General features: G+C 38.1%; 2 protein-coding genes and 3 pseudogenes across 9 annotated transcripts; 2 read left to right on the forward strand and 3 right to left on the reverse strand.

Moving 5' to 3' along the window:
- Nucleotides 1-10,704: 10,704 nt before the first annotated feature.
- On the reverse strand, nucleotides 10,705-43,585 carry PURG (purine rich element binding protein G). Of its 2 annotated transcripts, XM_058290112.2 has the most exons (3): nucleotides 43,492-43,571; nucleotides 42,390-43,259; nucleotides 10,705-10,852 (listed from the first exon to the last, which is right to left on the reverse strand). In XM_058290112.2, exons 2-3 carry the CDS (start codon nucleotides 43,251-43,253, stop codon nucleotides 10,835-10,837), a joined length of 882 nt encoding a protein of 293 aa, XP_058146095.1. In that variant the 5' UTR covers nucleotides 43,254-43,259; nucleotides 43,492-43,571; the 3' UTR covers nucleotides 10,705-10,834. The 2 variants fall into 2 exon arrangements, with proteins under 2 accessions (XP_058146095.1, XP_058146094.1); XM_058290111.2 differs by lacking the exon at nucleotides 10,705-10,852 and having other exon boundaries at nucleotides 37,886-43,259; nucleotides 43,492-43,585.
- On the forward strand, nucleotides 42,795-229,078 carry WRN (WRN RecQ like helicase). 7 transcript variants are annotated; one of them, XM_058290102.1, is made up of 35 exons: nucleotides 42,795-43,034; nucleotides 84,145-84,243; nucleotides 86,354-86,466; nucleotides 91,841-91,986; nucleotides 92,460-92,608; nucleotides 93,292-93,441; nucleotides 94,611-94,680; nucleotides 118,509-118,623; nucleotides 122,366-122,783; nucleotides 137,611-137,676; nucleotides 139,564-139,702; nucleotides 142,078-142,153; nucleotides 143,663-143,730; nucleotides 144,000-144,108; nucleotides 144,684-144,752; nucleotides 149,650-149,732; nucleotides 154,318-154,424; nucleotides 173,678-173,865; nucleotides 176,108-176,282; nucleotides 178,846-179,027; nucleotides 183,083-183,184; nucleotides 183,462-183,554; nucleotides 190,620-190,761; nucleotides 200,617-200,790; nucleotides 200,881-200,978; nucleotides 201,932-201,977; nucleotides 202,803-202,879; nucleotides 207,144-207,231; nucleotides 207,428-207,540; nucleotides 209,416-209,530; nucleotides 214,105-214,233; nucleotides 217,061-217,223; nucleotides 223,575-223,783; nucleotides 225,894-226,025; nucleotides 228,344-229,078. In XM_058290102.1, the coding sequence occupies exons 2-35, from the start codon at nucleotides 84,157-84,159 to the stop codon at nucleotides 228,461-228,463; spliced, it is 4,311 nt and encodes a 1,436-aa protein (XP_058146085.1). In that variant the 5' UTR covers nucleotides 42,795-43,034; nucleotides 84,145-84,156; the 3' UTR covers nucleotides 228,464-229,078. The 7 variants fall into 7 exon arrangements, 6 of the variants coding, with proteins under 6 accessions (XP_058146085.1, XP_058146088.1, XP_071068738.1 ...); XM_058290105.1 differs by having other exon boundaries at nucleotides 42,929-43,034; nucleotides 202,806-202,879; XM_071212637.1 differs by having other exon boundaries at nucleotides 42,929-43,034; nucleotides 92,471-92,608.
- LOC139437819 (Y-box-binding protein 1 pseudogene) lies at nucleotides 157,918-170,374 on the reverse strand (annotated as a pseudogene).
- Nucleotides 229,079-237,124: 8,046 nt separating the features above from the next.
- Nucleotides 237,125-239,721, forward strand: LOC101442907 (biogenesis of lysosome-related organelles complex 1 subunit 4-like; annotated as a pseudogene).
- A 15,208-nt stretch (nucleotides 239,722-254,929) lies between these two features.
- LOC101443353 (biogenesis of lysosome-related organelles complex 1 subunit 4-like) lies at nucleotides 254,930-256,353 on the reverse strand (annotated as a pseudogene).
- Between the last annotated feature and the right edge of the window lie 32,005 nt (nucleotides 256,354-288,358).

The raw sequence follows: 288,358 nt of genomic DNA on the forward strand, positions 1-288,358 counted from the left end.
GCACTCCTTGTGTGCATCAGCACTGCACGCGTGGGCCAGCTCCACACAGGTCAAGGAGGCCCGGGGTTTGAACCACGGACCTCCCATGTGGTAGATTGATGCCCTATCCGCTGGGCCAAGTCCGCTTCCCTCATCTGATATTTTTGCTTTTTATCTTTTTTTCTTTTTACTCCTCAGTCTGAGTCATTTCAAGTGTCTTGTTTTGAGTTCACTGATTCTTTCGTCTGCCAATTCCAATCTGCTTTGCAACACTCCTGGGAATTTTTCATTTCAGTTATTTTTGTTCTGTTTGGTTCCTGTTAGAGGTTTGCAATAATTAACAAGCTGTACCTCAGTTTCCCCTGACATGCATTGGGAAAAAGGTAAACCCTCTCCCCCATGTAGCACTTTCCCACAGGTTAAACAAAGGAACCCCACAGAGACAGGAATAAAGGGCGACAGAGATCTTCACCATCTGCGTATCAGAGGGAGATGGAGACAGAAACCTTCATTATTTACAAACCCTTTTAAAACCCTACAGATCGGGAAACGGACTTTGGCCCAGTGGTTAGGGCGTCCGTCTACCACATGGGAGGTCCGCGGTTCAAACCCCGGGCCTCCTTGACCCGTGTGGAGCTGGCCATGCGCAGCGCTGATACGCGCAAGGAGTGCCGTGCCACGCAAGGGTGTCCCCCGCGTGGGGGAGCCCCACGCGCAAGGAGTGCGCCCGTGAGGAGAGCCGCCCAGCGTGAAAAGAAAGTGCAGCCTGCCCAGGAATGGCGCCGCCCACACTTCCTGTGCCGCTGACGACAACAGAAGCGGACAAAGAAACAAGACGCAGCAAATAGACACCAAGAACAGACAACCAGGGGAGGGGGGGAATTAAATAAATAAATAAATCTTTAAAAAAAAAAAAAAACCCTACAGATCAAAAGAAACATTTGCTTCTGAAGCATTCCAAGAAGCCATAAACTCCTCAACCCCCTCCCACTACGTCACTCAGACCCTCAACCCCCCTCCCACTAATTAGCATTTCCCCGCCTAGGAAAGTTCTGTATAAATTCAGGTCCCCCCTTCCAGGAGTGGGCTGAAGTATCTCTTCAGACCCCCACCAGCATGGTGGATTGAAGTCTTTTCTTCAGACCCCTCCGTTGGGAAAGCTTCTCAATAAATACATTCTTTGCTTATGGTCAATCAGTCTCGGTGTCCCAGTAAGAGCTGTATTTTCTCCAACAGTTCCTTTAAAATTTTTTTCTCTTTACTAAGACTCTCATATTGCTCATTAATTATTTTCTGAGTTCTTTTAGTTCTTTCACTGGATTTTCCTTCATCTCCTTGAACATTTTAAGATTATTTTTTAAAGGTTTTGTTAGGTATGATCACATTCTAATCTCCTTGGTGTTTTCAGGATTTTTATCCTCTTTCTTTGGATGGGCCATCATTATCTGTTTCTTTGTCTGTCTTGTACTCTTTTGTTGCACATGGTGCATTTTAATATTTTAAAATGTTACCTGGGATTTATTCCCTGAGATGTATGCATCTTGATTTTGTAACCAGCTGGTGATTACACATAGATTTTCTCGAGCTTCAGCCTCCATCAGTAAGGTCTGTCCAAGGCAAATGCAGTGTGCAGAACTTTTCCTGTCTTTCTAGGCCTGTGTCTTGTTCTGGGATTTTTCATGCGATTATTATTATTTTTTTAGAGTTCCCCTTTTTACAGGAGTTTGTTTGTTACTGCTGGTTCCCAAGAGACAGACTTCCCTCCCTCGGGTGTTTATGGATGCCAAGTTTTTGCTCCAGACTGTCTGCCTGTACAGTTTCCTACACTCCTTTCATTGTCTCAAGCTGCTTTTGCCTGGAGAGCAAATCCTGGTAGGAGGAGCACACCAGAGAGAACTTTCCCAAGCCAGTCTTTCCCAGAAAAAGCAGGGCTAGGAGGGAGGAGACTGTCTCCAATGTGCCCGGAGGAGGGAATCGGGAAGGACACCAAGAGCTTCTTCCATGACTCTCCAGAACTAAGTTTTTTTGGCATGCCTAGCAAATGCAGCCCTTCAGCTAACTGCCCCTGGCATCCCTGAGGAAGCAGAGTGTCTTTACATGTCCTCCATCATGGCCTATGTTCAGAGCAGGTTGAAACAAAGGCTGCTCTCAGAGCTTGGGCTCCAGCAACCCAAAGTCAGGGATTGGCTACACCTACCCTTGGTTTTGGGGAAGATTTTTATGTCCCTCTCTGTCACCACTGAGCTAGTCAGGGGCTGTACCCCATGGCACATCCTGGCACAAGAGTGGGAGATGGTCACTGGTAGTTTCCATCGGGAGAGAGCAATTGATTGTTCTTTATCATGATTTATCAGCCTCTTTTTCCCATTCTTCCCTGGATGCTGTACAGTACTTCTCTGGCTACTAGAGTTTCAAAATAGTTGTTTCAGACTATTCCTGCCTGCTTAATGGTTGCTCTGGTGGAAGCACTGAGTCCTGGGGCTCCCTATTCTGCCATTGTCCCACAGTCTTCTCAAATTTATGTTTTTATATACTGAAAGAAATGTTTTTTCTTTCAACTTATATATAAGAAATATTTTTATACTGAAATATTTTTAAAATTTTTTAAGTATTTGGGTTTTCTGCCCTAGAAATCTTACTATTAAGCTAAAGAGTACTCACTAATATTTCAATATTAAGTTTATTACTCACGGTCAATTCCTTCTTCCCCAGTTTTGGCTGTAAAGATCTAAGTTATCCCCCTCTCTGAACAAAATAAGCATCAACATTTCACCAAGGGCGGAGATGAGCTATTTGTGACCCCAAATCCCTCTAGGTGATGACAGCTGTGGAATGTGCTTCTCAGATCTCCTAATACAGGGAAGACAATCAACCAAGGGCACCAGCATCAGATTTCACATCAAAGCCATACTTCCCCTGGGCTGTTCCCAATGACTGAGCATAGTAGGGATACAGGCATGCCTGTTTCTAAGAGACATAGGATTCCTCTGAGGAGCAGGTGTGGCTTCAGGCCTGGCTTTCGGCCTTGCTGAAACTTCCTGAGAAGAGCACCGCAGTCTGAGACCTTCCCCCTCTCCTCCACGGGGGTCAGACCTGCACTGCAGTCTGATGGCTTTGCCAGCCTCTCCTTGGCCCCTCCTTATTTTCCCTTGTCACCAGCATTTGCCTGAATAATCTCTTGCACATCTATTCCTACCTTGACGTTTGCTTCTTAGACGACCTGGACTAATACAAGCAGTAGCAAGAATGATCCAAGGAAACAGGTGGTAAGATGAGGATTTGAGACTGACTCACCACCCAGTGGGCAAAGAGGCTGTCAACCTAGTTGGTAGGTGGGGCATGGATAGTCCTTGGCATAAAGTGATGACATCAGTTCATTGATGGCGACCTGGAAAAATATTCTGGTTGGAAGGTAGTTGCTGTTGCAGGTGTGATGATTCAAGTATTTGAAAGCCATGGAGAAAACGAAGTCCTTAAAGACAGCAGAAACTGGCTGACAGTTGTATTGTTGTATTAAGTTGCACTGATGCTACTAGAGGAATAATGAGATAATAACAAACAGTTAATGGTTAGGTGTGAGAGCCAGAGGGTCCCTTTGGTAGCTTACAAAGAGACCTTGAACTTCACCAGTGGAAAAGCAGACACAATTAAACAGGCTGAAAATCAAGCAGAATTGCAGAGATCCCTAGAGATGTTTGAATGGTCAGCCCTGGCAAGTCCGTTATACTAATATAGCCTGTGCATAAATTCAAACTTATTTTATATCCAAATATGCCTAGAAAGCCAATCGAGAAGTATAAACTCTATAGGCTTTGGATATTCAGGGAGGATGCAAGCCAAATGTGTCAAGCTTACCTGGAATGTAGGGGGTTCGTGCTAAAAGTTTACCTGCAATGTGGGGAATATGTGTTAACTCAAGCTTACCTGGAATGTGGGGGGTTAGTGCTAAAAGCTTACCTGGAATGTAGGGGATATGTGTTAACTCAAGCTTACCTGGAGGAAATAACCTATTTAATACTCAGATAAAACTTCTGAAGAAACTAACAAAAAATCCTTTTGCATACAAGCACCATTTGGCTCCCCACTCTTATATCCTCTATATAAAAGGGACCCAAAAATTCTATTTGGAGCTCAGGTTTTATCAGGACAAGAGTCTGCCGAGTCTGGCCGGTTGATTGTTGAAATAAATCATCTTCCTTCTCGGAATTCTCGCATCCTGGCCTTTGATACCGCATGCACCTGACTTCTCTCTGCTACTACAATACTAAGGTCAGGGCCCTGATGGGAGAAACCGGGGATGCAAAATATTGGGCTCTGGACATGTAGATAGATGCCCCTGAGTTTGTTGTCTCTACAGACAGTCCCCCCACACCCCCCCAAAAAAAAACAACCTCGAGGTTTGCAGAGGTGGCCCACTTCTCTGGGTAAGAGCGAGCACTTCTATCATGCTGGAAGAAGCTACAGAAGCCTCTCCCTTGTAAGGTAACACATATTCCCTTCAGGAGCTTCCCATAGCTCCTCTCCTGGCTGATAAAGAAGGTTAAGTCCTAGGTTACGTGCTGGGAATGATCAAGAAGGAAAGAGACAACACACAAGAGAAGCTGCAGGGAATAGTGAGCACGTACCAGCAGGAGTAAATTTTGATAGTTGTAATTTAACTTGTTTAGGACTTGAGATTTAACTCTTGGCAGGGACTCCTGAGAATGGGGCAAACTTGCTACTAGGGTGGCTCTTAGAAGCCTGGAAAAAGCAATAACCAACATGCAGTGAAGTGGAAACTTCTGATAATCGAATAAATCTCTTGCATGTCTAATTCCAGCTTGGCATCTACTTCTTAGAGGATCCAGGCTACCCCCGATGACTTGTGTGTGCTGGTGAGTGTCTTAGCAGAATGGCAAATATGCCAGTCTCGTAAGCAAAGTCTAGTCAGCTAGGAGCGCTGCCAGGGCTACTGAGTTGAGAAGATTCTAGATCTGTTATCTGCCGGATTTTAACGAGTGCTATAATCAGTTGGCAAGGTCTGCAGTGAGAGAGAGCGGGGAGAGTGTTTACTTTTATTTTGCTCAATTCAGTTGTTATTGCTGAATTGAGATGTTCCCAAAATCTCTGTCAAAAACGCTTATGGTCAGAAAAGGATTTTATGTGAAACTTTTGTCAATGACGAATGATATTCGTCTTGCTAATGAATGATTAATGATGATGGTGAAGGACTAATAATTATCATTAATATGATTATATAATCTAAATGATGTAATGACATAAGGATTATATACTACTGTATGATTGATAATACTTCTTGATAAATGCTAATTATAAAATGTTATTATTTTCTCTTTAAGGAACCTAAAGTGATCCTAAGTGTAAGATAATATGTAATTTAATTATACTATGTAAGCAATAATATTTTCACACTGAGATATGGGGAGTCACAAGGAATCTAGAAAACAGAAGACTCAAAGTATAAAAATTTGTTTTTGCTCTCCATCATTGCCTTGGGGTGACTGTACTCTGATGAGATGATGTGTTTATTCCTGTTTCTTTGGCAGTTCCGTCTGCATCATGGAGCCCATCATAACGGGATGCTACTCATTAGTTACTCATTTCCCTTTATCTGATTTTACATTTCCAAGCAACATTTTGACGTTGACTAAATTTGATAAGTAGATTTTCTTATTGGAAAGAGAATGTGCTGACCAGTTGATATGGGTATTCTAATCTGCCTAGCAGTTATTTCCTTTCTTTAAGAAATCATTTTGAAAAGTATAAAAATACTTTTATCATAAAATATTTAAAAAGTGGTGAAGCAAAAAGCCAAAGTCCACTTGTTATGCACAGCATCTGTCTAATCCTATCAAAGAATAACACTTTATTTTTTGTTGTAATTTAATTGGTTTCTCTATTGGCTATGTGATGCTCAAGGTGTTTTCTTTCTTAGGTTTTATATAAAAAGGAATTGCTTGTGAATTCACCCAGAATGAACTAACAAGACTGAGTTTCTAAATATACAAAACTGATGGCCAACCCTTTCATTAAGAATTCTTTTTATCTTCATGAGCCAGTATTTCATTGTCTTTATGAGAGCACATGGTATGCTTTGCACAAAAAGTATTAATATAGAAGGCCAATTTGGGAAAATCTGTGTATTGCTGAGCTCACTGCATTTAATGGCTTATTCAGACTTATGGACCATTACTTAATTCTTTTTATGTGAATTATACTACTTTTTAGTTATTTTCTAGGACTCATTTCTTCCCCCAAGGATAAAGTGGGAGGTAAGAAAAGTAACTTTAGTTTAAGTGTGAACTCAATATGCACTTTCCAACAGTTTTTAGAAGAATGAATGAAGGCCTTTTCTTTCTTTTGAAAAAAAAAAGGTCGAGATTATTGTTATTGGCCATTTTCAAAGTAAAAGCAATACAAAATAATAATTATTTTCCTAAGATGAATGAGGTTGGGCTTATTTCTAAAGATGCCCCTCAATGGAGAATACCTGAGTCTTTTTCTGAAACAGCTTTCATGCAAAGATTTACAGAACGCACCTTTCTCCAAGAGAAATTATTGTTTTAAGGACATAAAAGACAATAACTTGCCAAAATAATGCTAACTAAACTATAAAGACTTAAGCTGAATGGTGGGATTTTTCAAAACTTAAATAAAGGTTTCACTTAAATTGGGAGAAACTACATTATTTTCATAAATGAACAAAACCAACAAAGTGAACTAATTTTATTTAGGACTTTGGTGAGTTTTTGGAAATAATTTCATACAAATAGAGCTGATATAAATTTTTTTTGCAATCTTTTTGTAGGTGGGACAAATGTTTTGGTAAAAAATAATACTTGACTTGGTTGAGTGTGGGTAAAACTTGGAGATGTTTTCATACATATGAAAAACGTAGCTTTTCTTTTTTTCAAAAAGCAATTCATTTATTCTCTCATCCTTCCATAAAACTAGAATTAATTTTATTTTCTATCTAAAAGGTGAGTTATTACCACAGGAACGATCATTCTCTAAAACATTCATTTCATTGTCATAAAATGGAATGTTGTAAAAGTAGTTCCAAAAGTGAACAGTGGAGAGGAACCAAGATGGCGGAGTGAGGCCGCAGGGCTGAGCCGGCCTTTGTGTCGGCGGGTGAGTCTGTCAGACCGTGGAGGGAAGCCGAGAAGCCGGTGATGGAGAAACGAGCAGGCGGTGAGGAGGTGGCACGGCCCAGCCCGGGCAGGAGCGCGCGGACTTGCCCGCAGTCGGCCAAGGCCTCCGCCAGGTTCCTCATCACAGGAAGAACATTTTTCTTGACCTTTAGGTGCTTTTATATTTTCCTCATCTGGCAAAGAAAACAAAATTCTGAACTCAGGACTTGGCACAGTACTTCTATAATGTCTTCTGGAGTGGATATTCCTCCTTTCATCTGGCCACTTTTCCTATTCTTGAAATGTGGATCTCTCTTTTCTACACTTTGCTTCCATGATTTGGAATGGAAAAGGCCACTTTTCTTTTTGTTCCACCTCTCATTCAACACTGTCAAGCCCCTTTGATGCAGTCATCCTGCCCACTTTTCCAGGAAGAAAGAAGCAACTTCTGCTGCTATTTAATTGCAAAGAAATTATTTTGCAAACCCAAATCTATTTAAATTGAAACAAGTAGATACCTTGTGGTATTTATGAATTCTTTACCTTTTGTTCCAAACAAGAAGACTAAATAGCAAGTATAGATTACTTAAGCTTTTTTATTGTCTTCCAGTGTAAGTCACTATCATAATAAGCACAGTTGGTACTGCAGCAGTAAATTGCAAAATACGTTCCATTTTGGAATCAGAGATGAGATATTAAAATTATATGTATTTATATATCTAAATGTTAGCTCATCTGTGACATAGATTTGCTGAATAAGAACAAAGGTACAATTTTGCAATTAAACCTTTGCTATGATAAAGAAAAATAAAGACAAGTTATCTCAAGGTTAATTTCATATGTGTATAAACCATTACAGTCTCTTAAACATTTTTGCATGTGTAAATCCACATTTTGGATTAGACGAAGATTTTTCTCCTAGAGAAGGAAGCTGTGTTGACTTTTCTCAGAAGTCTTTGGACATTTGGTATTTTTAAATGTTTTTTCATTCTTCCAAGGAATGACCAGATTGTGCAGAAGCTAACCCTGTGGATGCATACTTGGGGTTAGTGAAAGGGTGGCAAAAGAAGAAAGAGTTTGAGTCAAGTGATGGAAACCCCATTTACCTTCTTAGGATGTAGAGGCCGCTATATTCCAAATTATGTCATCCTTCTTTGTGAAATCTTATATAGTACTTGAGACTTGATTTTCCATGCTGCCAATGTCAGAAGAAAACTAGCATAAGTAGTTATTCAGTTCAGAAGATGTGATGGACCATATAGTATTACTGGCCTTCAACTTTGGACATAGAAAAATGGAAGAAAAAAAACAAGTTTCCACATAACTCCTTTCTAAGCAAAAGAAGCAAAAATTCTTACACAGCCCCATCTAAGGTTTTAGTGTTTTACATTCTATAATTCCACTTTTTGTAAAAGCATAAATAACTTTTCCTTTGGAAAAAAAAATAGTGGAAATATCTTTGGGGAAAGGCTGGGATAGTAAATTTTGCCTTTATTGAAGATAGTCACAGAGAAGCAGTCAGTGTTCTCATTGGTTCATTTCTGTAAGCTTCATTTTCTGACCCTAGAATTTAGACAATATTTAAGAACAATTTGAGGCAAAATTCCTGTGTTTGAGCTCATTATACAATAAAGAACCTAAGTAATTTGGACATGTCATTTCAGTAGTCAGACCTTCTAGATAAGATTGTTAAATCATCTACTTAACGATCATTTTCTGCCCTGGGAGATTTAGTACATGTCAGTTTAGATTACTTTTGCTTTAAAATTTAGGTTAGGAAAACTAACAAGATTGGAACACAAATTTACACATTGCCTTACAATTGAATTTTTCTCTGGCTTGGGAGAAACAGATCTCTGCCCTCATGAAGATGTCAGCAGCTTCACCTGCCCTAATGCAGTGATTCTGAGTGTAGATGCTGTGGTGGTTTGAAGCTGTAGATACCCCAGAAAAACATAAATCTAATCCATCCCTGTTTATGTAAACCCATTGCTAAATCGGATCTTTAGATGAGGCTAATTCAGTTAAGGTGTGACCCACCTCACTCAGGATGGATCTTAATCCTCTTACTGGAGTCCTTTATTAACAGGATGAATAGAGAGAGAGAGAGAAAGGCTCAGGAGCAAGAAACTGAAAGCAATGAAACCTCGAAGAGAAGACAGAGCCCAGGAGATGCCATCGTGTGCCTTCCCATCATCTTGACAATGCCTTGATTTGGCCTTTTCATAGCCTCAAACTGGAGGCTAATAAATTCCCATTGTTCAAAGCCAAACCATTTCCTGAAATCTGCTTTGAGCATCCTAGGAGACCGAAATGTTGAAATACAATAAAACTGTTGCTTGAGCTTTTCTATTATGACGTTCAGACTTACTATGTTAGTTTGTTCTGGAAAATTCCAACTTGATTTTTTTATGTCCTCATGTTCACATGTGTAGAGGGGAACTTTTATTTTAATTATTGGCATAAAGGAATGGCCTGTCAATGTCATTCAAACTGTGATAAAACTTTTGAAGGCATACTTGATTCCATGTTTATGTTATCTCATGGCTTAATGAGATAAATACTTTAGTACTTTAGTAAAGTACTAAAATAGCACAAAGGTACACTAGGCACCTTTTTGGTCTTCTCAATTCGCTTATTTCCAGGTCTGGTAGGTTTTTATTTTATACAGCCCACCCAAAGAAATTATTTTTAGAAGCCAGGCCATTTGAATTTGAACTCCTAAAGAATATAGGGTCCGAATGAAATAACTAAACCAACATCTGGTAAGATTGACTTTTGGTTGATGTGAGGGCTCAGCAGGACTGAGCTGCTTTCTGAAAACTAATTAAGAATACAAACTCATCACACAAATAAACCAGTTTATTATTAGATTGTCAGTGATACTTTGAGACAAACTGAAGTTGTTTTATTTTACTTCATATAAACAGAGGATGGGAGGAAAGTTTTAAACTTCAAGCTTTGTCCAGCATGTATGCAGTTAGCATCCACAAAAGCACCATTGGGTATGGAAGAATTAGCACCACAGAAGTTTAGGACCTAACTGTTAACATGCATCCTTGAAAAACTTGGAACATGAAAACTGCAGTAGTACGTGGTACGGTCTATTATAAACAATACAAGGCAATTTATGATATGTTTCATACAGTACAATACAATCACCAATCATGAAAACCTTTTAAATACAATACAGGACAAAAAACACCTTGTACCCTGTTAACACTAAAGCAGTTACAGATTCAAAAAAAATGTTTCTTGTACGAGGCAGTGGGTTGAAATTACCCCTCCCCTCAATTTTAAAATTCAGAGTTATGTAGTTACATGATCTCTTAAGAAAGTATTTTCAAATCTACGTCTCTCTACCTCAAAAATGACAAATGGCAGTTTGAAAACTGAAAGGTCTGATGAATTAGAAACACACACACACACAAAACTGATAAAAGTCAAGATGTACTCCAGTGTGGTGGAAGGCATTTCACATAAGAGAGTTTGAAAATGATGCCAATGGCGTTGATACTTGTCTTCCCTTCCGTGGAGGAATGCCAAGTACAGCGGCCTTGCATTCAGGATGAACTTCGGTTCATTTCTTTCACAGAATGCCTTTATTCTGAAGTGTAACATAAGTGACTTATTCCTTATTCCTCAACTGTTTTTGTAGTACCATAGGGCTGGTCCTTATCCTTGATTTCACCACAGTGAAAAGGGTTGATATTCTCTCTGGATTAAGGGTAATTTGTGAGCTAAAGAAAAAATATTAATTTAAATTTAGCAAATATGAAATTTTAAAGGGCGTTTCACTATTTTCACAGTACAAACCCATAATGAATATTATTGAAAACCTTTCTGTTAGAAAGCATGTAACAAACCCTCAATTTTAACTTGTGTCTAGGCCAATTTTGGCATGTTAGAAGATACTGTATAAGAAATGTGCAATAGGAATAGATACAGGTATATTCAGATCTTAATGCGCTGATGCCAAGGAAAATATACTTTACTCACCAAGAGAAGAATATACCTTGAAGCATCTATGTAGACACATGAATCAATCATGTATCTGTCCAACTTCTAATTCTGGAATAGTGATAACAGGGTCCTTTAGGAAAAAGTACTCAATTACAGTATGGCAGCAATATTATGTAGTATATATTTAACAGCAAAACGTTCTTGAAAATAGAATCAATACTATACGGTTAGTTTACAATTCACCATTTCTATACTTGTAATACATGCGCTTATGTGTTTTTCCCGGTTTAAAAAAATCCCACTAGGACCAACATATTTCAGAACAACAATCTAACATTAAACAAAGCTTTCTAAGGAAAATGTTTAGCATCACAGAGATTTGCGAAATGTCTCAGCATCACAAAATACTCAATAGATCTACATTTAAGATTGCTCATGCTATGACATTAACACACCTTTGGGTTAATAAATCTTTTTTTTTTTTTTAAGAAACCAAAAAAAAAACAATTCAAAGAGTTGACATGGAACTTGTCTTTAGTCTCTCCTCGATATGGGTAGATTTCTGATAAATTTGACTTCTTTCTATTCCATGTATTGATGCTTGTGTCTATGAAGCTGCATTTACTTTTAAAACGTGATAGAAAAATGGTAACCACAGAGAAAGAATTAAAGATAATTGTACAAAAATGATTTTCATAAATAAACTGTCCCCAAACAAAAAAGAAAACAGAGTTTGCTCACCTTGAAATATTCTTCTGTTGGAAAACATTCTTGGGTAAAAGTTAGTCTATCCTTATAAATGTCAGAAAGAAGGATGACTTAAGTAGAGTTAAACCCTTTTGAAAAAAAAATTATCCTATACCTTTTCTGCTGAATCAAATTCAGTGTATAAATCAACTACTAATTTTCTGAAGCAGCAGCAGCTGTAAATAGCGGCATATCAACACTACTGATTTAAATTTGATAACTCACCAGGCATGGATAACTTGAACACAGGAGAAGGAAAATTTAGTGTTTTAAGACTACATTAAAAAAAACAAACAAACCTCAACTGAAGCAAAATTGAATTACGATGGGGTGGCTTAATAATTTTGATTGCCTTAATATTTGATCAACATTTCAAGACAATGCGGTACCAATTAAAATTAAGACTTAAAAATAAAAACTGTCTAAAAATTGTTAACACTACGAAAAGCCTTTAAATTTTATAATATTTTTAAACCTCAGATAATTGTACAATATTTAGACTAATAGTTTTGCTATTATCACTTATACTTTTGCTACTTTTGAGTTTTATTCTGTATTATTCATTGGTTATATTATATAACATACTTTTCTGTTAAAATAGATTGAGTTATTATATTACACTACAGGAGGCTTTAGAAAAACACATAAGTAGAATTAATTTATAAAAGGATAAAGAATATTTTAAGGGATTTAGACAAGGTCTATATAGACAAAGAGCTAGTTCAAGGTAATAAAGTGCCTTCTCTTCCAGGTAATTATTTTTTCACTAAAATGTTTTAAGGCTTTATAAGAAACTTAACATTATGAGAAGTTTGACAGTATATGAGGTTATGTTATTAATTATCATTCTTTTGTAGGTCTTATTTCATTTAATCTTTCAATCCATATTAATTTTTAGTAGATAGCAGTTTTAAATTGTAATTTGAATAGTAAATTATTACATTTTGTAGGGTAATGGAAAGATGTGTAATTTCTAAATGCTGTGATTTGTACAAAAGATGCACATGTTGCTTGTGAACAATTTATGTCAGTGTGCAGCACTCAAAGCCCCTCAAAAAATTCAACAGAATATTTACTCTCATGGCAACCCTGGCCATCATTTCATTCATATATTCTGTTGTCTTCACATTTAAAATGATTGTGCAGCCTCAAATGAGAAAGGCCACAGAAAATCTAAGGTAAATCTTCAGACACAGGCACCATGAATATTTTATTGCAACAGTTTATGCATAATCTGTATTGATGCCAACATCTAATGTTAAAGCATTTATATTAGTTTTCAATTTGCTTCTACTACCCATAGGTGTGTCACAGTAAAATACTGGCAGCCTAATAGAAGTGTATATATTAATATACCCATTCTAGCCATAATCACACAGGATTCTATTTCTTGTTAAGTGACTTTGTCATTTCTCTTTGGGAGAGGAGTGTTTTCTGAGCACAGCTGTGTGCTTGTTGTCTTGGCAGCTCCAGATTTTAGGATCATGAATCATGAAATATAAGGACATCAATATTTGATGAGTTATAAAACAATAAAACTCAATGAAAATATTTAACTATTCTTTTTCAGGAATTTACAGTTATTTTGTATTGGGAAATTACTGAAGTCAGGCACCAGATTACATGGATGTGATACCTTAAATGCTTTTCTGATTATCACTGGTTATTAATTTCAAATATTCCTTAAAGTAAAGGTTTTTGAGGTTAGGACAGACAAGGAAAGCTAAAACTCATTGCAAAGAAGAGTTTCAGTTCAATGTTTCACATATTTAGAGAAAAAAGGAACTATCAGTAGAAAAAAGTGCTTGTCTTAAAATTGGGTTTGGTTTGTAATCTAAAGCCTAGTAAGAGTAATTCCTGGGAATTTAAAATAAAATTAAAATGATATAAACTTTATAATTGCACATTCCTTTACCAAAGTGCCATAAGCTACCAAATATTTTTCTAAAATGCATACGATGCTTTTTAAAAATCTAAGTACATATACAATTTTACCTTTTTCATATTAGTATTGTACAGTTTCACCAACTTATCACAAATATATGGAGGAAGATGAATTATAACTTTCTAAAAACAGTACAGTTTTTTTTTTAAAATAACTTTTAAGAATCTTTGTCATTATGAAGATTCAAATCCAAGGATGGCCAAAGCATTCCTATAAAACCTGAAAACATCATGAGAATTTGTTTAGGCAAATTTTATGAATACTTCTGCCATGCAATGCACAGGGGTCATACGCTTCTTTAAATAATTAGTTATCCTGTATTTAACTATCTGACTATATACTCTACTTGCTTATGCTCTTCAATCAATGAGGTGACAATAAATGTAATAACCAAGTTTTGAAAGCTGTATTAAACTGGGGTTTCTAGCCTGAACTGCTCATTTCTACTAAGGATAGCAAAAATGCCTGATACATAGGTTATTAATTTTCATGCTTCTATTTCTTTATTCTAAATAGAAACACTAATTGGCAATTTATACAGATAACATAATAAGAGGACATTATAGACAAAAGAACCAATAAATGAAGTAAATAAAATAATAAGAAACTGTGTGGAAGTTCTCTATATCACTGAATTTCCTAAATCAGGAAAGATGATTTAAAATTAAGATTTCTTTACTATGTAATAATTAATAAATATTCTTCAAATAAGTGGAATGCACAAAAAGTTAAATTTTGGGTATTTTTGAAACATGAAAGTGCTATTGCTAAAATCAGGACATTAAATGACTATCAAAAGGAGCCCTTCCTTTCACTACAGTTTGCAAATCTCGATCTGGGATATAAGAATGGCAATATAGACAATATAAAAGCAGATGAAATAAATGCCTAATTCTATAAATTATTTACCTGTAGGGGATGTGGAATAGGATATGAATTGGCAGCCTAGTCCTCTGAGAGAATAAACTTTTAAAACGTAAGTAAATCAGGAAGGCTGAGGAATGATAAATTGCGGAGAATTCCCCAAAAAACAACAAACAGACAGGTTAATCACAGAAGGTACCGACATTCATCCTATTTAACGTCGTGAACTTTCTCATGATTTCTGGGTAGGAGAACATAATCCCTTATTAGTAAATAATGTTCTTGGATGGTTTCAACATTAAAAGTTTTAGAGAAATACTTCAAATTAACATTGAAATATTGAAGACTCAATAGAAGCTACGGACTTGAGTGGAAATTCCACACTGTGTGTGTCATTCCAACTTTATTTAGCTCATGTGATATGCAAAATAATGAGATTCCACAATCCCACTCATTAATTCACACAGATATTTTCCTTACTTTGCAAAAGCTAGCAACTGTATTTACCTAACCTAGATTTTCTTTGATAGCCAGAGTACTGACATAAACAGTAAACCCACCCATATGATCTGTTCCTACCATAACATTTAATTTCTATTATTCAGTTCTTTTATAGTACTTTTAATTCCCCAAATGCCTCACAATTAGCTATATAGTTATTTCTCGTTGTACCCCAACCAGAAGAGCAGAATTAATAAATTGCCTGTGCAGTGGTGACACAATAGAGTTGGCAAACATCCTATGTAGCTGCACTGCTGTTGGCAGTTACTTAGCATTATTTTATGCTGGTATCTATCCATACTTTTTGGAACTGAAGTCTGGATCTTATTGTCTGTTGTATATTCAGAGCCTAGAAGAGTGTTTAGCTCATGCTGTATGGAAAATAAATGAGTTGATTTAATGAATGAGAAAGCGGACTGAAAAAACAGAACAAGTAACTTCAGCATGCTTCCCCCTACTCTCAATGTTGAAAAAGCTCTGCTGGTCCACTTTTGCCCCTCCATTACAGTAGTATTGCATTCCTTATTTTAAGTCATAGGGTAGTTTACCATCCTCACTCTAAAATCACTATGGCAAAGGCCCTAGCTTATCTGTTCTATGACCCGATGGGCAGTTACTATGACGACTCCTCAAACTCTGAATTGATCATCATTCCTTTTGCGAAGTATTTAAATTTGAAGTTGTGCTTCTGAATATGATAGACTATTCTTTTGTTAATTAAGGCATAATAATGAATCAAGGAAATAAACTTCATAGCTGCAATCATTAGTACAAATATGGAGATTACCTGGTGGGAATGAGAAAACAGTTATACATATATAGCGTGAGGATCACTAGCGACTAGCGGGTCTTCCATTTTTTGAAAATTAGGGGAGGAAAGCTAAGCACCTTGAAAAATAGTGATTTTATTGAACTAGATGAATGGTGAGGAGGATAGACTAGATGCTATCAAAAGTCTCTTCTACTTCTAAAACTCTATATAGTGCTAACTGGTTCCTCCTCTGATGAGAATGGGGATCTACACAAATCCTCAAAATATATTTTATTTTTAAGAAGAGAGGATAGTTTGAAGAAAATCTTGCTGTTTTGGAATTATCTAAAACAACCAATATTCTGTCTTTTGCAACAGTACCATGCAAAGCTTTTTAAATCCCGAAAAAAATCTACTTAAATTACATCAATATAATGTGGATAATATAACATTTTACATTGTCATGAAAATTAGCAGCTGGGAGTTTGTTCCTACTACTTCATGAGAATTTGTCCTTTAGAGAATAGGTCTTACTGATTAAGCACAATTCATGACCTCATCTCCAATTTCAAGGAAGGAAGGAGAAATTGTTTCTTATAAAAATTAGAGTTAGAGGTTTAAATTACATCAATGGCAAAAACAAATGGTTATGATGTTAAGTTTGATTCTCTATTTTAAAGTTTTGTATATGTTAATGAAAACAGCACCATTAGTTACATTTTGGCAAAGAAACAGGAAAAAACAACATTAATTCCAAAATTAGAAACCAAAAACTCAATTTTTATTGATCAGAACCATAAATAAATGGAAAGAAGAAAGATGACTTACTACTAGCTTTTTCTTCTGTTAAACTAAGACTTTCAAAACCCTTGAAACAAAGTGTCCTTGTTTATAGGGAAATCAGGTTTATAATTCTTTATTTTACAACCAGAAACCCTTTTACCCTTCTACCAAATTAAACTGACATCATTACTCATAATCAAACGGGAAGGAGAGCCACATCTCATTTATCTGTCCAGCAATGAGCATTATTGGCAGTTAATTAAATTTAACTACTACGATTAGAATGATGATGTACTGCTTAGGGAATTCATGTATACTGCTGACAAGTAGTTATCAGTCTTTTAGTTTAGAATGTATATCCATGAGGCTTAGTATGACAGTCGTAGCAGCCAAGTTCATGTTACAGGTTAATGTACACTGATGAGATTCTCTTGGTAATTGAAATGCAACTTCTTTATGAGAAATAAAGCTTCGGTCAAATTCTACAGTAAAGTAGGTCGTGTCAAAGGGAAGTTTCATTTTAGTATTTTTGGAATTATCAAAATGAAGCATGAACATAGTAAAATAATTAAGAACCACAGGAGAAAAATAAGCATGAGAGGAGAAAGGGAAACTATGTAGTTAGTGGTAAACAGAAAAGCAAAAGAAATGAGAAAACAAGAAGATAGATGAGAGGGACTTAGAGGATAGAATTAATCTAAAACTTTATTAATATTCCCTCAGTTACCTGGCTAAGCTTATCTAATTTGACTACCTTTCCCCACAAAACTGATACAAGCACTGTGGCTACCCTTTCTCTTGCTGAATAGTTGTATAAACATTGAAAATGACATACTCAATTTTCATAAAGACTAGAAAGTGCCTATTGTGTACATGGTTGGTGTCACAGCATTGTGGGAACTGTGTTCCTGCAGCTTCTTATTTTAGGGCAACAGAGATGGTGAGGATAGGGATGCACTAGCCAGAGGCCAACTCAATCATCAGCTTTTACTAATAGCTATGTTGAAATTTAGCCTCCTTTTGGTAAGAATTGAATTCTCTTGAAAAAGACAAGAGCAGATGGTAAAAATTCACCCTTTAGATCTACTGACACACAGTTTGCTATGGTTCTCTAGAATCATAGTATAATCTTGGCTTAAATGTATTGCCATTCTCCAAAGTTCAATGAATTTTTGCTTACAATAGCAAAATTTAAGTAAGTTTAGTTAGGACTTTCAGAAAAAACACAAAAATGTAATCCAGATGTTGCTCTCATTGTATCTAGTCTTCTTTCATTTCTATACTCTGCTAGAAATTATGGATCAAAGTGAGTTTCTAATAATAAAACTGAGCTCACAAGATCTATATTACATAAAGTTGAAGAATGTATAAAAGTTACTATGGCATTGCCATATTGATAAACAATGAAAGCATTCCTTCCAGGATGTTTTGATGATAGAAATACTTTAACAAGTAGTTCTTCTCCTAGAATTATTTTTCATAATTATTCTCTGCAGTAAAAGCAGAACCATAAAATGAAGGAAACAATAATAGTTCTACAGCTATTACAATTGCAGAAATGCAGTCGCCCAGTATCTCTCTTCTTTGTAGTGTAATTTAAAGTCTGAAAGAGTACCTCTTGATGCATAGAACATTACATTAGTTAAGGTGGGAGAGTTTTTTGCATGTTAGGAGCACTGTCATTAAATATCAGTAGTAGAGGATATTTTGTTCCCTTGCATTCCAGATACAGGTTGTTTGTCACAATTATTTTAATTGTAGTTATGCAGCAATTTACTCTCCAAAGAGCTGATTATTTCTTATCTTTTTTTAAAAAAGTACTATCAGCAATAAGAAGGAACTATCTACTGATGAATTCAACAACATGGATAATTTCAAAATTATTAGGCTGAGTGAAAGAATCCAAATACAAAAAAACACATGTTCCATTTATATGAAATTCTGGAATAGATAAAACTAACCTGTGGTGATAGAATTCAGATCAGTGGTTGCTTCTGGAAGTCATGATGGGGGGAAAATGGGAGGGTGTTGGCTGGGAAGGGGTACAAGGGAACTTTCTGGGGTGATACTATTTCCTTAAAACTGACTGAATGGTACCTGTAAGATATGAGCATTTCACTGTGTGCAAATTGTACCTTATTAAAAATATTAAAAAGCATAATTACTAAACACACATCCTTGTTGAAGCAGAAGTGGTTGAGTGGCATTTTTTTTTTTCCTCTTCAAAACTTCTTTCTTCCAATTACACCACAGCTATCAAGTGTCCGAGAATGGGATCCATGACTAATACTCCACAAAGGACATGGGTTTTACATCATGAGTACTGAACTAAAATAGGATTTTTTTTAATGGAGGACAAAAAGACAAATGTTTTTATGTACATACTATACGTATTACCTCTAAGAAAGGATGTAAACCATCTTATGTTTAAAAAGTATCCTAGAACAGAAAAGGGTTACTGAGTCAGATATAATGTTGTGAAACTATTAACTTATGAAGCCATAACATGAATAAAATTGAGCTCAAATACTACTTAAAAGTTATCATGACAGTATGGCCTTACTCTTCTTTGGTTCCCCAAGGATGAGTGAATATTGGTGGAAGACTATACCACTAGTAATAAGAGGAGAATGATTGACTAAAACATTTAGGCCAAAAAGAAACAAGATTTTTGCCATAAACTACTTGGTACAAATCAAGTGTATATATGGTATGTCTCATTTATAAACCAAATATTTGGACGCCAGTGGTTGTGACCTAATTTATAACGATTATCTCACCACTTCAAATCTAAGAAGCCACATGTACATCACCTTTAAAAAGGCTGCCTTCAGAGTCAAATATCAAATAAATTCCCAATTTCCTACACTAATAACGTATTGTACTCTCTGACAATTCTAAATAAATAAGTGAGAAACTCTATTGGCTCTGAGAAGAATATAGTAATATCCTGAATGGAATTTATCTACAAGGGATGCCAAGTATTTATCTGCAAAATTAAAACTCTAATCAAAAGGCAGACAATTATTTTTCCAATTTATTTCTTTCTGTAATTCCAAATCAAATCCATCAAAGGCTTTTGCTGTCCCGAATCCATATATGCCACACAAAGACACATAAAATATGTAATTTTCCTACTCATTATGGTCTCCACCTCTGATTAGAGAAAAAAAAGAGAAAAATGTAAGTAATTTCCCTCGCACAATGCCTAGACCATGGGAGAAACTTAGCACATATTTGTTAAACAAATGAAAGAAAGCTCTCATTTCTCTTGAATCCTTATTTCTTACTTCACATAGTGGCTTCTTACTCCTCATTACAAATCTTGTATGATAAAAATGGATAAAAATCATAGGCACAAACTTAATTAGGAAAAAAAAAAGCAATGCTAGGAATACCCTAAGCCACATATCATCATTGCTGTTAACACAACTGCTGACATAAAAACTGCATAAGTATATATTGACGCAATTGGAAAAACAACAACAACAAAATGTGACACAAGATGTCTTGGATCCTTGGCTATAAAATTTTCCTTTTAAAACTCAATGACAGCAAAGGGCATTGTATTTGATTATCTGGAGTGAATAATAACACTGTAAAGATTTCTGAGAGAGGGACAGGTTTAAAAGATCATAACTATCAAAGGAAAATGGAGTCCCAAGTGCTAGAAAATGGAAAAGATACAAGATTCTATGCCACGAGTGAAGGCCCCATGCCCAGAGGCTAGTCTGTCAGAGCCTCTTTTTCGAAGTCACGGGGCCTAATTTATAAGGGTTTCCTTACTACCCTGAAACCAGGGGTTGAAGTGTGAGCTGACTTCCAAAAAGCTATTTTTTTCCCAGTCAAAATGCTCCACAAACAGCTGCAGTCATAACATTGTAAAAATATTTTCAGCTTTAAAATAAATGGGTGATGGAGCAGATGTGGCTCAAGCAGTTCAGTGTCTGCCTCCCTCGTGGGAGGTCCTGGGTTCGGTTCCCTGTGCCTCTAAAGAAAAACAAATAGACAACGAGCAAGAACAAGGAACAGACAGACGAGGGAGCCATCTTGGGGGGGAGAAATGCATCCTTTAACAGGGGATGACTTGTGAATTATTAGGTCAAAATAGAGGACAGAAATAAAGAATGGTGGCGGACTTAGCCCAGTGGTTAGGGCGTCCATCTACCACATGGGAGGTCCGCGGTTTGAACCCCGGGCCTCCTTGACCTGTGTGGACCTGGCCCATGTGCAGTGCTGATTCACGGCAAGGAGTGCCGTGCCACGCAGGGGTGACCCCCCCGTAGGGGAGCCCTGCGCACGGGGAGTGCGCCCCGTAAGGAGAGCTGCCCAGTGCAAAAGAAAGTGCAGCCTGCCCAGGAGTGGCGCCGCATACACGGAGAGCTGACACAAGATGACACAACAAAAAAAAAACACCGATTCCTGTGCCGCTGACAACAGAAGCAGACAAAGACGCAGTAAATGGACACAGAGAGCAGACAACCGGGGTGGGGGGGGGGGGGGAGGGGAGAGAAATAAATAAATAACTCTTAAAAAAAAAAAAGAAATAAAGGAAAAGCAGTCATTTTAAAAAATAATAAATGGGTGAGAAAACTCTTCTATCTCCGAGAAGAATAGAGAAATACCCTGAATAAACCCAAATATTATTTTGAAGCAAAATACTAGAGAAGCAGACATTGGCTAGCGAAAGGACCACTTAATAAGGTCTAACTCAAGTTCTGAAATGATGAGTTAAATCACTTTGGACAAGTCACATAACATTGTTAGTACTTTTCCTATCTGCTATAAAATGAGGGTGTCATATTGCTCCTTTTTGCAGGCAAAAATCAAATCTCATGTAAGATTCAGACAGGGACTCTCACGTTGTAAAGTTACTATGGGTACCTACTCCACTACTAAGGATCAGTGCTGGGGCAGTCGGTCCCTAAATCATGCAAACGCCTAATAATCAGCTTTTGAAAAAAGGAAGCCGTGTGGTTCTGCATTCCTTCAGCGCTCCTCCAAACCATGCCCTGATGTTTCCCAGTACATGGATAGCTTATTCCTTTTCTTAGGTGTCTTTGGATGAACAGAATACTTTAATTTTGAGGAGGTCCAATTTATCATCTTTTTCTTTTATAGTTACTGCTTTTTGTTTCCTGTGCAAGAAACTTTTCTCTACCGCTATACCCTACAGTTGCTGTGGTAAAAAGAATTTTGTTAAGGTTTTGCATAATGTCATTACACATTCTGGGGAACCATCCTTTTTTATGGTTGGGAAGAGCTGCAAATGATTTTAATATTTATTAAATGCTTCTGTGACAATTTTACTAACAGTTTCATGTATCTTAACATGTTTCATTTTCTTGAAGAGGCTTCTGCTTGACCATAGATTCTGTGAGGGCAAAGAGTATTACCTGTTCTTACTGATGTATCTTCTGTGCTGAGTTTACCCAGCACTTAGTGAGTATAAGTTGAGGGCTGAATGAGTGAACTCTCACGGCAATTTTATAAAGTTAGGTAGCTTGCACAAAACTACAGAGTACGTGAAAGAATTTGGACTTGAACTCAGGACTGGCTGACACCTAAGTCTATGGTATTTACTATGCTGTGCTAGGCTACCGAGACCGCCTGTGCACAGAGACCCAGGACGTAACAGGACAGCTGAACTTACTGCTCCTTCTGAAGGGGCAGAGGAGATCAACTGGAATTATTGCCATTTTATTCCTTTCACAGCAAAAAGCAAATGTGAAACTTCTATTAAACTCCTCCTTGATAATTCTAGACACGCTGACCCAGCTTTTTATGTCTATATAAAAATTTGTGCAGATTGAGCCTATATGAAATCTTTTTGGCCATAGAGATATAGGGATAGATTAATTGAAACTGCGTGTATGAATTCAAAATCCAGCTTTCTAATTCCTCAGTGATGCTACAAAACTATGATTAACTGGGAATGCCAGGGGAGCAAGGTCATTTATTGGATGGAATTTTCTGGTTAACAGAGCTCTAACTACAATGTTTTTTAATCCTACTGAAATATTTCTAACATGTATTATTGTGAGTTTCTGCTTTAATAAATACAATGATCACAAATGAATTTGTTTGTTTGAATGAGAACACGGCAGTGCTCTAGAGTCTTGTTAAAAACTATAATCACTGCATAATGACATAAACGAGGATGATGTGTGTTCTTCAGTTAGTAAAACCCCAGAACATCCCTTTCAAAAAGGTTTCTGAAAAGGCTGCTTCCAATTTATGGGGCCATTTATCCCTTGCATAAGAGTGTAGGGAAAAAAATCCACTAGTTGATTTTTAATTAATGAATTTACTATGCAAATGGAGTAGTTTTGGCACTTAAATTCTCTAATAATATTTTTTACTACTCTGTCATGAAGGTGTCATCACAGAGCTGTGGCAACTAAAGAGGAAGGGGTCCGAATTCTAGTGTTGAGGATCAAGTTCTAGAAAGGTTAGCTAAGTTGAAAAGGTCAGGCAATAAGACTAAAGACTCAAAGACTTGCAAGGCAAAGAGGCTGATGTAGAATCTAGGCAGGTGCTTTGTGGACAGGTAGGTGCACCAGTCTACTGCCCGATATATGCCTTCCCCCAGGGCCAAAACTATGGTAGACTGACTGCATACTCAAGTCTAAGCATGTGATGAAAACAGGAATATACCTGGAATGTATTTTAAAAAACAATTTACCTTAGCCATAAAAACGCATTTGATGTTACCAAATTTTGATTTTAAATTTACCACTTAACATTTCTATAGCACTAACATGAAAATTGCAGTGGCCTTGCTATAAACCTTCATGTTTTATTAGGTTGTTAATGGGTCTCAGTTTTCTTCATCTAAGTGAGGATAGTTATATTGAAACTAAGTGAGCATTTTCATCTGGGTGAAGTGAGAAAGTATGTGAAAGAACTTTGAAAAACATTTCAAATTATATGTAAATAAATCCATATGCCTTTTACATTTAATTTAATTAGAAGATATTTCACAACTAATGATCTGTTAAGGGAAAACTTCTGGGAAAAATGTATCTTTAGTATCCATAGTTAATTGAACTTATCTGTTAGTAGCTTTTCATTACAATGTCCCTACCATGAAAATTATTACAACTGCTGATTTACTAACACAGTTGGGGTAGAACCAGGCTTATTTCATTTGGATAAGACATTGGTGAGATATTCCTCATAGCTGAGAGCATTAATAAGAGTATTGTAAATTCAGACATATGAGGAGAAAAGGTGTTTGTGAGGACACTGTATATGGCTGAGAGTGAAATAAAATTTAAGTGAGGATCCATACAAAAGCCTAGGTCAGGGAGGCAAATATGTGCTATTTATGCTACTACTCCTGTTTTCCTCAGTCATCCTCAATTCAACCCATAAGCCCATAGCAGAAATCCCAGCCGTCTTTTGTGATGAGCCTGAGAAGGACTCCACATCTTCATTCTTGGGCTCTGGAAGTCATTACCACTTGAACACAGTATACATAAAAGACGAAACAGCTTTTTTGGTCCCCCCCTTTTTTTTGAGGTACCAGGGCCAGGGATTGAACCCCAGCTCTTATACGTGGGAAGCCGGTACTCAACCCCTGAGCCATGCCGGCTTCCCTGAGTTGATTGTTTTCATCTGTTGTGTCTTTTTTTTTTTCAGGAGGCACTGGGACCTCCCATGTGGGAGGCAGGCACTCAACTCTTTGAGCCATATCTACACCCCAGAATTCTTTTAATCCCAGGACATCAAGAGAGATTTAGAACAGGGAGGACAGAATTAATGTTTAAAAAGCTATCATTGTGGGAAGCAGATATGGCTCAACTGAAAGAGCATCTGCCTACCAAATAGGAGGTCCAGAGTTCAAACCCAGGGCCTCTTGGCCCATGTGGTGAGCTGGCCCATGCGCAGTGCTGTTGCACGCAAGGAGTGCCGTGCCACGCAGGGGTGACCCCCATGTAGGGGTGTCCCATGTGCAAGGAGTGCGTTCCACAAGGAGAGCTGCCCCGTGCAAAAAAAAAAAAAGCACAGCCCGCCCAGGAGTGATGCTGCACACACGGAGAGCTGACGCAGCAAGATGATGCAACAAAAAGTGACACAGAATCCCAGTGCCGTCTGACAAGAATGCAGGAGGACAAAGAAGAACACACAGTGAATGGACACAGGGAGCAGATGGGGCGGGGGGTGGGAGGGAAGGGGAGAGAAATAAAAATAAATCCTAAAAAAAAAAAAATAAAAAGATACCATTGTTATTTCTCTAGATTTGCATCAATGAATTGTATTTTGAGCACTGGAGCTAACAGAATGTAGATAATTAATCATTTTAAAGGATAAATTATTAAAGGGAAAATAATACAATCCATTTTATAATACATAGCTTCAAACACACTTCTCATTTGTACCAATGCAATACTTGGCATGTGGTAGGTGCTCAAATGAATATCTTTTAAATAATGCCAGTTTGATTAGGTTCCAAAAGCTGCTCGGAATCAAATAATTCTGAAAATGGCAAACTTAAAGCTGACGGCAGTTGGATATTTTCTACTGCAAATTATATATTCCTAGTCCCTAGCACAGCGCTTGGCATGAAGGAATCATTCACTGTGTAGATCGAATGAATAAAACAGCATCGTTTCTCTGTTAAGCAAGGAAAGAATATTTGTGAAGTAAAATTTAGGATATGATGGACAAAAAAGAGTCAATATTCTACTGTAGCTTAAAAATTAGTGAGCCAATCTTTGAAAAAAATACACAATATTTCACGTCAGGTTTTAAAATTACCACTTTCAATACCACTTGTTGCTATTTTGATTTATCCATTAAGTACTGTGATTTTGAAGTAAGATTTCAAAGGCAGTAAGGAAGAGTGGTGATTAAGGGTAAGATAGATGATTTAAGTAATCAGCACAGTGCTAGATGGAGAAAAGAACACAAAAGAAGGACCAGTCTCTGGTTTTAAACTCAAAGTTAAGGAGACAGGACTTTCAGATGGCTAAGTAAAATATTTCATCTAATTTTGGATTCTGTGTCTAAAAAATTATTTTGAACTGGAAGAACAGCCTATTTGAAGCTTTTGGTGTACAAGACCAAAATGCAAGTCTTCCTTATATATATATAGGCAGTATAAAAAGGGGACTGACAAATTAGACCTAGACACAGCACACAGAACACAGAACTGAATTTGAAGAGTGCGAAGAAGGAAAAGATGGTCAGTAAATGTCAAATGAAACAAATAGGAGGTGGCGAAAAATGAGAAAGGGGCACAGAAGGAAATGGACGGTAAGTTTAAGAGCAGTTTTACTGACTCCAGGGATATAGAAATTGACAGGGTATTCAGATAGAGGTATCTACGCTGACCCAGTGCCCTCAATTTAAGTATTGGTTAATACTTGTCCAAACCCAGAAAGCAAGCCCAGAGGCAGGGCTTCTGAATGATAATGCAGAGGCCCTATCTCTATCTCACTGCTGCACACCACAGGGGCAGACCTGAGACCGTAAGGGATCTTTAAATTCCATGGAGGCTTGAAATAACAGTCCAAATAATACACAACTAAATTTTCTGGCTTTATTAATTACAGTACGAACACAGTGCAAATTACTTTTAGCAATCACACTTATTTTAGTTGGCAGTTATTTTGTAAAAAATCGACTAACTTGCCCTTTAGAATTGAATTCTTGAAAATCCAGTTTAAGGATCAAGTTGTGTTTACCTAAGACTGATGAACTTTTCTACCTAAAATATAAAAATTTCCATCATATAAAATACAGATTGCATGTAACGTCTCAAATCAGATGCAAGTCACTTTAATGGGGGGTGCTGCTTGAATGACAGCTTGGTATACCATTACATGTAATATTTCGATCTTTACCAGACAAAAGTTTAGAATCTGGGGAATTTTCAGGCTGGAGTTCACTATATTAAATGAAGTTTCCTACTGGCAAAATACCAGAAAGCCCAGCTTCTGTCAGAGACCACAAACAGAAAAAAGGAGGAGGTTACGTTCTGGATGATATTAGTTGCGTGTTCTGAGGATCATATAGTAATATGTGAATTTCTGTGGTTTTAGGGGTGAATAGTGAGCAAAGAATGTATCATAGTGAGGGGAGCACTGCAAAGATCAAAAAGGAATTATGTAGTGTTACTGAAACAGGTGCACTACAACTCCATTACATCTTTTTAAGTCAAGGGACTTTTTTCCCTGACTAGGAAAACAATTTTAATTTTACAATGGAAATCAAAAGAAACGATGAGATTCAATTATAACGTATTTTCTTTGAAATAAACATTATCCACATGTTGCAACAGCTCATTAAAGAAACGTCGGGAAACGGACTTTGGCCCAGTGGTTAGGGCCTCCGTCTACCACATGGGAGGCCCGCGGTTCAAGCCCCAGGCCTCCTTGACCCGTGTGGAGCTGGCCCATGCGCAGTGCTGATGCGCGCAAGGAGTGCCGTGCCCCACAGGGGTGTCCCCCGCGTAGGGGAGCCCCATGCGCAAGGAGTGCACCCATAAGGAGAGCCGCCCAGCGCGAAGGAGGGAGCAGTCTGCCGAGGAATGGCGCCGCCCACACTTCCCGTGCCGCTGACAACAACAGAAGTGGACAAAGAAACAAGACGCAGCAAAAAGACACAGAAAAAAACCAGACAACCGGGAGAGGGGAGGGGAATTAAATAAATAAAAATAAATCTTAAAAAAAAAAAAAACGTCGCTTAATAAAAAAAGAGGTTGAGGAAAGTCATTCTAGTCTTGAGGGTGAAGTTGTGAGGGTATGAAAGAGAAATCACCTGGGGATTACTCAGTTTGGAAAGACTCAGACCTTTTTGGTTGTGAAATCTGAAGAGTATGCAGCCATTGTTATATGTCAAATAAGAAGAGTTTCAACTTGACTTGAGGATATGGGGATAACCTGGCATTCCCAATGATCATTACCCAGAGAGCTAGCCAAGATGTAGTACAAAATTTTAGATTAAATACTAAATTTTATGTATTTAATCCCTCTGTTTTAAAGTGAGTCCTATATATTACTTGTTAATAGTGCAACCAAAAAAGCATCATTCAATGTGTTATGCCTGACAGAATTACAACTTCAGCAATTCTGCATGGAAAAAATGATAAATGAAAAAAAGGATGTAAGTCCTCAAACTACCCGTATCAGAATGAGCAAATGGAAAGCGGATTTGGCTCAACTGATAGAGCATCCGCTTACCATATAGGAGGTCCAGGGTTCAAACCCGGGGCCTCCTGACCCGTGTGGTGAGCAGGCCCACATGCAGTGCTGATATGGGCAAGAGTGTCCCCCACGCATGGGGAGCCCCATGTGCAAGGAGTCCCACAAGGAGAGCTGCCCCATGTGAAAAAGCACAGCCCATCCAGGAGTGGCGCCATACACACAGAGAGCTGACACAGCAAGATGACACCAACAAAAAGAGACACAGATTCCTGGTGCCACGACAAGAATGCAAGCAGACACAGAAGAACACATAGCAAATGGACACAGAGAGCACAAGACAGGGGGGGATGGGGAGGGAAGGGGAGAGAAATAAATAAAAGATAAATCTTAAAAAAAAAAAGAATGAGCAAAATGCAGATTTCTGAACCCCATTCTGGACCAATCAAATCAGAATCTCTGGGAATAGAGACCAGCACCTGCATTTTTAATAAGCTATACATACTGTTTGAGAACTAAATTTAACAGGAAGAAGCGGATATCGTGTTAATGGATGTTAGAACTCATTAGAGACAAATATAGTTTTTAATGTTTAAGGGTGCCCTTGATGATATTATCATGACTATGATCTCTCGAGTTCCGCAGAGGCAGTGGAGTTTCTCTGTTGTTTTAAAGGCAGGATTAATGGATTAAAACAGTATCTTTGAAGTGTTAGAAGAAACACATCCCTAGGTGAATCACATGATACTTTGTGCTTCAAGTGCCAGCTGTCTGGCTAAGCTTGAATTTTTTTAGAGCCACAATGAGAACTTTTATAGCTCTAAAGTAGGGATGACAAATAGCAAATAATTGGCATAAATGCTTTTCTCTATCTCCCCCTCCACGTGCAGACTTCAAATTTTGAAAGTAGCACTTTAGGACAATCAATTGTAGTAACAAACAAGATGGAAGGGGTGGACAGTTTTGGGGTCTCTCTCTCAACACACATGTATGTATGTAAAAATACTTGTGTGTGGGAGTAATATTTGCTTAGCTAAATATTTAGAAATGTATAATATAATAAATATAGTTTAGAGACTTTGGTGTAATATAGTTTATCTTACTTAGATCTCTCTATAAGAGGACCTATTATTTGTCCATTTGATATTTGGAGATATTAAAATATCACTAGACTGGAAGAACTGGTAAGAAAAAGTGGATTTGCAAATGAGAACTGAGTTCCACATTTACAAAGCTTTGAAACTCTCCAGGATAGAATCATATGTACTATTTGTAGCAATAATCAATTTACTTGAAAACTTGTTTTCTAGAACAGAAAATTTAAGATAAAGTTAGCAGACTACATTGTTTCTTTCCATCTTAAGTTAAATTAGCAGTGAAAGAAAAAAAATGGAGAATGGAAAAATATAGTGGTGCATCAACCCTTTAAAAAATTTAATGTTTTTATAAAGAAACACTTTATTTGATATCTAATAATCTGGTTTTCCAATATACCCTACCATCCCTTATTTCTTTTCAAATATACCAATATCAAGTACATTTGAAATAGCAATATTAATACTAAATTTCTTCCTCTCCACAATCTTTTCAGAAAAAAAAAAACTGATTAAAAGTGAAAAGCTTCTTACAAAAATTATAAAAGCTAGACAATTTTGCAGGGCAAATTTCATAAAACTAGTCTTAACTAATCCATTAATTTGTAAAGTGTAATGAAAATGTGAGAACTAATTTGTATGCTGTTTTGTAGTAACAACAGGTTAGAGGAAAGGATAGGTTTTTCCCCTTAATGTTTTCAAAATAATACTAGAAAAATTGAAATCACACTTCTTTATCCAACCAGGAAAACTAACAAAAGACCTAAATATACAAGTTTCAACTACTGTTTCCAATAAATTCTGAATCTATTAGAATTGAATCTTCTAGGTAATAACAATTCAACTCGTTTCTGATTAATTCCCTTTATACATTTTTATATTGAGTGTATGGTCTCTGCTTTAAAAAATTCTAGAAATAGGCAAGCAACACATTTTTTTTTGAAGTTTGCCCCATGTTGAGCTAAAACCTGTTGTAAGTCTATTATAAATCCCTATGCTGTCTGAACCTCAGATTATAATTCTAAGACTAAAAAAATTCTTTAAAAAAATCTAAAATTGAAATTGTAGCTATAATACAAGCAGTATAGAAAATTTAAAAAAAAGACAGTGCTTATAATTATGTTTTTGAGTTTGGGGCAGTCTCTGTTATGTCAGGAGTAGGTAAATCTTTTTCACAATTAAGAACTCATTCAGTGTTTTGGAGCACTAATCAGTGAAGGAGAATAATTGGAAAGAGAAGTTAATGAACTTTCAGAACTGCCAAATTCTATGTATGAATAAATTTAATATTTGTGGTAAGATGTGATCCACTAGAAAAAAAGCTATGAGGAGGATTAGGTATCATTATATATATTAATTATATATCTATCTATATTATATGGTTTTATTAATTTTAATAAACATTGTGTTACAGAATGTCCACAAGGCAAGAAAACATGTAGTCAATTATTTTTAAATGTTAGTTATGTTTTCAAAAATATGCTCAATGAACTTTCAGGTAAAATATCTCTAAATTTAAAGCAATGGGTACAAAGTTAATATGGATAAAGTACCACACATATACTATAGTATATGTATAGTATATGTATAGTATATGTATATGTATAGTATAGAGTTCCTCTATTATACACATACAGATCGAAAACAGGAAGATGGTAAAAATATTATATGCTTTTAAATGAAATTAGAATATTTACCATTTATCTTGAGAGAGAAGTAATTGCCTCAAGCTTTAGCTTTTTCCTTCTGCATACTTAGCCTGCTCTAGAATTAGGAACTCTTTGAGCTACAAGATATATGTCACAAAATGTAAAATTAAGGAACTGAAATAAAATAATTCCAAGTTCTTTGAGTCATAATATTTAATATTCATTAAAGCTTGTGCTAATAATTCTTGAGGAAACCATTCCCTTTACTAAGCTTCATATGTTCATTTCTATCAGAATTATATAGATAGCTGTCAAAAAATCAGAGGGATTCAGAAAGGTCATTAAATGTAGTGAAAATATAAAAAGGTAATAATTTTTTACCTAAACTGTAGGCAAATTATAAACATGCTTAAGATTTGCAAACTTATCAAGGGAGAACGTGCGGCACTCCGTGTCATCTTTCTACTTGGATGTGACTGCTGTGTTGACAGCTTCTCCTTCATTCTTCCTCCTAGTTAAGGGAAAATCCCATTGGCCTAGAGCAGTGGTTCTTGTAAGTGGTCCGCAAAGTAACCCCACACAACTGACCAACTGCATCAGAAACCCTGCAAGTGTGGCCCAGGTGGGTCATTAGGCCCTCTGGGTAATTCTTCTTTACACTAAAGTGTGAAAAACACTGGCCTAAAGTAGTGGAGAAAGATACGTGTTTGTAAATAGAGCAGTTATTCAGTTTTTTGCCGTTATGGGAAACAAGAGAAAATGTGACAACTAATATGAAAAAGAACAGAATGATATAAGGAGCGTAAGATGGGAAAAAGCTGTAAAAAATCAATGCAATGTCCACTAGCATGGACAATACTCATTTTCAAAGCTATTTAACATAACCAGTTGTTTCTGGTTCAAGAAAATAAAATTAAAGGCCCACAGTAAGCAGCTGTGTCTCCTTTCTGCCCTTCGGGATAGTCCTGGCATGATCCATCTGCACTCTCATCATCTGATGCCTTTGAGAAATTACTTGCATTTACATGAAATATTTAATTGGGACTTCAGGTTCAGTCTGTGAACTACAATAAAAATCAAATAACTTGCACTTATTAGCACCATACTTTAACCAAGAAGATGAAGCCTCATAACAGTAGGTGTCTCCTTTTTGGATAAAACAATTTCCAGCAATCTCAGGCAAATGGATTTATAGTGGCGATTGGGAGAAGGGTACATAGTGCTTCAGTATAGTCAGGTGTGATCAATTTCAAAGCATTAAGGCAGCCTGGACGAGCCTTCAATAAGTAATAATCAGTATTAAGAAATCTCAAGAGGGTTTCCTCTTACTGCCACTTTCTCTTTTAAAAATGGTGATGATGCTACTTTTCTAGAGCTTAAAATCTTTTTATGTTTCAGTCACACCAGTCAAAATGTTTTCCAAAGATCCACTTTGTATTGAGAAGTTGAAGTAACTGACCTTTCAGTTCATATTATCCCAAATTAGTTTTTTTCCTCATCCTGAACTGTTGTTAGGGTAAAAGTGTTAATATTGACTGAACCAGGAGTCCTTCTTATGCTCTATACATCCAGCTAACAGAGCAATTTCTAAAATTTCAAAGACTATTTCTAGTTTTTCATTTTTTGTGTTTCAATTATCACCTGAACACATAAGTAGAATGGAGTGGGGCCATGGAGGTGGGAGCAATTAATGTCCCTACCCACTTCCAATAGGGTAGAGGTGAGAGAGGGAGGACAAGAGGGGAGGAGGACTACAGGTGACGGAGCTTGAGATTTCTATTTTCACACCTGGATTAGAGCATGGTATATTCTCCTTGCAGATTTACTAAACAGCAATCGATAACAATTCCATAATGAATGCAACTAAACCTTCAAAACACAGTTCTATTGAAATTCTAAACTGACAGTTATTAGTATAAATCACATTGCTAGTATGAAAAAACTAGAAATAAAAGGTAGCAGTTTGAAGTAAATTAGCAAACTATAAAAGATGTTTCAAATCTAGGAATTTTGTATACATTCCTATCTTCACTACTAATCATTGTCTTATGCTTTTTTGTTTGTTTATTTTTTTGGCTGGGTAGTTTTGGCACTTAGGTGTATTCTTTTGGTAAAGTGGCTTGGAATATTTGAAATGGGAAGCTGAGGGAAATTTCTAATCAATGGCAAGGGCAAAGAATTGCCACACAATGATTCTCTTATGTCCCACCAAGAATTCAAACACTGAAGAAAAAGCAACCAAGAATCTAAAAAGTATCTGCTATTTTGAGAACAGGGAGGAAAGAAGAGAGGAAAAAAATGTCTATAACAGCCAATTCACTCTACAAAATTTGTTGAAAACAGACAGACCAAATTGCTACCCAGAACCACCACTGGGCCAAAGATATTTTTATCTTATACAATGTTTCTGCAATAGAATTTTATGTGCATAGCTATTTTTGCAATTGGCAAAATACACGTGCATATACATTTCAAAATACATTTCCTTAACTCTTAAACAATGTCTTCAGTTACCAAAAAAAACCAGGCAGCAGTAGAAAGGTAAGGGGAGACAGATGTCACTCCTTTCATCCTCTGTACTGGCAGTTCTAATGGCACTCCCTTTTGGAGGATCAGGGTGCCTAAATCAAGGTCTCCAAGACAAACACCTTAAATGCTGCTTCTCTTTCTCTCCAATAATCAGCCTTTGGAGCATCTTAAGAAAAAAAACAACCATTACGATGTTTGAACTTAGCTACAGGTCCTCTAAAACAGAACCATACTGTTCACAAGGCAGTGTCCTTCCTGATTTTCTTTGATAAAGGTTATTTATAATGTAAGATGTTCAAGAGAACCAAGAAAAAAGGGTCAAAGGTAGTATGTGATTTTCAGAGACCAGTGCAATGATAGTTAGTTATGTAATTTACAGTTATTTCAGGGACAATGACATTTCAGGAAGAGATGTTAATTTTGTAAATTCACTTGCAAATAAATTAAATTTTATTTTCACTTGCTATGTAGTTTATAAGAAATGACTACAGAATATGTAGGAACAAGTGATGCTTCTTCTGAAGAAAGTAGTACAGGTATTAAAATTTTTAAAACTTAAAACATAGGATACTTGTGTAGTTAAGTGTACAATTTGGTCATTAAAAGGGCTGGAAAAAAATTCTACTTTGTGGCTAAAGAGAGAATACCATGTTGTAAAACTGACTTGTTTCTTTGGGTGTCATCATGGGTTACTACATTATTTTAGTTGTTTTTAATATAAAGAAAGACACTTTACAATTCTGGTATTCTCCATTAATTTTTTTTCTTTCATACTCCACTGATAATTAAAAACACATTTAGAGTAGGTGGGAACCTTAGCTTCTAGCATAAACTTGCACATTTTTCATTTCAAGAAACCATCCAAAGGCACTTAAATGCCTTGTGTAAGGTCAAGTCATGCATTGGCAGAATTAGGTATTATTCTTTCTCAAATACTCAAAAGTTTAAAATAAACAGGGATTAAGTTTTGAATATGATATTTCTCTTATTTCTGTTAGATTTATTTCTCTTTTAACAGATAATCAAAATAATCAGCCACTACTTTTCTCTATTTGCTACCTCTAGGCAACAGGCTCATCAAATCCTTATCAAATAATAACTAAAATCCTGAAGAACCATTTTCTCTAAGTAAAAATAAAATAGTTTGGAATACAGGAGTGTTAGATAAAACAAATTCTAATTTTAATCAGATCAAATAAAATAATCAGATTTAAAACATTATGATGACAAAGACAAAAACCAACAAAAACCTTTTACCCCAATCTTAACTTTAGGCAACTCTTTAGTTTTATCTACCAGAAACACTTTTCTTAGAAAGGGATTATATCCTCTTTCCTGAGTTCTATTATTTCCCGGGAAAAATGAAAACTTTGATTAGGACAAGTCAAGTATATGGGGATGAAATGAGAGGACAACTGCTATTCAATCTTGGAAATAAGTCAACATTAAAAAAGAAACTATATTCCATTTAAATGAGTAATTTTCTTCATAAAGTAACTCACTGTAGCAGCACTAGTTCTTTATGAATAAAAATTTATCTACTAGTTGATGCTACTGTCCTCAACAAGAACGAGAAATTTCTCACAAGGGAAATGTGAAAGAGGGAGAAGCTTGAAGTTTAATTTTCCAGAAAAGCACCAACCTGGGAAACTCCTTGATTCAGGATGGGAAATTAATGTTTTTTGTAACCCCAGTTAAGCAAAATTCCATTCCTGAAGGAGAATCCACCTTCTCCCCGAAAACATGTTCTTAATCTGAATGCATTCCTGTGGGTGTGAACCAATTGTGAATAGGACCATTTGATGAGGCTACTTCAGTTGTCACCCACCTCATTCAGGATGGGTTTTAATCCTATTACCAGAGGCTTGATAGAGAAAGTCACAGTGGAAAAAGCCACAGGGAGCAGCCAGAAGCCGGCAGGCCACAGAACCCACGAGAGAAAGAAGAGACCATCATGTGCATTGCCATGTAACAGAAAAGCTGAGGACCAAGGATGGCTGGCAGCCAGTCCCAGGACCTATCTCTAGGGAGAAAGCATCACCTTGCTGATGCCTGGCTTTGGACTTCTAGCCTCAAAACTGTGAGCCAACAAATTCTCACTGTTTAAGCCAACCCACTCTATGGTATTTTAGCAGGCAGAAAACTAAAATACTTCTGACTCCTCTCTTTAAATAAGGAGAAATACATATAAAACATTTTAGGCTTTAAGAAGTAAATATAGGAAGTGGATGCGGCTCAAGCATTTGGGTGTCTGCCTACCACATGGGAAATCCCAGGTTTGGGTCCCTGTTCTTTCTAAAGAAGAGGAGTAAGACAGCGAGCCAACACAACATGATGATGATGCAACAAGATGATGACAGACAGAGAGCAGACAGGAAGTGCAAAAAAGAGGGGAAGGGAGAAATAAATAAAATCTTTAAGTAAATGGGAATACTTAAAAAGTAGTAAATATCTGGAAAATCTTTACCAATTTCCCAGATTCTGCAAAGGCCTATGAGTTTTAACCAAAATCAAAGAGGCAAACCCTTTATGCTTTTAAAATAAAAGCTGAAGTGAACCTAATTTGTATGATAGTGAATTGTTGGATATATGACATTACTCATTTGTCAAAACCCATAGAACTGTATAAACAAAGAGTGAACCCAATGAAAACTATAGATTTTAGTTACTATATTGGTTCAAAAATTACAACATACCTTACTAATGCAAGATGTAATTGTGGAAACTGTGCATGTGTATGGTATCATAGGAACTCTGTACATTCTGTGTAATTTCTCTGTAATCCCAAATGCTCTTAAAGTTTATTTGAAAAAATAAAAAACAACAAATAAATGCTTAAGTCGATCCTATTTTCTAATACTGCCTCTTTCATTTTACAAGCACCACCAATTATGGAAATAGTATTCTAAATTTATGCAAATACTTTTAATTTTAAATATTTAAACATTTTCATGGAAGTTAAGGATGCCATTCCATTAAAATCCTCAACCCACATGTTCTTTAGTATATTTCTAATAGTGTTGGCTCTTTTACTCTGGCTACTTTAATTTATACCTAGATAGGATTTTTCAAGATTAAAGTATGGGACTTCTAATATTTCAGAGCGTACTTTGTTTTTGGCGGTCATTAGAAAAGTGACCCTAAAATGCACACTTGTTGGGAATGAAAAGAGAATTATGAATTTTTGTTTCAGAGGGAGGAACTATTAGAGTGGTTTTGCTTATATTTTCAGGAGAAATGATGTTATCTTCATTTTTAAACAATTTTTACTATTTTATATTCTTTCAGCAGAGAATAGAGACTGATTTAGATGTACCTGCAACCTAAAAGCTCCTTGCCCCCTCCCCCCTAGTTTTTTTCTCTTTTCTAACATCATCATAGTCATACTGCCTTGTGGTCTTAAGGATCCCACTAGACTCTGGGTCCTTCCGCGGGGAATCGAGGCTTTGTTGATCAGGACCAGTGTTATCCTTCTGCTTAGACTTGGGTTTGACTAAGCTGTTAAATGAATTCCTCATTAATAACCATGTACCTTTTTCCTCAAAAAAGGTACAGGTTTCGTGTTAAAGATTTTAATGAAGTCATAACGTAATCTTCTACCATAGTTCTAGTATTCATTTAATCTTATAATGGCAAGGTCTTTGGATAAAATTGAGATAATAGTAACAGACTTAGTAAAAAGTGACTAAAAGTGATAATTTGCTAAAGCTTTTAAATATGGGTGTTTTTCATCAGAGAACATAGTTAATTTAAGACACTTGGTTAAATAATCTCCTATCTTGCCACTCCTGAACTGTATTACTTCATGAAAAGGCCAATACTTTTTTGAGGGAGGTAAGAAGAAAGCACAGGAAGGCAGGATGGCTGGGAATACGGAAGGGAAACTAGTAGATTTGTACATTTTAAAATTAATATATACATGCATTTTCATTTTACATAAATACCAATGGAATTCATTCCAAAGTTCCTTGATGTTTCCTTGGTGTAATATAGTTCAAATTAAATAACATGTTGTCTAGATCGAGCATGATATCGAAGAAAAAATAAAATGTCCACTTAAAATGGCAGACCTAAAATTGATACTATTAGGTACAGGATAGTGTATATAGTATGCTTTCACTTGTATTTTTAAAAAGAATATTTATATATATATATACACATACATATATGCTTTTATATGCAGAGTAACTGGATACACAAGAATTTGGTAATATTGGTAGCTACTTTTCAGTTTACCCACATCTGTAGTGTTATATTTTGTACTATGTGCATATACTCTTCATTCAAAATTATTGATTAAAAACACTACTAAAACAAATTAAAATTTTTAAAAATGTCAAAATAAGAAAAACACTCATAGTTTTATATTACCCAAGAAAATATATCACTAACATGTATTTTGTTTTCCTAAGATCTACCTACGTATATTTGGGTATATTTTATGACAGAGTAATTGTGATCTAAAAACCCAATTTCCATATGACATTGAAATGGGAAAAATACATTTTCCCTTCACATCATTGCTATAGCACTGTGGACTCTACATTTAGATAGCATGCCCACATGCTTTTATTCTTCCTGTGATGTGCTAGCCATTAGCCACCATTTCTCTATAAAACTCAAGAAATCTTTAAGGAAACTTCAGAACTATTTTATGAATCTTGTTTGGTATTGATAAATATTATACCTGTATTATTCTGTAGGCAGAAGATCAATTTTGAATTCTCTTTGTGGAGTACTTTAGATTTATCCTGCCAAAGATATCTGGTGTTTGGTAAAGACAGACTTCAAACCATGTGGTAACTAAGCAGAGCCCTTTTATAAAGCTTGGAATAGGGTTTCATAAATAGTTTCAATGAAAGATATTTAGAAATAAACAGAATAAAAGAATATCACATTTGTGAAAAATTACTTTCAGAAAACCACTTGAAAAACTCAAATCAAGCCCTATTCATCAAAAAATGAAAATAAATTATAAAACAAAGTTTAAAGGAATGTTAATACATACATCAGCTTCCAAAGATAGCTGCTCATTAAAAACAAGTATCTGAGGGTTTATCCCAATCTTATCTTCTTCAAATTGTGCAGCTCAGATAATATTTATTTTACTGAAAATATTTGCAAAATTACAATATAAATACATGATTATATTGATAGGGCGACCGATATATAACGTATTCTTATCCATATATATAAAATGAATGCAGCAAATATAGCACACTCTTGATGATTGCTAGTACACAGTGTTTTTTTGTAAAATACATACAGCCTATCATTAAGCAACAATTACCTAGTTTTCTAATGCACATCTTAGGAAGTTTTTAGGATAGAAGGATACACTAAATCCCCCAATACCCTTTTTAGTTGGTGAAAGTCAGTACCTCTGCAAATTTTGAAATACTGTATTTATTTTAGCAGTTGTTCTTATGCTCTTTGCATTTTCTTAACTTGAAACTTTATTTCTTTAGTCTGGGTATTTTCTTAATAATGCCATATCAACCAACCATATTTTAAATTCCAGTACAGTATCATGTACTGTCTTTTCACTATTACCCAAACACATAACAACAATGAAACAGGATCATTAAAAAATTTTTGCCTGTACAAGTTCTTAGAATTAACTTTCAGGGTATTATGGGGAGTCTCAACTACATATAGTCTCACCTGTAACTACTAGTCTGTGCTAGAAATTGCTTTGTATTGATTCTAGTCCTTTAAGAATACAAATATGAACTCTTAAATTCAATGTTAAATATATTTGGGATTTGTTTCAAAAGCATCATCTACCTTCTCCATTAAATCAATTTAATGGAAACCTGTTAACTACAACAGCTCCAATATAAATATAAGCATGCAAAAGATCACCTTATAGATTCTAACTACAGTTACTGAGACACATTCCACCTGTCAAGTGGCATAAATGTACATCTGATATATACAAAAGATAAAGTGCATTATTAAATTAGTGAACTGACAGATTGTCTGCCTGGACTATATAGCTTTCAAATAGACAAATGTGAAATTCTCCCATTAGAACCAATTATTTCAAGAGGTTCCAATTAGCTTTTCCACCCTGTCTTTTTTTTTTGGCCATGCTCTTTAGTGCAAATAAGCTTGTGTTTGACTCAAGTTTAAGGGACATGGCATTTCGGGGCTTTAACAAGGAAAATTATAAAATGTGGCAGAACTTCGATAACTTTATAATACCTTGCATCTTTTGCATATAAGCAACAGATTAGTGCTGCTTGCAACTGCTAGGAGCATACTGCCAAGTATTATGAGGAACCCGTTTCCAAATTTCATATTATTAGCTTATATTATTACAGTTTTGAGTCTGTACCACATTATGCTTGAATTATTGTGTGCAAACATCATCAGTTTTAAAATTATACAGTGAACTAGTAATTTTGGTTACTAACTTTAGTGCTCGTTTTTTGACTTCTAAGAGTTTAATGCCTTTAATGTCATCAAGGCAGAGACCCTATTATTTTGAAGAATACCATGTACACTTGTAGCTTCCTTTATATTATAAATGACATAAATAAAATATATTGCAGATAAGAATAGAAGCTTATTTTATAAGATACATGGCAATACATATCCTAATACTGGAGTTTTGAACTGGATCTTACTTGATAGATTATGGCTAATGAACTGTTGGGAATTTTAAGTATCAAAAAATCATAGCATCATTTTACTCTCCAATGAATTATACATTAACTATGGAAAAATGAAACAAAAGGACTGGCAGATGGCTTATTGATTCTAGAGTGTAGCAATTGCAGGTACATATGTATCTATCCAATTTCCAGCTCTGAGATGGCACAAACTTTGAAGTATACATACAAGGTAAACAATTTGGCTGCTTAACTAATTCTTTGCTTAACTAATTAATGCAAAATTAAGCTAATAATATTTATATACAATGAATTAAAGGTATTTATCTTTAAGTGTGACAGTGTATGTACGTGTGTACGTATATACATATGTGTGTATACATGTATACACACACTCCAATATTATTGGATTAAAAACCAAAAAAAAAACCATTTAGAACTAATTGAAATAGATATTTCAGAAAGGAAAATCTGAGACAGAGTGTACAGTCATAGCAATAGTGATAGGATCAAATAGTGGGCTAGTCACAGCTCCAGTGTGCCAAAATCTGACAGGTTGATTGTGATTAATAGGCACAATGATGGGCAGCAATAACAATCAGTAGTACAGTAATTCAAGTGCACACCATTCCTTCATATACCAAAAACTACTTATTAGCAAGCCTACACAGTTATTATACAGTTAGGACTGTTTAAAAGGCCTTGCTACTTTTAAGTCTCAACACCCACTATGTGCTATTAACTCTAGTACTAACACCGTCTTCTAACCTTCAGATGTTCCATAGTGATCCAGATGGTCCACAATTACAATGAACTAATGAGATTCTTTCATACTATTTGAGGAAACATGAAATACAATCTGCAATGTATTTGGGGAAACCTCTGGAAGAAAAAAAACTTGTAATAATTTTGAATTTCTTAAATAAAAGAAGAGCTACATTCTGATCTCAATCCATGCAGCCAACTCCCATCAATGAGAGCTATATTTGGGGGTTGAAATCAGCGTCTGGCTCTTAAATATGATAACATGGACTTACTGTGGAGGAGGTTGAATAAAGCCAAGATAAAAGACTATAATTTCATTCAGAATGAAATATAGCTCAACAGATGAAATTTCAGTTAATACAGGGTGGGTTGGTACACATATACATTATGAATATAGCACTTTTTAAAAAAATTGTTTAGTGTTGAAAAATTACTGTGGCACTTTCTGGAAAGTAATGTTTAATAAAGGTAAATGGGTGAGTCTTATATAGTGTAAACCTCTAAGTATCATAAACAGCACCTTGGAAAATGCCTGAATTTTCCTTTCAAACATGTTTATACCCAATCGTCAAACAATATTTTTCCTAGCCTGAAATTCTGTATTTTAAATGCTTTTTAGAAAAAAAAAAAAGCTTTTTTTTTTCTGGAAGTATAACACCTGTAAAAGTCAGGTTTATATTGGAAGTGTTGATGAAGTTTTAAGGGTAGTATTTGCAAAAGTGCTACAAAAGTATATTATTACGGATGTATTTTTCTATCAGTTAACTGGTGCACCAACCCCTCTGAGATAGTCCTAAAGAGGAAGCATTAAATAAACCACTTTGAATCCATGAAATATTCTGGGGAAAAAAATCTCACAACCTTCAAATTAGCATGAACAGCCAAAAGAGCAAAATTTCCATAACAGAGCCATAGGAAGAAGCCTCCCACTCAACAGTACATAAAATAATTCCTGAAATTTTGGAAAATCAATAGGGGTACATGGTACAATAAACAGAGGTGAAGATGGATTTGTAACTAGCTCAGAATAACCAACTAAAACTCTCCCATAGTTTTGATATGGCAATTATAAACTGCAGGGTTACCACAAAATTTGAAATAATAAAATACTAGAATAACTTTTAAAATACTATAACACTGCATTGCGAAGTTTAATTACCTAAAAAGATTTTGATCCTTTAATGATACTGTTTAATATTCAGTTACCTAACGGACAATTAAGGTATTTCTACTTTCATTTTTATAAATAAATATATTTATAGTATGCTTAAGGTCAACTTCTGTTTTCTGTGGTAACTGTCCTACAGCTAAACTTAGCAGCTTTTAATGAAGTAGGATTGGAATTCTTTTTTTGGGAGCTTTGTTAAATAGAAATCCACACTTCCATATTAAATATTTATCTTTTTCAGGATTATGTCATAGTGCAAGGTAAATCTTAGTTATTGTATTTAGAAGGTCAGAATGTCACATTTTGTGCTGATCTGCATACTTCAATAGTCTGAAGCAGTTGAAGCAGCTAAACTATTTAGCTCTGGGAAGGCTGGAATTCCCATAAGAATTATTGGCATATCTACGTATAGCATAACATGAGAATCAAACTCCTTGAAGTATAATTTACTAGAGGTATGACTAAAAACAAAGGGCCAAAAAAGAAGGAAAAACTTCTTCAAATGATTATGGATCAGTACTTCTAGCCAATTTAGGGTTTAAAATTTTGCCTGATGGAGTTCACTTTCACTCTAGTCGAGGCATTCTTGTTCTTCACCACTGGCCCTTCTGCCATCCATTCTCTTTTCTTTATGGCTGTTGCAAATTTTCCTCATCTCTTCTTCATACTTGATAAAATTTTCCCCAAACCTTGTCCATGCTTTGAACGGAACAGTAATAGTATTACGGTAAGGTGGCCTCACCTCACTTACCTTCAGGAAAATGCCATATTTATTAGAGCCCACATCAAAGTAGAACCTTTTATTGTCCACTCTGAAAGAAGTCCCCTCTGGGAGTTCAAGCGGGTCATCGTCTCCACCTCTTCCTTCTTCTATGTCCCCTTCGCCATAGTCTTCGATGAGCTGAACCAAGGCATCCCGAAACTCAATCATTCCTTGAGCTGGGAGGACAATAGTCTGCTCCTGGCCCAAACTGTGGCCAAAATAACCTATCATGCCAGTCCCCCGCATCACGGTTTGTCTAATCCTTAGGAAGCGACCTCGCTGGTTTTCCTTTAGGTCCAGATAATACTTCCTGTTGTCCCTCTCTATGTAGTCCGTTTTGAGGACACTGTGAGGGTGCTCCTCGGACCCCACAGAGGCCGGCGGGGAGGGGGCCGGGGGCTTCCGCCTCCTCCGGGAGCTCTGCTCCTGGCTGTGGCCGTGCTCCTGCCGGTGGCCCTTCAGGCCCAGGTGGGCGTAGTGCTCGATGAAGTCCCCCAGACAGTCCTTCAGCTCCGCGGCCACCGACAGCGACAGGGTCAGTTTACTCTTCCGGATGTTGTCCTGCCGGCCTCTGCCTATCCAGACTTCGGCGATCTTGAGAAACCGGCCCCGGGAGCTCTGCTTCACGTCCAGGTAGAACCTCTTTTTCTGGATGTCCACTCGCTTGGAGGCCAGCTCCTGGATTTCGGCCGCGCCTCCGGCCTGGCCCGGGGCGGCCGAGGCCGCGTAGTGCGGGTAGTGGGAGTGCGGGGCCTGGGGATAGAGTCTACTCTTGCTTAGGCCGGAGCCCCCCACGGTCTTGCCTCCGCGCCCGCGGCCGCCGCCGCCTCCCCTTCGCCTGGCTCTTTCCATCTTCAGCTGCAAGTGACAGACAGACACGCGGGGCGGGGTGGGGGAGGGGTGGTGAGAACAATCGCGGGCCGCCCTCGGCCCGCGCCGCCCCCGGGACCCCCCGCCGGGCCTCCCGCGCGCCGCGCGGCTCCCGCCTCAGCCCGACGGCCGGCGGCGGCGCCCTTCCGCCGCCCGGGCCTCCCGCCCGCCGCCCGCCTCGCGCGCGGCGGCCCCGGCGCCCCGACCCGCAGACACTCACATCAGCCGGGCCATCGCCGCCGCCGCCGCCGCCGCTGCCCTTCACGACCGCCGCCGCCAGCTCTCGGCCCCTCCGCCGCAGCCGCCGCAGCCGCCGCCCCCCGCCTCCTCCCCCGCCGCCGCCGCCGCCGCCGCGCGCACTGCCCCCCTCCGGAGCAGCCGGGCAGGGGCATCGCCCGCGGCGCCCACCGCCGCCGCCGCCGCCGCCCCGCCTGCGGCCGCCGCGGGGGCCGCCGCCTCCTGCCCGCGCCCGCCGGCCACCGCGGGGGAGGGGCGGGCGCCGAGGGCAGCGGGGCGGGGGCGGGCCGCCGGGGGCGAGGGCACGGCCGCGCTCTGCCCCTCGGGGCGCGCCCCGACCCAGGCCCGCCGCGAGGGCCGACGCGTGAGCGGGAGGCGACCCGCCAGGTGTGAAGACGGGACCGAGGCTCGGGGCGGAGGGAGTGTTCCGACTTCTCCAGATTCCGCCGGGATGGAGGGCGCGGGCGGAGACTACATCTCCCGGCGTGCTCAGCGGTGGTGGCCGGCCCTGCGCATGCGTGCGACGGCGCTCAGGCCGGAGCCGGCGGGCCGCGGTGGGAGGGTCGCTCCGAGCGCTGGGGGAGGCCGGAAGCGGGGCCGGCGCGGAACCGGGCTGGGGAGGCGCGGGGTGGGAAGAGTGCGTCTCCCGGAGCGGGTGTGTACTTTGTGGACCAGTGACTCTCCGAGTGCTCTGTGCGGCGCGGAGATAAAGTTCGTGGAATTGGGAGTCCAGCCTGGCCCTGCTGCTGTGGCGCTCCGCACGTCGTCGCCTGACGGAGAAGACCCTTAGCACCCGCTCTTCCCAGGGTAAGGTGTCCCGCTCACTCTGCGTTCCCCGGGCCCTGCCGGGGGCCGCCAACTCCGCCCGGCTTCTCAGGCGCCGGAGGCCGCGGAGCAGGCCTCTGGCTTGCGTGGGGGAGATTCCTGGAAAACCGACCTCCCCTCCCCCTGCCGAGCTCCCAGGAAAAGGGCGCGCTTCTCCGCACCGCCCGCGCCCTGCTTGGGGGACTGCTTTCCTGTCGGGGGGCCTTAGGATTCTGTGCTAGGGGTCCTTTTGCTGCTTCAGCTGTTGAGCCACTTCATGTTTTCCAAAGTCGAGGGCAGCAACCTGTTACTTATCAAGTTATGTTGGCTTTCTTAAATTCAAGTCATTCAGTCCTTAATGATTTTTTTTTTTCCTTGCTGGATCTGAGTTGTTCTTTGGGGAGATTACCTGGATAGATTTGAGTATGGAAAAATACTACTCCCTTTTGAAGAGGGTAATAAAATCCTTAGGATGCTAATTTCTTAGTCTTTGGTCCCAGTACTTCAGGTTTTGTATAGTGTAGTATGTTAATTTTTTAGAGTCGGAGTCAGAATGGGTAGGTTCAAGTTTGGATGCCATTGCTTACTGGTTGAGGTTAGCTGTAGTTACCCTTTTATTTAACAAATATTTATTAAACATTGCTCTATGCGCCGAGGATACCAACAGTGGGGGGGAAAACCAGACAAAATCTCTCAGTGAAGGGAGAGTCAAATACATTGTGTCCGAAGGTGAAAATCCACAGGAAAGAGGGTAAAGAGTGTGGCTTGGAAATGGGGAATGGCAATTTTACAATAGGGTGGTGAGGAAACCTTCACTGAGGAAGGTGAGTTTTGAGGAAAAACTGAAGGAAGTGAGGGAGCTAGTGTTGCTGACTGGGCTTTCAGGTCCTTGGCCACATCCTGAGAACGAATTCAAGGACGCACCAAGTTTAAGCAAGCAAGCCAAGAGTTTAATGTAAAGTGAGAGTGCACGAGACTAGGGGTGTGGGCATGCTAAGAGGGAGACGGCCTCCCGAGTTAGGGATGCAGCTTTATTAAGGCTGGCTTCCTAGTAAAGGAAGGCTTGTAGTTTGCAACCTTCTCATTGATTCCGTTGTATGCAAAGGTCGATTGGAAATGCTACATTCTCATCGGTTTTGTTTGCCTGCCTGAGTGGCCCGTCAGGGGAGGGGGTTCAATGAGCTACTAATCTGTTGTTTTCAGGCACCCGGCCCTGGGTGGTTGCTTCCTCCCTTGTTGGTTGGACTTTTCCGCTGTTGTTGGTATCTTTGTTGAAGGCACAGGTACAGGTGGGCAACCGTGAGCAGGAGGTTCACCTAGGACTGCCTATTCTATCTGTTGCCTGAGTGCTTCCCCTTGCACCTTTTCCTTCTAGCCTGCCTCTCTAGACTTAGGGCTCTCTGGGGGAAAAGCAAGGGCACAAGCCCTGAAGGATCCTGGGAGGCCAGGGGGCAGAGCTGAGTGAGATAAGAGGGGAAGGATAGTAGGTGATGGGGTAGAGGAAAAGATAAGGGACAGATTGTGTGTAAGATCTTGTAGGCCATTTGGAAGATTTCGGCTTTGACTCTGAGGCAACTAGCAAGCTGTTGGAGAGTTTTGTCAGAGAAACGACATGATCTCAATTACCTGTTTAACAGAACTGCTGGGGCTGTAGGAGTAAACAAATGAGAGGAAATGGTGCCTCTTACCAGGATTGCAGCATTGGAAGTGATGAGATGGGGTATGATTTGGACTTTATTTCGAAGATAGAGCCAATGGTATTTGCTGATGAATTGGACATGGACTGTGAAAGGAGAGGAGTCAGGATTACTCCAAGGGTTTTGGACTGAACATTTATCAGAATGGAGGTGCACGTACTGACATGAGAAATTGTAGCACTTCTGGGGAACTTTATACCTATTGATTGTAACATGCTCAGTAAGTACTCAAGTACCTAGTAAATAATTAAATATAGACATTTGAAGTTCAGAGGAGTGGTCTAAGCTATTGATATAAATTTGGAAGTCATCAGTGCACTATCAATTTGATGCTTTTAGAGTCGTCAGACTACATATGATGTCCAAGGAAGTGAAAGTAGATGGAGAAGAGAACAAATCTGTAAACTGAATCTGGAAGCATTGTGATGTTTAGAATTTGAGGTGAGGAAGCACCAGCAAAGAGCATTGAGAAGGAACTGTTACTGACATAGATGGAGAATCAAGAGAGAAGCCTAATAAAGTCTTGTAAGGAGGGGGATGTGATTAATTATGACATATGCTGATGTACTGAGTCTGATGAGGACTGAGAGTTGGCTAGAGGATTTGGCAACACGAAGGCCATGGGTAATCTCGACAGGATCCCTTTTGGTGGAGTGCAGTGCTTATAGTGGGTTCAAGAGAGAATGGAAGATGTGAAAACAGATGCTAGTATAGATGAATCTCGAGTTTGGCTTTAAAGGGAATGTTATGAATTGAATCATGTCCCCCACAAAGATGTGTTCAAGTCCTAACCCGTAGTTCTGTGGATATGAACTCATTCATAAATAGGATCTTTGAATATCCTATTAAGATGAGGCCAAACTGAATCAGGTGGCCCTTAATCCAATATTACTGGGATTCTTATAGGCAAAGGACTTTGGACACAGAAGAGACAGATTGCTATGTGACAGAGGCAGAGACTGAGTTATGGATGGCTAGCAAGCCACCACCAGAATGCTACAAAACTTTTTAGAAAGTATGACCTGCTGGCACCTTGATTTTGGTTTTCTAGTCTCCACAACTGTGAGACATTGAATTCTTGTTAAGTCAGTAAGTCTGTGGTATTTGTTATAGTAGACCTGGCAAAACAAGAATGGGGAGAAGAAGAATGGGACAGTTATCTAGAGAGTTGATTTTTAAGATGGGAGAAATTACAGTACACTTATTACTGAAGGGAATTTTCTGGTAGTTTAGTAGAGGGAAAAATTGATGGTTTCAGGAGGGAGACCAAAAAAATTTGCTGGAGTAATTTCACTGAGCAGATGAGAGGCTTTGGAATCTAGTGCACTCATGGAAGGGTCGGATTTAGGTGCATAGAGTTCATCTGTAGTTTCGGAAGGGAAGGTAAAATATAGGGGCACAGATGCATTTATGTAAGGGTAGGAGTTTGTGGAAGTTCTTTTCTGATTACGTCTGTTTTTTTTTTTTTTTTTTTTTAAAGATTTATTTTTATTTATTTAATTCCCCTCCCCTCCCCTGGTTGTCTGTCTTCTGTGTCTATTTGCTGCGTCTCGTTTCTTTGTCCGCTTCTGTTGTCATCAGCGGCACGGGAAGTGTGGGCAGCGCCACTCCTGGGCAGGCTGCTCCCTCCTTCGCGCTGGGCGGCTCTCCTTATGGGTGCACTCCTTGCGCGTGGGGCTGCCTTACGCAGGGGACACCCCTGTGTGGCAGGGCACTCCCTGCGCGCATCAGCACTGCGCATGGGCTAGCTCCACACGGGTCAAGGAGGCCCGGGGCTTGAACCACGGACCTCCCATGTGGTAGACGGACGCCCTAACCACTGGGCCAAAGTCCGTTTCCCCCACGTCTGTTTTTTTAAAGTCAATTCTGAAGTCAAATGAGAGCGAAGACTGGGGAAGAGGTATGATAGGTTGAAGTAGAGAGGAGGTATGAAATGTCTTAGGAGGGAAGGACAGTGAATGAATTAGGGGAATGTAGCAGGATTGCTAGGCAGCACTCAGGCCCCAGTTGAGGTTGGGGTCACAAATTTAAGGTGAGACCATTCCACATGGTTGTATTTGTCACCTGCTACATTCATTCAGCTGCATAGGTACAGGTACAGAATTGACAAGAGAATTTATTTTATTCAGAATTAGACTTGCCAGGAGAGAATAATAAGGCAAGAGAGGGCCGAGAAAGTCAAGGAAGTGACTATGACCTGGTAAGGGAGGGAAGTAAGGACCACCAGAGGGTGTGAGGGGTGAAAAGGTGGTAGGATCTTTGGGTCAGTTAGGTCAGAAGATTGTTATAGTTGGCTTTCTGAAGGGAGTGAGCCTGAAAAATAGGAGGTGCTGACTGGAGAGTGGAATGCTTGGAACTGAGTTGATGGAGGGATTCGGTCATTGGAAATGGTATGTTATCCTCATGGGAATAAATGGCTGGAGCAGGGCCCAGGTAAGTTCCTTGGAGGAGGGCTGGATAGAAAACAGGGTCATCTCCCTTGGACATTATCCATCAGAAGTTGTGATTCACTGGACAAGTAGAGGGGGTAAGAAAGGTAGGATATAGATACAGGTGACTGTAAATAGTGATGGTGATGATCTAGTAACACCCAATTTGATGTATATCTAACACTGGAAAGTTAGGTGATTGCGTTACATACGGTTATCTTGCAACCTTTTTGACTAATGTGTTTTTGTAGTTGTAGGACTGTTGGGTGACTTAAGGCATCTTGTCTTAGCTTTCAGTTTGAAATCAATTCCCTTCACCGGGGGTTTGCTATAATTCAGCTACTGCAGTTTTCCTTGGCTTTCTGTGCAATCTTCCTCTTTGGCTAGACATACCTTCCGGGGTTAGCAGGCTGCTATGAATAATTTGCTGGTGAGAAGGCATACAGAGAAGTAAGTGGGAGTACTTTATGACCCAATTTCACATGTAGGAAGTAAACATTATTTGTGATAAAATGCAAATTATAGTCATACAGGAGATGGAAGAATGGGTGGCAGAGTAGAAAGGGGAGAGAGGAGAGAGAGACCCAAGCTTGTCCAAAATCAAGTGATACCACAGTGAAACTCCTTCACACATCTGGCCTCAGTCCCATTCTATTCCCTGTAAAGATGGCTATCATTGGTATGCATCCTCCTGGAACAATCTATTGTGGTTGTATACCCACAAAGTTTCATTTTGTATTTTAAAATTTAAATAATTACTAGTGACAGTTTTTCCTCTTCTACTTACACAGATCTCAGAAAATTTTTCATCTTAATATATATACTTCTCTTTTATTCTTTAATCTGTTGCTTAGTATGCCTTGTTTTGGACATGTCACTATTTATTAATTTATCCTACTGACTGCTTCCAGTAGGATAATTTATACTATTTTAAACATTTGTAATGAGAATTTTTTACATATATCATTGTGCATATATGCAAATATTTCCATAAGATAGATATAATTACTGGCTTGAAGGGTATGCAGGTTTAAATTTTTGATACCATCTTTAAAATTGTCCTTCAAAATGGCAATTCCAGTGTCTACTCTTGCAAATGCTGTATATAATTAATTGTTTTTATTTTTGCTGATAATATATATCGACATTATCGTTTGTTTTGTCAGCCACATTTATTGAATAACTTGTTCTATTTCAAAGGTTGGAATTGCCTCCTTTATCATATGTTGAATTTTTTATTTATATGGATTTGTTTTTGGATCCATTTATTTATTTTTCTGTTGTACATTTTCACACCCATTACTGTAGTTTGTACTGCTTGCTATTGTAGGGTAAGTTCCCCCTTATTGGCCTTATTTAAAAATTTTTTTGCTGTTCTTTTGCATTTTCTATACCCAATGAACTTTTTTAAAAGTGTTTTTTAAACATTATTTTTATTGGAGAAGTTTTAGGTTCAGAAAAATTATGCAGAAAATAAGGAGTTCCCATGTACCCCCCACCCCATGCAGTTTCCCCTGTTATTAACACTTTGTATTAGTGTGGTAACTTTGTTACAATTGATTAAACAATATTAGTATAAGTAGCCCACTAATGATAGCCCATAGTTTACATTAGGTTTTACTCTTTGTGTTGTATAGTCCTGTGGTTTTTAAAAATTTTATTCTTTTTACATACATACAACTTAAAATTTCCATTTAATTCACATTCAAATATATAATTCAGGGGGTTGCATTCATAATGTTGTGTTAACCTTTACCACTATCCATTACCAAAACTTTTCCATCACCACAAACTGAAACTCTGTACCAATTAAGCATTAACTCCCCATTCCCTACCCCCACCCTGGCCCCTGATAGCCTGTATTCAAGTTTCTGACTATGAATTTACTTCTAAATTCATACAATATTTGCCCTTCTGTGTCTGACTTGTTCCATTCAACATGTTGTCTTCAGTTCATCCATGTTGTTGAATGTATCAGAACTTCAGTCTTTGTAAGACAGAATAAATTTCCATTGTATATATATACCATATTTTGTTTATCCATCAGTTGATGGACACTTGGGTTGCTTCCATCTTTTGACAGTTGGAAATAATGCTGCTATGAGGATTGATGTGTAAGTATCTGCTCAAGTCCTTACTTTCAGTTCTTTTGGGTGTATACCTAGAAGTGGGAGTGCTGGGTCATATAGTAATTCTGTATTTAACTGCCTGAGGAGCTGCCAAACTGTTTTCCATAGCTGTTGCAACATTTTATATTCCCACCAAAAATGAGCAAATGTTCCTATTTTTCCACATTCTCTTCAGTACTTTTCATTTTCTATTTTTTAAATACTAGCCATTCTGGTGGGTGTAATGTGGTACCTCATGTTCATTGTGGTTTTGATTTGCATTTCCCTAATTGCTAATGATAGTAATGGCCATTTGTATATCTTCTTTGGAGAAATGTCTGTTCAGGTCTTTTCATCAGGTTTTAATTGGGCTATTTATCATTTGTTGTTGATTTGTAGGATTTCTTTATATATACTGGGTATGTTAGTCAGCCAAAGGGGTGCTGATGCAAAATACTAGAAATTGGTTGGTTTTTATAAAGGATATTTATTTGGGGTAGGAATTTATGGATACCAGGCCATAAGCATGTTACTTCCCTCACCAAAGTCTATTTTTTTTTTCACATGTTGGAGCAAGATGTCTGCTGACAGCTACAAGGGTTTAGGCTTCCTGGGTTCCTCCCTTCCAGGGTCTTGCTTCTCTCTGAGTTCAAAGTTCCTTCCTTTCCAGGGCTTGCTTCTTCCTGGGCTCAGGTTTCCTCTCTTCCTGGGGCTGGTTTCTCTTTCCTCTGTGAGTTTACTTCCTGGGGCTCCAGCTTAAGGCTTCAGCATCAAACTCCAGCATCAAAACTCTAACACCAGAAACCCTCAACTCTGTCCTTTGCCATGCCTTTTATCTGTGAGTCCCCACCCCTTGGGGTCTCAGTGCCCTAATGACGTGGCCCAATCAAAGCCCCAATCATACCTCAGTCATGCCCAGGTACAGACCAGATTATAAGCATAATCCAATATCTATTTTTGAAATTCATAACCATATCAAACTGCTACACTGGGTATTAAGCACTTCTCGGATATTGGTTTCCAAATATGTTCTCCCATTCTCACGATTGTCTATTTACTTTCATGGTGAAATCCCATTACATTTTGATGGAATGCTGTTTATCTATATTTTTCTTTTGTTGCTTTTGCTTTTGATGTAAAGTCTAAGAAACCATTGACTAACATAGACCCAGAAGATGCTCCCCTGTTTTCTTCTAGGAGTTTTACAATTTTGGTTTTTACTCTTAGGTCTTTGATCTATTTTGAATGAATTTTTGTATAAAGTGTTAGGTAGGGGTCTGTCTTCATCCCTTTGCATATGTATATCCAGTTTTCCTAGCAACATTTGTTGAAGAAACTATTTTTTTCTGCATTGAGTGGACTGGGCACCCTTGTGAAAAATCTGTTGCCTATAGATGTGAGGGTTTATTTCCGAACTCTTAATTTGATTCCATTGGTCTGTGTCTGTCCTTGTGCCAGTACCATGCTGTCTTGATTACTGTAGCTTTGTAGTAAGTTTTAAAGTTGGGAAGCATGAGTCCTCCAACTTTGTTCTTTTTTTTTTTTGTAGATGTTTTTGATTATGTGGTGCCCCTTACCTTGTATAGATTTAAAAAAATTTTTTATTATCTTTTTTTTAAGATACATAGATCATACAAAATGTTACATTAAAAAATATAAGAGATTCCCATATGTCCCACTCCCCCCAACCACTCTTCCCACATCAACAACCTCTTTCATCAGTGTGGCATTTGATAAATACATTTTGGAGCACTGCTGCTCAGCATGGATTATAATTTACATTGTAGTTTATACTCTCTCCTAGTCCATTCAGTGGGTTATGGCTTTTCCATTTTTGATGGTTGGCTTTTCCATTTCAGCAAAGAAGACTGTTAGAATTTTTATTGTGATTGTGTCAAATCTGTAAATTGTTTTCGGTAGATTGACATCTTAATATTTAGTTTTCCAGTACAAGAACACAGAATGTCCTTCCATTTGGTTAGGTCTTTTTAAAAATTTTTTCAGCAATGTTTTGCAATATTTTGTGTACAAATCCTTTACATTCTTGGGTTAGATTTATTCCTAGGTATTTGATTATTTTAGTTGCTATTGTAAAAGGAAATTTTTTCTTGATTTCCTCTTCTGAGTTTCATTACTAGTGTATAGAAACTACTGATTTTTGCATGTTGGTCTTATACTCTGCCACTTTGCTGAATTTGTTTATTAGCCCTAGTAGCTTTGTTGTGTGTCGCTGAGCGGGAGGGTTGCGACCTCGCTCAGGCCCAAGAGTCGGGGGGGCTTGCTCCTGCCGAACCGCCGGCGGGGGCACTCCGAGAAGGAGCACCGGAGTTCTCCAGGCGTGGGGGACACGCGGTTGAGAAAAAACCACGGAGACCGCCTGAGCGCAGGAACAGGTCTGCTTTATTGCGGAAGTACACTTGGTTATATAGGGTTGGGTAAAGGGAGGGGTAGGAGCTAGGACGGGTAGCTACGGGGCGGTAGTGGATAGGGGGAAGTGGGCGGGTGGCTATGAGGTAAGCGGTAGCTAAGGAAGGAGGCAGATTATGAGTTGGCAATGTGGTCGGGACTGGCGGGGAAGACAGCAACGGCTGGAAGGGGAAGATAACAACAGCGGGGAGGAGGGGTGGAGGGAGGCAGTAACAGTTGTGGACTTTTCAGGATTTTCTATGTGTAGGTGTATTGGGAAAAAATTTAGTGAGTACTGTTCAAACCTAAAAGTGAAAATATCATGCAGGAAGCTTTATCAGCACACCAATGCCTTACTGGTCAGCACTTTTCATATTTCAGGAGCAGTGATGAGAACTAGAACAGTGGGCACATTGGGCACTTTCCTTTTTTTTTTTATATCCCCCCTTGTGGTTTGCTTGCTGTCTGCTCTGTGTCCATTTGCTGTGCGTTCTTCTATGTCTGTGTTTATTTATCTATTCATTTCCCCTCCCCCCCTTGTGGCTTGCTTGCTGTCCATTTGCTGCGTGCTCTTTTGGGTTTTTTTTCTTGTCTCCCTTTTTTTTGTGGCGTCACCTTGCTGAGTCAGCTCTTTGTGGCACTTGTGGACTGGGCGACCCTCCACATCATCTGAAGATTGGGCGGTGCTCTGTGCTGTGCGGGCAAGTCTGCCTTCACAAGGAGGCCCTGGGACGCAAACCCAGGGCCTCCTGTATGATAGATGGGAGCCCAGCTGATTGAGACACAGCTGCTTCCCATTGGGCATGTTTTATAATAAATAAGAATAGATATGGTGCATTCCGGGGAGTATGGTGGTCTCCCTGGGAAGATTGGCCACTTTCTCAGGGAACTGACACATAAACCTTGGAAAGTATTGCCGAGGGAGCGTTGTGTTCCTTCCTCGGAAAGCGGGCCACTTCCCCAGGAATTGACGCAGTACTTGCAAGTTGGCATCTGTAGTATCAAGTTCGTTGCTTATGAACTCAGTAAAAGGTACAGTCTCTGGTCAGGCCAGTTGAAGTCCCATCCTGGGAAAGGGTGCTCTGCACAAGTGTCGTTTTCAATCAAGACTCGGTATTGGCTGCTGATTTGGGGTTTTCCAGCGGTGAGCTAGATGTTGGTGTGTTTTCATGTAAGACTGTTCCATTTTTCTGTTATTTTGTGAGTCTGATTAATATTGATTTAGTCTTTTCACTGATTATGGTATTTTTGTTTCTCAGTCTAATTGTCAGGATAGACTTATTAAACTAGATATGCATATATATATTTATTTTGCATCCAATCAGGACTCTGGCTCGAGGTGGGCTAGGTATGTCAGTGTGTCCCCCGGTTTGGTGAGCTTGTGAATGTATGTATGCATATTGTGAGGGATTGGACTCCTGTTTATAGACAATCCTTTTTTGTATTCTTTCAATTAACACAGGTTCACTATATATATATGAGTGTGTGTGTATATATATTTATATATATTTATATGGCATCCAATTGGGACTCTGGCCGGAGGTGGGCCAGGTATGTCGGTGTGTCCCCTGGTTTGGTGAGCTTACATCTATAGTATATATATATTGTAAAAATTATGATACAGCGGTTGGGCCCCTGTTTGTAGATAATCCTTTGCCTATTTTATATTCTCCCAGTTATTAACAGAAGTTTAATAAATATGAAGTTTAATAAAATAAATAAATATGTCTGTGTATTGCTTTCTTATGCTTGAGTTGAGTTATATCAATCTCTCTCTATATATACATATATATAGCAAAGCATTAGCAAAGCATTTTGTCTAGCAAAACAGTAGGATCATGTCATCTGTAAATAGTGGAAGTTTTACTTCTTCCTTTCCAATTTGGATGCCTTTTATTTCTTTTTCTTGCCTAATTGTGCTGGCTAGAAATTCCAGTACAGAGTTGAATAACAGTGGTGACAGTGGGCATCTTGTCTTATTCCTGATCTTAGAGGGAAAGCTGTCACTCTTTCACCATTGAGTATGATGTTAGCTGTGTGATTTTCATATATGCTCTTCACTATATTGAGGAGGTTTCCTTTTATTCCTAATTCTCTTTGTGCTTGATCAGGAAGGGTGCTGGGTTTTGTCATATGCCTTTTCTGCATCAATTGAATTGCCAAAGTCGTTTTTGCCCTTTGTTCTTTCAGTGTGGTATATTATATTAATTGATTTTCTTATGTTGACCCACCCCTGCATACCTGGGATAAATCCCCCTTTATCACAGTATATAATTCTTTTAATGTGCTTCAGGATTCAGTTTGCTAGTATTTTGTTGAGAATTTTTAAATTTTTTTTTAAGAGACACTGGGGATTGAACCTGGGACTTTGTACATGGCATGCAGGCACTGAACCCAACTGAGCTATACCTACTCCCCACTTTTGAGAATTTTTACATCTATTTTCATAAGAGATACTGCTTTGTAATTTTCTTTTCTCATGGTATCTCTAACTTGCTTTGATGTTAGGTTGATATTGGCTATGTAGAATGAGTAATGAAGTGTTTCCTCCTCTTTAATATTTTAGCAGTATTTGAGCAGAATTAGTGTTAATTCTTCTTGGGATTTTGGTAAAATTTATCAGTGAAGCTATTTGGTGGTCCTGGACTTTACTTTGTTGGGCGGTTTTTGATTACTGATTAAATCTCTTTACTTGTTAGTGGTCTGTTGGGATCTGTAATTATTCTAGAGTCAGTGTAGGTAGTTTGTGTGCTTCTGAGAATTTTTCCATTTCATTTGTTGGCATACTGTTGTTCACAGTATCTTCTTATACTCCTTTTTTAATTCTGTGAGGTTGGTAGTAATGTTCCTCTTTTCATTTCTGATTTCTGATTGCATTTTCTCTTCCCAGTGAACTTTAATATAAACGTGTGCTTCTGTGAAAAATCTTGTTGAAGTTTTTCTTTTATTGTTTCTAGAAGGTGTTAATTTAATTAATAAGTTAATAAATAATAAATTTAGACATTCAGGTACTTTGTATGCTTCAGGTGTTTTTGATGGTTTAGTAAAATTTTATAGTTTTCTTTATAAATGAGTCTTATGTATTTTATATTAGTCTTATTCCTGGAGAGGTTGTAGGTATTGCTGTTATTTAGTTTGAATTCTTTTTTTTTTAATTAAAAAAATTATTGACATATATCATTCATACATGAACCTACATAAACAAAAAGTGTATAGTAAAAGTTGTGAACTTACAACAACAGAGTTTGAATTCTTTATTTTTTTGGTTCCAGGGCCTTGTATGGGGAAGCCAGCACTTAGCCACTGAGTCACAATTGACTCCCCTGAGTTGATTCCTCCTCCCAATTTGTTATGCTTGTTGTTGTTTTTTTTTTTTTTTCAGGAGGCACTGGAAACCGAACCTGGAATCTCCCATGTGGGACACGGGTGCTCAACTGCTTGAGCCACATCTGCTCCCCTGGATTCTTTTTATAAATTTTTTTTTTTCTGTTTGATTTTTGATGACATGTATAAAAATGCTTACTTTGCATATGCCAATCCTAAATCCAGTACCTCAAGTGTGTTTGTCTCTATTAAAGAAATATATAAATTACTAGCCTCAAAGATAGTCAAGTTTATCCCTTATAAAAGCTGGTTAGTAATAGCAGTCTGCCTCATTTAAAGGTTATTTTATTTCCTTCCTTGCTAAAATGCTTAATAGGAATGACGATTAAGAAACAAGATGGAGGGAAGCAGATGTGCCTCAAGTGATAGAGCTTCTGCCTACCATATGGAAGGACCTGGGTTTGATCCCTGGGGCCTCCTGGTGAAAAAAAAAAGAAGAGAAAGTGTGCCTGTGTGGCGAGCCAGTACCCACATGAGTGCCTGGGTGGTGGGTGCAAGTACCAGCGTGGTTAGCCAGTGTTTGTGTGAGTGCTCATGTGGTGAGCCAGTACCCATGCACGTGAGTCATGCAGCACGATGATGATGCATTGAAAGAGGGGGAGAGACAAGGTGAAGTGCAACAGAAACCAGGAACTGAGGTGGTGCAATTGACAGGGAACCTCTCTCCACATCAGGGGTCTCCAGGATCGAATCCTTATGAATCCTAGTGGAGAGAAAATGAGAAGACAACATAGACAACAAAAACAGCAGGTTGGGAGGAAGGGAAGGGGAAAAATAAATAAATAAATCTTAAAAAAAAAAGAAAATGTTTTGTGAACAATTCTCTTCATGGGGAAATAAGAAATGAGAATAATTTCATGCTTTCCAAAAATGAATATAACAGTGGCCTTCCCTCCTGAGCCTACTTTCAAGCTTTGTATGTCTGTGACTCCAGTGTTTTTCTCAGCATATTTATGATGCCTTCCATTTGTCTGATAGTCTAGCTCTTCAGGGAAGGGCAGAGGTCCCCCCTTACTTTTAGCTCTCTCTGAGGCTGGGATGATGGCACTGCAGAATCTTCCTACTCTGTGGTGGGATTAATAGAAACCTTCAGGAAAAATATCAAAACCCTTGTCACTCCTCCTGGAAGTTTTTGATAAGAACTATGAAGCACTCTTTGTAGACATCACATATTGGCACCTGATATGCTTTTGCTGTTCATTCATGATGCTGAGGCATTGAAGTACCATGGTAAAATAACTTTTTTTCCTTCTGGGAGTTTCACAATCATAAAATTGTTGATTTTTCCTCTTATTTATATTATATAAACTGACCTTTCCTGAGCAGACTCTGTTTGTTGTTCTTATTAAAGATTTGCATTGGGTAAATTAATCGTTGCTTACAGAATTGTGTATTAATTTTCTGGTCTTTTTCACCTTGTCTTCAATTTCATCTTTTCTTTTTCTTCCGTCACTTTAATTTGTCTAATTGAGAATTGTTTAAGTTTCCACTACTGATGCTGAATTTCAGCCCAGTGCACCCTAAAGTTAAACATCACTCCTATTTAATTTATAATTATCTGTTAAATTGCTACTGAAATGATAGTTTGACTCTTATTCTGATTAAAAAGATATTTTGAAGCTTTCTATTTATGAAGTTATGAAACTTGTTATATGCTTTCTTGTGACTGTTTTATCTTTGTAATTTACTTTTATTTCAGATAAGAGTTTAAAGAAGGGAAAAGATTGTGATTGTTTGTTTTGTATTTCTTTTTGGCTAGGCTACTTTACCCAGGTAGTTAGTCAAACAGTACGTTAACATATACAGTCTGTTGAATTTAAGTAAAGGAGATTACCCTTGAAAATGTGGGTGGGCCTTATCCATCAGTTGAAGTACTTAAGACCCAAAACTGAGGTTCCAAGAAAGGAAAAACTTCTGTCTCATGATTGCACATACAAATCCTGGCTGAATTTCTAGACTGCTGACTTGCCGTACAGATTTTGTGTTCAAGACTAGAACATCAGTTTTTGTCTGGGTTTCTAGCTTGATAGCCTGCCTTATGAAATTTGGATCTGCTAGCCCCACAGTTGTGTGAGCCAGTTTCGTAAAATCTCTTTATACACACACAGAGGCACACATGTGCACACACATACCTATGTATGTATATATAGGTATATACATATTCATGTATACGTACATGTGTATATAAACATATATCCAATTGGTTTTGTTTCTCTATGGAACCCTGACTAAATAAGGTTTGGTTACATAATTTTATTTTCTATTAAATATGTATAGTAGTTAGAATGCAGGTACAGAAAACTTGGTTCAAACAGGCTTTAAAAAAATATTTCTTTTTTCTTTTTTAGAGATTTATTTTATTTATTCCTCCCACCCCCTCATTGTTTGCACTTGCTGTCTACTGTCTGTGTCCATTTACCATGTGTGAGAAAGAAATCTCTTTCTGGAAGAAAAAAAGGCTCACCCGATTGTGGAGAAGAAAAGAATTTATTCTCAATCTTGCAAGAAGGGGGCACAACCAGAAAATGTGGCTGGTGCCCCGAACAAAGAAAAATGACACAATTTATATTTATAGCACAGAAGCCCTTCCTCTGTTTCTCCATAGATTGGATACTTCAGAGGGTACAGCCTATCTGAGAGATCTAACTTTCCCACGCAAGTTTCCCAGTTTTTGATTAACTGCTTCCCCCATCATATTCCAACTATTTTAGCTTTTACCTGCTCCTTTTGCCAAATAAGGTGTGGAATTTAGTGTTGAATTGGTATTGACTTAGCTCTTTCTTTTGCATCCTTTTTACTGGCTATAGGACTGGCTTAAGCTGGTTTCCTTTGTTCCTGCTTAACCCAGGAGTGGGAGACTGAGGCAGTAGGCTCACAGGGTACATTAGTTAATATTTTTTTCCTTTATGTGAAAACTAAACTAATCTCCATTTCTTACACTGTGTGCTCTGTCTCTGCTTGTCTTCTGTTTAGGAGGCACCAGGAACCGAACTTGGGACCTCTCATGTGGGAGAGAGGTGCTTAATTGCTTGAGCCACCTCTGCTCCCTGCTTTGTTGCCTTTTTATTGTGTTTCCTCTTTGTGCCTCCTTTGTTCCATCAGCTCGCTGCACCAGCCCATTGTGCCAGCTTGCTGTCTTGCTTGTCTTCTCTGGGAGGCACCGTGAACTGAACCCGGGGCCTCCCATATGGTAGGTGGAAGCTCAATAGCTTGAGCCACATCTGCTTCCCAAGAAAATTTCTTATTAAAATGTAACTTGAAGGCATAGGTGATTGGCTTAGTCCAGTGAAAGTGCCATTCTCAGAAATCCAACTAGAAACCTCCACTTGTGTCTCATTGGTCTGAATTAAGTCATATATTTTATTCTTAAAGCAAACTCTATGGCCAGATTTGAATTTCTACATCATTATTGTGGCAAAGTGAATGGAATTACTTGTAGATCAATTGAATTTACAGTGGGAGCTTCCCTGAAGCACATTCACTTTGTGGGTGACTTGGCCTTATCTGAATCAAATATATGGTACTGTAAAAAAAGGTGCATAGTTGAATGGAAACTGTGTCAGCAACCATTAACATCCGCTTGATAATGAATCCTCTAAAATTTCCTCTCAGACCATTTGAAGTAACAGTAATAAATATAAAAGGAAAAATCGACAGCCTCAGCAAGTTTTCAATTGACTTACTTGAAAACTTTCTCTGTAGTTTCCCAGTTCATAATGGTTATTTCAGCTGACAGGCTATAGCTACTTACAGATCAGAGGAAATTCATTTAAAATAATGAATTATTCAGTTGGATAGTATAATTGTTATAATTCACTGTGCCATGGATTCAGTTCAGGTCAAGTCATATTTCTGGCTTTTGGGTAGTGCAACTTCTTCATAATGACACAGCATACAAAAAGGGTTTATCCTTTTCCCCATGTAGCTAGTATTTTAATAACATTTTATTCTATTTATTTGATTGGTTTTATTTATACTTTAATTCTATTTATTTGATTGGTTCCAATTATATTTCTTTTACTTACTGGCTTAATATAAAATTGTGGCAGTCATGAAAATTTGACACATGCCTATAAAGAAATAGGTCTCAAAAATCATTTTAGCACCTTTTAAAATGGCAGTGATTTAACTCTAGCCTAACCAAATGCCAGTAGTTGGTTTTATTTAACTCTTCTGGTTTATTTGCTTGGGCTATTTGGAGGAAAATTAAGATTAGCAGAATCTAGTGATAGGTTAATGAAGTCTTGAAAGTTTCTTTAATTAGGGAATTTAATGAGGACTTTGTCATAGATTCTTTGGTTCCTCTGTTTTCTTCCACCCCCTCCTATTCCTGTCAGTGCATAGAAAAGTAGAAAGGCTGAAAAAATAATACAGGACTGTGCTTTGTAAATTATATAGTCTACAATAAATTACAGGTTTTGTGGATATGTATAAAGTGTTGCTAGTATATTGGTAAGTATAGATATTTTCAGAAAATATGTAGTGTAATACATTAAAAGAAATCAAACCCATAATTTTTTAGGGTCTTTGCATTGTGGGTTGTATTTGAAAGGCTTTTTGTCTGGAAGTTGCCTCACAGATTCTTCATCTTTCTCTGTATGCTTTATCAGTAAAAGATTTATCACTTTTCCTATCCATGTTCTAATTGATGTATAAGTACAGTTTAAGAGTTGAGACATGTTTATCACCATTTCCCTACAACAATAAGAATGTCAACCCTTTGGTCAATAGGGCAAGTATTTTATATTCCCGTTTTTCAGATGAAGAAAGGAAAACTTAGAAAAAAAAGTAAAGAGAGTTGTTTAAAGGTCATCTGGATGCCAATGGACTAAGTGTCAAAGCATTTTTTTTTTTTTAAATGAAAGCATGGTTCTGATACAAATATGGCGTGAACGCATGTCACATTTATTCAATTCATTAATAAGGGAACCAGCAGGATGATAAAATTGGTTCAAAGAGGAACAATGTATGTTGGCCAAAGAAGGTTGGAATGAGATTAAATTAGATACAAAAGCTCTCTGACAGGGCAATAAAAACCTTAGCTGTTGGGGTTATCTTTTCTACTGAATGGAATTCACTTGCAATTTTGCTAGACAGAAATTTACAAGTTGCCATGTAACTTAATGGAGTCCGAACTCTTAATAGTACAAATAAAAGTACATTCCCTAATGAAACAGTCCTTGGGTGGGCTTGTGGCATTATGTCATTATGATATTGAAAGGACATGCTGCCCTCTTGTTTTCTTCCTTAAAAATTTTAGATAATTCTTCTTGACACAAAGCGTTGACTGCAAATCCAGATTTCTTTTCACTTGACAATGCTGCATCTTAATAGTATCAGTTTTAGTATATTACTAGAAAAGTATACTATCTTCTGCAATATCATCTGGCTCTTATTCTCAATTTTTAAAAATGTACACTGAGGATGATATACCTTTATTCCTCTGAGAAACATTGAGAATCTTAATGGATATTTGTAAAATTTGCAAAAATGCCTGGTAATGCCCTTTTGGAAATTTTCTTCTCTGTTTTTACATTTAGCCTGGGGTCATGGTTTGCCTTTTATTGTTATTGTGGAAACATATATACTACCTGAACTTATTGTGGAAATATATATAACACATGAACTTTCCCATCTCAACCACTTCCAAGCATGCAGTTCAGTGGAATAATCATTCAGTAGTGTGCTACCCTCAGCATATCTCTTACTACTCCAAATAGAAAGTCCATGCCCATTATGCATTAACTCTCTCAACTCTTTCCTCCCCTGCCCCTGGTAACCTGACTCTATTTTTGGTGTTTTTGAATTTGTGTATTCTAGCTGTTTGTATACGTAGATCGTACAATGTCTGTTCCTTTGTGTCTGACAGTTCATGTCATGTGATATCTTGAGAGTTTATCCCTGTAGTAGCATGTGTCAGAACTTCATTCCCTTTTAGGACTGAATAATATTTCATTGTATGTATATATCACATTTTGTTTACGCATTCTTCTGCTGATGAAACTTTGGTTTGTTAACATCTTTTGGTTATTATGAATATAGCTGCTATGAACGTTGGAGTACAAATACCTATCCTAGTCCCTGATTTCAATTCTTTTGGGTATATAACTAGAAATGGAATTGCCTGGTCATATGGTAGTTTTATATTTAACTTTTTATGTAACCACCAAACAGTTCCACAGAGGCTGCACCATTTCACATTCCCACCAACAATGAACTCAGGTTCGTATAACTCCACCTACTCTCCAGAACTGGTAACTTTCCTTTTTTTTTTTTTTGATGGTAGACTTAGTGGGTATGTGGAGTAATCTCATTGTGGTTTTGATTTGCATTTCCTAATGGCTAATGATTTTGAACATTTTTTTCTGTGCTTACTGGCCATTTGTATATCTTCTTTGGAGTCCTTTGCCCATTTTTGTAGTGACCCCCTTCAGAATATCTTCTCATTTCTTTCTGTTCATAGTTTTCCAATATTTTCTTTGTGGTTACCATGGAGCTTCAATTTAACTTCCTAAATCTTTAACAGTCTTGTTTGGTTTGATATCAACTTAACTTCAATTGTGTATACACACTGTGTTCCAGTATCCCTCCCTCTCTATATCTTTAGTTGCAAATTATGTATTTACACATTTTAAGTGAAAACACAATTGGTTCTTCATTACTCTTTGTGCATTTGCATTTTAGGTTCTGTAGGAAGTAAAAAGAGATAACAAATCAAAAAATACAATAATACAAGCATTTATATTTACTCATGTTATTACCTTTACCAGTTTTGTTTCTTTATGTGACTTTGATGTAGTCTAGTGTCCTTTCTTTTCAGCCTTAAGAATTCTCTACATTTCTTATTAGTGCTGTTCGAGTGGTGACAAACACCCTCAACTTTTGTTTAGCTGGGAAGGCCTTAATAGCTCCCTCATTTCTTAAAGACAGCTTTGTCAGATTTTTAATTCTTGGTTTGCAAGAATTTAAGCTAGGATTTTAAATGTCATCCCACTGATTTCTTGCCTACATGGTTTCTGAAGAGAAATTGGCACTTTGTCTTTTTGAGACTCCCTTGTGAATAACAAGGCTTGTGACTTTCAGAATTCTCTATCTTTGGCACTTGGCTGTTTGATTATCAGGCATCTTGGTGTGGGTCTATTTGGGTTTATCCAGTTTGGAATTCTTGAGCTTCTTGGGTATAAACCTCATGTCATTCATTAAATTGGGAAGTTTTCAGCCATTAATTTTTTGAATATTTGCTATGCCCCATCTCTCTTTCCTCTCCTTTTGGGACTCCCATAATGTGCATATTGGTTTTCTCAATAGTGTTTCCTATGTCTCTCAGGCTCTGATCACTTCATTTTTTTTCTTTCTGCTCCTGAGATTGAATAATTTCAATTGTTATGTCTTCAAGCTCACTGATTATTTCTTCTTCCAGCTCCTATTTGCTGTTGAACCCTTCTATGCAATTTTTAAATTTTGGTTTCTGTCATTTTCAGCTCTGCTTGGTTCCTTTTCATAATTTCTCTCTGTTGACATTCTCTTTGTGTTTATCTATCATTTTCCTGATTTCCTTTAGTTCTTTGTCCAAGCTTTGCTTTAGCTCTTTTAGCATATGTATCCAGATGGTGTTATGACAGGGATTTCTTTGAATGCTAGGTGATAACAGAAAAGAAAAAGAGGAACCACTTTTCTCAGTCTTTGCACATTGGTCTGTGTGAGTACTGTCCTTCAGAGCTTATCTATCCTAATAACAGATTTATAGACTAGCCTGAGGCAAAATCATAGGGTCCTCCCTGCCTTTTCTGCACATGCATCTTGTCCTTGATATTTTTAATATGCCTCTTGATTTGGTGCTTGCCCTGTTACTGAAACCCTTTAACTGTTTTCTGGAGTTTTGAAAAAAGATGGTTCTGCCAGTTTCTTGTTTGTTGCTTACAGCTGCTGTGTGGAGGTGGAACCCTGTAGTGACTCGCTCCATCATTTTGGTAACTGGAAATCATTTTGGTAACTGAAAATCACGATTGAGCCTTTACATATTTCATACAAAATAAAATTGAACCCTTTTAGGTAGTAAGTAAATATTTTTCCACTTTAAACTATGTAATTGCCTGTCAGGGTTAAGCATTGAATTACTAATAGTTTTTTTCCTGAACTTGAAATGGTTATCTAAATGTGCCATTTTATTTAACAGCGTCTACGTTGTGTGTGTGTTATGTATTTCAAAAAAGTTGTATACTTTATTCAGTTTAACCCTTAAGCAGTAAGGCAGGTTAGTTTCCATGGTGACAGCTGGTATTACTTTCCTTACCTTAGTTAAAGGTTTTAGGAACAAAGAGATTTCTTTGTTTCTCATCCACTGGAACCTAACTTTCTCTTGAGACTGGTGATAAGTCTGTTCTCTAGAAGATGACGTGTTCTGTGTGGAAAAATATTCTCTTGAAATGAATCTCTAATCTGCCAGAGTGAAGGAGAGTATGGCTTAAAAGCTAAGTGATTAAAAAGCTATCCCTTCTTAGCTAATTTTAAATAATGATTGGTCTTAATTTACCTAACTTTGTTCTAACTTAAATTTGTCTTATTAGTGTGATTTCTATTGACATGAATTAGAAGTGGCTTTAGCAGATAAGTGGTTCAGCTATCTAATTGCTGTCAAATAGAATCACTTAATATGAATTTCTTTCAAAAACATAGTTCATAATTTTGGCAGATAATCTCTAACATTTAATTGGTTAATATTACCAACTCTGTAAGTATGCTCACTCATTTGGCTATCATGAGGTCCATTTTGCAACTAATTTATCAAAAAGACTTATCAGAAAGTTGCATTCATATTAGATATTTTATGAATGCATCCTAGAAATTGAAAACAGACAAACTAGCTAACAACAGCATTGGAAATTTTCCAGTCTTAGAACATTTTGTCTATGTTCAGTAGCACAAGTTAGCAAACTGGCCTGTAGGCTAAGTTGCCGCATTGACCTACTGCTTGTTTTTGTACTGCCTGTGAGCTCAATGTCTTTTACATTTTTTTAAAAATTAAAAAAATTTATTTTTATTTTTTGTCTTTATTTTTTTAATATTACATTAAAAAAATGAGGTCCCCATATACCTCCACCCCCCTCTTTTACATTTTTTAATGGTTGAAAAAAGTCAAAAGAATATTTTGTGAAATATATATAGAATTCAGATTCCTATGTCTGTAAGTAAAGTTTTATCGGTACAAAGCCATGCTCATTCACTTATATATTACGATTTTTGTGCTACAATACCAGACTCGAGTAATTGTGGCAAAGAGCATATGACATGTGAAGCCTAAAATATTTGTCATCTGACCCTTTAGAGAAAAAGTTTGCCAAGCCCGTTTTGTAGTATTAAAAAAAAGTCTTAATTGTTCATTAAAAAAATTTTTACCCCTGTATTTTTCTTGATTTTAAAAAGTAACATGCTCTTATGGAATATTTGGAACATTATAGAAAACTGGTGGCTTGAAGCTGTATGTACCCTGGAAAAGCATGTCCTGAAATCTCACCCATTCCTGTGGGTGATAGACCCTTTTGATGAGGTTACTTCAGTCCCTACAGTGGGGACCAGTCTAGTCAGGATGGGTCTTAATCCTATTACTAGGCCCTTTATAAGTAGAATGAAGTTCAGACAGAGAGAAAGCTACAGGAAGCAAGAAGCTGGATATTAAACCTGGCAGAGAAGAAAGAGACCAGGAGGCACTGCCATGTGTCTTGCCATGAGGAGCCAAGGATTGCCAGCAGCCAGCCCCAGGACTCCATAGTCTTTGGGGAGAAAGCATTGCCTTGATGATGGCATGATTTGGACTTTCTCCTAGCCTCAAAATTATGAGCACATAAATTCCCATCGTTTATCTCAAACTATTTCATAGTATTTGCTTAAGCAACCCAGGAAACTAAAACTAGTATAAAGAAGTAAGTTAAAAAGCCACCTACAATTGTGGGATAATGACTATTATTTTGGTATACATTACTTCAAGTCTATAAGTATATACATAAGTATATGCAAACATACATGCACAGATGCATATACACAAATATATTCATTTTGTAAAATTAGAGTCTAATTTTTAATTTGCTTTTTCCCTTGATAAATGATAAAACCATGGTATATATTGTCAATATACATTTTGGCTGTTATTATAAATACCAAGGGTGCCCGTTTTTGTATTTAAATTTTGCTGGGAATGCTGGATATTTTAATTAGTATAAATTCTTAAAAAAGACAGTATGGGTAAAATGGTATAGGAACTAGAAAAGTTTTTGAGGAAAACCTGGGTATTGCGTGAAAATACTTCCTTCATGTATAAAATGGCTTGTCCTTCATTTAGCCTAGACCCTAGTTCACAGGATAACATCAAACCAGCTCTTTTAAAGACTTGACTGCTATTAATGCAAATGTCTGACCGTGATAGTTGATGGACTGAAAGAAGTGGGCACATGCTCCACTCTGGGTTCACAGTATTTGTTCACAGTGTGTAGCTGGGTAAAGTAAATTATTTGCTGTGTGATAGCTTGTACTTCGATTATCAAAACCAGAGATAAAAGTAGGATAATGTTTTGGACCACTTTGGGGGGATGGGAAGGAGATGTGCTTTATCCTTAGAGTAATTTAATTCCTTCTCCCCTAATTTTGTGGGTGCCATAGCCTACCACCCTGTTTCCTCTGTGTGAACTTTGAAGGAAACTCCCATTTGTTGGCATGTTCCTACTCTTTCTCTACTCCTCATTTTATAGTTCACATACAAAAACTTGTAGCTAGGTATTTCATTCAAAGAATGATTGGTAAAAGGATACTCATTTTAGAAATTTCTAGGCATACGTACACCAGCTGCTATTGTTTTGTCTACACCAGGCTTTGCAAGTTGGGAGGCCTTTAGGCCAAATTGTGGCCTACAAAGGGGTCTTGGAAATTGACATCAAATATAAGATTGCTTAGTAACATCGAGGTTTTTGTTTTCTTTTGAAAAAAGAAGGAAGATCTAGCCACATGGGCCTGCAGTGACTACTGGCAGGAGTTAGCCGGAGCGAAAATTTAGGGGCTTCCAACTAAATGCTCTATAGTGATATATTGTGAATGGCTTACAGGTAATACAAAATGTTGAGAGTTAACATTTTTTGTAGTATTCAGACATATAAAACCATTTTATAAAATAGTCATTTTTACCTATTGTAAAATAGGTAAAATGATATTTGAATGACTTTCATCTGGATCAGGTGTTCTTAACCATTTTTGTTCCATGGATCCCTTTGCCAGTCAGGTGATAACCCATGGACCCCTTACTAAGTCCACACTACTGTGTATTATTTAATAAATATATCACACCCACACCAACACGTCCCCACAGGAATAATGTATTTTTGAATTTAAATTCAAGCTTGTGGACCCCTTGTTAAGAACCCCTGATCTAGATACTTCTGTAAACTACCTGAGGCCAGCAAGGGGTATGGATATGCGTAGAAAACATGGGCAGAGGGAATTCTGTGGTGGCTATATCATGTTGTATTTCCCCTTGACTTTCCATTTGAATGATTTCAGGTAGTCTAGTTATTACTTTAAATGTGTCTGTAAAGTATTTATTCATTGTCAAAGTTATGTGTGTATGTTAATGTGCATAAAATTTTTTGAATTTCATTTGTCCTTAACTTTCATAATTTTACCTGTAATGAAGAAAACAGCATGATGGTTAATTAATTATTACTGTATGGTGTTAAATGTTCCATAATAGAATAAAATAGATTTTGTTAATTTTCTTGATTATTTAATTATTTATTTATTACTGTCTTTTGATGTTGACAACTGTCAAACTCTGATTTTGATGGAATTTCATGTTTGTTTTAGAATTTAAGGAACCTAGTGCCTATCCCTAAAAATAATAATTGAACATATATATCAGTTGATTCATTAAGGGAAATAAAGGGTTTCATGGCTTCACAAAATTAGTTTAAAAATATTTTTGATTATCCAAAAGTATATTTTGTTTACTTTTCAAATTTTAATTGTTAAACTAAATGAAAAATATTTCAGTACTTGCCATTTTATTTAGTTTCCTTAATTAAAAAAAAAGTGTTTGATAAGAGTGTTATAAAATAGACATAAGATTGCAGAGAAGCTAAAAAATGACACAAAACGTTTTCCAAAAAATAGTCCCTATGATCTTCTAAATACTTTGTTTAACTAGACTTAATTTTTGCAGTTATTTATTTTCCCACTATAATGTCTAATGTATTTTTTTAAAAGATTAATTAATTTATTTATTTCTCTCCCCCTCCCCTCCCCCCCCAGTTTCTGTTTTGTGTGTCCATTTGCTGCGTGTTCTTTGTCCGCTTCAGTTGTTGTCAGCGGCATGGGAATCTGTTTCTTTTTGTTGTGTCGTCATCTTGTGTCAGCTCTCCGTGTGTGTGTGGTGCCATTCCTGGGCAGACTGCACTTTCTTTCGTGCTGGGCGGCTCTCCTTATGGGGCGCACTCCTTACGCATGGGGCTCCCCAATGCGGGGGACACCCCTGCATGGCACAGCACTTCTTGCACACATCAACACTGCACATGGGCCAGCTCCACATGGGTCAAGGAAGCCCAGGGTTTGAACTGCGGACCTCCTATGTGGTATACGGACGCCCTAACCACTGGGCCAAGTCCGCTTCCCAATGTCTAATGTGTTGATTAAAGCTGGATAGTCATCCAGTTCCTGAGTTAAACATGATAGCAAAATTTTTATCAATTATTAAACAATAAAGGATATCTTGGTGTTGGATTTGGTGCCCCCATAATTCTTCACTTTTCACCTAACTCAAATGAAGTAGGGGTGCCAAACAAATTACTCTGGTACATTTTAATGAAACATCTGTTTTATTAAAAAAAAATTTGAACTTTTCTAAGAATCTTTGATCAAGAAATAAGAAATTAAATTCTGAGACTGATGAAAGTGATTATCAGATTGAGCCCAGGAAGCTGGTTACAGGGTTGCACAATTAAGAGATAAGCCCAGACACCCCACTGCATTGCTGAATCTGCTCTTTTTTCCTTCTTCTATGGAACGCTATGTTAGGAACCAGTGAGGCAAAGGAAATGAAACATTGCCATTTTCAGTTATTCTAGTAGAAGATACATTGAAGATTTGTCAGATGACATAGAGACAAGGTTAATCCAGAAGTTTATTTAATCAAAAAGTATTCTTTGCAGATATGAATATAGCAGTGTTGGTTGTGGTCTTCAGTTAGTAGACTTGATGGAATCCCTGATGCAGAATGCCTGGAAAGACATTATTTTCTTGGCAGAGAATTTCTAGAACCAAATGGGGAAAAAATATTTAAAGTAGTGAATGAAAATTTGGAAACATTTATTATGGAAACACAGTGGAAATTAGGGACTGATAACAGGAACGGATTAAAATTTACATTAAGTTTAATCTAAAAAACTCTGCGAGTTAAGAAATACATTTTCTTCACAGAGAATTGCTTGTATATAAAAATTTGCCTGTAGTTCTGTATTCCACATTAAAATGGTGAACCAAATGAAATCTGAGGTTTTACAGTACTTTCTTTTCAGCTTTAGGTGAAGAAATATGTTTATCTCTTTCATTACTGAGCTTTGTTGACAGTCCAAAAGCAAATTTATAAGCTGAAAGGAGAATTTAAAATTATTCCATGCAAATGATTCTTACTTTGCAGATTTTCTGAAGTATAGGTGTTGGCTCCAAAGAATAGTATCTTTAACTGACATTTTGAATACTTGAATTAACTCCCAACAAGAAATGCAATGACCATGTGAAAATTTTTTAACCATGTACAAAGGTTATGTATTCAGAGAACAAATTCAGCTTAGAACAAGTGAAGATAATATGGTTCGAGGGAAGTTGTTTAATTGGTTTTATTTGAAATCTAAGGAAAAATTAATAGTACTCAGAGAGCAAAGTCAGTGTGTACCTGAAGAAAAGATTTAGCATTATTTTGAAATACTTGATAAGAAAGAATTAAAAACTTATGTGTAATACTAGAAGAAATTAATGTTATATTTCTCAGTGGAGAAAAGGAGAAGCTATTAGATTTAAAGGATTTTAGCACCCTTGAAGTACAATGTAGAGAGACAGAATTGTTGGAATACTGGTTAACAGTATTGTGTTAGTCTGTCAAAGGGGTGCTGATGTAAAGTATCAGAAATCCATTGGCTTTTATAAAGGGTATTTATTTGGGGTAAAAGCTTACAGTTACAAGGCCCTGAAGAGTCCAATGTAAGGTTGCTTTCTCAGCAAAGTCAGTTGCCATGTGTTGAAGCATGATGGTGGCTGATCTTTGCCTGGCTTCCTCTTGCTGTTGAGGCTCCATGGGCCCAGCTTCTTCTTGATCTCATCTGTAGGCTGGCATAGGACTTGTCTTGCAGGGCTTCCTGTATCAATCCCTGGCATTGGGCTCCTTTCTTTTCGGGCCTTCTTATCTGCTCAGTTGTTCTGTTCTCTTCAGCTGCAGACTGTCACCTAAATGGCTCATCTCTTCTGGGGCCCCAGGATAAAAAATGACAGCACTCTCTCTACCCATAATTCTTCTTGAGTGAGTGTCCATTTATATTGGCTCACCAAGGGGATGGGCACTCAACCTGAGTCACACCTTACTGTCATTGTCTAATCAAAGCCCTAATCTTAACAGGTAATTTAATCAGGGACCTCTCAACTGAATCCAGTATAATCAAAGGGTATCACACCCAGAATAGATTAGTTTACTACCATAATCTTTCTCCTTTTAGGATACATAAATAATCTCAATCTGTTACAGATGTAAAAGGAGTTTTCATTCAGTTGGAGCAATTTGTTTTTCTTCCATTTGTTCTCACTTGTAATGGTTGCTATATAAAATTTGAAGAAAATGTTAAAAGTATTAAGCAGGAGTTGAGCGTAGTCATTTTAAGCATAAACCTAATATACAAAAGCTATGTTCATGAAGGCAAGTTCAAGTTTCTTATTTGAAAAGTTTGAAGATTTTAATTCTATAAATAAAATGGAAATTTTTTTTTTTACAATATTCCATATCCACATCCCCGGGTGTGCCATAGAAATGTGTTCATTTTCTGAATTTTCTGTAGTGCTGAAAATGTGCTGAACTCTGCTGTAGATCTTTAGTTATAAATGAAGTGGACAATAGAGAATCAATCATGTATTTGAGGAAAATCAACAGATATTAAGCTGAATAAATGGAATCATTAACCCTTAAAGGGAAAAATATGTAAAACAAAGAACTTAAAATCCCTGTAAATATCACTAGATATATCAATAGGCAACTATTCTAAAAGAACTGAAAACTGTGGAAAGAAAAATTTACACACGAAAGGAATTAAAGCATAATTCCCTAAATAAAATTACAGAAGTAGAACAGTTATGGCTGAAATCTAAACAGATAATTTTTGAATGAACTGAAAAACTTATTAGCCAAGGGAAGGCTTGATCTTTCATGTTTAGAGAACTTTCAGGGAAGTTGTGCTGCTGGGCTAGATCTTGTGGTTAATCTTGGGAGACTTGTGAACAGCAAAGCTGCCTCCTAATGCTTCATGGACTTACTGTCTGCTGGCCCCATTGCAGCTCTAGTGTAGATCATAAGATATGGTGACTGCTGATGGTAAATAGAGTCATATAGGCAAAGTAAGATAACAGCCCATCTAAGTAAAATAGCATACTCTCAGAGAGGGACCCAGTTGAACATCCAGAGGAGGAAACTCTTCAAAGGAGATCTGTTGAGCTATAGTATAACTCTTAATAAATATTAATAAGTAAGTGAAAGGCACCTTAAGGGAGACTCAACTAGAATACAAAAAGATTCTGTGGAACTAAAAATCAAGATCTTAAAATTATAAAAAATCAGGAGGCTGAAAGAGGACACTGTTGAGAACCAAGTTAACATTTTAGAAGGCAAGTAGAAGAAGTTTCTTAAAATACAGAAAAATCCCTTTAAGTCTTTCAAGCTTCCAGATAGGAAAAAGAGATTACATGCTGTATTAGTCAGGGTCTCTAGGGAAACAGAAGATAACATGACAAAAAATACCTGTCAATAGTATGTGTTTCTATAAGAATCTCTCACGCAGCCGTGGGGATGTGCAAGTCCAGGTTCTGCAGGCAGGCTGCAACCAGGGGCTCCAATGAAGGTTCTTGACGAGTTCTGGGAGATGTTGGCTGTCCAAAGACAAGCTGGGAAATTCTTACTCAATGCTGGAATCACTTTCCTTTTTAAGGCATTCAACTGATTGGATAAAGCATCACTCATTGCTGATAGCAATCTCCCTGACTGAAGTAATTATAATCAGCTATCTATGATTTACCACTGCAGTAAAGTCAATGGTGACTAAAGTCCATAAATGCCCTTGTATTACAGTTTGCCCAGTGCTTGCTTGACCGAACAGTTGGGCACAGTTACCTGGCCGACTTGACACAATAGCCTAACCATCACAGTCCACCCCTTCGCAACTCGGCATCCATACTCATTACCTTAAATCATACTTGGTCTGTAAGTAAAAACAATAACAGGCATGCATACATTATATATATTTCCGCCTAACAATATTCAACTCTTCTGTGTACATCTGGAAACACATTAATTCCATACAGAAGAGGGTGCAAGTTCTTGGGTAGTATTCACTCTCAAACTTGACATCCTCAAATATTATGACATGAAATGGATACAACTTGTTATATGATGAGGGGAAAGTTTGGGGAAGAAGACAAATTTGTTTTGTGTACATGTACAATCATCATTGTAATGAAACAAGGAAGAAAGATTAATGACCATTATAGTCCTTGTTTCTATAACTCGTAACTTGGTTGAAGTTCATATTTATCACTGCCTTCTTCCCCTGCCCATTCCATGGGCACTTGAGCTGGCTGTGGTTGTTTGCCTGGTGGGGTGACCCAAACTTTCGTTCCTGAAGATTCTGGGCCATTGATAGCCCTGCTTGGACTGGGTTGTTGCAATTTTCCATTGACTTTATTTATTTTATTTTAAAAAAAGATTTATTTATTTCTCTCCCCTCCCCCCCCCCCCAGTTGTCTGTTCTTTGTGTCTATTTGCTGCGTCGTCTTCTTTGTCCACTTCTGTTGTTGTCAGTGGCACAGAAATCTGTGATTCTTTTTGTTGCGTCATCTTGTTGTGTCAGCTCTCTGTGTGCGGCACCATTCCTGGGCAGGCTGCACTTTTCTTTCGCGCTGGGCGGCTCTCCTTAGGGGGTGCACTCCTTGCGTGTGGGGCTCCCCTGCGTGGGGGACAACCCTGCGTGGCACGGCACTCCTTGCATGCATCAGCACTGCGCATGGGCCAGCTCCACATGGGTCAGGGAGGCCCAGGGTTTGAACCGCGGACCTCCCATATGGTAGACGGATGCCCTAACCACTGGTCCAAGTCCTCTTCCTTTCATCGACTTTAATCATAGGACATGGCAGTACTAGGAGATGCCCTAGAAGATCTTCTGTATTCCAGGCTACCTCTTCTTTACCCCCATTATTTAGATGCAGTCCTATTTTCTCTTGATAGTCAGGATCAGTCACCCCAGCCAGTACAGTAATTCCCTTCTTTGTTGATTCAGAGGTAAGAGGAGCCCAAAGTGGCCAGGTGGCAGTTTTAACTTCTAGTTAAGTGGAATCATTGTGTTCCCTGGTGACGGCACTCCTCCTTTTGGGACTAAAACCTGTAGACCAGCAGAATTTGAGGTTGCAGGGGCAGGAAGCAAAAATGTTCCTAGTGGTTCACTAGGGGTAATAGTGAGTGGTGCTGCTCCCGTTTCCACCCCTTGATTCCTGGACCCATGGATCCTGGTTATGGGAGAAACAGCACCATAGAGTGGATGCTGATTTAGAGCATACACAGCCTCCTGGAGAACAGTGCCTGAGCACTGAAAGGTATTGCCACCTAGTTGGCACCGTAATTGAGTCTTCAAAAGACCATTCCACCGTTCTATCAATCCACCTGCTTTAGGATGATGGGGAACATGATAAGACCAGTGAATTCCATGGGCTTGTGCCGTTTCCAGCACATCATTTGCTGTGAAATGGGTTCCTTGATCGGAAGCAATGCTGTGTGGAATGCCATGGCAGTAGATAAAACATTTGGTAAGTCTGTGGATGGAGTTTTGGAGGAAGCATTGCATGTAGGAAATGCAAAGCCATATCCAGAGTATGTGTCTATTCCAGCTAATACAAATTGCTGCTCCTTCCATGGTAGAAGTGGTCCAGTGTAGTCAACCTGCCACCAGGTAGCAGGCTGGTCACGTTGAGGAATGGTGCCATATTGGGGGCTGAATGTGGGTTTCTGCTGCTGGCAGATTGGGCACTCAGCAGTGGCTGTAGCCAAGTCAGCCTTGGTGAGAGGAAGTCCACGTTGTTGAGCCCACGCATAACCTCCATCCCTGCCTCCATGGCCATTTTGTTCATAAGCCCATTGGGCAATGACAGGAGTGGCTGGGGAAAGAGGCTGAGCATTAGCCACAGAGTGCATCATCTTATCCACTTGATTATTAAAATCTTCCCCTGCTGAAGTCACCCTCTGGTGAGCATTCACGTGGAACATAAAAATTCTCGTGTTTTTTGCCTACTAAAAAAGATCAATCCACATCCCTCTTCCCCAGACCTCTGTTACCAATTTTCCAATCATGTTCCTTCTAATTCCCTGACCATCCAGCCAAACCATTGACAACAGCCCGTGAATCACTGTACAGATGCACCTCTGGCCATTTCTTTTTCCAAGCAAAATGAACAGCGAGGTGCACTGCTTGAAGTTCTGCCCACTGGGACAATTTGCCCTCACCACTGTCCTTCAGGGATGTCCCAGAAAGGGGCTGCAGTGTTTGCAGCTGTACCACATTTGGGTGGTACCTGCATATCGTGCAGAACCATCTGTAAACCAGGCTCAAGTTTTCTCTTCCTCAGTCAAGTGGAGGCCAAAACTGTGGGCTGGGAAAGAGAAGGCAACATGGCAGGGGTGGTGACCATGGACGTTTGGGCTACTTCCTCATGTAACTTACTTGTACCTTCAGGACCTGCTGGAGCCCTATCTCATATATACCACTTACACTTTATTATGGTGTGCTGCTGTGCACATCCAGCTTTATGGTTTGGTGGGTCAGACAATACCCAGCTCATGACAGGCAACTCAGGTCTCATAGTAACTTGATGGTCCATGGTTAGGCATTCCATCTCCACTAAGGCCCAGTAGCAGGCCAAAAGCTGTTTTTCAAAAGGGGAGTTGTTATCAGCAGAGGATGGCAGTCCTTTGCTGCAAAATCCTCAGGGTCTGCATTGTGGTTCTCCTATAGGGGCCTGCCAAAGGCTCCAGACAGCATCTCTCTTTGCCACAGAAACTTCCAGCACCATTGGATCTACTGGATCATATAACCCAAGTGGTAGTACAGCTTGCACAGCAGCCTGGACCTGATGCAGAGCCTCTTCTTGTTCTGGTCCCCAATCAAAACTAGCAGCTTTTCTGGTCACCTGGTAAATGGGCGGGAGTAGCACACCCAAATGAGGAATGCATTGTCTCCAAAATCCAAAGGCCAGCTAAGCGTTGTACCTCTTTTTTGGTCACAGGAGGGGCCAGATGCAACAGCATATCCTTCACTTTAGAAGGAATATCTTGACATGCTCTATACCACTGGGCACCTATAAATTTCACTGAGGTGGAAGGACCTTGTATGTTAGTTGGATTTATCTCCCATCCATAGTGCAAATGTCTTACTAATAAGTCTAGAGTCTTTGCTACTTCTTGCTCACTACGTCCTATCAACGTGATATTATCAATATAATGGACCAGTGTGATGTCATGTGGGAGGGAGAGCAATCAGGATCCCTGCAGTCAATATTATGACATAGGGCTGGAGAGTTGATATACCCCTGAGGCAGGAGTATACTGCCTCAAGGTATACTGCTGGCCTTGCCAACTGAAAGCAAACGGTTTCTGGTGGTCCTTACTAATAGCAATTGAGAAAAAAGCATTTGCCAAACCAACAGCTGCATACCAGGTAGCAGGGGACATGTTGATTTGCTCAAGCATTGATACCACATCTGGGACAGCAGCTGCAATTGGCGTCACCACCTGGTTAAGTTTATGAATACCTGCTGTTACCCGCCAAGACCCATTTGTTTTCTGTATAGGCCAAATAGGAGAGTTGAATGGGCATGTGGTGGGAATCACCATCCCTTCATCCTTCAAATCCTTGATGGTGGCACTAATTTCTACAGTCCCTCCAGGAATCTGGTATTGCATTTGGTTTACTATTTTGCTAGGTAGGGGCAGTTCTAATGGCTTCCACCTGGCCTTTCCAACCATAATAGCCCTCTCTCCACAAGTCAGGGGTCCAGTGGGGATTCTTCCAGTTACTGAGTATGTCTGTTCCAATTATGCATTCTGGAACTGGGGACATAACCACAGAATGGGTTTGGGGACCCACTGGACCCAGTGTGAGATGTACCTGAGCTAAAACTCCATTAATCACTGCACCTGGTCTCCTGGAATTAATGTTATTTCTGAGCCTGTGTCTAATAATCCCCGAAATGTCTGATCATTTTCTTTTCCCCAAAGCACAGTTACTCTGGTAAAAGGCTGTAGATCTCCTGGGGGAAAGGTGGGAGAAAGATTAACAGTATAAATGTTGGGTAGTTTGGCAGGATCCTTCCCCAAGGAGACCCCACCTTCTCCTCATTCAAGGGCCTCTGGGTCTGTAAACTGTCTCAAGTCAGGGAATTGATTTAAGGGCCGTGATTCTCTGCATCTGTAATTTGAGTTAGGGTTTTGTTCACTCGACCTAGAACTCTTATTTTATACAGATCCAGAAGAAATTTAGTAGACTGCCCGTCTATTTCACTGCTAGGTACCCCTTGATATATTAAGCAACGCCATAACTCTAGGCAACTCAGACTGTTTTGAGTGGTTTCTTGAATCTGCCTTTCATTGTGGTAGCCTCACCTGCCTTGACTTTGGCAATTAACTGCTGATAGGTGACTTTTACCAGATAGACATCCAATCGTCCCCATAATGTTTAAGGATTCTAATTCCATCTCAGCCCTCCTTACAGTAATATCTGGACTACAGAGAAGAGCAACCACAGAGCTCTTCAGGGAAGATGGAGTTAGTCTTTCAAATTTATTCCTCAGAGTCCTGGTTAAAGGTATGTCCTCTAGACATTCCTGGGTTGGGTGGGCAGCTCTGAAATGCTAAATCCATTCTAGCATTCCAATCTTCCTAAGCCTTTAAATTCCCTCTTCTACCGTATACCAGGGCAAATCGGGCATCTCAACCTCAGACATGCTAGGCCATCTTTTGGTCCATGCTTCAGTCAGCTACCCAGCATACTGTTAGAGCCCACTCTAACCCCTCGAGCTACAGCTTGAATCCAGAATTTCTGCTTAGGGGCCCATATCAATTAATTCAACCTGATCCATCTTTATATTATTTCCACCATTATCCCATACCCTTAGTATCTATTCCCACACATATCCCCCGGATTTGTCTATGTAAGTTAGAAAACTCATGCAGTTCTTCTGAGTATACCTTACTTCCTCATGGGTCACACCTCGTGTTTCATCTTTGGGGGCTTGTTGTGATTTTAGTCTAGTAATAGGTGAGAAGAGGGATGGTGGGGGTGGGTAAGGAGAAGAATTAGAAATGCCTTGCAAGCCACTGACCTCAGGGCATTCCCTTGGATTTTCTTCCGGTAAGACAGGATTAATCTCTTCAGGCAGGGGTTGGAAGGTAGTTTCCTCAGCAGACTGTAGGCTTGGCAGTGCATGCTGGAATTTGGCTGGTACATGCCTCAGGGTTGGGAGGAGGTCCAGACTCCCTAGGGCAGGCCGGAGGCTGGGCAGGGCAGGATTCAGTTGGCTGGTACTCACCTCAGGGCTTGAAGTTGTTTCAGACTCCCTGGAGCAGGCTGGAGGCTGGATAGTACAAGGTTGACAAGATGTCGTCTCCACAGGGCAGGCCAGCACAGGCTTATCTGGTAAAGTCTCAGCAGAATTGGAGGTTCCAGTGTTTCCATCAATATCATCATCATCCCATATGTCTCCATCCCAGTTTTCTGGATTCCGCTCTGTTCCAATCATTGCCTTCTCTTTAACTGCAGAAACCCTGTGGGGTTGAGATTTTAGTTTCCTTTGTAACTCAGCTACTTGTACAAGGAGAGTCTGAGTTTGGTTCTCAGATCTTTGGAGCCTCTAGCTACAGGAGACAAGATTTTCTTTTAAGGCACACATAGAAACTTTCGCATCATTCATGCAGTGTTTAAGTTTCAAATTTGAAGACTTTAACTCATCTATTTCTTTTGTAACTGTATCCAGAGTATTTAGGAGGAGCCAGCCAACATCATTATACTGTTTTGTTGCAGCAGAGAGAAGTCTGGTGATCACGGTATTGAAGGCCAGGATGCGAGAAATCTCTCAGAAGGAAGATTTATTATAGTCGGCCAGGCCCACAGGACTTGTCCAAAAAATCTGAACCCGGAATAGGATTTCTGGGTGCCTTTTATGCAGAGGATGTAGGCGTGGGGAGTGAAATGGTGCTTTTATGCAAAAAAGACTTTCTTTGTTAGTTTCTTAGAGTTTAAGTGTTTGAGTACCAGATAGGTTTTGAATTAACATATCTCCCACATTCCAGTTAAGCTTGAATTAACATATCTCCCACATTCCAGGTAAGCTTGAATTAACATATCCCCCACATTCCGTCTGGATGTAAATTCTAATACACATTCAGTCTGCATTATCCCAGAATATCCAAAGCCTATAGAGCCTATATCACTTAATTGGCTTTCTGGGAACTATGCATACTTGGATATAGAATAAGGTAAGTTTGAATTCATGCACAGTCCATATTCCTTTCCCCCTTTGATACCTGCTTAAGGTTGTTAAGCTTTGACATCACTATTGTCAGAGTCTCTCTGGACTGACTGGTATGTATATAGAGTCATGAGATGGGCAGCTGTCTTTGTCTTTACTATACCATTTATTAGGGCGCATATCCTATTTAAGACTTCAGGGAAGAGGCAAGGAGGTATGGTGCATCCTCCTATGAGGAAGGCAATTATTCCAACTGGAAACTTGAAATTGTCTGCTATTGACTGCCAGTTTCCAAAGGGATTACTTAAATTCCAACCATTCCAGGTTTACACTGGGACATGAGCGGTTTTTACCTTTTTATTTGTAATTTCTTCGATAACCTTTCCAGTGCTGTCTAGTTCAAGGCAGCAATTAGCGAGATTGTACTTTCCGCAAACTCCCCCTTCAGCTGCAAGGAGATAGTCTAGGGTGAGATGGTTTGGATAGATAGCATTTCTGAATTGAGTTTGCTGTTGGGCTAGTAAGTTTAGAGCATGGGCGGTTATTATTATTATTAGTTATTATTTCTACAACAGCTTGGAAGGAGATGATTCGGTTTAGCATATAGATAGGGGTTCGATAACCCCACATGCCATCCTCCACCCAAGTTGCTGGCGCATAGTACTGGACTATACACCCAGGGGGCCATTCTTCATCTCCCCAGGTAATGACAGCCCTTTTTTTCCTTATGTTTTGATATACTAGTTGGCTCAGCTCTTCTCTTCTACTAAGGGAATGAAGGAGAAGGAGGGTTTTATTGTATCGAGCATACAAGTACCACACCAATTTTGGGGAAGTTCTCGGAATGTGACTTTCCCACAAATCTTGTACAGACCGTTTGGGGTGGTAGAGGGACCCTTTGCAGTGGAATTCCCTACTGTGATTAATTTGGGGAAAATACGATTTATGAGAATGAGGTCAGATTCATTCCATGTTCCGCAAGGCTCTGTTGTATTGGTGATGTGATTTTGGAATCTTCCCCCCGTACATGTTAGGTTTCCAACAGATATAGAAGAGTTTAGGCATACCCTTGAAGCACAATGTTTTCCTATGACAGAAGTTTGCAAGGGCCACATACCATCTCGGGGGATGGCCGTGAGACCAGTTTCGTTATATAGTTGGCTGTAATTATATTCTTTCCTTTCCCAGGGCCATTGCTCTCCCATATTAGTACCTCCACGTACATATCGTGAGGAGACATTTAAGGCTGCCCCTACAATTCAGCTAGGTTTATAAAGAGATTTTTTGCTACTTGCGGAATGGAAAAGGGTCTTTCCATTTCTTCATAGAAGGAGTGGAACACAGAGTGGGCTTTACTTGTGAGTGGGTGTTCCTGATATCCAACCCAGATGTAGGCTCCTGGGTCTACACCTTTACTGTCATTCTGGAGGCCCATTTGGACTCAGTTTTAAGGATGATGAGGTTTAAGGGGTTACACTGACCGTGTGGACAGTTAGTCAGGGCCATTCCTTTGTGAAGATGTCTGTTTGCCTAGTTGTGTCTGTGGCCCAGGTGACCCAGGTGACATATGGCCAGTGGGGGCATCAGTATGCACCTATGTGTTTGCATCAGAAGGCCCCCTTGGGCTGCACTTTTCATTTCTGGAGCACACAAATACTTACTGTTATGAGTATATTCCTGCTCCCTGCTGAGCCCTCCACAGTTCGTGTTCCATGGTATCCCGGAGTCTATAACCTGCCATGCGTCAAATAGGAGGGACAGTTGTTGGTTCTAGCTAGTGATTGGTGTGGAGTTAAGTAGTTCCCCATCTTGATTAAATGCTCTTATTTCTCATTTACAGGAGACTACTGGGGGCTTGGTCATAGCAGATTATTTGGCTGGATACATTACAGATAGTATAGGAGATTCCCTGAAACTGGCAGGTAGTTATGTGGCCCTTGCAGGTGTAATGGCTATGATATATTAACATAGTATTGACATGGGCCCTCGTTCGCACTTCTTTTTTTTTTTTTTTTTATTATTATTATTTTTTAAAGATTCATTTATTTATTTAATTTCCCCCCCTCCCCTGGTTGTCTGTTCTTGGTGTCTATTTGCTGCGTCTTGTTTCTTTGTCCGCTTCTGTTGTCGTCAGCGGCACGGGAAGTGTGGGCGGCGCCATTCCTGGGCAGGCTGCTCTTTCATTTCACACTGGGCGGCTTTTCCTCACGGGCGCACTCCTTGCGCGTGGGGCTCCCCCACGCGGGGGACACCCTTGCGTGGCACTGCACTCCTTGCGTGCATCAGCACTGCACATGGCCAGTTCCACACGGGTCAAAGAGGCCCGGGGTTTGAACCGCGGACCTCCCATATGGTAGACGGACGCCCTAACCACTGGGCCAAAGTCTGTTTCCCACTTCTTCGAAGGGGAGCTGTGCAGCCATAGATTGGCCAGCTTCGCTGAGGCAGAACAGTCTCCATTCCTCCTGCACAGGGAGGGTTAGTGCTATTTTTGGAGAGTTTGGTGGTCCCAGTGTTAATGTGGATTGCCCTGTGGCGTCAAAGGCAATCTGAGTTTGTAGTTTAGACAGCAGGTCCCGACCCAGGAGGGGGACTGGGTATTCCGGGAGATACAGGAACTCGTGAGTGACTTCTTTACCCCCAGTGTTACAGGTCCTGGCTTGGAGGAAGGGCCGCTGGGTGCTTTTACCAGTTGCCCTACAATAGTGACTTGTCTTTTTGATAATGGCCCGACTGGCCTGGTCATTACAGACTGTTGAGTCCAGTGAAGGTCCTTGATGAGTTCTGGGAGACGTTGGCTGTCCAAAGATAAGCTGGGAAATTCTCAGTGCTGCAATCACTTCCCCTTTTAAGGCATTCCGCTCATCAAGGACCTTCACTGGACTTTTACTGGACCCCTGGTTGCAGCCTGTTTGTGGAACCTGGACTTGTGCATCCCCACAACTGCGTGAGAGACTCATAAAATTGCATACTGTTGACAAATATCGCTTATTGATTCTGTTCCTACAGAACTCTGACTAATACAGTTGGGGAAAAGTTATTGAAATTCATTTATTGTTGGAAGTACAAATCAGTTAAAAAATAAAGAATTTTATAGTTTTTATAGTTGTGTAGAAACATCAGTGTTCTGGTGTGTTTGTCAGTGACCTAGCAAAGCATGTTTTCTACTTTTATAAAAATATATTTTAAGGTTAAGAGCAGACCATATATATATATATATATGTATATATATGTACATATACTTTGAGACTAACTTTTGACTTCTAGTCAATTTTTCAGAATTTGTGGAAAATAAAATACTTAATAATTACTAATATAATTATGTGAAGTTATTTATAATTAATAAAGCATATATATATTTTACATATTATTGATTACATAGCATACATACAGTAACACCAAGAGTTGAATTGTCAAAAAAGATTCGTGAATCATAGATCTTACTTAATGCCAAGCTTTACTAATGATTCAGAGAAAACAGTCAAGCACTAAATGCAGGTAGAATTTTTTTTTTTTCCTGAAGAGCCTCAAACTGTCAGATACAGATTCCAAAAATGTTCCTTTTCCCTACATTAGAACATGTTATAGTTTGGGATTAATAGATTAGTTTTGGGTAATGTGTGCAGAAACATTGTTCACAAAGAAAGTTGTGGTTTTAAAATTCCTCTCTTTTCTCATCTGTTAATTCCACACTTTACTTGAATTACCCTCCATTTTCTAGCCATAAATTCGTAAATCCATAATTCCAGGAAATCTGGAATCCCATAAACAGTCTAGGTAGTTGAACTGTATCTTGCTAACAACTTTTTCTAGATAGGGACTCTGGTATTTTTGTACCATTGATAGGTTTCTGCAAGACCCTGCCTTCTGGTTCAAGGTTATTAGCGTGTTTACTAGGAACCAGTGGTGGAGATCTTTCATTTTTCATTTGTAGTAGGGAAAAAGCGAGTTAGAACCCTGCTGTTAACCCTTTCCTCCTCAATGCATAAGAGTGATAGCATTTGTTTTATAAGGAAAATTTTAAGTTCGATAACAATCTTTTAAATTTTTTGTTCTATAAATTATTCTCAGTTTTTGGGTTATTTTTGGGAAAATGTGCAATTAAAATTGACACTTGCTGGGTTTTGTTTAATTTCTTTATATTAAGAATCAAATAGAACAGGTTATCTCTCATAAACAGTTGCTGTGATTTTTCACAGTAGCATTATAATTCATCACGAGAATCCTCAGGTGTATATTCAAAACTACCACTCTTACTAGCAATTTGAGGTAACTGGTAAAAACTTCAAGCTACTTTAGTAAGTCATAGGAGGATATGGGTTGTTTTACCATTAACAAAAATATGCCGTGATTCTCCTCTTCATTGTGTTTTCTGTATCTGTACTTGAAGTTTGATTTAAATTGATATGAGTTCTCTAGGGTAGTAACACGGTTTAAATAAAATCATTTAAGTGATGGATTCTTAGGGAAACTTTTATACTTACTCAGCCAAGAGTGTAATAAAACTTCCTTAATATTAAAAAACTGTTATTTGTCTTCAAAATTCATCTTCAGGTATACTTGTGAACAAATATAATACCTCAGTTGCTTTTACTTAGGTTTTGGGTTAGGTAAGTGTGTAGAAAGATAAAGATTTGGAAAAATTTATAACAATTTATATACCTAGGTATTGTTAAGATAAAGGCTATTCTTTGAGGGTATGAAATCATAGAACAGTAGAGTTTTGAATCTATTAGAACCTAAAAACTCAGTTAAACTGGCTCACATTTTTTTTTTAAAGCAAGGAAAACTAGAGGTATAGTCACTAGATCTAGCATATTGTATCTATTTCTTTTTCTTTTGTGATTCCAGCTCTTCTAACTCATACTTGGGTCTAGATGCCATAAATTACTTTAAATATGTATGTTTGGTTCTTTAGTCATATAGATAGGACAGCTATGTAAGTTATCCTTCAAAGATTCTGTTGTATTTGCTGTCAAAGTCATTGATTTTTTGATTTTGCAACAAGGGCATTTTAAAGATGAATTTGGAAACAACTCCACAGCAGCGGAAACTTACTGAATGGATGCCCGTGCAGAATCAGAGATGTGCTGTAGGAGAAAGAAAGGTATGTTGTTCATCAATTACTCATTCAGGTTGGAAACTTCATTTAAATTTGACTGTATAATGAGCCAACCTTTATTTGTAAATTTCCCGTCATTATTGAGGTCACAGTGACTGTTGTGTGAAATTAGTTGTTGAATGGATATTGACATATCAAAATGATTTTCATCTAATATAGTATTTTTTTAAATGATTACTTTTGTTAGTTTAATAGTGTCTGTGGTAACATGATAACCTGGGATAAGTCATTTGGGTTTCAGCTTCATCATAAGATAGAGGAGTTGGATTAAGACATTAAGTCAAAATGTATTCTGTATTACTAGATATGATTTAAAAGGGTCCTTTTTGCTTGTTAGATAAAGGTAAGTGTGTTAAACAAAATTAAGTTTCTTTAATATAGAATATCTATAGTCATGTGTAGTGAGAATCTTCCACAGGGACAGTAATATCTCAAATGGAACTGATGGTAAAACCTTCTCTTCTCAGAGCAGCCATTTGGTTAGTTTGATGTTTGTATAATACATTTGAGAACTGCGGGCTATATGATCTCTAAGTTTCTTTCTAGCACTAAGAATTTTATATTGTAACTAAAATCTCTGTTTTTTCTTTCCAGGCAGCTTTGGATGAATTTAATATAAGGAATAAAATGACTTGTGAGGGGTTACTTAAAACTTTTAGACCTGGAAAAAATGTATTTTATAGATATTAACAATTTTTTGTACTTAATTAAACAAGATACTAATACATTTGAAAATAAAAACACACCCTGTAAATCTATGAGAAATTGAGACCTCACTTCTCCCTTTCTCTGTTATGATCTTATATTTAATCTCACACGTAAATGTGGTTAGTGCTTAGTGCTTTGCCTATTTACTCTTTTTTTTTTGAGATACTGGAGACCTGGGGGGAATTGTTTGTGGGAAGCCAATGCACATGGGCATCTCTGCGTGGTTTTTTAAGTTTGCTTGGCTTGGTGTTTGTTTTTGTTTCATTTTCTAGGAGGCACTTGGAACCAAACCTGGGACCTCCCATGTGGGAAGCAGGCACTCAACTGTTTGAGCCACATCTGTTCCCCTTACTTATTCTTTATTGTGAAGTTTATTATAGTGCTCCTAAGTATATCTTGTATATTTAAGAAAGTTAAAGAAATTCCCTTTTATTTTCCTAATTTTTTGCCTCTCCTTTTTTGGGTTAGAAGGGGCAGTAACCTAAGAGTGTATCTATGGAGTAAGTTTTTGTAGGGTTTATAAAATAAGAATTCTTACTGTATACTTTCCCTTTTATCCAGTGTTCCTGTTGACTTTACTAGTCTTTTCCAATTGAGATAATAATTTAGGCAGTTTTTTACTGTGGTGCATTTTTATGGTCAAGCCAGTTTAAGCCCTTATAGATTTAAGATCATCGAGTTTTCATCTAGAATACTAATGTAATTATCTTAATCAGCAAAATAAATGCCTTTATCAAAATAGGATTAGAGGGAAGCGGACTTGGGCCAGTGGTTGAGCGTCCATCTGCCACATGGGTGGTATGCAGTTCAGGCCCCCGGGACTCCTTGACCCGTGTGGAGCTGGCCTATGCGCAGCGATGATGCATGCAGGGAGTGCCCTGCCACACAGGGTTGTCCCCCACGTGGGGGAGGCCCACATGCAGGGGGTATGCCCCGTGGGGAGAACCGCCCAGTGTGAAAGAAAGTGCAGCCTGCCCAGGAGTGGCGCTGCACACAGGGAGAGCGGACGCAGCAAGATGACGCAACAAAAAAGAAACACAGAAACACAGATTCCTGTGCCGCTGATGATAGCGGAAGCGGACAGGGAGGAAGGCGCAGCGAGTGGACATAGAGAACAGACAACCGGGGCGGGGGTGGGGAGAAGAGGAGAGAAATAAATAAATAGGTAAATCTTTAAAAAAAAAGAATAGGATTAGAAGTTTGAAAATAAACCTGTTAGGAAGACTAATTTTGCAATGGGATGAATTTATTTGTTGCGTTGTCTATAGTAACTTCATTAGTCTATAAAATATTAGTCAATAAAACTGAAAACTGTAATTTGAATGCTTCAGTGCATGTTTTAATTTGAACTTTATTTGTTCCTTTTCTGAATTTTATTTAATTCAAGGCATCTGTTCAGAAGAGTGTTTTTGAAGATGACCTTCCCTTTTTAGAATTCACTGGATCTATTGTGTACTGTTATGAAGCTAGTGATTGCTCTTTCCTATCAGAAGATATTAGGTGAGTGATTTGAATTTTTTAGTGTCATTTGAGTTTGGACCCATAAAAGGAAGTAATTATTTTGGTAATATTTATAAGTATACTGCATTGTGCAACTGAGGTATTATGTTTAGTTAATAATTATTTCTACATGTAGAATATTAGTGATAACTTCTAATTTTAAAATAAAAACTTAAATGAAAATCACTAAATGAAATTTGCAATGTACCTGCTTGTCATTCATAAGCCATTCTATTACTTTAATTTTTTGGCGTTCAGTACTTAAGATGTTATATATTAAACTTATTTGTATTTCACCAGTTTAAGGATAAAAACAATTATTCAACCTCAAAATGCATCTTTATGTATTTTTTATTTATTAAATTTTCTTCTTAAAGTGAAATTCACATAACTAAATTCACCATTTTAATGTGCACAATTCAGGGGCATTTTGTACATACACAATATTGTGTGTAACCACTACTTCTGTCCAGTTCCAAAACATTTTTATCACCCCATATGAAAACTTTATATCCATTGAGTAGCGACTCCCTCTTCTGTCTCCCCAGATCCTGGCAACCACAAATCTGCTTTCTGTCTCTATGGGTTTACCTTTTCTGGATATTTCATATAAATGGAATTATGCAATCTGTGATCTTTTGCGTTTGGATTCTGTCAGTTAGCATAATGTGTTCGAGGTTCACCCCCATTTTAGCAAAAAATCAGTGCTTTCTTCCTTTTTATGGCTGATTGATATTCCGTTATAAATATATACCACAATTTGTTTGCCCTTTTATCAGTCAATGGACACATTTGGATTGTTTCTCCTGTTGGCTATTGTGAACAATGCTGCTCTGAACATTCATGTACAAGTTTTTGTTTGAATACCTGTTTCATTTCTTTTGGGTATATGCCTAAGATTGGAATTGCTGGATCATATAGTAATTCTGTGTTTAACTTTTTGAGGAATTGCCAAACTGTTTTCCACAGTGATTGTACCATTTTACATTCCCACCTGTAATGTGCAGCTTCCAGTTTCTCCACATACTTGTCAACACTTGTTATTTATTTATTTACTTTAAAAAATAATGGCCTCCATGGTGGGTTCATATGAAGAGGTAACCTGTGATTTTGATTTACATTTCCTAATGACTAATGATGTTGCACACCTTTTATGTAGTTTTTGGCCATTTGTATATCTTCTCTGGAGAAATATTTATTCAGTTCCTTTGCCTGTTTTTGAATGGATTGCTTGCCTTTTGTGATTTACTTGTAAGAGTTCTTATTTGTTCTTGATACTACACCCTTATTAGAAATATGATTTGCAAATTTTTAAAAAGATTTATTTATTTATTTCTCTCGCCTTCCTCACCCCATCCACCAATTGTTTGCTCTCTGTGTTCATTCGCTGTGTGTTCTTCTGTGTCCGCTTGTGTCAGCAGCACCCGGAATCTGTGTCTCATTTTTGTTGCATCATCTTGCTGGATCAGCTCTCCATGCGTGCGGTGCCATTCCTGGGCAAGCTGCACTTTTTTTTTTTTTTTTGTGCTGGGTGGCTCTCCTTATAGGGCACACTCCTTGCACGTGGGGCTCCTCTATGTGGAGCGTGCTCCTGCATGGCACAGTCCTCCTTGCGTGCATCAGCACTTTGCATGGGCTAGCTCATCACATGGGTCAGGAGGCCCTGGGTTTGAACCTTGGACCTCCCATGTGGTAGGTGGATTCCCTGTCTGTTGGGCCAAATCTGCTTCCCAGCAAATTTTTTCTCCCACTCTGTTGTTGTCTTTTCACTTTCTTGATGATGACCTATGATGTGCAGAAGTTTTTCATTTTGATGAAGTTCAGTTTTCTTTAATTTCTCATGCTTTTGGTGTTTATATAAGAATCTATTGCCAAATTCATGACTGTGAAAATTTACATTTTCCTTTAAGTACTTTATAGTTTTGGTTTTAAATTTAGTTCACTGATATATTTTTAATTTTTAAAATATTTGATTTGATTATTGAAGTGATACTATCATAACACAAACTTAACCATTTTGAAGTGATACTACCATAACACAAACTTAACCATTTTGAAGTGAACAATTAAGTGTCATTTATTGTATTCATGGTGCTATGCAACTACCACTTCTATCTAGTTCCAAAACATTTTCTTCAGTCCAAAAGAAAACCTTGTACCTTTTAAGCAGTTTTTCTCCATCACCCCTCCCTCCATCTGTTGGTAACTTACCAGTCTGCTTTCTGTCTTCTATGGATTTACTTATTCTTGGTATTTCATATAAATGGAATCATACAAAATATGATTTTTTGTTTGTCTGATTTCATTCAGTTAGCATAATATTTTTGAGGATCAAATGTACCAGTATTTCACTCTTTTAATGACTGAATAATATTCCATTGTATGTAGATAGCATAATTGGTTTGTTCATTCATCCACTGCTGGACATTTGGGCTATTTCAACCTTTTGGCTACTTTGAATAGTGCTGCTATGAACATGTATGTACTGTTGATCCATTTTGAGCTAATTTTATTAAGTGATGTGAGGTAAAGGACCAGTTTCATTTTTTTGTCTGTGGATATCTAGTTGTCCCAGCACCATTTGTTGAAGAGTCTCTTCTTTCCCCATGAAGTGGACTTGCGGAAACCTTGGTTGAAAATCAGTTGGCCACAGATGTATGGTTTTATTTTTGGACTCAATTCTTTTCCATTGGTTTTAAATTTGTCCTTATGCTAGTACCCTGCTGTTTTGATTACTCTTGCTTTGTAATAAGTTTTGAAATGAGGAAGTATGAGTCCTCTAAGTTTGTCTTCCTTTTAAAATTCTGTTTTGGCTATTTGTGATTCCTTGCAATCCCATGTGAATTTGAGGATCAGCTTTTCCATTTCTGCAAAAAAGGCCATTGTGATTTTGAAAGGGTTTGTATTCAGTCTGTCGATCACTTTGGGAAGTGTTGCTACCCAGTAATACTAAGATTGCAAACCAGTTCATGCACATGGGATGTCTTTCCATTTCTTTAGGTCATCTTTATTTTTTTCAGCCAGTTTTGTAGCTTTCAAAGTACAAGTCTCTCACCTCCTTGGTTAAATTTATTCCTAAATCTTCATAAGCAATATTGGGCTGTAGTTTTCCTTTGATGTTTTTGTTTGCTTTGTCTGACTTTGGTACCAGGTTATGCATCTTTATATTTAAAAATACCAACATAGTAATATCAAATAAAGATTGTGATAGGCTCTGTTATATTTAGTGTACAACAATTTCAGTACATGATCCTTAAAAAGAATTTTAGAAATGATTTAGTACTTCATTTAAAAGTTATTCTGTGCAAGTTAGCTGAATTACATTGCAAATTGAGTTCCCAACCATGCAGGGTGTCAGCTATTAAAGTGAGGGCTTTTGTTGGGAAAGAGTGGGATCCTCAAAATTGAAATGGGGACATATATGCAGATTGTGATAAAGTTAGTCATTAAATCCCTAAATTCTGCTGAGTCAGTCATCTTTGCCAGTAGATGCAGCCTTTCCACCTCCACGTGTGAAGGTTAACCCTGCTTTGCCAGATAAATCTATATTAGCCTCCTCTGAGGAAGCAGCCCCTTCTACCACTGTCTGAAGATTATCCCTACTTTCCCGTATGAAACTGTAAGGGAATCCCCTGAGGCAGTCAACTTGTCAGACACTCCTAATTCTCCTCAGGACTTGCCTTCATCGCTCCTCTTTGCTTCTAAACCTCTAACTAGAGAAAGTTCCAGCCCCTACAGATGAGACACGAAGTGTGACCCAATGAGGAGGTGTGCCACACTCCAAAAGAACTGCTTGCTTTTTCTAATCTCTACAGACAGAAATTGGGGGATATACCGGGAAATGCATATTAACAGTGTGGGATGATAGTGGAAGTAACATAAAATTGGATAAGACTTAACAGTGTCACAATGAACATTCTTTTTTTCATTTTTAGCAAATCAATTTTATTGATATATATTAATAAATGTAAAATTAATCCCAAGTGTGCAGTCAGTGGTATTTGGTATAATCACGTAGTTGTGCATTCATCACTTCAGTCATTATTAGAGCATTTTCATTATTTCAATAATACTAATAATTAACCAAAAACAGACAAACAAGAAAATTCCTCTCCTCTCAATCTCTCTACATAGCTACTGTTTCTGATTATTCTATCCAAAGTGTAAATCAGTGGCTTTTATTATAATCACAATGTTGTATATTCTTCATCTCAAAAATTTTAGAATGATATCATTACACTGAAAAGAAAGACTCCACATCTCTTAGCATTCCTTTCTCAGGCCTGCATAACCTCTAATCTCCTATCTTTATAAATTGATTTATATTTACATTTTATATAAATCATATTGTATTGTATGATACAATATATAGTGCTCTGTGTCTGGTCTCCTTCACTTAGTATAATTTTTTTTTCTGATATTTACATTTTGTACTGTTAACTTATATTTGTTTAGCTTCAAAGAATAATGGTCTTATATATGCAATTCTACTCATATTCTTATTTCACATAATATATTTAGTTCATAATAGGGTAGTCGTACAGTATTTGTCCTTTTTTGTCTGGCTTCCTTCACTCAACAAAATGCCCTCCACATTTACCCATGTTGTCATATGTTTCACGACTTCATTTGTTCTTACCCCTGCATAATATTCCATCATGTGTAAGCTCCACAATTTATTCATTCATTAGTTGATGGACACCTGGGTTGTTGCAAATTTTTGGCAATCATGAATAATGCTGCTGTGAACATCAGTGTGCAGATACCTATTTGTGTCCTGCTCTCAGTTCTTCTGGCTATATACGCAACAAGTGGTATTGCCTGGTCTCATGGCAAGTCTATATTCAACTCAATGAACATTCTTAAACATGTCTATGTCTTTGTGTACATATGAGAGTTTCATATATTAATTAAAAAAATTGCCAGGTCATATAGTTTAGGTATCTTCGACTAGGTGTTGTCAAAGTTTTTCCCAATTTATATGTTTACTAGTATACTGATAATTATCCTTGTTAGCCCTTGTGAGACTTTAATTTTGTCAGTTAGAGAGATGTGAAATGGTAGATTTATTTTAATTTGCATTCCCCTGATTTCTAATGAGATTTACTATCTTCACATATTTATTTGAATTTATTGGCCATTTCTTTTTGGGAATGGCCTGCCAATTTTTCCTCCTACTTTTTGACTAGGTTATTTGACGTTTTCTTATTGATTTGTCAAGGAATTTAAAAATGTTTTCTGACTATTAATTACTGGTTATATGTATCACATATTTTCTACCAGTTTGTGGCTTGTATTTTAACTTTTTGAATAATGTCTTTAGTTATGCAGTAAAGTTTTAATGCAATTAATTTAGACCATTTTCCCCCTTTAGCATGAGTGTATCTGATGGAGATGTGATAGGATTTGACATGGAATGGCCTCCAATATACAATAAAGGAACACGAGGCAGAGTTGCACTAATACAGTTGTGTGTGTCAGAGAGCAAATGTTATTTGTTTCACATTTCTTCTATGTCAGGTTGGTATCTCTTTTCTTTGTTTCATCTTTTTATGGTTGATAATTGTATTATGTCACCTTTTTCCGTTTTATAAAATTAAGCTCTTTCATTAGTTCTCTTTATCTTACATTTATTTAAGTATTTATAAGTTCTTCCTTGGTCATTCCCATCCCCCCTTTTATTTAATTTTCACAGTGTCCCTGTTTGGCATGTGGGAGTGATATTATTCCTGTTTTAGAGAGGAGAAAACTGAAGTTTAGAGGGGCTAAATGACCAGGAATATACCGTTAGTATTAGCAGGAAAAAAATGTTTTTCCTTTTTTTTATCAGTCAGGACTTTTTGCTTTAGGTAGGAAAGGAAATATTCAAGGTAAATGTGTTTCTGAATGTGACATAAATACAGATTTAAATATAAACATTCAATATGTCAGAAGTAGAAAGTGAATCCATCATACTTGATTGAACCTGTTGAAGTAACAATAAAATGTTCTAGTTTTTCCCCAGGGATTAAAAATGTTGCTTGAAAATGAAGCAATTAAAAAAGCAGGTGTAGGAATTGAAGGAGATCAGTGGAAACTTCTGCGTGACTTCAACATCAAATTGAAGGGTTTTGTGGAGCTGAAAGATGTTGCCAATGAAAAGGTTGAAATGATACATACATTTTTTTCATAAACAAGATAATTTTGTGTTTCACAGAACGTTCCTTCTATGTGAATGTTAGATTTTAAATAATTTAAGCTTTAAGATGATTTTGTAACACTAAAGAAGTTCCAGATGAGTGCTCTATAATGAAAACCTTCTCCTAATCCGTTGAGTTGGCATACAATTGATTTAGCCCCAAATCTTGGTACTTGCATATATTAAATATTGTATTTTAAGTTCACTTCTTAAATCTAACTTTTTTTTTAGAAAGAGCATAATGCAGTTCTTGTGGTATAATGTTCTTAGTGGAAGTTTTACCATTACTTCCATTACCCATATTTCACATGTTTTATTAATGTAGTAATTATATTAAATTCCCATATTTAGCCAACTATTCATTTGGTTGGGAAGTAGAAAGCCTATTAACCTATTCAACTTGGTGAACAATAGTTTTACAAAGAATTTTAATACCTTCATTGGAAGTTCCAGAATTAAATTCTTATAATGTGTATTGCAATAGACGTTTTTAGTGGCAGCACATTAATTGAGGAATATCTTTGGGTTATATTGTGGTGTAATGTTTCTGATTTTATTTGTGACATGAATATTTGGCAGGGTTTAGGAACATGTGAAAAGTAGAAAGACATGATTTTTATTATGTTGATTTTTAAAATTACTTTTAGCTGGAAAGTGCAGAAACCTGGAGCCTTAATGGTCTGGTTAAATACCTCTTCAGGAAACAACTTCTGAAAGACAAGTCTATCCGCTGTAGCAACTGGAGTAATTTTCCTCTTACTGAGGACCAGAAACTGTATGCAGCCACAGATGCTTATGTATGTACTTAAAGATCTTTAGTCTGTTACGTAATTTCTAAAATCTTATCATGAATTCTTCTAGAAAAATTTTAATGTATTAGTGTGACAATCACAACTAAAGTATTTATTTATTTTTATGTGTGTTTTTAAAAGTATTTTAAATGGTATATGTAGGTATTTTAAGTTTGGCATTAAAAATACTTAGGAAGAGCTTAGTGACACTTAATTCTCACTATTAATTAGCAAGTACCAATCAACAGATCATTTGTGCTATTTTCAATGTTGTAAAGTCAAAATACCCAATTTTGCTTATAAAAAAAGTTAGTTCTGAAATCATGAAAGCCTAAAAAAAACCCTAGCATGCATAAATGGTATTGATGATTTATTTGATTTGTTAGCAACTTGAGGCTAAAAATAATTACAAGATATTTTCTGTATTGAAACTGGACTTAATTCCCATTTTTATCTTTAAAAATATATATGGTGAGAATTTAGAAAAATTACCTACATATTTAGCTTTCTGTTGCTGTATTTAGTTACATTTTCATATTTAACATGCCTGTACATAGTGAAATTTGTTCTTATCTTCATCTAAACCCTGGTGGGTTTCTTTTTCCCTAATTCATTAATATATTCGTAGATGAACATTCTTGTTTCTCTTTTTGCATATTAGGTATAGAAACTCCTTTGGCTTGCAATCAGAAAAATATCCATGTATTTGGTCAGGGAAATAGAGTAATAATTTTCCTTTATGTTATATTTTAAAAATCACAAAACTTGTTGTAAAACTAGCACAAGTTCTGTAGTATTTTTCATGAAAAGCCAGTGTGACTTGATTGTTCTTTTTAATAATACCTGGGAGGAGTCCTGTTCATCCAGACATTTTCAGCTGAGTCAGTGAAATATGGGGAAGTGTGGGTTTTTGTAGTCAAAACAGATTCTCTTACTTGGTGGTAATTTGGTAGATTCCATTTATAAGCTATTTGATTTGTATACTTTATACTTCCTCAATTAACACAATAGGCATGGTGGTTAAATGAAGGCGTGTAGATGTTTGCATGCTATGATAGAATGAATTCAGCTTTTTGGGTGATTTGGAAATCATTCTTTTGCATTTTTCTGAAGATGGGACAAATAGTTTAATTTTGGTTTCCTTTAATATTCTATTCTTTTTTTCTGCCCTATAGGTTGGTCTCATCATTTACCGAAAGTTGGAAATTTTGGGTGACACTGCGGAGCTGTTTGCTATAAATAAAGGTAAGCTATGACCTAAAAAAAAGATAAAATGTGGCTTTGGTTCTTGCAAAATTTTTCTCCAAAAAGACCATGTTCAGTCATGGGCAAAATGTTTAGTATTACTACACTCTTGAGTGTCTGAGCAGAGGTGCCGTAGGGTAAGATCTGTCTGGCCAAAGGTTAGGATTTCAGGCACATTACTGTTGCAAAGCAGAACTTACAACCTTCTCTTTGTCACTATTCCTATGGCTCCTAGGGTTAGAGCTTTATGGCTTTGTTAACATCAATAATGAAACCTGCTGTCTCCTAGTCTATATATCATACAACCTTGTTATGAACACTTAAAAGGCATAAGATGTTTTATAGCACACTGGTTTAAATTTCTAAATTTTCTCCAGAGTTAGATACTGCTGTTTGGTCTCCAGAAAATGACCACTATTTCTTTGAACTTCAGTGCCTTTCTCAGATATCTCCTTAGGTCAGTGTTAGCAGAAAGAGCCAAGTAGTGGAGGGGAAGAGAGCACAAGCTTTGGAGTCACTGACTGGTAGTGGAGTCCCAGCTGTGTGAGCTGTGATTTACCTATTTCCTATGTTTAGGATGTGGATAATAGTGTAATATCAATTTCTTTTTTTTTAAGATTTATTTTATATATTTATTTCTCCCTACCCCTTCGATGTTTAGCACTTGCTGTGTCTGTCTTCCTTTTTGTTTAGAAGGCACCAGGAGACAAACCCGTGACCTCCCATGTGGGAGGGAGGCATCTAATCACTTGAGCCACCTCCACTCCCTGCTTTGTTGTTTCTCACATTATGCTTTTCCTCCCTGTGTCTCTTGTTGCATCATCTTGATGCGTCACCTCACTGTGCTTGCCTGTTGCGTCAGCTTGCTGTCTTCTTTAGGAAGCATTGGAAACCAAACCCGGGACCTCCCATGTGGTAAATGGGAGCTCAGTTGTTTGAACCATATCTGCTTCCATCATATCTGTTTTGTAGAATAGTTGTAAGGACTTAGAGGCACAAAATATTCAGAGTACCTATGTATGTTTGTATAGTAGTTGCTATTATTATTATTCTTGTAATTTCCTTTTGGAGATTTTAAATAATTGTGTTTGATATGACACATTAGGCAGTTTTGCTAAATGAACTTAAAAATATGGCATGAGCTCCTCATACAAAATCATATAGTATTATTTGTAATTGTTAATTAAGAAGGGATTCATACCCTTTGGTAGGATCCTCCTTCTTTACATGTTACTTTATAGAAGATTCCTTATACTTTCATTCTCCCTCTCTGTAAAGGCACTTCTGGGGAGTGCCTGCTGATTCTCTGTAGCCAAAGGTACTGCAGCTGGAAATTACCTTGACTAACTGAAACAGATAATATATTTCTGAAGCTGACTTGGGGAGCAATATATAAGAACTTAAATCAGAACTAAAATTAAACAGATTATTGCAGTCTAGTCTGGAAACCTAAACAACTGTATTTGGGAAAGTACGTTTAGTTCCAAACTTACAGTGAGTTGTGTTCTCAAAGTTGATTTCCATACTTGATATTGCTTGTATTATACCTAATTCTGCATAGGTAACCAGAGGGGAATTCATGGTTTTCTGATTTCATGGTTTGCAGACTTACTTCTAGGTTATACTTGATGAAAATGCTTCTGAGTAATATGTTTAAGATATTTTTCATTGAAGTAACATTTTAATAAGTCAGTATGGGAAATCCTGGTATTTGTATGACTTTCTCTGCAATGCTATGTTTTTTAAAAAAAATTTTTACAATCTATTCCACCCCCCCCCCGTTGTCTGCTCTGTGTGTCCGTTTGCTATGTGTTCTTCTGTGACCGCTTCTATCTTTATCAGCGGCAGTGGGAATTGCGTTTCCTTTTGTTGCGTCATCTTGTTGTGTCAGCTCTCCGTGTGTGCGGCGCCATTCTTGAGCAGACTGCACTTTTGCGCTGGGCGGCTCTCCTTACGGGGCTCACTCCTTGTGTGCGTGGGGCTCCCCTACAGGGGAGACACCCCTGTGTGGCACTGCACTCCTTGTGCGCATCAGCACTGTGCAAGGGCCAGCTCCACACGGATCAAGGAAGCCTGGGGTTTGAACCACAGACCTCCCATGTGGTAGGCTGATTCTCTGTCCATTGGGCCAAGTCCACTTCCCTGTTCTTTTACCATCATGTTTTTTTTCTTCATTATGTCATATATGTGAGTATATTGTGACATTTGAAGTGAAGCAATTTGAGTAGGAACCCAGTTAATTATAAATAAGAATGGCATTAAAAGAAAAATTTTTAATCTGTTTTTAAGCCAGAGGTATTAATGTCACTGTTCTCTAATTTCCCTGGTGTATGTATGGATGACATTTTCAAATGACCACTTTTATCCTTTGGTCTGTATTATCAGATTGTGTTTTTTCTTTTTTAAGGGTAAAAAGTGGATTAGAAAGAACATCAGAAAATAAGAGGGGATTTGCACATTGTTCCTCACTGTTAAAATATTGGCTTATTCCCTCAATGGTAGCTAATAAGCACTAAACAGTATAGTAGTTTAGTCTGCATTTATTAATTCATTAAGTTTTTTTTTTTAGCACTTTCCAATATGGGGATAGAATAGTGAATAAGAGAGGCATGATCTGTGTCTTGAGTGAAACCTACAGTTACATCATGAATAAAAGGCTAGGGAGATAAGTCTTATGATGTGGGAAAGCAAGCTGTTATGATAATATATAGGAGAGAGTACCAGTGCATATTTGCAAATATTAGGGAATATTTCCTGGAGAAAGTGATGCTTAGGTCAAGAGTGGAAATATGAGCAAGAGTGAGTTAGCCTAAGAATAGGGTTAAAATGACTTAGATTTGGGAAATAGCAGGTGTATAATTTCAGAGGAAAGAGATCATGGTATCTGTAGACAACTAAATGTATTTCAGCGTGGGGCTATTGAATATGAAAGGATGAGTGATGAAGGAGAATTAGAAAGGAAAGCAGATATGTCACCTTAGGGAGTTCATCATTCTCTCTGAGTGCAATTGAAGCTATTGAAGGTTTTAAACAGGAGAAGGAAATTGATTACATTAAAAATAACTTGGACTATAGAGTAGAAAATGGATTGTAGGAGAGCAAAAATTACAGCAGGAGGACTTTTTTAGAGCCAATTTCAGTAATGCAAATGAGAGGTGATGATTGGTTAGTTGGTTACATTGATGCTGGAGAGAAGTGAATAGATTCAAAATACATTTAGTAGAGCCATCACATCAACAGAATTGGATGTGACAGTTGTGAAACATGAAAAGGATCACTCCTAAGTTATTGCATGAGCAGCAGGAATGAAAATCGTTAGAGAGGTGGAGCAGATTGGGCCTGAGGAGTCATGCAGTCAATTTTTAAATGTTAAGAGAAGCCTGTAGGAAAGCAAAGTGGAGGTGGCAAGTAGGCATTTAGGTATAGAGTATAACCCAGAGGACAATTTGAGTTAGGGATTGAAAAACTAGGAGTTGTTGACACATAGGTATTAATTGATTTGACTGCCTTGGGAGGGTGAAAAGACTAAGCCCTGAGGAATTCTTAGTGGTTGATATTTGAGTGGAGGAGAGGACCCCAAGGGAATTGCCATGGACATGAAAGGAAATCTGGAGATATAGAGTGCCAAAAGCTAAGTGAAGCATGTACTTTAAGTGGGAAGAAGTTACCAACTTTTTAACATTCTTTTGAGAGTTTGAGAAATTGAGGATTTAGAATGAATATATATGGTGGACTTCTGGGCCAATGGATTAGAGAGGCAGAGGGATCTCTTCTCACCCAGAAAAAATAGAGGACAGGTGGAGACTGTATGGAGGGCTGCTCAGAGGCTCAGGACACCAAAGGAAGGTGAGACACCATCCAGAAGAGAGAGGGGTGAAGGAAAGGAGTCTTAGCTGGTGGGAAAAATCCCTTAAGTAAAAGCTGCAGCAGCAGCAGCTGCTGTCCATCTCCCCACACTCGGCGGAGCATAGAGCAGTCTGTGGAGTGCAGCGGCTATGGACGCAGCAGCTGTGGACTGAGGGGATTGCAGCAGTCCTCTTCCTCAAGAAAGGGGAGAGGGAGGGACACAGCCTACAGCAAATTCAGACTTTGGTTAGTGTACTTGGTCTGCTGTGTTGGATCTCTTGCACACTTCCAGGCCATGTGGGGCTATGACATTGTACTGTGAGCCAGCAGGGAGCTAAAGGTAATTTGCCTTTTGAAACACCCTCTCTACTGCTCTGGACTGGTTGCTGAGGAAGCAGAGGAAGGGAGGGTGCTGCGGGCCAAGGGAGGAGAACAGCTCTGGAGAAGGTTTGTTTGTGTGGGTTGGCCAGCCCTGAGGACATTGCTTCTGCATCACCCACCTCAGAGTTACACTGAATGCATTCCACCCCCTAGCACCTGGGTTCTGAGCTGAGAGCTCTGCCTAAGAGCGCCATCTGCTTGCAGACCAGAAGAGTGCATGTAAAGGGAATAATAATAAATAAATAAAAGAGGCAATCAGGTACTTAAACTGCCCGCCTCTACACGGCCCTTGGAAACTGGCCTGCACCCCATTACTGGGTCCTTAGTCCTTGTTTGAGCAGTTAAACGGGGGCAATCCTAAGTATCTAGAACAAGTTGAACCAAGAGTCAAAGAAGAGTGGTAGCACATAGCTACTTAACATTTTTTTAAAATTGAAGTGTTTATTTTTTTAATATTTTATTATTATTATTTTTAAAGATTTATTTATTTTTATTTCTCTACCCTTCGGCCCCCCGCCCAACCCCAGTTATCTGTTCTCTGTGTCTATTTGCTGCATGTTCTCTTTGTCCGCTTTTGTTGTTGTCAGAGGCTCGGAATTTGTGTTTCTTTTTGTTGTGTCATCTCTCCGTATGTGTGGCGCCATTCCTGGGCAGGCTGAACTTTCTTTTGCGCTGTGTGGCTCTCCTTATGGGGTGCACTCCTTGCGCATGGGGCTCCCCGACACGGGGACACCCCTGCGTCGCACGGCACTCCTTGCGCGCATCAGCACTGCGCGTGGGCCAGCTCTACAAGGGTCAAGGAGGCCCAGGGTTTGAACCGCGGACCTCCCATGTGGTAGACGGACGCCCTATCCATTGTGCCAAATACACTTCCCTATATTTTTTAAATTAAATTGTCTTTTTTAAAAAAGATAAATAAATCACAAGAAATGTTACATTAAAAAATATAAGAGGTTCCCACATTCCCCACACCCCAGCCCCCAATTCTGCCACATCAACAACCTCCCTCATTATTGTGACACATTCATTGCATTTGGTGAATACATTTTGGAGCGCTGCTGCACTTTTTTCTTTTTTGTTTGCCTGTAAGATTGTTTTCCAGCTGTTCACTTCCAACCTCCTTGAATCCCTGGGTCTAAGATGTGTTTCTTGTAGAGAGCATATAGATGGGTCATATTTCCTTATCCATTCTTCCAGTCTGTGTCTCTTTAACAGGTGAGTTTCACCCATTGACATTTCAGTGTTATTCCTTTCAAGGAATTACTTACATTAGCCATATTTTGTTTGGATTTGTGTTTGTCATATGTTTTTTGTTTTTCTTTTTGTCTTTTTAGTTGTTCTTACACTCTCCTCCAACTCTGTCTCTCCTGTTTTTTTCTTTCTTCCTGCAGAACTTCCTTAAGTATTTCTTGAAGGGCAGGGTTCTTGTTGGCATACTCTCTCAGTTTTTGGTTAACTATGAATATTTTGAACTCTCTATCATTTTTGAATGCTATCTTTGCTGGATAGAGTATTCTAGGTTGGAGATTCTTTTCTTTTAATACCTTGACTATTTCATACTACTGCCTTCTTGCCTCCATGGTTTCAGATGAGAAATCAGCACTTAATATTATGGAGCCTCTTGCTGCTTTTAGTATTTTCTCTTTGTCTTGAGCATTGGATAATTTGACAAGTATAGGTCTTGGGGTAGGCCTTTTGGGATTTATGCTGTTTGGGGTATGTTGTGCTTCCTGAACATGTACATCCATCTCCCTCATTAGGTTTAGGAAGTTTTCAACTATTAATTAATCCAACACCCATCTGTCCCCTTTCCCTTCTCTTCTCCTTCTGGGATGCCCATAATGCATATATTTGTGCTTTTTGTGTTGTTATTCAGGTCCCAAGTCCCTGCAGGATTTTTTCTATCTTTTTATTGATCAAGTCAACTATCTTTGACTTCAGATGTACTGTCTTCCACATCACTGATTCTTTCTCTGCTTCTTCAAATCTTCTGTAATTTGCTGAGAGTGTATTTTTTATTTCTTTGATTGTGCTGTTCATCATCATCATCTCCATTATCTTTTTGTGTATGATTACAATTTCTTCTGTATGCTTTCCAAGTGTTTTCTTAATATCCTTAATCTCCTCGTTCACTTCATTAAATTGGCCTATGATATATGTTTTGAGAACTTTGATTAGTTGTTCTATTTTCTGCTCCTCTTCCTGGTTTTTAGTTTGTTCATTGTATTGGGCCATGTTTTCCTGATTATTGGTATGGCTTGTAATTTTTTGTTGCTGTCTGGACATTATTTTATCTTGATGGGTTTATTCATTTGATTAGCTTCTCCATCTAGTCTTGGAGTTTACTTAGGTGTTGTTTTTGTGTGCGTGTTAAGTCTTCTCTTTGACACTTTGTTCTTCTTCTTCTACTTCCTTATTGTTGTCTAAGTTCCCTTGAAGGAAAATATTAAGGCCAGGGAAAGCAAAAGGGGTAAGAAAAGAAAAAATATAGTAGTAGTATTGATAGTAAATGTTAGCAGAGAACCATGTGAGATCTAGGAAAATGGATTTTAAACTCATGTAAGCTGTATAGAGTTATAACAGTAAATAAATGATGTACCTACAGAGAGATGGTAAACTAATTATGGGGAAGAATACAGTATGAATTAAAATGCCAGTGTGGTCAGGAGTGAGGGAAAGAGAAAAGAAAGGACAATAATATAACGAGTGAATAAAAGATAGAAAATAGAATAGAGGTATTAGAAATAGAATCAGAAAAATTGCAGGCCAAAGAGAGGTAGAATGTAAGAGAAACAATAGATGATGGAGGATAGAAAGATGTAAAGGAAAGGGGATTGCATTGGTAGCCAAAATCGGTACACACAGAAAAGAGGAAATTGAGGATGAGGAAGCTCAGCAAATAAGAAACACTGTCTGCAGCACCTAATATAAAAAAAGAAAAAAGGAGAAAGAAAAAAAAGGGGGGAGAAAAAGCAATCAAGGAAAAAAAGAAAAAGAAAAAGGGGCCATGGGTGGATAAAGAGGAAGGGAAAACAGGAAAATCAACAAAAAAAAAACAGATAAGACCTCAAGCAAGGAATCCTCTTTGCAGTTCAATAAACTTCTTAGGAGTCTGACCTTCCCACTTTCTCTTCTTCACTTCCTTTTCTCCCAGGGCAGCAGGAAGGTTGTGTGAGAGCTCCCCTCAGAGATTCAAATGGGACCCTGGTGAACCAACTCACTACAGAAAATAATGACCCTTAGTTTCTTGAGAGAGAGCACCCACCCCTTGCCAAGCATCCTAAATATGCTGTTGGAAGCCTGCAAAGCACGTCCTACTGTCCCTCTCCCTTAGGTGTGCTACGGGGGGGCTAGGTAATTTTCTGACTCCACCACCTTCTCCCAGACCAAGTTTCCTATCCCAGGGCATTTAGGTAAATCGGGCTCTCAGCAGTTTTGCCTCTCCTTTCTTCCTAGGCTCTCCCCAAGCCAGCTGGCATGCTCCTCCAAGATCGAAAAAAGGGGGGACCAGAAAATTGAACCTGCACTCCTCCAACCCCTCTGCACCCCCCACCAAAACCCTCCCACTCCTGGAGCTAGTCTAAAACTGCGGAGTTCAGCGAGTGCTGGGCTTCAGGAATGCAGGCTTGGAGTAGTGGGTCTGGGGAATGTGGGCCAAGGGGAATGCGGTGCTCAGGAAACACAGGCCTGGGGATTGCGCTCCTGGGGAACAAGGGGTTTGGGAACGCCGCCCTGTGACCGGTGGTTTTCAGGGAACACTGCAACCCTCAGCCCTAGGGGAAGGGTTTTGCCCTCCCACAGATTCCAGCTTCAGTGTTAGATACCTGCAGTATTACCTTGAGCAAGTATCACTTTTGTCGCAGTCTCTCCAGATCGACGTCCAGACACCTCCTGCTTTGTAGGTTCCCAAAACCTCCCGCTTCGGCAGGATTCCATCCCCACTCAGCCAGTCCTCTGCAGGAGAGATGCCATCTCGCCCTGCCCTAGCTATTTTACATTAAATCCCTAGGCAAGAGAGAGAAACTGAACATCAGAGTAAACTCAACATCAGAATCAGATGTATAGACAACAGCAAAAAATTACAAGCCATACTAAGAAAAAAGAAGCTGTGATTCAGGCTAAGGAACAAATCAAAGCTCCAGATGAGACATAGGACTTGAAATAGCTAATCAATGAGGTTCATACTAATCTCCTAAAACAAATTGTGGAGTTGAAGGACGACATGGCTAAGTAAATAAAAGACATTAAGAAGACACTGGGTGAGCACAAAGAAAAATCTGTTACCTCGGATAGAAAAATAACAGAGCTTATGGAAATAAAAGGCACAATAAGTTGAAATGAAAAAACAGAATAAAAGGGGAAGCAGATTTGGTTCAACTGATAGAGCATTTGCCTACCATATGGGATGTCCAGGGTTCAAACCCAGGGCCTCCTGACCTGTGTGGTGAGCAGGCCCATGTGCAGTGCTGATGCACGCAAGGAGTGCCGTGCCACTCAGGGGTGTCCCCCACATAGGGGAGCCCCATGCACAGGGAGTGTGCCTCTCAAGGAGATCTGCCCTGTGTGATAAAAGCGCAGCCTGCCCAGGAGTGGCGCTGCACACACGGAGAGCTGACGCAGCAAGATGATGCAACAAAAAGAGACACAGATTCCTGGTGCCACTGACACGAATGCAAGTGGACACAGAAGAACACACAGCAAACGGACACAGAGCAGACGGTTGGGGGAAGCAGGGGAGGGAAGGGGAGACAAATAAATAAAAAATAAATCTTAAAAAAAAACCCAATATTGCAATCCTTTTTAAAAAATACAGTAAACGCACAGAACAGATTTGAGATTACAGAAGAAATAGTGATGTAGAGGAAAGAACAGTTGAAATTGAAAAGAGAGTGAGAGAAGAATGGAAAAATTGAACAGAGGCTCAGGGAATTGAATTATAGCATGAAGCATACCCATATACCTGATACTGGAGTTCTAAAAAGAGAAGAGAAGGGAAAAGAGGCATTTTTGAGGAAATAATGGCTGAAAATTTTTCAAGTCTCTTGAACGCCATGAATATTCATGTTCAAAAAGCACAGCATACTCCAATTAGAATAAACCCAAATTGACCTACCCCAAGATACATAATATTCTGAGTGCCAAATGCTAAAGATAAAGAGGAAATTCTGAAAGTGGTAAGGGAGAAGAGAAACACCACATACATGTCCGGTAAGACTTAGCATGGGTTTCTCTTTAGAAGCCATAGAAGTGAGAAGATGGTAGTATGATATAACTAAGGTACTGAAAGAAAAAAATGCCAGCCAAGAATTCTTTTTTTTTTTTTTTTTTTAAAGATTTATTTCTCTCTCCTTCCCCCCGTCCCCACCCCGGTTGTCTGTTCTCTGTCTGTTGGCTGTGTCTTCTTCTTTGTCCACTTCTGTTGTCGTCAGCAGCATGGGAATATATGTTTCTTTTTGTTGCGTCATCTTGCTGTGTCAGCTCTCCATGTGGGCCATTCCTGGGCAGACTGCACTTTTCTTTCGCGCTGGGCGGCTCTCCTTATGGGGTGCACTCCTTGCGCATGGGGCTCCCCTATGCGGGGGACACCCCTGCGTGGCATGGCACTCCTTGTGCACATTAGCAGTGCACATGGGCCAGCTCTACACGGGTCAAGGAGGCCCAGGGTTTGAACCGTGGACCTCCCATGTGGTAGACGGACGCCCTAACCACTGGGCCAAGTCCGCTGCCCAAGAATTCTTTATCCAGCAAAACTGTCCTTCAGATATGATGGTGAGCTTAAGATATTCACAAATACATAGAAACTAAGAGAGTTCTTAAACAAGTATCCAGCTCTGCAGGAAATACTAAAGGTAGTTCTGCAGCCAGAAAAGACAAGATGATAGAAGGAAGCTTTGAGGAGAGTGTAGAAGTGAAAACTCTCAGAAAGGGTAATTGAAAGGGTAGAAAGATGGTGGAATGAATGTGGGCGGGTGGAGGTGGCTCAGGCCATTGGGCACCTGCCTCCCACACGGGAGGTCACACGTTCAATCCCAGTGCCTCCTAAAGAGAAGATGAGCACACTACAAACAGACACAGCGGACAGCAAGTGCAAACAATGTGGATGGGGGAGCGGGGAAGAAATACATAAAAATCTTTTTTAATTTAAAAGGGTAGAAAGATGGGCAAAAATAAGATATGAAAGCCAAAGGATAAATGATTGAAGTAAATGATGCCTTTGAGTAATAACATTTACTGTCAATGGAATATATATGGCAATGTGATAATCATTTGTAAACCTTTTCTAGAGCAACTTTGGTGTATTGGGTAAAAGAGTGTTTTGAGGACAGAGTTCTAAAAACATTTGGGGCATGTGCTATTAGAATGGAAAACAGTCTGCCAGCTTTAGTATTACGAAGGTACTATTAACCTCAGCAGTAGTGGAGCAGTGGAATTGTGTGGGTGGAAATCATGTTAGCACAAATAAAGGAATGAATTAGACCTAAGGAAAGTGAAAAAGCATGTATATACTTTTTTTCTTTGAGAAGCTTCATTTGGAAAGGGAATATTTGTTTATTCGTGCAACCAAATATTTGTTTAGCTTTTGTTATGGATCAGGCAATGTCCCACTTCCTGAATCAGACCAACCCCTTAACTTCATTTAAATGAAGGAAGGGAGCAAGCAAAGGGATATCTGAGACTGAGAGGCACAGAGGAAAGAAAGTACAAAGCCTCTGAGGAGTGACTGCTTTCCTTGTTTGAGGGATGGTGTGAATGACTGAAGGGAAATGAGTAATGGTAAGAATGGTAGAAAATGATGCTGGGAAAGTAGATTGAGCCAGATCATATTAGACTGAATCTGACTTTTTTTTATTTTAATTGGGATGGGAAATGCTCAGGTGGATTGGAGCAGAGAAAGGCATGATTACTTTTTATTTTAAAAGGATTTTTCTGGCTGCTGTAAGAGGGCAAGAGTTGAGGCAGGGAAGTTGTTTAGGAGGCTGTTATAACAGTATAGGCAAGAGATGATAAAGGTCTGGAATAGGCTGGTGGCGATAGAGGTGGTCAGAAGTGGTGGAGTGTGTGTATATTTTGAAGGTATACACTGAAGGATTTGCTGATTAATTCTCTGTAGGAGTGGGAATAGAGATAGATAGACTGACCATGATTTTTTGGCTGATCAACTGGGTGAATGGAAGGGTCACTTTCAGAGGAAAATTTTGGGAAGAGTAGTTTTGGGGGAGAAAATTCCATTTTGGACATGCTAAGTTTTAGATGCTTATTCACATCATGAAGATAGGTACTGTGTTACCGCCTTTCTCCACCCCTCCTCCCCTTCCAGCCTCCGCCGTCCTTCCCGCCAGTCCCTCCCATATTGCCAACCTACAATCTGCCCTCCTCCCCAGTAACTGCTTACCTCAGGTCGGTCCTTCAGCTTCAGCCTATCCACAGCCGCCCGGTAGACAGCCCTCCCTTCATCACACTCCTCCCTCTACCCAACCATATATAACTAAGTGTACTTCCGCAATAAAGCAGACCTGTTCTTGCGCTCAAGCGGTCTCCGTGGTTTTTCCTCAACCGCGCGTCCCCCATGCCTGGAGATCAGGTGCTCCCTCTTGGGGCACCCCCCGCCGGTGGATCGGCAGGAGCAAGCACCCCCGACTCTTCGGCCTGAGCGAGGTTGAAACACTCCCGCTCAGCGACAATTGGCGCCCAACGTGGGGCAGCTCCTCCCCCGGCCCCTCTCTGCTGCTGCTGCTGCTGTGATCGTCCTCTGACGGCTTGTTCTCTTCTCCAGGTAGGGACCCCTCGCCGTCGTCCCACTCCTATCTCGTCACGGGCGCCTCTTTGTCATTGCGTCAGGCGCCACAAGTCAGGGCCCTTGCCGCCCTGCTCGATGCCAATGGAGTCCGCGTCTCCCTGCGGCAGCTCCAAAAGTACTGGGATCTCTTGCTCCCTTTTAATCCGTGGCTCGCCACCTGCCAACTCTGGAGCCCGGACACGTACTCACGACTCATAGATCGAGTCACCTCCGCCATGGAGCACGAGAAACGCGCCTTCCCAACAGGCCTCTTACCCGTTCTCGTTGCCATTCGCGCTTGTCTCCTTGGCGCTCCAACCGAGGCCGTTTATAAAGCTTCACAGCCTCTAGACTGTGATCCCAATGAGCCCGCCGACAATGACTCTCTGTCTGACCAACTTGCTGCCGCTCTCGAGCGCGAACCTCCCCGTCCGAGCTCTCCGCAGCAGACAGAAACCACCCCTGCCGCTCCCCAAGATGGCGGACTTCCGCCTTCGTCCTCCATTTCTGCCCAAGATGGCGCGCATCCGGCTTCTTCTTCGCCGGCGCCTTTGTCCTCCTCCCGCCTTTACCAGCCTCTTCCTGCCCAGTCAGCATCCGGTTCGGGCCCGGAAACTGCATGGTCGCCATCTTCCGTTAAACCGGAAGCGCCCCTTACGCCATCTTGTCCGCTGCCGGATGTAGCTGCTCCGCCATCTTGGCCGGCGCCCGGAAGGGTCCTGCAGCCATTTTGTTATTGCCTGGAAGCCGCTAAGCCGCCATTTTCTCTCCCGTGTTCCGCTTATCCCTTGCCGCCGCCGTACGGCAATAGCCCTTCACCTGCCTTGGCTGCTCAATCGGTCCCCGGCGCCACGTCTTCTCAAACCCCCCAGCTGTATCCGCTGAATCCGCAGCCCACGCCGCAGCGACCCCAAACTTGGCTACCCTTCAGCGGAAGAGGTCAGAACCCTCCGCAAAGCTGTGAAGGAAGACGGGATTGGCAGCCCCTATGTGCAGCAACTACTTGAGGAGTTGGGGACCCAACTCGTTCTCCCATATGACTGGATTGCACTAGCCCGTGCCATCCTAACGCCAGGTCAATTTATTGAATGGCGCGCCCATTACCAAGTGGCTGTTGACCGGCAAATCGTAGAGAATGCCCAAGCTGGCGTCCTTGATCCCTCCGATGCATACACCGGGACCCACAACTATGCAGACCCTCGTTCTTACCTCCAAATTGACCCAGGGTTTTGGCACCGGGTAAAAGTTCTCGTCCAGCGGTCTCTCTCTCTAGTCTCCACTAAGCAGCCCACCAAGCTCGCGCAACTGCTCCAAGACTCTAATGAGACTTTCCCAGCATTTGTCGCCCGTGTCCTTGAAGCGTGTCAGCGAAAAATTTCTAGTGAGGATGCCCAGTTTGCGCTGGCCAAAGAACTTATCATAGATGGGTGCCTTGCGTCGTTCCGAGCCGTAGTCCTTCCCATACGCGACAAAGCTCTGCATGAGTGGGTCCTTGCTTGCCGTGACGTCGACCCACAAGTCAAAACACTCACCGCTGCCTTTGTGTCTGCCATGGCCGTTTCATCCACCTCCACTTCCGTCTGCTTTCGATGCGGCCAATCCGGCCATTTTGTCCGCGTGTGCCCTCAGCCAGGCCCAGCGCCTCGCTCAGACCCGCTGTCGCGGCGGCCAAGGGGCCCTTCTACGCCATGTCCGCGTTGTGGAAAAGGATATCACTGGGCTCGCGACTGCCGTGCCGCCCAAGGTTCCCAGCAGCCTTTAAACTCCCAGCGGGGCAGGCCTCAGCCCCACCCTCAAGAGGCCCTCAAAAGAATTCCCAAGCCATAATGTGGACGATGCCCATCACGCGCCGCCAGAGACCCTCATTAGAGCTTAAGATCGATGGGCAATGGCTCGATGGGCTCCTGGATTCTGGCGCTGAAGTCTCCTGTGTTCCCTTCGAAGTCGCCGCGTTCAATCACTGGCCCCTAGAAACCGGCCCTCAAGTCATCGGCGCCACGGGAGCCGCTACCTCCTGGAAAACATCTCAGCCTCTGCATTGGAGCGACCGAGAAGGCCACGAAGGCCAAATTCGCCCACTCGTCCTTTCGTCTGTCCAGACCATCTTGTGGGGGAGAGATGTCCTCAGCCAGTTAAAGGCCCGAATTACCACAGAGGCCTTCTCAGCTGCGCTACCCCCGCCCACTAGGGGCCACTGCTCACATCTCTAAACCTGACCCTATTCCTCTGGAATGGGACACAGAGGAGCCCATTTGGGTCGAGCAGTGGCCCTTACCAGCTCACAAATTACAAGCTCTCTCCGCCCTCGTCCAAGAACAGCTACAAGCAGGGCATATAGAGCCTTCCACTAGTCCCTACAATTCGCCAGTCTTTGTCATCAGCAAAAAGAACACCGGCAAATACCGCCTTCTCCACGACCTCCACGAAATCAATAAGCATATTAAGCCAATGGGGTCACCTCAACCAGGATGCCCGCACCCCACTGCGGTCCCCCAGCATTTTCATGCAGCAACCATTGACATCACTGCTTTTTCTCTATCCCTCTTCACCCCCGGGACTGTCCACGATTCGTGTTCACAGTTCCACGCACCAACAACCAGGGCGCAGCGCTGCGATTTCAGTGGCGAGTGCTACCTCAAGGCATGCGCAACAGCCCAACCATGTGCCAACTGTATGTCAACCATGCTATTGAACCGCTGCGCCCCAAATATGATCCAGAGCATACGTACATCCTCCACTATATGGATGATCTCCTCTTAGCAGCGAGTTCCAGCGCGCTCCTCAATGACCTGCTCTCAGCAGTGATGACAAACCTTTCCAGCCTCGGACTTACCGTGCAATCGGATAAGATAAACCTCCAGCCTCCTTTTCAATTCCTGGGCTTTCATTTTCATCGGTTCATCCAACCCACAAGCCCGAAAATCCGCCTTTCTCACAGGATGACGCTCACTGAGCTTCAACAACTCTGTGGGCAAAGCAATTGGCTTTGCTCGGCGCTCCCATCACAACAGCGCAAATGCAGCCCCTCTTCGAACTCTTGCAAACCAAGGATAGCCCACCAACTGCAGTCACTCGCAGCATCACAATTACCCCCGCTGCCCAAGAAGCCGTCCAACAGGTCAGCGCCGCTCTGCAGCAATGCCGCCTAGAGCGGTTCTCCCCTGGCCTTCCAATTTTGGCTTTAGTTCTGCCTACGCCGGTCGCTCCCACGGGTCTCTTATGGCAAGATGGTCCCCTCCTCTTTCTTCATACGTCAAAAAGCAAGCTCCCAAAAATCTGCCCTTTTATAAGGGCCTGGATCGCGCTGGCCACTGACTTAGTACTTCTCTCCATACAGACGTATGGTATCCCGCCACACACCATTGTCTGGCCTTTAGATGCCAAAGAAGTTACCTCCCTCATCATGAACAATGCCCAAATGCAAAGCCTAATAGAGCTCTTTCGTGGCTCCTTTGACAACCACTATCCTCATCACCGATTGCTGCAGGGAATGTCTCAGTTGGCGTTTTCCAACCCGTTCCGTCCATTGCCTGCGCGGAACCCAATCCCCTCAGCCATCACTGCCTTCACAGACGCCTCAAAAACGGCGTTTGCTGCCATCTTATACATTCCTGGGAATTCTGAGCCACGGCAGCTGCTGTTCGCAAATGACTTTTCTGTTCAAGTGGGCGAACTTCTAGCTGTCGCTGCAGTCCTCAATCTCCACCCAGACCAGCCTCTCAATATCTTTACTGACAGCCTGTACACTCTTCAAGTGTGCCGCAGCCTCCCGCTTGCCACTTTCTTACCGGGTGACTCAAACATTGATCGAGCGCTCGCCTTCCTGCAGCGACTGCTTGAGGCGAGGCAGCAGCCCTGGTTCATTGCTCATATCCGAAGCCATTCTGGCCTACCAGGGCCGCTGACTCAAGGGAATGACCTTGCTGATGCTTCTGTGTCAAGCCGCCAGGTAAACCCAGTCCTCCTTCATGAAAACTCTGCTGATGGGCCGCGGCTTGGAGACTTTGTTAATCAAGCCAAGCTCCTGCATTCCCAATTCCACTTCTCTGCGCGGTCCATCCGGAAGCTCTTCCCAGACCTACCCATTGAAACTTGCAAACACCTTGTGCGCGCGTGTCGGACTTGCGCGCCATTGTTGCCACTTGGGCCTTTGCAGCCTCAAGGTGTTAACCCCCGCGGCCTCCGCCCGAACTCAAGGTGGCAATTAGATGTCACTCATGTCAGCGCATTCGGCCGCCTCAAATATCTTCATGTGTCAATTGACACCTTTTCGCACCTGTGTTATGCAGTTCCTCTCACAGGAGAAAGTGCTAAACAGTGCATCAAGGGGCTTCGCCAAGCCATTCTGTTCATGGGAATTCCATGGGACCTCAAAACAGACAACGGTCCTGCTTATCGCAGCACCGCCTTCGCCAGCTTCGTACAGATGTATCACATCACGCATCATTTTGGCATTCCGTACAATCCACTGGGGCAAGGAATCGTCGAGCGCACTCACCAACAGCTCAAGCTACTCATTCAGAAAGAATCAGCCTTGTCTCCCCACAAGGCCCCGGCTGACGTCGTGACTGCCTGCCTCATCCATCATAATCTCTTAACCTTCGATGACAATGGACTCTCCCCTACCCATAAGCATTGGGGACCCATGTGGCAGCCCTCGCAAGTTCCCCTCGTCCATTGGAAAGACCCTGCCACAAATTGTTGGCAAGATCCAGCTCCCCTCCTAGCACAGGGGAGGGGCTTTCCTTGTGTCTTTCCAGATTCTGAACCGCAGCCGCTCTGGGTTCCTGGGCGCTGCATCCGGCCTGCCACTGACCCACTAGTTCCACTGAACGATCAGCACCCTATGCCTTCAGTGAGAGATAATATCGACAGTGGGTATGGCCCAGATGTCGCCCCGTTCACCCGGATCCAGCACCAGCCATCATCGAGAAACGCCCCCTCTTAAAAACGTTACAAACCCTTACCCCGCTCTCTTTACCCCCCTCATGCTGCCCGCTCGCCACGCGTGGAGAGCGAGGAGTTTTCTCTTCTTTTGTCTCCACAGATGCCGCGCCGTCAGACGATGCTCCAAACAGCCTCGCGACCGTTCTCTCCGTCCTGGCTTCCCTCGCTCTCCCAGCCGCTGCCAACCCTAATCACCAACCCTACAATTGGACCCTCGGCCTCTGGCAGTTTGAAAAAACTCTGGCCTTCAACGTAACAGCTGGAGCTCCTTCCTTCGCGCTGCACGTTTGTCAACTAGCTGGATTCAATCATACGGATGCAAAAATTTCAGGCACTTTTCTAACTACATTTCACACTGGACACATTAGCTCTAGGTTGCCCCCCCCCCAAAGTGCTCAGGCACCCCTAGCACTGGCCTGACTGGCCCCTATGGATATGCTCTCTCAGGTTTTTATATATGCTCCTCTTCAGCAAGAGGCTGTCATGACCCAACACATTATTACTGCCCATCTTGGGGCTGTGAGACCATAGCCTATGGCTGGTCTGCAGCCCCAAACAAAGACCCATATCTCATCCTCCTCCGATCTCACAACCGATGGGACTCCGTTACACTCACTGTCAAACACTCTAACTCAGATCAATGGTTTGCGGGTCGCACTTGGGGGATCCGTCTATACATGACCAACTATGACTATGGTGCCTTTTTTATTATAAGAAAGCAACTGCCCTCTACTTCATCCTCCTCCGCCATCGGCCCAAATAAGGTTTTCCATCCTCCATCAGCACGGCCTCCCTCTCCACCCCGCCCCGCCTCGCCCTCTCCTTCGCCCAACAACTCCACCGCAACTGCCCCCCATACATCCCGCAGCCCCAAGCCTCACTTGCCCCCTGGTCAGTACTCCAGCCCTCTCATCAACCTAATCAAGGCCTCGTACACCTCCCTAAACTCCTCTCACCCCAACCTCACCAAAAGCTGTTGGCTCTGCCTCACTCCCTCCCTTCTTATCTATGAGCCTGTCGCCGTTAACTTCACTTTCTACGAATCCACTTCGGCCGCCCCAGCCGAGTGCTCCTGGAACACTTCCTCTGTTCCCCTAATCTTCCAATCTGTTTCCTCCACAGGGCGCTGCGTGCATTCCCGCCAAGGTTCCCATCCCTTTATACACGCCTGCTCTAATTACTCCTCTCCTAGCGCTTCCGCCAAATTCTTAATCCCCCTTAACACCTCCCAATGACTTTGCACCTCCTCCGGGCTAACCCCCTGCCTCAATGTTGCCACCCTCAATGCCACCAATGAAACTTGTCTGCTCATTCTTCTCGCCCCTCGAGTCCTCTACCACTCTGACACCGATTTTTTCCGCCGCTTGCTGCATAAACAGACCTCTCTCCAGTTACTAAAGAGGGAGCCAATCACCGCAGTCCTAACAGTCGCTTCCCTTCTGAGTATTGCAGGGGTGGGCACAGGGATCGCCGCCCTTGCCACACAGTCCTCTGCCCTCTCTTCTCTCAGACAGGCCATTGACGAGGATATCACCTATCTTCGTAATGCTGTGAAATACTTAAAAGACTCTCTCAATTCTCTCTCTGAAGTAGTTCTCCAAAACCGCCGCGGCCTTGACCTCCTCCTCCTTAAAGAAGGAGGTCAATGTGCCGCCCTCGGAGAAGAATGCTGCATATACGCCAACTCCACCGGCTTGGTCAAGGACAACCTAAGAAAAGTCCAAGAGGGATTAGATAAGCGCCGCAAAGAGCGAGAAAACGCAAACTATTCCAGTGTTCTCCATACCCTCCTCCCATACCTCCTTCCATTTTTAGGCCCACTCGTCATCATCATCTTAGCCCTCACTGTGGGCCCCTGGGCCATCAGAAGGATAGTCCACCTTGCCAAAGACCAAGCCAATGCAGTGTTCAGCTCCTTTGTGCAAGTCCATTACCAACGTCTTGCAACCGAGGAGCCCCCCCCCCAGCCGTCCACCTCGCCCCTTCCGCCCGCGCGACCTACTCTGGACCGCACGCCTATAGCTTCTTGTCTTCCTCCCCTCACCCATCTCCCTCCTTCTCCCCCTATCAGGCGAGAGGTTCAGGAACATCACGACTCCGTTTTGCTGGCAGAGCTCGGCGCGTGCCAGGCGCCGGCGTGCGCCGACCTCAGCAGCAGGCACATGCGTCCTGGCCAGACGCTGTGTCCTCTGCAGCTGAGAGCAGCTGAAAGAGCCCTCTGCTTCTCGCCGCCAGCCAGTCCTCGTGGTCTCCCTCCTCCCCTCGTCTCACCCCAGCACCCGTCCCTATAACCCCCTTTTTTTTTTCCTCCTCTTCCTCATATCCTTGTCTTTTGTCGCTGCGCACGCCGAGCCATTCACACCCACTGTGCGCACCAAAACTTGCTGTTTCTATTTCTTTTTAAAACAAAAGGAGCAATTGTTACCGCCTTTCTCCACCCCTCCTCCCCTTCCAGCCTCCGCCGTCCTTCCCGCCAGTCCCTCCCATATTGCCAACCTACAATCTGCCCTCCTCCCCAGTAATTGCTTACCTCAGGTCGGTCCTTCAGCTTCAGCCTATCCACAGCCGCCCGGTAGACAGCCCTCCCTTCATCACACTCCTCCCTCTACCCAACCATATATAACTAAGTGTACTTCCGCAATAAAGCAGACCTGTTCTTGCGCTCAAGCGATCTTCGTGGTTTTTCCTCAACCGCGCGTCCCCCACGCCTGGAGATCCGGTGCTCCCTCTTGGGGCACCCCCCGCCGGTGGATCGGCAGGAGCAAGCCCCCCCGACTCTCGGGCCTGAGCGAGGTTGAAACCCTCCCGCTCAGCGACAGTAGGATACTGGAGTTCAGGGGAAAAGTTGAGGTTGGAGATGTCACTTTGGGGATCATTTTCATATTGATTATGGTTAAAGCAGTGAGACTGGATGAGTTAGAATAGGGAGTGAGCAAAATGAAGAACAGAAGAGGTTTAAGTATTGAAGCTAAGGGCTCACCAGCATTTAGAGGACAGGAAGATGAGAGTGCAGCAGAGGACTGAGAAGGGGCCGGCAGGAAAGGAAGATTTACAGAAAGTGTTGAGTTCAGAAGTCAAGTGAGGGAAGCAGACTTGGCCCAATGGATAGGGTGTCCTCCTACCACATGGGAGGTCCACGGTTCAAATCCCGGGCCTCCTTGACCCGTGTGGAGCTGGCCCACGCACAGTGCTGATGCGCGCAAGGAGTGCCGTGCCACGCAGGGGTGTCCCCACGTAGGGAGTCCCACACTCAAGGAGTGCACCCCGTAAGGAGAGCCACCCAGCGCGAAAGAAAGTGCAGCCTGCCCAGGAATGGTGCCGCACACACGGAGAGCTGACACAGCAAGATGACACAACAAAAAGAGACACAGATTCCCGTGCCGCTGATACGGATATAAGTGGTCACAGAAGAACACACAGCAAATGTACACAGAGAGCAGACAGCTTGGGGGGGTGGGGTAGGAAGGGAGAGAAATAAAATCTTAAAAAAAAAAAGAAGTCAAGCAAAGACAATGTTATAAGGAGGAAGGAGTTATCAGCTGTTTTAAACATCTCTGTGGGTTTGAGTGAGATGATAGAATTACCGATTGGATTTGGCAGTGTGGGTGCCATTGGTCACTTTTATAAAGCAGCATTGCTGTTCTGCTGGGAATGAAAGCGCGTTGTATTTGACTTAAGAGAAAACAGGAGCAGAGAATTTGAGACAGTATAGACAACATTTTGGAGAAAATTTTCTGTAGATTACAGTGGAGAATATGCTCATGGAAATAATCCAATAGAGGAGGAAAATTTTGTAATTTAGGAGAGAAAAAAGATTATTGCAGGAGTGAAGTCCTTGAGTAGTAGAGAGTGGATGAGATCCTGAATACAAATGGGAGGGGTTGGCCTTAGAAGCAGGGATAAGTTATCCTTTGTTATAAGGGAATGTCGAGTGAGTACAGTTAGTAGGTTGGGAGTAGAAAGGTAGGACAGTTCTCTCTTCTTAATTTGCTATTTTATTAGTGAAATAACTAATGTGTAGTTGTTCCCTGTGAAAAGAGGGACAAACAGGTTTTGGAGACTTGAGGAGGAAAGTAAAGATGTAAAATAGTTACTTTGAGAGTGGAGAAGTGGGAAATTTGGAAAAATTAATAGTCTGTACCAAATTGAAAGTAAGATGAGTCATCATAGTTGTGTTTTATTTTCCTCTGTCTTCAACTGCTTGTGTGTAGGCATCAAGTAGGTAAAAAAGCTGCGTTTAGTTAGGGTAGAGGTTTTGCAAGGTAAGTACTACGGGGGGAGGGAGGAGGTGGAGGAGTTGAAAGTATGTACAAGGAATACTTTCTGAATACAGTTAAGGAAGGAAAGCAAGACATTGTGGGGAATGGGAGGAGAGAGGGTAATGGATAAGAAACATACAGTGGGGTCAATGGATTTAGTTCTGAAAGTGTCAAAAAATTGTTACATTAGGCACAGCATATTAGAAAGATAGCATGCTGGTGTTCAGAGGGTAGGTGCTTATAATTGTAGTTTTTTGTTGTGGCTTTATTGATAATTACAAGTTCAGTGGTATGACCATGTCTTCTGATTTGCTAGAGCTGCCGAAATGCAGATACTATAAAATGTGTGGGCTTTTAACAATGGGAATGTGTTAGTTTACAAAATTCTAGTTTTGACACTGTGAAATGTCCAAATGAAGGTACCATTAAGGCGATGCTTTCTTCCCGAAAACCGACTGCTGGCAATCCTGGACTCCTCTGTCAGGTGGCAAGGCATGTGGTGACATCTGCTGGTCTTTCCATTCTCTTCTGAGTTTTCTTCCTTTTAGCTTCTTGGTTCCATGCCTTTTTCTTTATCTCCCACATTCATCCTGTTTATAAAGGACTCCAATAAGAGGATTAAGACCCCCACCCCACCCCCGTCCTCACCTTAACTGAAGTAAACTAATTAGAGAGGCTGTACTTACAGTAAGATTACAGTGAAAGGAATGGATTAACTTTAAGAACTTACATGGGAAGCAGATGTGGCTCAGGTGATAGGGCCTCTGCTTACCATATGGGAGGACCTGGGTTTGATCCTTGGGGCCTCCTGGTGAAAAAGATGAAGAGAAAGTGTGCTTGCATGGCGAGCTGAGTGCCCACGCTTTGAGTGGAGTGCCCATGTGAGTGCTCCATGTGGTGAGCCACGTGCTTGCGTGAGTGCCTGTGTTATGAGCCAAGTGCCCATGTGGTGAACCAAGTGCCCATTTGAGTGTCCATGTGGTGAGCCGATTGGCTGCATGAGTGCCGATTACCTGCAAGCCAGTTCCCGCATGGTGAGCTGAGTGCCTGCGTGGTGAACCAGTGCCCATGTAAGTGAGTCACACAGCAAATGATGATGCAACAAAAAAAAGATGTAGGAGGGCGGCGGACTTGGCCCAGTGGTTAGGGCGTCTGTCTACCACATGGGAGGTCCGCGGTTCAAACCCCGGGCCTCCTTGACCCTTGTAGAGCTGTCCCACGCGCAGTGCTGATGCGTGCAAGGAGTGCCGTGCCACGCAGGGGTGTCCCCCGTGTAGGGGAGCCCCACGCGCAAGGAGTGCGCCCCATAAGGAGAGCCACCCAGCGTGAAAGAAAATGCAGCCTCCCCAGGAATGGTGCCACACACATGGAGAACTGACACAGCAAGATGATGCAACAAAAAGAAGCACAGATTCCTGTGCCGCTGACAACAACAGAAGCGGACAAAGAAGATGCAGCAAATAGACACAGAGAACAGACAACTGGGGTGGGGGGGGGGAAGGGGAGAGAAATAAATAAATAAATCTGGAAAAAAAAAAAAAAAGATGTAGGAGAAAGTCAAGGCTGCGCTTCAGAAACCAGGAACTGAGGTGGCGCAATTGACAGGGAACCTCTCTCCACCTTGGGTCTGCAGAATTGAATTCTGGGGAATCCTAGAGGATGAAGGGAAGACAGAAAAGACAAGTAGATACAGAAGATCACACAGCAAGTGGACACAGACAGCAAAAAGAGCAGGGTGGATGAGGGGAAGAAAAAACAAACAAACGCACAGCTTCAAACCATCAGACCATGGGAATGGGTGGCTGATAGACCATGGGAATGGGTGCCTGAGATCAGCTGAGGAAAAGGTTGTTGAAAATGGAGAGTAAAGAGGGGAAAGACCACCCCCTTTACCTGGAGCATCTATTCAGATGTTGAAATCAGTAGGAATGGTCACAGGAGTAGTGGTAGAGGGAAAAACAGCGCATGATCCAGGTGCTAAAACCCTTAATGAAAGAAAGGATGTGGTTTTGAGGTCACAAGATAATGGCAGCAGTGTATAGTCCCATGGCATATGCCACAGAGGAGCTGAGATTTTTGAAGGACAAGAGAAGAGGTAATGAAGAATAACAAGTTCCAAGCAGGGTACAGGTTTTTTGGGTCGATGAATGTTGTACTAGACAGAATGAACTGAAGGTTTAGAAAATAATCACTGACTAGAAAACGTGCCTTTTATTTTGGAGATCACTGATATAAGAAGGGAAATGAGAAAGCCCACTGGCAAAGTTATGTCTCCCAAACTCTGTTTATTAAGTAGTAGTCCACGTGGTGTTATACTGATTTCTGATTTTGAAATAGTGCAGAGGCATTCAGATTCTCATTTCTACCTTCTTCTTGGTCGATAACCACTGGTCTGTAACGTGTGAATTTAGAACACTTGGGATTTATTCTAAGATTTAAATAGCCAAATTTTGAAAGGGAAGTAAAGTGATTGAAGTTATTAGGGGATAGGATAAGGAAGTCTTTCTGTTGGCATTCATTTAAGGAAAGAAAATGAAAATTTGAACCCTATGAATTGGCTCAATAATATTTCTACTTTGTGGTTTGAAAACTAATATTGCATTGTTTTTTTTCCCCAGAGAAGGAAATACTGCCTAGTGATGTGAAAAAACAGTTGGCTTCAATCTCTGAGGAGATGATGGATCTGGCTAAGCATCTTCCAGACTCTTTCAGAAAATTGGAAAATCTACAGAGGTTAAATATTATATGTTTTTCCCCCCTCTATTCTCTGTCATTATTGCATTTTCCTGTATTTGAAATAATGAGGTTCATTAAGGTAGACGCATATAAATTTGCTTGAATACATACACACAGACTACTGTATAAATTTGAGTTGTATCTTTCCAATTGTGAAATAGTACATCAGAAGGTTTAAAACTTTTCTGTCTGCTTTGTTGGATGTTTCCATGAAACAAAGAACTATAATATGAATTATATATTACAATATATTTTTGTATAAACAAAATACAATTCATGAATGCACATGAAGAAAAATATTTAAAGTTCAAAGTTGTTATTTTTTCTATGAGCACCTTTCATTTAATTATATTTTAGTTTAGTCACTTCAAATCTGTCAGTACAAGAGGTTTTTATGCTTAGTAGCTTCATTTTTCTGTTTTTTATTTCATCATTATTTAAGAATTCTACCTATTCAGAAGACATTTAGAACAGAGGCATTCAGATTTTAAATATTGTCCTATAGCCAGAGCACCAGATAATTTGAGATACTTGGATAAAATGTTCTACAGATAGTATATTTAGACAGTAGGAACTACACTTCTCCTTTTTTGGAACCAGGCTTTTCAACCTTGCCTTAATGGCAGTTAAATCTCTAAAAGCAGGAATGCTCTTTAGCAGTGAGGCTTTATAAGTGGCATTATAATTTTGAGGCCAAAAATACTTAGTACCAATGCAAAGCAGTTACTTGGAATTGAAATATTCCTGACAAAATGCAATGTTAATGTATTCTTTTTGGATGGGATTTTTGATATATTTTGATTGAGAGATTATGTTGTAGAAATTCAGCTCCTTTTCAAAGTCTTTTTTTTCCCTTAGCAATTATTTTCAGTAGTTTTTATGTAACTTAGAGACCTAACTTTTAAATAAGGGGAGGTACCATAAAAGCCATTTCTTACTAATTTTTTTTTTTTTTGGTCCACTTCTGTTGTCAGCGGCACGGGAATTTGTGTTTCTTTTTTTTGCGTCATCTTGCTGCGTCAGCTCTCCATGTGTGTGGTGCCATTCCTGGGCAGGCTGCACTTTCTCTCGTGCTGGGCGGCTTTCCTTACGGGGCTCACTCCCTGTGCGTGGGGCTCCCCTATGCGGGGGACACCCCTGCGTGGCAGGGCACTCCTTGTGTGCATCAGCACTGTGCAAGGGCTAGCTCCACACGGGTCAAGGAGGCCCGGGGTTTGAACCGCAGACCTCCCATGTGGTAGACGGGCGCCCTATCCACCTGGCCAAGTCTGTTTCCCTTACTAATTTTTACATTTTTCTCTCCACAAAAGGAAAAAAGAAGCCTTTGCATGATTTTTACATGCTGTTCAGAGTTTTGTTCTAGCAATGAAATTACCTATTAAATGTAAATTACATATACTTAATGCTTTGCTTTATAATTTCAAAGCATAAAGAGATTTTCTTAAAATTAGAGAATGAGAAGTACTGGATTCATTTTTAATAAAGAGAAATCTTGTGAAGTACTGTCCAAACAAGAACTGGTCAGATATGTATTTCATGTTCTTTGTAGTGAATGTACAGTAATCTAATTTATTTAAATTCCATCTCAGAACCAGGAGGGAACAAAACAGGTCTCTGAGCAGTCAAATTACATTCTGTAATCATGTGTTCAGGCTCACTTTCTATATTCCCAGTGTACACCATGAGGCCACATTCAGAGCATATTTCTTTTCATTTATAGGTACAGTTTGGCAAGCTTGGATATCTAGTGTTTTATGTTCAAAGTGGACTAATAGTGAAAATTAGATATGAATGGGGAATGGTGTGCGCACAATAAGAGCAGGACATGACAACTGGCAATCCTTGAAGGAGTGGACAAGATTATAAAAATTAGAAACAAGAACTCAAAGTATAGTAGTTTGAGCTCTGATAGAGAAGGGAACGGGTTTGTTCTTCAGTGGACTCTGAAGATAATGATGTTATACAGCACTGCTTAGTAATTGATTTATTGCTGTTGTGCACTTGACATTTTGCTGGGTATTAAGAGTGTCTACAGGCTACTAATGTGCATAATAACAATCCTAAGAAGCAAAAGTACACTTTACCTTATTGAAGAAGGCAGGACAGTCTTTGGTGTTTTTTAGAGTAAATATTAGTGATTTTATGTGACAAGTGGCACTCTTTGATGTTCATGCAGGTGAATGAGGCCTTACAATCTTGGCAGTTGATCCCTGCTGCTTTTGCCATTACAACATTCCCCATGCATTTAATAATTACACTGTCACCTATCTCTTACTGAAGTATTTGCGAACAGTTTTTTTCTATTTGAATAGTTCTGTGTAATGTTAAATGTTCTTTATAAGTTTTGAAGAATTTTAGAGTATCAGAATTGGTGGATTTTTAGTTTTGAATTGAATTTTGCTTCTGTGTTGATGTAGACTTTGTCAACTTAAGCTTGAGCCCAGAATCTTGTTATTGGTGCTATTTTCAGGGTCGAAATAACTTGCAGAACAGCTTAGCACCTTTGATAGTTTATTCCTATGAAAGAACAAATTTTTATTTGTCATCAGTATAAACGTTTAGAATACATGTCAGTTTTTATTAAGTATTGCTTTTAAATACAGAAGAATTATGAGCTAAACAACAACAGTAATCAGTAGGTAAGGTATACCGCTTTGCTCATCTTGCTTTCTTTTCTAATTTCAGTTTTTATGCAGGACCTAAATATTTCTTTAATAAGCCCCACAACCAATAGACAAGATAGCATGTCTTGTTTTACCCTAGCATTGGTTTTCCTTCACAATTAACCAGGTTTAGTTATAACCATTTTTAAGTCAAGTTAAGAAACTCATTTCAGATTTATTCATATGACTCCTCTCCATGTTTTTCCACTTGTTTTAGTTGCCTGCTAATGTGAAGTTTTTCTATTCCAAGGAATATGTGTTCAATTTTGAGATTTTCAGAGATGCAAACAGCATCATTTTTGAATTATAGCATAAACACCAGTTATAGTTGGGGGAATAATAATTGATTGGTAATTTAAAAAATTTAGGTAGTGTATGAAATCCTAAAAATTTTCTTTTGACTTAACATATTAATGCATAATTGGTTCCCAATTTTTTGATGTATGGCAAGACTTTTTTGTTAAAAATAATCTGTGGTTTGGAGTTCTTAATTAGACTACACCCTTAATGTGTCATCTACATTTTATAGTTTCAGTCTCTTTCAAATGAAGTAAAAACTTTAGGTACTTGAAGCAGTTGGAGTGGAGAGTCCTAGAAATTTTTATGATTTTTCCTGCAAACTCTTCCATTTATTTTGACTTGCTGATCAACCGCAGTTTTTCTAAAAAAAGAAATTTGCTAATTTTTCCGTAAGTCAGCTTAGTGTTCATTGAAATAGTTTTGTTTTTTGTGCTCATGTATCATTCGCTTTCCATTTAATTAATGACAATGAAAGGAATAATTTAAACTGCAATAAAAGGTTTAAGTATCACAAACAAGTTTGGGAGCCAACACTACTGACTCTTGGTAAGTATACAAGTAAACCATTGGGTCTAGAAATGTGTAGCTGTACTAGAGAGTAGCCTACCAGCAGTTAGCATATAGTGGGTAATAGGGAGTGAAAAATAACTTTTATCCAGTGGATTCTTCCAGTGAAGGTCAGCTAAGAGAGCTTTGACTTGTTAGAAAACATTAAAATTTGTTGTTATAGTTAATGTAATTAGAGTTAAATTATACTTTCTTCAATTTTTTTTTAGGGTTTCTATACTACTGAAGGATATTTCAGAAAGTTTGTCTTCATTAAGGAAGGTGATATTTGGTTCCACCAATGCCAAGACAGTACTGAGGCCCAGCAATTATTTTGACTTACTATCAATGGAAGATACAACTGCTGATAGGATACAACAGGAACAAATTAGAGAACACAAAAATTTGACTAAAGTTAATGATGAGACTTGGGGTAAATTAATTAAACATGACAGCAAAAATGTACTTGAAAATGAAGTGAAACAAAAAGAAGATGAATTCGAAGATACAAAAGAGGACAATAAATTGAAGGAGAATACGGAAAGAATTGGTTTGATGTCATTAGATATAACAGAATATGAACTCCAAATTTTGGAACAGCAGGCTTGGGAAGAAAATCCTAGTGATGTGACCTCCATATCTGCTGAGGTATTAAATAAGGAGAAAACCAATTTTTCATTCACTAAAGTGAGGATTGACAGATTGTTTTTCCGTGAAGGAACCAATAGTAAATATTGTAGGCTTTGTGGGCAGTAAAGTCTCTGCTGCCACTACTGAACTCTGCTGTTGGAGTGTGAAAGAGGCCATTAACAAATATAAATGAATGTCTATATCTTTGTTCCTGTAAAAACTTTATTTATATCAGAGAAGTTGTGGGTTTATAGAACAATCATGCATAAAATACAAGATACAAGATTCCTATACACCACCCTATTTTTAACACCATGCATTGTTGTGGAACATTGTTATAATTGATTGAAGCCCTTTTTTTTTTAGAAGTGATTCATAACCTTGTTTGACTTAGCAGCCAAGGAATGATACACTTATTACAAATATGTTGAAAATACATGACTTAATGACTTACTGGTTAAAGAGATGGAAAAGTAGAAACGGAACTTCCAAAAAGAATAAAAATAAACTATAGAACTGAAAACCAAGTTACCACAAATGTAGTGACTTAAAACAACACAAAGGTTTTATCTTACAGTTCTGTAGTTCACAAATTTGACATGTGTCTCACTGGGCTAAGATCAAGGAGATGGCAGGGTTGCCTTCCTTTCTGGAAAGTCTACTTAAGGAATCCATTTCCTTACCTTTTCCAGCATCTAGAGGCCATCCTCATTCCTGAGATCATGGCTCCCTTCTTCTATTTTATTTTATTTTTTTTTTGGCAAAATTTTTTAGCAAATATTTTTAATTGTCTTTTTTAAAAAAAGATAAATAGATCACACAAAACATTACATTAAAAAAACATGAGAGGTTCCCATATACCCTACTCCCCTAAAGCACATTTTTATAATTGTACTTTTAGCTCTTAATTCATGGTTTAACGTAGGGTTCACTGTTTGTGTTGTGCAGGTCCATGGATTAAAAAAATTTTTTTAAGGTAGTAACATATATAAAGCCTAGTATTTCCTTTTTAAACCACATTCAAATATATAATTCAGTGCTGTTAATTACATTAAGAGTGTTGTACTTCCATTACCACCATCCATTACCAAAACTTTTCCATTGTCTCTAATAGAAACTATACATTTTAAGCCTTAACTCTCTACTTCGTACCAACACTTCGGCCCTTGGTAACATATATTCTAGATTCTGACTCTGAGTTGGCTAATTCTAATTATTTCATACCAGTGAGATCATACAATATTTGTCCTATTGAGTCTGGATTATTTCACTCAACATGATGTCTTCAAGGTTCATCCATGTTGTCATATGTATCAATACTTTATTCCTCTTTATGGCTGAGTGATATTTCATTGTGTGTATATACCACTTTTTGTTTATGCATTCATTGATTTGTGGGCACTGGTGTTGTTTCTGTCTTTTGGCAATTGTGTATGAACATCAGTGTGCAAATATCTGTTCAGATCCCTGCTTTCAATTCTTCTGAGTATCTTCTTTTTTAAGATTTATTTTATTTATTACCACCCCCCTCCGTCTGCTCTCTTACGTCTATTCACTGCTTGTTTTTCTGTGTCCGCTTGCATTCTTGGCAGCACAGGAATCTGTGTCTTGTTTTGTTACGTTATCTTGCTGCATCAGCTCTCTGTGCGGTGCCACTTGTGGGCAGGCTGTGCTTTTTTTGCATGGGCAGTTCTCTTTGCTTGGTGTGCTCCTTGCACATGGGGGCTCCCCTACACGGGGGACACCCCTGCATGGCATGGCACTCCTTGCACACAGCAGCAGTGCATGTGGGCCAGCTTACCACATGGGCCAGGAGGCCCCTGGGTTCGAACTCTGGACCTCCCATATGGTAGGTGGATGCTCTATCGGTTGAGTCACAACCACTTCCCAAGGGTATCTTCTTAGAAGTAGGTTTGCTAGATCATATTTATAATTAACTTTGAGGAAGTGCCAAACTGTTTCCCACATTGGGTACACCATTTTACATTCACACCAACAATGAATGAGTGTTCGTATTTCTCCATATCTTGTCCAATACTTGTGATTTTCTGTTGTTTTTTTAAAAAGTAGACATTCTAGTGGGTGTGAAGAGTGCTCATTGCAGTTTTGATTTGCAGTTCCCTAATAGCTAATGATACTGAGCATCTTTTCATGTGCTTTTGGGTCATTTGTGTGTCTCCTTTGGAGAACTGTCTATTCAGTTCTTTTGTCCATTTTTAAATTGGGTTGTTGTTGTTTTTTTGAGTTGAAGGATTTCATTATATATTCTGGGTTAAACTCTTTTCAGATCTCTTGTTTCCAAATATTTTCTCCCATTGTGTAGGTTGTCTTTTCCTTTCACAGTAAAGTCCTTTGGGAACAAAAGTTTTTTATTTCGATGAGGTCCTATTTATCTAATATTTCTTTTGTTGTTTATAATTCGGGTGTAAAGTCAGAGAAACCTCTACCTACCACAAGATCCTGAAAATGCTTCCCTGTGTTTTCTTCTAAGAGTTTTATAGTTCTGGCTCTTATATTTAGGTATTTGATCCTTTTTTGAGTTGATTTTTGCATATGATGTGAGGTAGGGATCCAAATTCATTGATTTGCACATGGAGATCCAGTTTTCCCAGCACCATTTATTGAATTGATTATTCCTTTTTCCCCCTGATTGTGTGGGCTTTGCCCCCTTGTCAGAAATCAGCTGGCATAAATGAGAGGTTTGATTCCTGAGCTTTCAATTCAGTTCCTTTCATCTAGATGTCTGTCATGTGCCAGGACCATACCGTTTTGATTACAGTGGCTTTAAAATAAGTTTTTAAAAATATTTTTTTCTTTATTTTTTAAAAGGAGCTTTAGATTACATAAATGTTACATAGAAAATACAGGGTTTAGTAAGTTTTAATATTAGGAAACGTGAATCTTCCAATTCTGTGCTTCCTTTTCTTTTCTTTTTTTTTTTTTTTTTAAAGATTTATTTATTTTAATTTCCCCCCCTCCCCTGGTTGTCTGTTCTTGGTGTCTATTTGCTGCGTCTTGTTTCTTTGTCTGCTTCTGTTGTCGTCAGCGGCACGGGAAGTGTGGGCGGCGCCATTCCTGGGCAGGCTGCTCTTTCTTTTCACGCTGGGCGGCTTTCCTCACGGGCGCACTCCTTGCACATGGGGCTCCCCCACGCGGGGGACACCCTTGCGTGGCACGGCACTCCTTGTGTGCATCAGCGCTGCGCATGGCCAGCTCCACACGGGTCAAGGAGGCCCGGGGTTTGAACCGCGGACCTCCCATATGGTAGACAGATGCCCTAACCACTGGGCCAAAGTCTGTTTCCCCCTTGCTTCCTTTTCAAGATGGATTTGGCTCTTCAGGGTCCCTCACCCCTCCATAAATTTGATTATTGGCTTTTTCATTTCTGCAAAGAAGATTGTTGGAATTTGATGGGATTGCATTGAATCTGGAACAGGCTTTGGTAGCATTGATATTTTAACATATTTAGGCTTCCAATCCATGAACACAGAATGTCCTATTTATAGAGGTCATCTTTGTTTATTTCCAGCAATGTTTTGTAGTTTTCTGTGTAGAAGTCTTTCATATCCTTGGTTAGATGTATTCCTAAATATTTGATTCTTTTAGTATCTGTTGTAAATGGAGTTTTTTTCTTGATTTTCTCTTCAGATTGCTCATTACTAGTATGTAGAAACACTGCTGATTATTGAGTGTTGATCTTGTACCCTGCTACTTTACTAAATTAAGTTATTAGCTCTAAAAGCTTTGATGTGATTTTCAGGGTTTTCTGTATATAGGATTATGTCGCCTGCAAATAGGGAAAGTTTTGCTTCTTGTTTTCCAATTTGGATGCCTTTATTTTTTTTTTCTTACCTGTTTTTTCAGGCTAGAACTTCCAGTAGTTTTGAATAACAGTGGTGACATTTGGGCATCTTTTTTCCTGATCTTAGAGGGACAGATTGCAGTCTTTCAGCATTAAGTAAGATATTAGCTGTGGGTTTTTCATATATGCCCTTTACCATGTTGAGGAAATTTCCTTCTATTTCTAGTTTTCGAACCTTTTTTATCAAGAAGGGAACTGGATTTTATCCATACTTTTTCTGTGTTAATTGAGATGATCATGTCATTTCTGTAATATGGTGTATTACATTAATTGTTTTTCTTATGTTGAACCACCCTTGAATATCTGGGATAAAACCCATTTGATCATGGTATAGTTTTTTTTTTTTAAATAATGCTGTTGGATTTATTTGCAAATATTTTGTTGAAGATTTTTGCATCTATATATTCATAAGAGATATAGGTCGGTAATTTTCTTTTCTTGTGATGTCTTTATCTGGCTTTGGTATAATGGAGAAATTGACCTTATAGAATTAATTAGGGAATACTCCTTCCTCTTCAATTTGTTTGGAGAGTTTGATCAGGATTTATGTTAATTCTTCTTGGTGTGTTTGGTAAAATTCCTTTGTGAAGCCATCTTTTCCTGGGCTTTTCTTTGTTGGGAGGTTTTAGAGTATGACTGTATCTCTTTACTAGCTCTTGGTTTGTTGAGATATTCTATTTCTTCTTGAATTAGTGTAGATAGTTTGAGTGTTTTCAAGAATTTATCCATTTTGTCTGGTTATTTAATTTGTTGGTGTATAGTTGTTTATAGTTACCTTACATAGCCCTTTTTATTTCAGTGGGGTTAGTCGTAATGACCACTTTCCATTTCTGATTTTATTCAATTGTGTCCTCTTTTTTTATTCATTACTATAGCTAAAGGTTTGCCAGTTTTTTTCCTCTTTTCTTAGAATATTTTTTCTTTATTCTCTCTCTTTTGTTTTCTATTTCATTTATCTCTGCTCTAATCTGTTTTCTTCTTTTTCCCTGCTTTGGGTTCAGTTTGCTCTTCTTTTTCTAGTTCTTGCAATTTTGAGAACATCTCTGATTTGAAATATTTCTTTTTTTTTTTTTTAAGGAGTGCATTTAGAGTTATAAATTTCCTTATAGTACTGCCATTACTGTGTCCCGTAAATTTAATATGTTGTATTTTCATTTTCATTCATCTCAAGATATTTCCTCATTTCCCTTGTGATTGCTTTAACACATTGATTGAGTACATTTTTAAGTTTGCACATATTTGTGGATTTTCTCTTTCTCTTTTATTGATTGCTAGCTTCACTCTCTGTGGTTGGAGAAGATACATTGTATGATTTCAGTACTTTTGAAATTATTGAGATTTGTTTTGTGATCTAAAATATGGTCTATCCTGGAGAATGATCCGTGTGCATTTGCAAAGAATGTGTATTCTGTTGTTATTAGGTCAAGTGTTCTAAATATGTTTTAAATCTTGTTGGTTCAGAGTATCATTCACATATGGTACTTCCTCATTGATCTTCTTATAGATGGTCTATCCATTTTTGAAAGTGGTATATGTAAGTCTCCTAGCATTAATGTAGAAGTGTCAGTTTCCCCCTTCAGATGTGTAAGTATTTGGTTCCTATGTTTTGGGGCTCTGCTGATAGGTACCTGTATTTTCATAGTTGTTTTATCTTGTAGAATGATCCTTTATTTCTATAAAATGTCCATCTCTGTCTCTTATAACTATTTTTGACTTAAAGTCTATTTTATCTAATTTTTTTTTAATTTTAATTTTTAATTTTTAATTTATTTCTCTCCCTCCTCCCTGCCCCTGTTGTCTGTTCTCTGTGTCCATTCGCTGTGTGTTCTTCTGTGACCACTTCTATCCTTATCAGTGGCACCAGGAATCTGTGTTTCTTTTTATTGAGTCATCTTGCTGTGTCATCTGTGTGTGTGTGGCGCCATTCTTGGACAGGCTGCACTTTTTTCGTGCTGGGTGGCTCTCCTTACGGGGCCTACTCCTTGCGTGTGGGGCTCCCCTACGCAGGGGACACCCCTGTGTGGCACGGCACTCCTCGCGTGCATCAGCGCTGCGCATGGGTCAGCTCCACATGGGTCAAGGAGGTCCGGGGTTTGTACCGCGGACCTTGCATGTGGTAGGTGGACACCCTATCCATTGGGCCAAGTCCTCTTCCCTATTTTATCTAATGTTAGCATGGCTGCACCAGCTCTCTTTTCTTTACTACTTGAGTGGTGTATTAGTCAGCCATAGGGATGCTAATGTAAAATATCAGAAATCTGTTGGCTTTTATAAAGGGTATTTATTTGGGGTAGAAGCTTACAATAGGCCATAGAGTGTAAGTTACTTCCCTTACCAAAGTCTGTTGCCCTGTGTTGGAGCAAGATGGCTGCCAACATCTGCAAGGGTTGAGGCTTCCTCTTCCTCTTAAGATGTGGTGCCAGCTGCTTCCAGTATCAGCTGTAGGCTGGGATAAGTCTCATCTCTTTCCTGGGGCTTGTTTCTCTCCTGGCTCAGCTGCTCTGCTCTCATCACAAGGCCAGCTGTAAACTGTCAGGTGAATGGCTCATCTCTCTTCCTGGGGCCTCTGCTGTGTCTAATGGAACCTTCTTCTCTATGTATTTACTTCCCAGGGGCTCCAGCATTAAAACTCCAACCTCCCTTCTCTATGGTGTGGCTTCTCTGTAAGTCCCTGCACTCTCATCCTACTGACGTGCCCAGTCAAGCCTTAAATCATTATTTAAATAAGTAGAAGTGAAACCTCTGAATCCAGTATAATCTAGTATGCCCAAAGGAACAGACCGGTTTACAAACATAATCCAATATCTATTTTTGGAATTCATAAACAATATCAAACTGCTATATATGGTATATATTTTTTTCTATCCTTTCACTTTCAACTAGCTGAAGTCTTTGTATTTAAGGTGAGCTCTTATAGATTCCGTATAGTTAGGTCCTGATTTTTTTGTATCCATTCTGCCAGTATCTGTCTTTCTGCTGGACAGTTTATTCCATTTACATTTAAAGTCACTACTTATAATGTAGGACTCTATCTGCCATTTTGCTCTTTAGTCTTTGTAGTCTTATACCTTTTTGTCCCCCAATTTTTCATTAATGCCAACTTTCATATTTATTTCATTTTATTGTGTTGTATCATATTGTGTCCTTTCTCCTTTCTGTCTGGATATATTTTTCATGTTGTGGTTTCCATGGAGTTAAAATTTAACATCCTATATATATGTATTTATCTATAATCATATTTGATTTGATATTAATGAGTTTAATATACACATACATTATTACTACACTTCTCTATCTACCCACCTTTTTTGTACTTGTTACAGATTATATCTTTGTAAATTGTATGCCAAAACCATAGATTTATCATTACTTTTTATGCATGCATTTTTGTAGTGTATTAGTCAGCCAAAGGGGTGTTGTTGCAAAATATCAGAAATCTCTTGGCTTTTGTAAAGGGTATTTATTTGGCGTAAAAGCTTATAGTTAGGCCCTAAAGAGTCCAACTCCAGGTTGCTTTCTGACTGAAGTCAGTTGCCATGTGTTGAAGCAAGATGGTTGCCAGCCTCTGCAAGGGTTCAGCCTTCTCTCTTTCAGCTACAGGTTGGCATAGGGCTTGCTTCTTTCTGGGCCTTCTCAGCTCCTCAGCTGCTCTGGACTCTTCACAAGGTCAGCTGTAAACTATCAGGCAAATGGCTCATCTCTTCCCAGGTCCATAGGATCAACGTTTCTCTCCTCTTCCGTGTCTATGAGAACTTCTCTCTTCCTAAGAAGGTTTTCATCAGCCCACCAAGGGGGCAAGGACTCAACCCTGAGTCACGCCCTACTGATGTCCTGAATCAAGCCCTAATCTGAACAGGTAATTTAATCAAGTCACGTCAGCTGAATCCAGTGTGTTCAAAGGGTATCACAGCCAGAGGAGCAGACCAGTTTAGAAACATATCACTATGTTTTTTTTGGAACTCATACATAATATCAAACAGCTGCATGTTTAATTAGTAAGAAGTGGAGTTACATACCCCCCCCCCAAAAAAAAGGGCAATGCAACAACACTGGCATTTATAATCACCCAAAGAGTTGTTTTTTTGTTGGAGAGCTATTTCTTCATGCCAGTTTGAACCACTGTCTAGTGTCCTTTCTTTTCATTCTGAAGAACTCCCTTTAGCCTTGCTTGTAGGGTAGGTCTAGTGGTCAAGAACTTCCTTAGCTTTTGTTTATCTGGGAATGTCTTAATCTTTCTCTCACTTTTTTTTTTTTTTTTTGAGGTACCAGGGGCCAGGAATTGAACCCAGGACCTTGTATGTGAGAAGCCAGCACTCAACCACTGAGCTACGTCAGCTTCCCTGACGTGTTTTTTTTTTGTTTCTTTTCCTTTTTTTTCAGGAGGTGCCAGGAACATGCATGGGGGAGGCCAAAACGCAATAGCTTGAGCCACATCCACTCCTCCCTCAATCCCCTCCCCACGGCTCCCTCATCTCTTTGCTTATTGTTTTTTCTTTTGCTCATTTTTTGCACTTGTTGTCTGCTTCTTGTCTTGCTTGTTGTTTTTGCTTGTTGTCTGCTTGTTTTTTTCTTTAGGAGGCACTGGAACTGAACCTGGGACTTCCCATGTGGGAGGCAGGTGCTCAACTGCTTGAGCCACATCTGTTCCTTCTCCCTCACTTTTGAAAGAAAGCCTCACCAGATATAAAATTTCTGGTTGGCCATTTTCTTTCAACATTTTAAGTATTTCAACCCATTGCTTTCTTTCCTCTATCATCTGATGAGAAATTGGTACTCTAATTGGGACACTCTTGTACACAACGCTTTGCTTTTCTCTTGCATCTTTTAGAACTCTCTCCTTGTCCTTTGCAAGGAGATGGGTCATAATTTTCTCCTTTTTCCGGTTTGGTGTTCTCTGTGCTCCCTGGACGTATATTTATGTCTTTTGCTTTAGTTGTGGAAGTTTTCTGTCACATTTCTTTGAACATTGATTCTCTGTAGAAAAGGCTTGGATTGCTGTGAACAGACTGTTAGTAAAAATATGGACACTAAAGATACTGCTGATTAGGCCTTAGAAATGATGATTGTGTCATTGTAAACTGGGAGGAAGGCGATTCTTGTTTTAAAGTGGCAGAGAACTTGGCAAAATTCAATCCTGATGATAAATGGAAAGCAGAATTTGAAAGTAACTGGCTTGTGTATATACCTGAGATTTGTGAACTAAATGTGGAAAATGTGGCCTGGTTTCTCCTTGCAGCTTATAGCAGAATGTGAGAGGAAAAGGGTGAGCTGAGAACAGAACTCCGGGGCATAAAGAAACCAGAGATTAATGGTTTCAGAAATTCTGAGCTTCTGGATAACGTGTTCCTAGAAAATAGAGCCCTGCATGAGAATTTAACTGAATGTGGAACCAGCCAGTCTTTTTAGTGTAAGTCAGGATTGGAAATGCAGTTATTCAGGGAGGATTTTGGAAAGTTAAATGTCTGATAGCTTGGGTCCCTATTTCCTGCCTGCTAGACCAACATGTTTTTTTTTTTTGCGAGATCTCTGTGAATGGTACCATTGCCAGCCTGAACTAAAAAGGGGCAGAAAAGGGAGAGAAGGAAAGAAAAATGACTTCACGGGCAAAACGTGGAAGCTGAGGTCTGGATTTTAGACATCTTTTAGGGCCAAGAGAGAGACCCTGCCCATGGTGTGTAAAAGGGTGAGTTTTCCCTGGCATTTGAGGAGGGTCGACCTCCTGCCCTGTTGTTCAGGGAAAGTGCTGCCACCCCAAGCTTTAGAGAGGATGGAGCACATTCCCCTGGGGTTGTGGAGAATTTGGTTTTCACTCCACTGTTCTGAGGGGGTTGGGCCTGCACCCCAGAGATTGAGAGAATGTAGCCATCACCTCAGTGTTCTCGGAGTGTGAGTTCTGGAGTCTGGTGGCCACCAGATGGAGATGAGAACATGGCCACTGCGCAAGCCTTTGGAAGGGGTGGGTCTCCATGAGGCCCCAAGGAACAGAAACTATCCTCCCATGGATGATTCTCAGACTTTGAAATCTAATGGAGTATGCTCTGCAGGGTTTTGGAACTGTTTGGGACCCATGACCCATTTTCCTTCCAGTTTCTCCCTCTGGCGATGGAAATGTTTATCTGTGACTGTCCCTCCTTTGTATATTGGAAGCAGATAATTTGTTTTCTCAGTTTAACTGGTCTGCAGCCAGGGGGGAATTTTTCCCCAAGACAGACTGCATACTTATAACTGATTTTAATAAGATTTTATTCTGAAGCGATTTAAAGCTTTTTGAAATATTATAATGTAATGAGTGTATTTTGCCTATGGAAAGAATGTGCCTTTTTGGGATCCAGAGGGTGGAGTGTGACAGTTTGAAGCATTTTGTGGATCTCAGGAGAGATCATCTTCTTGGAGCTAATCCATTCCTGTGGGTGTTGGACCCACTGATTGGAATGGATTCAGTTGGGGCCTTTGATTAGGTTGTTTCAGTTAGGCATGACCCAGGGTTGGTCTTGGTCCTTTTCCTAGAGTCCTTTTTAAACAGAGGACTGAAAACAGAGACAAACAGAGAAAAAGCTGCAAAGATGGAGAGAAGGAACCCTGGAGCTCAGAGAGGAACCCACGAGAGGACAGTGCAAACAGAATAGCCAGAAGCTGAAGGAACCAGGCCCAGAAGAGAAGCAGGAGGCTCCATGTGCTGTGCCTTGTGGAAGGAGTCCAGGATCACAAGCAGCCGACCTTCAGTGAGACAGCATCTCTGATAACGCCTTGATTTGGACACCTTCACAGCCTCAGGATTGTAAGCTTTTAACGGAATAAATTCCCATTGTAAAAGCCAGCCCATTTCTGGTATATTGCTTCCAGCAGCTTTTAGCAAATTAAAATATGCCCCTTTCTTCTGCTTCTGGGATCCTGATGATGCATATATTGGTGTGCTTCATGGTGTCCCAGGGGTCTCTTGTGCTATATCTGTTTATTAAATTCTCTGTTTTTTGCTTGTCAGTCTGACTCATTTCAATTATCTTGTTTTCCATTTTGCTGATTCTTTCTTCTGCCAGCTCCAGCCTGCTGTTGGAACCCTCTGGGGAATTTCCTATTTCAGTTATTGTGGTTTTCAAGTCCAGTAGTTCTGTTTGGTTCCTTTTAAAAAGTCTGTCTCATTTTTGAAATTCTCATATTGTTCATTGTTTTCTGGTATTCTTTAGTTCTTTCTCTATATTTTTATTTTAGCTCCTTGAGCACATTGAAGATCATTGTTTTATTTTTTTATTTTTTTATTTTTTTAAAGATTTATTTATTTATTTAATTTCCTCCCCTCCCCTGGTTGTCTGTTCTTGGTGTCTATTTGCTGCGTCTTGTTTCTTTGTCCGCTTCTGTTGTCGTCAGCGGCACGGGAAGTGTGGGCGGCGCCATTCCTGGGCAGGCTGCTCTTTCTTTTCACGCTGGGCGGCTTTCCTCACGGGCGCACTCCTTGCGCGTGGGGCTCCCCCACGCGGGGGACACCCTTGCGTGGCACGGCACTCCTTGCGTGCATCGGCACTGCGCATGGCCAGCTCCACACGGGTCAAGAAGGCCCGGGGTTTGAACCGCGGACCTCCCATGTGGTAGACGGACGCCCTAACCACTGGGCCAAAGTCCGTTTCCCAGAAGATCATTGTTTTAAAGTCTTTTCCAGTATGTGCCTAGTCTGGTCTTCTTCATTAATGTTTTCTGGATTAATGTTTTCTCCCTTTGGCTCATTTCCTGTTTTTGGTTTGTAATCCTTTGTTTGTACACTGTACCTTTTAGTATTTTAAAATGTTACCCCTAGGTTTATTTTCTGAGATAGCTCTTTCTTGCTTTTTAACCAGCTGGTGATATGACAGAGATTTTCTTAAGTGTCAGCCCTACTTTGGAAGGTCAACCAAAGGCAAATGTAAAGTGCAGGGTCCTCTCTGTCTTTTTTGGGCCTCTGACTTTTCTTGGGCTTGTGCTTGCTAGTGGCTTTAGGATTTCTCCTGTTAACAGGAATTTGAATGCCTTCTCTCCTTCCCAGGAGGCAGGCCTTCTCCTGGGTGTTCCACTGCCAGAATGAAAGCTGGTAAACCTTTGCCCCAGGTGAAAAGCCTCAGTTGTTTATTTTACTGCTTTCATTGTCTGACAAATTCTGGGAGGAGTTTCCCAGTCAATCTTTCCCAGGGAGAATAAAGCAGGGACCTACAGAGGGACAGCTGACTGGTTCCAAACTGCCCTGGAAAAGGGGTGAGGGATGGGTAAGGAAGGGTGCCAGGACCTTTGTCCACTGCTTCCCAAAGCTGGGCTTTCTTGACTTGTCCAGCAAATGCAGTCTTTCTGCTGTCCTTGGCAGCTCTATGCAAATACACCATCTTTAAGTCTTCCCCACCTTTGTCTGGGGCAGGTTGAAATAATGCTTGCCCTCAGAGACAGACTTTTTTGCAAGCCGAAGTATCTTATCAAAAAGCCATGATCAGCAATCAGCCGTACCTGCCCCAAATTTTGGGTAAGAGGACTTTTGTGCCTCACTCTTGCAGTAGAAATCTATGCCAGGGGCTGGACCCCATTGCTACTTGCCACAAGTGTGGGGAGTGGGTGCCATTAATAGTCATGCAGAGAGAGCAGTTTACTGGTATTTACTATAATTTACCAGCCTCTTCCTCCTGCTTTTCCCAGAATGCTGTACAGTGTTCTACTGGATTCCAGAGTTTTGATATAGTAGATTCAGACAGTTCCTACTTGTTTTGTAGTTCTTCTGGTGGATGGGTGATTCCTGGAGCTTCTTACTCAAACATCCCTACAGTCCTCTCTCAGTAAAACTTTACATGAACAGGTAGTAGGCTGGATTTGGCTTGCATGACACAGTTTGTCAATACTGCTTTTGGGCATAAAATACATGGCTTTGTGGAAAGATTTTATAGTGCCAATAGATACTTGCTGTAATTCAGCATTTTTATGTAATAGCTCTGCTTTTTTGTATACTCCCTCTGTATCTATTACTTGCTATCCTAACATGAATTCTCATAAATTCCTGATATTTTTGACACTAATGTTTACCGTCATCTAGCATGTCAGTAACCCGTTTTTATTTTTCTTAACAAGTCATTGTTCAAGATTCTATATTCTCCCTCAACTGAATATTTGGATTTCTAATTATTGTATCCTAATTATATTAGTTTGATTTGTGAAACTATGTTTTTTTCCTTGTTAAATTAAGATTATTTTTTGAAATAATGAATTTACAATAGAGAAATCATTGTGTTTCTTATTGTAAAGAAAAATTATAAAAAGAATAAAGCTGTACATTTCACCTCATTTGCTTTTCATTAGTTAAAAAAATTTTTTTTCTAGAGGCAACCTGTCTCAGTATTTGAGAAATTCTCTTGGTTTTGGCAATGATATTAGTAATCACTTCTACTAGTATATAAATACATTGTATTTAAAATTTTTTTCAAGCAATTATCATGTCAACCATTTGTTAAATGGATTTTCTTCTTCCCTTTGGGAAATATCTTTGTTAACATCTGCAGTACCCTTTAATGTTTTAGAAGGTTTTTATTAGGTACACATTTTAAAATGATATGTTTCATATAATGTTATAACATTATGATCAGGATTTCATGATCTGACTAGGATGTCTGTCACCCCAATAATTGCAATTTTTATTGTGTAATTACTAGCATTGTTTCTTTTATTCACTAAAGACCCCATTTAACACGTGGCAACTCATCATGTTGAGGGAAATAAGCCAGAACAAAAGGACAAATTTTGTATGATCTCACTGATAGGAAACTATTAAAATAAGCAAATTCATAGAATCGAAATCTAGAAGGTAGGTTACCAGGGATGGTATGTGGATTGGCAATAGGGAATTGAGGCTTAAAATATACAGAGTTTCTATTTGGAATGATGGAAATATTTTGGTAATGCATGGCGGTGATGGAAGCACAACAGTTGTAACATAATTAACAGCATTGAGATATATATTTGAATGTGGTTAAAAGAGGACATGTTAAGTTGTATATATGGTAACAGAATAAAAATCGTTAAAAATCCATAGACCTGCACAACACAGTGAACCTTAAGTTAAATCATGAACTATAGTTAATAGTACAATTACAAAAATAGTACAATTATAAAAATGTGCTCAGTTGTAACAAATGTACCAGACCAATGCAAGATGTTGATAATAGGGTCATATATGGGAATCCTGGGCTTTATATAAGATTACTCTGTAAACTCCCAACTGCTCTCTCTAAAAATAAAAAAGGCCCCATTTAAATAGTAAAGGTAATTTTTCCCTCCTAGAATAAAACTTATTTTAAAATCTTTCATCTTTTCAACTTAATGTTTACAGATTGATTAGCGCTATATTTCTTTTCCCAATAGTCAATTTAGATATTGAGCATTGTTATTTGGTTCCTCTTTTTATAGGTTTCTTTTGTATGTGTTTCCAACCTGTAGGACGTTTAATTCCTGGGACTAACACGTTATTGTGAAGGTTCTTCAAATCAACCTTGGCAATAAACTGAATGACTTATACAACACTTTTCAAATATAAGTAGATGCTATTTGTAAAATACTGATTTATTTAAAGGTATTATTCAATCGTAGCTTTTTGCAATCTTTTAAAAATCTGTAGATAGAAAAAAATAATTACTCTTTCTGACATGCATAGGAGTCATTTTACTCAAAAAGTTTGAGAAACGTTTTGACAATGTTTAGCCATAGTTGGACTAGTTACTTTGATCTTAATTTAGGGTGTCAGGTTTTATTTCAAGTCTGTTTCTCTCTCTTGTGTATCTGTCTGTTTATCTATCTTGTATAACAATCAATCATGTCAACTAATAAAGCGTATATTGCATAATTTTCTGTTAGAGAGGGAAAAAGGAAGTTGTCTAAAGATATCTAGTATATAGGAACTTTATTTTGTAGGAAAGAGTATGGAGTCAATACTAAAAAGTAATGTTTAAAATACTTTTTTTTTTTTTTTAACATTTCTCTTCCAAGGAAAAGGAAAAGGATATGTCTTATGTAATTGAAAGTGATGAAAACTTAGAAATGGAGATGCTTAAGGTATGTTTAAAATTATGGAAATGTTACTTCATTTTCCTTCCAAAGCACATTTATGATAATTAAAATATTAATTCTAAACCAAGTCCTATCATTATGATTAGGTAACATTAGATTTTAGGTTTTCTGATTTATGTTTCTTTATACCTTTATTTGGCATATGAACCATGTTCTGGAATTAGTATGATAATTCTTTTCCCTATGTTTTCTGAGTTCCCTCTTTCGTCATTTCCTTTGAAGCTTTTTCTGGAATGTGGGAAGTGATTAAACTCTCTGGTATTGAAATAGATTTCTTCTCATCCCTGTGTATCCCCTACCACCTCTTTAATTGGAAGTTCTATTTTTGTATAATCAATATTTTAAATTTTCTTTGTATTTTTTTCCCCACGGATATTATGTATTTATTTCATATAATATTCTGCAGTTGAAAATGGTTCCATTTCCCCCTACTTTCATTATAAAGGTTGTGACAGTAGTATTTAGTAGTTTATATCATTTCCCCCCTTCTTCCAATCCCATTTCTTTAGACCATAATAAAGTAAAGCCAGTTTAGTCACGTTAAGTGAAAAATGAAGAAATATGCAGAAGTTCACCATTATGCCTATTTTTTTATTCCTCATCTTTATGTTGATGTGATTTTTCTTTCTGTGAAATAAGATTAACTTCCTGATTCTTTAGTGTTTGAGGCAGAGAAGAGGGTAGTCATTTAGAATGTGGACTCTGAATTCAGATGTGGGTTTGAATCCCACTTTTTCATTTATTAGCTATGTGACTTTGGGCAAGTTTCTCAGCCTCTCTGATACTCACTAAATGTAATTATTATATGAGATATTGCTTGCAAAGAGCTTAGTGCAGAGCCTGGCATTTAGTAAATGTTTAATAAAAATTAGCTAGTAGTATTAGTAAACATAAATATTAAATCATATTTCTTTATTAACTATTTCTTTGAGGAGTGCTGTTCAAAAAGTGCATTTATAGAATACTATTGTACTTCCACAAACATATATTATATATTGAACCTTTTAAAAGGCAACCTGGATGCCCATGTTAGAGAACTTTATTTCTTAAATACTTTTCTAAGTGTGCTTGTGGACTTGAATAAAAAAGATCAGAAACAGCCACTTTCTTTTCCAAGCCTGAAATGAGTATACTTTTATTTTCTAACCTTTAAAATAAAAAATTGAATTGGTAGTTTAATAAATAAAATGAAAGTTATTAAAGTTTAATAAATGAGAACCACAGTTAATAATGTCTTCATCATGTCTCAAAGAATTTACAGCTGAAACAATTGGAAAATATTCTAACATGCTTGGAATAGATAATCGTCATTATCTTTGGGGGAGTGTCGGATGTTGTCAAGTCAAAATAAACAAATACCTTTCTTTAAACTCGTAATATTCCTTTCATAACTTTTTTGAAGCTTTTATTTTGTTTGACAATTTCAAAACACATTAATAGTTGGCTTATAGTTTAAACCTTATTATTCAAAAAGAATGTGGCATTACAGAAATAACAAAAAAAGACAAAAAATGATAATATTACAACCCACATTTACAGTTAGGGTATTGAAAACATTGAGGTGTAATTTCAAAAAAACCTTTTAAATTATCCAAATACAGAATTTATGGTAACTTTTCCCAGAGGGTTGTTCATTAAATGATATTAAAGAACTCTGTTTGTCCTGGAAGTATTCTATCTTTGGCCTTGTGCCTTTGAAACCATTGTTGAGCATATATTTAAAATGGAGCACACATGTTCTTTTGTGGTATTGCTTGCACATCTGCCAGTTTTGAACAAAATTGTAGGCTCTGTTAATAACACTCCTTTTGTGTTCGGTGAAAAAGATACGACGTGACTGGTTTTGCTTTTAAAATTTCTTTAAACTTTCAGTCTTTAGAAAATCTAAATAGTAGCATGGTAGATCCAGTTCATTCTGAATGCTTAGAAATGGAAAGAAATCTGGGTCTTCCTACTGATGAAGATGATGAAGATGAAAATGAAGCAATTGATGAGGAAGAAGATGATGAGGGTAGGTACTGAAATATGTTTGAAATGACTTACCTATGATACCTACCACTGACTTTAATTTAAAGTCCAGTTTTTAAGCTTTTTGGAGGTCAGGAACTTTGTGGCCTATAATTAAATTAATTACATCAAAATGGACCTTTAAGTCCCTCAGTGCTTTGGTCTCCATAAAGCTCAATCTTAATATTTATAAAAATAGAGTAATAGAAATATTATGCCATTTGCAATGTGGCTCTGTGAAACTTTTCATCTTGAGTTTTATAATTTACATCTTAATGGCAGTCATAGTCATTTATACTTGCATTAAACATCATTGTAAATGGCATAAATAACATAGTGTCTGCCTTTCAGGGGCTTAACTTTTAAAATAAATTGCCAATATCATTGTATGTGGACTAATTTTCAGACTGTATATGCTAAAGATAGTAAAGAATCCACTAAATGACCATCTTATTTTTAAAGTATAAATAATAATATTCATTATGGTGAATTGTGGGGTCTTATAAAGTTGAACTCTCAGTAGAACTAGATTTTAATACTCTAATGTGGGAATTATATTCAAATATATAAATATGCTGAAAAAATTGTTTTCCCCTTGTTTTCTCCTATTAAATAGACACTATTTCTCCAAATCATTTTGGTTTTATATTAGAACACTGGAATTACTGAAGCTGAGAAGTGTAATGAACTTTTATGTATTTAGTGATGTATTGTCTTGATTCTTTGCTTTGTTCCTTCTTGCTGCTCAAGAACCCTTCAATCATAAAGTAGACAACAGCAGTCAATTGGGTAAAACTAATACAACTCCATTGTGCCATGCAGTTAGAATTTTGGTTAGAGATTTGTTGGAGTGGTAACTAAAATGAAAATTTTGTTTAAGTTCTGGACTTCATTTGAGACATAACTGTGATTTTCTATTACTATTAATTGAAAGTTATAAAATATGGATGGTAAATTTCTTGTCATAGTTGGATCTAAATGTCAGAAGTATAGCAGATTCTGTAGCTGGCTCAGTATGAATCCCAACAAAGCTCTGAACCTTAGTAGTAAGTAAGTGATCAAAGTTTACCTACTGCCATGGCTGGTACCCAAAGCACCAAATATTTCACTCTTTCCCGCCATCTAAGGTGGTCATATGAGGAGTCAAAAAAGATGAATGGCTCCTGTTTCACATGTTTCAAGAATGCTTTAAAACACCCACCCCCAAGTAGATGCTGGGTCTCAAACACAGCTATAGCTTTGCACCTAGTATCGTCTCTGTACCTCTGGCTCTCCAACTTGGCTGCACATCGGAATTACCTGGGGCATTTTCAAAACAGGGACATTTGGCTCCCACTGGCAGATATTTTGATTTAATTTGTATAGGTTTTTCCTAGGCATTAGGAGATTAAAAACCTCCCCAGGTGATTTTAATGTGCAGCTTTAAGGCAGGATTCTCAAATTAGGTAGTCTAGATCACCCCAGAGGAGTTTTAGAAAATTCTGATGCTGATGTTCCGATGTCAGAGATTCTAATCTAATTGTCTTCAGGTACAGTCTAGGTAGGTATGGGGATTTCTTAAAAAGCTCCCCAGATGAGCCTATTTTTAGATTTATGCAGTTAGATCAGATACTCTGTGAGGCTCTTTTCTAACTCTAACAGTTTGTGGTTCTACCCGAAAAGAAAAGTTGTTTAGTTGTTTAGGTGCTTGACTGTTTCACTGTACTCTAGTAACTAGATAGTTTTGGAGGAGAGCTAGGGTCATAAAGTACTGTCATTTTCATTGTTGGTGGTGGGGCATGTGTCAGTATTTTATGTTTTCTAAGAAATTATTTTATGTAATGGACTAGGTGGAGTAGCTGAACAGTTTATACCCAAGGATCAGCAAACTTTTTCTGTGAAGGGCCCGATAATAAATACCTCAGGCTTTGCTGGCCTTGTGGTCTGTGCTTGTGCACATCCCATCCTCTCTCAGCTAGACCTCTTCCTTACTTCTTTGCCTGCCTAACTCCTACCAGAGCGTCAAGATGTGTGTAGGCGCCATCCCCGCTGGGAAGCTCTTAATTCCCTCTGTACCCTTTACCCATGAGGTGCCCCTCCTGTGTAAGCTACTTACTTTCCCCTATTATCTACAGGGGCACAGCAATTTTCACCTTCTTTTGTAACTGTCTCCCGCATTTCACTGTGAATTTTTTGAGGTCAGGGACTTGGTGTTTTATTCCTGTAGTGTAATGTTGGAATAAATGCTCAAAATCACATTCTAGGGAGAATAATTTTGTGACTATGCACTTTAAAAGATGGAAAATAGTAAATTATGGTTCCTATTACCATATTTTTAAGTCTAATCTAGTACACTTCTATTTGAACAAATATGTCCATTTTGGTTTATTTTATATTAAGACCAGCTGTTACCAGGACCCAGTGCAAAACAAGTTATTTGCCTCAAGACTTATTTTGGCCATTCCAGCTTTAAGCCGTGAGTATTATCTCAGTTAGTTAAATTATGTATTTAATATTTTCTTCACAAAGGAGAAAAGCAAAAAATCCATCCATTTAAGAGTAACAATGCAGTTTTACTATAGTTTATCCATGCCGTATTGTATTTCCTATAATTTGATTACAAAGTTATTTTGTAGTAATAGTTATATAAAATTGATTTCTGCAAATTGTTTTTATAAGCAAGGAAAAATGGTTTTCCTTTAGCATATAATCAGTGTGGATAGTAGCTTAAATACATTAATAAAGGAATTTTAATTTCATGCTGGCTTGTTTTTCATTAAATAATCATTTTGTACATCTTTTTGTCCAAAGGATGCTTAATCTGATATACATTCATAAGACAAGATTTTCAAGAACAGTAATAATCTTATTTATTTCAACATAATCAAAAGTATTTATATGTAAAGGAGCACATTACTAAGTATTAAAATGAGAAAAAAGAGATGAGAGGAAGAACAAGTAAATCTGGATAAAACTAATAGCAATGTAAAAATCTAGACTGGGTTTAGAAAATCTATTCAGAGAATTTAAAATTTAATCCACTGAAGCATGTCTTTCATTTTTTCCCTTTTGATCTTATTTCGTTAAAAATTAAAGAATGACCTACATACAGAAAAGTGCCCAAAAATGTACAAATCAATGAATTTTCACAAAATGTGATTAACCAGCTCTCAGATCAAGAATAGATCATTATCAGCACACCAGAAGACCACCTCTGATTGACTTTTTCCTTAACATTTTATTGAGAAAAATTTCAAAGATATGGTATAATTTAAAAAGTTTCTTTTTACTGAGAATGTCTGTGTAACCACCATGTAGATTCTATAACATTTTACTATATTTGCTTTATTACATATCCTTCTATTCATCTCTCTCTCCATTAATCCTCCAATTTTTAAAATGCATTTCAAGGTAAATTGGAAACATCATTATACTTTCCACTAGGTACTTCACTTGTAAATCATTAGCTAGAGTTCAATATTTATTTCATTTTTTTCTTTTGATGTAAAATGTACATACAATGAAATGTACAAACCTTATGTGTACATTTCCACATCTTAAATGTACATGTGCACACCACTGAGACCAACATCCTTATCAAGATATAGAAGGTCACTATTACCCCAGAAAGTTCCTTCATTTCCCTTTTCATTCAGTCCTTGCCCCTGTAACTTTATCCATTTCTTTTAAATTATATTGGATAGCCAATGCATAGCTTGGATTTTTTTTTATACTTCAGATATATGTAATATAATTTAATCCATACACCAAATGGAAACTCCTAGTTCATTTTGTTTGAATGGGAGATTGAGCAAATGGAAATGTTTGTTTTAAAGTTCCAAGATTTTTTACATGTTTGCATTTAAAGATCAAAAATATATAAAAGGAATTCTGTTAGAGGAAGAGAAAAAGTTACATGGGTTTCAACTTGTCCCTTGGGTTTTTTATTAGTAAAATAAAATAGGTTTTTCTTTTTACCCTCAAGGGCTCAGTGGAAAGTAATTCATTCTGTATTGGAAGAAAGAAGAGATAATGTTGTTGTCATGGCAACTGGTGAGTTGTACTTAAGCAAATAACCTAATACTTTAAAAAAGAAAACTTGGTTTTAAAGTGCTTACTTTTTCATTAAGCTCTCAAAATAAAAATTCAGATGGTGTAAAATATAGAAGAGATGGAACAGAGAATAGATGCTCAAATTTATGCATGAATTAGCTCTTATGAAGCTAGCATAACTTTAAGCCCATGCAAGCATATTGTAAGAAGAAATTAAAGTGTTAAGGGTTTATTTTTTATTTATATTCGTGTATTAATTTTATTTTAAGGTTACGGAAAGAGTTTGTGTTTCCAGTATCCACCTGTTTATGTAGGCAGAATTGGTCTCGTTATCTCTCCCCTAATTTCTCTGATGGAAGACCAAGTTCTCCAGCTTGAGTGAGTAATGTTTTCCTTGCCACATTATCTTCCTTTTTTTCACATCTATGAATGAAGCATCTGATCTATCATGTATGTTAAAATCTAGTTACCATTATCACATTTCTGTAAGTACTACTTTTATCTTTATTAGTAATAAATCACTTGTTGGTGAAGGAGCTTTACCCCCTTTCATGATTTCTCTGATATTCAAGATTATCAGATGGCCCCTGCTGAATTTTTTAAAAAGTGTTATGTTTTATGCCAGTTTACATTGCATATCTCAAAATTTGTTTCTCTTTTTGTTACCCTTTGTCTTTAGCTAAGTATAAAATATATAGGGGATTATTTTAAAAACAGAAACAATTTAAACATTCAATGAGGGTTTAATCTTTTTTAAAGACCTACTGTAAGAATCCATCTTCTGGTGTGGTATTTGAAAGAATTTATTTATTAAAGTACATGAGTTATATAAGAAAGGGGAATACAAAAAGAGGAATACACATTGTTATATTTATTTCTCCTTCTTTCGTAAGAATGAGGTTGCTATTTTTAGTGTGTACATAGCTCGAAAATATTTGTTTTTCTTCTTACAGAATGTCCAATATTCCAGCTTGTTTCCTTGGGTCAGCACAGTCAAAAAATGTTCTAGAGGATATTAAATTGTGAGTTATTTATGTGGTTTCTCTTTTTGTGGTCATATTTCTATAGTACATGAAAGAATTTTGCACACACAAAAACATTTTATTTGATTCATGTACAAAAGGATGATTTGAAGAATTATTTTCTTTAACAGTACACTAGCAGAACTGTTAACATGAAAATCTTTCAGACTTAAAACTATTGTTGTCAGTTCTTGGGTAAGATTAGCATTGTAATCATAGAATTGTAAAATTTTGGTATTGGAAAGAAACTTGGAGAGTATGATCTTTTGTCTCATTTTATAGAGGCAACTGACCCCCAGAGAAAGTAATTTTCTCAAAGTCATTCTGTGAATTAGTAGCTGAGCAGAGATCAGATTGTAGATTTCCTGCCTCCTCAATCCCATCATGGCATAATTTGTAACAAGAATATCATCTCAGACAAAAAAAAAGTGTGTATATATATCTTAATATATACTGTATATATTAATTATGTGTTATGTTTATATCAAGACAAATATACACATATACATTCACTAAGTTTTGATAACCATGCAAATAATGTAACCCAAACCCTTATCAAGATACAGAATATTACTGTCACTGTAAAAGTTCCCTCATGTCCTTCCCCAGTTGAACCGTCCATCTCCTACCCGGAGATAAATCACTCACTATTTTTTCCTAACATAGTTTAGTTTTATTCTAGTTCTAGAACTTCATGTAAATGGAGTAATACAGTTTAAACTCTTAAAGGTTTTTATTTTCATTCAGCATAATGCTTTTGAGACCTCTCCATGTTGTTGCATGTATCAGTAGGTTGCTTTTTTTTTTTTAATAGCGAAGTGGTGTTCCATAGTAGGACTATACCAGTTTGTTTTTCATTCCCTTATTTGTTTTAAAGATTTATTTATTTTATTTATTTCTCTCCCCTTCCCCCCTCCCCCCTCCCCCCCGTTTTTTGTTCTCTGTTTCTGTTTGCTGTGTGTTCTTCTTTTGTCTGCTTCTGTTGTTGTCAGCGGCACAGGAATCTGTGTTTCTTTTTGTTGCGTCATCTTATGTCAGCTCTCCATGTGTGCAGCGCCATTCCCGGGCAGGCTGCACCCTCTTTTGCGCTGGGCGGCTCTCCTTATGGGGCGCACTCTTTGTGCGTGGGGCTCCCCTATGCAGGGGACACTCCTGCGTGGCACGGCACTCCTTGCGCGCGTCAGCACTGCGCATGGGCCAGCTCCACACGGGTCAAGGAGGCCCGGGGTTTGAACTGCGGACCTCCCATGTGGTAGACAGAGGCCCTAACCACTGGGCCAAGTCCGCTTCCCTTTCATTCCCTTATTGATAGATGCCCAGGCTGTCTAGTTTTTGGCTATTACTAATAAAGCTGCTATGATCATTCCTATAAACTTCTCTTTCTGGACATATGTTTTCTTTCTGAAATCACCTTAATTGAGGTATTGTAATTGACACAGAATAAATTTTGTAAATTTAAAATGTACAGTTTGATAAGTTTTGACATGTTTACACCCATGAAACCATAATCAGAATCCAGAAAATGTACATATTCATCACTCCCCAACTTTCCTGATTCCTTTTTGTAATCCATTCCTCCAGCCCATCCCTGCCTTCCCCCATCCTTGCCACCAGGCAGTCACTGCTCAGCTTCCTATCACTATAGATTGTATTTTCTAAAATTGTATATAATTTTTCTTGTCTGGCTTAAATCATACAGCATGATTATTTTGCTATTCACCCATTTTGTTACATGTATCAGTAATTAATTCCATTTTATTGCTTAGTGGATTCCAATATGCTGCAATTTGTTTATGCATTCACTTGTTACTGGACATTTGCATTGTTTCCAGTTTTATTTTGTGTATATTCCACCTAGAAGTGAAATTACTGGGTTATATAGTAACTCAGTGTTTTACTTTTTCTGAGGAACCTCCAAACTATTTTCTCACCAATAGTGTACAAAGGTTCCAGTTTCTCTGCAAGCATGCCAACACTTACTTTCTGTGTTTTTATTTTATTTTTATTTTAAATAATAGCTATCGCAGTGGAAGTGAAGAAGTATCTCATTTTTATTTAGCATCTTTTCATGTACTCATTGGCCATTTAGATGTCTTCTTTGGAGAAATGTGTATTCAAGTCTTTGCCTGTTTTTAATTGGGTTGTCTTTTTGTTGTTGAGTTATAGGTCTTATCGAGTTTGATAGTTCTTCATATGTTCTGGATACAGTTTGCAAATATTTTCTTTAAGTTCTTGGCTTCTTTTGTCATTCTCCTAACAGATCTATTGAAGAGCAGTTGTTTTCATTTTGATAATATCCGTTTTGTCAGTTTGGCCTTCTATGGATCATACTTTTAATGTTGAACCTAAGAAACATTTGTCCAATCCAAGTCCACAAATATTTTCTTTTATGTATTCTCCTAGAAGTTTTATATTTTGTTTTACATTTAGATCTGTGGTTCATTTTGAGTAAACTTTGCATAACATGCAAGTATTGACTGCAGTTTATTTTTCTTTTAACATATGCTTATCCAATTGTTATAGCTCCATTTGTTGAAAATATTTTCCTTCCTCTGCTGATTTGCCTTTGCACCACTGTCAAAATAAATTGACCACATTATATGTGGATCTATGTTTGGCTCTATTCTGTCCTATTGATCCTTATGTCTATTTTGATGATGTCTTGATTACTATAGCTTTGTAATAACTCTTGAAATCAGGTAGTGCAAGTCCTCCATTTTTGGATCATCTTTCTTTGTTTTTTTTTAAAGATCTATTTTTATTTATTTCTCTCCCTTCCCCCCCCGCAATTGTCTGTTCTCTGTGTCCATTTTGCTGCGTGTTCTTTGTCCACTTCTGTTGTTGTCAGCGGCAAGGGAATCTGTGTCTCTTTTTGTTGCGTCATCTTGCTGCGTCAGTTCTCCGTGTGTGTGGCGCCATTCCTGGGCAGGCTGCACTATCTTTCGCGCTGAGCAGCTCTCCTTACGGGGCACACTCCTTGTGCATGGGGCTCCCCTATGTGGGGACACCCCTGTGTGGCACGGCACTCCTTGAGCGCATCAGCACTGCGCGTGGGCCAGCTCCACACGGCTCAAGGAGGCCTGGGGTTTGAACCGCGGACCTTCCATGTGGTAGATGGGACACCCTAACCACTGGGCTAAGTCCACTTCCCTTGAAATCATCTTTCAATAAGAATGCCTGCTCCAGTTTTGATTGTGGTCACCTTGAGTCTAGAGCTATAAAGAATTAGCCATCTTTAGAACTTTCATCACTTTTTAAAAAAGATTTATTTTTTATTTATTTCTCTCCCCGCCCCCCTCCCAGTTGTCTGTTCTCTGTGTCCATTCGCGGTGTGTTCTTCTGTGTCTGCTTGTATTCTTGTCAGCGTCATTGGAAATCCGTGTCTCTTTGTTGCATCATCTTGCTGTGTCAGCTCTTTGTCTGTGTGGCTTCACTCCTGTGCAGGCTGTGCTTTTTTCGCCTGGGGCGGCTCTCCTTGAGGGGTGCACTCCTTGTGCATGGGGTTCCCCTACGCGGAGTCACCCTTGCATGGCAGGGCAGTCCTTGCGCACGTCAGCACTGCGCATGGGCCATCTCCACACAGGTCAAGGAGGCCCGGGGTTTGAACCCTGGACCTCCTATGTGGTAGGCAGATGCTCGATCAGTTGAGCGAAATCTGCTTCTTTTATTGCTGTTTTACACTGAAGAAATGAGGCACACCTAAGTTAAATAACTTGCCTAAAATAATTTAGCTTGTAAGAAGTAGAACCGATTTTCAGACTTGGCAATCTGACTGCAGAACTTACTATTTATACAGCTTCCTATGTTAATTAGAATACTGTACTAATTTCATGAAGTTAAAGATACGTTTCTTTTGTTAATAATTAATTCCTAATGAGAACACAATGCCTGGCATATTGTACACACTCAAATATTTGTTGAGTAAATAGATTAAATATGGTAAACTCTTTTAATATAGAAAACAAAGTTTTCTTTTATTTAAGTTGATCTATATCTTCATTTGGTAGAATGGAAAGGGCACTCTCTTTCCTTTGCACTAGACTTACCTTTTATTATAAACATTCTCTCTACCTGGAATGGAAATTAAGTCAGTTTAAACAAGTATTGAATTTTATATTAAGGATACAGAAATGTCTCATGAATCCCACTGAAAAGAATTTAACCAGTCCTCAGGAGGAGACGGAATTGAGTACTGAAAATATAATAGGACTTTATTTTTATCTATAGCCTCTCTGTCTTCCTTATTCTTTTCTGAAGGGATAAGTATCCTCTGCTTTTCTAGTCACAAAACGAGATACTGCTCTGCAACTTCTTTTTTTTTATATACTTGAGGTCTTGTCACTTGAATAGACTAACTGCTTGTTTCTTGGTCTGACCTCCTGATTCTAGTACAGAGTCTTTAATTGGCTTGGCTTTGATATAGTGTCTATCTCTGGTCCAATAAATTATAGGCAAGAGACCAGTATACATAGGATAAACATGGGTGCTGTGGTTTAATCCTGAGACATGTGATGGGGGGACTAATAAAGTCTTATGTGGCTGGAGTGATAACATCATAAAGAGTTCACTATAGACCTGATCATTTTACTCAAACACTTTACTTTTGGGGCTAGACTGCAGGAAATCAGAATCTGGTATCTCATGTCACTTTAGTGCTGAATATTCCCACGGCTTTGTCACTTTTTAATTTATTGTATCAAAGAGAGAAAAGCAAAGAACTAATAAATTTGAATATATACATACATATATGTATCATATATTTAATTTTTAGTCTGTGGCATAATGTGTTATTTAAAATTTTATCAGATATTATGATTTTAGGTTATAATTCATTGAGTTGATTGTTTTCTTTATTTGTAATATGTTTCCTTTCCTGCTCTTTGTTGTTTTTTTACAGAGGCAAGTATCAAATTGTGTACATGACTCCAGAGTTCTGTTCAGGTAATTTGGACTTACTCCAACATCTTCAGGCTAATATTGGTAAGTCCTAAAGTAGGATCTTCATAAATATGTATTGAGTTATCTTTTAAAGTTCAACCTATGGATGGATACTAATGGTGTGTCATCCCCTCCGCCCCGTCCCCTGGCTTCAAGTGATATGCCTCTGGATAATTTCTGCCTTTCCAAGTCTTTTGCCACAGTTGTGCCCTATGAGTCCTACTGTAAAAGTAGACTTGTCTTGTAATTACTTCTCTATAGGTCTGTTTCCTTCTGCTAGACTGTAAACTTCTTTGAGGGAAAAGTAGTATTTTTAAAATTTATGTTTTCCTAGAATAGTACCTGGTACATACTAGGCACTTATATGTGATATTGAATGATGAAATTTTAATTTAACTTTTTTTTTTTTCAAATTCTGAATCTAAATTAAATCAGTGTAATGGTTTCCTACCTTTGCTGTTCATGAGGCTCACCTTTGAACCTTTAGAATAATGCAGGTCACCAGCCTCCAAACTTTATAAGCATTTTGATTTAATGGATTCAGCAGGGGACCCTGGCACTGCTAGTTTTCACAGGTGATTCTGATATACAGCAAAGGTTGGAAACCATAGTACCTTTGATTAATTGTCACCAGTGAGTAGGTTATTAAAAAAAAATCTTAAACTGTAAAAACTTATTTCTTGGGAAATATAAATATAGACTTATTCAAAAGCTGATGCCTTTTTTTTTTTTGCACATAAAATTTTTTTGTTTGTTTGTTTCTTCTTGGTTTTTAGGCTTAGATATCCAAGAGTTGCAATTGTGGCTTCTATTGCAAATGCCCGTATTTTAGACATTCAGTTGAACTAAAATACTGAGTTTTCCAGTGTTAAATGATGTCTCTGTGTAATTATGCATTAAAATAATTCCAGTTAGGTTAAGATTTTAACATTGTAACAGCTCGTTTAATGTTATTTGCCTGTAACTCCTGACAGTATTTAACAAATTTTCTTACTATATATGAAAACAAATTTGTGTCTTTTATTGTGTGTTAAACACCAACAAAAGAATGAGGGCAGAAATTAACTTTGGTTAAATATTATCAAAGTGTTCATTTATCAGCTGTTAAATTCCCTTATTTTGGCATATTATACTTTTGCCTTAATTGAAAAAGAATTTGATATGTTTCCTATCAGGTTGTATAAGTTCTTTTGAGTATTTCAGTATGGATTAAGACTAAATACCTTTTTTATAAATGCCATAGTTTAATTAGAAAAGCTAGGGTTTGTGTCCATAGTCTGGGTATGTTTTTTGGTAGTTGTTTTGTTTTTTCTATTTTTGTATTTGCTTTGTTTCTATAATGGAATTAAAAGGAATATTAACTTAGATCCTTTTATGACATACGGTAGTTATAATTTTTTTATTTATTTTTTATAATGAATTAAACTATGAATATTGCAATTATTAGAGCACGGTCCTCTATACCTGATGGATGAAAAATGCTCTCTTTGGTAGACTCTGTGTTGTACAATAGGGATAAATTAAATGAAATTTAATTTTGAAATACTTTCCGTTGGCTTTTGTTAGCAGGAAATTGAAAATGCTTAGGAAAATAAATATACTCAGAATGGTATTTATATAATAGTTTGACATTTAGCTAATCAGGTATATCATTTTTATGGTAAATGTTAAATTATTGAAATACTCTTTAGTTTTATAACCAAAAACAGCAAGCATAATTTTAAATGGAGATTCCTTAACACCAATCAGCTTTCTTTCAACTTTGGAAATAGAGCTTGAATGACACATATGGCACAGTGAAGTACAGGTAGAGCCTGGGCAGATACTTGGACTTGCACATTTAAAGTGAATGTTAGTAAATCTCACCTGAACTCTTTGAGAGTTGTTTTAACTTGCTGTATGCTGCCAAAGCAACATACCAGACATGAGTTGACTTTTATAGTGGGGATTTATTAGGTTAAAAGCTTACAGTCCCGAGGCCGTGAAAGTGTCCATATCAAGGCATCATAAGGCAAGCTTTTCTCACTGAGCTACAGCTGTGGTGATCAGGCACATGGAGGCATCTGCTCGTCTCCCCTCTCCTCCTGGCCTGCTTGCCTTCCTGCTTGCCTTCCGCTTCTGACTAAAGTGGCTTCCTCTCAGCTTCTTTGTTGCATTGATTTCAGCCTCTGGGTTCCTCCTGGTCTCTGCAGCTGTTTTCTGTGTCTGAGGTTTTTAATTCCTCTGTTTATAAACAACTCCAGTAAGAGGATTAAGACCCACCCTGGGCCATGCAATCTTATCAAAGGCCCTTAACTGAAGTAATTTAATCAAAAGGTCCCACCTACAGTAGTTTTACACACACAAGAATGGATTAGTTTTAAGAACAGGATATTCTGGGGTCCACAAAACTTCAAACTGCCACAAGAGTAAAAAGTTTAGCACCATTAAAGGCAGTTTGCCAAACCTGTAATACGGCTTTTAAAGTGAATGAGGATTTTAAAATAGAGGAGTTCATCTTGTTTTAACCATTTAACTTTAAATTTTGGGTGATTTATCTTTTAAAGCCAAATGGGTGTAGTGGTAACAATGAATTTTTCCCAGCTACTGCGTAGTAACCAGAGATTTTCCTATTTAATGGATTCCTTCCTCTTTCCTTGTCCCCCTCCCCGCCATACATTCTCAGGACCCAACTGTAATTGGTAATCTCACTGAATTGTAATTTTCATTTGCATGTCTACCTTCTCTTTTAGAATCATGTGAGCTCCTCAAGGGCATATATTTTATTAATCTTTTTATTCCTAAAAGTTTGGGATCATAGTGGGAATTTAGTAACCCTAAAAGTAGTAGTAGTAGTAGTAGTAGTAGTAGTAGTAGTAGTAGTTTTTTTTAATGAGTTCTTTTCTGTGCCAGGCACTATCTTAGCATTTTCTTTGAATTATGTAATTTAACTTTAAGAGTAACTAGAAAGTGTTAGGTGGTGTTATTATACACAATTTGTTTATGAGGAAACAGACTTGGAAAGTTTAAGTTACTTGTTTAAGGTTCTACGAATAGTAAGGAGGTGGAATCAGGTTCTGTATCCAGGCAAACTTGACTGCAGAGCACTTTTTTTTTTTTGGTTAAGGTAGGTGTATTAGTCAGGGTTCTCCAGGGAAATGGAATTGACAGGAGATATGTGTAAATAGTATTAGATTTTATAAGAGTCTGTCATGTGACTGTGGGGATTCACAAGTCCAGGTTCTTCAGGCAGGCTGCAAACAAGAGGCTCCCGTGAAAGTCCAATGAAGATCCTTAATGAGTTTCCAGCAGACATTGGTTGTCCAAGGATGAGCTGGGAAATTTTCTCAGAATGCTGAAATCACTGTCCCTTTTAAGGCATTCAACTGATTGGATAAAAGTGTCACTCATTGCTGAGGGCAGTCTCCCTGGTTTATCATAGATGTAATGAGCCATCTATGCACGAAATTCACTGATGACTAAAGCCCATAAATGTCCTTGTATTGCAATTAGCCTAGTGCTTGCTTGACCAAACAACAGAGTAGCCTAACCATCACAGTAGGCAAGGGAGTAAAGTTCTTAAGAAACAAGAAAAGGAATAGGTGTACAATCTGAGACATGGATTGTAGGCATGCTGCAGGGTTAGCCGCATGCATGGGGCCCCAGGTAAGGCTTTTGAAGATCATTCCTCCTCCCTTTCCTAACACTGGGGAGGGCCCCCAGCTGTTTGCTGTTCTGATTGGTTGCCCTGCCTCTTAGCAGAGCACATTTATAAAATTAATAGTGGCAGAGCATTATTATTCTGGTAAGTCTTAAAAAAATGATCATCCCCATTTAAGAAAAAACATTAAGTATTAATTTGTTGCCACTACTTTGAAGTATCCAAAGACACTTTAATAATGAAGCTCTTTCGTGAAATGCATTATTACACACTCTTGTTTAGTTTTGATTTGAATTTGTGTGGGTAGGGGGAGTAGAGGCAGAGTGGAGGGGTTAGGATAGAGGAAGAATGAAGAAATTAATATTTCTTCTTATCTACTTTATAATGATGAGATTTAGTTCTTTCCTTACCATTTTACATTAGAAAATGTGGATGTCATCCTTTCTTCCAATATTGACTTTTCAGAAGGGCTCTCTGCATTATGATAATCGATCAATGATGGATAATGATGCACTTAATCTCAGTAGAAATGTGCTGACTCTTTCTCTCTTTTTGATAGCTAATCCATGAAATAAAATTGAAGGTATTACCAAAGAGAAATAGGACAGATCTTTTTAAAGAGCATTATTATTGCAGATGACTCATGAGTGATATAGCTTTGAGGGCAAAGTAATAGTAAGCAATTTCTGAGAGGAATAGTAATGAAAGTTCAAATCCAATAAATAAATTGTTTGAATTAATGTGTAAATATATTTCCTTCTTTATCCTTATACCTCTATGCCCTTTCCCTATTACCAATAGTGATTTTTGGTGCTGATGTTATTTTTGCTTATATTTTTATATGCACCAAATACTTTGATTTGGGTTTATTCTCTTTCTTACAATATTTATCTATTTTTATTGAAGAAATTGATACTGATTTTGATGTTCCTTCTTTCTTTTTGAATGTTAACTTAATTTTCCACTTATGTGTTTTCTTTTTTATAGGTATCACACTTATTGCTGTGGATGAGGCTCACTGTATTTCTGAGTGGGGGCATGATTTTAGAAATTCATACAGGAGTTTGGGCTCTCTAAAGGCAGCAATTCCACTGGTAAGCTTTGCCAAGTCTAATACCTTGAAATGTTATTCTTACTAATGGAGGCTCCAGGATTGGGAATGGCTAAAAAGTTGAATACTTGTCCATGACAGGGCAATTGGGTGACAAAAGGCTAAGATTTTTTTTTTTTTAATACTATCCTTGGCTTCCTTCTAAGGCTGGCCTATAATTTATCGAGGAATTGTAGAACAGGGGGTTGGCAAACTTTTTCTGTAAAAGACTAGATAAATATTTTAGGCTTTACAAGTATAAATGAATTCTGTTACATATTTTTCTTTGCATTATTTTGTACACTCCTTTAAAACTGTAAAAACAAAACAAAACAAAAAACAAAGCATTCTTAACTCCTTGGCTGCAACAGAACAGGCTGTGGGCCAGATTTGGCCTGTCGGCTATGGTTTTCTGATCCCTGCTATTGAACCATTTTAGTCTCCCATGCCTTCTCCAAGATCTCTCATCCGAGTGCTGTGAGAGCATGGTTGCCCCTTCTTGCATCATATAGAAACACCTGAAAAATGAACTATTTAAAAAATGTGTTCATAAAGCTCCTTAGCATTAGAATTCTACTTTTCTCTCAATTATAAAGAAATTGAAATTTGTGCATGAATGTTTTACATGAATGGCATATCTTTCATAAATGGCTTTAAAAACTCAGCAATACAATTTCTTTCTTTTTTAACTTTTAATTTTGAAGTGGTTATAGCTTGCAAAAAAAATGTACAGTATAGTTCTGTGTACCTTTCACCAAGGCTCCCCAGTGGTAATATCTTGCATAACTATAGCACAGTGTCAAAGCTAGGAAAGTGACATTGGTACAATATCCAGAGCTTTTTCATAGTTCACCAGTTTTATAATTACTCATTTGTGGGTGTGGGTGTGTATTGTTCTATTGCAATTTCATCTCATGTAGATTTGTGTGTAACCACCATCTCAATTAAGATACAGAACTCCCTTGAGCTACCCTTTATAGTCACACCCACCATCTTCCCCAACTTATGCTTAACTCTTGCACACTAATCTTTCTCCATCTCTGTAATTTTTTTCTTTCAAGAATGTTATATAGGGAAATGGACTTGGCCCAGTGGTTAGGGCGTCTGTCTACCACATGGGAGGTCCGCAGTTCAAACCCTGGGCCTCCTTGACATGTGGAGCTGGCCCATGTGCAGCGCTGATGTGCTCAAGGAGTGCCATGCCACACAGGGGTGTCCCCCGCGTAGGGGAGACCCACGCGCAAGGAGCGCTCCACGTAAGGAGAACTGCCCAGTGTGAAAGAAAGTGCAGCCTGCCTAAGAATGGCGCCACCCACACGGAGAGCTGACACAACAAGATGATGCAACTAAAGAGACACAGATTCCCGTACCGCTGACAACAACAGAAGCAGACAAAGAAACAAGACTCAGCAAATAGACACAGAGAACAGACAACCGGGGTTGGGGGGGAGGGAGAGAAATAAATATTTTTAAAAAAAAATAAAAAAAAAGATGCTCGATTTAAATAAAAAAGAATGTTATATAAATGAAATCAGGGGGCGTGGACTTGGCTCAATCGATAGGGCATCTGCATATCACATGGGAGGTCGCAGTTCAAACTCCGGGCCTCCTTGACCTGTGTAGAGCTGGCCCACGCGCAGTGCTGATGCGCTCAAGGAGTGACATCCATGCAGGGGTGTCCCCTGCATAGGGGAGCTCCATATGCAAGGAGTGAGCCCTGTAAGGAGAACTGCCCAGTGCAAAAGAAAGTTCAGCCTGCCCAGGAGTGGTGCTGCATGCATGCAGCAAGATGATGCACATGGAGCAAGATGACGCAACAAAAAGAGACACAGATTTCCGGTGCTGCTGACAAGAATGGAAGCAGACATAGAAGAACACACAGCGAATTGACACAGAGGACAGACAACTGGGGCAGGGGGAAGGGGAGAGAAATAAATAAAAATAAATCTTAAAAAAAAAAACTGAAATAAAACAGTTTGTCACTTTTTGAGATTGGCTCTTTTCTTTTAGCAAGATTCCCAAAAGATCCATCCAGTTTGCTCTGTGTATCAAAAGTTTGTTTCTTTTTATTGCTGCATAATATTCTCTGATATAGCTGTACCATGTTTTTTTTAACCATTTACTTTTTTTTTTTTTTAATCAGTTCAGGTGCTCTCAGTGGAGCTGTCTAGGTACCCACATATCTTTTGTTCTACTCAATTTTTGATTGTATACTAATCGAAGGAAGAATGATTTTTTATTTTTTAAGATTTTATTTATTTATCTCCTCTTCCTCCCCCTCCCTGCCCCAGTTTTCTGTTCTCTGTATCCATTCGCTGTGTGTTCTTCTGTGTTGGTTTGTGTTCTTGTCAGCACCACCAGGAATCTGTGTCTCTTATTGTTGCGTCATCTTGCTGCGTCAGCTCTCCGTGTGTGTGATACCACTCCTCGGCAGGCTGAACCTTTTTCTCACTGGACGGCTCTCCTTACGGGGTGCATTCCATGCATGTGGGGCTCCCCTACGCGGGGGACACCCCTGCATGGCAAGGCACTCCTTGCATGTATCAATACTGCACATGGGCCAGCTCCACACAGGTCAAGGAGGCCCTGGGTTTGAACTGTGGCCCTCCCAATGGACACTCTATCCATTGACCTAAGTCTGCTTCCCAACCATTTACTTCTTGAGGAACCTTTGGGTGGTTTCCAGTCTTTTGCTCTTATAAATAAAGTTGCTATATATGTTCATGTGCAACTGAAAGGCCCTTCAGTTGGTAAATGTTGAAACAAAGTGTGAACATAAGTTTTCATTTCTCGGGGATAATTTCCCAGAGGTGCAATTGCTGAGTCCTATGGTAAGTGCATGTTTAGTTTTTAAAGAAACTACCAGACTCTTTACCAGGTTGGCTGTATCATTTTACATTCCTAGCAGCAATGTATGAGTGATCCAGGTTCTTCACATCCTTACTAGCATTTGATGTTAGCACTATTTTTTATTTTAGCCATTTTGATAAGTATGTAGTGATACCGCCTTGTGTTTTTAATTTGCCTAGCCACATTGGCTACTGATGTTGAACATTTTATATCTTCAGTGAACTGCTTTTTCGTGTCTTTTGCCAATTTATATTTGTTGACAATTATCTAAGACCTTTATTAACAGGTGCTTGCAGTTTGTTGACTTTTTTTAAGTTAAGTCATAAACTTTCATTACAAATTAAAAATGTGGTTCTTAAAAATCCTAACCTGAACAGATATGAAACAATGCAGAAACCTTTCAAGGTGCATTGAGAAAAAGTAGACTTTTTAAAAAACACGTTTGTCATCACCAAACAGAGATGTCTTTAGGTAAAAATAATAAAAACCCATGCCCCATAGATAACATAGATAGTTCTAGTTATCTGGGCAAAAAGCAAACACTTAAGGTCTTCATGTCTTATTGCTGGAATCATTCATTTCTTCTTGTTGGATGACTAAATGGGATGATGGTAGAGATGGGAAGCTGGCATTTCCTTGGTCCTGCCCTACTCAGCCTTGGGAGCAGAAGAATTCTCAGCTGGTGCATTGGCTGCCTTTGTCTCTTTGCCATCTTTTGGTTTAGGGTTTTCTGGGGAGGGGGGGGCGGTCTATGTCTGTAACTGAAGTTAGGGTCATACCAGTGTCGAGGTGGCTGCTGACCTTGGGTCTCGTCTCCTAGATCTTCCTTATCTTCTTTGCTGTCCTCTCTAGGCTATGGAATTGTGGTCTGTAACCTCAACAGATATTCTGTCTCAGTGGTCTACTTGTTCTCCTGCATCCTGGCTGTCAGCACCCTCCATCACTTCTTGCATAGGAGGGTTGGAATACTGTGATGGATGCCCAAAGGGTCTCCACATATAGTAAGGTGGGAATCATCTCCTGCAGAAGGGCCAGTATTGCTGGGCCTGGACTTGGAGAGCACTCTGATCCCTCATTCTTCTCCCCACTCTCACTGTTCTGGTGATTTTGCTGGTAATTGTGTGGAGGACCGCTAGAATGTGGGTAACGTCTATAATGATTCTGAACTCCACCAGGGCCTGTGATGTTTGCTGCCTTTCACCCCATTTCTCCTTCAACAACATCAGGTTTCACAGTCTTACCATCTCCTACTCTGCAAAGGTACTTCCTGGGGTTCTTATTCTATTTTTTTTTTAAGTTTTTAAAGTCCTTCCTCAATTTGATACAGCATCTTTTTTTAAAAATTATTTTTAAAAAAATATTTATCCCCCCTGCCACTTGTTATTTACATTTCTTGTCTGCTCTCTGTGTCCATTCGCTCTGTGTTCTTTCCATATCTGCTTGTGTTTTCTTCTCGTATTTCTCTTTAGGGGAGGGACCAGGAACTGATCCTGGGGCCTTCTGGTGTGGGAGAGAGGCACTCAATTGCTTGAGTCACCTCAACTCCCTGGTCTGCTGCATCTCTCACTGTCTCTCCTCTGCGTCTCCCTTTGTTGTGTCATCTTTCTACAACAGCTTTCCACAACATGGGCCATCAGCTCTCTGCAATGTGGTCCAACTCGTCTTCACCAGGGTGCCCTAGGCATCGAACTTGGGGCCTCCCATATGGTAGACTGGAACCCGATTGCTTGAGCCATATCCATGTCCCAGTTATTCTTCTTTATGAGAGTCTGGTGTACAAACACATCTTCCTTGGTGTCATTCCTATTGATGAAACCATATCCATTTCTTACATTGAGCCATTCACTGTTCCCAAAACCTGCCTTGCAATGACCTTCTTGTTCCTACCTACAGGTGCCTCCTATGTGAGGCCACAGGGACTGACTGATGCTCGGCGTGGTGTCTGAATTGCTGCGGATGGGGGCGGCCCCTTGGTCTCCGCCTCCTGCTCTCATTTGCCCTGATGATGACTAGGGCCGGCAGCCTTGGCTGTAGCTCCTCCCACGGTCTGGTAGTAGCTAAGCCAGCAGCAGTGGTGGGGTTTACCCAAATTTTAATTGTTTTTTTACTGTTGAGCTGTATGATTTTTTGAATATATATGTATATATAGGTAGAGAGAAGGGGAGAGAGAGAGAGAAGATGTGAGTCCTTGGTCAGATACGTGATTTGCAGATATTTTCTAAAAGACAAGACTTACTAGAGATTTCTAAAGGGAGTGATGCAGCCTGAAAGGAAAAAAGTAAGGGTGAGAGATTTGGAGAAGAGTGTAGAAATGAAGATTATTGGGAAGGGTATATTAAAGGCAAAAAGACAGACAATAGTACAGTGTGACAATAGAAAACCAAAGGACAAAATAGATGAAGTAAGTAATACCTTTACAGAAATAGCATTGAATGTTAATGGCTTAAATTCCTGAATCAAATGTCATGGACTGATAGAATGGATAAAAAAATATAAGCCATCTATATGTTGTCTGTAAGAGACTCACCTCAGACATAAGGACACAGCCAGGTTAAAAGTGGAAGATTGGGAAAAGATACTCCATGTGAATAGTAACCAAAAAAGAACTGGAGTAGCGATACTAATATCAGACAAATTAGATTTTAAATGCAAAACTGTTAAAAGGGATGAAGAAGGTCATTATATATATTAATAAAAGGAACAGTTCACCAAGAAGAAATAATTATACTATTTATGCATCTAACCTGAGTGCCCCAAGATACATGATGCACACAATGGCAAAGATGAAGGGAGAAAAAGATGTGTCTACAGTAATAATGGCTGGAAAAGGGAAATTCATAAATATATGGAGATTGAACATCGCACTCTTAAATAATCAGTGGATCAAAGAAGAAATTGCAAGAGATTTCAGCAAATATCGAGACAAATGAAAATGAGAATATAACATAGCAAAACCTATGGGACACTGCAAAGGCTGTGCTGAGGGAGGAACTTATAGCTCTTAATGCTTCATTAAAAAAGAAGAGCTAAAATAGAAGATCTAACTACATACCTGGAGAAACTAGAAAAAGAACAGCAAATCAATCCCAAACCAAGCCGCAGGAAAGAAATAATAAAGATCAGAGCAGAAGTAAATGAAATTGAGAACAATAACAACAAAAAATAGGTTCAACAAAACCAAAAGTTGGTTCTGTGAGAAGGTCAACAAAATTGACAAACCCTTAGATAGACTGACAGAGAAAGAAGATGGAAGACACAAATCAGAAATGAGAGGGGAAACATTTCCACTGACCCTTCAGAAATAAGAGAGATCCTAAAACAACTGTATGCCAAAAAACTAGATAATATAGATGAGATGTAAATTCCTAGAAACACAAAAACCACCTACACTGACCCTAGAAGAAATAGAAGACCTCAACGAACCAAACACAAGTGAAGGAATTGAAACACTCATCAGAAACCTCCAGCAGAAGAAAAGCCTGGGACCAGATGGCTTCACACATGAATTCTACCAGTCATCTGAAGATGATCTAATACCATTCTTGTTCAAGCTCTTCCAAAAAATTGGACAGGAAAGAATGCTACCAAACTCTTTCTATGAAACTTTCTATAATACCCAAACAAGACAAAGATACTATGAAAAAAGAAAATTAAAGACCAGTATCGCTAATAAATATACATACAAAAATCTTCCATAAAATACTTGTAAACCAAATAAAAAAGCACATTAAAAGAATTTCATACCACAATCAAATGGGGTTTATCCTAGGTATGCATGGATGGTTCAACATAAGAAAATCCATAGTGTAATAAACCACATTGATAAATTGAAGAACAAAAAATCACATGATCCTCTCTCTTGGTACAGAAAAGGCATTGGGAAAAAAAACCCAAAAACAACCACTTCAAAAGACAGGAATAGAAGGAAGCATTTTCAATATGGAAAAGTGCACATATGAAAAACCTACAGCTAGCATTGTACTCAACGGTGAATGGTTGAAAACTTTCCTGCTGAGATCAGGAACAAGACAAGGATGCCCACTTTCATCATTATTATTCAGTATTATTCTAGCTAGAGCAATTAGGCTAGGTAAAGAAATAAAAGTCCCCCAAGTAGGAAAAGAAGTAGTAAAACTGTCACTATTTGCTGATGATATGAGCCTATATCTAGAATGTCCTGAAAAATCCACAGCAAAGTTACCAGAACTAATAGACGAGTTCAGCAAAGTGTGGGATACAAGGTTAATATGCAAAAATCAATAATATTTCTATACCCTACTGATGTGCAATCTGAGGAGAAAATCAGGAAAAAAAATGCATTTATAATAGCAACTAAAACAGTCATATTTAGAAATAAACTTAACCAATGACATAATGGACCTGTGTTCAGAAAACTACAAAACATTACTAAAAAAAAAAAACCTTGCTAAAAGAAGCTGAGGAAGACTTAAATAAATGAAGGACATTCTCTGTTCATGAATTAGAAGACTAAATACTGTGAAGAACATCAATTCTACCTAAATCAGGGTTTTTAATCTTTTTTGTTCTGTGGACTCCTTTGCCAGTCATGTAAAAACCACGGACACCTTACTAAGACCACACTATATTGTGTATTATTTAATAAATATATCACATGCACACCAACATATCCCCACAAGAATAATGTCTTTTTGAATTTCAATTGAAGCTCAAGGACCCTTGTTAAGAACCCCTGATAAGCTGATTTACAGATTCAGTGCAATCCCAATAAAAATTCCAACAGCTTTTATTTTGCAGGAATAGAAAAGCAAATAATTCAATTTATTTGGAAGGGTAAGTGGCCCTGAAGAGCCCAACATGTCTTAAAAAGGAAGAACAAAGTTGAAAGACTCTCACTTCCTGACTTTAAAGAATATTAATCAACTGCAGTGGTAAAAACAATATGGTACTGGCATAAAGACTGAATGACCAAGGGAATGGAATTGAGAACTCAGAAGTAGACCCTCATAACTACAATAAAGAGATTTTTGATAAGGCTGTCAAGCCCACCCAGCTGGGCCAGAGCAGTCTCTTCAACAAATAGTGCTAGGAAAACTAGAAAGCTGTACCTACAAGAAAAGAAAGAGGATCCTGACCTCACACCTTATACAAAAATTAACTCAAAATGGATTATGGACCTAACTATAAAAGCAACAACTGTAAAACCCCTAGAATAGGGAAATATCTTCAAGATCTTGTCTTAGGCAGTAGTTTCTTAAACCTTACACCCAAAGCATGAACAATAAAAGAAAAAAATAGATAATGGGACCTCTCCCAAATTCAACACTTCGGCACCTCAAAGGACTTTGTCAAAGTGTGAAATGGCAGGCGGCTCAGTTGGAGAAAATTGGCAATCACATATCAAATAAGGGTTTAATATCCAAGATACATAAAGGGATCATACAAATGATCAATAAAAAGACAAATTACTCCATTAAAAAATGGGTAAAAGACTTGAAAAGACAATTGTCCAATGAAAAAATACAATTGGCGAAGAAACATGAAAAAATGTTCAACATCACTAGCAATTAGGAAAATGCAAATTAAAAGTACAATGTGATATCATTTCACACCTATTAGACTGGTCACTATTAAAATACTGGAAAACTATAAAAAAAAAAACATGTAGAGAGATAGGAACACTTATTCATTGTTGGTAGGAATGTACAGCTACTGTGGAGGACTGTTTGGCAATTCTAAAGAAGTTGAATATAATCTTGCCACGTGACCTGGCAGTACCATTGCTAAGTATGTACTGAAAAGAACTGAGCTCAGTGACACGAATAGATCCCTGCACACTGATATTCATAACAGCATGATTCTCGATACTCAAAAGTTGGAAATAACCCAGGTGTCCATTATAATAAGTGGATAAATAAATTGTGGTGTATACACACAATGGAATATTATGCAGTGGTAGGAAGAAATGAAGTTGTGAAGCGTATGACAACATGGATGAACCTGGAGGATATTATGTTGAGTGAAGCCAGACAAAGACACAAAAGGACAAATACTGTATGATTGCACCCTTATGAACTAAATATATTATCTCAATGAAATTAATAATTAGAATATAGGTGACCAGAAAATAGAATGAGCCTAGGAAATGGAAAGCTGATGGTTAATCTGTGCAGAATTGGTTAAAAGGATCATTTGTAAATCTTTGGAAATGACTGGAAATGGTGAGAGCACATCATGTGACTAGCAAAGCTATGATATGGGTATGAAAGTGGTTGAAAGGGACAGTCTGAGGACATTTATGTTACTGGAAGGAAAGTTAAAAAATGTAACATAGGGCTGTTTAACATAGTAAAACGTCATGTAAAATATGAATATGGGTGGTATTCCATATATGTCTTTTTTTTTTTTTAATATGCATACAAATAACCTAGAGAGAAGGAAACAGAATAGCAGCCATGTGTGGCAAGGGAAGCGCAGAGAAATTGAGAGGGAATTAATTTTGTTATTGTTTGTTTTTTTATTATTTTTATTATAATTGGAATAATGAAAATGCTCTATAAATGATTGAAGGGATGAATGCACAACTATGTATTACACCAAGTGGCATTGATTGTACACTTGAATGGATATATGCTTTATTAATATATCAATAAAATGGATTTGTTTAAAAAACAATTTTTAGTTAGAAAAGTTATATGTTTACAGAAAGTACAGAGTACCCAGATACTCCAGATCATATGCATAACTTTCCATATTAACAGTTTGCATTAATTTTTACTTTTGTTCACTTGACTGAACAGTACTGTCATTGCAGATATCATTACAGGCCATTATTCAGCCACCACAATGAATGAGTAAGACAGGGCAAGGAATAAAACTTAGGGAGATGCCCCTAAAGTCCTTTCTGAGTTCTGTTCTAATTTAAAGCTTTCCTTTCCCACAAAAGTAAGCACTATTTGATACTGTCATTTATAGTCATCATTTCCTAGTGGTTGTTGTTTTTTAAACTTTTAATTTTGAAATAATTTCAGATTTACAGGAAAGTTCCAAAAATAATTCATAGAACATAGAACATCAGAATACCTCCCCCTCCCACTGATACCCAAATTTACCAACTATTAGCATTTTGCCAATTTATTCTGTCGTACATTTAAAAATATCCATCCATTGATCCATCGATCCATCTTTATCACCTGTATTCTAAACATTTATGAGCCCATTTCATACCTCATGATTTAGGAAAATCTTCCCCCTTTTCTATTTTTTGGGAAGAGTTTGATAAGTATTGGTGTTAATTCTTCTTTAAACATTTGGTAGAATTTACCAGTGAAGCCACTTAGTCCTGGAGTTTTCTTTGTTGAGAGGTTTTTGATTGCTGACTCCATCTTTTTCCTTTTTATGGATCTGTTCAGATTTTCTATTCCTTCTTGAGTTAACTTTGGTAATTTGTGTGTTTCCTAGAATTTGTCAGTTTTATCTAGGTTGTCTTATTTGTTGGTGTACAGTTTTTCACAGTGTTCTCTTATAATTCTTTTTATTTTTGTAAGGTTGAGTGTTTCATCCCCATTTTCATTTTTTATATTAGTTATTTGCATTTTCTCTATTTTTATTGGTCAGTCTAAAGTTTTGTCAGTTTTGTTGCTCTTTTCAAAGAACAAACTTCTATTAAATTTTCTCTCTGTTTTCCTATTCTCTATTTTGTGTATCTCTAAACTTAATTATTTCTTTCTTATTTCTGTCTTTGAAATTAGTTATTGTTTTTTGTAATTCCTTAAGTTGTAAAGTATAAAATTAGGTTATTCATTTATAATCTTTCTTCTTTTTTTTTATTTTTATATTTTATTTTTAATTATTTATTTATTTATTTTTTAATTACATTAAAAAAAAATATGAGGTCCCATTCAACCTCACTGCCCCCGCCCCCGCCCCCCACTCCCCCCACAGCAACACTCTCTCCCCTCATCATGACACATCCATTGCACCTGGTAAGTTCATCTCTGAGCATCACTGCACCCCATAGTCAATGGTCCACATCATAGCCCAGACTCTCTCACGTTCCATCCAGTGGGCCCTGGGGGGATCTACAATGTCCCGTAATTGTCCGTGAAGCACTATCCAGGACAACTCCACGTCCCGAAAACGCCTCCACATCTCATCTCTTCCTCCCGTTCCCCACACCCAGCAGCCACCATGGCTACCGTTCCCACACCCATTCCACATTTTCTCTGTGGACATTGGATTGGTTGTGTCCATTGCACACCTATGTCAAGTGAGGGCTTAGATTGCACATGGGTACTGGATGCACTCCTCCCGCTTCCAGTTGTAGACACTCTAGGCTCCATGTTGTGGTGTTTGACCTTCTTCAACTCCATGTTAGCTGAGTGGAGTAAGTCCAATAAATCAAAGTGTAGGAGCTGAAGTCTGTTGAGGCTCTGGGCCTGGGTGTCATATTATCAGTCCAGAGATTCAAATCCCCTACATATATCTTAAACCCAGCACCAACTACGATTCCAATAAAGTAGCATGCAAGTCTTGTGAAAAGAGATCCCCTCTGAGTCCAATTCCATCACGCAGAAACACCAGCTCCAAAGAAGGGCCATCTGTCATGGCAGTGAACTCCTTCTGCCATGACCATAGAACCCGTGGGTCTCTTTATCCCTCAAAAGAACCAAACCTGGGGTTGTATCTGCCTTATCTGTCTCTTAGACTCTGTTCAGTTGTACATAGGGGTATTCCTTCTGACAACCTCCAGACTCTTTTTTAGAGACTCACAGCCTTATAATCTCATTTCTCCTTTCCATTTCCCCCTTACATTAGGTCAAACAGCTTCCCGAAGTCATGTTATTATATGTAGACAGGTATATTCTGCTGTTCCGCATTGAATCTTTAATTCAAGGTCATTTTCTAGTTGCTTCTTCAGCTGGTATGTGGTAGTGATCCCTCAGTGCCAGGGAGGCTCATCCCCATGTGTCGTGTCCCACGCTGGGGGGAATGCATCGCATCTAAACACTGAGTTTGGCTGTGAGAGTGGCCACATTTGAGTAACATGAAGGCTGTCAGGAGGAAACCCCCAGGCACAATGCTACTCTAGGCCTTGTTCTTATTGCAGGTGTATAGGCTCAAAAGTGTAGCCATTAGTATCAAGAGCCCACTGTTGGGCCCTCCTTCCTTCCTGGTTCTTGCCATTGCACCTGGAGGATTGCCGCTGCTCTCCCAGGGCCCACAACAGTGACCCCCCGGCCAGGAGCCCAGTACCCCCCCAGCTGTTGTTTTTAATTGTTTCCACTATGAGTATATATAGACATTACCATATACCCTGGGCATATGCCCTGTATAACTCCCTGTCAACCATATATATCCTGTCAATAACATCCCATATCAGTATTCCTCCGCTGCCATTGTTGAACCACTCTGTGATCCAAAACTTCCCGTAAAGTGAATCCCAACATAATGTCAGCTTCAGAAGAGTCTTAGATCACCGAAATTCATATATACAATATACAGTATTTCCCCAGATCCACCATAAAACCTTTTCCCTTCCACAGCAATAATCTTTTAACTTATTCATATCATATTTCCTGAAACTGATGTACAGATTCCGAAACTATAGTTTTCAAACAAGGTGACATTTGTGCTTACTATGTGGTCCATACTTTAGGTTGTACAGTTTTCTAAATTTTTTCGTTATCCTATGTTTTGTCTTACGGTTTTCATTATTAGTCTGTCGTCCCCTATATGTTTTTGGTGTAATATTAGCTGTTTTATATTCATCCTTGTGTACTATCACATAACTCCTCTTTTGCCCCCTTATTTACCTTTGTTCCATCCATTCCACATCCATTTTCCCCTCCCCTTAGGGCCCACAACGCCTGCCAATCTAATGCCCTGGGAGCCGTCCTTTCTCACGAGAGATACAGTTCTCTCTATTCGACGGCATTAGTCTTCCCCAGGATATGGGTCCACCCCACCCAATGGTAGAACCCACCTTGGCAAAATGAGCCTTCAGCTATTCCCTTCTTCTTTTTTAATGTAGGTTTTAACTGGTAAAAATTTCCCTCCGGGCATTATTTTTGCTGAATCTCATAAATTTTGTATGTTTTGTTTTTGTTTCATTCCTCTCTAGTAGTTTCTAATTTCCCTTGTGATTCCTTCTTTGACCCATTGATTATTTAAGAGAATACTATTTTATTTCCACGTTTATGGGAATAGTCCTTTTCGTTCTTTTATTGCTTTCTAACATTATTCCATTGTAGTTGGAGAAGTTACTTTGTGTGATTTCAGTCTTTCAAAATTTACTAAGACTGGTTCTATGGCCTAATGCATGGCCTAAAGTGGAGAGTTGTGTGTATTTGACAAGTGTGTGTATTCATTCTGCTGCTGTTGGATGAAGTGTTCTAAATATTCTCTTAGGCTGTTTACAATTCTGCCTTAACATAAACTTCCTGCTTTACCAAGTCTAGAGAGTAGACAAAGACAAAAACTCTGAGTCTTTTTAGGTCTTTTATGGGCATGCATTATGCCCTGGGGATGCATCTGACTTTCTAAATTTCCCAGTATACCTGGGTGCTTTTGAATGCCCTAATTTGGGCTTTGCTTGTCCTATGCCCTGTCTGAATAGTTTTTTCCTGGGTTATTTACATGGTGTGCTCTCTTACTTCTCTCAGGTCTTTGCCCAAACAGCACTTTTTAATTCAAGCTTCCCATAGTCTACCACATTTAAAATTTCTGATTAACTCCCTCCCCCATCCCCAACATATTTCCTATCTTTCTTCGCTGTTATTAGTACTTATCACTGTCTAACTTACTATATTACATCTTGTCTGTTATCTGTGAACCCCTACTAGAAAATTCCTTGCAGGAAAGAATTTTTGATTGGTTTATAAAATCCAGAATGTGCCTGCCACATTGTAGTTGCTCAGTAAATAATTGGATGAATGAATGAATGAATGAATGAATGAATGAATGAATTCTGATGAGAAAGCTCCAAATCAGAGAAGTAACTTTTCCGCATAGTTAGCCAATGATAGAGTTGGGCAATAAGTACACAGTAGGGCATTGTGCTAGTTTCTAAAGTAAATGATTTGAAAGAGGTAAAACATAGTTTCTGTCATCAAGAATCTCGTGTCTACTAGACTAGAAGTTTAGATTCATACCTATAAATATTTTAGTAGTAGTATCAAATAACATATATGATGTATGGAGCAGTACAGATAACAGAGGAAGAGAAAACATTTCTATAGTGGAAGTCACATTGTACCTTAAGGACTGATTTCCATTAATTTAGGATAGTTTAAAGTAAGCTTTTAGCAACTAGGAAATTTGTTTTTGTAATCCATCCATAGGTCTTAAATTCTAGAGGATTGTGTTAAAGGAATTTAAAGTATTTTATGATGTTCTTGAGCAATTTCTAATGTTGAACTAGAGCTTTCTTTATGCCTGGCTGTGGACTTTGTTGGATCCTTTTCATTTCTTGGGATGATTAAATATAGCACATTCCTTCTGCTGAGCCTCTAGGGATGGATGCTTGTCAAGCAGTGGCTGAGAAAAGATTTTTTCACTGGTGTTTTCATGAGGCCTCCTTATAAATGGTGAGAAATGCCACCTGGTGGTTGTAATCCTGTTTTTCTCATTGTTCACCTTGCCTTTTTCCCCTTTCAAGTCCAGTCACACCTTGATAACTGGTGGAAACCTAGAATGTTTACATTGTATTTCTTAAAAAATAGCAAAGAAATCACTGAACTATTTGGCACTGGTTGGTCCCCATCTGGAGCGAGTCTGGCAACGTTAGTCCAGAGAAAGAGTAGCCACAAGCCAAAAGCTCCACACTGGTTTTAAAATTCTGTAAAATTCAAATAAGAAGAAATGTGTCATCCATGAGGCGCATTGATCCTTTTCATTACTTTCTCCCAGTCATTTATCACAAAGCTCAGCAATAGTAGATCCTCAATAACTATTTGGAATGAAATGAAATGAAATGAATGAATAAATGAAATGAAGCATGGTGGTGTGGAGTACAGAGTTAGAAGTAGCAACATGACGCAAATTTAGAATCAGAGGGAATAATTATAATTCTCTGAATTTGTTGGTGCTACATCATTAAAGTGGATCATTAAATCTCTCCTAAATTTATAAAGCCATAAGGTTAAATTATATTTTGTTTCTTATTTTAACAAAACTTGATATATCTTATCAAAGAGATTAAACCTTACAACTTAAAGTATAACTTTCATGAGTTAAGAAATGGATAAAACTAGGTATAATTTATCAGTATAAATTATCATCCAAACTAGTTTGCTTTCAAAAATAAAATGATGGAAACCATTAATAATTATACTGTGACCACAAATGTTAACTGGGACTGCCCTGTGCAAACCAGGATTTATGCTCACTCTTCTTATAACCTGCCTTTGTAAGCTTCGCCCTAGTTTGTAAATTTTAAATATCATAGTGCATCATAAGCTTCTGAGAAAAAAGATTTCTCTCCATTTCTGAAGTGAAAATAAATGTGTTGCAGTTTTGAAATGGAGATTCAGATGTATGGATCTGTTGTTGTCTCCAAAGTTCTTTTTGTGATAAGATATTCTTCCCGATTTCTTTCGCTCTGTACTAGAAACTGCCAGTTCTCTGCAGTTATAAGAGACTGGCTGGGGTTTTAATGCAGTCAGCCCTGTATTCTAAGTGTGCCTGCTTTAGGCCTGTGTTCTTGTCTGTGCTTTTTGTCTAATTTCCGTCTTTTACACATTACATTTTCCCTCTCCCTCCCTGCTGTTTTTGCTGTCTGTATCCATTCACTGTGCGATCCTCTGTATCTTTTTCTCTTTTTGTCTTCTCTTCTCATTTTTTCTCCTCTAGGATTCATCGAGATTCAATCCTGGGGACCTCTGATGTGGAGAGAGATTCCCTATCACCTGTGCCACCTCAGTTCCTGGTCTCTGCTGCTCTTCACCTTGACTCTCCCTTTCATCTCTCTTTTATTGCGTCATCATCTTGCTGTATGACTCAGTTATGTGGGCACTGGCTCACCATATGGGCACTCGGCTTGCCATCCAGGTACCTGGTTCACTGTGCTGGCACTCATGCAGACACTCAGCTCACCGCATAGGCACTGACTTGCTGTGCAGGCATGCTTTCTCTTTTTCTTTTTTTTTTTTTTTTTTTACCAATAGGCCGCAGAGATGTATCCAGGTCCTCCATATGGTAGGCAGAAGCCCTGTGACTTGAGCCACATCTGCTTCCCTACACATTACATTTTATTTATTTGTATTTTTTAAGGATTTATTTTTATTTATTTCTCTCCCCCTCCTCCGTTGTCTGCTCTCTGTGTCCATTTGCTGTGTGTTCTTCTGTGTCTACTTGCATTCTTGTCAGGAGGCACTGAGAATCTCTGTCTCTTTTTATTTTGTCATCTTGCTGTGTCTGGTCTCCGTGTGTGTGGTGCTACTCCTGGGTGGGCTGCGCTTTTTTTGCATGGGGCAGCTCTCCTGGTGGGGTGCACTCCTTGTGCATGGGGTACTCCTAAGCGGGGGGCACCCCTGCATGGCACGGCACCCCTTGAGGGCGGCAGCACTGCGCATGGGCCAGCTCACCGCATGGGCCAGGAGGCCCTAGGTACCAAACCCTGGACCTCCTCTGTGGTAGACGGATGCTCTATCAGTTGAGCCACATCTGCTTCCCCGTATTATGTTTTAATATTAAGAAATGCTTGAAAGCTTCAAAGAAAATAGAGGAACTGGCTGTCTTAAATCAAGCGCTTTTCAATTCATTTCAGTCCTGAAATAACTTTAGATAACAACAACTTTTGTTATAAACATCCTATTGCATTGCTGAAAGATTACTACCAGTTTATTCATGAAGTCTGACTAAAACATAAACCTCTAGGGAAATGAATGTGCATATACGAGCACTTAGGAATTTAGAGAAGTCACGGTGTTTAGAAAATTTACCACTGTATTATGGGCCATTTGTATTTAATTTTTTAAAAATTTGTTTTGAACAATCAAATCTGGATATGGTCCTTGTGGAAGAATATTGCAATCTAATGTAAAATACATAGTAAATGTGGTAAAATGTTTTAATAAATTTCTCATGCTGTAATGAAGAAATGTTTCTTTAATTTTGATATTTTTTTCTCTCTTCATTCTATTTTTTAATTGTTGAAGCTATGTTCTTAATTATGGCTTTCTAAAATGTTGGAAGCAAAAGTGAATTTGTAATGATTTGCCTTATTGATCGGTCATTGGTATAGGGAGTTTCTGGTGGTACCGTAATATAACTTTTAAGTTGGAAGACCTAAGAAATCATGCAGTCCTCTCCAACTCAGTTTTTGACCAAAACAAAAAAAACAAAGCAAAAACAAAAAGAAACTGATGCCCAGAGAAGTTAGCCCTTGCCAAAGATCAATGACAAATGTGGGATAAGAGCCCATGCCTCTGGAGTTCCTGAATTAGAAGTCTTTTCAGTTGTTAGCATTATCAATAATAGCTGAACTTTACTGAGTACTGACTGGGCACCATGCCTTAAGCTTAGCACTTTATGTTTTTGATCTCATTTGATCCTCATAAAAGCATCCATGACCTTGGTATTGTTGCTGTTGCCATTTTATAGATGAGGGCACAGAAACTTAGAGAGTTAAATACTTGCTCAGGATCCCACAGCTTGCTTGTAAGCCATATTTTTTTTTTCACTACTATTTTGCTGCTTTGCGTGATTTTTCTGTTAACTTCTGGAAGATGTTTCATGCTTAGTTCATTATTGTCATAAATACATTGTCTATCTATTCCTACTTATATTGCTTGGAAACAAAGCAAACCCTCTTTTCTCATAGGCTGAATCCTGAAAAATTTTGTTTGTATTTCCATATGCAGTTAAACAAATATTTTATTAGTGCATTTATAAATTTTTTAAAGTACTTAAATTGATGAAAGTGTTATATTGTTGTAAGTGAAATGTGTGTTTCCTAAGACCTTCTAATTTTTAAAGTTTCCTTATTCGTAGCCTTACATTTGTTAGTATATGTATTTAACACAGATATATCTATATTTAGGCCTGATTAGAGCAACTAAATCCTTTATAAATTGGCCTTCTCATCTATAAGTTGTTAAGCAGGCACTCTCCAAATTCAGAGAACATTATGATTGAATTAATTTTGGGGTTACATATTAATATGATTTTTAAATTTTAAGAATGCAGAATGCAAAATGATGCTAGTTACTTGGTCACATTGGCTTTGACTTTTTCTTTTTAAATTTAAAAAAAATCACTCCCAGACTTGATTTTTTTTTTTTACATGAGTTTTGAGAAAATTGTTAATTCAGTAAAGCAGTGTTGATTGTAAAAGTAGTTTATACTTTTTAGTAAATTGTAACTTGTTTGGTCACAAACTATACTTGCTTCTTTGCAAATTGTTAAATTGCACACAAATTTTCATACACACACACACACACACACACACTTGCCTAAACTGGCTTATGAGGTAGATGCGGTATATCTGAAGAGTTATTTTATGAGGATATTGCTAAACTCTATCTGTATTGGGTCAAGAAGAGTATTTTAAAGAAAGTTTTTTTCTTGGAAACAGAATAGCTGATGATTTAGAAACAATTGAAGATTTTTTTTTCCTTCTGATTGTGAAATAATAGTTGATTTTAACTCCCTACGGTAACAGGTACAAAGAAAATTTAAATTTAGTTTTATGGGAGGTATTTTGTTGTCTTGCTTTAAACTTCCCAAAGGATAACATATTCATGTTTTTAAAAAACTCCTCTGTACCTTCTTCTGTTGCTAGTCCAGTCAAGAAGACTTTTCTTCGACTAAAAGTAGAACATTACTTGGTTGCTCAAGGAATCGGTTAATAATATATGCGTCATTTTATCCATTCATTTTAAATATATTATGCCATGATTAACTTAATAGAACGCAGAAAGGTTTCAGGTCATCGGGGAGCTTTGTCTCAGACCTGAGAAGTCATAAACGGATATATCTAATGTAGGAGGGAAAAAAAGAATTCATTGCTTTGTGTAGATAGCTTTTCAGTGAATTAAAACATTTATAATTGGCGAATTATAGGTTGATCAGAAATAAGTCATTGCATTGCATACTTTCTACTTGTAAAAGCACTATTACAAATGTAATAAATGTTACAAATAATGGAGAGGTAGTAGGTAGGCTTAATTTAATAAGACAAGGTGGGTTGTATTTGAAAACCCTTATGGATTTAGGTTTATTTGAATGATTCCCAATTTTCAAAAAAGTAAAGCTGAAAAGCAAGTCAGAAGTGTTTTTTCTTTTTAAAAAATGAGTAATTTTAAAGTTGCATTTTTTACACTACCTCCTGTAGGCGTCTTGCTAGTCTCTTCATGAGAAGTAGTAGAAATGTTGAAAATTAATGAGCTCTCTTCTCTTTTAAAAAATCAGTTTTACCTCTTTCAGGTTCCAATTGTTGCAGTCACTGCTACTGCAAGTTCTTCAATCCGAGAAGACATTGTTCATTGCTTAAAACTGAAGAATCCTCAGATTACGTGTACTGGCTTTGATCGTCCAAATTTGTACTTAGAAGTTGGGCGAAAAACAGGAAATATCCTTCAGGATCTGAAGCAATTTCTTATCAAAACTACAAGGTGAGGAATTAATGGTTGATGAATTTTGGTAACAATTTCCTTCTTTTTAAAAAAAGTTTATTTTATTTTTTATTATTTCCTTGTGTTGCATATTTAGCATACTTCAGATTTGGCTTTGGTTCATGTCAAGAGTGATATTATATAATCAGTTCAGTGACTGAGGAAAGAGTCTATTTTTTGAAGGCAGAAACTAATTCTAATATTTGTATATTCTATCAGGGGTTCTTAACCAAGGGTTAAGAGTTCAGGGGTCTGTGAACTTGAATTGAAAATTTAAAAAAAACGTTATTCTTGTGGGGACGTGTTGGTGTGGGTGTGATATATTTATTATATAATGCACAGTATAGTGTGGACTTAGTAAGGAGTCTGTGGTTTCCACCTGACTGGCAGAGGGGTCTGTGGAACAAAAAAGGTTAAGAACACCTATTTTATACTGTTACTTGAACATGACATAATTTTAGTAATTGAAAAACAATAAAATGAATGTCATCTGAATTATATCTAGTTCACTAATTACATGATTAGCTTGAATATTAGGGAGTTTTTTAAAAGTCTTATAAATAATAAACAATTTTGAGCCTGTATCATTTTGCCAAAGTGTATTATAGGCACTTTATATAATTGATCTTGTTTAATTCCTATAACTCTTCAGTAAGCTACATATTTTCATTTCTCTGACGTGGAATGATTTGTTTACAGGCATTTTATATGTACGCAAAGAAACTTTCCTTAGCTTTTTTTTTTTTAAAGATTTATTTTTTATTTATTTCTTTCCCCTCTCCCCCTCTCCCAGTTATCTGCTCTCTGTGTCCATTTGCTGTGTTATTCTGTGACTGCTTCTATCCTTATCAGCAGCACCGGGAATCTGTGTCTCTTCCTGTTGTGTCATCTTGTTGTGTCAGCTCTGTGTGTGTGTGGCACCATTTTTAGGCAGGCTGCACTTTCTTTTGCACTGGGCGGCTCTCTTTACAGGGTACACTCTTTGCGCATGGAGCTCCCCTACGCGGGACACCCCTGTGTGGCACGGCACTCCTTGCACGTATCAGCACTGTGCTTGGGCCAGCTCCACACGAGTCATGGAGGGCCCGGGTTTGAACTGCAGACCTCCCATGTGGTAGGTGGGCGCCCTATCCTTTGGGCCAAGTCCGCTTCCCTTCTCTGTCATTTTAACACTGTTCTGAAAATACCTTATGCAAAAGTTTTCTTCTCACCATTTTCTGCTAATTGAGGTCCTTCCTTATTACTTTTAGCCCAGACTAATATACTCTCTCCTAACAGATCTCCGTCCTCCCTTGTGCTCCCTTTTTCTTTCTATCCACAACTACCAGATTTCCCATCCAAAAACATAATCCTAGTAAGTCTTACAGTTCCTTACCATTGGCTTTCTAATTCCTCTTGAATAAAGGGCAGCCCCTTTAGCCTACCTGGCTTTCATTACCATGCAAGATATTGATATTTAGTGTGGAAATGGCTTTTTTAAAAGGCAAAAAAAGATTTTACAGTCATTTTAAATCCTCCAAGAAGAGTTATGATTAAGGGGGAGAGTAAGCATGCTTTCTATAGGTCCTAGTCATTTAAAGTTAAACAAAATAACATGTCCCACATTTAAAATAGTTGGTACAGCCTTTTAATATTAAATATAAATGAATGTATTTATGTAAATGAATACATTCAGGAATTAGATCTATGTTTTATGGAAATTGTCATTTATGCTTCTAAGTAAATAATCATGTGTTTTTACAATAAACCTAACAGGTATCATTTTGTATAACATTCATAGTGTCATGATTACTAGGAAATAATTCTTTGAACTATAAAAACAGTCTTTCCATATTATAAGAAAACTCTTTGGCTTTTTTAGTAAAAAGACCTCGAAACTGAACTTTATAATCACAAGAGAGAATAAGAATAATGTAACATAAGTTTTACAAATACTCCTATGTAAATAATCATTTAACTTTCATATAAATTAAGACTAATGGTTAATCTAGTGCTTTGAATCCCAAAAGTGTTTATATATCAGTAACTTATAAATTTTTATCAAAGTTTCTGCTAAAATAAACAAAATGTTTTGGAAGCCTAAAATCGTTTCCATATTGTTTTCTATAAAGTTTTAGATTTCTATTCAGTATTTTCCATTTTGCTTTTTACTTTTGTCTTCTACTTAAAAAGCAGAAAGGGAAAATTAAGGTAAAACACAGACTGATCTGAAGCCTATAATATATTTGTTCTTTTTCTTTAGTTCTGCCTGGGAATTTGAAGGTCCAACTATCATCTATTGTCCTTCCAGAAAAATGACAGAACAAGTTACAGCTGAACTTAAGAAACTGAAGTTAGCCTGTGAAACATACCATGCAGGCATGAGTATTAAATCAAGGAGAGAGATTCATCACAGGTTCATGAGAGATGAAATTCAGGTGTGTGTGAGGATTAATCATCATTACTTTCTCTGCCCCATAGCAGAAAGAGAGAATCCTCAAATATTTATTTACCAAGAATTTATTGAATACCTTCTTTGTGTTGGGACTTAAAGCAGACCTTCTTATCAAAGAAATCAAAGTGTAATGTGAGAGATAGGTATGTGAGCAAACTATTACAAACTAGTGTAAGTAGCAACCTGGACCATAGTACTTAGGGAACACAGGCCCTGTCATGGTAGGCTGTGGAATATGGATTGTCCATCCCAGGAAGATGTAATTTGAGTCCAGTCTGAACATGCAAATAGAGGATGTCAAGTATGCAAGGCCAGTAGGTGATGAGGGAAAAGAAATTATGCATAGAGTTCCTGGAAGAAAAATCAGCACATGTGGTGAGAGAGCGTGCTGGGTTCAGAAAATTGTGAGTTTGGAATGGTTGTAGGAAAGGGAGTGTGGAGTAGAAATGGCATGCAGACTGCATAAAGAGGCAGAGCAGAACTGTTGGAAACACACAGGAACAAAGTAGAATGTGTTGGTTCACAGGTTACAGAAGGCCCTAACACTTGGAAGGAGGTAGGCTTGGATTGTTGTGATGTGCCCATAGGTTTTTATTTTTCAGTGTACTTTAGCCTTAGATGAATTTTTATCTATAGGTAAAACAGATTAAAGTAGAACATTTCTGGTTCAAGTTGACATGAAAGAAAGGAATTCCAAGAGCCTCTCCATCTCCAAGACAGTTCCTGTGAGTGCCCTATAACCCTTAGAGCTCTATGGAATAGAGTTTGTAAACCACCGTGATAGGTGTTGTTTTTGAGCAAGAAAAACTATTCCAGAACCATTAGACTGGCAGCATTAAGTAGGATTGATCTGATGGAGATAATTTAAAAAAGGGAAGGGTATCAACAAAATTATTTTGAAGTACTGCAGCTCAGGTTCCTGTAATGACTGAGCTGGTACAGTAGGTATTATGCAGTATATTTGGGAAGATATAAATTCAAGCCCTTTGAGTAGGTTTAAATCAATAACTTCACACTGTTAAAACCATGTACACGTTCTGTCATGGAAAATCAGTGGAATAGTCCTCCTCTCATGTTAAGGGATGAACTTTTTTTTTTTTAAAGCTAATATTTATTGGGCACTTACTATGTGTTTCTGGCATTTTCTGAACAAATAGGTCATCCATTCCCTCTATTCAGCCCTCCTTGTCATATATAATTGTTAATGACCCAGGCAAACATTGCTCAACAACTTATCCCTTAATTGTGACTCCGAGTTTACTATACATAGCCATGATGTAATGCATACCTGCCAGAAAGCATCTATTCTCTTTCTTCCTCTCCTAAATATAGGAACAGCTGTAACAGTGGCCTAGATTAGAGATTTTAACCAAACTTTTGGATGCTAATATTTTTATTCTTTTATCTCAATAGCTTGAAATTTGCCAGATGAAATATATTCTAGCTTCTGCTACTGAATATTAACAATCAGTGTTCAAACTACTTTCTGACCAACGGTTCCTTTCATCTTGCTATGTTACTATTTATCATCAGTAATGATAAATGGTTTGATATTTATCATTGATATATTGATATATATATATATAGGTATATTATCCATTTAGATTAAAATCCTCTGAAGACATGAGAGAGTACAAACTTTATCCATGTGATGTTGTGATGAGACTATTAAAGCATCTTGTTTTCCTGCTGGGACACAGCATGATTAAAATACTAATGCTTTACAATATGGCTTTATGAACCTCACAGTCACCACTAATTATATGTAATTTCTTAAAGGGTATATATATATGTGTGTGGCTTTATTTTCCCTTTCTATGGCAAGATGTCACAAATTTTCATCTACATCATGAAAATTAATAAATTAATATTGATTTTGCCGTTCTAGGCTGACTGACATCAGGTGTTCTGTTTTATCTGGCAAGTGGCCCAGTATATTCCGACTTTGCAAGATTTTGAAAGCTAAACATTTGCATTGAATGTTCTCAAATGCAAACTTTGAGGGTTTCCATCATCTTGATGGAATACATTCACCATCTGTGTAATTTTTCTCTAAATTTTTGCACAATTGTGTTAAATTCATGTCAGTAGGTTCATGCATATTATACTATCACTTTTGGCCTCTTAAAAATGAAGAGATCAATTCATGTCTCATTCTACCATGTTTAGTGAGAAGCTTCCATCTTAGGATAATTCTAGAAAATGCTGTACAATCAGATAAGGGTACTTTAAATTTCATAATAGTACAAAGTTTCATTTAATGTAATAAGTATTTTTAAGAGCCTCTTTTGTGCTTGGTATTAATAGGTAATTAGAGAACTTTACTACTTTTTATAGGGAGTGAGCAGAAATCCCATTTTCTGGTCATTAATCTTTAATTTGTAAATTGGTCAGTTAACCTTTTACTCTGTACATGATTGGTTGAAATTATTTTAAGTTCAGTTTTATGCCAGGGACTTTAGTTAGTGAGTATTCCTATCAAAGGGTATAAATGTAAAGTTTTATTTCTTCTAAATGTCGCTGTCGAATATGTTATTTCTTTTCAGTGTGTCGTAGCTACTATAGCTTTTGGGATGGGCATTAATAAAGCTGACATTCGCAAAGTAATTCATTATGGTGCCCCCAAGGAAATGGAATCATATTACCAAGAGATTGGTAGAGCTGGCCGTGATGGACTCCAAAGTTCTTGTCAAGTACTCTGGGCTCCAGCTGATATTAAATTAAATAGGTAAAAATATTTATTGCTTTAACCCTTGCAGTTTTTCTTTCTTTCCATATAAGCTTTAAAATTATTTGAGGCAGGATCTAAATTTAAAGTAATTTGTAAAAATACATGTAATGTCAAAACAAAACAGCGGACATCTAAGAGAAACATTTGTGGTAACTATGTTGCCTCACAGAGGCAATGACCTAATTTTAGCTATATCCCATTTAGTGTGAGCAATTAACTAAATCTGGACTATACTTGGGTGTGTAAATCCAGCCTATGGAATGCATTCCTAGTGTTGTGCCTTAGTGATCGGTTTATTTTCTCCTCTGATCTTCTCAATTTGTGACAGGCCTTCAGTCATAGTTACTGTTCACATTCCTTTGATTTTGTTGGTTCTTTATTCCAGGCTACAATGATGATTATTCCAAGAAACGTCTGCAAATCCTTATTTAACTGTTGGTCTTTAAAATTTGGTTCTTTGATTAGGAATAATCATGTTGCATTGTACTGATTGACTGATTATGAAAAATATATAGTATGTTCTATATTTATACAGCAAAACCATTCTTAAATACTAAACAACTGTTTTGTTGCCATTTAAGTTCTGTGGGATTATATGGGAAACGAAAATTTCATCTTGCAAAATTTGGGGGATAGAATTTACCAACTGATTCCCCTCATGTATGGGGCGGGGGGGGGGGGGGTGGAACTCAGAATAAAATCTAAATCTGGTGACCAACTGAGGTATTTGCAGAATACACCTCCAAGTAGCTGAGCAAATTAAGCTCTTGAATGGACATAGTAACTCATTTTAAAATGATAAGAGAGTACCTACTTGATGTAATTTTTTTTCGCCATTATTAACAATGTTTTTCTGAGTGTCCATTATGTTTTAAGCACTATGCTATGTGTTGAGGTACCATGGTGAGTAAAAACAGATCTAGCACCTTCTTCATCTTATGATATGGTGGGATGGCAGATCTTAATCAAAGAATCCCATAACTATGAGTATATAGGTTTTGTTTTACTATTCTCTTTTTTGTGAGTTCAAAAACTTCAGTAACCAAAAGTTTTATAAAAGGATCATTCAAATATATGTGAAATTACAGCTGGTTTTAAGTGCTGTGAAAAAAAATTAAATTGAATGGTGAATACAAAATGAGAGTGCAGTGGTGCTTACTAAGTTAAAAAATTCAGTAAAAGTTTTCTTGAGGAAGTAATGATTATGTTGAGATCTAAAAGAAGAATGGGAATTAATTAGACAAACATGTTTGCTTTAAATTATATATATTTTTTTCTAGGAGTCGTCAGTAGTTTTTGCTTCTTAACATAGAGACAATAAAATCATCCTCTTCTTGTAGACACACTTCTTGTCTTCCTTTTGACACTAGTGTCTATGTCAAGCTTTTTATAAACTAAAAGAATTGGGATAGGCCATAGTTTGGCATGCTGCTAATAAATTTGAGATGATGCTAAGCATAAGTTGACTCTAGCCAGCTCATTTTATTTGTGCGTTATGCTAAAGGTCCTGGACACTTTAGTAGCCTGCTGTGGCTTATGCAGGTTCATCCATAGGTATACGTCCTGTTTTGCAGTAAGTAACAGGGATGACTAATCAAATAGAGGTGCAAAAAACACATACTTGGAATTTTTAGTCTGTTCTTTACATTGATCCTAAGGAAAATAAAACTATAGGTTTAATCAGAATTTTTAAAAATTGAAGAAGGACTGAGGATGGATTCTGTATTGTCCTGGTAACAAAGCCTCTCCTAGAAAAAAACGTTTTAGATTAAATGGAGTTTCTGATTTTCCACAAAAAGGTCATTATTATTCACAAAAACTTTTAGAAACTGTCCTATCCTTGAATTCTTTGATTGAAGAGAAGAAACTTGTCTAATGATCATGTGGACATTTAATTTTATATTTCTGTTGTAGAAGCTGTTCTTCGGCAAAGTCCTAATACCTGTATTTGTTATTATCTTAACCAAAGTATCCTAGTTAAGTATTATCCTTGACAATTGTACAGAGGTATGTCAGTCAGTCAGAAGGTTGGATAGTCAAATAATTTGCAAAAAAATATTGATTCAGTAAATCACTGGATCCAACTATATTCTATTTGTGGTATTGTTTTTAGATCTTATTTTTTAATTTCTTTTATTCTGTTAAGTACTTTTGCATTGTTTTAATAGAGCCCAAGGAAAAATATATATTCATTTGATTTATCTTTAGAGACTTGTAATTTTATTTTCTTGAACCTGTTACTGATAGGGATGATATTAAAGAGAGGCTATTAGGACCAAATATGGAAAGATCAAGTTCCTAGAGTATGTGACATTTGTAGATTTCCTTATTCTTTCTAATGGAGGAGAGGAGATAAGCTAAAGAATCAAACCAAATAAAGCCAAAGAGGAACTGATTTTTTTCCTCTTTTATTTTTTTTGTTTTTTGTTTTTATTTAGGAGGAACTGATTTTTAATGTCCATGTGCTAGGAAGTCTTAGATTTCTAACCTAAGAACTTGCGTCAACAGTGGGAAGAAACTTTTGGGAAAATTACATCAAAGGGCATAGTGGTTTGTGGTGTCAGATAACAAGAATGCTGTGGAATAACAGAACTTTTGTACATTTAAACATCCTAGAGAAAGTATGAGTCCCAGTTGTGTCATCCTTCAGAATTGTACAGAGAGATTTCAGTCAGTCAGAAGGTTGGATAGTCGAAGTATTAGTGAGTGAGGTTCATATTGATGAAGATCAGTATTATCACTTAAACCCTTTAGGTAGGTTATTATTTTCTATTGAATTATTTGAAATCTGTTCAGTCCAGAATTATATTTATTTTTGGAATGATGTGCAAAGCCTTTGGGGGCATTGCTATCATCTGATCTCTGATATTCACGGAATTTCTTCACAACCTAGAAATGATTAACAGTTTAGAAAGTCTTCTATGATATGTATGTATATATGTATGTATGTTAAAAATGGTCATTAATATTTTTTTTAAAAAAGATTTTATTTATTCCCCTTCTCTTCCCTCCTCCTGTCTGCTGTGTCTATTCCCTGTGTGCTCTTCTGTGTCCACTTGCATTATCCTGTGGCCCTGGGAAACTGCATCGTTTTTTTGTTGCATCATCTTGCTGCGTCAGCTCTCGGTGTGTACGGTGCCACTCCTGGGCGGGCTGTGCTTTTTTCATGTGGGGTGGCTCTCCTTATGGGGCACACTCCTTGTGTGTGTGGGGCCCCTACATGGGGACACCCCTGCGTGGCACGCCACTCCTTGTGCACGATAGTAGCACTGCACGTGGGCCAGCTTACCACATGGGTCAGGAGGCCCTGGGGATTGAACCCTGGGCCCTGCATATGGTAGACAGATGCTCTATCAGTTGAGCCACATCCGCTTCACTTCTATGATATTTAATAATATTAAATAAATAATTAGAGAAAAAACTGTCAGCTATAGTTGTTTGAGGAAGGAACTTAATTCTGATACTTAACGGGCATCTCATAAATTGTGTGTTTCTGTATGGGCTATCAGTATTTCCCTGATAAGTGCTTAGTAAAAGACTGCAAAGAAATGGTTTTGGAAGACTGAGAAATCCTCTGAAAAGCTAATAGGGAAAAAAGGCTCATATTTGGGTCGTGAACTTCTTTGGGATTCCTTACATATATGCTTTTAGTTTTTCATAAAAAAATGAATTTAAATAAAAAGTAAACTTTTGAGAGGAAAAGGTAAAAATTAATATAGAGTAAAGGTTTTGCTGGAAGCCAGAAAGCATGTGTCATATAAATCAAACTGAAAATCTTCAGGGTTTATGATAATTCTTCAAAGACAGCTAAATAATTGATTCTTGGACATGGGTAGATTTCTTTCCAAATTAATTTTCATAAAAATAAAAAAAAAATGCTTGCCTCCTTTGGGGGCACTGACTGTAAAGGGGCATAAGGGGACTTTCTTGGGTAATGGAAACTTTAATTATCTTGATAGGGGTGTGGGTCGTACAGGTTATGCCAAATACAATCCAAGCAAAAAAATTATTAATACAATTTTACATATACCTCTTGTACTTTTCATTGACAGGCACCTCCTTAGTGAGATACACAATGAAAAGTTTCGATTATACAAATTAAAGATGATGGCAAAGATGGAAAAATATCTTCATTCCCACCATTGCAGGCGACAGTATGTATTTATTTACTTTATAGCAGTTAACAATATGGATTTATGAATGGTGCTCCTTTAAGAAAAAAAAATTTGCTAAATAATTAGGCATATTTGGTGTTGGCATTACAAGTCCTGGATTTTTAAGGCAACCTTCTTTGTGCCTGAGTAAACTGAAGCAAGGTCATAAGATCCCAGGTGAATCAATCAATGATGATTTCACCTCATTATTTTCAGCAATGAATTTAACATATACATTTTTATTCTTTTATTTAATTTTCAATTTTCTCTTGGGTAGAATCATCTTGTCTCATTTTGAAGACAAACAACTCCGAAAGGCTTCTTTAGGTATTATAGGAACTGAAAAATGCTGTGATAACTGCAGATCCAGGTAAAGATTCTTTTTTATGGCTGGATATTCTACAAGTCTTTGTTTCTCTTCATTTTCAGATTAATTTTAATTGAATTTCTGTTGAATGAAATGTATTGTTTTTAGAACAAATTATTGAATTAATTTAACTGAAAGACAAAGCATATGATAAAGTATTGTTTTATTTTAAATAAAACAGTAAAATAGCAGACCTAAATCTTAAACATATCAATCGATACAATAAATGGTCTAAGCACACCAAATAAAAGAGTGAGCGTGTCAGAATGGATTTAAAAAACATGACCCAACTATATATTGTCCACACACAAAAAAACTCACTACATGTATAATAGTACAGGTAGGTTAAAAGTAAAAAGATAAAAAACCACCTACCATGCAAACACTAATTAAAAGCAATCTAGAGTTGTTTTTTAAATATCAGAAAGCAAACACTTCAGAGCAAAGAAAGTTACTAGAGATCAAAAAATACATTGCATAATGATAAAAGGGCCAGTTCACCAAGAAGATCTAAAATTCTAAATGTTGTAGTTGGTGACTTAAAAACACTTTTCTCTCAGAAATCACTAGCGCTTGTAGATAGACAATCCATATGGAAATAGAAGACCTGGGTCTAATTGACTTTTATAGAACATTCTGCCCAACAATAGCAGAATTCTTTTTTATAGTGCGTATGGAATGTTCCCCCAAATAGAGCAATTTTCGGGTCAATTTTTAAAAAATGAATTCAGATAAAGTATGTTTTCTGAGAATAATGGACTTAGACTAATTAGAATTTAATAGCAGAAAGATAACAGGAAAATCTCCAAATACTTAGAAATATAAAACCACACTTTCTAAATGATCCATGAGTTAAAGAGAAAGTCTCCAGGCACATCAGAAAATATTTTGAATGGAATGTAATGAAAATACAGTATATCAAAGTGTGTGGAATGCAGCTAAAGCAATACTGAGAGGGAAATTTATAACATTAGATGTTTATATTACAAAAGAAGAAAGGTTTAAAATCAATAATTAAGCTTCCACCTTAAGAAACAGTAAATAAGCGGAAAATAAACCAAAAACAAGCAGAAGGAAGGAAGTAATAAAGATAAGAGCATATATCAATGAAAAAGAAAACATAAAAACGATAGTAAAAATCAGTTAACTCAAAAGCTTACACTGAAAAGATAAATAAAATTGATATCAATCTCTAACAAAACTGACAAGGAAAAAAGAGGGGGGAGGCACAGATCACTTATATTGCAAATGAAAGAGGGAATTTCACCAAACACCCCACAGGCATTAAAAGAATAAGAGAATTCTATTAACAACTAAATGCATGTAAATTCAGTAACTTAGATGAAGCGAACCAATTCTTTGAAAACCTCCAAATGACAAAACTCATCCACAATGAAATAGGTAACCTAAAATGTCCAAAAATTATTAAAGAAATTGAATTAGTAGTTAAAAACCTCTGAAAGCAAAATTCCTTGGCCCACATTTTTTCAATGGCAAGTTCTACCAAACGTTTAAAAGAAGAAATTCTACAGTATGATTGCATTTATCTTATATTCTCTCATACTTACCATAGGGATAGAGAATAGATAAGTGGTTGGCAGAAGTTATGTGGAGGGGAAGGGTATAATTACAAAATATTAGAACAGGGGAGTATTTTAGAATGATGGATTTTCTTCTGTGAACTGATTGTGGTTGCAGTTATCTGAATATATGTGCATGTGTTAAAATTCATAGAAATTTATGTATGCATAAATGCAAAATCAATTTAACTATTTTATTTTAAAAAATAAAATCAAAAGATAAACCTATTTGGGTTAATTATGTACCTAGATGGACTAGCTGTAATATTAAAAACAGGAACCCTTACTAGGGGTGAAGATGTTTTCCATGTAATGGTAAGTGAGAACATAAGGAGAAAGGAGCTCATAGATTGTAAGACTTAATATCATTAAGACGTCAATTCTCCTGAAAGCAGTTTACAGATTCAACACAATTCCAGTCAAAATTCTAATAGCCTTCCATACAAAAAATGGAAAAGCTAATCATCAAATTCATATGGAAGGGCAAGGGACCTGAAATAGCCAAAACCATCTTGAAAAAGAAGAACAAAAGTTGGAGGATTCACACTTAACCAATTTCAAACCTTATTACAAAACTACAGTAATCAGAACAGCATGGTACTGGCATAAAGCCACAAGGACAGACATATAGACCAATGGAATAAAATTGAGAGCACAGAAATAAACCTTCACATCTATGGCCAACTGATTGTTGACAAGGAAGCCCACTTGGTGGTGGAAAGAACAGTCTCTTCAACAGATAGTTTTGGGTAAACTGGATATCCACACGCATAAGAATGAAAGTGTATCTTTTTGGGAAACGGACTTGGCCCAGTGGTTAGGGTGTCCATCTACCACATGGGAGGTCCGCAGTTCAAACCCCGGGCCTCCTTGACCCGTGTGGAGCTGGCCCATGTGCAGTGCTGATATGCGCAAAGAGTGCCGTGCCACGCAGGGGTGTGCCGCACGCGCAAGGAGTGCGCCCCGTAAGGAGAGACGCCCAGCGCAAAAGAAAGTGCAGCCTGCCTAAGAATGGCGCCACCCACACGGAGAGCTGACACAACAAGATGAAGCAACAAAGAGAGACACAGATTCCCGTGCCACTGACAACAACAGAAGCGGACAAACAGGATGCAGTAAATGGACACAGAACAGACAACCAGGGGCAGGGGCAGGGGCGGGGGTGGGGGTGGGGGCGGGGGGGGAGAAATAAATAAATAAAGTAAAATAATAAAAACAGACAAAATAAAATTGAAGGGAAAACATTATTTAAAAAAAAAGAAAGTATATCTTTTGTATATACCATATACAAAAATTAACTCAAAATCGATCAGTGACCTAAATATAAGAGCTAAAAATATAAAGCTTTTAGAGGAAACCTAAAGGAACTATCTGCAGGACCTTGTATTAGGCAATAGATTCTCAAATTTTACACCAATTATAAAAGCAACAAAAGAGAAAGTAGATAAACTGTACTTCATCAAAATTAAAAACTTTTGTTCCTCTAAGGACATTATCAAAAAAGTGCAAAACAACCAACAGAATAAGGGAAAATTTTGAAAACCCTATGTCTGATAAAGGTTGACTATCAAACACAACAACAAAAAGACAAAAAAAACCTAAAAAACCCCAAAATGATCAAACGACTTGACTAGATGTTTCTTAAAAGATGATGTACAAATGGCCAATAAGCACATGAGAAGATGCTCAATATCATTAACTATTAGGGTAAGACAAATCAAAACCACAAAGAGGTATCATCTGACATCCACTAGAATGTCTACCATTAAAAAAACAGAAAGTAACACATGCAGGGGAGGATGTGGAGAAATACAAACCCTTGTACATTGTTGGTGAGAATGTAAAATAGCGCAACTGCTGATTAAAGTTTGGTAGTTCCTGAAAAAGTTAAGCATTGGGATTCAGACAGATATTTGTACACCAGTGTTCATAGCACTGTGATTCACAGTAGCCCAAAGGTTGAAGTAACCCAAGTGTCCATCTGAAGAATGGATGAACAAAATGTGGTGTATACATACAATGGAAATTACTCAGCCTTAAAAAGTAATGAAGTCCTGATGCGCATACCATTACATGGAGCAATCTCAAAGACATCATGTTGAGTGAAACATGTCAGACAAAGGGACAGAGACTGTGCGATTCTATTTTATGAAATACCTAGAATGTGCAAACATACAGAGACAGGAAATAGAGTACAGTTTTCACGGGAGGAGGAATGGGAGTTCGCACAGTGGGTACAGGGTTTCTGTTTGGGGTGATGGGAAATTCTGGTAGCAGAGAAGTGAGGTAGTGCAACATTGTGAATGGGATTAATCCCATTGACTGGTATGCTTGGGAATGATTGAGCTGGGAAGGTTTTTTTCCACAATTGAATAAAAAAAAGAGGATCTAAAGAGACACATGTCAATTAAATGCAGTGCCTGATCATGGGCCAGATCTAAGAATGGAGGAGAAAAGGCCAAAAAGGACATTATTGGGACTTGTGAAAAAAATTGGAATATAGACAGAAAGCTTTTTTCAATATTAAATTTTTGAACTTGATAACCATACTTCAGGTGCTTACATAAATGTTCTTAGGAAATGTGCATGGAAGTGCAATGTGTTTAAGAAGCATGATGTAGAGGGCGGGGCAAGATGGTGGTTGAGTGAGTGCACCTGATAGTCTCTCCTGCAAAGAAGCGGCTGGGTAGCGTTGGAAATTCTTCGGGACCAGGCTGTTTCGGGATTTTGCAGGGCAGGAGGTGTCTGGACATTGATTTGGTGGGAAGCTAACATGGAGTTGAAGAATGGAAGAATGTCAACCACCACACCATGGAGCCTAGAGTGCCTACAACTGAAAGCAGGAGGATTGCATCCAGTATCCATGTGGAATCTAAGCCCCCTCTTGACATAGATGTGGAATGGACACAACCAAGCCAAGGTCCACAGGAAGGAGGAATACAGTAAGGATTAGAGTGGACTTAATGATACTCTATTCATGAACTATTGTGGTTAATAATCGAGAAAATGTGGCATTGGTGTGGAAAAAGTGGCCATGGTGGCTGCTGGGTGCGGGGAATGGGAGGAAGAGATGAGATGTGGGGCATTTTCGGGACTTGGAGTTTTCCTGGGTGGTGCTGCAGGGACAATTGCTGGACATTGTATGTCCTCCCATGGCCCACTGGATGGAACGTGGGAGAGTGTGGGCTATGGTGTGGACCACAGGCCATGGGGTGCAGCGATGCCCAGAGATGTACTCACCAGATGCAATGGATGTGTCATGATGATGGGGGAGAGTGTTACTGTGGGAGGAGTGGTGGGGTGGGGGCGGTGGGAGTGAATGGAGACCTCATATTTTTTTAATGTAATATTTTTTAAAAAATGAATAAATTGAGTAGAATTTGGGAAAAAAACGCGTGATGTATACAACTTACTTTCAAATGTTCAGCAAATGAATAGATAAGTAGAAGGATTGATAGAGGGATAGAATCTATATCAAATGTGGCAAAATGTTAAAATTGTAAATCTGGGTATCTGGAGGTGGGTATGTTAGAGTTCTCTATATGGGTTATTTTTTTACACCTGTTCTGTAAGTTTGACATGATTTAAAAATAGCTAGTTTTAGGAAAATGAAGAAAATAGAACAGCTTTATGTACCTCAAACCCCTCCCCCCAAAACCCCCAAAAAACCCCCAAAAATGTAAAGCACAAATTGACAGAACACCTGGAAGAAATCAGCAAATCCACCATCAAAATGAGAGAGTTTAATGTAATCTTCAGTTATTGGTAGGTTAAGTAATCAAAGTATTTGTGAACTACAGCAACTTTTTTGGGCAACAAAGACCATGTTTGAATTACTGGATACATAATATATAAAATCCTCTACCAAATAATTACAGCAGTGTTTCTCAAACATTTTTTTACTGTATGACACACATAGAAAATTAGTTAGAATGGTGGACTGATGCTGGAGCCCCATGTCCAGAACCCTGAGATCTAAAGTGATTAACACTTCAGCACACTTATTTTCTGTTTGCAGCCTGCTGGTAGTTAGCACTGAATTAGAGACTACACTTCTCAAACACATAGAGTATTTATAAAAACTGATTATTGTACTAGAGCAGGGTTTGACAAACTGTGACCCGGAAGCCAAATTCTGTCCACAGCCCGTTTTTGTAAATGGAGTTTTCTTGGAAAACAGGCATTCCACACCCCTCCCCCCCTTTAAAAATTATTATCTGTGACTGCTTTCACATAATTGAGTTGATACAGTTGTGACAGAGACCATATGACTCATAAAAACAAAAACAAAAATGTACTATCTGGCCCTTCACAGAAAATATTTGCTGACTCCTAGGCCACAAGGGTGTTACAAAAAGTTTCAGTGAATTTGTATCCAACATCATGTTTTCTAACAAGAATGCAATTGATTTAAAAGTAAATAAGAGGTAAACAAGAAATCACCATGCATTTGGAAATTTAAAATAAAACTTCTAAGGAATGCAAATAGAATAAAAATTTTTTTTATAATTAAAATTATCTGGTAAATTGTGACAAAAGTAGTACTTTGAGGGAATTTGGTAGCTTTAAATACTTATTATTAGAAAAGAATATTATTGAATAAAGCATCCTACTAAAAAATTTAAAATAGAATGAACTTAAACATATTTTTTCCAAACACATTATGTCGAATATTGAAAATATTCTCAGGACTATTTCAAAGATATTAATTATGAAGAAAGCAACTTAGGTAGTTGAACTGTATTAGTTCATTTTCTCTAAGGCAGGGGTTCTTAACCTTTTTTGTTCCACAGACCCCTTTGCCAGTCAGCCGAAAACCATAGACCCTTTACTAAGTCCACACTATACCATGTATTATTTAACATCTGCACCAACACGTCCCCACAAGAATAATGGTTTTTTTAAAATTTCAATTCAAACTCACTGACCCTGGTTAAGAATTACTGCTGTAAGGGGTCCTTTTCTCAACCTACTTGAAGAATTCTCGTTTTATTAATGATGTTTTCCAATCTACCTGAAGGATTGCTTAGAAATTTAACTTCTAAAAGACTTAAAAGAAAGGATTTAATCTTTATGTAATATTTTGCAATAATGTTTTTCTTTACTTAAAAAATTTGTTTTGCATTGAACTTTTTCTCATACCAAATCTAACTAAGAAGCTCAGCCTTTGTATAATAGATCAAGTGGAACTGCTTGCTTGATCTTCCTTTTCCTTTGTCTGTGACCAAGCATCTGTAGTGAAACTTGGATTCTAGGGCATTAGGGTTGAGAACCATCAGTATAACATATTTGTGATGTTATAGTTTATTTTTCATATTTTAAATACTTCTCATGCATTTGGCAGTCATGAACTTTACTTGTAGCTTCTGAAGCAGCTGGCAAGTTTGAGATGTTTTTTTAGTTGGCTAATTGTTGCCCTGATTCTTTTTATTTCTGAAGTTACATGCCTCGGCTAAGCTTTATTAATATATTATTGTTTTTCCTTTAGTTTGGGTCATTACTTTTCCATTGATGACTCAGATGATATTTCACAGGACTTCGGTCCACAAGCTTTCCAGCTATTATCTGCTGTGGACGCCTTGGGAGAAAAATTTGGATTTGGGGTTCCAGTTTTACTTCTCCTAGGATCGGTAAGTATATCTGAATCGCCTTCATAGTTATTCTTTTACTCCTATTACAATTTTCTTCAGAGGTTTACTCTATTGTGACGGTAGCTTTGCCTTTAGGTACATTATTAGAAACGCCGAGAGTCACATTAAGTTCCATTTAAGCACTGCATTCATTACTTTTGACAAAACCTGTGTCTCACATGTGCTGCTGCTTTCATGTCCCAAGCTGATGCTCCCTTCTGCACCTCAGTATGGAAGCCTTGTATTAATTTATTACATTGCAGTTGGGTGAATCCCTAGACTGGGCTTTCTCAGAATAATTAAGAAAAGTTAACTTTCATTGTGTCAGGGGACACAATTGTGAAACAAAATTGTGTCTTTTTGTGCCCTGGAAAGTTTCTTTGAGCAAAACTTTAATTTAAATGATTTTTTAAAAAATGTCTAAGTTAAGTAAAAATATTTGGAGGTATATATTTTTCCTTCCTTTATTCTGGTTCACAACAGAATTATTTGAAATTCTAAGGAAGTTGTTTTTTTGCTTTACCAGTGAATTAATAGTCAATCCAATTTAATTATTTTCTTTTACTGAGTTTTTTCTGTAGTTCTTTTGTTTATATGGTTTTATTCCTGATTTAGGAGTCTGTAAAAGGAAAGCTATGTATAAAATTTTTAAAAAGTCTACTTTGGGAGTGGCAGTGGCTCAAGCAACTGAGCGCCCGCTTTCCACAAGGGAGATCCTAGGTTCGATTCTGGTGCTTCCTAGAAAGAAGGACAAAACAACAAGCAAAACGAACAAAGAAACCAACTCCAGGGAGCCGATGTGGCTCAGTGGTTGAGTGCCATCTTCCCACATACAAGGTCCCAGCTTCAATCCCCAGTCCTGGTACCTTAAAAAAAAAAAGTCTGCATTAATATTAGTTGAATAAATCAATAGTGGGAGATAAAATACTTTGAAAAAGTATGTATTTATAAATATATTTTAAAGTAGAGATAAAAAAATCTCATTTTGTATGTAAAGTTTGTTTAATCATTTAGGTAAACATTTATATGTTAAATACTCAAATGCTTCATGTAAATATTTTCTGAGATTTTATTTTGATTAAAAAGGTACATATAAGTTAATCAGTTCGGTGATATTTTAAATGAACTATATAGAAAAACTTATGCTAACATTTCAGGCATTGATGTTTATAGATTGTGAATTGAGTTAAAATTTTGTTTTTAAATCACAAGTTTTATTAAAGATTAAATAGAAGTATTGCCTTTTAGTTGCTATGAGTGATACTACATTTTTGTATAAAAGATTTAAGTTGCAAGGGACAGTTTAAATGTAATTGACATCTGTGAAAAATTTCTTCTTCTCTGTCATCTTTAAACCTGTATTTCCCTGTTGAATGCAAAATTTTAAAAATTATCCTTGTTTTAATTTGTGTAATCCAGCCATATCCAGTATCAACAAATAAGTGTAAGTGGGATCCTAGACTAACTTGAACTGGTCACAAGAGGGATCAGATTTCACCTATTATTTGGAAACCAAGTCAGACCACTTATACTGACAGTCTCTTCTGGGAGTCCTTAAATTAAGAAGTTTATCCTTTGTGAAATTTTATACTACCCTTGCTAAATAAAAGTGTAAAACTTTTTAAAAAAGGGCCACTTAACTAAAATTTGCAGACACTAACTGAAGTGAAAATAAGGCAAGTTTCTCCCCTATCCTCTCTCTCCCCTTTTCAGTGATCTTGGTATCTACTGGGATGTTGTTTAAAAATTATAATTGTACTCCCTTTGAGAATTTAATGAATATTCTACCCTAATTGTAGAAAAAGTAAATGTCTTTGTAGAAAATTTTGATATGTAAGATGATAAAGGTCTTAAACCAGGAACTACTAAAGTTTGTTAAAAGATATATATAAATATATATCAAGTATAGTTTTAGCGGCACATGGTTCTCCTCTCTTTATGTAGGGGTTTTCCAAATAGTGTAAACAATTTTGCAGCCTCTCCCAGGATCTCAGTATTTTGCGTTCATATAGAAATCTTTAAACACCCTCATGTGAATAAATGATAAGATATACAATGATCTTAATTTTATAGATTGGAAAACAGAAACACAGTCTCCAGTTTGCATAATGAGTAGATTAAGTGAAACTTCTTTCCTGTTCACATTATCAAAGCACTACCAAAACATCATGGCTCCAGAATTAGATAACAGAATTGGTAAAAGATGGTTTAACTCTAGGCAGCTTGGTAGTTTCAATCATCCTTCTTAATTGTAAAACCATCAAACAGAACGTTTGTGCATTTAATTTCTGGCCAAATTCTTTATTCTGATTGAAATATATTATTGATATAGGTATTATTACTTAAAAATTTTTTTGTTTAATTAAAAAAATTTTAAGAAAAAGAATAACAGCTCAAGAAATGACTTTCTCAGACTTTGAAGTGGTAGCTGTGATCTTCTTTGGCTTGAGGAACTGAGAGAGGTTAAAAAATTTTAGTTAAAATGTTTAACAGAGGCAATGGGCTTGTTTCATACTTGAAGAACATAGGGATTTAAGACTCTTTGAGTTAGAGTTTATGACTATTCCAGTAGTTATTGAATAGCTCTTTTGTGTCAGGCACTAAACTATGTTTTGTGGGGATCCAAAGCTGATTTAGATGTAAATTTATCATGTAGTATAGTAGATGTTACTTGGGGGAAAAAAGTATACTGTAGCATAGAAAGCAGTAAGGGACATATGAATAGATATAAAATATTATTGAAGTTCTGAAGAGAGATTGTTAATAGCTGGGAAAAATAGGAGAAGTCCTTGGAAGGTATCACTGGAGATTTCTGTCTTACGGGGGATATGGTAGATTTTAATGACATGCAGTAGATTTGGCATTCAGAAATGAAATGAGTGAAGAAAGGTAGACAGGAGTATGACATTTCCAGCAGGTAGAATTGCCAATTGTGATTTTTAAAAGAAATTAATTAACCGAATTGGATTTTTTTCCCCTCTATCAGATACTGGGGCAGAGATTTTGCTTTTATCAGAAACTGAAACTTTGGATCTTATACCATGGAAAGTAATTACATTTTTAGCTTTCTTTGTTCTAATCTTATCTATCAGTACCTGATACCTATGTAGGTAATTCATATCCTTACTTCACATCCTTTCCATGTTCAAAATACATTCACCCCATCCTAACATTTCCCAAAATCTTATCCCATTTGAGCATCAACTCTAAGTCCCAAATCTCATCTAAAATATCATCAACTCAAAAAGTACCAAAATCTCCTTAGCTAAATCAGATATGGGTGCGAGTCTGGGTAAGATCTATCTTGGAGCAAAATTTCTTTCAGATGTAGACTTGTGGAACTAGAAAATAAGTTTTCTGCTCCAAATTACAAATGGTGGTACAGGCAGAAGATAGGCATTCTCATTCCAAAAGGGAGAAAATGGAAGGAATACAGGGCTCACTGATCCCAAGCAAGTTTAAAAAAAATTCAAAAACAAAAACAAAAAAAGCTGTAATGCATGGTTAGGGACACTGTTTCAAAATGTGTCCATCAATTGTAACAAATGTATCACATTAATGAAAGAGAATATTAATATGGGAATGTGTGGGAGGAGGAGGGAGTGAGGCATATGTGAATTCCCTATATTTTTTACGTAACATGTAATCTAAAATTTCACTTTTTTATATAAAAAGAATGACTAAAACAAAAACAAAAATCCCAATAGGGTAAATTCCATTAGGTTTCAAGACCTGAGACTTATCCTCTGCGGCTTAATGATCTCCCCTTTGGACCTACTGTGGCTACAGAGGTGGGATCAGTTCTGCCCTCAGGGCCACAGTGGTGGCAGGGGCCTCATCCTGTCTGGTCTCTTCCTCTGTCACTTTGCTCTTGGATTCATTCTTTCTTTGTTTCATCCTGTCTCTATCGCTTTCCATCTAGGCTTGTAGTGTTTCTTCTGGCATAACACTCTTAAAAAACCTTATCAATCTCCTATGTAATTTACAGGGGTCAGCACCCTCAGATGAGAGTTCTCTACAGATATTCCTGGATAACCCCATCTCACTTTCTGGCTTCTTCTGAGATGATTGCTTAGATCCATGGGACACACACCTAATCTCTTCAACAAAAGGTTGTCCAGCCACATCCCTGATGTCCGTAGCAGGCTTTTTCAAAAATGAATTCCTAATTTTAGCAATACACATAGGCTCAGAACCTCCCAAGTCATCAAGTACTGGTTCATTTTTCCTTAATGGTTTCTACCCCAATTTGTTTCTTTCCTCTTGCATTTTACTTTAAGCAACAAGGATAGACCAAGCTGCACCTTCCACACTTTTCTTGAAATCTCCTCAGCTAGGTATCCAAGTTCATTGCTTATAAGTTCAGCTGTAGAACTTAGTGTGACCAAGTTTCTGTTACTTTCTTTCCTCCATTTCCAGTGACATATTCCTCATTTCTATCAGATACATTGCCAGAAGCAGCTTTAACCTCCGTATTTTCACCAACAGTTTCTTCAAGTCAATCCAGGCTTTTTCTGTCATGCTTTTCAGAATTCTTTCAACCTCTGCCATTACCCAATTCCAAAGCCATCTTACCTTCTTCAGGTATTTATTACAGTAGCACCCCACTTCTGGTACCAAAATCTGCATTAGTTTCCTAGGGTAGTCATAACAAATTATTACTGTGACAGGTAAAAATATACCCTTAGAGCTAGAACTGGCAAAAAGACCATTTGGTTCTACCACCTTATTTTATAGTTATGAATACTGAGTCTCAGAAAGTTAAATGAACTGCCTTGCGTTACACTGTTAAGTTGTGCAAGAATTAGGGTGAGAATACCACTTTCCTGACAGTTTAATGTTTTTTCTATTCAGTACTCTCTTCATAAAGTTTTAAATTTGTATTTTTAGATTGAATTGTCTAGAGATATTAGAATGAAAATCTGTGGTTGGTAAATGATGAGGGTGTGTATGTGTATTTTTAAAATTGTGCACCTTTTAAATTGATGCCCAAGTCTCTGAATTCTCTAGAGAAGTTTTCTCATCCTATGTAGTTTTACTCCATCAATGGATTAAGTTGGAAAATTAACTTAACCAGAAAAACACTTAGGCAGTTAATGGAGATGCCTTGCTCAGAGTGAGAAATCATGAAAGATTTGTTGTTGAAAATCTATAATGTATTTTGTTTTTAATTCTGCTTTTTAAAAAAATGTTACTTGGCTTCATTTGGAGTTTTAGTTGAAAAGAAATACAATTCCTTTAAAGAAAGATGCTTTGTACCAAGGACCTGAGATATTTATTTCTGTGCATGGTCATTACCATGGAAACAAAACAGTGTAAATTTATTCGCACAATGCACAGTATTTACAGTGATTATTGCTCATGCAGGGAAGAGACAGTTGCTCCCTGCTGATCAGGAAGGATCTCATTGCTTCAAACCAGAACTGGGGCTTGCTCACCGTCACATTTCTTTCTGCTCATGAAAGCAAAGGTTAGAGCAATTTTTAGAGTCTGATAAGTGCTAATAGGCAACATTTACTGCTTTTGTTGTTATTAGTTTATAGACAGTACAATCTCCTTATCCAAAGATAATGCCTAGCAGATATGGAGGGCCATTAGTAAACCAGGGAAAAATGACTGGATACTAAGTCATGGTGTTTATATTTTGGTTAGAAATTTGAGGGAAAGGATTGGATATTAACTAATTTAAGGAAAGTTAATATTTTTGAGCCAGGCCTAGTTTGGTTACTCATTTCTTCTTTTTTTAAAAATATACTTTAAAAAAATTTTTATAAGATACTTAGATTATATAAATGTTATATAAAAAGTATAGGAGATTCCCATATGCCCAGTTCCCTTCCTCTCCCACATTTTCCCACATTAACAACATCTTTCATTAGTATGGTACATTCTTTACAATTTGTGAACACATTTTGGAGCACTGCCAGTAAACATGGATTATAGTTTACATTCTCTCCCACACAATTTTGTAAGTTTTGACAAGATATATTATGGCCTGTATCTGCCATTGCAATGTCATTCAGGACAATACCCAAGTCCTGAAAATGCCTCATTTTCTCTTTACAATACCCCCAAGAAATAGAAACTATTATTTTACCTTTAAAGCAGATGATAAAATAAAAACACAGGTAAGTTAAATAACTTGCCTCAAGTCAGAAAGCTAGTAAGTACCTGAGCTATGACTTAACTTTGGTAGTGTAGCTCCAGAGAGCACGCTAACTATAAACTATGTATATACGTATGTGTCCCTGTGTATATTTATGGCTGTATTTGTGAATGGTATAGTAATGAAAGAGTAGAGGCAGTAGCCTGGAGGCCTGTGTTCTGGTCTGCTCTAGTACAAATATACAGTAGGACCTTAGGCCAGTACTTAATATCTTTGAGCCTCTGATTATTTGTTAGCAATATGAGTAATAGAATGACTAGGGTAGATGAAAGAGCTCTAACATTCCTTACAGTTCTGAAATTCTATGATTTTGATTTTAGACATTCTGCTCAAATCAACCCAAAGTCACATTTAGCATAGACAAGGATTGTTAACAAGGAAAATGGTGCTACGTTATCCCTTTGTGTTTGTTTCTTGAAATCTTGTTTTAATAAGATTTTTGTAAACATAATTGTCATGATAGTAAAGTTTATACTTAGCTACTTTAATAAAAATAATTCCATTTCTTTTTTTAAAAAGATTTAATAGAAAGCATGCTGTTGACGTTAGCTACACCTATCAGTGTAAAACATAAACGTATGTTTTATACCCAGTATCTTTTCACTGATGTGCCTCTGGTGAAAACTTAACTTAATTTCAGCCCCACTTACTTTGTTTGAAGGGTTTGCCTTATTTAGGCCCGTTCTTGCAAATCTGTGTCTTAGAAATAATAGTAAACAACATAAATGTCTTAATATTGATCTATGATATGATTTATTTTTGTTTTCAGTCATACACTTAGGAAGATGGTCAAATTATAAATCATTGTATCTTTATATTTACACGTCATTTTTGTTCTACATGTTTAGATTACTTGTGTTCACCTTTTCAACATCCAAACTTATCCCTTAGCCATAGCGTCCTCATCAGTTGAATAAAACAATATATTCATGATAGAGAGCTTCACATTGCCTGAATTATATCATATAACCTCATCAGATTCAGTTAGAACCTTGTCAGGGTTCAGTTAGAAAGCTCATAATCCATTGTATTAGTTTCCGTGGGCTGCCATAACCAGGCATTATAAGCTTGTGACTTAAAACAACAGAAATGTATTCTCCTGTAGTTCTGGAGGCTGGAAGTCTGAAATCAGGTGTTGGCCAAGCCATGCTCCTTCTTAAGCCTCTGAGGGAGGAGGTTTCTTTGCCTCTTCCACCTTCTCGTAGCCCCAAATAGTTTCTGACTTGTGGCAGCAGAACTCCATTCTCTACGTCCATCTCCCCACGGCCATCTTCCCCTGTGCCTACAACATCTTCCTTCTGTGCAAATGTCCCTCTTCTTAGAAGAATACCTGTCGATTGGATTAGGGCCCATCCTAATCTATTAAGAGCTCATCTTAACTAATGACCTGCAAAGGTTCTCTTTCCAGTAAGGTCACTTTTACAGATATCAGGTAGTACTGAAAACTATTTTTGGAGGGATACAGTTCAACCTATACTACCCACTCTAATTTAAACAGAATATATTTATTACAGGATGTTAAATGATTTACAGTATTGTTGACAAGATCGTACCACAAGATTGACTACCAAGAGAGCTGCTGCCTCTTCTGTGATCATGAAACTGTTTAGTTCTAAACGGTATTTAGTAGGAAGCTGCAACAATCAGGTTCTACATCTGCTTGCTCTAGGAACCACACTGCAGCTGCTACAATCTCTAGCAACAAAATGGATGCCTTTTAATACTTACAGAGCTCGTAGTTATGTGCTAGGTACTTTGCTGATACTTTCTTGTAGAAAGCAAACACTTCCACAATCATGTGTGCCTGCAGAAACAGCTGAGGAGTAGCCTTTGTCTCACTTCCAGTATTTTCATGTCATGCAAATAGACATCTGATTAGTGGGATGTATCTAGACTGCAAGGGAGTTTGAGAATTTGTGTTTGTAGATCAGGGGTTCTTAACCTTTTTTGTTCTACGGTCCCCTTTGCCATTCAGGTTAATTAATACTACTGTAATTTATGTATTGCATACATTGATCAGTGAAGGAAATGCTAGAATTCAGTTAGATGTCAGAGAAAATAAAGATGATTTTTTTCAATTCAAGAGCATGAACCACCTGAAATCTTTCCACCGTCCCTTTGGAGGGGTCCATGGACCCCTGGTTAAGAACCCCTGCTGTAGGTAGATGTCAGAATGACTCTTGAATTACATTACCTTCTGCCGTATTCACCACTAATATAAGAGCAATTTTTCTATTTTTTAAATTTTCTTTTTAACAAATCAATTTTATTGATACATTTTAATAAAGCATAAATCCATCCAAAGTGTACCATCAGTGGTATTTGGTATAATCACATAGGTACACATTCATTACTTCAATCATCATTAGAACATTTTCATTATTCCAGTAATAATAATAGAAATAAAAAACAGACAAAAACTCATCACCTCTTAATCTCTCTATGCTTCCCTTGCTGTACATAGTTGCTATTCTGTTTTCATCTCTCTAGTTTATTTGTATTTATATTTTGTAAAAACAATATTATGTATATAATAATTACCCACATTCATATTTCACATGAGGCTTTACTATGTTATATGGTCCCATGTTATAATTTTTAGCTTTCCTTCTAGTAATACACATGACCTTGGACTTTCCCTTTCAACCACCATCATACCTATATAATAACTCTGTTAGTTACAAACACTGTGATGTACTTTCACCATTTCCATTCATTTCCAGAGATTTATAAACAACGCTTTTACCAATTCTGCACACATGAATCCTCAGCTTTCCATTCTCTACCTTCATTCTATTTTTGGTGTCCTAGAGCCTAATTATTAATTCCATGAGTTTACACAATATGTTTAGTTCATAATAGCACAGTCAGATGCTTTTAGACAGGAGCAATTTTTTCATAATGCCCTAAGTTCATATACTATTATATACATTTAAAAGTAGTATTTACGTGTGTAATATGAATATCAGAGGTAGTAAAAGGACAAAGTGAATGGAAAAAGATGTGATGGTGGAGACAGTTGTTTCCATTAGACAAGACAATTGCATATGACAGACCACCTTCCCCAAGGTTTCTGGAACTTAATGGCTATGAAGAATCTCTCATAGGAATTTCCTCTTCACTTAGGACAACGCAAACCCAAAGCATCAACTGTTTGGCATGCACCTGCTCTTCCTGGAGTAGGTCTGTGAGGCAGTTAAATCATAAATGATTAAGTAAACTTGGCAGTCCATCATGAACAAAAGTACAGTAAAAATAGCTCTGACGTGGAAACCAAATTGTTGCATTGCCACTCACTGAAGACAAGTGATGGGCCGCACCGCTTTAAACACCCATGTTCTAATCTTGAACTGTAGATTATGATCACTGCTTTTAAATAATATGAATATGTAAATAAAAACTCTGAATAGCAAAGGTTAAAGCTATTACATAAACCATTTCAAACCTGTACATTGGGAAGTGCATCTGAATTATGCCTGAAATTTCTTGCCATTATGTGTAAGACAAAAGGAACCCTTTTTTCATTTTATATTTATGATCTAAATATTCAGAGCCAACAGGAGTGGCCATGAAAATTTTATAGGTATTTAGTGGTATTCAAAGCATCCATACTTTAAAAATACATATTTTTACTTGACCTGTTTAATTCAATAATTATTTTTGTATGCTGATTTTCTTCCTAATTTCAGAATTCTCAGCGTCTTGCAGATAAATATCGCAGTCACAGACTCTTTGGCACTGGCAAGGACCATACCGAGAGATGGTGGAAAACGCTTGCTCGTCAGCTCGTGACTGAAGGATTTTTAATAGAAGTTCCTGCGCTTAATAACAGATTTGTAACGATTTGCACCCTTACGGAAAAGGTAAATGCAAAAGGTAAACAAGGTAGAAGTCTACCTTTTTGACTTATTTTTTCTCATTTTGCATTAAAAGATTCTTCTTATGTTTCATAGGGTAGACATTGGCTTGATAAAGCGAATAAAGAATCTCCTCAGAGACTTATGCTTCAAGCAAATGAAGAATTGTGTCCAAGAAAGTTTTCTCTGCCAAGGTTCATTATTCTGTTTTTGTTTTTGTTTTTTAATTTCTGGGCTTTTTGTTGTTGTTTAAACCATTCAAAATTTACCAGTTTATAGGCTCTGCACATGGAGTACAGATATGTTTTTATGGACCTCCTTAATCAGTTTAGGGGTGGGTATCAATGGGAGAAAGCGAAGTCATGGAACACTATCTTGATTGAGAGGAAGTCATTGACCCTATTACCTAAAAGTTTGTTTTCCACTAATTAAAAAAGCAGTATTGAGATCAGTGTTGATGAAACCACATACTGTTTCTCCTTCTTATATGGAGAAGGTGGAAAGGGAATATTTGTGTTGGCTACCTTTTTTTTTTTAAGATTTATTTTATTTATTTCTCTCCCCTTCCCCCCTGTTGTCTGCCCTCCATGTCCATTCACTGTGTGTTCTTCTGCATCTGCTTACATTATCAGGTGGCACTGGGAATCTGTGTCTCTTTTTTGTTGTGTCATCTTGCTGCATCAGCTCTCCGTGTGTGCAGCATCACTCCTGGGTGGGCTGTGCTTTTTTTCACGCAGTGTGGCTCTCCTTGCAGAGTGCACACTTTGCGCATGGGCCACCCCTGTGTAGGGGTGCATAGGATGGCATCCTTACATGTGACAGCACTGTGCGTGGGCCAGCTCACCACACGGTCAGGAGGCCCTGTGGGTCAAACCCTGGACCCTCCATATGGTAGGCAGATGCTCTATCAGTTGAGCCACATCCGCTTCCCTTGGCTGCCTTTCAGTACCTTTACAGACTGACCTTTATCAGTGTCTTCCTGTTCAACTTCCCAGAGATTTTTTAAAAAATCAGTTTAAAAAATGTACAATTCTAAAAGGGTAATTTAATCTCATCTACCTTTCTGAAAGTGGGGTGTGAAGATTCATGAATTAGATAATTACATTTTAACATTTAACATCATTTAATTGACTTTTTTTTTTTTCAGTTCTAAAACAGTATCTGCAGGCACTGAACAGTATTCCTCTAACCAGGTATCAATTGCATTAACTGCAGAGAAAGTTTTTTTAAAGAGGTAGTTCTTATTTATTTAGTTCTTTATTGAAGCAGCTCCTATATTAAAATTTTAGATTTTGGTTTCCCTTCAGTTAAAGAGAAAAATGGCATATATAGCAAAGCATAAATTATGGAAAGACAAGTGATATGAATAGAATAAAATATGAGGTATATGATTTCTGGAGTTATTAAGATAGTTCAGCAGTATTTGAAAAAGTAACTTATTTTGTTTCTTTTAGCCTATTTTTATGACCCATTTAGTTTATGACTTATAGTTGACAGATAAGTAAGCCTGATTTGTAAATGTTCTCATTACAGATACACACACACACACCATGCACCCTTACATCATTTCTTGCCTTGTTTTTGGATTTTCGATAGCTCTTACAGACTAAAGACTTAAATACTTATGCTGTCAGATTTCAGATAATTAGAACACTAGGGTAATGGACAAATGTGCTGTTAGGTTTTCTGGTGAACATTTTTTGCTTTATTAACTAAAATATACAGGATTTATGGAATCATATTTATACTTTTGGCTCTTGCTATGTCTCAGAACATTTTTTTTAATCTCAGTTGCTGTGGATTTGGGAGAAATGGGACAATAGGTTGCATTTCTAACTGCCTCTAGAACCCTAGAAGTTGATATTCATTATTTCCAGGTGATTTATTTGATAAATACATAAAAAATGACTAATCATCAGAAGAAAATTGTCATTATGAGCTTTCGCATCTTATTTTCACATTTACAAGTATTTTGAAACATAATATTCATGTTTTAATGGTATTCATTTGTTTAAAAGCAGTCTAACTTGGAGAAGATGCCTTCTTACAAAGCATATGATGAAACTTCTTCTGGGAGTAACATTCTTAATAAAAGGTATAGAGTTTAAAATTTTTTATTTTCTTTAATTACTTTATCAGCTGTTGTAGTTTGCCAGGGCTGCTATAACAAAGTACCACAGTCTAGTTGGTTTAAAGAACAGGAATTGTCGTCTCAATTTTGCAGGCTAGAAGGCCAAAATAAAGGCGTCAGCAGGCCATGCCTCCAGGTCTGCGGCGCTGTGGAGGTGGCCTGCTGGCCGTCGAATCTCAGTCTCTGCCTTGTCATTGGCCTTCTCTCTTCCTGCCTCTTTCCTACTTACAGCATCCAGGTTTCCTCTGTCTCTAAGGACTAGCAATTATTCGTTCAGGCCCACCTTGCTGAGTTTGGCCTCAGCTTAACTAGTACCAGCTCCTAGGATTACATTAACGAATGAGTTCACATCCACAGTACCTGGGGTTAGGACTTGAACATGTCTTTGCCGAGGACATGATTCAACCATAAGACTTTCTCTTTTTTTATTACTAAAGAGAAAGTACTACCCAGTTTGGGCTATTTCATTGGCAGAAGGAAGTTAAAGAATAAGCCTACAGTATTACAATTATTAAAGCAGATAAATAAAATAATAAAATAATTTAATAGCTAAAATTTGAGTCTTATTGTTTATCAGGGTTCATGCTAAGTGCTGCATGTTTTATATGTATTAGCTCATTTAATTCTCACAACAGCCCATGAGTTAGCTACTATTATTATTCATTTGAGGATACTTTGGGTTAAGAAGTTAAGTCACTTGATCAAGAGCGTACACTTATGGCAAAGCTGGCTTTCAAGTCTATTTGTCTACTTCTAGCATCTAAACACCATTTGATTATTTTTTGTATGAGGTATCTATTCCCACCTCGTTTTTAGGAAAGACTTCATGACGAATAAAATGGTAGATAAAAGCTAGTGGAAAATATATGATGGTAAACCTAATATACTTTTAAACATAGTATTTGATTTGCTGTCTTATTGAAAGTGTGAAACGTACAGAATTACAAAAGGGCTGAAGATAGAGAGTTTGAAAACAATGTTAGGGCCTATATTAAGTATGTACAGATAAAATGGACTTCATTTACGTCCATTCCAGCGTAAACTGACATGCTCTGAAACTGTAATGCACTCTTTAATGGTTTCCTCCCTTGGAAAGCACTTCTCTGGATCTGATAAAACATTTACCATAATGCCAGTCTCTCCACCCAAAACAATTTCTTTTTGTTTGGATATGTAATATGTGATAACTGTTTCATGTAAACAAAAGTTTAAGCACTGTGAAAACAATATATCATTCAATTTACTGAGCCATTTCTTCATTGCAGCATTTACTGTGTTTTCACTACGCCTCTTCTTTGTGCCACATACCACTGGAATTTGGGGGGAATAAAGAGACATAGTTACTGGGAGAGTTTATAGTCTAGTGGAATATAGATAGAGGAATATAAAATTATAATCCAGGTAATGATACTGTAGAAATACATAGAGGCTTAAACCAGGCTTCCCAGAAAAAAAAGTGACACTTGACGTTAGTCAGGGGAAGTCAGGAACAGTTTTCTAAGCAAAGGATGGCTCAAATAGCCTGGAAGGAAGAGAGAGTAGGATGTAACTGAGGAACTCAACGGTATGACAAGAGATTATCTGGTAGAGGGAAACAAGAGAATGGTAAATTTTAAGGCTGGAGAATTAAATAGGGGCTACAATACCCAGTTCCTTTCAGGCATTAGACTTGATCATAAAAGCAATTGGGACCAAAAGAAAGGGTTAAAGCAGAAGAGTGACATGATCAAGTTTATGATTTAGAACAGGGGTTGACAAACACTCTGTAAAAAGTCCAGTGATACCGTTAGGTTTTGCTGACCCTGTGGTCTCTGTTGCAGTCACTCAACTCTGCCATTGTAGCCTGGAAATATCCATAGACTACGTTTAAGTGATATGAGCATAGCCGTATTCCAATAAACCTTTATCTACGGACACTAAAATTTGATTTTCATATAATTTCCACATTGCAAACTGTTCTTCCTCTGACTTTTTTTTAAAAAAACATTTAAAAATGTCAAACCGTTCTTAGCTTACAAACCTTACCAAAACAGCAGGATTTGGCCCAGGAGCTCTAGTTTGCCTATGCTCAATTAATCTCTCTTGCTGTGGAGGGAGTGAATTCATTGCAGGAGAATCAGAATGATTGCAGAGGAACAAATTAGGAGGCCATTGTATTCTTTGCAAGAGATGATGGTAGCTTAAGTGAAGTAAGGAAAATGGCATCGTGAATGGAGAATTTTTAAAGATATTTAGGAGTTAGAATTATTGGGACTTGGTAATTGAAAAGATGGGTGGGTTAAGGAAGAAGAAGGGCTTGAAGATGACTGTTCGGCTCCTGGCTTAGATTCCTGGGTAAGAGTGTTGTCTGATTCACGAATATGTGCAACATAAGAGGAGTAACAGGCTTGAGGGTTTGGTTATTTAGGGGATGAGGTTAAAATCAGGAGTTTAGTGGTAGACACAGTGAGTTTGGGATCCCTGTGTAGTGGCCCAAAAGTCAATTTTAATCTGTGGATTTAATGCACAAACTGAGCAGGATGCATATTTATCAACTGCTTTATTATTTTAAAATTTCATTGAAATGATATATGTACACGGTTTAAAAAGTCAAATGGTACTAGAAGGCTTATAATGACGCACACCATTCCTTATGCTTCCCAAAGCCACCTTTTCCATTCTAGAGAAGCGGTTGCTCTCAATCTTCCAGCTGGTTATTCTGGTGTTTACTTCCATATTTCTAAATGACATGCTTATACTACTATTTTTGACTTAACAATTTTAGAAATTTTGTTTTGACTTTCTACCATGGTAGATTAGGGCTTATCTCATATCCTGTTCCATCACTTTCCCTCCTTCCATCTCTCTTCTCATACTACAACATAATTATATCACACATTTTCTTCATTTTAGCAATTCTTTACACTATGCTATCTACACATGTAATATGTACTACTAAGCCAAGCAGTGTGTTATTATGGCACCACTACATTTATTTTCTCTGGTATTAAAATGGTTTTGTTCCTCATTTGTTTGGGTTTTAGTGTCTTATTACTAATGCTGCTTCTCTTATTTCCAATCTCTTTTTGTTTGTTTATTTTCTTGGACAATTCCTTAACTTTGTTTTCCCTTCCTTCTAGTGAAGTTTTAATTTCACTTATAGGATGTTTAATTATCTAAGAATTCTTATGTTTCTTTACCAATACATAGATGCATTCAGTGTCTTCAGTTATCTTTTCTGATGATACTCATTAGAGTTTTTCAACTCTTCTGTGCACTTGTAATAGCATTCATAGATAAAACACTTTTTTATCAACTCTTTCTCACTTTATATTTCTGCTTTAGGGACATGTTACCCAGAATTTTGCTAGTATATATGATGATAGAATTTCTTTGCAAAATACTTTAAAATGCCATTTTGCAAATAGTACATTAGTAAAAAGATTTCTGAAAAATATTAAAGATGAATATAATTATATGATTAAAAATAAAGTTATAATTGTCTTGAATAATGTATTGTTACTAATTCTTTGAACTGGAGTTATCTTTCCCTAGGTTAAAGTTTGTTTTAGCAATTGGATTTGATAATATAAAATAAAATCTTATATTTTCCCTGTAGTTTCTGAATTCTTGTAATAGGTAAATTAGTAAACATTGCTTAAGTCTCAAGTGTGCCCCCCCCCAATCAGGAAGTTATTTAAAGTTGGCATTTTTTATATAGACTTTTCCATGCAGTATTGTTTTTTATAAATTTTGCTATTCGTAATTAATTTATCAACTAAAAATGCCTCTTGTGAGAATTGATTTTCTATTTAATAGTGTTTTTCCCTTGCTTTTGAAGAACATTCTGAAGTATTTGATTAACCCCATGCTAATGTCCCCCACCAACCAAAAATCAGTGCTGTCACAGAAAGAATCATAGATTACATCCCTCATAGTTTAAAAAAAAATTATCTTCAGTATGGATTTGGAATAATTTTTTTTCAAAACGTTTACTTGAGGAAAATAGGGCAAATGCTTTTCTTAAGCATACAAATTTTGTGATTAACTTTAATTACAATTAACATTACCATGATAATATTTTAAAAAATGCTAGGCTCTTAGTCATTTAAGTAACAAATGACCTTACTGGTTGTGAAAAATAAATGCTAATGTTAGTATGGAAAGATATTCTCAGTTTGGATGCAAAATAAAAAATGAACTAAGAGACAGAAAATCTTCCTTTATTATTTTTCTTTAAATATTTTAGTATCATGGTGCAATCTCCAGGAAAATGTGTTCCTGTTCCTTACAAGTCCTCAGAACCTGCTGTTTCAGCCCAAGAACAGGAGACTCAGGTAAGGTTTTTGTAAAAAGACAATTCATTTATGAGAGTCATAGTTATGAGCCTTTGCATACTTAAAATCCTATTGCTAGCTTTTGTATTTGAGAGGCTGTATTTTCATTTTAGATAGTTTATAATCTGAAGCTATTAAATTTTTCTAAGTACATTAAAAAAATGGAATTATTTCTTTGTTTCTTTGTTCTGTTCAGACACTGTTATATGGCAAGTTGGTAGAAGCTAGGCAAAAACATGCCAATGAAATGAATGTTCCTCCAGCTGTTCTGGCAACAAATAAGATACTGGTAGATATGGCCAAAATAAGGTAAATATAATCTATTTGTCTATGTTCTGATTCATTTTCTTCTAACATGATAGATTTGTGAAATATTTCATTAAATGGTAATATGATCATGGCTTCAAGTGTCACATCTGTACGGTGACTCCCAAATCTGCTTTGTCCCTACCACTGACCCCTTTGCTAAGCTTTAGCCCCACATTGCTACATGAGTGAAAACCACTCATCTTTGCAGCAATCGGAATCAGAATACATAAAATCTCATTCATAATCCACCTATCTTCCGTACACACATTTCATCCAGGCATCAGAATTACACTTTCAGAATTCCTTATTCTGAAATTCTGTGTTCCCAGTCACACATGTTTAAAACCTCTTAGATAATTTTCACTCCTCTTAAATATATCACCTACTTCCTCTTACTTAAAACCATTTTCAGGCTTTTTCATTTAAATGTTCCTTGTGGGTCTATCCCTTCTTCCTCCTTCTTAGTGACATTGTGTTAGTTCAGACCTTTTAACCTTGGACTATAGCAAAAGTCCCTTAACTGGTCACTTGTTCTTTGGTCTCTCTGTAGATCATCTGATCTGAGTACCAAATTAAGCTTCCTACTCAAATGGTTTCACATTGGCTCTTACTTAGAGTTGACTTCTTTAGTCTAGAAGTCAAGACTCTATATTAATGAACCTAAACTTAATTTTCCATTTAAGTCTCAGAATTTTGAATGGTTTGTCTTAGTTGGATTTTTTACAATTTGTTGAAGTCCCTTTTCAGTTTCCTCATATTTATTTAAAATGTTGCCTCTGCCTTGTTATTCCTTTGATTCCCTAAAATTTTCCTTCTGAAATCCTTCAAGATCAACCTTTATTACTGCTTTCTCCATGAAGTCTTCCTTGTTTTTACCAGCAAAGTAATTCCTCTCTTCTGAATTCTTAAAGGGCTCTTAGATGTGTTGTTTCTATGGCACCTATCACCCATTATATTGTTTTGTTTTATATTTTTGTTTTCAGTGGTATACATGTGTTGTTATACCTTATAGATTTTAAGCTCTGTATATGAAGGTCTTATGTTCCTCATATTTTTGTGTCTCTCACAGTACCTAGCACAATGTCTAATAAATTCTAGAGAGTCAATAAATATTTAAAATAATTTTATTTCCTATGGGCAGTTGTTTGGTAATTGTATTCATCTTTATGTTTCCTTTTTAAAAAAATTATTTCCGTCATTTAATTTTGTTCAAAAGATGTTAATTTAGAGCAGAGTTTTCTAATGATACTATATAGTGCTTATATCTTATAGTAATTATGTAATTAAAAAATATTCTGACCACACTTTAGTACTGAAAAAAGATATAAAAGAAAAAGAATAGTTAACTGCAGATTTTTAAAAAGAAGACATTGTATAGTTTTTTCGGATATTGGACACAATAAGAAACATTGAACTAAAAGCCTATAGTCACCAGATATATATACTGTTCTAGGCAAACACTTTACTGGAGAAAATAACGAATTAGACTCTTCTAAGAGGTTTTTAGCTTCTTAGTTGTCCCTGGGCCTAATCGTTTTCCTTTTCATTCCCATAAAATAATAATAAGATCAGAAATAGAGTATAATATTAGACTTTAGTCTGTTCCTTTATAATAGTGGCCTGTTTACCAAAAAAAAAAAGTTATCTGTTTTTGTGGTGATAGTGGTAGTGTTTTTCTGTTGGTAAATTGCCAAAACAGCAAATCATTAAATCGTAGAAAGTAAAGAAAGAAACTATAGAACAGGATTACTTGTGTTATATATTGTTTTCAATTTGGGGAAAAATAAAATTAAATACATAGCAATTATATGAAAATATACAAATTTATTGAGCATGTTCCAGTTTTTTACTTTTTTTTTTTTTTTTTTAAACTAGACCTACTACAGTTGAAAATGTGAAAAGAATTGATGGTGTATCTGAAGGCAAAGCTACTATGTTGGCCCCTCTATTGGAAGTCATCAAGCATTTCTGCCAAGTAAATAGTTTTCAGGTAAAATACTGTGGTTTGCAGGAACTCTTAAAGAATAAACATTTTTTGACCATTTAAAAAACACCCCTCAAAAGCAACATTTTCTCCCTTTATTTGCCTTTCTATACCAGATAGTTAGAAAATGAATTCAGATGGTTTTTATAGTAAATCAATTAGTAAAGCCTGTCAGTTGCCTAATTTTAAAGATGATATTGAAATATCATGTTCATTCTATTTTATCATTCTATTTTGTTGGGAGTTTTTGTTTTTAAGTTTGAATAAGTTCTGTATTTTAGGTTGATAAATTTTAGCTTTCAGTTTCAAATACAGTATTAATAGTTAGAAATTAAAGCTGCTAATGTTTACTTGCTATCAATTGGGAAAGAGCTCCAATTATCTTCTTCCCTCTAGCAATGCTGGCTTTTTTTTTTTTTTTAAGATTTATTTATTTATTTCTCTCCCCTTCCCCTTCCACCCCCTTATCTGTTCTCTGTGTCTATTTGCTGCGTCTTCTTTCTCTGCTTCTGTTGTTGTGAGTGGCACAGGAATCTGTGTTTCTTTTCGTTGCGTCATCTTGCTCTGTCAGCTCTCTGTGTGTGCAGCACCATTCCTGGTCAGGCTGTGCTTTCTTTCGCGCTGGGCGGCTCTCCTTATGGGGCGCACTCCCTGCGCGTGGCGCTCCCCTACATGGGGGACACCCCTTGTGGCAGGGCACTCCTTGCGCGCATCAGCGCTGCGCATGGGCCAGCTCCACATGGGTCAAGGAGGCCTGGGGTTTGAACCGCAGACCTTCCATATGGTAGACGGACGTCCTAACCACTGGCTAAGTCCACTGCCCAATGCTGGCTTTTGAAATTAAATAGGTTTCATGTTATTCTCTTGAGTCTTTTTTTTTTAAAGATTTATTTTTTTATTTATTTCTCTCCCCTTCCCCGCCCCTCCCCCCCCGTTGTCTGCTGTGTGCATTTGCTGCGTGTTCTTCTGTGTCCGCCTGTGTTCTTATCAGCAGGACCCAGAATCTGTGTCTCTTTTTGTTGCGTCATCTTGCTGCGTGAGCTCTCTGTGTCTGTGGCACCATTCCAGGGAAGGCTGCACTTTTTTCGTAGTGGGCGGGTCTCCTTATGGGGTGCACTCCTTGCACATGGGCCTCCCCTATGTGGAGGACTCCCCTATGTGGGGGACACCCCTGCGTGGCATGGCACTCCTTGGGCGCATTAGCACTGCGCGTGGCTTAGCTCATCACACGGGTCAGGAGGCCCTGGGTTTGAACCTTGGACCTCCTATGTGGTAGGCAGATGTCCTATCCATTGGGCCAAATCCACTTCCCTCGAGTCTTAATGGTCTTTTCTTCCTATCCTTTTATTATTTCTTTCTCCACTATAAATTACCAATTCTGTAAGGACTATTTGTGTTCATTTCTTTGAACTCCACATAGTCTCTACACTCTATGCTCCAGCAGAGAAGGTGAAGTATTGTGAGGAGTGGAAAGATCACTGGACCTAGGAGTCAGGGATTCAGGATTTTAATTCTTCCTATGTTTCTTGAGTGTTTCTGAACATGTTCTTTGTGTCTCCATTTCCTTATCTAGACAGTGGAAATAATACCTTCCTCCTTGAACCAAGGAAATAAAGGACGCTTATAAAAACTTGGAAGGGTTAAAAATATGATATCTCTGGCAATTCTAAATTTTCTTTTCATACTTTTGCGTAAGATGTGAAAATTCTTATATTTCTTATTGACTCTTTTGAGAATGAAATTGTAATGTTTTAATAATTTGATAAAGAATACTTTGCTTACCAGCAGTTGTTAAATAAGATTTCTTTGGACACTTGAAGGTTGTATCTTCTTTCATGGATTCGTGCTCTTATTTAATAATGAAGGAATGATCTCTACTAATCACCCTTTTAGGAGAGTAGAACAAAGTGGGACAAAAGGTACATGCTCTAAAGAATTGGTATAGAACCTTTTTGAAGCTTCTAGATAGAGAAAATGGCTAGCAATTTCTGCCATTAGGAATTATATATGGATTGTTGTGCAAATTGAAGCAATTTATTAAAGGAATACATAAAACTTTAATGTTTTAAGTCAGTTTTATTATTCACTACTTTCATTGGGTATTAATGATATTTACATAAAATTTTGAAGCAAAACTTAAGTATTGTGTTAAAGCAAATTAAAAGTTACAAATATACATAACCAATGAAGATGGCCATTTGGGAAAAATACACTAAAATCATTTGATAGAAATACATTTTATGAAAATTAAAACATTTTCAAAGTGCTCCCCTCCTAGGAAAAAATGAGTTCATAGTGGTAGCTACTTAGAAAAGCCCCAAAAGAGCTAGACAACTATTTTTTTAATCATGCAGAAAAGGTAGATTAAAACACATTAATGCAGCGATCATGAAATTTGTAACAAACTGATTTGATAAGTTAAAGAAGAGCCTGGTCTTCATGACTAATATTGGTTTCATTTTGGTAAGGTTATTTATCATTGTGGCCCATTATATTAGGACTAGACATCCAAGGAATAATACTAAGGAGATTTTCTTTGAGAAAGAAATTTAGTTTAATTTCATAGTCATTTCGGGATTTTTAATCAAAAATTATATTTGTTAGAATGTTGGTTTACTACCTTGTGAAAAAGATAAATTTATTATTTGCCTTTTTCCACGTAATATATATTACCTAATTTTAGGACTTGAATTATCTGACCCAAGGCAATAAAATGTGTTTTAGGACTTTATCTTAAACATATAGTAGAATGTAAGAGAAACTCATGTCAAAACAGAAGACAGTTCTAGTCAAGTGACCCTCGGGGTGGGGATCTGGTGCTCCGAGCATATGATTGACCTAAAACATGTTATTTTTTTCTGTTTCCATTTCAAAGCTCACAGAATAGTTGTGTAATGCAGTTTTAGAAAGCATGCATCAAGACAGAGTTTGTGTTTTCTGAGAGGCGGAGCTGGCTACTCAGACTGGTCTGCGCCCTGCGACACTCACTGGGCTAGGGCTCCACTCCCTCTCCTTACAGGCTCACAAGTCTGATGTGTGTCATCACGCTGCGAGTAATTATGTTTTGGGGAGTATATTTGCATTATCCATCTCTGTGAACTTGGCTTTCTGTGTGTCTATGTATAAATGTATGCATATTTGTATATATAAATAACTAAAATATAAATTTTTATTTAGCGAAAAATGCAATTTCCTTGACCCAATCAACGCATTCTCTCCTATACAAGTGTTATATAGGAAGTCAGCTTATCTAAAAGTTATTTAGCGAACCGGGAATATAACAAAGGAAATTCCCAGTTTCTTAAGTAGTCTCTCAGCAGCAAAGGTATGTTAAGGCATTGTATGAATTCTACTTCCCAAGGAAAACATGATAGTCAAAACTAGTTAGCCAAGACATCTTCTCATTTGAATACTGCTTGGATAAGCATTGCCTCAGTTTGTCCTGCCTTTCCCCAAATGGTTATTCACAACCACCTTTACGGATCTGCCAGTGTAATTCACAGTGATCACATTTCTAAAATCTTGTCATAAGAGTATCCCATAGTTGTCTTCAGGTATGGGCCATACGTTAATACTGAGGAATCTGGGAAATAATGTTGATTTTTAGGCATTCCTAGAAAACTTGGGCTGTAATTTGAAAGCATTAGGGTGTCAGAAAAACCTCATTCCCATTTAATAGAAAAATGTTCTGTGAAAATCTAGAAGGGCTAAATACAACGTGGAGACTTCAGATCTTATAGTGGTATAGCCTGTCCTCTCTGGGTACCAAGAAGCAATTGTTCCAGGAATCTGTGAACTAATCTGCAAACCCACTTTTTGTTTAAGATAGAAATATACTAGTTCTGGTTACAATAAGCCAGATCCATTGGATTTAATTACAGTAAAACAAGTTCTGTTGCATTTTATTCTTTTATTTAGTATTGCGTCTTAAGTTTATTTTAGTATTGAATTTAGTATTGGTTCTTGTGGAGGGAAACTTCTCATTTATTTGAAAACTATCACTTGGTCTTTACCTTCTTTTTAGGCTTTAAAAAATTCCAATATTTCTTCATTAGCCTTAGTTTCTGAGCCTTTAAGCTTTTTTTCTTTTAACTTCTTTTTCAAAAATCAGTTAAGATTTTATGTAATGCTTAAAGTTTAGCACTCCAGTTTAGATGTCTTTTCTTAAACAAAGGTATATAATAATATACATCTTTTTATGATACATCCTATATTAGTAACATTTGTTGTTACATTACCTAAATTTGGATATTCTGTTCATTCATTCATTTGTGCAATATTTACTCCTAGGGCTGAGGGGTTTGTCTGAAGGGAAGACTAGAACTTCCTAGTTCTAAAACCATGTTTTGTATCACAGATGTTTTACTTACTAGTATGCCCTCTACCATTATTTACCTTTTTATATCAATATGTTAAGGAAAACCACCTTTTAAAGCTCCCTATAAAAAAAGGAAACCCTTAACTGTTATTTAGAAGCTTTATCTGAATTGTATTTTTTCCTAATGACTAATGATCGTATTGCTATCACACTGATCATTATATTATTATTGATAATTTGTGGTACATTTAAAATTTTGTAGACAGACCTCTTTTCAAGTACAAAACCACAAGCAGAACAGAGGACAAGTTTGGTTGTGAAAAATAAATGCTCACTTTCACCATCTATGGCCATCACTTACTCTTTATTCCAAGAAAAGAAGATGTCTTTGGTAAGTGTTACTTCACGTTGGAGGGGATTTTTAATTTATCTAAACTTATGTTGTATCAGCTTTTCAATATTAATAGATGTGACTCGGGATCAGTTTCTTCTAGCCATACGATAAATCTAATTTTATGTTTAATTAGAGGAGAATGTCATTTTCTTTCTCTGCTAAGCCAAGCTCTGTCAATGAAGGGACAAGAGCAAGAATAGTTTGACCATGATGCTCTTAGAGAAGTTGTATCAGGAGTACTGACAAGCACACAGGTTTTTAAGATTCTCTTTTTAAGGGACTAATAGTTTAGAACACTTTTTTTTTTTTAAGGAGGTAGGAGGTACTTCCCAGTACCTTGTACATGGGAAGCAGGTCCTCAACCATTTGAGCTACCTCCACTTCCTAGGGACTAATAGTTAAAAACTACTAATATATTACTGATAAGAAACACCCTGTAAGATTCATTAAATAAAAAAAAGGAAAGTGTAGAACAGTGTGAAAAGCAAACCTCTAAAATGTGTATATATATATGTTTAAATATCACATATTCTAGTATATGTATAAAAAATGTATTTAATACCTCTGGAAGGATGTCCAAAAACTGGAAACTTGTTTTCACTGTATATCTACTGTCCAATTTAGTTTTTTAACCATGCCTGATGTCCTTTGAAAAAAATCTAGTTATTATAAACAGTACCATTACTTAACTTTTTTTCATTGTTCTGAGATAAATCCTTACAGCCGTTGAGGTGTTTTTTTGTTGTTTTTTTGTATAGAAGACTGAGAATATATCTTACTGAAATAAAAAAGAATGAGGCTTTCAGCTGAATTTAACTAACTTGAATTCCTGTCATCTCTGAAATTAGTGTTTTGCCTGTTTTCTGTGTCTCTATATGCTAGGTTACATTAGACACTTTTTTATTATGGTTAAGATCCAATATAAATGAGAATATATAGTTCCTAGCCTGTCTTAATCACTTTTAACGGATGTTCTAATTAGACAGTCAAATTCCTTAATTAAAAGTACTGCATCTACTATAAAATAAAACCAAATAATTCAATTGTATTATTTTTGAAATAAAATATATGATAAATAGGAATGTTAAGTTCAAGCTCTTATGTAAATAGTAACTCACATGTACATGTTAAATATGCTTGCATATCATAATTTGACCATATATATATGGTAGAACTGAATTTAGGTACTAAGAAAACTTGGTTATGGGTTCCACATTTTCTTAATGAAGTACTTTCAGCCATGATACAAGGTTTCGTGATACTGTGTTATATATTCATGGTTAAAGACATATCTTCACTTATGTCTTTGCTATTTTTTGGTTGTATTTTATTGTGTAATATGATGATATGATTATTGTACCTCCTGGGAGTCCGAGAGGGTTTTGCCAGTTAACCACAAAATTAAGCATGCCCAAGGACTAATTAATAGGAGCAATAATGCAATTAGTTTTAGGTAATTTGATGCCCTGTATCAAATAACCCTGGTATTATGCACACATGGTGCACACTGTCTAATTGTAATAGGTAGACATTTAATGAAAGTAATAAAAACCTACCTTTGACGGATGAAAATATTGCTTTAAATGCTCCATTCTGTGAAAGTATCAATATTTGCACAAATACAGTCCAAATTCAAACTTTCAGAATGTATAGAGAGTATCATGAAATAACTTAGAGCTGACTAAATTTTCTAAGTGTTTAAAAGAATGTTTTACTTAATACATATGCTAAATGTATTTGGAGCCACATTTGTTTTTTAAAAAAAGCTACATGAACGTGCAACATTGTCATTAAACTTAACACAATTCATATTAAGTTCCATAGTAGGAAAATGGTGGCAGTGACAGCCCTTGTTAAATTTTACCTACTATTTTATGAATAGTGCCAATTTTAAATACCTATTAAAGTCTTCTCAAGATCTCAAGAACCTTCTATAGAATACATCTGGAGCTTTTTTTTTTTTTTTGAGCCTGTGTTATCACTTTAGGATTTGTCTGTCTGGAAATTTATATCAACCAAAGCACCATGTGTTATTTTAAGTGTGTGGACTATTGACTATTGGATTATAGTTTGCTGTATTCTCAAAAGGTTGTGGCAGCTATTAGACTTCCAAAGGAGGCCTATTCTCTGCCACTAATAGGTTTTTTTTTTTTTAAGATTTTTTATTTCTCTCCCCTTCCCCCCCATTGTCTGCTCTCTGTGTCCATTCATTGTGTGTTCTTCTGCGTCTGCTTACGTTGTCAGGCATCACTGGCAAACTGTGTCTCTTTTGTTGCATCATCTTACTGCCTCAGCTGTCTGTGTGTGCAGCGCCACTCCTGGGTGGGCTGCACTTTTCTTCATGTGGGGTGGCTCTCCTTGCAGAGCGTGTGTGGGCCTCCCCTATGCCAGGGGTGCCCCTGCATGCACGGCACTCCTTGTACAAGGCAGCACTGCACGTGGGCCAGCTCACCACACAGGTCAGGAGACCCTGGGTATCGAACCCTGGACCCTGCATATGGAAGGCGGATGCTCTATCAGTTGAGCCATGGCCACTTCCCTAATAGGCTTTTAAAGTGAATAATTAGAGAGAGATGAGATTGAACTCTAAGCCAAAGCTGAGTGATTTTGTTTTATCCAATATAATAAGTATTTTAAAAACTATACCCTGTGGAGTCCTATGAGGGAGGTAATTTTTAAGAAATAGTTAAAATGAAAAATTTAAGTGAGGTTTAGTTGAATATTTCTTTCTGAGTAAACAATTACTATCTGAAGGTGTTGGGCATTTCCATACAGTACAGTGAACTTTTAAAAACCCATTGGTTCCTTGGTGTTATTTCTCTAGAACAGGATCGCTGAGAACAGGACTCTGCCTGTCGTCACAGTTGGCATGCACTTGTCCCAGGCAGTGAAAGCTGGCTTCCCACTTGACACGGCGCGGGCGGGCCTGACTCCAGAAGTTCAGAAGCTTATTGCTGATGTGATCCGAAACCCTCCCGTCAACTCAGGTGATCAGCGTGGCCCTCTTCTGTGGCCTTAATAACCGAAAACATTGGGCCCACATGAAGTAAACAAGTAATCCACTAATTTTTTTTTACTTGAACAGCATTAACTTTTTATGCTACCATAAGAACCTTAATTTTGCAATCATTCTGTTTTAGAAAAAGAATCTTTCTAGCCCATTAGTGCTCAGGAAACTGTACCGAGACATTCTTATTCTCCTTTTTAGTTTCATGTTTCTGCACCCACCCCAAAAGAACATGCTATTTTTCACATTTCTACCTCATCACTTGAAAAAGCACATTTTCTCCATATTCACTTCCAGGAGCTTATGACTGAGTTTTTTTCCTAAACCTTTATAGTTTCTTATCATTTGTTTGCAATGAACACAGTCAGTGAACGTATCAGGTACTGTGAAGTTGAAGAGATGAGCCAAGATCTGCAGTCCCCACTCCTAGAAAGATTTCCTTCTTGTCACTTTGCTCTAGAACCTCAACTCTGCTCGTTTAGATCCAGCCTCTTTGCTTGCCCTGCACATTTTTTTTCATCTATTTTTAAATTACAATCTGTGTAATACAGAAGTAAAGGTTCACTAGAGGATTTCCCCCCTAAATGTGCACATATAAATTGGGTGTGTTATAATTCAGTATATTTGATAAGGACTAATCAGTGGCCATATAAAATCCTTATCTTCAAAGCTGCAATGCACATAATTAGTTTTTATTACCTCAAACTCTTTCCCACTTGAGAACAACTATAAAATTCCCCCCAAGAATTTGGAAAGATGGGAAATAAGATCACCCTCTAAAAGCAAAAGCACTGTGTACTTAATTGATCAGAACAAAGACCTCCAAGTTACCTTACAAGGCAGCATTATTCCTAGGCTTGAGCAAGACTTTACTGAAGGTCTAAAGAAAGAACATCTCCCTCACTTCCACTGATCAACAGTGGAAACACTGGGAAAGGAGAGCCGCAGAGGCATAATGGGCAGTGCTCATCTAAGTTATGTCCCAGGAAAGGGACTGGTGGCCAGTGAGATATCAAGTATATTAGAGGCCAGTTGGTAAGTTAAGTCAATCTCTTAATTGAGCAAGAGTCCTTACAACCAATTTTGCTTCTATATCACTCCTACTTTCTGGTTATAATTTGATTTTCTGTATAGATCTGCCTATAGGAAATCATACAGTAGTCATGCTAATTTAGTATTTATCTGTGTGATAGTTGTGACTTTATCATTGTAAATTATTAATACATTGGCATTTTGCAAACTTAGTTAAATGTGACTCTGCTGGGGTTAAATTAGGTTTTTAAATCAGTAAGGCTGAAGGCCAGATCCTGAACTGTATGAAATATTCGGGGTGTAACTTACCTGTGAGTCATCTTAAGAGAAAGCTAGGAAACTCTCCTATGACATTCCAGTCTTTCTAACTTCAGCAGCCATTTTGCTAGTAATTCATGCAGAGGAAGAAAAACAGTAATTGCTTTGGAGACGTAGAATTGTGGTTTTATATAAATCTCTGTTCTTCAATGCAAAATGAAACAGTATTTTTAGGGAAAGTCAAAGACTTAGATATCTTCTTAATCTTCAAAACTATGGACTTAATTTTTCCTTCATAAACATGTCATCTCTCAACTGGGGCAGCGGGGGAGGTGGGAAGGGGAGAGAAATAAATAAAAAATCTTAAAAAAAAAAAAACCACAAAAAACATGTCATCTCTCAAGACACACAGAAACGTGCCCTTTGATGAAATGTTGGTTAGTTTATGTGGTTTATGTAGTTTCTTTTTTTCTCTGAAAGTTTGTGTGGTTTCTCTTTTTTTTTCTTTTTATTGTTAATGTCATTTGGCCACTCTTACATCCTGAAAACTGACAGATAGTGTAGCATAGTTGGTAAGAGCAGAGGCTTTGGCAGACTGCCCAATTTCCGTGAGCCTTAGTTTCCTCATTTGTAAAATAGGAGGGATGATATTGCCTCTCCCATATAATGGCAAAAGATTGCACTTAAAGCACTGGCATGTAGTAAGCATTTAGTAAATGGTGATAATAGTGATGCAAAATTTGATGTGATGACTACTGAAGAGGTATACAGTAAGATCTTATCACTCAGCCTCTGGATATGATTCCTTTCATACTCTACTTTTTAGTAGCTAATTAAGAAATCATGATATACTAAGTAAGCATATAAAAAGAAGGTTCTAAAACTGTATTTTATATAAATATTCCATTTTAAGACTGCAAGAAGGTTATAGTTATCTTTTTTTTTCTTTCTACGTACCATAGAATTGTTGGGCAAATATTCTTGGATGGCATAATATAGATGTTCTTTTGGCAGGCAAGATGGTAGAGGACAATTTAAGGTTATATTATTCAGTCAGTTACTGACACTCTATTCTATTGGATGTGGAAAAGAATTGAGGTGCTGTTAATTTGCTTTCTAAATCAAATAGTCATAAAGTTATAGAATTTTTAGATTTGGAAAGAAAATTAAATTTTCCTTTTCTGACTCCTATCCCATTTCACAGATGGGAATCTCAGGCCTAGAGAATTGCAGAAATTATTTTAATTTCATGTTTAAGGTCAGTGTCTAAGCAAGTTATCTTTTTTCCCTACTATACCACGTTAGAGATAGTTGTACTGCCAACTAACTTTAAAGAAAGAAATATGCAGTTTCTGATCCTGATATAAGAATAAGGTTGATATGCCTCTGACAAGTAAAATAAATTTACTTAATTGTATTCAATTTAATATCTTTATATGCAAAATATCTTTAAGTACTCAACATATTTCTAGTACCCTCTATATTCTGACATAGCAGTTTCAATTTCTGTTAGATAATGTTTTAAATTTAAAAATAATAAAATCAAGCAGAACATAATAAACACGAAAAATTCTCTATTTATACCTGCACAACCTGATATCAGGGAGTTGTAGAAAACATTTGGAAATCATCAGCAACTAAAAAATTAGTAAAAACATTTATCTTTACCACCATACACAGTGTATAGCATTAAATAAATTTCTACTTAGAGATAAGTATTAAGTTGAATTTACAATGAACATGCGATTACTTTTAAACATACTTCTTAAGCACTTATTTCATCCTTTTGTCAATACACTGCGTTACATATAATATAAAAGAGTACATTATTATGACCTACTTCCAAAGCTAAAATAGAGGAAGTTGAGAAGGTTGTGACAACCATGAGCTGTAAATATTACTCCTTTTGGCAGTATATTTATGGTCTGAAGATACTATCTTTGATGTAAAACTTTGCTTTTTGACCCTTTATTTTTTCTGTGATAAAATACTCTTATGGTTTTTTTCTTACTGGAGAAAACATTGTTGGGTTATAAACAACAAGCAATGGAAAATACATATACTATGTAAATGATTCAGATATGTTATTTTCATATCTTATTAACTATAGCCAGATCATGTAATTCAGTGTTTTTGTGAACAAGTTTGACTGAAATTTAAATTTTGCACAATCTTGATTGAGGAATTTTCTATATTTTTATTATGACAAAATCTTATACCTAAAAATAGAATATTTATGAATTGAGAAGACTTGTCTATTTCAGGTATCTTCTTTGCTAAGTAGGTTTTGTCTTTGTTACTCTTTAATATTTAAAGGAATTTGATACCTTCTTATTCTTTTAGAATATTCTGAAAGACTATTCTAGTTTTTTTTTTCTGTTTATATAATTTTAAGTTTGTTTTGGAGTTGAGATTCTACCTACATGTAATAACAAAGTGAGGCCTTTAATGAGGTCCCTGACAGTATTTTGAATATTCTTTCTTCATGTGCATGTAACTGGAAAATTAAGAGTCGCTTTCAAGGGACCTGTCACCACAGTGGAGGTAACATGATCTCTGTAAAACACTGAAGCTGTGCAGCCAGGGTTCATCATTTAATTCTCCAGGATTATTTTTAGCACTTATTTGCTTGGAAAGTTAGGGTAGAATAAAATGCATTTAAAGCTAGATGCCACTTATTCACATATGTATAATATAGGATGGCTTTAAGATAGACATATAAAGCGTACTTTATTTTCTAAAGGGTACTTTATATGTCAAGAAATGTGTAAGTAAATAAATGAATTTTCTAATTATAGATAGAAGTTATATTCTAATTATATTATTGTAAGTTTAAACATTTATTAAATCATTAATGGTATAAGACCATAGGCAATTGTCTTTTTAGTATCATAATTCTATAAAATTAAGACATTCTAGTTTTAGAAGTAGATTGATTTAAAAAGGAATAACATACCTCAAACATTTTTTATTTTTTAAAAATAAGCTCGTTAACCCATGATACTACTGTAGTTCAAGATTATATGGATTTCCCCCAACAAATTGGTTTATAAATATTACATTTACAGTGTGATAAAATTAAGAATGTATAATTTATCCAATTTTAACTATCCACACAGGAAAATGAATTTAATCCAGCATAGTTGTATTAGTTGACCAGATATGGGAAAATTTTTGTCTCCTTCTTGTAGAGGAGCATTGGCCAATGGAAATATAATGAGCTATATAGGCAATTTTAAGTTTTCTGGTAGCCACATTTATAAAAGTAAAAACAAACAGGTGCAATTAATTTGAATAATATATTTTATTTAGCCCAGTATATCCAAAAGTTTTATGAGTTCAATATGGAATCTGTATAACTATTGAGATATTTTATATTCTTTCTACACAGCATATCTCAATTCAGATCCTGAATTTTAATTGGAAATACTTTGTTTGTATTTAGATTTCATAAAATTTACAGTTGAAAAAAGTAAATGAACATACCCCGGTTCTTCCAAATATGCTGAAAAGTTTTCCAAAAACCGAATTGAGTTATCAGTTTATTTTAATTTTAAATTAATTAGAATCATGCAAAATAAATTCAGTTCCTCAATCACACTGACCACATTTCAAGTGTTCATAGCAACATATGGATCATAGTTACTGTATTAACAGAACAATTCTACAGGTAGTTTGGCAATTTTATTTATCAAAATATCAACTGTGTCTAACCTGAGAGTTAGGAATCCTACTTCAAGGAATCTAGAAATTTGGAAAGGTATGGGTAATATGTTTTCTGTCAGAGCATATTTTTCAATGAAAAATTGAAGCCAATGAAAATCATCAAGTAAATTCTGGTTCACACACATAACTGAATATTCTTCAGTAATTAAAAACTGATGTCAATTGCTGAATTTTCTGTAGTATTAGGATGGCATAATGACCAAGGAACCTGTAAAATTTTAGTTTTGTTTAATAGATATGATAGTCACATTGCTGATTTTTATTATATGTAGAAATAATTTTGTCTTAGTACTTCCTACATCTTAAAATTTTAAAGTTAGGGGAAAATTAAGTGGTAATATATCCTAAGTGGTTATATAGCCCACTGTCCTACTTTCTATTAGCTGTGTGCTGTGTGATTTTCTTTTCCTGGCTTTTTAATTTTTTTTTCAAATTGCAGTGTTCTTGGGAAGTCCTGGAGTATCAAGATAAGATCTTTGGAGGACAGGAGTAATTTAAACCTGAAAAATATAATTAATTAAAGATCACCTTTTTGTCCTGGCATTTAAAAATACGTGGTCTGATAGGTAATAGGAATTGGATATTAGATATGTAATGTTACCAATTTTATAAATCACATACAGATGAGTGAATAGATTCTAAACTGCTTACTTTTACCTATTCTAAAGCACTATATTGGAAGGAAATGTGTGAAACATAAATGGTCTGTGTGTATTGAGATTGCTACAAAGTTTTAGTTGTGAAGAAATTGACACAGTCTGATCAGTTTGGTTGAGTCATAAAAAAACTAAAAGTTCCTTGCTTCTGAAAATAAGACATGTCTTCAGAAATGCTCATCTAGTTAATGTGCATTTTAAATAATTGATTTCTTCTATCATGCTATAATAGTCATTGAAAATATTCTTTTTATTAGCATCTTATTTACAAGTATAATTAGCTTCCATTTTAAGCATGATTTCTTTACAAAGAATTTATTTGTAATTGATGTTTGAAATTTGAAGCAAATTTTCCTTTAGAAACAATGTTGGGAAAGGTTGTTTAGATTCTCTGGGTAACCTATAAAAAGATAGCTTGCAACCTAATTTATGCTGGCCTGGCTTTGTCTTGGAGGCAAGGAGTTCAGTTAGTGTACTGAGAGAGGCACATGATTTCACTCTAGTTCATTCTCTAGGACTACAAGCATTTGAAAGAAGAAAATTTTCTTTGGCAATTTTCCTCCTTTTCTTCAAAATATTCTATTACCATTTCTATCTCATTGGTTTTCTAAAATGATTTGCAGATCTATTTTACAGTCTTCTTTTTACATCATTTACAGATACAAATAAAATTAAACTAATTAGAACGTTGGTTCCTGCAAACATTGACACATACCTGATTCACATGGCAATTGAGATCCTGGAAAAAGATAGCCAACTGCTATCCCAGCCTTCATGTCATTCCAACAAAAAGAGATGTTTTCCCAATTCTGAAGAGAGCTGTTTAACTTCCAAGAGAAGCAAGGAAGAAGCAATCATTATTACCAAGGTGTTAAATATATATAGAATTTTCACAAAGTACCAGTTGTTCAATTTGCATATTCTGATACTAGAATGCTCTAGTTTTTGAACTGCTATAAATTCTGATAATGTTACTTCTTTTTTTTTAAAAGATTTATTTATTTATTTAATTTCCCCCCCTCCCCCAGTTGTCTGTTCTCTGTGTCTATTTGCTGCCTCTTGTTTCTTTGTCCGCTTCTGTTGTCGTTAGCGGCATGGGAAGTGTGGGCGGTGCCATTCCTGGGCAGACTGCACTTTCTTTCGCGCTGGGCGGCTCTCCTTACGGGGCGCACTCCTTGCGCGTGGGGCTCCCCTACGCAGGGGACACCCCTGCGTGGCAGGGCACTCCTTGCGCACATCAGCACTGTGCATGGGCCAGCTCCACATGGGTCAAGGAGGCCCGGGGTTTGAACCGCTGGCCTTCCATGTGGTAGACGGACGCCCTAACCACTGGGCCAAGTCCGTTTCCCAATGTTAACTTCTTTATCTGTTTGATTTCCTTTGCTTTTCATAAATCCCATCTGAAAAAAAAAGGATTTTTTTTTACAAAACAGAAAAGGGGAATATAGTCCATCTATTTAGCTTTTTACATGGAATGTTAGCTTAAATTTTACCTCTCTCTCATATTTATTATGTAGCCTGAGAAATTATTTTTCTATCACAGGTCTTGAAAATATTGGCTTTAAGCATATTGTAGTTAGTGTGCTTAATGAATATGAAAACAAATTCTTATATAAATATCCCCAAAGTTGCTTTGTCTATCATTCTGTCACTCATCATGGTATGACTGTTATTTGAATATCTAGGGCACAATGATAGTTGTTACTCATAGTGATAAGCACATCCTAATGTGCTTTTTCCCTTGAACAAAGAAAGATCACAAGTCCAATATTATTGTAGATGGTGTATTTTATTAAAATCAAATGCTTTGAAATTATTGCTGTGTTAGATAAACAAATTGTAATCAGAAAAACTATTTTTGACAAGATGTCTCTTTAAAAGATTGTAGATTTGTAATCGGACCTTCAGTATCTTACAGGTCTAAAAATCCCATGACTTTATGATAAAAGTTATGAAAACTCATCATTAACTAAAAAATTGTTTTCATTCCTAAAGGACAATAATAGGAATTAGTATTTATATTTGGAGATTAGGGATTCTGTTAAACTTCTCCTTAGAAATAAGGGAAACTGGTCTTTCCTATTTCTGTGTTTCTGTTAAGGTTTGGATATAGTCATGTCCTGGATAATCAAGTGAAATTTTACTAATTGGAATTCTTCACATTATTTGAATAATTGAATTTTGTATAAAAAGGTCATTAAAGAAAATATACTTTAGGTAGAGTCAGTGCAGTTTGGCTTCTGTTCCCAGCCTTTTTCCCCCTCTAATCTGTATAGATTATGCCCAAGACTCTCCTATATTTTTCCCAACTTCCTCTTATCAATACAGAAAAAGGTATTAATTTGTGATTTTTCTTGACTAGTGAAGCACATTTATAGGAAAATATTATTTTAACCATACATTAGCGTTTTTGCTTTTTCCCTAAGATGTAACACCTGACCAAGGGGAGCTGGATTAATAAAGGGGAGATAGAGTAATAGGTGTTTGAGCCGTGTATGGTATCTCTCCTTCAACTGCCTCCTAGTGTAGGAAGCTACTGTAGAGTTGCTGGGGACTGAGCCTGCTGGAGGCCTAGTTTCAGGATCTTTCATATGTTGACCTGGATTCATCCCACAGTCTACTTCAAACTATAATTGAGGGTTCTAATTAAAAATAATGTCCTTTGAACAAACCCTTTTTATTAATTGATATATTGTTATTTTCAATTCTATTATGTATTCTATTAAGGTAGAAGTTCAGTCATGCCTATGGTTTAATGAAGAAAGATTATGTCTTAGTATTGATAGTTTTGTTTTAAGATACTCAGAAAAAATGCCTTTTGGGTAATATTATTATGATCATAATTGTAAAAAGTAGTATTTTAGAATAATGAGAAAATTTATTAAGGTTTGCTTGCTTTGCATTGTTTCTTTGCATTGTTTTTTAAATAAGAAGTGGTACATGGCATAACTATTTTGTATTCCATAAAAATTTTAAAGATTGAAGGAAAACATCCTGGTGATTTCTCACTGCAAGACGAGAGTCACAGAAATTCACTGAGACTAACTTCTCATAATCAGCCATCAAATGATCCAGAAGTAGAAGATTTATTTACAGAATCTCATTCAAAGGTAAAATTAATTTAATAAAATATTTTTCATGACAAATACATCAGGTTTGATAGCTAATATGTTTAGATTTTTCTTAGTTATAGATGAAATTAAATGTGAAAATAACACATATATTTCTCAAATTACCTGTGTATGTGGGTACATATAATTAGCGAACGAGTTAATGCTTTTTATTCTCAACTTAATAGTAATAGTTTGTGAATGGAACGTGGAGGATTAGAAAGATGTAAACAGTGTCTCAAAATTTTGTTATGGTTGCTGGGAATTTTAGCCTTCTGAGAAGGAAGTAAGTCACTGGAAAGAAGTGGTTCTGAAGTGACTTAGACTTTATAATTAATCTCTCCTGATACTTGTTGTTGAGATGCAAAAGACACATTCAGTGTAAGTAAACATTTCCCCCCTTTTCTGAATGAAATAAAATCATTATTGTAGTTACAGAATAAAAAGTGAAGATCATATTCTGTAGAAAAGTTATAGAAGATGAAAGACTAAGTGACATTAGGTACCAGTTTAATGAGTGCTAAGGATAAATCAGGATGCATGTTGACACTTTGTATATAGTCTCATTTAATTACCACAATTGTCTAGTGATGTTATATGTATTCACATTTTGTGTGTGTGAAGAAACTGAGGTTTAGATCACATAGATAATGCCATATATTTAGCAACTGGTTCAATTAGGATTCAAACCTGGGTCTAACTGGTTTCAAAGTCCATGATTATTCCATTGTATTAGGCTTAGGTTTTGTGGTTTTCTTTTCCTGTTCTGCTGCTGTTCAGATATCTTGGTCTGTTTTGTTCTTTTACCTAGTTGTACTCTAGCTGGTTTTCTTGCTTCCAAATGCATTCTGGGGTTCACACGCTGTTGTAAGGAACTGTAGTTGTTTATGGCTACAGGTATTTTAATATTAAGATCTTTGGGTGGGAAGCATAGATATTTCTGGGCTTCCTTTATCTCTACCCAAATACGGTCATTTCTGTGCCATTTTATATCCCTAGTATTTCTTATTTTTCAGTCAAACATAATAGTATATTACAGTGTGTATAATCTTGTGTGTTCTTAAGGTCTTCTCTTCCCTGTGAGGAAATTAGTATCTGGGAACAATTACTATCTTAGTCTGGCATTTCTTTAACTTTTGCTAAAATACCCTTTTAGTCTTAATTGTTTTTTTTAATTAAAAGCTGAAACAGCTAACAATTTTTACTTTTTTTTCATAAAGTTTCACAATCTTCTGCCTAGAGTTTTTGCCTTTTTCCTATCCTTAAATATTTTGAAACTTACCAAACAAACAAACAAAAACAAACACATAATAAAACATAGCAAGCAGTTCATGAATAATATATAGATATAGCTTTTATTCTTGAAGTAGAATAAATTATATTCTTGTATCTTAGACTTAACAAGCACATTGTAACTTGGATGAGGCCTCCAAGTCCTTCAGATGCCTCCATTCCCTCAAGTCCTTCTGCTGGAGTCCAGAGTCTCTGTATTTCTGAGGATCTAGTACTCAAACTGAGATAACACAAATTTGTGCTCGTTTAGGCCTATGGAACACATATTGACTTAAAACCGTTTTATCTCTTTCGGGTGCAAATGGTATAGTTCATAACCACTGCCTCTTCTTAAATATTTTTTCAGGGACTGTAAACCTAATGTCCAGAGACTTCATTTAATGCACAAGCCCCCTAATTGTATGCAAAGTATTTTGCTTATCTACATTTATCCATTTTTCTGGAAAATGATCTATAGTTTTCAGCAGATGCTCAAAGTAATCTATGAAACACTTATTCAGCAAAGGTTTTTTGAGCATCTAGTTCGTCTTGGGACTATGTGAGATGCTGATGATAGTTGAGCCTCTCTTCTGTCATTCAGTGTAGACATTAGAAGTGATATTCTTTTTCGCATGCCTAATGTGTGTGTGTGTGTGTGTGTATGCGTGTGCATATGTGTGTGCATGTGTGTATACATGCCCAGGCAGATACCTTCCTCATAACATTAAATTCACTACTTTGGTCAGCTCAGAGTCAAATATTCCATGGGACATAGATCTAAAATGAGCTCTATTTCTTTCCTTTCCAGGTGAGTGTCTACACATTAGTGCCTAAGAATAGAAAATGGGATGACAAGTAATTGCCTAAAGAAATGATACAATGATTTTTTTCCTCTATTGACTTTTGACCACAGTAAATTCTATAGGTCTAATTATTTTGTTTTATTTGGTTGGGGGTAGAAGAAGTATATTCAGTAAATTGTGTTAGTTTTTGTGACACACATTCTCATTAGTACAAGTATTTTTTTCTTTTTTTTTCCCCTATAGATTTCTGCAGAAACCTCAAAGAGAAGATTACCTGAGTGGTTTGACAAGGGAAGCGAGACCTTAGGTGAAACCAGTAAGAAATCAATTGCCAGAACAAAAAAGAAGTTTTTTTTTAGTTAACTTGGCAGTTACCAGAAAAATTATGTATATCTTGCTATATTATAAGAGAGGAGAGGTATTTCATTTCTGAAAAGAATTGGATCAAATTTCAGCTAAAAAATATTCTAATCCCAAAGTAAAATTACCTGGTTATTGAAAGACTGGCCTGTTAAATCAGCCTTCTGCAATTTACATAAAATATTTGGGTTATCTAAGAACTTGAGAGTCTAAAATATTAAATTATATCTTTAAGATTCCTTTAAGAAACTGTGTTATCATTCGGTTTTCTCATCTCTTCATTGTAAAACAATGTATTTGGAAAATGTAATGTGCCATGGTTTCATGTAGTTGATTAGTAGTTGCATGATATGAAATATTCCTATCTTACCAAAATTCTGTTTTTGGAGACAATTGACTTTACTGTTTTTAGAATAAGCTCTTATAAACATTGTTAAATGGTAATAGTGGACCAGACAGTGAAAATCAAACATTACATTTTGGGTTACATGTAAATAGGGGGAAAGAATGTAACAAAGGTTACCAATTACACAATGCAACCACGTGCTTTGTATTTTATACAATATGTCTATTATTTTTAAATAATAAAACAATGGCCTTCATAATGAATATTATAAAGATATTTGTGTATGTATTTTACTTTCATTTGGTTAATTAATTACATTGAGTATCTTTATTTTTTTTGGATGTCAGGCTTTAATTTTTATATCTCTTTATGTTGCACGTATCACTTACATATTTAAAACCTATACTGTAACACAGAGTTGGATAACCTATAGTTAATAGAACTTTAAGCAGTTCACCATATGGTTTATAAATGCATCCCAAAGCCTTTGATGCATTGATTGTTTTTTTATCAAACAGTTCTGAATAAAGAAGAAATATATTTATTATATAAAAGCTAGAAAATTCAGGGACATGAAAAAAGAAAAAAACAATCTCCCTGAGTTCCACCATTGGATACTCTGTCCTGCCAAACCTTTTTATATTGACTTCTTTTCATTTGTTACATGAATAATACATGGATGAATTTCCATTGTAAACCATTCAAGCTATTCTTGAAAACATAAAATTCCCCTTGTTCTCATTTTCCCATGTCCGATTACCAACCCCTTTCAAGGAAGTAACTCCTTTTAAATAGTGATATATAGTTTTCTAGTCATTTCTTTGCGTATTTACATTCCTTTGGATATATATCTACACATACATTCTTATTATTTTTATTATAATTAGGATAATACTGTATGCAATGATCTGCAACAAACATTTTTTACTCATGTCATGAAGTCCTCTCCATGTCAGTAAGCGTTGGCCAGTCGCATTTTTTTTAACATCTACTTAAGATTCCATTTGGTGAATATACCATAATTCACATAACCTTTTTTATATTGGTGATTTTGTTAGTTTTGCCTTATTTCAGGTAGTTTCTAGAAGTGGAATAACATAGTCAGACATAAACGTTGTTAGTTATTTTTCACTTTGAAATATCATGGACATGTTTTTTCCCTGTCACCAGTCTTCCACAGAATCTTTTTTGTTGTTTTATATTGTAAAATTATTTTTTAAGTTTGGTCTGTGGATCCCAGCAGGTCCCTAAGACCCTTTTAGGAGATCTACAAAGTCAAAACTATTTTCATAATAATTCCAACATGTTATTTGTCTTTTGCACTATGCTGCCATTTGCACTGAGGGTGCAAAGCAATAGCGAGTAAAACCTTGGGCACCTTAGCACAAATCAAGGCAGTGGCTCCAAATCATGGATTTTATTATTTCTCAATTTTTGAATACATACGTTTTCAATATTCTGTGTGAAGAAATGTTAAGTATGCATAAAGCATTCATGCTGCGTAACAAAGTTTGATGGTTGTTTCAAGGAAAATCACTTGTTTGGTTATTTGAGTTGCTCATTGAATTAGCTGCTTTTGTCTTGGAAAACCATTTTTACCAAAAAGAATCACCGAGAGACAAGCTATGGTTGGGTATTCAGTCTTGGGTATTTGGCAGACATGCTTAAATATGAATGAAGCAGGCCTCTTGCTTTAAGGAAAAAACTGTTGGTATTTATTGCTAATGATAAAATGTAAGATTTTTTAGGAAAACTTAAAAATTTGGAAACCTTGCATCCACCAGTGTGTACTTGACAGCTTCCCAGTACCTAAAGAGTTTTCCAGTAAGTTGGGTGGAGTGATGGTTTGAAGCTGTAGGGACCCCAGAATAGTATGTTCTGAAAGTTAATCCATTCTGGTGGGTGTGGACCCATTGTAGTAAAATCTGTTAGTTGAATTTTAACTTAAAATACGACCCTCCTCCTTCAGAGTGATCTTTTGTTTGTTTTTTTTAATTCATTTTGTAAAAATGTTACATTCAAAAAATATGAGGTCCCATTCAACCCCACCACCCCCACCCCACCACTCCCCCACCAGCAACACTCACTCCCTTCATCATGACACATCCATTGCATTTGGTAAGTACATCTCTGGGCATCTCTGCACCTCATGGTCAATGGTCCACATCATAGCCCATACTCTCCCACGTTCCATCCAGTGGGCCCTGGGAGGATTTACAATGTCCGGTGATTGCCCCTGAAGCACCATCCAGGGCAACTCCAAGTCCCAAAAACGCCTCCACATCTCATCTCTTCCTGCCCTTCCCCATCCCCGTCAGCCACCATGGCCACTTTTCCCACTCCAATGCCACCTTTTCTCTGTGGACCTTGGATTGGTTGTGTCCGTTGCAGCTCTATGTCAAGAGGAGGCTCAGATTCCACATGGATACTGGATGCAATCCTCCTGCTTTCAGTTGTAGGCACTCTAGGCTCCATGGTGTGGTGGTTGTCCTTCTTCAACTCCATCTTAGCTGAGTGGGGTGAGTCCAATAAATCAGAGTGTAGGAGCTGAAGTCTGTTGAGGCTCAGGGCCTGGCTATCATATTATCAGTCCAGAGATTCAAATCCCCTAAATATATCTTAAACCCCAACACCAACTACAATTCCAGTAATGTAGCATGACAGTCTTGTGAAGAGATTCCCATCTGAGTCCAGTTTCATCACGCAGAAACACCAGCTCCAAAGAAGGGCCATCTGACATGGCAGTGAACCCCATCTGCCATGACCATAGAACCCGTGGGTCTCTTTAGCCCTCAAAGGAACCGATACCTGGGGTTGTATCTACTTTATCTGTCTCTTAGACTCTGCTCAGGTGTGCATAAGGGCAATCCTTCTAACAACCTCCAGACTCTTTTTTTAGAGACTCATAGCCACATAAACTCATTTCTCCTTTCCATTTCCCCCTTACATTAGGTCAAACAGCATTTTAAAGTCATGTTACTATATGTAGACAGGGATATTCTGCTGATCCGCATTGAACCTTTAATTCAAGGTCATTTTCTAGTTGCACCGAGGTAGTGATCCCTCGGTGCCAGGGAGGCTCATCCCTGGGAGTCATGTCCCACGCTGGGGGAAAGGCATTGCATTTACATGCTGAATTTGGCTTCGAGGCTGGCCACATTTGAGTAACATGAAGGCTGTCAGGAGGAAATTCCTAGGCACAGTGCTGCTCTAGGCCTTGTTCTTATTTCAGGCATATAGGCTCACAAGCATAGTCATTAGTATCATGGTCTCACTTTTGGACCCTCATTCCTTCCTGGTCCTTACCGTTGCACCTGGGGGACTGCCGCTGCTCCCCTAGGGACCACGACAGAGCACCCCCGGCCAGGAACCCAGTGCCCCCTCAGCTGTAGTTTTTAATTGTTGCCACTATGAGTATATCCAAACTTTACCATGCACCCTGGACATATGCCCTGTATAGCTCCCTGTCAGCCATATATCACCTGTCAGTAGTATCCTATACCAGTACTTCAGAGTGGTCTTAATCCTCTTATCAGAGTTCTTTATAAAAGAATGAAATTCAGATGAAAAGAAAGAGAACCCACAGAGGCAAGAAGCTGAAGGCAAGAAAACCTGGAAGAGAAGGGAAAACCCAGCAGACGCAGCCATGTGCCTTTGCACCTGACAGGAGCCCAGGATCACTGGCATCGTTCTTCAAGGAGAAAGCATCACCTGATGATGCCTTCATTTGGACATTTTTCTCAGCCTTGAAACTGTAAGCTTGTAAACTAATAAATTCCCATTGTTAAAAGCCAACCTCTTTTTATGGTATCTACTTGAGCAGCTTTAGCAAACTAGAACAGGTGGGATTAACAACTGTGATTTGTGTTGTTATATAATAATTTTGTCAACATTTAGAAAGTCTGCATCATTCAGGGAGTTAATATTTTCTGGATGACTAAGGCATGATGTTACAAAATCATGCACGGGTAGAAGAGCCAATCAAAGTACAAGATGGACCAATGTATTTTAATGTAGCAGAGCATGAAAAATTCATTGATATATTTTCAGATTCCCTACTGCAACTATCTTTAAGATTATAGTTTTCCAGTTTGGGTGAGTTTCAAAGAAGAATGTCCATAGTTATCTGAAAAGAATATTAAAACACTCCTCCCTTTTCTAACTAGATACATGTGTGAGGCCAGATTTTCTTCATATACTTCAGCCCCAAAATACATATGAAAACAGACTGCATGCAGAAGGAGATCTGAGACTCCAGCTACTTTTGTTATGACAGACCATATAGAGATTTGCAAAAATGTAAAGCAATGCCACTCTTCTCCCTTTTTGGAGGAAAAACAGGTATTTGTCAAAAATGTATTTATGTTATCTTGGAATAGGTTTATTACTGCTAATTTTAAAAATATTTTTAAAAATTTCTCAGGTTTAAATTCTAAAATGGTAAATAGTGGTAGAACCTACATAAACAAAACTATTTAGGGATACTCTGATTTTTCAGAGTATAAAGGGGTCCTGAATATTTGAAATTTGAGAACTGCTATAGTGTTTTATTTTATCAGTGTGTTAGGAATTATTTAACTGATTTCATACTGATGTATGTAAAAGTTGCTCCCAGTTTTTCCGCTATTTTAACTAGCACTGTTTTGAAACTAAATATGAGATGCTCTTATGCATTTACATAGCCAGAGGTAGAGAGAGAGGATTGCTTTTTTCATTTATCTGATCATCTGTAATGGACTTTGTAATGGAGCCTCCCCATTTTTGTGGCTCTTGATTTCTGTTTGGATTGGTTCTAGGGAGGACAATTCTAACGCGATATAGGATTTCCACCTCTGAGCTCATACACTGTTCAGTTGGGTGCATCTGAGGACTTTTTATGGGAATGCTGAAACAAATAAGTTCTCATTTTTCCTAGCTGTCACTAATGAGGAAGCATGAACCTCAGGATTGTTGAGCAGTTTTAGAACCATCAGGAATCATCCTTTATTGAAACTGACACCTGCAAAGACAGAGGAGAAACATGGAGAAAAAGGTTACTGGGGATATTGCTGAGCTACTAGTTCATTCCTTTCCTGAAATTAGCCATACTTTGAATATTTCATACACATGGGGCAATAAATTCCCTTTATTCAGTTATGCTTGTTTGAATGGGTTTTTTTTTTTAACTTCCAGTTGTATGCAGTTGTCATAACAGTACAGTGATGTGATTGATAGAAAGACTCCACAAACAGATAACAGAGTGTGTAAAGTTTCTTTAATGCAGGGGTTCTTAACCGTTTTCCGCGGACCCCTTTGCCTGTCAGGTGGAAACCACAGACCCCTTTTCAGAAAGTAGCTGCAGATAGTTTTATGACACTCAACACTGGCATGTCTTAAAATTAAATTTTGGGATTATTCAAAATTACATTTTACAACTTTCCCATAATTTCAATACCTGGTGACCTAACATTATTCAGCATCTGTTCAAATGGTCATTTTCAGCAAACATTTAGAAATTTGAGTTTTCCCATGACATCATAAAACCTTCTCCACCGTCCTTACCAACCTTTTTGCTGGCAGTTTAGAACACACTATATCAAAATGAAAATCATACTAAGTCTACACTATACTGTGTATTATTTTTTTACTTTGCCCCTCCCCTCCCCTCCTCCTCCCCTTCCTCCTGCCCTGCTGTTTTTGTTCTCCATGTCCATTCACTGTGTGACATTTTGTATTTATTTCTCTTTTTGTCTTCTCTTGTCTTTCTCCTCTAGGATTCACCGGAATTTGATCCTGGGGACCTCTTATGTGGAGAGCACTACCTCAGTTCCTGGTCTCTGCTGCACTTCACCTTCACCATGCCCTTCGTCTCTCTTTTGTTATGTCATCATCTTGCTGCATGACTCACTTGCACGGGCACTGACTCACTGCGCAGGCACTCGGCTCACCATCCAGGCACTTACTCACCACATGGACACTTGACTCACCAAGCAGGCACTTGCATGGGCACTTGGCTCACCACACAGGCACTGGCTCATTGTGCAGGCATGCTTTCTCTTCTTCTTTTTCGCCAGGAAGCCCCAGGGATCGAACCTGGGTCCTCCCGTATGGTAGGTGGAGGCCTTATCACTTGAGCCACATCCACTTCCCAATACTGTGTATTATTTAATAGATATATCCCACCCATACCAACACATCCCCACAAGGATAATATTTTTTTGAATTTTCAATTCAAGCTCATGGACCCCCTGAAATCTTAGGGTTCATGGAACGCTGGTTAAGAACCCCTGCTTTAATAGAAAAGGATATGGAATCTCATGGGGATGGTTACATAAAGTAGAAGATAAGGCAGCATACTTCCAGAGAGAAGCTTAAGCTTCCTAGATGCTCCAAGGTCTCCAGGAGTTTCCACTTTGGGTTTTGTATGCTCTCACCTTTCCCTCCCCACTCCCTACCACCTGATTGATTGGGACACTCTGGCTATGTGTACCTACCAAATTGGCACATGCAGGTAACTGGTACAAAACTAACTTTGCACAGGGTACTTAATGTAAGAATAGATCCATGAAGGTTAACTTCCCTGGTGTAGCACCATTCTTTAGCAGCCCGAGGCCTCAATTTGCCTGAGGTGCATTCTTAAAAACAAAGCACTGACATCAACATGGTGATGTAAGACATCCCCTGAAAAAAAATCTCCCTAGAGATTTGGCAAATATAAGGACAAATTCTACTTGCTTAGAATTCTGGATGACAGAGACTAGAGAAGGACTCCATAAAAACAGAATCAAAGAGAGAAATATCAGGTAGGAAACTAATGTCCCAGAACAGCAGGTCCTCTTCCCCTCCCCCTCACTTGGTCCCACACAAAGCTTGGGAGTTCTCCAGAGTCAGAAGCCCAGATTTCTCCCACAGGGACATGGTATACAGGAATTCAGAGCAGTGAGTTAGGATCCCACACATAACCAGGCACATGGACCCAAACCCACAGAGACCAAGGACAAACATAAGCCACTGAGGACAAAAGTGGATCCATGGGAGGATGGCATTGGTCAAGTGGTACACTCAATCCAGTTACTATCAGTGGGAATCCCTAAATGCAAAATGGATTTTTCTGGATTGACCTCATCTGGCTCTTTGGAGGCAGGATAACTTAACAGGGAAGAAACCAGAGGCAGAAAAGTCTCACAGAGGAGGAAAAAAGGGAGCGGTGGTGGTGGTGGAGGAGTTAAACTGAACTGCCTTAAGACTGGAGGATCCCAGAACTGAAAAGTGTAAGGAAAGTGGGGCACTCAGCGAGGGAGAGAACTTAAACAAATCATAGGAGCTGGGGGAAAATTCTGCACAAATACTAACAGAACAGATCAAGATTCCCATAGAAAGAACAGAAGAAAGGAAACTTTTTCTTGAAGGTGAAACAATTACACCAGAATTACAGTACTAAAAATTGTACTGCATACCCAGGGCAAGAAACAGATTGAGAAGAGCCTAGAAAATCTAGACAGTTAAACTCTGACTATTCTAAAGGTCCAGGATAAATTGGACCAACCATTAAAAAAGAACCTTAACACAAAGCCAATCAATAATAAAATCCTAGATAAGAGGGAGAAAGTGACCTTCAGAGTTAACTCATCAAGATAACCAGATGCCTAGATATCAGAAAAATTTACAGATCATACTAAGAAACAGGAAGAGATGGCTCAGAATTAAAATTTCAGAGGAGACAAAATTTGGAACCACTAATCAACAAAGTTCAAACAAATCTCAAGTCAATTAAAGGAATTGAAAGAAAATATGGATATAGAGCTAAAGGATATGAAGAAGCCAATGTGAGCATAAAAAAGAATTTGAAAGTGTAAGAAGAAACAAATTATGGGTGTGAAAGGCACAATAATGGAGATTAAAAATACTCTAGAGGCATAGATTTTGAACAGCCAGAAGAAAGAATCAGCACACTAGAAGACAGGACAATGAAAATCATAGAGGAACAGATAGAGAAAACAATATAAAAAATTTGAGCAGTATCTCAGGTATTTGAGTGACAGCACAAAAACCTGCATGTCATGAGTGTCCTAGAAGGAGAGGAGAAAAAGGAAAAGGGCAGAAGAATATTTGAAGAAATAATGGCCCCAAATTTCCCAACTCTTACAAAAGACAAAATTACATGTCCAAGAAGTGCAGTGTATTCCAGATAGAATAAATTCTAATAGACCTCTTCTGAGACTCATCACAATGTCAAATGCCAAAATTAAGAGAGAATTCTGAAAGCAGCAAGAGAAAATCAATTTGTCATATACAAGGGATCCTCAATAACAATAAGTGCTGATCTGATATCAGAAACCATGGAGGTGAGAAGGCAGTGGTAAGATAAAGGTCCTGAAAGATAAAAGGTGCCAGCCAAAACTGTCCTTCAAAAATGAGGGATAGTTTAAAATACTCACAGAGGGCAGCGGACTTGGCCCAGTGGTTAGGGTGTCCATCTACCACATGGGAGGTCCACGGTTCAAACCCTGGGCCTCCTTGACCCGTGTGGAGCTGGCCCATGCGCAGTGCTAATGTGTGCAAGGAGTGCCCTGCCACGCAGGGGTGTCCCCCACGTAGGGGAGCCCACGCGCAAGGAGTGTGCCCCGTAAGGAGAGCCGCCCAGCATGAAAGAAAGTGCAGCCTGCCCAGGAGTGGTGCCTCACATGTGGAGAGCTGACACAACAAGATCACGCAACAAAAAGAAACACAGATTCCTGTGCTGCTGACAATAACAGAAGTGGACAAAGAAGACACAGCAAATAGACACAGAGAACAGACAACCGGGGTGGGGAGGGGAAAGGGGAGAGAAATAATAAAAAAAATAAAATAAAAGTAAAATACAGTTTGTCGACAAATGGCCTGCCTTACAAGAATTATTAAAGGGAGTTGTGCAATTTCAAAGCAAAAGACAGAAGGGAGTGACTGGTAGTAGTGTGAAGAAAAGAAGATTCAAAGAATAGATATGCTATTGAAGCTAATTTGGCATCTTTTCAAGTTAGCAGGTTATAGATGTAGGTTGTACAATATAAACCCCATGGCAACCACAAAGAAAGTATTTTTAAAATTCACAGAAACTAGTATGAGAAAGGTAACAGATACATCACAAAAGATCAACTATACAGAAAAGGAGGTTGCAATAAAGGAAAGGAGAGACCAAAGGAAAAAAAAGGAATGACATATCAAAACCAGTGGACAAAATGGCTGAAGTACTGCCTTTACAGTAATAACACTAAATGTTAATGGATTAAACTCCCCAATGAAAAGACATAGGTTGGGAGAATGGATTTAAAACAAAACAAAACAAAACATGATCCATCTGTGTGGTGTTTGCAGGAGACTCACCTTGGACCCAAAGTGAAAGGTTGGAAAAAATTTCCAGGCCTTCACAGGTCATGGAAGTTTGTGCCATGGGTTGCGGATCCTTATGTGAGGAGCTCACGGATGAGCCCAAGCTACACTGAGCCACGTGGAGCTGGGACAGCAGCAACGTGTTGCAGAGCCACAGCAGTGCCTAAGGACTGTGGGAGGATGAGGGCCCAGAGAGCACAGCACCTATCTCTGACCTGCCCTGATTATGCCGTGTGGCCATGGGCTAAGCCACCTACCTCCTGCTGCAAGTGGCACTGGGTCTGGCCTGAATTTGAGGCAATAGACTCAAGTCTTAAAGACCTGGTTACTAAAGTGGACAAATTCATGGGCATGTTGGATATGACTCCTCCCACATCATCAGTCAAGGTCTACCCCACATTATGGGAAAGCCACTGAGATGAGGCATATCTAAAGCAAGATCAACAAACCTGAGGCCCTCATGAAAATGATCAGGAACAGCGTGGCTTAAATGGAGGAGCAAGTCACAAAGGCAGAAGCTGAACTGGGTACTTTCCCCCATATGTTTAAAAAATTCTTGCAAACAGTTAATGTACCCTCCTTCCTTAACAAGTCATCTTCCACGAGGCAACAGCAGACTGGATATGAACCACCCATCCTTTTTCTGACCAAAGTCCATTTTCCTAGTTGCAGTGAAAGACCTCAGATCTGAGTCTGTGAGACAAGTACTTTAAGAGGGCACCGAGTTTCTTATCTTGATATCTTGATAATATATGCGTATGATTTTGGCACATGGATATTTCTAGCTTATTTTCTGCACTCTTTCACAGTATCTTTGTGATTTCACATAGAATGTATGATTTATCTGTCTTGCAATTCTAATCTGAAAGCTGCTTGGTAGGAGATTGGAGAAACAAAATGAGTGAATTTATCTGTTAACTCTGACAGAACTGTTATTTTTATGGATGTTACAACCCAATTAATAGTATTGTCTTTTCAAGATATGTGGATATTTATATAATCTTTAAAAACTACTGGACCATCAGAGCCTTGTTCATATTCAATAATAATAACTACTCAGTTTTCTATAGCATGCTTTTAGGAAGATGATAAATTATTTAATATTCTAATAAACTTTTCATATAAAGGATTGTAACCTAGAGGAAATGATTCAGTTTCTGAGAAAATATATTGGCTTATTGCAACTAGTTCTGAAGTTGTATTTGAAAGTATAGCCATACAGTGACTGTTTTTATATAGGAAACATGTTTATCTGTGGTTGTCAATATTTGGTTTGTAACTTAAATATTAATAGAATTTTAAAATTTTATTGGAAAAGCATTCCTTTAGAAGATGACTTTATGTATTTCCTCTTCATTTGAAAATAGGTGTGTTGCTTATATGACTTTAGGATTGGAATAAAGAAAAATGGAGTACCTCTTTTAGAAGGCTAATATGAAAAATGAACATTAGCTACTGTCTTTCAATATTATATTTTCTGTCTCCTCAAAATGTATAGTTAGATCATTTGTGTGAATGACTGGTATTAAAATTTTGTTCTTTCACCCTGACAACATGGAAGACTTAAACATCCCTTTCAGATAACCTTTCAAAATCAAGCTTGATTTTTATTTTAATCCGTTTTAAGTAGCAGACCCTAAGTAAGCATATAGTTTAGGTTGTTTTTGCCATGTCATTATCATAGATCTTTGTGGTTGATGGAAGAATCAGTATATTCTCATTTTAGTTGTTTGTTATGAAAAATCTGGAAATGTAATCTAGACCTTAGCTTTGTAGACCTTATAAGTCACACATTTACATTTTCTTATTTAGGTTGTTCATAGATCACAAATTAACGGACACCTGAGTTAGAAGCTGAAAGAACAAGTAACCTATGTTTAATATTTGGCAACTACTGGGTACTGCTATAATCAATTTGTATATTCCTATGACATATTCACTGACTATGAAAATATCTTTCTTACATACCATCTGTATTGCTAAAATGGATTTTTAAGTTGTGGTTAATATTAAAGAGTAAGTAGTATTTAGGGCACACTATAAAAAAATTAAGTTATTTTAAAGCTGAGATTTAATATCTACATAAAAGAAATCTTAAATTCCTGAAAGTATAAGTTAACAGGTATGCTATAAAGTTGAACTTTAATAATTAAGAATGTATAATGCTTAAATACTTACTTTCATTACCTATGAAAATTAGAAGAATAATACTCAGTAAGGGAGTGAAATTTTGCTTAACAGCTTTTTTGTGTGTGCCTATACCTTTATTTTTTTAAATTAGAGAAGTAAATTTACATAAATATGCAAAAAATACAGACTTCTCAAATACGTAATCCCCTTTACACCTTTTTAATATTTTGCATTAGTGTGGCACCTTTGTTACAACTGAGAGAATATTATTATAATTTTACTATTATATATTGTATTAAAGTATAGTTAATAGTAAAGTTAATAGCTTAACAGTTTTTAAAGTTTAGCAAATAAAAATCTCTCGCATTACCTCAAAAAAAAAGCTCTTGTTTAGAGGATAAATATATGATTATATGTGCACTTTATCCCTTCTAAACTTTGCTTCTCAAAATAAAAAGATTCCATGCAAATATTAACCAAAAAAGAGCTGAGGTTGCTATACTACTATTGGACAAAATAGACTTTAAGTCAAAATCTGGTATAAGAGATGACATTATATATTTATAAAAGGGGCAATCCATCAAGAATAAATAACAGTCCTAAATATTTATGCACCTAACTACAGTGCCCCAAAATACATGAGGCAAATGCTGGCAAAACTAAAGGGAGAAATAGATACCTTTAAAATAATAGTTGGAGACATCAGTACACAACTCTCACCAATGGACAGACTGTCTAGACAGAAGATCAGTAAGGAAACAGAGAACTTGTATAATAAAATAAATGAACTAGACCTAACAGACATATAAAGAACATTGTACCCCAAAGCAGCAGGATGTGTATTTATTTTAGTCAGCCAAAGGGGTGCTGATGTAAAGTACCAGAAATCTATTGGATTTTATAAAATATATTTATTTAGGGTATAAGCTTACAGTTACAAGGCACTAAAGAGTCCACCACAAGGTACCATAAAGAGGTACTTTCTCATCAAATGTCTGTTGCCACATGTTGAAGCAAGATGGTGGGTGATGCCTGTCTCCTTTTCTCTCTTAAGGCTCCACAGGTCCAGCTTCTTCTGATCTCAGCTGTAGGCTGATATAGGGCTCATCCCTCTTCCTGGGGCTTGTTACTTATTCCTTTTTTGTCCCCCATTTTTTTCATTAATGCCTACTTTCTTATTTCCTTTTATTGTGTTGTATCATATGTTTGTCCTTTCTCCTTCTATCTGGATATATTTTCCTTGTGGTTTCCGTGGAGTTAAAATTTAGCATCCTTTATATATATATGTATATCAATTATATTGGATTTGATATTAACTTGGGTTAATAGCATACACATACACTATTACTATATTTCTCTGTCCACCCACCTTTCTTGTACTAGTTACAAATTATATGCTTGTATATTGTATATCCAAAACCATAGTATCATTTCTTTTTATACATGCATTTTAGCACCTGTAATGTATTAGTCAGCCAAAGGAGTGCTGATGCAAAGTACCAGAAATCTGTTGGCTTTTATAAAAGGTATTTATTTGGGGTAAGAGCTTACAGTTACAAGGCTCTAAAGGTCCCAACTCAAGGTTCATTTCTCACCAAAGTCAGTTGCCACATGTTGAAGCAAGATGGTTGCTGATCTCCATGAGGGTTCAGCCTTCCTCCCTTTTAGCTACAGGCTGGCATAGGGCTTGTTTCTTTCTGGGCCTTCTCAGCTACTCAATCGTTCTGTTCTCTTCACAAGGTTAGCTGTAAACTGTCAAGCAAATGGCTCATCTGTCTTCCCAGGACCTCTGCCATGTCTATGGAGCTATTTCTCTTCCTCTTTTTATTTCATCTGCATAAGAGTCTGTTTTATTGACCCACCAAGAGGGTAGGGACTCAACCCTGCATGCCTTAATGACATGGTCGAATCAAAGCCCTATTCTTGACTTAATCAAGTAAAGGTAAAGCCTCTGTGTTTAAATAAAACAGTTTACCATGCCCAGAAGAACAGACCAGTTTACAAACATAATATCTCTTCTTGGAATTCATAAATAATATCAAATTGCCACAGCATCCTTCTCACATGCATGTGGATCATTCTCCAGGATAGACCAACTGTTGAGTCACAAAACAAGTCTCAAAAAATATAAAAATATTGAAATTATATATAGCATCTTCTCTGATGATAATGGAATGAAGCTGGAAATCATTAACAGATGGAGAACTGGAAAATCCACAAATATTTGGAAGTGAAATAACACACTCTTAATCAGTGGATTAAAGAAGAAACTGCAAGAAATCGGTAAATATCCTGAGACATACAAGAACAATGATACAACATATCAAAACTTGTGGGATGCAGCAAAGGCAGTCAGGTGGGGGGAGGATTTATTGTCCTAAATGCTTACATTAAAAGAAGAAGAGCTAAAATAAGACTTGGAGGAACTGGAAAAAGAACATCAAATGAATTCCAAAGCAAGCAGGAGGAAAGAAATAACAAATATTAAAGCAGAAATAAGTGAAATTGTGAATAAAAAACAATAGGGAGAATTAACCAAATGAAAAGTTTGTTCTTTGAAAAGATGAATAAAATTGATAAACCATTAGCTAGAGTGACAAGGAAAAATAAAGATGATGCAATAAAATCAGGAATGATAGGGAGGACACTACTAATGACTCCACAGAAATAAAAAGGATCATAAGAGGATACTATGAATAATTGTGTGCCAACAAATTAGACAATCTAGATGCAATGGACAACTTCCTAGAAACAAACCACCTACTTGCACTGACTCTAGAAGAAATAGAAGACCTCAACAGACCAATTACAAATAAAGAGATTGACTCAATTATCAAAAATCTCCTAACAAAGAAAAGACAGGACCATATAGATGGCTTCACAGGTGAATGTGACTAATCATTCCAAAAAGAATCAATCCTGTTCAAACTCTTGCAAAAAATTGAAGAGGAGGAAACACTACCTAACCCATTATATGAGACGAATGCTATCCTAATAGCAAAGCCAGATAAAGATACTATGAGAAAAGAAAATTATAGATTAATTTCTTTAATAAATATACATGCAAAAATCTTCAACAAAATACTTGCAAATCAAAAGAATTATGTACCATGATGAAGTGGGTTTGGTCCCAGGTATGCAAGGGTAGTTCAACATGAGAAAATCAATAATTGTAATAAACCACATCAACAAAACAAAGGAGGAAAAGCACACGATCATTTCTATTGATGTAGAAAAGGCATTTGACAAAATCTAACATCCTTTCTTGATAAAAATATGGAGACAAATAGGAATAAAAAAAATTTCAATATCAACCTGATAAAGGGCATACATGAAAAACCCACAGCTACCATCATACTCAGTGGTGAAAGACTGAAAGCTTTCCCTCCTAAGATAAGGATGCCCACAGTTACCACTGTTATTCAGCATTGTACTGGAGAGTCTAGCCAGAGCAGTTAATGAAGAAAAAGAAATGAAAGGCATCCAGATTGGGAAGGAGGAAGTAAAACTTTCACTCTTTGCAGATGACATTATCCTATCTTGAAAAATCCTGAAAAATCTATGGCCAACAAAGCTACTAGAGGGAAGCAGATTTGGCTCACCTGATAGAGCATCCGCCTACCACATGGACGGTCCAGGGTTCAAACCCAGGGCCTCCTGACACATGTGATGAGCTGGTCCATGTGCAGTGCCGATGCACTCAAGGAGTTCCCTGCCATGCAGCAGTGTGCCCTGCATAGGGGAGCCCCATGCACAAGGAGTGTGCCCCATAAGGAGAGCTGCCCAGCGTGAAGAAAGTGCAGCCTGCCCAGGAGTAGCACCACACACACACAGCTGACACAGCAAGATGACAACAAAAAGAGACACAGATTCCCAGTGCCGCTGACAAGAATACAAGCAGACACAGAAGAACACACAGTGAATGGACACAGAGAATAGACAACTGGGGGGGAGGGGGGTGAGAGAAATAAAACATTTTTTAAAATCTTAATTTGAAAAAGCTACTAGAGCTAATAAATGAATTCAGTAAAGTGGTGGGGTATAAAATGAACATGGAAAAATAAGTAGTGTTGAAGAACCAGCAAGATTGCAGCACAGTAAGGAGCTCCTGCTACAGGGCAGTTAGTAAACACCCAGAGCTCTCTGGAGCTAGCTGAAGCACCAGTTTGGGGGCTCCAGGAGACCAGAAGAGCATCCTGCAACATCCTTGAAGGATTAGAAGGAGGAGACTGCCCATCTGCAGAGAAGACTCATAAGTAGAGGCTCCATGCCCCAGGCGCCGGTGCCCATCCTCCACTGGAGGGACAAGCCGCATCAGGAACTACTCCGCGGCCGGAATTGAAAGCTCCACTTCCCCAAAATGGGGGAGGAATAGACGGTTGGGCACCAATTTCAGCTATGATGAGTAAATTCAGTGGGCTACAGTATAATCCTGAGAACAGTTAAAGTTTGAGCCTGTCCAAATCAGAAAGAGGCCAGGAGCCACGATCTTAATTCTGCACCTGTCGCGAGGGGAAGTGGGGCGGGCTGAAAATCCCAGTGCTGGTGGGGACCGGTCTCTTTCCATCCAGATCATATTGCAGCTCTAGTCTAGGCCCCAGTGCCACCTCCAGCATGGAGGACGCTGTGGGACCTGCACCAGCCTCTCTGGGAAATTACCAACCAAGCCACGGACCCTGGTGACTATCCTACTCTGGTGGCACGAGCTGCCCCAGGAGCTATTCTGTGGCGGGAATTGGAAGTTCCATTTCCCAGATACGGGAGGAGGAGATGGTTGGTTGGCTGCCAATTTCAGCTACTGATCAGTAGACGTGGCTGGCTAAGATATAACCCTGGGAACAGCTGGGGTGAGAAGCAGCCCAAGACAGAAAGAGGCCAGTAGCCACCATTCTGACTCTGCCCCCAGGCTGAGGGGAAGCCTGGCAGGAACCAGTTTCTTTCACACAGATCAGCCTGCAGCCCTAGCCTAGGCTTCAGCCCTGCCTCTGGTGGGGAGGAGCCTGAGGAGCCCTGCACCATCCTATACACGTAACTGCAGGTAACTTTGACTGGAATAGACTGAAAATCAGAAGTCTACCAGGGCAACTGCGGTCATCTTAAATCTGCACTGCATAGATTGCTGCCCACACCTGCAGCTCCATCCCAAACCCAGGCAGGGGAGAAAGGGATGTGAAGCTTCATCAATCTCTCTGGGCAACTACAGTCTAGGCCTGCACTTGGATTATCCCACATAGCTGTGACTCTGTCCCTACCCCTGGCAAAGGAGAAAGTTGGAAGAAGCTTCATTGTTCCCAGGTGCAATGAGGGCAGCTTGAGCCTCCACAGCTTACAGCATCAACTGCATGCTTGTCTCCTACTGCACAACCAGCAAGGAAGAAAGGATAGGAACCCTAAACTAAAGAGAAAAACTGCACCCAGAATAAATACTCCAGTAAGCCAAATGCGAAGACACCAACAAAAAATAACAACCCACACCAAAAAACAGGAAGCAATGGCCTACTTAAAGGAACAAGATAAGCCTCCAGATGACATAAAGGAGTTGAGACAACTAATTATAGATGCTCAAACCAACTCCGTAATAAATTTAATGAGATGGTATTAAGAAGACATTGGATGAGCACTAACAATTTGAAAGCATACATAGAAAAATAGCAGATCTTATGGGAATGAAAGGTGCAATAAATGAAATTTAAGAAAAACATTGGAATCATATAATAGGAGATTTGAGGAGGCAGAAGAAAGGATTGGTGAGCTTGAAAAAATGGCCTCTGAAAGTGAACATACAAAAGAACAGATGAAGAAAAGAAAGGAAAAAATTGAACAAGGTCTCAGGGAACTAAATGACAGCAAAAGGCATTCAAACATATGTGTCATTGGTGTCCCAGAAGGAGAAGAGAAGGGAAAAGGGGCAGAAGGAATTCTGAAGAAATAATGGTAGAAAATGTACCAACCCTATTGAAGGACATAGATATCCCTGTCCAAGAAGCACAATGTACTCCCATCCGAAAAATTCCAAATAGAACAATTCCAAGACACATATTCATCAGAATGTCAAAGGCCAAAGACAGGGAAGCAGATTTGGCCCAGTGGATAGGGCATCTGCCTACCACATGGGAGGTCTGCGGTTCAAACCCCAGGCCTCCTTGACCTGTATCGAGCTGGCCCATGCGCAGTGCTGATGCACGCAAGGAGTGCCATGCCACACAGGGGTGTCCCCCCTGTAGGAGATCCCCACGCTCAAGGAGTGCACCCTGTAAGGAGAGCCACCCAGCGCCAAAGAAAGTGCAGCCTGCCCAAGAATGGTGCCCCACACATGGAGAGCTGACACAGCAAGATGACACAACAAAAAGAAACACAGATTCCTTGTGCCACTGATAAGGATAGAAGCAGTCACAGAAGAACACACAGCAAATGGACAGAGAGCAGACAACTGGACACCTGGGGTGGGGGAAAGGGGAGAGAAATAAATAAAAAATCTTAAAAAAAAAAAATAAGGACAAAGACAAAGAATTCTGAGAGCAGCAAGAGAAAAGCAGTGCATAACATATAAGGGATATCCAATAAGATTAAGTGCTGATTTTTCACCAGAAACCATGGAGGCCAGAAGACAGTGGTCTGATATATTTAAGATACTACAAGAGAAAAACTTCCAGCCAAGAATCTTATATCCAGCAAGACTGTCTTTCAAAAATGAGGGTGAAATTAGAATATTCACAGATAAACAGAAACTGAGAAAATTTCTAAGCAGGAGACCAGATTTTCAGGAAATATTAAAGGGTAAGTTAGAGCCTGAAAAAAAAAGACAGGAGAAAGGAGCCTGGAAGAGAGTCTAGAAATGAAGATTATATCAATAAAAGTAACTAAAAGTGTCCAAAGAGTGGTGAAAATAAAATATGACACATAAAACTCAAATAGGAATAAACTTAATCAATGATGTAAAGCACTTGTATTCAGAAAACTGCAACTCAATGTTAAAAAAAAAAAAAAAAAAGCCCTAAATAACTGGAAGAACATTCCATGTTCATGGATGGAAGACTAAATATTATCAAGATGTCAATTCTACTCAAGTTGATATGCAGATTTAATGCAATCCCAATAAAAATTCCACCAGCATTAAAGAAAACATTGAAAACACGATCATCAAATTTATTTTGAAGGGTGAGGGGTCCTGAATAGCCAGAAACCTCACAAAAACGAAAAGTGAACCCTCTACTCCAGACTTTAAGTCATAATACCCACCTATAGTGGCCAGCATGGTACTGTTCTAAAGACAGACACAATAGACCAATGGAAACAAATTTACATTTCAGAAACAGACCCTCACAGGTATGGTCAAGTGATTTTTGACTAGCCTGTCAAAGTTGCACAGCCTGGGCAGAACAATCCAACAAAAGGTGCTGAAAAAATTGGACATCCATAGCTGAAAGAAGGAAAGACGACCCCTATCTCACACCTTATCCAAAAATTAACTCAAAATGGATCAAAAAACTAAAAATAAAAGCAAGAACCATAAAATTTATAGAAGAAATTGTAGGAAAATATCTTAAAGACCTGGTGGTAGATGGTGGATTCTTAAAGGAGATAAGAGGAGGACTGAATGGACTACTGATGTTTAATGTATGTAGAAGTTTTAATTACCTTTACTGTATATGTATGGAAATATATAAAGTGGATGGTAACACACAGCAACAGCTAATTTATAAATGGGGGTATGACTGAAAATGGTAGTGTAGTTACATAAATGCCAGTTGACAGAATGCTGGAGAATAATCTAGGAAGTGAATGGCACAGTGGACCAAGAGGTGGATGAGAATTGTGATTGATGGTACAGATGCAAGAGTATTCTTTGTTAGCTAGAACAGATGTATATTACTGCTGCAGGGTGCTGGGAATGTGGAGAATAATGGGAAAAATGCAAACCTATGGACTGTGGTTAGTAGTAGTAATATAATATTCTTGCATCTATGCAAAAGATGTACTGAGTTGGTACTGAGGCAGTATGGAAAATGTGAGCCAAATGTACATTGTGAACATGGTAACAATCAGATGATATTATTTTATCTGTAGCAAATGACACACCACATTGTGGTGTGTTGATGGAAGGGTGTTGTTTGGGAATTCTGCACATGTGCATGATTGTTTTATAAGTTTACAACTTTTGTCATAAAAAATATATTTAAAAAATAATAATAGGGTGAGTTGGGTGAAAAACACACCAAATGTAAGATAAAGACTATAATTAGTAGTAAGATTTTGACAATATTATTTCATAATTTGTAACAAACGTCTCATGACAATGCAAAATGTTGGTGGAGGGTTGATGTGTATGATGTTATACATGTTTGCTTTGTAGGTTCAAAATTTTACTATGCATTTAATTGTTTATGTATGTTCATATATAAATGATATAAAGATAATAGGATTGGTTAGGGGAAAAATATTTTTAGTAGTAATATTTTGACAATGCTCTTTATTAGTTAAAAAGGTTTAAAAACAATGCAAGTTATTGGTGGTAGAGTGAGATGTTATATGTTTGTTTGATGTTATATATGTTTTGTAAGTTCGCAGCAATTATACACTTATTGTTTATGTATGTTTATGTATGAGTGATATATTTCAATAAATTTTTAAAAAAGGAAAAATGAAAAAAAAAATGTAGCGTTTCTGTACACTAATAATAAGCAAGGTCAGGATGAAATCAAGGAAAAATTCCCTTTACAGTAGCAACTAAAATAATAAAATATCTAGCAATAAATTTAACCAAAGATGTAAATGATTTTGTATACAGAAAACTACAAAACATTGCCAAAAGAAATCAGAGAAGACCTAAAGAAATGGAAAGACATTCCATCTTCATGGATTAGAAGATAAAATATCGTTACGATGTCAGTTATACCCAAAGTAATTTACAGATTCATAAAATCAAATCAATACAAATTCCAACAGCTTATTTTGTAAAAATGGAAAAACCAGTTACAAAGGGTAAGGGGTCTCAGATAGCCAAAAACATCTTGAAAAAGAACAAAATTGGAGGACTCACTTGTCTTGACTTTAAAACATATTACAAAGCTACAGTGGTCAAATTGCAAGGTATTGGCACAAGTATAAATATATTGATCAATGAAATCAAATGGAGAGTTCAGAAATAGACACATCTATGGCCAATTGAATTTTGACAAGGGAAAGAATAGTGTCTTCAGCAAATGATGCTGGCATAATTGGATATCCATATGCAAAAGAATGAAAGGGACCTTATCTCACACCAAATGGATCAAAGACCTAAATATAAGAAACAGGACTATTATTAAGGACAACTTAAAATCTCAAAAATGTCCCCACATCTCATCTCTTCTACCCTCTCCCTGCCCTCAACAGCTACTGTGGCCACTTTCTCCACCTCGATGCTATGATTTCTTCCATTACTTGTCACAATAGTTTTATAGTAGAATATCAGTAAGTCCACTCTAGTCCATAGTTTATTCCTCCTTTCTGTGGACCCTGGGATGGTGATGTCCCCTTCACCTCTAGATCAAGAGGGGGCTTAGATGCTGGACCTTATATATTCTGCCATAACCCACTGAATATACTGAGGGAGAGTGCGAACTACAGGGTAAACTATTATCTGTGTAGTGCAGCAGTGCCCCAAAATGTGTTCACCAAGTGTGATGAATGTGCTGCAATGAAGAGGGAGGTTGTTGGTGTGGGAGGAGTGGGGTGGGGAGGTGGGAGGTATACAGGAACCTCATTTTTTAGTGTAACATTTTTTTGGTGACATATTTTTGAAAAAATACAATTTACAAAAATGATGTGGGTGGGGATTGGGTTATATGGGAACCTCTTATGTTTCTTGTTTTTTTTTTAATGTTTTTTAAAGTAACATTCCTTGTATCTATTAACTGTAATTTAAAAAAAGAAACAGGACTATAAAAGTCCTAGAAAAAAATGTACAGAAGCATTGTCAGGATCTTGTGTTAGGCAGTTGTTTCTTAGACTTTACACCAAAAGCACAAACAACAAAAGAAAAAATAGATAAATGGACTTCCTCAAAATTAAACACTTTTACACATCCAAGGACTTACCTGGAAAGTGAAAATACAACCAGCTCAATGGGAGAAAATATTTGGAAACCGCATATCCAATATGAATTTATTATCCAGAATACATAAAGAAATCCTACAACTCAATAATAAAAAGACAAAATTGGCAAAAGACTTGAATATACATTTTTCTGAAGAGGATATATAAATGGCTTAAAAGCACATGAAAGGATGTTCAATATCACTACCTACTAGGGAAAAGCAAATCAAAACCACAATGAGATATCATTTCACACCTGTTAGAATGGCTACTTAAAAAAAACAACTACAAGTACTGAACAAGATGAGGAGAAATAGGAACATTCATTCACTGCTGGTGGGAATGTAAAATGGTACAGCTGCTGTGGAAGACATTCTGGTAGTTCCTTAGGAAGCTAAATATAGAATAACCATTTTTAAGCAAATCCACCTTTAGGTATATACTCAGAAAAACTGAAAGCATGGACTTAAACAGCTATTTGCACACCAATGGTCAGAGCAGCATTTCCACATTTGCCAAAATATGGAAGCAACCCAAGTGTCCATCACTTGGTGAATGGATAAATAAAATGCGGTATATACATATGATGGAATATTATTCGGCCATAAAAAGGAATGAAGTCCTGATGCATGCAACACCATGGATGAACCTGACGACATTATGCTGAGTGAACCAGACACAAATGGACAAATAATGTATGCATACTCTCACTGATATGAATTAATTATAATAAGCAAACTCATAGAATTAGAATCTAGAATATAGATTACCAAGGGATAGTTTCAGCATAGAGAAGGGGGAGCTGATGTTAAATTTGTACAGAATTTCTGCTTAGGTGAATTATAAAGGTTTGGAAATGGATGATGATGATGGTAGCACTATTGTCAGGGTAATTAACAGCCCTGAATTATAGTTTGAATGTGGTTAAAAGGGGAAACTTTAGGTCATATATGATACTAGAATAAAAATTAAAAGATAAAACAGTTCTGTATAGCACAACCCTATTGTAGAAGATTGACTATAGTTAATGATACAAGTATAAGAATATTCTTTCATGAATTATAATAAATGTAAGATACTAATATAAGGTATTAAAATAGAGTGGTATATGAGAAAAATACCAATTTTAAACTATGGATTATATTTAATAGTACTATTTTAATAACCTTTCCTCAGGTGAAACAAAGGTATCTACTCTTTATAAAAATAGTACAATTATTAAAAAGGGCTGTCAGTTTTAGCAAATGTTCTACTCTAATGCAAGGTGCTAATGGTGGGACAGTGTATGGAAATACTGTATTTTATGCATAATTGTTCTGTAAATGCACAACTTCTCTAATTTAAAAAAGTGTGCTTATTTAGGGTACTGTTTTTAAGCTATCTTCTCCAAAAAGTCTTAAGTACTTTCTTTTCTGTGTTATTTTTCATCTGACTATGGAATTGTGACCAGAGTCAGACAAAAGCCCTGGCAGTTATATAGAATTCAAAAAAGCTGTGGCCCTACCAGTTAGGTAGAATAAGAAAAGAATATGGCATTCTTTCTATATCAAAGAGATTGCAACAAATTAAAAGTAAAACATGAAGGATCCATTGAAATGTTCTTAGAGTAGTTTTAGAGCTAAATAGACATTTCACTATCTTCCGGGAGGCAAAGAAATGTAAAGCCAACAAAGATATTAAAATTAGCTGCATCACAATGGGAGCTTCAACAATCTCAGCTATGTGAAGGCAATCCAAAAATTATTCAGTATAATGTACTTGTTTCCTTGCTAAATAAATATGTTTTAACCTTGGAAAAATGGAATAAAAAGTATGCATTTGGTATTTTAAGCATTTGTAATGCTTGAGATAATTTAGCTTGTTAGAATAACAGATTGCCCATGAGACTCACATTTAAAAGGTATCATTAAAAATTAGTACATACTTATGATTTTTAAATTGAAATCCTACCAAGTTTAAAACATTATTGGAACATTTAATCTGAATTTTTAAATTTTTTATTGCATAGAATTATTGTCATCAACAAAATTTCACTTGCAAGATGAGAAAAGATCTAATGAAAGTATATGTTCTATACTTTGGCTGAATTATATGTTTTATCAATATGTATCAATAAAATTAATTTTAAAAATTATCCTTTAAACATAGAGATTTAACTACTTTTCAGAAAAATTAATGAAACTTCAGCCTCATGCTGATCTTCATTTTCTAACTCCATTATAAAAATTGCTGAGCAGTATGCACTAATTTGTGTCTTCATTCAATAAACATTTGCATTTCTAGTAGGCAAGATAATATGCTGGACTCATAAATGATGGGATAAACAGAAGAAGAAAGCTCAGCATGGATCCAATGCTTAAAAGAAGGGAAGGCTTACCCTGAAGAATCAGTAGAAAAGCATCTCACACAAAACTATTTATTTCATGTACTCAATAAGATAAAAGAAAAAAATGGCCTGTGAAAGAAAAAGAGATCTTATGGAGGAAGCATAGTAATAGAAAACATACCTAATGGTAAATATTTTATTTGTGGTACCCTGTGCAGTTGACCTTCAGAACAACCTGAAGAGTTAGAGTAATATATCTCCTGTTTGTGTAAGCAGAATATTAAAAATGGGAAAAGAGATCACAATATATGAAAATGCAACCTGGTGAGATTAGGGGCCAAGTTGAATCTTTCTCATTTTCTTGGAACTATGACTAAACTTAGAATTGACAACAGTAGGTGCTAAATGCTCCATATTATAAATTCAGAGCACTTTCAGATGAGAATGCTTTTTTTAAAAAATGTTGAATTAAAAAAATATAAGAGGTTCTCATATACTCCCACCCCCCTCACCCCACTCCTCCCACATCAACAACCCCCCACCACCACTGTGGCACACTCATTGCACTTGGTGAACACACCCCAGAGCACTGCTGCACCACATGGATAACAGTCGTCCACATTGTAGTTTACACTCTCCCCCAGGCCACCCAGTGGGTTATGGCAGGATATATATATGTCCAGCATCTGTCCCTGCAATATCATTCAGGACAACCCCAAGCCCCGAAAATGCCCCCACACCACATCTCTTCTTCCCTCTCCCTGCCCCCAGCAACTACCGTGGCCTCTTCTCCACATCAATGTTACAATTTCTTCCATTACTAGTCACAGTAGTTCCATAGTAGAATATCAGTAAGTCCACTCTAATCCATATTTTATTCCTCCATCCTGTGGCCCCTGGGATGTTGATGTCCACACCACCTCTATATTGAGAGGGGCTTTAGATTCCACATGGGTGGTGGATACTTGGAGTTGTAGGCACTCTCAGTTCCCTGGTGTGGTGGTTGACCATCTTCACCTCCCTTTTAACTGGCCTGGGTAAGTCCAATGAACCAAGGGTAGGAATTGCAAGTCTGCTGAGGCTCAGGGTCCAGCTGGCACATGGACAGTCCAGAGATTCAAGTCTCCTGAGTATACACCAATCCTAGTGCCAACCACAGGTTCAGTAAAAGTGATAGAAGAGATGTGTAGAAAGGTCATATCTGAGTCCAACTCCATCACACTCAGGAACACAAATTCCAAAGTAGGGCCAACTGATACGGCACTGAACTCCAGAGCCATCTGCCATGACCATAGAACCTGTGGGTCTCCATAGGCCTCAGGAGAACCAGTACCTGGGGTTGTATCTACTTTGTCTGTCTCTGGGGTCCTGCTGAGGTGTGCATAAGTGCAACCTCTCTGATGACCTCCCAACTCTTTTTTGGAAACTCTTAGCCATATAAACTCATTTGTCTTTGCCATTTCCCCCTTTTTTCCAAGGTCAAATAGCAGTTTTTAACACATGATCCTACATGTTGGCTGAGATATTCTGCTGGTCTGAGTTGACCCTTTTATTCAAGGTCTTTTTCTAGTTACATTACCAGCTGGTGCTTGGTAGTAATCCTTAGGTGCCAGGGAGGCTTATCCCCAGGACTCCTGACCCATGCTAGGGGGAAGGTAATGCATTCATATGCTGAGTTTGGCTTAGAGAGTGGCCACATTTGAGCAACATGGAGGCTCTCAGGAGGTAACTCTTAGGCATCCTGCAGCTCTAGGCCTAGTTCATATTTCAGGCACAGAGGCTTATAAGCATAGTCATCAGTATCAAAGGCTCATTGTTGGACCATCCTTCTTTGTTGGTCTTTGTCATTGCACTAAAAGCATGCAAAAGAAAACTGAGTAATTATTATTATTGAATATTAACAAAGCTCTGATGGTTCAGTAGTTTTTAAAGATTATATAAATATCCATATATCTTGAAAAGACAATACTGTTAATTGGGTTGTAACATCCATAAAAATAACAGTTCTGTCAGAGTTAACAGATAAATTCACTCATTTTGTTTCTCCAATCTCCTACCAAGCAGCTTTCAGATTAGAATTGCAAGACAGAAAAATCATATATTCTGTGTGAAATCACAAAGACACTGTGAAAGAGTGCAGAAAATAAGCTAGAAATATCCATGTGCCAAAATCATATGCATATATTATCAAGATATCAAGATAAGAAACTCGGTGCCCTCTTAAAGTACTTGTCTCACAGACTCAGATCTGCGGTCTTTCACTGCAACTAGGAAAATGGACTTTGGTCAGAAAAAGGATGGGTGGTTCATATCCAGTCTGCTGTTGCCTCGTGGAAGACGACTTGTTAAAGAAGGAGGGTACATTAACTGTTTGCAAGAATTTTTTAAACATATGGGGGAAAGTACCCAGTTCAGCTTCTGCCTTTGTGACTTGCTCCTCCATTTAAGCCATGCTGTTCCTGATCATTTTCATGAGGGCCTCAGGTTTGTTGATCTTGCTTTAGATATGCCTCATCTCAGTGGCTTTGCCATAATGTGGGGTAGACCTTGACTGATGATGTGGGAGGAGTCATATCCAACATGCCCATGAATTTTTCCACTTTAGTAACCAGGTCTTTAAGACTTGAGTCTATGGCCTCAAACTCAGGCCAGACCCAGTGCCACTTGCAGCAGGAGGTAGGTGGCTTAGCCCATGGCCATGCGGCATAATCAGGGCAGGTCAGAGATAGGTGCTCTGCTCTCTGGGCCCTCATCCTCCCACAGTCCTTAGGCACTGCTGTGGCTCTGCAACATGTTGCTGTCCCAGCTTCATGTGGCTCAGTGTAGCTTGGGCTCATCCACGAGTTCCTCACATAAGGATCTGTGACCCATGGCACAAACTTCCATGACCTGTGAAGGCCTGGAATATTTTTCCAACCTTTCACTTTGGGTCCAAGGTGAGTCTCCTGCAAACACCACACAGATGGATCATGTTTTGTTTTGTTTTGTTTAGTTTTAAATCCATTCTCCTAACCTATGTCTTTTCATTGGGGAGTTTAATCCATTAACATTTAGTGTTATTACTGTAAAGGCAGTACTTCAGCCATTTTGTCCACTGGTTTTGATATGTCATTCCTTTTTTTTTTTTCCTTTTTGGTCTCTCCTTTCCTTTATTGCAACCTCCTTTTCTGTGTAGTTGATCTTTTGTGATGTATCTAACCACTACCTTTCTCATACTAGTTTCTGTGAATTTTAAAAATACTTTCTTTATGGTTGCCATGGGGTTTATATTGCACAACCTACATCTATAACCTGCTAACTTGAAAAGATGCCAAATTAGCTTCAATAGCATACCTATTCTTTGAATCTTCTTTTCTTCACACTACTCCCAGTCACTCCCTCCTGTCTTTTGCTTTGAAATTGCACAATTCCCTTTAGTAATTTTGGCAAGGCAGGTCTTTTGTCGACAAACTCTCTGTGAGTAATTTAAACTATCCCTCATTTTTGAAGGACAGTTTTGGCTGGCACCTTTTATCTTTCAGGACCTTTATCTTACCACTGCCTTCTCACCTCCATGGTTTCTGATGTCAGATCAGCACTTACTGTTATTGAGGATCCCTTGTATATGACAAATTGCTTTTCTCTTGCTGCTTTCAGAATTCTCTCTTTAACTTTGGCATTTGACATTCTGATGTGTCTCAGAATAGGTCTACTACAATTTATTTCCTATCTGGAATACATTGCACTTCTTGGGCATGTAAATTTATGTCTTTTGTAAGAGTTGGGAAATTTGGGGCCATTATTCCCTCAAATATTCTTTCTGCCCCCTTTTCCGCTAAGACTGAAGGTTTTGGAACAACACTATGTTAAGGAGCATGAATGTCTCTTTCTGAAAGCTGATCCAGAGGACCATTAGAGTACCCAATGCTGCTGGGGCCAGAAATACAGCGAGGTGGAGAGTGCAGCCTCTACGATGTGTCGTGGCAAGGATGCCTGGGTTTCCTGTGGGTTGAGCAGACCCCTTGGAGGGAAAGGTAGATGTATGGGATGTATCGTCGTCCTCAAATCCCAGGCTCATTCCTAGACTCTGGATCCTTCAGATAACTGAATTTAAATTCAAGTTTTCATAATATCTGTATTTTTAAAAATTGAATTGGTATATATTGCTTTTAAAATTAAAAATAAAGTAGGCATTCTAGGATAATAGCAAACCAATATGTTCACTTCCCCTCCATTCTCAATTCCACCTTTCATCCATCTTGAGTAAAAGAATGTCTAGGACTGGTGGGTCAGTAGGGCTTTGCGAGTGCCAGCTGGAGAGTTGTTAAAAGTGGGACGGGTCCCTGGAGAGCACTGTAGGAGAGCCCCTGGCAAGTATCTGAATGTGAAGGATTCTACGGAGATTCCCCGACCTCCAGGAGGAGATTGGTCTACATTTGCTTGGCTCCAAAAGAACTGAGGAAAAGCTGAACAGGTGGACTGAATTCTTCCCATGCCTGAGAGTGGGAGTACCCCATGGCACCAGGGAGACTAATCCTGGTTCCAACACAGGAACCTGATGACCCACATCCTGCTGGACTCCTGAGCAGCTGAGCCTTAATGAGATCACATCTGCCCACCCACTGTTTCCATGAGGCAAAGCATCCTTGGGCCAAGGGGACACGATCACTAGGAGCCTACACCTGCCTCCTCTTCTAGACATTTCCCAGGACCTAGGACCCTAGAACTCCCTACCCAAACACCCTGCTCCCCCAGTGTCTTGAGGGGCTTCTGGTCTTGGTTCAACCTCAGGCCACCCTCATCCTTTAGCCTGCGGGTGGCAAAGGAGTGACTATATGCAGGGGTTATGGACACGGAGTGGACGTCTAGGCTGAGTGTTGCGCACAGAGGTCCTTTTTCACACAGAAAAGAGCTTGTGGTGGAAGGGGTGGGCTGTGTTGAGTCAGGTTGCTTCTATGAGCTGATTCTCATTGCACCAATATTACAAAATTCCAAGGAGCCTGGGACTTTTAAATGCAAATCTGGCCTTCCAGATTGTTATGTATTATCTTTGCCTGGGTAGGCTAGATCATATTTAATGGTGTTAGCTTGATTTATAACTTTCACATGTTTATATTTGTATTGTGTTTGGGCTTCTATTTCTACCTTTGCTTTGGATTCCACAAACAGGTCAGTTCTCTTGGTTACAGGACCTCGGCAAACTTCCCATTATCCTCTGTTTCCTTCCAGTTTCCTGTGTATTATTATGTTCAGTTTTACTTCCACTTTTTTTAACATCAAATTTATGTTTTTAGTCAATTGTGGCAGTTTGATATTATTTATGAATCCCCCAAAATTCGTAAATAATATAGATTATGTTTGTAAACTGGTCTATTCCTCTGGGTGAGATACCTTCGATTGTATTTCAGCTGAGATACCTTTGATTAAAGTATGTTAGTATTAAGGTTTTGAATTGACCACCTCATAAGAGCAGTTAAGTTTGAGTCCCTGCCCCCTTTGTGGGCTATATAAATGGACACTTAATCAAGGAGACACACAGATGTAGACACCCAGAGGAACTGAGAGAGCTCCAGAGACACGGAGGAGAGACCTTGTCAGCTTGGATCATGCGACTCAGGGAAGAGACATGAGCTATTAGCCTGATAGTTTACAGCTGACTTCATGAAGAGACCAGAGCAGCTGAACCAACGAGCCCTCCAGCCTACAGCTGAGATCGGAAGAAGCTGGGCCCACAGAGCCTTAAGAGGAAGGAGAAAGGCTGAACCCTCGCAGACATTGCCCGCCATCTTGCTTCAACACGTGGCAACAGATTTTGGTGAGCAGGTACCTCTTATGGTACCTTGAGCTGGACTCTTCAGGGCCTTGTAACTGTAAGCTTCTACCCCAAATAAATACCCTTTATAAAAGCTAACAGAGTTCAGGTACCTTACATCAGCACTCCTTTGGCAGACTACTACATTGATAGGTGTACCATTATATTTCCTTTTATCTTTGCTTCCTGTTTTTTCCTCTATTTCACATCTTCTTGCTAAGTTTGTCTGGTTCTGTAGCCCACAACCATTCATTCTATAGAAACTCTTAGCAGGTAATACGACCCAGTGGTCTGCATAGGCAGCCACATAGCAAATGTTTTTTCTCTATTATAAATATCCTTGTTAGTTTGTTACAAAATAAACATGCATATACATTTTTTTAACCACTCAGAGAAGATTGCCACATATCCATTAATTACTTATTTAGTACCCATTACAAAGTATTAAACTTTGCAAAATGAGATGAAGGAAAAGAAACTTCCCTCAATATTTATGCCAGCCTCTCAGGATGGTGTTAACTTTGTGAAATAGGGAAAAAAAAGGTGAATGCCATGACTCACAGCTTATTAAAGCTTTACATGGGTTTGGTAGGAGGACAGAAAATATTCCTTTATTTGTGTGATAGATAAAATCTCACAAAGCTAAACGTTAAGCGGTGAAAAGAATGTTGCTTTTACTTTCTACAACTCAGAAGGCTCCATCACTTCAGGTTTCCCCCTTTTCCTCCTTTTCCCATGAGTCCTAAAGCTCTTACAGTGGCGTCCCATGCCCAGTAGACGTGACCTTAGGTACTTCTCTGATTTCTCTCCTGTCCGCCCGCTCCCTGCCTTTCTCCAGGCTCCTGGGCCCTTTCTGTACCTGGAGCTCACCAGACCACTCCTCTCCTGGGGTCTTTGCACAGTAGGATGCTCTTCTCCCACAGACCCACATGGCAAGCAGCTCCAATTCCTTAAATGACTGATCCACCTAAATGAGCAGGACCCCGTTCTGCTTCCTCTTGCATGTTCCATTTCTCCCCCCACAGTACACTCCACATTCCAAAATACTAAAAAGTTTACTTGTTTATTATGTTATGTATGGTTTCCTGTGCTGGAAGGGCAGGGGATTTGTCTGTTTTGTTCACTGTTGCATCCCTAGCACCCAGAAAAGAACCTGGCACACGGCAGTAACTCAGTAAATATTGGTGGAATAAACAAACACGTGAATGAATAAACGAATGGGGGACATTGAAGTGCTGCAAGATTCTGGTCAAAGCTCTGGCAGCGGGGGAGGCCTGGGAACCCTCGTCATCTCCACCTTTCCATGCGGGTATCCACCAAGATCATCACTTCCACCAGGCCCTTGGTCGTGCCTGCCCCTCCTGCTGGTTCTGATGGGATGTGACCACGCAGCTTCCTTCATAACTACATCTGGACCCCGCAGGTCAGCTGTCATGGTCAATCAGGTCCACAGCTCTGCCGCTTCCGAGCTGTGTGGCTTTGGACAAATCACTTGGGCATTCTGAGCCTCGTTTAAGCAATTTGTAGCATGTAGACGTGTTGCTGGGATTAGATACAACACACATAGATCATTTTACAAAGTTTGGCTCACGGAGTTGGTGTTCACTTATTGTAGTTGTAGAAATTTCTAACACAAAAGCCCCCAAATCAGCTGGGTGACAGCAGGGAGGCAATCTCCTTGGACATTATGGGCACTACTTGGTGAAGTCACTGCGTGTGTACCCCTTATTGTATGTGGGAATAATAAACATTAGGAATTCTGATTCTTTACTGATAGGAAAGCTACTGGCAAAGCCACATTATAATCGGAAGATTGCCTGGTGCCTTAGTCAAAGGAAAGAGAGTTAGATAATTTTAATATTTAAGGGCACTGGACTAGACTCTTTGATGTATTTATCTCCAAAGTAATGCTTATTCTTTATTTTAAAAAGAATAGGAAGGGATGTGCATTCCTGAAACTTTCAGAAAAATAACCAAATATTTGGGAGGTGATGAAATATTCTGGTTCACAAATCTGTTCTGTTATTTAGTTAGGTTAAGACAGGCTTAAAATTTCTGAGTGGGAATTATTTTTAATTTCCTCAAAGGCATATTATAGTTAATTGAGAGGAAGTGCTGAACATCCAGATAAGGAAGCATACAGAGGTAGAAAAGGGCGCCTGCCGGAGCTCTGTAAGCATAGAGGTGTGGGTCAGGATGCCCTGGACCCTCTTTGTCCTGGTCTCAATAGGGACAATGTATTATTTGTATAAAGTTGAATTTTATACTGTTTTCATCCACCAAGACTCATCAGCATATTTCATTCTTTTGCCCCTTTGATTTATTATTTTCACACATACACTAGAGCAACATTTTAACTTACTGGCTCAATGGTGCCATCTATTGGAAACATTTGGTAATTTCAGGTTATACGGCGCACAGGAAAATCCTGATGATGGGGTTTTTGGTTTTATATTGTTTAGTTTTGGTCAAACTGCCTATTAGTGCAGTTTTCCAGGTATAAGTGATGTGAAAATCAGGGGGTGGAGTGGGGCTTTTCTGTCCCGGGGGAAAGGGAACTTCTAACACTAACTAGATAGTAGACAGGCACTTCTGGAAGAGCAGACACAAGAGGCAGCACAAAATGCTCTGTATCTTCCGGGCACTCGGGGTACAAGCCGAGTTCCTTGTGGGCAAGCATGCAGATCCCAGTCATCTCAATACGGTGGGTGTGACTGGTGAGACAGGAGCGGGGGAGCACCTAGGGAGGACTAGCACTCTGACTCAGCCTGCTCCAATAGGGGAAGCTTCTGCGAAGCTGATGCCTGCCAGCTGGAGAGTGTATAAAGAAAGCCAGTAGGAGGATAGGGTGGGCACTTCAGGCACAGGGCACGACAGGGCCACAGTACAGTCTGGGGGTGGGGTGGGGGCTGACAAATCGTTTGATCTCTCCAGACGGCAGAGTGTGAGGTGGGCTGTGTGAGGAAGAGCCTCAGAGGGCAGCCCAGGGCATGCCAGGTGTGCTAAGGAGCCTCTGGCTCAGCCCTGCATCCACCTGGGCACCTGTTTGTTTTCTTCTTCCTTTCCTAGACTTTAGGTCTATCAGCTGTTCCTTTATTTGGCTTTTAAAATCAGTAGGTAGAGTTTTCATAGAGGCTCTTGGCATTTCTTGCTAAGGTTATTTGATGTTTTCTTGATGTTTGTTTGCATGCATAATCACTCAGGGCTTTGCTCAAATGTCATCTCTCCAGAGAAGCCTTCCTCAACGATCACACCAAAATGACCCCCCCTCGGTTGCCCTCTGTCCCAGCCCTGTCCTCTGACATCCTGCGAGCCCAGTGTTCTGTGAGGATGGGAATGTATGATTCTGTGTTTTCTCCTGCAGTAGCCACTGGCCACCTGTGGCTATTCAGTAGTTGCTATTGAGTCCTTGAAATGTGCTAGGTGAGCCAACAACTACATTTCTTATTTAATTTAAATTAATTTCATTTAACTAGCCACAGGTGGCTAGTGGCTACTTCATCGGACAGGGCAGCTCTATTCCCTTACCTCTGTTTCCCCCACGAGCATGTAATTGGTGAAGATAGGAATTTGGACTGTCTTGTTTACAGCTGTATGTCCAGCACCTAAAATAGCTTCTGACCTATTGTCTTAGCTCAATAATTGTCTGTCCAAGGAGAAAATGGGTGCGTGAATGCTTGCACTGCTATGTAACGTCAGGAGGCTGTGAGGACACTGATCCTGCCACAATCACAATAACTCTGAAGCCCAGGCATTTCTCTAGAAGGAATTCACTCGGTTTTTTTGCAGCTCTCCCCAAGTGTTTCCAGGCTCCCCTGGAGGGCACAGATGGGTTCACGACGCTGGTTCTCATCTTCTAGGACATGCGAAGGTAGTTTAAGCTACCGGCAGAGAGGGACAGGGGTGTGTGTCACAAGGTTGTCCTCAGCTGATGGTGGGGGCTTCCGGGGGTGTGGGCTGTGGGCACGTCGATGAGGCTGTGCTGCAGCCTCCTCAGCCATGGGTCTCCAAGGCTTCCTCAGGCAATAGTGGCTCCTCAGGGCAGGGGGCTGGGGAGGGCAGTGGAGGCACTGTGCCAGTCCAGCCCGTGCCCTACTCAGCCCAAGAGGACCAGCCCCAGGCATTCGGGCGAGAGCTGAGGAAGCTGACCTGAGAGCTTGCTGGAGCTGGAGAAGCTCCAGAACGGATCACGCCAGTACAGACCTGGGGCTGTCTGGGCGAGGAGAAGAGTGGGGGCCAAGCTCGTGCCCCTTGGTGGCAGTCCTAGGAAGCGGGGCTTTTCATCTCCTCCCAAAGACGCACTGGCGGGGGAGAGCTGCCTCTGAAAACCAGGAGACTTTCCTGCCAGGAAAGTGAATTGGATGCCGTAATTATAGACAGGTGAATGTGTAGAATCTGGAGCTGTCCACTGGTTGATGGCCTTTTTTTTTTTTTAAGTACTGGGGCCAGGATTGAACCCGGGACCTTGTTGTGGGAAGCCTGGGTTCAACCACTGAACCACTTTGACTCCCCTGAGGTGTTTTTTTCATTTGTTTGTTTTGTTCGTAGGAGGCACCGGAAACTGAACCCAATACTTCCCATGTGGGAAGCAGGTGCTCAACCGCTTGCGCCACATCCGCTCCCCAAAAAGCATTGCTTTTAAATTGCATGATACTTTAAATTCCCTTTTGTTACCCTTGGAAAAAAATCAATTATTGATAAGACAAGCCAGTTCTATAAGGAAACATTCACTTCCTCTTTCTCCGCAAACCGATAAATTATCTGAACCTGAGTCTGATTTACTGTGTGTGAACAACACACTTAAAAGTAATGAATATGGTGGGGAGATGACGTTGGAGTAGGCAGGCAGGGCTCAACTCTCTCACAAAAACAACGGAGAAAGAAGCGGAAGAAGACTTAAGTAAATGGAGGGACATTCTGTGTTCATGGATCAGAAGACTATCATTAAGATGTACCCAAACTGATTTACACATTCAATGCGATCCCAATAAAAATCCCAGCCTCCTTTTTTGCAGAAATGGAAAAGCATTTTTCCATTTTCCATTTATAAAAATTTCCTGGATTTTCTCTCACATTCACTCACCTAAGTACACTTAGAATTTATTTGTTAGGCTCAAAAAAATTCTTTCAGGCTTTTGATTGGGGTTGCCTTCATTTTATACATTACTGTGGGAGAGAAATAATATGGTCACACTATCAAAAATTTTCTAGATATTGCTGTGTGGGGATGTGAGGCCTAGAGCTGTTAAAGCTATCTGGCAACCTTGGGGGCAACAGCTGACACTCTGAGCTGGTAGATTAGAGAGTCTAGAATATACAGTAGAATAGAAACAATTTGGATCTTGCTTATGTGTCCCCTATATTTCATAATGGGACATATACTTTCCCAGATTTGTCCACTTCTTTTAAACTATGAATCCAGTGATTTCCCTTTTTGGCTTAATCTCACTGGTAAATGTGCCTATTATTTCTAGTGCTAAAATCTGAGATGGTCCCTGAGAGATGATGAGCATCTGTTTTATTTTTTTAGTCGCAGAAAATGGGGAAACTGGACAACTGATCTTTTCTATGGTTTTATTTTATTTTATTTTTTTAAGATTTATTTTTTATTTATTTCTCTCCCCTGCCTCACCCCCCCCCCCCATTGTCTGCTCTCTGTGTCCATTCTCTGTGTGTTCTTCTGGGTCCACTTGTATTCTTGTTAGCAGCCAGCAGCATGGGGAATCTGTGTCTCTTTTTGTTGCATCATCTTGCTGTGTCAGCTCTCCATGTGTGCAGTGCCACTCCTGGGCAGGCTGCACTTTATTCACGTGGGGCGGCTCTCCATACGGGGCACACTCCTTGTGCGTGGGGCTCCTCTATGCGGGGGACACCCCTATATGGCAGGGCACTCCTTGAGCACGTCAGCACTGTGTGTGGGCTGGCTCACCACACAGGTCAGGAGGCCCTGGGTTTGAACCCTGGACCTCCCATGTGGTAGGCAGACGCTCTATCAGTTGAGCCAAATTCGTTTCACTCTACGATTTTATTTTGCCATTTAATTTCCAATTGACCATGAGTAACATCAAGAGAGCTATAGCCCCAGGCAGTTAGGTGGCCCAAAACATCACATCTGAGTCAAACATTTCTTTTCCATTTTTATCGTAGTGGCTAAACGCCAGCAGAGGCTCTGCCACTTTCTCCAACTGGCCTGACCGCCCTCATTAGGAGCCTCGAATGGCAGCAGCTCTGCTCAGCTCGTGATAAGCGAGGCAGGCACGTGGCTCTCCCCTCTGTGAACCGGTCCACATTTCGCTTCCTGAAGTTCTTTGCAGGGTCAGTCTTTGTGTCCTTGTCACCATCAACTGGAGGAAGTCATTTGTACACTTGACTAGAGCCTGTTGCAACTGGGGAGGAAGTTAGAGGCCAAATTAGACATTGTTAGGGTTGAATTATGTCCCCCAGAATGGGTGATCAAGCCTTAATGCCTGGTGCCGTGGATGTGATCTTATTTGGGAAAAATTTTTGAAGAAGTGATTAGTTAAGATGGAGCCAAACTGGATTAAGGTAAGACTGGTGTCCTCCTGAGAAGAGGGACACTTGGACACAGGGTCAGGTAGATCCAAGAGAAGATGGTCATGTGATGAAGGCAGAGACTGAAATGCTGCAACTGCAAGCTAAGGAATGCCAAGGATTGCCACAGCACTGCCAGAAGCTAGAAGGGGCAAGGAGGGAATCTCCCTTGCAGGTTTCAGAGGAGCACGGCCCAGCTGACACCTTGATTTCAGACTTCTCACCTCCAGAACTGGGAGACAATACAATTCTGTTGTTTAAGCCAACCAGCTTGTAGTACTTTGTTACAGCAGCTCTCGGAAACTAACACAGATGCACAGTAGAGAGCTTTGAGACTGTGTCAAACATCTTCCATATTTTACTGATCTTCCTTTTCACTTCACTTTTTCTTTCACTGCCTAAAGAGTTTAGGTTGTACTGTTTCTCTCATTCTCTCTCTCTTTTTTAAACTGATTTTTAAACAAATCAATATTATTGATATATAATAATAAAGCATAAATCCATCCAAAGTGTACAATCAGTGGTATTTGGTTCAATCGCATGGTTGTGCATTCATCACTCCAATCATTCCTAGGGCATCTTCATTATTCAAGCAGCAATAACAACAATAGTAAAAGACAAAACCAACCAACCAAAGTCATCACCTCTCAATCTCTCTATGCTTCCCCTGCCATACATAGCTGCTGTGCTATTTCTGTCTCTCTAGTTTCTTTGTATTTATATTTTGTAAAAACACAGTTTTACAAATGCAATATCAACACATATTCATATTTTCCAAGAGTCTTCGCTATGTTATAAAGTCCAGTGTTAAATTTTTTACCTTTCCTTCTAGGCTTACCTTTCAACCATTTCATACCCTTATAATAGCTCTGCTAGTCACGAACACCATGATGTGCTCTCAACATTTTTATTCATTTCCAAAGATTGATAGACAACATTTTAACCAATTCTGCACAGATTAACCATCAGCTTTCCATTCTCCACCCTTATTCTATTTTCTGGTGACCTATATTCTAATTATTAATTCCATGAGTTTACATAATATATTTTGTTCATAATAGGGCAGTCATACTGCATTTGTCCTGTTGTGCCTGGCTGGCTTCACTCAACATAATGTCCTCCAGGTTCATCCAGGTTGTCATTGCTTCTGACTTCATTTCTTCTTACAGCTGCATAATATTCCCTTGTGTGTATACACCACAATTTGTTTATCCATTCATTAGTTGATGAACACCTGAGTTGTTTCCAGCTTTTGGCTATTGTGAATAACACCACTGTGAACATCAGTGTGCAGATGTCTGTTCATGTCACTGCTCTCAGTTCTTCTGGTATATACCTAGTAATGGTATTGATGGCTCACATGGCAAGTCTATATTCAACCTCCTCAGGAACTGCCACACAGTCCTCCACAGTGGCTGTACCATTCTGCATTCCCACCAACAGTGAATACGTGTTCCTAACTCTCCATATCCTGTCTGACATTTACAGTTTTCCAACTTTTAATGGTGGCCAGTCTAATAGGTGTGAAATGATATCTCATTATATTTTTGATTTGCATTTGTCTAACCGCTAGTGATGTTGAATATTTCTTCGTCTGTTTCTTCACCTTTTGTATTTCTTCCTTGGACCGTCTTTTCAAGTCTTTTGCCCATTTTTTAATCGGGTAGTTTATCTTTTTATGGTTGAGCTGTATGATCTCTTTATATATCATGGATAATAAACCCTTATCGGATATGTGATTGCCAAAGATTTTCTCCCATTGAGTCAGCTGCCTTTTCACCTTTTTGACAAAGTCCTTTGAGGTACAAAAGTATTTAATTTTGATAAGGTCCGATTTATCTGGTTTTTTTCCTTTGTTGCTTGTGCTTTGGGTGTAAGGTTTAAGAAACTATCACCTGCCACAAGATATTGAAGATGTTTTCCTATATTTTCTTTTTTTCTTTCAACTTCTTTATTCAGTTGGTTGCATAAAACACATATATTCTTATATAGACAAATCTTGTCATGAAGAAAAGCAACAAAAATAAGGCAATAGTAAGATGTGCTTCACAAATAAACGATCATGTTATAAGAATAGGAAATCTGGAATCCTGTACAACAAAAAGATTAGGAAGCAACATGTGAATGAGGCCTGCACTCAGAATATAGACTGTTCTCCTATAATATAGTTCACTTAGGTTCTTTTGTTTATGATGCATAATTCCTTAATCATCCATTTGTGAAATAAAAAGGACCACTAAGAAAATGAAATCTGATTAGCATTTATTTTCACGATATCACTGCTAAACTCAAAATAGTAACTTCATTGAGTGTAAATATTAAATGTTTCCAAAGTAAAAGGTAATCTTAAATTTTTTAACCCTTTAAATGGGGTCTGCCAGAAAAGGTAGGTCACTTCACTCTGCTTGCAAGGAGACTAGACAGCCTGAGGTTACGTAGCATGAGCAACAAAGGAAGCCAAACAAATGTCACAAAGGGTAATAGCCACACCTATAAAAATACCTAATTGAGCCATGTTCTTTCTACTTATGTAGCTAGCCTATTAAACAACCAGCATATTGGAAGCTTACACTTCACATGACAGTATTACCAAATTAATTACATATCTATCCAAAATTTTCAATCCCCTGCACAAGACAGTTTTAGCACACCTATTAAGTACTGTAGGTCATTTAGGAAACCAGAAATAAAACATACACCCAGTCTCTGCAATTTAAAATCTTTCATAAGATATGAACAATGTTCAGATATAAATTTTAAACTAATTATGTTTTCTCTAAATACAATTTACGTAATCAAGATTTCCTAAACAAAGACCTTAGGTATATGATCTGTACAAACTTACAGTACTGTATTTTCCAAAGGAAGATTTTGTTTCTACTGTGATATCCCAATATAACTCTTTTCTGAGTAAAGATATCTGTTAAGGCTTAAGGTTTAAAATTTTTGGAAAGCAAACAACTTAGTGAAGAAATTATCATTCATTTAAAAATGTGTTTCTTCTCTATTGTTTTCTTGTTCTTGATTTCATTTATTTCTGCTCTGATATTTACTATTTCTTTCCTTCAGCTTGATTTGGGACTAGTTTGCTATTCTTTTTCTAGTTCCCCAAGGTATGCAGTTAGATCTTCAACTTTAGCTCTTAATTTTTTTTTTTCTTGTTTTGGTTACCGGGGCCAGGAATTAAACCCAGGACCACGGATGCAGGAAGCTCAACCGCTGAGTCACATCAGCCATATCAGCTCACTCTTTCTTCTTTTTTAATAAGCATTGAGGGCTATAAATTTCTCTCTCAGCACTGCCTTTGCAGTGTCCCGTAGATTTTGGTATGCTGTGTTCTCATTTTCATTTGTCTCAATACGTTTGCTGAATTCTCTTACAGTTTCTTCTTTGACCCATAGATTATTTAAGAGTATATTGTTTAATCTCCATATATTTATGAATTTTGCCTTTTTCCAACCATTATTGACTTCAAACTTCATTTTGTTATCAGAGAAAGTGTTTTGTTTAATTTCAATCTTTTAAAATTTATTGAGACTGGTCTTGTGACTCAACATGTGGTCTATCTTGGAGAAGGATCCAGGAGCACTTGAAAAGAATGTATATCCTGCTGTTTTGGGTTGCAGTTCTCTATAGATGTCTGTTAGGTCTAGTTCATTTATCATATTATTCAAACTCTCTCTTTATTTATTTATCCTTTGTCCAAATGGTCTATCCAGTGCTGAGAGTGGTGGACTGAAGTCTCCAACTATTATTGTAGAGACATCTATTTCTCCCTTCAGCTTTGCCAGTGTGTGCCTTGTATATCTTCGGGCACTCAGGTTAGGTGCATAAATATTTAGTATAGTTATTGGTGAATTACTCCTTTATTAATATATAATGACTTCTTTATCCCTTCCAACTGTTTTGCACATAAAATCTATTTTGTTCAATGTGAGTATCATTACTTCATCTCTATTTTGGTTACTATTTGCATGGAATATCTTTTTCCAACCCTTCACTTTTAACCTGGTTGAGTCCTTACATCTGGAGTAAGTCTTTTGAAGACAGCATGGAGATATTTTTTTAATCCCTTCTATCAGTCCATGTCTTTTGATTGGGGAGTTCAGGCCATTAACATTCAATGCTATTACTGAGAAGACATTACTTCATCCATTTTGTCTTTTTGTTGTCATATCATATTATTATCTGTCTTTTTGCCCTTTAATTTTTCCTTCCTAATAATCTTCCTTTCTATACTCTTCTCCAAATCTTTCATCCTTGTTTTTTTCTTTAGGCTATACCACCTCCTTTAGTATCTCTTGTAAATCTGGTCTTTTGGTAAAATATCCTATGACTTTGTCTATGAAGATTTCGAATTCACCTTATTTTTGAAGGACAGCTTTGCCAGATACAGAATTCTTGGCTGACGCTTTTTCTCTTTCAGTACCTTAAATACATCATAGCACTTTCTTCTCTCCTCCATGGTTTCTGGTGAGAGGTTGGCACTTAATCTTACTGAAGTTCCCTTGTATATAATGCTTTGCTTTTCTCTTGCTACTTTCAGAATCCTCTCTTTATCTCCGATATTTGTCATTCTGAATAGTAGGTATCTTGGGGTAGGTCTGTTCAGATTTATTCCTTTGATTTGCATTGTCCTTCTTGGATATTGATATTAATTTCAGTCATTATTTTCTCAGATATTCTTTCTGATCTTTTCCATTATCTTCTCCTTCTGGAACACCAATAATGTGTATGTTTGTACATTTTGCCTTGTCATTCAATTCCCTGAGACTTCCATTTTTTCCATTCTCTTCTCTTTCTCTTTTCCCACCCTTTCCAGTTCATGTGTTCTGTCTTTAAAATCACTAATTCTGTCTTTGAGCATTTCAAATATGTGCCTCTAATGTATTTTTTTTTTTTAAGATTTGTTTATTTAATCTCCCCCCCACCGGTTGTCTATTCTCTGTGTCTATTTTGCTGCATCTTGTTTCTTTGTCCGCTTCTGTTGTCGTCAGCGGCACGGGAAGTGTGGGCGGCACCATTCCTGGGCAGGCTGCACTTTCTTTTCACGCTGGGCAGCTCTCCCTAGGGGGTGCACTCCTTGCGCGTGGGGCTCCCCTACGCGGGGGACACCCCTGTGTGGCACGGCACTCCTTGTATGCATCAGCACTGCGCATGGGCCAGCTCCACACGGGTCAAGGAGGCCTGGGGTATGAACTGCGGACCTCCCATGTGGTAGACGGACGCCCCAACCACTGGGCCAAGTCCGTTATTTTTAATCTCATCCATCATGTCTTTCATTCCCATAAGGTCTGCTACTGTTTTTTGCAGACATTCAAATTGTTCTTTATGCTCACCCAGTGTCTTCTTAATGTCCTTTATCTCTTTAGTCATGTTTTCTTTCAATTCTTTACGTTGACTTAGTAGAGTTGTGTGATTATAATTGATTAATTTTCTTTAATCCTGTATCTCTTCAGGATTGGTTTGTTAGTTTGGCTGGGTCATCTCTTCCTGTTTCCTAGTAAGGCTTATATTTTTTTGCTGATGTCTAGGCATCTGAATATGTTGGTGAATTTACTCTGATGGTCAATTTCTCTCTTTTGCATATTTTTTCACTTCTTCTTTGATATTAGGTTTGATTTATTCTAAGTCTTTAAAATTGTTCAGCTTAAATCATCAAAATCATACCAGGGACTCACTAATGGGGTGCAGATTTTCTCCAAGGGGTTATAGTACAGAGACTAGGAACAGCAGTTTTTTGCCATGCAATTTTCAGACCAGCCAGCAATTGGCACTCATTGGCACACCGTTCCATGGAAGTGTATCTCCATTTTCCTGTTTTGATCTGGCCAGAGCCAAGATACAAAGCAGGCTCTGCTAGCTGAATTCACTGAAGAAAAGCCCCCCCAACTTCCCCACCCTTTTCCTTTGTAACAGCTGACAGGGAGGAAGATATCTTTCCCTCCTCTCAGCCAGCTCCAGTGAGTCAGGGATTTTACCTGGCTTAATATCTTGGGGGTGGGAGCAGAGAGCCCTTCCCAGCTGCCATGGGTGTTTGATATCTTATGTTCATTGTTTTGGCTTCTTTGTCTCTCTGTCCCTCACCTTTCTGGGAGTTGTGGAGCATTGTCCTGGTCTGCTGATCTTCAAAGCAGGTCCCTCGGCCAACTTTTGGCTTTCTCTCCATTGTTTTTGTGAGAGAATTGAGCCCTGCCTATCTAATCTGCTACCATCTTCCCACAATCATTTACTCTCTCTTGAATCTCTTCCCTTCTGGCTTGTGCCCAGGGTCTTATTTGGATAACCCTCTGTGCTCTCTAAGGACACTATACCCATTCCACAGGCAGAAAACTTTCTTCTTTGTTCCTCCCTGAGTCAATCTTGACCTTATCTGAAAAGATGTTGATGTTTGCCTCTGCACAGTTTTTCAGGCAGGAGAACGGGCTGGAGTACAGAGAAGGTAAACAATGGTGCAATTCTGGATTAATTTCCTATCAGTAGAACTGATCATCTAGAAGGCAATTCTTTATAAAACAATGCAGTCTAATGGTATATATAAAATCTTGCATATTAGTAGGACTCTTGCTCTGCTTTTAGGAAGAATGGGTTTTATATTGGGATATTTCCTGCTCCACATAAGTGCTGGGGTATTCAGAGAATCTCAGCAGATTTGTGTTTGCTTTATTTATTGTATAGACTAAGTATTAAATATGATTATATTATTTTAATTTATAATCTCTAAAAGATGGGAAGGTTTTTTGAAAATTTTTTCAGTTTCCCTCTACTACACTGTACCTCCTGATGTCAGTTCACTACTTCTTTCCCCCATTCACCTCTGTCTTCCCTCAGTAATTTTGCCATAACTATCTTGTACTCTCTGATGAGAGTATCCTGGAAAAGTACAGAACTCTCCCATGGCTTTCATTCTAATCCCATGTTCTTAAGGATATGTATTAGTCAGCCAAAGGGGTGCTGATGCAAAATACCAGAAATCAGTTGGTTTTTATAAAGGGTTTTTATTTGGGGTAGGAGGTTACAGATACCAAGCCATAAAGCATAAATTACTTCCCTCACCAAAGTCTATTTGTAGCAATATGGCTGCCGACATCTGTGAGGGTTCAGGCTTCCTGGGTTCCTATGTTTCTGGGGCTTGCTTTTCTCTGGGTGCAAGTTTCTTTTCTTCCTGAGGCTGGCTTCTCTTTCCTCTGTGAGCTTACTTCCTGGGGCTCCAGCTTAAGTCTTCAGCATCAAACTCCAACATCAAAACTCTAACATCAGAAACCCTCAACTCTGTTCTTTGCCATGCCTTTTATCTGTGAGTGCCCATCCACCAAGTGGTGCGGATTCAATGCCCTAATCATAACTCAATCATGCCCAGGTACAGATCAGATTACAAGCATAATCCAATATTTCTTTTTGGAATTCATCAATTATATCAGACTGCTACAGGGTATCCTTTGCTTCTGTGTCAAGACCTGCATCCTCTGCTTTTCCCCAAATCAGTTGGATGGAGAACTTATCTTCTAGTCCCTCAAAAAAAAAAAAAAAAAAAAAAGAATTTATTCATACAGGAAGAATTTAGGAACCACACAACCTTTCCTAAAGATTTCTGCTGGGAAATTTATATTCACATGTAGATGTTTATGTGCACATGCCAATGCAAGTAAATGCATCTTCTTGATTTTCCTGTTCTTCCTGAAGTCTCTTTTAAGTCATCACATTTACTGGTATTGTGTCCTCATTCTAAGCCCAGTTTTAAGGCTCATCTTCCTCATCTCTCACCCTACTTTCCTCTGAGGCTTCTCCCTAGAGAACAGGCCTTCACTCCTCTTCTTGACTGAGGCACTAGCCAGGTCCCTGGGGGAGCTCACCTTCTACCTCAGGAATTATCAAGACATTCTTCCAAGCAGAAAGTCAGAGTTCTTCTTGGGTATTCTGATGAATAGAATTACCTCCATGTCTTTAATCTTAATACAAGTTTAATGTTGACTTGGAGGAAGGGAGGGAAAGGTCCAGTGCTTTTGTGCCTCCTGCCCTTCCAAACATTATTTGAATGAGTTATTTGGTCCGTTATCTCCACACATCTCTGTTGCCTCCAGCCCTGCAGCTCAGGGTCTGTGGGGGAGATAAAATTTTTTCCCCTGAAGAATCTCAACCTCTAATTCCTGCTATTAGAGGAAAGACCACCTAAATGAGAACAAGGAAAAGCTGTTTGTTCAGAACTTGCTATAACAAAGGAGTCAACCACCATCACTTGCTTTTGGCAGACTTGAAGGCAGGGAGAGGAGTGGGAAAACCTTATCATGAAAAAAGTGAAGGCTTCAGATATACCCTGACTGGAGATTGTTGGCATGAGGAAGTTGGACATGGGCTAATGAGAAGCCCAGAATCCTATGAAAGTAGCTAGAGGAACATATTTCTTCCTTTCTCTGGGTGGTCCTAAGCTGTAAGCGGGGTAAAAATTAGGGAAGCTGGCCAAATAGACCAAATCTTGACCTATTGGGACTGATTGCTGCAGAGGTTGTGGGTCAGGGTTCCATTTTTATATATGGTCTGGTCATTCTTATTTGTATATTGAGTCTCTCACTGCCCACTTTGTTTTTATACATTAAAAGTTGGATTGTATACAATGTAGGCCTTCTCTTGATTTGATTCTAATTGCACCATATCTTACAGAAATTTTTAGAAGCTTCTAACATAAATACAATACTATTTTCCTAAGCTAATATTCTGCCATATTTTTATATTTGAAAGGGAGTTGAGTCAGTGGGCTTCTAATGCTGTCTTGAAGTAGGCAACAAGGTCTCTGGCTTAGTCTCCAACCATTTTTTTACCTGAACTCTCTCTGTACCACCTGCAGCTTATTTATGAATCCCCAAAAGAGGAAGATGATGTTTGTAAATTAATCCATTCCTCTGGGCATAATACCCTTTGATTGCACTAAATTCAGCTGAGTTGTCTTTGATTAGGATACCTGTTAAGATTGGGGTTCTTTATTTGATTGCATCAGAGGGCATGACTCAGGTTGAGTTTCTGTCCCCTTGCAGAGTCTGATGTGAAGGGACACTCAGACAGACACACACACAGGAAGAGAGAGCTCTGCCATATGACAGAAAGGAGAAGGCTCAAACAACTGAGGCTCCGGGGAGAGATGAGTCATTTTCCCTGATAACTTACAGCTGAGCTTGGGAAGAACAGCCGAGACTGGTATCAGAGGCCTTATGCCAGCCTGCAGGTGAAATCAGGAAGAGGCTGGGCCCACGGAGCCTCAAGAACAGAGGTCCGGGAGCTTGAATTGAAATTCAAAACAACTTTATTCTTGTGTGTGGGAGAAGATGGACCCGAGGGTATCGGGAATGAAAGATAAAGAAAGACTGGGTTCAGGGGATCTGCAAGCATTGAAACCTCAAGCTCATCAGACAAGTTTATTCATTTCAGGGGCTTCTTTATATACCCCAAGCAATTGTGAGAACCAGCAACTATTCTAGCTAACTATTCCCATTACCTCATTCTAAATAACACAGTGCACAGTGGATAAGATAGTTACTAAAACTCATAATGTTCTATTGTATTATTGAAACAAATATACTCATTAATCTTGTTGCCCAGGTCACTTGAGATATCGAGTCTGGGTTCTGCTGGAATGTTATTTTTCTCAGAGAGATTAGCCACCTGCACGTATATCTCTAGGGACAGCATGACCCAGTGGTCAGAAAGTAACTTGCTTCCATGGAAACAACATGCCTTTGTTTTCCACACTTGTGGGGACATGTGGTGCGGGTTTGGTATATTTATAAATAATACACAGTAGACTGTGGACTTAGTAAGGGGTCCATGGTTTTCACCTGACTGGCAAAGGGATCCTGGAACATAAAAGGTCAAGAACTCCTGCTCAAGAAGAAGAGAAAGCCTAGAGGAGAAGGCAGAGACCAGCCGGAGATGGGCAGCCATCTTGCTTCAACATGTGGCCGCTGACTGTGGTGAGACAGCAACCTTGAGTTAGACTTTTTATAGCCTTATAACTGTAAGCTTCTACCCCAAATAAATACCCTTTAGAAAAGTCAGCAGATTTCTGGTACTTTACATTGGCAGCCCCTTTGGCAGACTCATCCACCACCTGAACTGGTTAGCTCCATTTCCAGGAGCTTACTTTCATTACTGGGTTGTTGGAAATGTTCTTTTTCCTCCACCTGTCTAAATTCTTGCATCCTTTATAAGCCAATTCAGTTCTTTCTCCTCTCTAAAATCTTTCAAAGTCATCCTGCCCTAATGGGGTATGATGTGGCGGCTTTCAAACCAGCTATACAGTATAGACCCAATTGCTTCTTTGAACACCTTTATCTTTTTTCTGGTTGAGTATCATATTTGGCAATTAATCAGGGATTTCTCTTTTGTTATTTACCCAATACATGTTTGAATTTTGTTTCTGCGCCTTCATTTTAAACTTATCAAAGGCAAGAAGCGTCTTTGTATGTTCGATAGTGCTCAATAAATAGTGACTGTGTATTTTGATTTTGGCAGAGCAATAGTTTCTGAATATTCATCAGATAAAGTGAGTGGACAGTAGTGAAATAATATAATACACTGGTCTAAAGCTAGAGGTTATTCTCCAGGTAAAAGGGGAATATAGTCATAATTATAATTTTATGTATTTGATCACTTGCATTTAGGGGTATTACTTCTTTATGGATTCATCACAGCCCAGAACCATTTCCATTTCCCCTCTATTCCCCACTCTAAGAGATACTGCATCGCCCAGCCATTCTCTTTCAGGGACTCCAGATTAACTTCAAATGGCAAAGTGGTGGTGGTGGTAGTTGTGGTAATTGTGATGGAAGGGCTGGAGAAGGACTGGGCAAGTGATGTCAACAATAGAGCAAAATCACCAAAATGGAGTTGCAGAGGGATTCATGAGCAGCTAGAAGCAATGGCTACAAACAAAAAAGAAAGTTCATAGTTTTCCCAGCTGATCCTTAATTCTCAGAAATACTCTGGATTTTCACTGTAATTTTCTAATTAAACAGGTGAACTCTGACCTTCAAAAATGGTATGATTGGATTGTAATATCCATACTAGTTAATCCAGCTATGTGCCTTGGTAAATCTCCTCCATAATTCACCCGCCAGGACCCCAACTTCCTTTCTGGTCAATCAGTAAGTCTGCTCAGAGTTCTAAGTGAGCCAAGTTATTGATGTATAAAAAAAAATAATCCTCTGCCTGGTTCAATGATATTAAAAAGGTAACTAATTTCTCAAAAGTGTGCTAATTCAATATATAATAATTGAGTTGCCTTGCATTTAGAGATATGGATTTAGGGAACTACCCATTAGCCTGCTTCTAAAAGTTTAATTCTTCTAATGGGCAAGAAGTTATTTAATTCAGATGGCTCTAAGCCTGACCTTTTGGTGTAAAAAATGTCTCAGATTTAGAAGCAACTAGTTTTATGGGCATTTTCTAAAGCCAGATAAATTAGCTGGAATGAGTAACAGAAGTCATCTTTATCATTTTTTGCTGTGTTCTAGTGCTTACTGGATGTGTGTGAATGTGTGTTTGTTCACTTACATGATTATACAGATTCCTATAAATCAAACTTTTGAAACAAAGTGAACCATGAATGCCAAACTTGACCCAGCCCAGTTAATTTCCTGAGTAACAAATTGAATTGCATCTTAAACTCCTAAAAATAATCATGATCTGAGTTTGATTTGATATGTATTTCTTCTTTGTTTTTCATTTCTTTTTCCTTCTCTCCTCTTTTACAATTCCTTTTCTAGCTTGCCCTTTACTACTTCTTCTCTATTCACAACTGAGTTAAGCATTCTATTTCTGCCATAATAACTCACTCATTTCCTCATTTATTTATTCGGCAAGTATTAACTGAATGTACTATTGTACTGAGCCAAGTTCTTGGTCTTCAGCAGTAAACAAAATTCAGTTCCTAATAACAAATATATGCATAATTTTGACAAGTGCCATAAAGAAATGAGTAGGTGGCAATGGCAGATAATAATGAGGAGGGTGTACTTTGGGGAAGGTGTTTTAGTTTGCTAAAAGTTGCTGGTAACAATATACCAGAAATGTGTTCACTTTGGTAATGGGAATTTATTGGGGTAAAAGCTTACAGTTCTGAGGCTGTGAAAATGTCCAAATCAAGGCATCATCAGAGATGCTGTCTCACCAAGGGTCGGCTGCTGGTGATCCTGGACTCCTTACCTGTGACAAGGCACATTGAGGCACCTGCTCTTTCAGGTCTTATTGCTTCAGCTTCTGGCTGCTCTGTCTATGGCTTCCTCTCCCCCAGGTTCCTCTCTGAGTCCCTAGGTTCCTTGTCCATCTCTGCAGCTTTTTCTCTGTGTGTCTCTGCTTTCAGTCCTCTGTTTAGGGGAGCAAGTGAAGCTCAGTTGGTTGAGTGCATGCTTCCCATGTATGAGGTCCCAGGTTCAATTCCCAGTGCTGTGGGGATTGAAAAAAAAAAAAGTGGTTTTCTCCCCTGTAGAGTGGATGTGGCTCAAGCAGTTGTTGCCTGCTTCTCACATGGGAAGTCCCAGGTTCCATTCCTGGTGCCTCCTAAAAACAAACAAACAACAAGCAAATAAAAAAAAGGTCAACTCAGTGGCTGAGTGCTGGCTTCCAATGTACGAGGTTCCAAGTTCAATCCCCAGTACCTCAAAAAAAAAAAAAAATCAATCTTCTGTTTATAAAGGACTCTGGAAAGAGGACTAAGATCCACCCAGGGTCATGTCTCACTGAAGCAATCCAATCCAAGTTTCCCCCCAACTGAATCCAATCTGATCAAAGAGTCATAGAAGATCTCTTTAAAGAGGCAATATTTAAGCTTAAACTTGAAAGAGGAGAAGGTACTGGCCATGTAAAAAGTAGGAGGAAGACTGATTCAGCCAGAGGGATCATGACAAAAGCTCTAAAGTGAAGTTGGTGTGTTTGAAGGCAACCTGTCTGAGGTGTGAATGGTGATGGGGTGGTTGGGGGAGGTTGGAGAGGTAGGCAGAAGTCATGCTGGATCTTGTAGAACATTGTAAGGACTTTTTATTTTATTTAAGCTATAATGGGAAGCCACCAAAGGGTTTTCAGCACAGGAGTAACTCAGTCCAATTTGTAAGGACCAAATTACAAGTAGGAGCAGAATTGGTATGGAGACTTTTACAAGAAAGTCTTTTGGAAGAAAGCTAATGGTAGCTTGGACTAATAGGATGTCAGTGGAGAAGTCAAGAGAGTTGAGGTATTTTTGGAGGTAGAATAATATGCTGAGCAATTAGATTTAGGGAGGAATCAAGGCAATGCTCAGGCTTTTGTCTTGTCAGGTGGATAGATAGTGATAACACTGTGCCAGTTACTGAGATAAAAAAGACTTTGAGAGCAATGTGTGTATGTGTATGTGTTGATATGATGTATTCAGTTTTACACATGTAAAGTTTGAAATGCCTGTGAAAAACTTGAGTGGAAAGTTGGATATATGAGAATCTGGAACTCAGAGGATGGGTGTGTGGGGAGGAGATATAAAATATCTGAATCATCAGAGTCAGGGTGGTATTTACATAATAGGAAGTAGATGAGATCATCCCAAAAGAGTCTGTAGACTGAGAGACGAGAGCCCAGTACTGAGTCCTAAAACTTCCAAGATTGAGACATTGGGAAAAGAAAAACCTGAGAAGAGGTATCATTAGGGTAGGGGAAAACCATTAGAAAATGATGTCACAGGTGCCAAGCCGAGCAACTCCATGAGAAGAAAGTGGCCAACTGAGAGCTGTGGAAGGTAAAGACGAGACAGGGCCTGGGCATCACAGAGGTCACTGCTCACCTAGCCGGGAGCAGGATACTGTCTTCTTTAATGATAGTTTATGTTTTTTAGAGGTTATTACCATTCCTCATCATAGTAAGGCAGTAGGGAAATTAGCTATCAGCCTCCCAGTTTTTTCAACATCAGTGCTGGTTTCATCTCACTCCTTCAGGATTAGAAAGCATGATATAGAGCTGATCTGTAATATATATCTTAATTTTAGCAACTGTGGACTTGAAACATGGTGATGGTCTGTGATGGTTCATTTCATGTATCAACTTGGCTAAATTATGGTGTCTAGTGGTTTGGTCAAGAAAACACTGGCCTGATTATTCTGTGAGGGTATTTTATAGGTGGATTTAAAGTACTTCTCATTTGATTGCACCTATGGCTATCTACAGTCAGCAAAGGAGATTGCCTTCGGCAATGAGAGGACTTTCCTTCTCCAATCAGTTGGAGGCCTTAAAGCAAGAACTGAGAAATTCAGCAGAAAGAAGGAAGAATTTTCATCTCTACTTCAGCCAGCCAGCTTTTCCTCGGGAATTCAACTTCATCTTCATCAGCATTTTCAGGTTATGGCTTGCTCTACAGTATTTGCACTTGCCAAGTCCCCATGGTTGCATGAGCCAGTTCCCATAATAAATCTCTTAATATTATTATAATTTAAACTGGTTCTATTTCTCTGGGGAACATGACTAATACAATAACCTTAATCGAGACTAGAATAACAGCATAGTGCAGACATTGATATTTTTATATGCCATTAAATAAAAATATTATATCTAATATACCCAATTTATATATATATTATATATAAAGGCCTCTGGCATACTGTTACAACCCAATTCTTGAAGGACACGAGTTGGTGCAGCTCCGAGACCAAAGAAGATACCTGGCATTTAGTCAGGCATAAGTTTTATTGGTACTTATGGATGGGAGAGACTCTCTGATGGCGGTTCAGAGAAAGAAGGTAGCACTCCATAAAGAGATAAGAAAATGAAAGGTGATGTTTAAGAGGTTTCAGAACAAGGACGTTCTGCTTGGCTCACTTGCGGTCTGGTAATGTTTTCGCTATGCTCATAGAAAGGATGTTTGCCTAATATGTTTACTGCTTGGGGAAGATTATAGTTTATGATACCTTCTATGCATTGCCTCCCCTCTGGTGGGGGCTGTTAACCTTTAACTTATGTCTAGGTCATGCAGGCGGCTGTGTGCTAAGGACTTGCTGGGGGTGCCACACGAATCTTGCCTGATGTAGAAGAATGCAAGAAATATGACATCTGTGAAAGTTTTTTTTGCAAATGAATCTAGGATAACAAGTGTGGACTGGAAATAACACAGGATTGGGGATATTTTCAGCCATTATTTCTTCAAATATTTTTCCTTTCTTTCTGGAATGTTTGATATTTCTACGCAGGGATTTGAGGCTCTTTCTTTGTTATCAAGCTTTTTTTCTTCCTATTCTTAGGAGTGGATAATTCTACTGCTCTATCTTTAAATTTACTGATTTTTTCCCCGTCACCTCTAATCAGTATTGAACCCATCAAGTGAATTTTTCATTCAGATTATTGTACTTTATAACTCTAGAATTATCACTTGGATCTTTTCCGTAAGTTTTATTTCTCTATTGAGGTTCCTTATTTGTGGAGTTATTATATATTTTTTTCATTCTTTAAAATGGTTTCTTTTAATTTCTTGAACATGTATATGCTTTGAAGTTTTTGCTAAATCCAACATCTGTGCCCATTCTAAGTCAGTTTCCATTGAAGTTTCCCCCTCTGATTACACATTTGCCTGTTTTGTTTTGTTTTTGCAATATCTGATATATTTTTAGTGAAAACTGGACATTTTAGATAGTATGTTATAGCTATTTTGGATTTTTTTTTAATCCTGCGATTTTGTTTTTTGTAAAACTTGCCTGAACTTAATCTGTGGATTTTTTGTTCCCTTCAAAGTGCAGATGCTAATGTCTGCTAAATTTTTTTATTAAAAATGCTTGGCTTCCTAAGGGTCTTTCCTTAATCTGCATTGCTTGATGGTCAGCCAGTAACTGGCCAGACTGTGTGCTCTAACACCTCAAGCTTGTAGGGCTTTCACCTTCTGCCAGAGGATCTGTGTTAGTGGGTTGGGGAGCATGTTCAAAGTTTAGGTGGGATTCAAGTATGTCTCAGCTTTTACTTTCTACCAGACCCTCTTAGTCTCCAGTCATCCTAGGATATTTGAAGAACTCCTTGGTAAATTTTGGTCTGGTCTACCAGTCCCTTGCTCGCCCTTATCAGGCTCCCAACCTCAGTCTAGCAGAGCTCTGGCCTTTTCATGATGGTTGCCTATTGAGTGTTACTGTCAGCTCTGCAGAGTGTGGACTTTCACCCTTTGCTCCAAACCCAGTTCTGACCCACTTCTGACAGTGAAGTTGCTGGATTTCATGGTCAGCCCTGCCCTGGTAGGAAGCTGCACCAACTAAACTGGAGTATGAGAACAGCAAGAAGGACATTTTCTTCCACCGTTCTTACCTGAAGTTCTAGAAGCATTTAACAGACTTTCAATTTATTGTAACCCCTCTTCTTGCTTGAGGAATGAAGGGACAATACCACTGCAATTCACAGAGTCGAGGCCCATGGCTCCACACTGGTAACTCCTTCATCTTCCCAATCTTTTACTTAAAGAGTTTGGGCAGGAGTGGACTGACTGGGGCATAGACGGATCTGCCAATTTTTAGGAAGAACAGGAGACACATGCAATTGAAACTGGTGATGAATCTTTTAAGAATATTATACATACTATTACTATTATTAAATTTTTTGGGGAAGCGGACTTGGCCCAGTGGTTAGGGCGTCTGTCTACCACATGGGAGGTCCACGGTTCAAACCCTGGGCCTCCGGCCTTGACCCGTATGGAGCTGGCCCTTGCGCAGTGCTGATGCGCGCAAGGAGTGCCCTGCCATGCAGAGGTGTCCCCTGCATAGGGAAGCCCCATGTGCAAGGAGTGCGCCGCTTAAGGAGAGCTGCCCAGCATGAAAGAAAGTGCAGCCTGCCCAGGAATGGCACCGTACACATGGAGAGCTGACACAACAAGATGATGCAACAAAAAGAAACACAGATTCCCGTGCCATTGACAACAACAGAGGCAGACAAAGAAGACACAGCAAATAGACACAGAGAACAGACAACTGGGGTGGAGGGAGGGGGAGAGAAATAAATAAATCTTAAAAAAAAAATGACACAACAACAACAACAAAAGAAACACAGATTCCTGTGCTGCTGACAACAACAGAAGCGAACAAAAGAAGAACATGCAGCAAATAGACAAAGAGAACAGACAACGGGGGGGGGGGGGAGGGGGAGAGAAATAAAATAAATAAATCTTAAAAAAAATTTTTTTTTTGTGGAAACATATATGTAACCAAATTTGCCATTTTAACCATGCTTTGTGTGTATAATTCAGTGGTTTAATTGCATTCACAATGTTGCATTCAAAATGTTTTCATCACCCCAAACAGAAACTATACCCATCAAGCTATAACTCCCCATTCCCTGCTCCTTCATTACCCACTGGCCCCTGGTAATCTCAAATCTACTTTCTCTCTATGAATTTTACTTATTATAGGTATTTAATGTAAGTGCAATCATACAGTATTTGTCCATTATGCTTATTTCACTTAGCATAATGTTTTCAACGTTTGTCCATGTCATAGCATGTATCAGAACTTCATTCTTTTTTTATGATTGAATTGCGTTCTATTGTATGTATATACCACATTTATTCAGTCATGTATTGATGGACTCTTAGGTTGTTTCCACCTTTTGGCTATTATGAATAATGCTGCTATGAACAAAGGTGTACAAATATCTGTTTGAGCCCTTGTTTTCAATTCTTCAATTTAATACCTAGGAGTGGAATTGCTGGGACACATGGTAATTCTGATTACCTTTTATGGAACTGCCAAACTTTTCCACAGTAGCTGCACCATTTAACATTCTCATCAGCAATGTACAGACGCTCCAATATCTCCACATCCTCGCACATGCTTATTTTCTGCTTTTTCTTTTTAAATAATAGCCTTCCTAGTGAGCATGAAGTGACATATCATTGTAATTTTGATTTGCATTTCCCTAATGGCTAATGAATTTGAGCATGTTTTCAAGTGCTTACTGGCCATTTGCATATCTTCTTTGGAGAAGTATCTTTTTAGGTCCTCTGCCTATTTTTAAATTTGATTATTTTTGTTGTTGTTCATTAGTAGGCATACCTTATATAATTTGGATATAAATACCTTACCAGATATATAATTTGTAACTATTTCTTCCCATTCTCTAGTCATCTTCTCACTTTCTTAATAATGTCCTTTGATATACAAAAGCTTTTATATTTGATGAAGTCAATTTATGTATTATTTTATTTTGATTCTTGTGCTTTTGGTATCATGTCTAAGAATCCATTACCAAATCTAAAGTCATAAAAATTTCCCCCTGTGTTTTCTTCTAAGAATTTTATGGTGTTATATCTTAAATTTAGATCTGTGATCCATTTTTTAGTTGATTTTCAGATATGGTATAAGACAGGGTCCTGGCTTCATTCTCTTGCACGTGGATATCCAGTTTACCTAGCACCTTTGTTGAAAAGACTGTACTTTCCCCCACTGAATGGCCTTGACACCCTTTTCAAAAGTTAATTGATCATATATGTGAGGATTTGTTTCTGGGATCTCTATTCCATTCCACTGATCTGTATGTCTGTCTGTGGCACTTTGAGATTATTCTATGAATCCCCAAAAGAAAAAGATTGTTTGTAAACGAACTATTCCTCTGGGTGTGATACCATTTGATTGCATTTAATTCAGCTGAAGTGCCTTTGATTAAATTACCTGTTAAGATTAGAGCTTTAGATTTGACTCAACTCAGGTTAAGTCTCTGCCCCCATACTGGGTCTGATAGAAACAGACAACAAGACAGACACAGGGGAAGAGAGAGCATGGTCATTTTTCATCCAATCATGTGACAGAAAGAAGGTGCAAACAGTTGAAGCCCTGGGGAGAGTTGGATCATTTTCCCTGATAGCTTACAGCTGAGATTGGAAGAAAAGCTGAAACTGATAGAGGAAGCCCCATGTCAGGTTGCAGCTGAAATCCGGGAAGAAGCTGGGCCCACAGAGCCAAAGAGGAAGCCCAGAGGGGAAGACAGAGACCAGTCAGAGATCAGCGGCCATCTAACTTCAACATGCGGCAACTGACTTTGGTGAGACAACAATCTTTTCTTTTTTTTAATATACCTTTTAATTTTTTTAAAAGAAACTTAGATTACATAAATGTTACAGACACAAAAATAGGGGATTCCCATATGCCCTGCTCTCTAGTCTTCCCACATCAACAACATCCTTCATTAGTATGGTCATTTGCCACAGTTGATGAACTCATCTTGGAGCATTGCCCCTAAGCGGTGATTATGGTTTACATTGTAGTTTACACTCTGTCCCACACATTTTGTAAGTTATTACAAGATATACAATGGCCTGTATCTGTCTTTGCAGTGTCATTCAGAATAATTCCCAAGTCCCGAAAATGCCTCCAAATTATACCTATTTTTCCCTCTCCCTCCCCTCAGAATCTCCAATGATGACTGCCTCCACATCCATCATAAAAGTTCTTCCATTGCTAGGATCACAGCAAATCTACAGTAGAACAACTGTAAGTCTACTTTAGTCCATCATCCATTCCTCGGTCCTGAGGATTCTGTGATGGTGATGCTTGCTCCACCTCTGATTGAGAGGGAGAAGAAAGCAATCATGAGTTGGACTTTTTATGGTCTTATAATTGTAAGCTTATCCCCCCAAAATTACCCTTTATAAAGCCAGCAGATTTCTGGTAATTTGCACCAGCAACCCTTTAACAGATTAATACACTGTCCTTATGCTGGTACCACATTGTTATGAGTATGGTAACTTTATAGCACATTTTGAAATGTGGAAATGTGAGTCCTTTAACTTTATTCTTTTTTTTTTCAAGATGGTTTATACTATTCTGGTCACTTGAAATCCCATATGAATTTTAGGATGACTTTTTCTATTTCTGCAAAAGTGGCTCCTGGGATTTTGAAAGGGACTACATTAAATCAGTATATTGATAAGTCTTCCAATCCAGAATGCATGATATCTTTCTATTTACTTAGGTCTTCTGATTTCTTTCAGCAATATTTTGTAGATTTCACTTGTTTTAGTTTTCTGGCTGCTGAAGCAAATGTCATGCAATGGGTTGGCTTCCACAATAGGAATTTAGTTTTGAGGCTAGAAGAAATTCGAAATCAATGCACCATCAGGGTGATGCTTTCTACCCAAAGTCTGGCATTCTGCGGTTGCCTGCCAGCAATCCTTAGTCCTTAGCTTTTTAAAAAAAGATTTATTTATTTATTTATTTCTCGCCCCTACCCCCCACCCTGGTTGTCTATTTTCTGTGTCTATTTGCTGCATCTTCTTTGTCCACTTCTGTTGTCGTCAGCAGCATGGGAATCTGTGTTTCTCTTCATTGTGTCTTCTTGTTGTGTCAGCTCTCCATGTGTGGCACCATTCCTGGGCAGGCTGCACTTTCTTTCGTGCTGGGTGGCTCTCCTTACGGGGTGTGCTCCTTGTGCGTGGGGCTCCCCTACGCGGGGGGACACCCCTGTGTGGCAGGGCACTCCTTGTGTGCATCAGCACTGCACATGGGCCAGCTCCACACGGGTCAAGGAGGCCCGGGGTTTGAACTGTGGACCTCCCATGTGGTAGTCAGATGCCCTAACCACTGGTCCTTAGCTTTTCTGTCACATGTCAATGAACATGGCACTTCCTCCTTTCTCTTTAGGGTTCTGTGGATTTCAGCTTCTAGCTGCAACCCCAGTAATAGGATTAAGACCTATCCTGAGTTGGGCCATACCTTAACTAAAGTAACCTCATCAGAACTTCCTACTTACAATGGGTTCACACTCACAGGAATGGATTAAGTTTAAGCATATGTTTTTCTGGGAGTACATAGCTCCAAACCACTACATCAGTATACAAGTTATTTACTTCCTTGATTAAATTTATTCCTAAATATTTTATTTTATTTTTTGTATCTATTATAAATGGAATTGTTTTCTTAATTTCCTCTTAGGATTGTTCATTGTTGATATATGGAAACAAAACAGATTTTTGCATGTTGATCTTGTTCCCTGCAAGTTTACTACTACATTTGTTTATTAGCAGAGGTTACACTTATGCATGTCTCAGTTGGATCTTGTTGACTACCACAGTAAATGGTGCCTTAGTACTAGGAGTTTTTAGATGAGATTTTTCTGTAAATAGGACCATGCCAACTGCAAATTGAGGTGCTTTTATTTCTTCCCTGTCAACTTGGCTTGTGTTTATTTCTTTATCTTGTCTAATTGTTCTGGCTAGAATTTGCAGTACAATGTTGAGTAACAGTGGAAAAGCTGCCATCCTCTTCTTCCTGATTTTTGGAGGAAAACTTTCAGTCTTTCACTGTTCAGTATCATGTTAACAGTGGATTTTTCATAAATGCATTTTATCTTACTGGGAAGTTCCCTTCAATTCCTAATTTTCTGAATGTTTTTGTCATTAAAGAGCTTGGATTTTGTCAAATGCTTTTTCTGCATCAATGGAGATGATTGTGTGTGTTTTTTCCTTTGTTCTATCAGAGTGTTAATTGCTTTTTGGTCATGGTATATAATCCCTCTAATACACTGCTGGATTCAGTTTCCTAGTATTTTGTTGAGGATTTATGCAACTATATTCATAATGGATATTGTCCTGAATTTCCTTTTCATTTTGTCTTTATCGTATTTGGTATCAGGATAATGTTAGCCTCATAGAATGATTTTGGAAATGGTCTCTCCTCCCCTCTCCCCTCCTCTTTTTTTGGAAGAGTTTGAGAAGGATTTGCATTAATTCTTCTTTAAATATTTGGTAGAATTTGCCAGTAAAGCCATTTGGTCTTGGACTTTTCTTTGTTGGACTTTTTGATTACTGATTCAGTCTGTTTATTTGTTATAGGTCTGTTCAGAATTTCTATTTCTTTTGAGCCAGTTTTGGTAACTGGTGTGTTTAAGGAATCTGTCCTAGGCTATCTAATTTGTTGGTGTACAACTATTCATAATGTTTTCTTATAATCATTTTTATATTTGTAAGGTAATAGTAGTGACCCCACTTTCATTTCTGATTTTAATTATTTGCTCCTTCTCTCTTTTTGTCTTGGTCAGTCTAATTAAAGATTTCTTTGTTGATCTTTTCATATAACTAAGTTTGGTTTTGTGGTCTTTCTATTGTTTTACTAAGTTTGGTCTTTCTATTGTTTTACTGTTCTTTTATCATCATTCTAATAATTATTTACTTCCTCCTGCTAACTTTGGGTTTACTTTGCTTTTCTTTTTCTAGTTCTTTAAGGTATAAAGTTATTGATTTTAGATCTTCTTTTTTGATATTTTTACTTGTGTAAACTTTCCTCTGAGCACTGCTTTTGCTGCTTCCCATTGTTCTAAGTATTTTGTATTTTCTAAGTATTTGTTCTAAGTATTTCTAAGTATTGTATTTTCATTTTCATTCATCTTTTAATATTTTCTCATTTCCCTTATCCTTTCTTCATTGACTTACTGTGAGAGTGTGTTGTTTAATTGCCATGTATTGACAGAATTTTCCAGTTTTCCTTCTATTATTGATTTCCAGCTTAATTCCATTATGGCCAGAGAAGATAATTTGTATGATTTCAATCTTTTAAAAGAAAAATATGGTCTCTCCTGGAGAATGATCCATGTGCACTTGAGAAGAATGTGTATTCTACTGTTGTTGGGTGGAGTGTTCTATATATGTCAGTTAGGTCTACATGGTTACAGTGTTCAAGTCCTCTATTCCTCTATTGATCTTCCCTCTAGATGGTCTATCCATTATCAAGAGTGATGTATTGAAGTCTCCAACTAATACTGCAGAACTGTCTATTTCTCCTTTCAATTCTGTCAATATTTGCTCTATGTATTTTGGAGGCTGTTGAGATACACACACACACAATTATAAATATATTTATAATTGTTATATCTTCTTGTTGAACCTTTTATCAATATGTAATGTCATTTGTCTCTTATAATAGTTCTTTACTTAAAGTCTATTTTGTCTGATATTAGTATAGCTGTCCCAGCTCTCTTTTGGTTACCATTTGTATGGAATTTTTTTTTTTCATGGACAAAGTAATTTATTAATATTATAGTAATGGAAGAATATGCAACATTGATTTAAAGATAGTGGTTACCAGAGCTTTGAGGAGGGGATAATAGGTGGAACATAGGTCATTTTTAGGCATCAGAGTTAAGTGTAAACCACAATGTAAACGCTAAACCTTGATAGTAGCAATGCTTCAGTATTTATTAATCAATTGTAACTAATATACCACACTATTGTAAGATGTTATTAATAGGGGAAAAAGTGTGAGGGGAAAGGGATAGGGTATATGGGAATCCCTTATACTTTATATATATTTTTAGGAGGTACTGGGGAATGAATCTGGGGCCTTGTACACAGGAAGCAGGCACTCA

The sequence above is a fragment of the Dasypus novemcinctus genome, chromosome 29 (assembly GCF_030445035.2).
Source record: "Dasypus novemcinctus isolate mDasNov1 chromosome 29, mDasNov1.1.hap2, whole genome shotgun sequence".
NCBI classification, from domain to species: Eukaryota; Metazoa; Chordata; class Mammalia; order Cingulata; family Dasypodidae; genus Dasypus; species Dasypus novemcinctus.

What these genes read in the sequence shown, in the direction of transcription:
- PURG (XM_058290111.2), bottom strand. Translation starts at nt 43,253, where the DNA reads ATGGAAAGAGCCAGGCGAAGGGGAGGCGGCGGCGGCCGCGGGCGCGGA.
- WRN (XM_058290102.1), top strand. Translation starts at nt 84,157, where the DNA reads ATGAATTTGGAAACAACTCCACAGCAGCGGAAACTTACTGAATGGATG. An exon ending in AAATTGGAAAATCTACAGAG is followed by an intron (nt 118,624 to 122,365) that starts GTTAAATATTAT and finishes ATTTTTTTTTAG; the next exon opens with GGTTTCTATACTACTGAAGG. An exon ending in TGTGATAACTGCAGATCCAG is followed by an intron (nt 183,555 to 190,619) that starts GTAAAGATTCTT and finishes TTTTTCCTTTAG; the next exon opens with TTTGGGTCATTACTTTTCCA.